The sequence below is a fragment of the Eschrichtius robustus genome, chromosome 6 (genome assembly GCF_028021215.1).
Source record: "Eschrichtius robustus isolate mEscRob2 chromosome 6, mEscRob2.pri, whole genome shotgun sequence".
NCBI classification, from domain to species: Eukaryota; Metazoa; Chordata; class Mammalia; order Artiodactyla; family Eschrichtiidae; genus Eschrichtius; species Eschrichtius robustus.
In genome coordinates this window covers 80,594,662-80,870,428 of record NC_090829.1, presented here as the reverse complement: position 1 = coordinate 80,870,428, position 275,767 = coordinate 80,594,662, and the positions used below count along the sequence as shown (strand labels likewise).

At 38.1% G+C, this 275,767-nt stretch overlaps 3 protein-coding genes and 2 pseudogenes across 6 annotated transcripts; 2 read left to right on the top strand and 3 right to left on the bottom strand.

Moving 5' to 3' along the window:
- The first annotated feature begins 41,300 nt into the window (after window positions 1–41,300).
- On the top strand, window positions 41,301–48,349 carry NR1I2 (nuclear receptor subfamily 1 group I member 2). Its single transcript, XM_068545515.1, is given in 9 exon segments — window positions 41,301–41,427; window positions 42,643–42,830; window positions 43,326–43,356; window positions 43,698–43,930; window positions 43,932–43,942; window positions 45,981–46,118; window positions 46,307–46,440; window positions 46,905–47,010; window positions 48,205–48,349. Coding segments are annotated over 9 exon segments (1,113 nt in total).
- Window positions 48,350–51,593: 3,244 nt separating this feature from the next.
- GSK3B (glycogen synthase kinase 3 beta) lies at window positions 51,594–260,305 on the bottom strand. 4 transcript variants are annotated; one of them, XM_068546674.1, is made up of 12 exons: window positions 259,176–260,304; window positions 194,804–194,997; window positions 154,590–154,673; window positions 133,162–133,272; window positions 131,202–131,332; window positions 123,924–124,030; window positions 121,018–121,115; window positions 97,632–97,727; window positions 88,866–88,904; window positions 85,892–86,078; window positions 71,640–71,738; window positions 51,594–57,199 (listed from the first exon to the last, which is right to left on the bottom strand). In XM_068546674.1, exons 1-12 carry the CDS (start codon window positions 259,261–259,263, stop codon window positions 57,132–57,134), a joined length of 1,302 nt encoding a protein of 433 aa, XP_068402775.1. In that variant the 5' UTR covers window positions 259,264–260,304; the 3' UTR covers window positions 51,594–57,131. The 4 variants fall into 4 exon arrangements, with proteins under 4 accessions (XP_068402775.1, XP_068402777.1, XP_068402779.1 ...); XM_068546678.1 differs by lacking the exon at window positions 51,594–57,199 and adding an exon at window positions 65,969–66,017; XM_068546677.1 differs by lacking the exon at window positions 51,594–57,199 and adding an exon at window positions 66,860–67,782 and having other exon boundaries at window positions 259,176–260,305.
- Window positions 148,084–148,817, bottom strand: LOC137765730 (hypoxanthine-guanine phosphoribosyltransferase pseudogene; annotated as a pseudogene).
- On the bottom strand, window positions 236,716–237,362 carry LOC137765729 (nuclear cap-binding protein subunit 2-like; annotated as a pseudogene).
- Window positions 259,656–265,784, top strand: LOC137765915 (uncharacterized). Its single transcript, XM_068545666.1, has 2 exons — window positions 259,656–262,208; window positions 263,381–265,784. Exon 1 carries the CDS (start codon window positions 259,656–259,658, stop codon window positions 260,271–260,273), a length of 618 nt encoding a protein of 205 aa, XP_068401767.1. The 3' UTR covers window positions 260,274–262,208; window positions 263,381–265,784.
- Window positions 265,785–275,767: the final 9,983 nt, after the last annotated feature.

The window sequence follows — 275,767 nt, the reverse complement described above, 5'->3', positions numbered from 1 at the left end:
ACTGACAATAATAAAACATTTCTTTATACAGGAGGAAAATGCAAAATATGTTTTGAGTAAAAGGAGTTTTATGCATGGTCAGGCTGAGATTAAACTTAACTGAGTAAATGAATTTTTAAAAGCTGGTGCAAAACTTGAATCTGGCTTTTCTGTTAAGAGGACAAGTTTTCTTAAAATGTTGAACTGCCTTTGATAACAGATTTTAAGTTTCTTTACCTTTTAAGTGATCAGTTCTGTATTTGCCTTTGAAATCTTTTATTGTTACTTTGGTTAAGTGAATAATAATTGTTTCACAGTGACCTGTGATCCTATCTGACTGAGTGTTCTAGACTCTTTAGTTTCTTGACAAAACTTCCTAAATCAAATTCTAATGAAGTCCTTTTGGACTCTAGCTAACTTTGGGATTCTTCAAAGGGCTCCTGAAGTATCCCAAAGCAAGACAGGTTCATTTGGTATGTTAAATTACATGGGAAGTATTTTCAAATGAGTAATAAATCTTCTTAGGTTATATTGTATGGTAAATGTTACTAATATAGACATTCTAGAGATTATATAAAGTTTCTGAAATTTGTATATGTCCTGGTATAATGTTATAATTTTAATTGTTATCTTAAAATGTTGTATGTCACAACAACTTGGATAAACTTCTTTGCCAAGAAGAATTGTAATCAGATCTTTAACCATGCCTTTTTAAGACCTTCATCATTCATAGGCAGCTAAGGTTAATACTTTGCAAAACTGCCATATCTTCAAGGAGATTCATAAAAAAGAAACTTTTTAACAAATATAAGTTTCTGATAGCCTTTAGATAATACCACTGGACTGGGTAACAAATGACAAAACTAATGGGAAACCTGATTATTTCATCCAGATAAACAGGAATTAATTACATGGGACTGAATGAACTGATGAATATGGTTTATGACTTTGGGAAATATACTAGCTTTAATCTTTGTTTTCCAGAAAAACCTTTTCTCTTATGCTATGACCTATGACAAGCTGATAAAGTACGTCTTTGTGAACAAAGATGAAACATTTATCTTTTTCTCTCTACCTGATCCTGCCAGAATTTGGCCTCTCCAGCTGGCTCTCCTGTGGACTTGATATTTTATTGCAGCTGGATTACAACTAGTTATGCTAATCATTGCTTTAATTAGTTCTTTGTTTCCAAACTGTTTGTGCTTTGTGTCTCCCTGCTGCCCTATAACTTTGTCAGTGTTACTAGCTGCATTACTTTTATCCTGTCTATTTTATAAGACTGTTGTCTACTACAGTACCTAGTGTGTAACCAGGCCTCCAACAAAATAGATGATGGTTAACATCTTGAGGAAATAGATCACATTTATAACATAAAATAATTGTAATAGTGTGATTCTAAGTATGGGAAGAAGCAACAAGGGACAATGTCTCTTGGATCATAATTAGACAGAGGATCCAGAGAATCTTTAATTATCAGTAGGGCCTAATCCAAAAATTAGCACCTCGAGTGGCATATCAAGAATTTTTGCCTGATCTAGGATGAGCCTCCTAGCGCCGTGGGACAAAATTTGATCATGAAATGTCTCCAAAATGTTGGTCGAATTCCTGACCAAGAGGAGAGGATTTGAGAAATGGAATATTTCCTGCCATATAAGTCATCAGCAATTGCAGCCCTCCAATGTGAGCTGGTGAACCCTGAGGGAACTCAGGAAGGAAAAGAATACCTGCCATCTAGCAGCCATCAGACTGCAGCCACTCCCTACTGTGAGCCCTAAGGAAACTCAGGATGTGAAAAAACAGGATACAGGCCCCAGATAGCTGTGGTGCATATCAAAGGACTGATTTCAGTGAGCCCAGACTCTTGCATCTTCCCATATATAGAAAAGCGCAAATTCCTTAACTTGAGATGTTGCCTCCTGGGTTTGAAGTCCTAAAAAAACTCCCGCTGAATAAAACATAACTCTCAACTTTTAGGTTGTGAATATTTTTTAAGTCTACAGGTGTAAAGTAGACACTTTCTAAAGAGGAACAAAAGAAGACAAATCTCAACATTTGGAACACTGGCACCGCTTGGTGGACACTCCCAGAAAGATCCATCTGATGAAGCAGTTAGAATGGTCGTCACCCCTTTTCCCACAATACTGTGGAATGGACATTGACAGTGGGGAATTGTAACAAGAAAGAGCCAATTTTGACTCCATGTTGGATCTGTTTCTTTGACTTTAACCTTTGCTTTTTGTAACTTTTGTTATAATCATACATAATGGTCTGCCTCAGGGAACCCTGTCCCTCTGCCTGAATGTTAAACTAAAGTGCCTTTGTTCAGCTCACTGGGAGACGATGTGACCCTGCCCACCTGTGAATGACTGCAGACATGAAAAAATTAATACATCCCCTCCCCATGCTGGCCAAGCCAAGCAAAACTAATGGCCTTTTTACTTTACTTCCTCACCTCCTCCCCCTCTCTGTTCTATAAAAGAAACTGGCATCCAGACCCCGATAAGATGGTTATTTTGAGACTTTAGTCTGCCATCTTCTCGGTCTGCCAGCTTTCCGAATAAAGTCACTATTCCTTGCCTCAACACCTCGTCTCCTGATTTATTGGCCTGTCGTGTGGCGAGCAGAGCGAGCTTGGACTTGGTAACAACATTACTATAGGAAACAACCTTTAGAAACTATCTGCTTGGTGTTTTTAATAAGAGGCAAAAAGAAATGGCCTCTTAGAAAACTGAAGCAGGGAATCATAAGAACAGACAGCGGTTAGCCCTGGATGAACAATCCTACAAGCAGCTGGAATTCTTAAAGATGAAACAAAAACAAATAAAATAGAAACAATAATCAAAGTTATAATAAAAAATTTCCCGAGCTGAAAAAATACCTGATCATACAAACTTGAAAGGTTTTACCTTATCCTAGGAAAACTAGGATTGGGGCAACGTTTTTGTTTTTTTGTTTTGTTTGCCTTGAGGATCACTGATCGACAGAAAAGTACTGCACAAGTAAGAGGCAACTGAATTTTATTTTGTTCCTTTAAAATTGCTAACCTTAACTAGGTAAAGGTTATATTATTCACTTGTGAAATGGAAAATCGGGAACACAAAATGAGAAGACATGAGTTAGGGATGATGGGGTACAAGGTGGGAGGAAGGGAACAGCAGAGAACAGGAGACTTTTTCTGTAAAGAGCCAGATAGTAACCATTTTAGACTTTGCAGGGAAGATGGTCTCTGTTGCAACTACTCAACTCTGCCATTTTAGGGTGAAGGCAGCAATGGATAACACATAAATGAATGACTGTGGCTGTGTTCCAAAAAAACTTCAGGCACAAAAACTGGTAGCAGGCCAGATTTGGTCCATGGGCCATCGTTTGCCCACCCCTGCTATACAGCAGTGAACTAAAGTTAAAATCAATACCTACTTTAATAAAGGATTTAAAGCAGCTTCTAATAAAGAACATATAATGAAACTTAAAATAGAATATTTTCTAAAAAATCTTTATCCTTGTATCGTCTTCTAAAATTAAGCTTTGTGTTTAGGCAAAAAGAAAACTATAAGGTATTACAAAATTCTCATTAGCTAATTGAAGTTTACCAAGAAAGGAAAACTTTTTCCTGATACTGGCAGCCCTCTGCTTAAAATGACTTGAGTTGAAACACCCCAACTTTAATAAATCTTTGCTCTTGAAAACATCCTGAGTGATGAGCAAAACTTGTGTTTAAAGCCACGTGACCATGACAATTGGGGCCATGTAGTAGGTTGGGGTTGCTGCAGTAGTACAGTCAGTAGCAATGCACAATCACAACAAACTGATTTCTGAGGCAGGAAAAGTTTTTTGCATGCATGCATAATTAGTCACAGTGAATCCTTGTGCTTCTTGACAAAGGCCTTGCCTCTCTTCAAAATGCTTAAGAATAGACAAGGTAAAATCCAAGGAAGAAGTCTGTAGTGTGACTAAAGGATCGCTTTGGGATGAGAAACTGTTGGCACAAAATTGTTGGAGAGTCCAAATTCCTGAAGCACAGAGCTCCCAGAGAAATTAAAGTCTGAGTATATGTTAGTTCAGGGGGAGCTCCCACTACTGACTCTCATCCCCCTCCTCAATTCTAGATCATGGTACACACTTGGGAGTGAGTTGCATCTACTAGGGAGACTTGGAATACTTTTATGCAGCAAGCATACATGGAAAGTAGCCCAGTGGGTTTCAATCTCTAACCAATCAGATGAGTTTCTCCATCTTACCTGGAGAAGAGTAAGAGAGAGACAGAATATGGATATGCTGTCATAAGTGAAGAAGTGAAAGGAATGAGTGCCTCATGTTCTGCAGAATCGAAGTGTTGATAATAAGGGGTCCCTCGCTACCAGACATCACAGCAGTTAGAAGGAAGCCATAAGTATCATGAAGAAGAATTTCCCAGAAAACTTAAAAAACCATTGAAGAAGGAAGTATCTTTATTGTAGGTGTCAAATGTTAAGAAAACTGGAAGTGGGGACCACAGTGGTTCTCAACCATGGCTGCATGTTAAAATCATGTGAGTACTTTAAAAAAGTGGCTCTTCAGCCTCTGTCTAGACCAATCAAGACAGATCTTTAGAAGAGGAGCAAGGCAAGGGTATTTTTTCCAAGTGATCTAATGTGCGTTCAAGTTTTAGAATTGAAGACTTTCCCAAGGAAACTGTCCCTCCCCAAGCATTTACCATTCAGAGAGATTTACCATGGCAGACATGTCTTCAATACAGGTTTTAATGATATTTTATTTCTAAACCCTCAAGGATTCCAACGGAAAAAATGTGGGAGCAAACACTGATACTGGGCACAATCGTAACACCTGAACTTCCTCTGCCATGGCACATATCACACTTGATCCTAACTGCTTATGGAATCATCTCTTTCACCAATTGGCCTCTTAGGTCTGAGGGGAAGGCAGGAGTTGCGTCTCGTGAGTTCATTTCTTTATATCCTGGTGCCTGGCACAGTCTCTGGCACATGGTAATCTCTCAATAAGTATTTATTCAATGAAGTTCTACATACCTAATGTTTGTAGAAGCAAATATTTGTGTGGTTTTGGAAAACATTTATGATGTCTTGGTATTTTATATTATAAAATGAGTTAAGAACATAATTCTAATTTATAACATTAATTTATAGTGAATAATATTTAACTTTTTATGATTCAACTGGTTAATGTTATCAAGGAACCAAGTAAGTCATAAAGGGAGTAAGGGCCTTCCGAATCCTGAAAGGGACTTATCCCATTTATCATTGCACAAACAACATTCAACAATTTAAGAAACCTCCAATGGAGGATTTAGAAAAGATGCAGAAATGTTCTCCTCACTGTTTTTTATTTTAAATAAAGGTTAAAGGACTTCCCTGCTGGCACAGTGGTTAAGAATCCACCTGCCAGTGCAGGGGACATGGGTTTGAGCCCTGGTCCGGGAAGATCCCACATGCCATGGAGCAACTAAGCCTGTGCGCCACAACTACTGAGCCTGTGCTCTAGAGTCTGCGAGCCACAACTACTGAGCCCACGTGTCACAACTACTGAAGCCCTCACATCTAGAGACCATGCTCCTCAACAAGAGAAGCCACCGCAATGAGAAGCCCACACACCACAACGAAGAGTAGCCCCTGCTCACGCAACTAGAGAAAGCCTGTTTGCAGCAACGAAGACCCAACACAGCCAAAAACAAAAAATATAAATAAATAAATTTATTTTAAAAAATAATAAATAAATAAAGGTTAAAGACATTATATTAAAACATAATTATAGTCAGCTTCCAATTATGGCAGAAAGAAGAGGTCAGCAATCCACCTTACTAAAAAAGTATATATCTGGACAAAATTGTCAAAACACCCATTTTTAGGGCAGTAGTAATCTACCAGAGATGGACAACAAATTGAAAACTTGCTGAAGATTCAAGTAAGAGCAGCAGAAGTCTAGTACCCACCCACCCCCAACCCCTCACCTACCTCAGTCAGCAAGAATGGTAGTCTTCTAACCCAGCGGCTCTGCTGCCAGACTGGGAAGAATGGATTTAGGGTAGGCAGTGGGGGAGAAATCTTGTCACTTTACATGCCAAACTTAGTGAACTTAGTTAGAAGTGAACAGGGAAAACCCACAGCTTTGTTAGCCCAAAGATGTAGTCTCAGTTGGGATGAGCAGCAGACCAACCAGAAATTTAATGGGGGAGACCCTGGAAGGGTTAAGACAAGTTCTCCATGCATCCCTAGTTGATTGGGAATATGAAAAATTAACCCAGATGAGGGAAAGAATGGAAAAACAGAAGACCACAACACAGATGGGACAAATAGAAAACAAATAGCAGGGACTTCCCTGGTGCACAGTAGTTAAGAATCCGCCTGCCAAAACAGGGGACATGGGTTTGAGCCCTGGTCCGGGAAGATCCCACATGTCACAGAGCAACTAAGCCAGTGTGCCACAACTACTGAGCCTGCGCTCTAGAGCCCGTGAGCCACAACTACTAAAGCCCGCACGCCTAGAGCCCATGCTCTGCAACAAGAGAAGCCACTACAGTGAGAAGTCCGCGCACTGCAACGAAGAGTAGCCCCCACTCGCCGCAACTAGAGAAAGCCCACATGCAGAAGTGAAGACCCAATGCAGCCAAAGATTAATTAATTAATTAATTAATTTTTAAAAAAGTTTAAAAAAAAGAAAGAAAACAAATAGCAAAATAGTACACCTAGGGGCTTCCCTAGTGGCACAGTGGTTGAGAATCCGCCTGCCAATGCAGGGGACACAGGTTCGATCCCTGGTCTGGGAAGATCCCACATGCCCGGAGCAACTGAGCCCATACGCCACAACTACTGAGCCTGTGCTCTAGAGCCCGTGAGCCACAACTATTGAGCCTGCGTGCCAAAACTACTGAAGCCCGCGTGCCAAAACTACTGAAGCCCGCGTGCCTAGAGCCCGTGCTCCGCAAAAAGAGAAGCCACCGCAATGAGAAGCCCACGCACCACAACGAAGAGTAACCTCCGCTAGCCGCAACTAGAGAAAGCCCGCGTGCAGCAACAAAGACCCAACACAGCCAAAAATAAATAAATAAATTTATTTAAAAAAAAAATAGTACACCTAAACTCAGCTATAACATGCATTAAATATAAGTGGATTAAGCACTCCAAATAAAAGGCACAGATTGTCAAAATGGATTTTTTAAAAAAAACGCAAAACCCAACTATATGATACTTGCAGAAGACCTTTAAATAGAAAAAGAGAAATAATCAGAGTAAATAGATAGAAGAAGCATGCCAGGAAAATATTTAACACAAGGAAACTAGAGTGGCTCTTTTATTATATCTGGCAAAGAAAGCTTCAAGGCAAGGAGTATTACCAGAGATTAAAAAGGACGTTTTATAATGATAAAAGGATCAATTCATCCAGAAAACTGAACAATCTTAATTATTTATGCTCCTAATAACTGAGCTTCAAAATTCATGAAGCAAAGCTGAGTTTGAAAGCCTGTGTGCAGCAACACACAGGCTGTATAGGGATGCTCCCACATAAGGACACCCCTTCAAGATCACAATAGGTAACTTACACAAATTTCAGAGACAGAGAAACATAAGAAAAATGAGAAGACAGAGGAATTTATCTCAATTGAAAGAGCAGGAGAAAACCACTGAAAAAAACAACTAACAAAACAGAAATAAACAATTTACTAGATAAATTGTTTATCTAGATAAAGAATTCAAGGCATTAATAATAAGAATGCTAACTGAATTAGGGAAAAGAATAGATGAGCACAGTGAGAATATTGATGAGGAATTAGAAAATATAAAAAAGATCCAGTCAGAACTGAATTATACAATAACTGAAATGAAAAACACACTAGAAGGAATGAGTAGCAGACTAGGTATTACAGAACTCATAAGTGATCTGGAAAAAATAATGGAAATCACCCAATCAGAATGGCAAAAGAAAAACAAATTTAAAAAACTGAAACCAGTTTAAGGGATTTCTGGATAACATCAAGTGTACCAATATTTGCAATAAAGGGGTGCAGAAAGAGAAGAGAGAGAAAAAGGGGTGAAAATGTATATAATGAAATTATGACTGAAAAATTCCCAAGCCTGAAGAAGGAAATGGATATGTAGATACAGGAAGCACAGAGGCTCCCAAAGAGATGAACCCAAACAGACCCACACCAAGACATACCATAATTAAAAGACATAGCATAATTAAAATGGCAAAAGTTAAACAGAGAATTCTAAAGGCAGCAGGAGAAAAACAGAGTCATATACAAAGGAACTCTCATAAAGCTATCAGCTGATTTTTCTGCAGAAATGTTGTAGGCCGGAAGGGAGTGGCATGATATACGTAAAGTGCTGAAAGGGAAAATCTGCAACATAGGATACTCCATTCAGCAAATTACCATTTAGAATTGAAGGAGGGATAAAGAACTTTTCAGACAAGCAAAAGCTAGAAGAGTTCATCAATATCAGACCAACTCTAGAAGAAATGTTAAAGGGTCTTCTCTAAGTGGAAAAGAAAAGTCTCTAACAAGAAAAAAATATCTATAGGAAAGGAAAAATCCCACTAGTAAAAGCAAATATAAAAGGAAGTCTGATCATCAACCACTTAAATAAGCTAGCATGAATAGTAAAAGACAAAAAAACCTGTGAAATTAAGTATAACTATAATAATCAATAAAGGGATAAACATGAAGATGTAAAATATGACATCAAAAACACTAAGTATGGGGGAAGGGAGTAAAAAGGGTACATCTTTTAGAATGTTTGAACTTAAAGGACTACCTGTTTCAAGTTATAGGTCAACATATATGAACTCCATGGTAACCACAAATCAAAAGCCTATGATAGATACACAAAAACAGAGAGGAAAGGAACACAAACAAGCATACCACTAAAAAAACAAAAAAAAACCCAAAAAAAACCACATCAAACTACAAGGGAGGAAACTAAATAAAGAAGAAAAGAACTACAAAAACAACCAGAAAACAAGTAACAAAATTGTAGTAAGTACAAACTTATCAATAATTACTTTAAACGTAAATGGACTAAATGCTCCAATCAAAAGATATAGGGTGGCTGATTGGATAAAAACACAAGACTCATCTATATTCTGCTTACAAAAGACTCACTTCAGAACTAAAGACACACATAGACTGAAAATGAAGGGATGGAAAAATATTTCATGAAAATGGAAATGACAAGAAGTTGGGAGTAACAATACTCTTCATTAGACAAAATGACTGTAAAACAGTCTATAACAAAAGACAAAGAAGTGCACTATATAGTGATAAAGGGATCAATACAAGAAGAGGATATTACACTCATTAACATATATGCACCTAATACAGGAGCACCTAAATATATAGAGCAAACATTGACAGACACAATGGGAGAAATTGACAACAATACAATAATACTAGGGGACTTTAACACAGCACATACATCAAGGGATGTATTATCCAGACAGAAGTGGTCTTAAATGACACAATAGACCAGTCGAACTTAATAGATATGTGCAGGACATTCCATCCAAAACCAGCAGAATACACATTATTTTCAAGGGCACATGGAACATTCTCCAGAACAGATCACATGCTAGGACACAAGTTTCAACAAATTTAAGAAGATAGAAATTATATCAAGCATGTTTTCTAACCACAATGGTATGAAACTCGAAACTAATTACAGAAAGAAAAATGGGAAAAGTGCAAACACATGGAGACATACTACTAAAAAATCAATGGGTCAATAAAGAAATCATAGAGGAAATTAGAAAATACCTTGACAAATGAAAATGGAAACACAACCTTCCAAAAATCTATGGGATGCAGCAAAAGCAGTTCTAAGAGAGAAGTTTATAGCAATATTATAGCCTTCCTCTAGAAACAAGAAAAATCTCAAACAACCTAACCTTCCATCTAAAGAAATTAGAAAAAGAACAAACAAAGCCCAAAGTCAGCAGAAGGAAGGAAACAATAAAGATCAGAGAAGAAATATATAAAATACAGACCAAAACCAAAAAAAGAAAAAATAGAAAAGATCAATGAAATCAAGAACTGGTTCTTTGAAAAGATAAACAAAATTGATAAACCTTTAGCCAGTCTCATCAAGAAGAAAAGAGAGAGGAACCAAATCAACAAAACAGGAAACGAAAGAGTTATCAAAATAAGAAATAACAACCAGTATCACAGAGATACAAAAAATCGTAAGAGAAGGGACTTCCCTGGTAGTCCAGTGGTAAAGAATCCACCTTCCAATGCAGGGGATGCAGGTTCGATCCTTGGTCGGGGAACTAAGATCCCACATGCCATGCGGCAACTAAGTCCATGCGCCGCAACTACTGAGCTAGCATGCCTCAACGAGAGAGGCCAAGTGCCACAAACTACAGAGCCCACATGCTCTGGAGCCTGTGCGCCACAACCAGAGAGAGAAAAAACCCTCACGCCACAACTAGAGTAAAGCCCATGCACCGCAACTAGAGAGAAGCCCGCATGCCACAACGAAGAAGCTGTGCACCACAAAGAAAGACCCCACATGCTTCAGTGAAGATCCTGCATGCCACAACTAAGACTTGACGCAGCCAAAAAAATAAAGAAAATTTCTTAAAAAATAAGAGAATACTATGAACAGTTATACACCAACATATTTGACAACCTACAAGAAATGGACAAATTTCTAGAAACTTACACACTTCCAAGACTGAATCAGGAAGAAACAGACAATCTGAACACACCTATCACTAGTAGTAAAATGGAATTTGTAATAAAAATATCCCAGCAAACAAAAGTCTAAGACCAGACAGCTTCATAGGGGAATTTTACCAAACATATAAAGAAGAGCTAATAGTATACCTCTAAAACTATTCCAAAATACTGAAGAGGTGGAACACTCCCAAATTGATTCTATGAGGCTACCATTACCCTGATACCAACACCAGACAAAGATACCACAAAAATGAAAATTACAGGCCAGTATCTTTTATGAATATAGATGCAAAAATCCTGAACAATATACTAGCAAACTGAATCCAAAAATATATAAAAAGGATTACAAACCATAATCAAGTGCGATTTATTCCAGGGATGCAAGGACAGTTCAATATTCACAAATCAATCAATGTAATACACCACGTTAACAAGTGGAAGGGGAAAAAAATCACACGATTATCACAATAGACGGAGAAAAGCATTTGACAAAATTCAACATCCATTCATGATAAAAACTCTCATCAAAGTGGGTATAGAGGGAACAAATCTCAACATAATAAAGGCCATCTATGACAAACCCACAGCTAACATCATATTCAATGGTGAAAAACTGAAAACTTTTCCTTTAAAATCAGGAACAAGACAAGGATGCCCACTCTTGCCACATATATTTAACATAATACTGGAAATTCTAACAAAAGCAATTAGACAAGAAAAAGGGAAAAAGGCATCCAAACTGGAAGGGAAGAAGTAAAACTGTCACTATTTGCAGATGACATGATACTATATATAGAAAACCTTAAAGTCTCCACCAAAAACTATTAGAACTAATAAATTAATTCAGTAAATTTGCCAGACACAAGATTAATATATAGAAATCTGTTGCTTTTGTAAACACAAATAATTACTATCAGAAAGAGAAATTAAGGAAACAATCAGGGAAGTTTATTTCTAGGTATTTTATTCTTTTTGGTGTGATTGTAAATGTGATTCCATTTACAATCACACCAAAAAGAATAAAATACCTAGAAATAAACTTCACCTAAGAGGTGAAACACCTATATTCTGAAAACTATAATATATTGATGAAGGAATTTGAAAATGACATAAAGAAATGGAAAGATAGATAGCCTGTGTTCTTGGATTAGGAGAATTAATATTGTTTAAATGACCATACTGCCCAAGCAATCTACAGATTTAATACAACACTGTCAAAATACTCATGACATTTTTCACACAACTGGAACAAATGACCCTAAAATTTGGGGCTTCCCTGGTGGCAGAGTGGTTAAGAATTTGCCTGCCAATGCAGCGGGCACAGGTTCAGGTCCTGGTCCAAGAAGATCCCACATGCCATGGAGCAACTAAGCCTGTGCACCACAACTACTGAACCTGTGCTCTAGAGCCCGTGCACCACAACTACTGAGCCCACGTGCCACAACTGCTGAGGCCCACACACCTAGAGCCCATGCTCCACAACGAGAAGCCACCGCAATGAGAAGCCCGTGCACCGCAATGAAGAGTAGCCCACACTCACCGCAACTAGAGAAAGCCAGCATGCAGCGAAGACCCAACACAGCCAAAAATCAAAATAAATAAATTAAATAATAATAATCCTAAAATGTATATTGAACCACAAAAGACCCCAAATTGCCAATGTAATCCTGAGAAAAAAAGAACAAAGCTGGAGGTATAACTCTTCCAGACTATACTACAAAGCTACAGTAATCAAAACAGCATGGTACTGGCATAAAAACAGACACATAGACCAATGGAACATCATATAGAGCTCAGAAATAAACCCACACATCTATGGTCAATTAATCTATGACAAAGGAGGCAAGAATATACAATGGAGAAAAGACAGTCTCTTCAACAAGTTGGGCTGGGAAAACTGCACAGCTACATGTAAAACAATGTAATTAGAACACTACCTCACACCATATACAAAAACAAACTCAAAATGGCTCAAAGGCCTAAATGTAAGACCTGAAACAATAAAACTCCTATAAAAGAACATTGATGGAAAACTCTCTGACATAAATTGTAGTAGTATTTTTTTGGATCAGTCTCCTAAGGCAAAAGAAATAAAAGCAAAAATAGACAAATGAGAACTAATTAAACTTAAGAGCTTTTGCACAGCAAAGAAAACCACTGACAAAATGAAAAGACAACCTACAAGCAAAGAAAATATTTGCATATGATATGACAGATAAATGGTTAATGTCCAAAATTAATAAACATCTCATAAAACTCAATATCAAAAAACCAAGAACCCAATTAAAAAATGGACAGAAAACCTGAATGGACATTTTTCCAAAGAAGATATTCAGATGGCGAACAGGCACATGAAAAAAATGCTCAATATCACTAATCAGCAGAGAAATGTAAATCAAAAACAGAATGAGGTATTACCTCACCTGTCTAAAATGGCTATCATCAAAAAGTTTACAACTAACAAACATTGGTTAGGATGTGCAGGAAAGGGAACTCTAGCATACTGTTGGTGAGATTTTAAATTGGTATAGTCACTATGGAAAACAATATGTAGGTTCCTTAAAAAACAAGAAGTAGCACTACCACATGATCCAGCAAATCCACTGCTGGGTATATATTCAGAGAAAATGAAAATGCTAATTCAAAAAGATACATGCACCCCAATATTCACAGCAGCATTATTTACAATAGCCAAGATACGGAAAAAACCTAAGTGTCCATCAACAGATGAAAGGATAAATAAGGTGTGATACACACATGCACACACACACACACACACACACACACACACACACACACACACCCCAGGATATTACTCAGCCAAAACAAAAGAACTGCATTCTACCATTTGCAAAAACATGTATGGACCTAGAGAATATCATGCTTAGTGAAATAGACAAAGACAAATACTCAACATTATTACTTGTAAGTGAAATCTAAAAAATAAAACAAATGAATGTATATAACAAAACAGAAACAGACTCACAGATATAGAGAAGAAACTAGTGGTTACCAGTGGAGAGAGGGAATGGGGGGAGGGGCGAGATGGGGTATGGGATTAAGAGACACAAATTACTGTGTTATAAAATAAATAAGTAACAAGGATATATTGTACAGCCCAGGAAAATATAGCCATTATTTTGTAATAACTTTAAATGGAGTATAATCTATAAAAATACTGAATCACTATATTGTATACCTGAAACTAATGTAATATTGTAAATCAACTATATTTCAGTAAAAAAAATCCTAACGTTACCATCCAGAAAAAAAAAAAAGAGACTAGGGGAAGGTATCACTACAATGAAGGAGAGAATGTCACTACAGATCATACAGGCATTAAAAGATTAATAAGGGAACATTTTGAGGACTTATGACAATAAATTTGATATTTTAGCTGGAATGGACAATGTCCTTGAAATATAGAATTTACCAAAACAGATACGAGAACAAACAGAAAATCTTAATAGCTCTATACCTATTAAGTAAAATGAATTCGTTATCAAAAAACCTTCCACAAAGAAACCTCCAGGACCAAATGGTTTCAATGGTGAATTCATCAAATATTTAAAGATACCAATACCAATTTTACACAAATTCCTTCAGAAAATAAAGAGGAAACACTTAACTATCACATTTTAAAAGGCCAATATAACCATGATACCAAAACCTGACAAAGATAATAAAATAAGTTTACAGATCTATATCTCTCATTAATGTAGATGCAAAAGTCATTAACCAAATGTGACCAAATCAAATCCAGCACTACAAAAACAAACAAAAACCTGGACAATACATCAGGACCAAGTGGATTTATTCCAAAAATGCAAGGTTGGTTCAACATTCAAAAAATCAGTACAATTTACCATATTAATAGAGAAAAAGGAGAACATCATTATCATCTCCATAACTGAAGAAAAATTCAACAAAATTCCACTCATTCATCATCAGAAATTCTCAAAAAAACTAGGAATAGAAAAAAATTTCCTCAATCTGACAAAAGCATCTATCAAAAACCTAAAGCTAGCATCACAGGCAACAGTGAAATAGTGGATGCCCCCCACCTCAAAACTGGCAACAAGTCAAGGACATACACCCCACCACACTTCAATTTTGTCGTAACAGTTCTAAATGGTTCAATAAGGCAAGAAAAAAGCATAAAGATTGGAAAGGAACAAGTAAAACTGTCATTATTTGCAGAAAACATGTTTTTTTTAACATGGAAGAACCTAAGGAGTACTAAGGAGCAACTACTGGAACTATTTAACAAAGTCACAGGACATAGGGCCATACACAGAGGAAGGAAAAATATGTGTGTATATGTGTGTGTGTGTGTGTGTATTAGCAACAACTAGAAGATGAAAAATTTTAATTTATAATAACAATAGTATAAAAACCTAAATACTTAATAATAAATTTAACAAAAGATATGCAAGATCTCTGCACTGAAAATTACAAAACACTGTGAAAAAATAAATGACCTAAATAAATAGAGAGATATACCACGTTCATGTATTGGAGCACTCAACATTATGATGATGTTGATTCTCCCCAAATTGATCTATAGATTTAATGATAACAATCAAAATACCACAGGCGGGCTTCCCTGGTGGCGCAGTGGTTGAGAATCTGCCTGCCAATGCAGAGGACACGGGTTCAAGCCCTGGTCTGGGAAGATCCCACATGCCGCGGAGCAACGGGGCCCGTGAGCCACAATTACTGAGCCTGCACGTCTGGAGCCTGTGCTCCGCAACTAGAGAGGCCGCGATAGTGAGAGGCCCGCGCACCGCGATGAAGAGTGGCCCCCACTCGCCACAACTAGAGAAAGCCCTCGCACAGAAACGAAGACCCAACACAGCCATAAATAAATAAAAATAAATTTTAAAAAAAGAATAGGGAAGATGATCTTTAAAAAAAAAAAATACCACAAGCATTTTAGTAACTTTGATAAGTTGATTTTGAATTTTATATGTAATGGACATAGGTCAATTTTAAGCAAAGTTGAATGGTCCACGCCACCTGATTTCAAGACTTGCTGTAAAGCTTCCATCAAAACACTGTGATATTGGCATAAGGATAGATAACTAGATAAATGTTACAGAATAGGGGGTCCAGACTTAGGCCCAGGCATATATAGTTAAATGAGTTTTGACTAATGTGCCAGAGCTGTGTAATGGGGAAAGGATCGTCTTTTCAACAAATGATGCTGGAACTAGTGAATAAATGAAAGGGAGGAAAATGAATCTTAACATTTACATCACACCAAACACAACTAATTTGAGATGGATCTCAGAATTAAGTTAAAAGCTTAAACTATAAACCTCTTAGAAGAAAACATAGGAGAATATCTTCATGATTTACCTGCACAGGAACCAAAAAGTACTAATCATAAACTAAAAAACAAAATGATGGATGCCTACAGCTCCTTCTGGGGAGAGGTCATTCACCATTATGGCCAATGTGGACGCAAAGCCCAACACAAAAAGGTCTTGGGCTTGCGGACAAAAAAAAAATGTTGTCTGCCATTTTAGTAAACAAAGAATGCCTTACAAGCCATCAGTCACTGCAGCTACCACCGATGGTGCACCCTGAGGGGCACTCAGAATGGAGAAAAATAGGCTCTTGGCCCTAGATAGTTAAGATGCATGTCAGAGGAATAATCTCAATGAACCCAGACTCTTGCATCTTCCCATACATAAAAAGGCACTAAAATCATTAACTCAAAATGTCTGGATTTTTTTGTGATTTGCAGTAATCTCTTCATGTTCAACTACATTTTTTTTTTCCAGCAAAACCTCCTTTATATCCTGGCTCCTCCCTTACCTCTTCGGAAAGTTCTGCAAAGCTATCTAAGAGGCTGTTTACATACTGTAATCCTCAATAATATCCTCGAGTAAATCATAATTCTCAACTTTTAGGTTGTGCATTTATTTTTCAGTTGACAGACTTCTGGAATAGGCTTGTTTTGTTTTAGCGATCATTTCTCTCAAAAGGAAAGCCTCACTACAAGCTCCCGGTATCATCTCCTGTACAGAAAAAGGAACTGAGACAAACACAAAGAAGTTAAGAAGTGAGTCATCCACGAGCACTGATGTCAGCAAAATGGCAGAATGGGCGGCTCCGAACTCCTGTTCCTCTACACAAACACTGACAAACAAGCAGCACCTGTCAGAACCAACTTTGCCAGAACTCTTGAGAAGAGTCAGAAGTTTACAGCAACCAAGCAAATGCTGAATTAAGAAAAAGGCCACTTAAAAACGGTAGGAAAGCTCTGTGGCAGTTTTACTTTTCTTGCTACATCCCCTCCCTGGCTCAGCAGCAGTCTTGAAATCAGCAGCCTGTATTCCCAGTGTGGACCCCTGGTCCCTGGTTCTGGAGGGAGCAGAGCAGACCTTATTCACTAATTATTGTGTTTGTCTGTCCTAACCTGTCTGGGGGCCAAATGAAGGACTGTGTAAAGTGCTGTCTCTGTTTTGACTCACTTGGAACCCACACGGGAAAGGGTGTGTGTGTGTGACAAGCACTGCTCAAGAACTCTGTAAGGCAAAGAAAAAATCCACAGCTTCCTGTGGACAGAAGATTCAGGTGGAGACATACAACAGACTGCCTAAGGCCTGGCAGGAAAAGCCAGGGAGAGATTCTTTGGGAAATAAGGACCATTCAAAAGTGTAAAAGACTTGAGAAGACCCTAGGCTTTTATAGTTGGCTACTCTCCAAAGTTCAGCACAAGCAGGAAGTGAGGGCTGATGGAGAGTTGCAAATGGCTAGGTGTTAAAAGCAGTGCCCTAGGACAAGCCACTCCACAAAGAGTAGGAAAGGTGGCGGGTTTGTTTGTTTTGTTTTGTTTAGCTCCTGGATTTCAAGGAAATCTCTGTCAAACACTAACTGAATATAAGCTAAGCCTTCAACAATTAAGAAAAGCAAACCCAGGGGGACAGGAAGAATCTGGCTTCCAGAGTTAACACATTATAATATTTGAATGTCAAATTTTCAACAACAAAAAAAATCACAGCGCATAAAAGAAGCAGTAAAATATGATCCATTCAAAGGAAAAAAAAAAAAAAAAGAACTGACAAAACTGTCCATGAGGAAGCTCAGATATTGAACTTACTAGACAAAAACTTTTAAAAAACTGTTTTAAATATACTCAAAGAATAAAAGAAAACCAAGGACAAGGACTAAAGGAAACTAACTACAGCTGTTGAGAGAAGGTCATTGTCATTAATATTGCCAGAAAGAGGCACTGTTGTGTTATCAGATTCCAGATTTTCACATTCTTTCCTCAATTCCTTTATCCCTCTTATACATTATAGTGATTTATTTAAAAATAAATTTAAAAGTCCAAACCATATCTTAGTTTTTAGGTAATTCCATATATATTTAATACCCAAGTATTTCTTTACTGTCAAAATATAATTTATCTCTATCATGACTTTTGCCATCATTGTGTACATAAGTTTTAAAAAATTAAAATTTAAGAGGTTTTACTCATTTGAGTAATAATTCATTTAATAATAAATTAAAAGTAAGCATGAGTTTCATTCAATGCTATCGTGAGCTGCAAGGAAGATTCTTTCAAGGTGGTTGTGAGCTGATTTCTTTTCTCCTTTTCAATCAAAACAGAACTTTATTAAAGCAGTGTTAGGAAAGACCATCTTTAAAAGAATTATTGAACTGAACAGAGCGTTCACCAAATGAATGTGGTACAGGTGATAGAAAACAGGTCAGGGGCTCTGCCCTCAGGGAGATTACAACCTACTAGCAAAATCAGACACAGGTATCACATTCTGCAATATAATTCATAAATGAGGGGGAACCAGTGTTCCAAGACTGAGAGGAGAGATACTGGGGCTCAACTGATACTGAGCAGGACTTGTGGGGCTCCTGGGCACAAAAGCCTTTCTGGGTCCCCCATTTCTTAATTACAGGAAATAGGCTTCATTCAGCCTCCTTGACCTCCCCTGAGTTGCAACAGGCAGGTTCAAACAGATGCTAATTAGGAAGGGAGGAGATGCAGAGACAAGGGAGGAGCAGTCAAGAGGAACAACAGTGCAGCCTTGGGTCAAGGTCCTGGTCCCCCCTCAGGGGATACACATAACAGTATCTGTGAGCTGTTGTGCAGATACGGAAGCCCCACCAGGTGGGAGAAGTTAGCGGTCTGCTGCCCACAAGCCCGTAGACCCCAGACCGGTTGGAACCAGAAGGATGCTGCTGCTGCCTCCCACTTACCTCACCACCAACCAATCAGAAGAATGCCCACGAGCTGACCACGCCCTCTTTGAACCATTACTATAAAACTCCTCACTACCCCTCCAGGTGGGGACACACAGTTTTGAGGGCATTAGCCCACTGTGGCCCCCTTTGCCTGGCAAAGCAATAAGGCTATTCTTTCCTACTTCACCCCAAACTCTGTCTCTGAGATTTAATTCGGTGTCAGGGTACAGAGGCTGGATTCGGCTTCACAACCACAAGCATGACTGATGGTGCCTTGGAGCAATTATAGGGTCTGGAACAGCTGGAGCTCAATTTTAGTAGCTCCCCCAGTTGCTGAAACCTGCCATTTCTAGGAAGGGAAGATTCTTGGCACTGCTCCCACTTATGAAAAATGGGACCACATTCAAAGAGAAGGTTCCTATTCCTTGTCTTCTTGGGTCTTTTCTATCTCCACCCAAGGACAAAAAGGGAGAGGGTTCCTCCAAGATTGCCTCACGTGGGTCAGAGCTGCACCTCCATGTGTCCTGCCCTGGCTGCCCCCTTTTCCAGGGGTCTCCTAGAGTACACCCCAGGGGAATCCTAAGAGATTTTGAGAAGGATACCTGTCTGGTTGATAAACATCTATTTTCCTCAGGCTCGACCTGAATTTATACCATTAGTGAAGAAGTTTTATTCGGGGATCTTACTGAGGACTATAGCCTGGGAGATGGCCTCTCAGACAGCTCCGAGAAACTACTCTGAAGAGGTAAGTGAGGAGCCAGGATATATAGGAGTTTGGGGGCTGGAAAAACAAAACAAAACAAACACGTGGTCGAACATCAAAAGATTACTGTGAATCACAAGGAACAGACATCTCAAGTTAATGATTTTAGTGCTTTTCTATGTATGGGAAGATGCAAGAGTCTAGACTCATTGAAATTATTCCTTAGATATGCATCTTAACTATCAAGAGCCAGTGTCCAAAGCACAGGATGTTTCCTGTTTTTCTCCATCCTGAATTCCCCTCGGGGGCACTGCTACAGTGGCTAATGGCTTGATCCTTGTAGACCTGGGGTGGTGAGCAACATTCCCTGTCCACACATTTCTCCTTTAGTTGACTCTCTCTGTTCTTTTTTTGTTTGTTTTGTTTTGTTTTGTTTGTTGTTTTATACTGCAGGTTCTTATTAGGCATCAATTTTATACACATCAGTGTATACATGTCAATCCCAATAGCCCAATTCAGCACAACACCATCCCCACCCCACCGCAGTTTTCCCCCCTTGGTGTCCATATGTCCGTTCTCTACATCTGTGTCTCAACCTCTGCCCTGCAAACTGGCTCATCTGTACCATTTTTCTAGGTTCCACATACATGCGTTAATATACGATATTTGTTTTTCTCTTTCTGACTTACTTCACTCTGTATGACAGTCTCTAGGTCCATCCACGTCTCAACAAATGACTCAATTTCGTTCCTTTTTATGGCTGAGTAATATTCCATTGTATATGTGTACCACATCTTCTTTATCCATTCGTCTGTTGATGGGCATTTAGGTTGCTTCCATGACCTGGCTATTGTAAATAGTGCTGCAATGAACATTCGGGAGCATGTGTCTTTTTGAATTACGGTTTTCTCTGGGTATATGCCCAGTAGTGGGATTGCTGGGTCATATGGTAATTCTATTTTCAGTTTTTTAAGGAACCTCCATATTGTTCTCCATAGTGTCTCTGTTCTTTTTAAAAATACAAATATTCCTCAGAGGGAGGTAAAACATTAAGTGGATTCACACTAAGGAAACTCCCTAGGTTTATCAGATATGCTTTTCTGTTACCAGCAGCTTAAGAGCTTCACATTTCTGGTTGCTGCAAAAGAGTAGAATATAGGTCAGGGACTCAAAATTTCTCCTACTTTTCAGCTGTGCTTGAGGCTGACTCATCTGGGGACATCAGTGTGCTGTTCTTAATAACAAGAGTGTACTTTCTGGGTGTTTCTTAGCTTAGAGCTGTGCCTAAAGTTAAAACTGCCCTTATAGACTCAAGAGGCCTGGCAGTCCTGCAGCCTTTTTCCTGTCTTCTGACCACACAAGAGACCCAAAGGAAAAGGGATCCAGAAGATCCCTGCAGAAACCTGAGAATAGTTTCTTTGCCTCAGTGGTTTTATTACCTGTTCTTAGTTCCCTGTTCCTACTGTAAATAATTTGCTATTTTTATAAGAGAGATAAGGCCAGGCCCTTGTGAGCCAGGAAGAACTGAGAAATGAAAGCTATGTATTTTACCCATGACCCAAGGACTTACTGGCAAGCTGCCTTACCTGAGCTGGGATCTGCCTTTTTCTCCTGGACACAGAAATAAATGCCTGTCTTTACAAAAGGGCCTACTTCTTTTTTTAAGACTTTGGTTTTTTTTAGAGCAGTTTTAGTTTCACAGCAAAACTGAAAGAAAAGTACGGAGTCCACATATACTCTCTGACCCTCACTTGCACAGGCTCCCACCAAAATGGTGTAACAGTGAAGAGCCAAACCTAACTACATGTTGGATCTGTTTCTTTTACTTTAACCTTTGCTTCCCATTGCTTTTGTTCACTAAAATGATACTGTCTATACACAATGGCCTGCCTCAGGGAACCCTACCCCTCTGCCTGAATGTTAAACCAAAGTGCCTTTGTTCAGGGAAGCACCCTGACCCTGTCCACCTGTGGATGGCTGCAAGAAAGAACGAATTAACACATCCCCTCCCCGAGGCTGGCCATTCCAGGGGATATGTGCAAATCTTTTGGCCTTTTTACTTTACTTCCTCATTTCCTCCCCTTCCCTATGCTATAAAAGAAACTGGCATCCAGACCACAACACGATGGTTATTTTGAGACATTAGTCTGCCATCTTCTCCGTCTGCTGGCTTTCCGAATAAAGTCGTACTCCTCGCCTCAACACCTCGTCCCCGACTTTTCTGGCCTGTTGTGCAGCCAGCAGAGCGAGCTTGGACTCGGTAACAATGGGACATTTGTTACAATCAATGAACCTACACTGACACATCATAATCACCCAGAGTCCAGAGTTTACATCAGAGCTCACTCTTGGTGTTGTACATTCTATGGGTTTGGATAAATGTATAATGACATGTATCTACCATTATAGTGTCCTACAAGATTATTTTCACTGCCCTAATTATCTCCTTTGCTCCCAGAAAGACCTACTTTGAATCTTAGAAATAAAGTCTCCTGGGATGAGTTCCTAACCATTTTCAGCCTTCCAACCCCATGTGGCTGTGGTCATGACCTTCTGGTCATAGCTGAACAGGGTACCAGAGGTGCCACGGGGCCCAGCATGCAGCCCCCAGGGCACACTAGAGAGGCTGCTTCCATTGGGACCAGGATCCAGTATTTCACTTATTCTAGGTTCTTCCTGTCCAAGGCCCAAGTCAACCTCCCAACCAGTGGGATGTATTATTCAGTGCTTCCCAGTCTTAGCAGAATCCTCCATGGACAGTCAGAATCTTGACTGAAAGAAAAGAGCTCCATGCTCAGGGGTCCCAGTCACCACTGCTGCTGCAGATCTCTTGCAGTGGGCTGTGTGAGCTGCCCTATTCTCTGCGCTTGGCTGGGAGGAGCAAAGCAAGCAAGCACTTGAGAAATGTTGACCCTTAGGAATCCCAGACTCAAATCCTCCTTATCCCCTGGGCGGGGCAAACTGAGTAGAAGAGAGGAAACCAATTTAACTAAAGACCAACCAAACAAACAAAAACCATACTTAGATATTCTTGCTTTTCTCATCAGGAGGGCTGGATTAAGACATGAGTTCAAAATAAAAACAATTTAAGTCAGGAAATAAGTGTAAGGAACCCGAAATTTTCACACGAAGATTGCCACAATAATTTTTTGGGAATCCCTAGTTCTCTTCCCCCCCCCACCCCCCATCTAATCAACAGTTCTTCTCCCCTTCCTCTCCCCCTCCCTCTTCGTGGCCAGGACCCTCTTACTGTTGTCTGAAACATGTATCTAGCCCACTCCTTACATCTGCCATAAAGCATCCTTAAGAACAAAGCAAGTGGAAGAAACATATCCTGTGAAACTCACCACTTCGGGCTTTTGTCTCCTCTTTTCCCTTGAGAGCTAGAACAGCCACCAGCAGCTGCTGCTGGGAACCCAAAGGATTAGGCTGAGGAATGAGGGGCTGCTGGCAGGGCCTGGTGGAGGAAAGAACCCTGAGAACCTTTCCGCATGGTCCATGCTCCCTGCTCCTGGTCAGCCAGCCGTCCTGAGGTCAGAGCCACAGGTCACACTCTTGTGAGCTGTGCTCAGACCCCTCATCTCAGACTCCTTCCCTCTCCCTGCATGCTTGCCTCTCTCTTACACAAACATGCAGTTTCAAGTAAGTAACCCTATCCAGAAAGGTGGCTCAGACAAAGCAAAGAAGTGTTTGGAGATCTAAGTTCGAATTAACTTTGCCCCAAGGGCTAAAGTGCAGAGCCCCTCAGATGCATGAAATTTGCTCAGAACTAATTAGACAAAGCAGATACTAGCAATATTCCTCCCCTTCTCCTGTGTTTTACAGTGAAGACATCTGAGAGAAAAAGTTAGGGGCACATAATGAGAGTAAATACGGTAATCTGGTCACTTGCAAGTTCAAGTACTGGACTTGGGACTTAGTAGTGCCAGATGGGGGGCACTTACAGCCTCCCTCTGACCTGGACTGAAATGTGGGTGACAGACGAGATTGGCTCAGATCCTGGGAAATAATAACCTATGACTACAGCACAGGGAAGAGGAAGCACTGCCCTGACGAGAGGCAGCCTCTCGCCCAAGAGAAGTGTTCACTCCTGTGAAAAGCAAAAGATTAAGCTAATGCTCCAGTCTTCAACAAGGCAACTACTTCAGGGATATTGATGTTTTGATTGATCCTTTATTCCTGATTGTTCAAAGTGGACCTCAAAGGATAAGTCAGAGCAAAGAAGTTACCACCTAACAGGTATGGTTTTTCTTTTTCTTTTGCTGGGGGCGGCCTGCCCCCAGTTCCATGTGAAAGAAATGTGGGAACACAAATGTATCTTAAGTTTGAGGTCAACTTCGCAGTGGGACGTGTATGTGTTGGCCTTGCTGCTCTCCACATTTCCGGGGTGGAAAAAATCATGAAGGAAATCACTCAATATTGAGTCTCATTCATAATGCTTCCTGATCCTGCACTTGCCTCCTGGAGAAATAATCACAGTGGAAACCTCAACCGTAATGAACCGCCATGAGTCATACATACACTCAGCCCACTCTCTGTTGCAGCTGGAGTCTCCTGACCCAGAAGATACCATGGTCGGGGACTGTGGGAGCTAGACAGTGGGAGCATACCAGCCCTGGTTCCGCTCAGCCTGCTGAATTAGCGTTGGCAGACCCTGGGACCACGGCTGAGACAAAGCAGCATGACAGTCACAGGGCCTCAAGTCCTCAGTGAGGGGTCCCTCCTAGGCCTGCCACACACTGCACAGCCCTGGGGCTGCGCTGGCTTTGCCCCAGTGAGTTTTCTGCCTCCACTTGCCAGGACAGGCACCTTGTCCCATAGAACCAAGCCTCTCCTACAGGTGTCAGCACCACCAAGCCCTCCTCCCCACCTCACAGCCCAGCCTGGCTGAGCCTATGGCCAGAGAATTTGCTTTAAGGCAACTCCACATCTGGGGATGGTCAGGAGTCACCTCTGAGGCCACTGAACCTTGACTCAGTGAGTCACGTGTGGCAGGCACTATCCCCGCCATCCCATTGATGGCTGTGCGACTCTGCTGCTGGGAAGGCCAGTGGTCACCACTGAGATGGCCAAGGTAAATGGATTATCTCCACTGGGATGGGTATTTGGTCTCTAATGATATGTCCAGAGTCTAAAACATTCTAAGCAAGGCCCCAGAGGCTACAGCTTATTTAATTAGTTGGTTAATACAAAAGATTATTTTTCCATACAACAAAAGCACTTACTTAAAATACATTTTAGTTACATAATAAACTTAGTCTAAACAAGGGGTTGGCAAACTAAACCAAACTAAACTAAACTAAAACCATTTGGGGTTTTTTTTTTAATCATTTTTATTGGAGTATAATTGCTTTACAATGGTGTGTTAGTTTCTGCTGTTTAACACAGTGAATCAGCTATATGTATACATATATCCCCATATCCCCTCCCTCTTGCGTCTCCCTCCCACCCTCCCTATCCCACCCCTCTAGGTGGTCAGAAAGCACCGAGCTGATCTCCCTGTGCTATCTGGCTGCTTCCCACTAGCGATCTATTTTATATTTGGTAGTGTATATATGTCCATGCCACTCTCTCACTTCGTCCCAGCTTACCCTTCCCTCTCCCCGTGTCCTCAAGTCCATTCCCTACGTCTGCATCTTTATACCTGTCCTGCCCCTACGTTCATCAGAACCTTTTTTTTTTTTTAGATTCCATATATATGTGTTAGCATACGGTACTTGTTTTCCTCTTTCTGACTTATTTTACTCTGTATGACAGACTCTAGGTTCATCCACCTCACTGCAAATAACTCAATTTCATTTCTTTTTATGGCTGAGTAATATTCCATTGTATATATGTGCCACATCTTCTTTATCCATTCATCTGTTGATGGACACTTAGGTTGCTTCCATGTCCTGGCTATTGTAAATAGTGCTGCAATGACCTCTGTAGTACATAACTCTTTTTGAATTATGGTTTTCTTAGGGTATATGCCCAGTAGTGGGATTGCTGGGTCACATGGTAGTTCTATTTTTAGTTTTTTAAGGAACCTCCATACTGTTCTCCATAGTGGCTGTGTCAATTTACACTCCCACCAACAGTGCAAGAGGGTTCTCTTTTCTCCACACCCTCTCCAGCATTTATTGTTTGCAGATTTTTTGATGATGGCCATTCTGACCAGTGTGAGGTGATACCTCATTGTAGTTTTGATTTGCATTTCTCTAATGATTAGTGATGTTGAGCATCCTTTCATGTGTTTGTTGGCAATCTGTACATCTTCTTTGGAGAAACGTCTACTTAGGTCTTATGCCCATTTTTGGATTGGGTTGTTTTTTTGATATTGAACTGCATGAGCTGCTTGTATATTCTGGAGATTAATCCTTTGTCAGTTGCTTCGTTTCCAAATATTTTCTCCCATTTTGAGGGTTCTCTTTTCGTCTTGTTTATGGTTTCCTTTGCTGTGCAAAAGCTTTTGTTTCATTAGGTCCCATTTATTTGTTTTTATTTCCATTCCTCTAGGAGGTGGGTCAAAAAGGATCTTGCTGTGATGTATGTCACAGAGTGTTCTATGTTTTCCTCTAAGAGTTTGATAGTGTCTGGCCTTACATTTAGGTCTTTAATCCATTTAGAGTTTATTTTTGTGTATGGTGTTATGGGGGGTTCTAATTTCATTCTTTTACATGTAGCTATCCAGTTTTCCCAGCACCACTTTTCGAAAAGGCTGTCTTTTCTCCATTGTATATTCTTGCCTCCTTTATCAAAGATAAGGTGACCATATGTGCAGAGGTTTATCTCTGGGCTTTCTATCCTGTTCCATTGATCTATATTTCTGTTTTTGTGCCACTACCATACTTTCTTGATTACTGTAGCTTTGTAGTATAGTCTGAAGTCAGGGAGCCTGATTCCTCCAGCTCCGTTTTTCTTTCTCAAGATTGCTTTTGCTATTCAGGGTCTTTTGTGTTTCCATACAAATTGTGAAATTTTTTGTTCTAGTTCTGTGAAAAATGCCATTGGGAGTTTGACAGGGATTGCATTGAATCTGTAGATTGCTTTGGGTAGTATAGTCATTTTCACAATGTTGATTCTTCCACCAAGAACATGGTATATCTCTCCATCTGTTTGTATCATCTTTAATTTCTTTCATCAGTGTCTTATAGTTTTCTGCATACAGGTCTTTTGTCTCCTTAGGTAGGTTTATTCCTAGGCATTTTATTCTTTTTGTTGCAGTGGTATATGGTAGTGTTTCCTTAATTTCTCTTTCAGATTTTTCATCATTAGTGTATAGGAATGCAAGAGATTTCTGTGCATTAGTTTTGTATCCTGCTACTTTACCAAATTCTAGTAGTTTCCTGGTAGCATCTTTAGGATTCTCTATGTAAAGTAACATGTCATCTGCAAACAGTGACAGCTTTACTTCTTCTTTTCCAATTTGTATTGCTTTTATTTCTTTTTCTTCTCTGACAGCTGTGGCTAAAACTTCCAAAACGATGTTGAATAATAGTGGTGAGAGTGGACAACCTTGTCTTGTTCCTGATCTCAGTAGAAATGCTTTCAGTTTTTCGCTATTGACAACGATCTTAGCTGTGGGTCTGTCATATATGGCCTTTATTATGTTGAGGTAAGTTCCCTCTATGCCTACTTTCTGGAGGGTTTTATCATAAATGGGTGTTGAATTTTGTCGAAAGCTTTACTGCATCTATTGAGATGATCATATGGTTTTTATCCTTCAATTTGTTAAAGTGGTTTATCATGTTGATTGATTTGTGTATACTGAAGAATCATTGCACTCCTGGGATAAACCCCACTTGATCATGGTGTATGATCCTTTTAATGTGCTGTTGGATTCTGTTTGCTAGTATTTTGTTGAGGATTTTTGCATCTATGTTCATCAGTGATATTGGCCTGTAGTTTTCTTTCTTTGTGACATCTTTCTCTGGTTTTGGTATCAGGGTGATGGTGGCCTCGTAGAATGAGTTGGGGAGTGTTCCTCCCTCTGCAATATTTTGGAAGAGTTTGAGAAGGATAGGTGTTAGCTCTTCTCTAAATGTTTGATAGAATTCACCTGTGAAGCCATCTGGTCCTGGGCTTTTGTTTGTTGGAAGATTTTTAATCACAGTTTCAATTTCAGTGCTTGTGATTGGTCTGTTCATATTTTCTATTTCTTCCTGGTTCAGTCTCGGCAGGTTGTGCATTTCTAAGAATCTGTCCATTTCTTCCAGGTTGTCCATTTTATTGGCATAGAGTTGCTTGTAGTAATCTCTCATGATCCTTTGTATTTCTGCAGTAATCTCTTCAAATATTTTCCCAGTCCCTTTCTTTTTGCCTTCTTATTTTGGGACCCCTAAAATTTTAATGTTGGTGCGTTTAATGTTATCCCAGAGGTCTCTGAGACTGTCCTCAATTCTTTTCATTCTTTTTTCTTTATTCTGCTCTGTGGTAGTTATTTCCACTATTTTATCTTCCAGGTCACTTATCTGTTGTTCTCCCCCAGTTATTCTGCTATTGAGTCCTTCTAGAGATTTTTTAGTTTCATTTATTGTGTTGTTCATCATTGTTTGCTCTTTAGTTCTTCTAGTTCTCTTCTAGTTCTTGTTAAATGTTTCTTGTATTTTCTCCATTCTATTTCCAAGATTTTGGATCATCTTTACTATCATTACTCTGAATTCTTTTTCAGGTAGACGGCCTATTTCCTCTTCATTTCTTTGGTCTGATGGGTTTTTACCTTGCTCCTTCATCTGCTGTGTATTTCTCTGTCTTCTCATTTTGCTTAACTTACTGTGTTTGGGGTCTCCTTTTCACAGGCTGCAGGTTCGTAGTTCCCATTGTTTTTGGTGTCTGTCCCCAGTGGGTAAGGTTGGTTCAGTGGGTTGTGTAGGCTTCCTGGTAGAGGTGACTGGTGCCTGTGTTCTGGAGGATGAGGCTGGATCTTGTCTTTCTGGTGTGCAGGACCGCGTCCGGTGGTGTGTTTTGCTGTGTCTGTGAACTTAGTATGATTTTAGGCAGCCTCTCTGCTAATGGGTGGGGTTGTGTTCCTGTCTTGCTAGTTGTTTGGCATGGGGTGTCCAGCACTGGAGCCTGCTGGTTGTTGAGTGGAGCTGGGTCTTAGCGTTGAGACGGAGATCTCTGGGAGAGCTCTCGCTGATTGATATCATGAGGGGCCAGGAGGTCTCTGGTTGACCAATGTCCTGAACTCGGCTCTCCTACCTCAGAGGCTCAGGCCTGACACCCAGTCAGAGCACCAAGACCCTGTCAGCCACACGCTGTTGTTGGCAGGAGCCAGTTCCTCACAAGCTGGCGAACTGAGGAGGTCAGTTCCTCATTGGCTGTTGGCTGGAAGTCTCAATCCTTTGCCATTTGAATCTTTCCGTAAGGTAGCTTACACATGGCAGGTGGCTTCCATACATATATGTCTCTGCGGATTCTCTCCCTGGTAGGCTGCTCTCACACCAGTGTTCCCTGCTGGTTATGGAGCCATTTGTTTTTATAAATAAAGTTTTATGGGAACACAGGCATGCTCATTCATTATGCAGTATTAGTTATAGCCGCTTTTGCCCTACAACAGCAGAATAGCTGCAAAACTGCTGGTGTAGCTCCCGAAGCTTAAAATATTATCTGCCTTTTTATAGAAAAAGTTTGCCAACTGCTAGTCTCAAGCTATCAACTTTTCTCTCAATTATTATGGAATAAACATAATAGACAACCACAAAACTGACTAAATTACTGTTAGTAATAGCTTTTAAAAATTATAAATGTAATACATGATTACACGCTCCTTGTAAAATGACAAAGCCGTACCGATGAAACTAATTCTCCTTTAGCCATCCTGCCAGGGCCCATCCCCTGTTCCTCCAAAAGTAACTGCTCTAATCAGTTTGGTGTGCTATTGTCTGACGGTCTCCTCTGCATTCACACATACATATATGTCCTAATATACTATGTATTGTCTTATTCTTCTCCTTGTTTTTCCACTCAACACTTTCCATATGCATATTCCATATGAAGACTTTCCATACTTATGTATAGCTTTATCTCATTAATTTTAACTGCTACATAGTATTCCACAGTGTACAATCCTTTCATTTAGCCATTTCCTTTTTAATAAATATTTTAGCTGTTTCCAATTTTTCACTCTTACCAACAACGCTACAGTGACCCTCCCTCTCTCTGTCTTCTTGTGCCCACGTGAAGTGTTTCTCTAGAGGAGACAATGAGAAGTTGAATTGCTCCATCATAGGATATGTGCATTTTAATTTTTGATACTGTCAGATGGCCCGCCACCGTGCCTGCACCATTTTATACTCCCCCAGCAGAGAACAACAGTTACTGCTCCTCCACACCCTGATGCTTGCTATTTATTAAACATTTGATTACTTTTCCAACTGGATGAGTGAAAATAGTAACCCATTTTAAAAATACTTAACTTTCTCTGGTTACTAATATATTAGTTTGCCAGACTGGCTGTCTTAAACAATAGAAAATTATTTTCTCACAAGAAAGGCAAAAAAGTCCAAGATCAAGGCGTCGGCAGGTTTGAGTTCTCCTGAGGCCTCTCTCCTTGGTTAGCTGATGGTGCCTCCTGTGTCCTCCCATGGCCTTTCCTATGGAGTGCATCCCTGGTGTCTCCGTTTGTGTCCACATTGCCTCTTCTTACAAGGACATCCATCATACTGGGTTAGGGCCCACCCTAACGACCACATTTAAACTTAATCACCTCTTTAAAGGCCCTCTCTCCAAAAACAATCACATTCTGAGGTCCTGGGGGGCCCAAGTCAACCCATAACAACCAGTGAGATTGGGCATTTTTAAAATATAATTCTTGATCATTCTATTTCCTCTTAATTGCTCATTCTTATCCTTAGTTCATTTTATATTGGGTTATCTTTTTCCACCCATTGTAGGAGTCTAGTATTTATTCTTGATGCTAATCCTTTGATATACATATAATAAATATTCTAAGTCTGTTACTTGTGTTTTTAACTTCGCATTGTGTTTTTAGTCAACAGAAGTATTTACTAATATCGTTTTTGCTATTATTATTTTGATGTAGTTGAATTTATTGACTTTCTGCTTTATGGACTTTGTTCTTTAGTTCTTATTTAAGAAAGCCTTCTCAACAGCCAAGATTTTGGCACACTTTTATCATTTAAAAAATAGGTCGTTAGTCTACCTGGAATTTATTTCTATTAATTATTCCAATTGCATTTATTGAAAAGTCTCTCCTTTCCCTATTCATCTGAAATGTCACCTCTATCATGTACTAAGTTCTCTATCTTACATGTCTATTCCTGGATACTTTGTTATTTTGTATTTATTTCCTATTCCTGAGCCAATTTCCATTATAGCTTTACTGTGTCTAATTGATTTTTTTTTACTGATATAGAAAATCTATTTTGTGTTTTGATATTTCATCTGGTCACCTCACTGAATTATCTTAATCGTTGTAAAAGTTTATCTGTTGATTCCTTTGGAATTTCTTGGTAGACATCATATTATACGTAACAAGATTTTTGCTCCTTCCTTTCTAATTTTTACACAGTCCTTTTTTTGGGGGGGGGGGGTCTTACTGCCTTTTCTTGGCCTTCCAGCACAATGCTAAGTTATAGCCATGACAGAGGATAGTCGCAGGGCTAATGTATACAGTTGTGTATGTTGTACACCGCACAATTCTAGGGGTACCATTCACACTTAGATGTCTTAGGTATTCTTGTCATGTTCCCAATTTTAATTCATTGTTATTTCATACTGTGAACTAACATTTCTCAGTGATGTCTCTGCAGGATTCTATGGGGCTGGGGTTGTGCCCTGGTCACAACCTGGGAACACCACCAGAGTGTGTGTGGGACTCTTCTTGCACACAGGGGCCTTCTAACTGGTGTGATCTGAAGGGGACTGGGAAGAATTCTCTGCCACCCGATACCTGTTCATCTACCTGCCGTACCTCCTGAACTTCTGTGAAACACTGAAATAACAAACTGAATACCCAACTGAAAATTAAGATAAGGAGACACAGTTAAATCCCTCATGTAATATATGAAACGATTCTCCTGGATCTCCACAAATTCCAAACAGAGTCAAACTATAAAACCATAGGCAATAAGAGCACTTCACATGCATGTAAGAGACAGGCAGTTAAATCAGATATCAGTGCACCTTGTTAAATATTGGAAGAGGGCACTGGGTGTACTTTTGACTTGGGCTGATCCATGTCTAGGAATGAACCTTCTAACCTCTTTGATGACTGTGTCCCAGGAAGCACAAAGGCCAAATTTCACTTATGGCCACCTGAAGATAGCAGCTGACCTCTCATAATTAAATTCATACAAGGTGATTTTTGCTGAGTTTCCTCTGGGTGTCTGTCCCCTGCCAGGGCCAAGGAGGGGGAGACTTTTGTTCAGAGTATTTGATTCATTTCCAAAAAACTGTAAATACATGAGCTCATTTTATCCCCATGAGTTTTGTGACAAAAATTTAACGTACATAGTGTAGTGTATCTATTTGCACTATAGAAAGAATCATAATAAAGGGGAAAGAAAAGAAGCTCTATCACTTACTGCCTTTGTGACCTTGGACACACCTCAAAGCCCCAATTTCCTCATTTGTTAAAAAGATAATACAACCTGCCTTGCCTTGCTCCACTGGTGATAAGCCCTGCTCTGCCCACCTCCACGTGAGATTATGATTTTGAAATCATTTTGTAAACAACAAAACCTGTGAAATGTGAGTTAATAAGTTTACCAAACTTCTCCCTTCACTGAACAAAGCCAACAGTTTTATAAGCTTCACTGTTAACTTCTTAGAAATTCTATTCTTATATAATTTCCCTTTACCTGCTTTTTTTCCTCTTTACCCTCTGGCCACACACACACACACACACACACACACACACACATTAAAGTTGGAGAATCCCCATCCTAGATTACAAGCAGGTGCTGGGGTTACCTTAAGCAGTGGGGATTCTGAAGCAGATGTGGAGAGAAGGACGGGGGACAACAATCTTAAATGCCGCAGGCCCCGGCCTCACAGAGACTTAAATGTAGTTCAAGAACTAAGGTCATGCAGGATCAAATGCAGCTTAATTGACCTGGTTATCTTTTTATTCCTCATTGTAGTGCTTTTAACCATTGTTAGTACTTTCCTTTTTGCTGCTTCTCTGCCTCATAGCTTCGGCCTCCTCACAGCCCTTCCTGGCTTCATGACCCACCTTCTGTGTGTGCATATCAGAGCCCATGCAAGGCAGGACTGAGATCTGTGGGCACTCACACTGGTTTAATATTTTGTCTTTCTTTTCTTTTCTCCTTTCCTTCCTTCTTTCTTGGCTGTGTTGGATCGTTGCTGCGTGTGGGCTTTCTCTAGTTGCGGCGAGTGGGGGCCAGTCTTTGTTGTGGTGTGTGGGCTTTTCATTGCAGTGGCCTCTCCTATTGTGGAGCATGGACTCTAGGCACGCAGGCTTCAGTAGTTGTGGCACGTGGGCTCAGTAGTTGTGGCTCGTCGGCTCCAGAGCACAGGCTCAGCAGTTGTGGCGCACGGGCTTAGCTGCTCTGTGGCATGTGGGATCTTCCCGGACAAGGGCTCGAACCTGTGTCCCCTGCATTGGCAGGTGTATTCCTAACCACAGCACCACCAGGGAAGTCCCTGGCTTCTCTTTTAATATTCTCTAAATATTTGACGAAAAACTATTTAGTGGCCGGTGATTTTTTTTTAATTGTGTACAAAACACATAACACGATATTTACTATCTTAACCATTTAAGTATATGGTTCAGTAATGTTAAGTATATTTATATTGTGCAGTCACTCTCCAGACCTTTTTCATCTTGTAAAACTGAAACTCTATACTCGCTATTCCTCACAGCCCCTGGCAACCACCATTCTACTTATTTTTAACTTTACTGAAAAAATAATTGCAATATAATTATATATAAAGTGTACAACGTGATGATTTGATATACACATACACTGTAGAATGATTACCAAGATCAAAATAATTAACACATCCATTCCCTCACAAAGGGAACAAAGTTAACTCGTGTGTGTGTATGTGTGTGGTAAGAATGCCTAAGATGTGCTCTCAACAACTTTCAAATAAATAACACAGTATTATTAGCTGTAGTCACCATGCTGTACATTGCCACCATTCTTTCTGTTTCTGTGAGTTTGCCTATTCTAGGTACTTCATATAAGTGAAGTCATACAGCATTTGTCCTTTTGACTGGCTTATTTCATTTAGCATAATGTCCTTAAGTTTCATCCATGTTGTAGCATGTGTCAGAATTACCTTCCTTTTCAAGACTGAAAATATTTCATTATGTATATGCCATAGTTTGTTTATCCCTTTATCTGTTGATGGATATTTTGGTTGCTTCCACCTGTTGACTGTTGTGAATAATGCTGTTGTCAACATGGGTGTGCAAATGTCTCTTCAAGACCCTGCTTTCAATCCATAAGTAGAATTGCTAAACCATTTGGCAATCCTATTTTTAATTTTTTTGAGGAAACTCCATACTGTTTTCCATAGCGGCCACACCATTTTATATTCCCACTAGCAATACATAAGGGGTTCTAATTTCTCCACATCCTTGCCGTCACCTGTTATTTTGTTTTTGTGATAGCAGCCATCCTCATGGGTGTAAGGTGAGGTCTCATTATTTTGATTTGCATTTCTCTAGTGATTAGTGATATTGAGCAACTTTTCATATGCTTGTGGGCAAGTGATGTTCTTTTCATACAAAATGTTTATCATGTATTTCATAGTCAAAATAAGTGATTTATCCTGTGCAATTTTCTAACCAGATGACTTCTTGGAAGGCAAAAGTGTTTACAGAGAATAAAACAGTCCACTCATTCCCTGCAAACAGCCCTACACCACACATGATTCTGTTTCTGCCTCTGCCAATTTCAGGAAGTTGTCCAGGTGGTTGGCTGGAGTGGCCCTGTGTATAGGCATATGAGTGCCCCTGATTGCTCCACAGAGACTAGTCTGCACTGTCAAGGAGTGTTTTAAATCTCCACCTCAGGGTGATGACTACCTTGGTAGGAAAGAAAACAATTTATGGTTTACCTCGTTACTGATCTATTCCAACAATGTTTTAGTGTCCTTTGAATATGGCAATAGCCCAGTCAGCGGGCCCTTTAATTTGGCCCCGTCTGTATATCTGATATTCAGATTCACTAGGAGAGGATCTGAACGGGTCAGTGGATCCCTTGTCCCTGGGAGAGAGCCATTACAGCATCCCTCACAGGCCCCAGGAAGCCTATGGACCCTTGGTTCAGGAGCCACTCTGAGGGCAGCTCTGGGTGGGAGAGGCCTACCAAGCATCCCCCCCCCCCCCCCCCCCGCTGGGGCAGGGTCAGTCTGGGCGCGTTTATGAGTCTCCTTCCCAAGGACAGAGATGGAGGCTGTGAACACGAAACGGTAACGCCATTTATCCCCTCAGTAACTGTCTCACAAATGTCGGCATTTTATCTGACACATCCTGTCTTCTTTTGCCATGAGGGGACGGGAGAGTAGCACTTTTTTCTATCAAAAGCTTTCCTTGATCTCGTGCATTTCAAAATCCCAGAGCTCACTTTAAGTCCCACCTTGCTGCCAAAACCCACTCCTCCGGCTTCGGAGCTGCCAGAAGGAAGAGTGAGCTTCAATCATCGCCACTCGAGCGAGACAGAAGGGTTAACAGTGCGGCAAGGAGGCCGGAGGGGTCGGCCGCAGGCCAGGCAGTCCCACTCTGCCTGGTGCCTGATCCACGGAAGGGGCCTCTCTGAGGACTCTTGTTTTGCCATGTTTGTCAAGGCATTTGGGCCTGACGATAGCATCAAAATGTAACACAGAGGAGACTGGGCAGCAAAGGCCCTGTCTGTTGGTCTGAGGTGTAAGCTCCCCTGTGTGGCTTAGTTTTATAGGGTGTGTATGTGTGTGTGTGTGTGTGTTTTAGATGTGTGTAGTTTTACAGGTGTTGTATAAATATATATACAAAGTACATATATATGTGTAGGTTGCCAGGTACAACAGAACCAGAGCAGAGGTGGATTTAAGCTAATGAAGCTTAGGTTTCTGGACCTTCACTTACATGTGCTCCTCCCCACGTCATATGCTTTTGTAACCCTTTCAAAAGTAAGATATTTAACCACAGTTGTTTTAGATGATTTCTACTCACTGTCATATTTTACCTGAAGTTAAGCGGGGATGGAATGGCCGTGGGCACGTCTGGGATCAGGCTAAGGGCAGTGAGCGGGGGATACACACAGTGTGGGTGCATGGCTGCAGTTACCGAAGCAGAGCTGAGTTACTGCGAGCTACCCAGCGTGGACGCAGTCCTGAGAATGCCCCACTCTGCCTGCTCGTCCACCGTCCTGACAGGAACGTGCAGGGCCTGACTGTGTCACCACATCACCGCATCCTGTGGTGTCCAGCACAGGCTAAAGGAGGGGGTGGAGGTGTGAAATGTGTGGAGCCACTACTTAGTCTATGGAAAATTCTTCCAAATATGAACACTTATATGAAAAAAATCTTGATAGAGGTTTTCTTAAGTTGACAACAATCCTTGACGTAGTTGTGAAGATGAAACTTTTCTCTAATATCATAGTAAAAAGCAAATTTTGATCAGCAGTGCTAGAGGAAAGACCTATCTTTCTGTTCTTTATATTACAAAATGACATTACAAAATCATTGTCCTACAAGGAATACAATTCACTTGCTATTGCTGTTGTAATAATATCAGAAACTGGTGGCTTAAACGATACAAAATGGATTATCTTAACAGTTCTGGAGGCCCAAAGTCCAAAATCAGTGCCACTGTGCTAAAATCAAGGTGTCACCCAGACTGGTTCCTACAGGCAGGCTCAGGGGAGAACCCATTGCCTTTTCCAGCTTCTAGATGCCACCCATGTTCTTGGTCTCTTCTTCCATCTTCAAAGCCAGCAACGTAGCACCTGACCTCTTTTCCATCATCACATCTCTTTCTCTGAATAAACCCAGGAAAGCCTTTTGAGAGCTCTGGTAATTAGATGGAGCCCACCTGGGTAACTCTGGGTAAATAATTCCCTGTCTCAAGGTCTGTAACCTCAATCACAGCTGCAAAGACCCTTTTGCCATATAAGGAAACATATTCACGTGTTCCGGGGATTAGGATGTGGATGTCTCTGGGGGCCATTATTCTGTCTCCCACAAGGAGACAATCAAGATATCATAGAGGAGTGTCAGGCAATTAATTAATTAAAATGTTAGGCTATTCTTCTGGATTTCATGATGTTTGCTACTTGCCCTTTTTAGTATTTGTTATTTATTGTGATTTCTCTTCTCATTCTTTCTCACAAATACATATTCTCTTTGGTACCTCATTATGTATCTGAAATTTTGTACTCTTTTTTGTAAAGAAGGCTCCTCCAATTGTATAAGCCTCAGACCCCACACAAGCTGACACATGGGCACCTCTACTCACCCACTGACTCAACTAAGAACTTGATGAAATCTCTCCCACCGCCAGCTGGGGAGAGTCTGCTGCTGGCCGGGGTGGGCGACCCGTGGGCTCACAGGCCAGCAGGGGAGCCAGGGAGTGCTAAGTGGAGCTGACTGGTGTCTCACAGTGACCCTCCTTCTGTCTGAGCCCTGGAGAGTCACTTTCCCAGCAAATGCAGCACATGGACATGCCCTAAGGGCTGCCCGGAATGACATCTCTGCTAAATTTCAAAACCTAACAGGCAGCACCTTGGACCTCTCACTGGGCACCTTCTTTCTTGTACCTAAAGACAACCAATTCCCATGTCAATACCTGATTTCTGGCCCGTTGGCCTGGATGTAGCCACAGCACCGTTCCGGTGGTCTCTAAATATTTGATTCCAAAGGTTACTAGTTGATGGCTTCCCATCCTCCTATTTCCACCCCCAGGCAAAGTCCTCCCAGCACCTTCCTTCTACTCCTTCCCTTTCACATGTTCCTTCTGTAGTAGAGGAGCGTGCATGTCACACATTTTTCTGATGTTTTCTAGTTTGGAGTCGAGATCAGCCACCTATCCCATATCATTCATGCTGAGGGTGCTGCATCTCACAGCCTAATCCCCTGAGCAACAGGAAATGCCGGGTCCTGAAGCAGGGTCTCATTCAGCCTAGTTTAGGAACCTGAAATTGCTGAGTCCTCTCGCAGCACCAGGCTCCCTCTGTGAGCCTCCTGTAACCTGTCATCCTTCTCTGCTGCTCCCAGCTCACCCCTGGGCTCCATCTAGTTCCCATCCTCGAGGATGCCTCTGCAGTCCTTTCCTTGCTCCCTTTTCACCCATGAAAGTAGCACCCTGTGCTACTCTCCTTTCTCCCCTCCCTCCCCACTCCGTTCCTCTCCTCTGCTCTCCCCCCCCCCCCTCCCCGGGGATCCTTGTTCCTTCTACTGCAGAAACAATTCACGTTTTCTTTAGAATTTACCCCCTTGTCCTCTGGTCTCGGTATGCACCACTCTCCTTCCTTTCTTCCTCCCCAAGCTGGAATCTTCTCCCTGAACAGCATGCTCTCCACCCACAGTGGTTCCCTCTGGGCCCACTTCTGAGGGACACGTGCCTCTACAGTTCCTCCTCCACTTCTCTCCCTGCCAGATCAGCCTGTGGATGGACACAGATCAGCTGGTAACATCCCCAGAAAGGCACACTCTCCTCTTCCTTTTCATGCTGAAGGCCATGTCGGCCTCTTCCAGCAGGTTCCATTTATTTATGAGGATCCTGAGCACCAGAGAAGTTAGTGAGTAGAGAGAGTCAAAGGCCGGTGGCAGGGGCTAGGCCCTCTTGACAATGAGAGCAGGACAGTACCTGCCACATCTCCAGCCCCAGGGAGCAAAATCCAAAGTCCTCTGACCTCCAGGTGACAGTAGGACAGCTGGGTCCTGTTTGGTCACAATTAGTCATTCCCATGTGTACCCCCATGTATGTCATTCATGGAAGACCTCCCTTCTCCCTAATTTAATAGGAGACCTGGGGACTTCAGCAAATGAAGTTACTGCATATATTTAAATCAGCCTGGTCAGGCCACTGCTGCATGCACCCAGGACTGAGCCTTCAACAATGTCAATGATTTCTTAGGCAGCACACACTGTGGAACCATCCTGAATGTGCAGCCACCCCAAAGCTCTCCAAAGGTCCTTTGCCAAAGCTGTTTTTTCTAAAGGGCTTAGTAAAAGGCCCTGGCTGGTGAGAAACAAAAGAAAAAGCTCCAACATAAACAATGACGAAAATACAAAGGCTAAGAACCACTGAATCTGCAGAAAACAGGCAGCATCAGCCCCAGAAAAACTGCAGGTCCTTTTAGTGGTATGGCCATCTGCTCACATGAGCCTCTGCTTAAAAAGTGAAGGATGTGGAATACAGATGGAGCCTCCCTGGAACTGGTCAAGAGCCAGCGGATGGACACATGCTCCTCTGACTGTGAGAAGGAGGACCCGCAGCTCTCCAGAGGGTGCAGGACCAGGTGCCTCTGGATGTGGCTGGAGTGACAGCAAAGTTCCTTGGTCCCTTCTGCTGTAACCAGCATTGAGATGGCAAGAATTGAGGACCTTAGGGAATCACTTTCTGCCCAAGAACAGAGAGCTACCTCAAAGGACTCACATGACATGGAGGGCTCTGTGTGAAATGAACTGCCTAGGAACAAGTGTGCACAGAAACGAAGGAGGTTTAATAAATGGTTCACCCACTCAGAAACACATCTTGTGAAGGACGTGGCACAACGTTGAATTAAGAACACAGGTCTTGTGACTTCCCTGGTGGCGCAGTGGTTAAGAATCCACCTGCCAATGCAGGGGACACTGGTTCGAGCCCTGGTCTGGGAAGATCCCACATGCGGCGGAGCAACTAAGCCCGTGCACCACAACTACTGAGCCTGCACTCTAGAGCCCGCGAGCCACAACTGCTGAGCCCTCGTGCCACAACTACTGAAGCCCGCGCACCTAGAGCCCGTGCTCCACAACAAGAGAAGCCACCGCAATGAGAAGCCTGCGTACTGCAATGAAGAGTAGCCCCTGCTCGCCGCAACTAGAGAAAGCCTGCACAGCAACAAAGACCCAATGCAGCCCAAAAATAAATTAATTTTAAGAAAAGAACACAGGTTTTGGAGTCAGACTGACATGGGTTCAAATTCTGGCTCCACCTCCTACTAGCTAAGCAATGTCAACTAATCACTCGCCCAAAGAGGGGGTGAGGATGCGTGCACTCAGGGCAGCAAGTCCCAGTCACATACAAACACTGTTTATTAATTTATTCATTCATTTATGGATGGCTCTTCCTTGCTGAGAATTTATCCCATCTTTGGTATTCAGCCTAAATACTGGATTTTACAATTAATTATTTTTGCAAAGGCCTCACTGAAGAAGCATTTTACTTTCATGGAATTGAAGAGGCGATCATTTCCACCCTCTGCTGGCTAGATTTCACACATTCCCAAGCAGCCAGGAACAGGTGCAAACCTCAGAGTAAATACAGCTGGATTGAATTGAAACGGCACAGCTAACTGGTCTTATTAAATTCACATGAAAGAGAGATGTGGCTGGCACATACCAGTCACCTAGTCACTGTCATTTTCCTGCCCACAGGGCATCATTCTGTAAGGAGGGCTGATGTAAGAGTGGAATAGGATCAAGACTGGGGGTGTCGGCTGGCACCCCATCGACCCCAGTCCAGATCGACATCTAACAAAGCTCCAGGCCGTCTGTTTCCATGATCTCTTGCCAAGTAACAAACCTCCCCCAAACTTACTAATTAAACCAACCACCATTTCATTTCCTGTCACGCTCCTGTGTATTGACGGGGCTCTGCTGGGAGCTCCTCTGCTCCACACAGCATGGGGAGACACTCAGCTGGACTGGGACACCCAAGAGGGCTCGCTCACATGTCCAGAGCATGGTGGGGAAGCTGGAAGGCGGAGGCAGCTGGGCCTCCCTCATGCGTGTCATCCCAGGGCTCTCCCTTTTCACGTGGCCTCTGTGCATGGCAGCAGGGTGGACAAACTTTCTCACATGGTGGTTTAGGCCATAAGGAGGTTAAGATCTCTAAAAGGCATCTACCTCCTTGTCTCCCTCCTGGCACAGCTGTGTGGGGACGTGTGGGTGCAGGGCCCGCTCACTCCACTATTACGGGTCTCTGAACCTCTCTGTTCCCCTAGGTCCATCAGGAGAATCTGTTTTTCCAAGGGGGAAGCCTTTGTCCAGTGAGGTAGAAAGCTTCCTATAGTCTACCTGGTCCTCTGGCTGCCCCTGGCCCCCCAGTCTAGAATGGGGACTGGGGAAGGCAGGGAGCTTCTTTTGTCTCTTATACTCCTGGGGACAGGTTTCCTCCGGCTCCCTCTTCCAAGAAGGAGAAATCCAGGAAGAGGCCGCCTCCACAAAAACCTGGGGGTGCCTGGGGGTGAGGGGGAAGAGGGCAGGGTGCGGGAAAGAGCGAGGCTCGGCCTGGCGCTGAAGCATCCCAGAAAACGGCTCTGGCGCAGGCCCTGTTGGAAGCAGCGCCCACCACCCGCATGAATGTTGCAGGACAAGTCTCCTCTCCCGCTCCCCTCCTCCAGCCGGCTCCGGGGCCCCTGGGGAAGCCCAGCACCCACCGACAGAAGCCTGAAGAGCCTCCGCCTGTACCCCTCCTATGGCCCCGACCCAACTCAGAGGCAAAGGCAGGGCCCCCAGAGGGTGTGACTAGTGTCCGTGTCGGGAGGGGACAGGGAGCCAGGGTACTCCACGCGGCCTACCTCTTGCTCTTTGTCCTCTCGCAGCACAGCCATGAAACGCAACGCCCGGCTCTGGTGCCCTTTCCAGAAGGGCACCTACGAGATCACCCGGAAGGCCCGGCGGCAGTGCCAGACCTGCCGCCTGCGCAAGCTCCCGGAGAGCGGCTGGAGAAAAGACGGCGCAGGCGGGCGTGGGCACGTGAGCCCGAGCAGGCTCGGGCCGCGGGATGTGTGCGGGCGCATGCGCAGACGGGCAGGCGTCGGCCTGAGACCAGGTGCCTCTCCTGAAGGGCTGGAGGGGTGGAGTGTGTCTCCGTTCTCTGCTCTGGGAGGCCAGGTTCTCTCTGGCCAGGGTCGTGCCCGCCTCTCCCCTTTGTTGCGCTTGTGTGGTTCATTTTGTTCCCTTCATAGTTGTTTAAGGCAAATTGGGGGCGGTGACTTGGGGACGGGAAGCTGGAGACGCGTGGTGTGCTATGACCCCCCGCCTTCCACCAGCTTCCCAGACCCGGCGTCCTCCAGAGGAACTGTGTGCCGCCAGTGGCTGGGGGTTCTCATTTCCCCTGTCCAGCTTTGGTATAATTGTGCTCCCAGGGACTCTGAGATTAAAGAGCATGCGGAAAAGGCTGGAAGCTTCCAGAGCGTTATTTCTCTCCATCAATCACAGAGGGACCCAAGACCTTGGGCAGCCTTTCAGGGGCCAAGTTCCTTGGGCATTTGGGCAGAGAGCCTTTCCTGCAGACCAGCAGTCCCTGCCGTCCCCTCCCTGCCAGGATCCCCACAGCTTTGCTCTGCACACACAAGTGGGCCCCAGAAGTCCATGGAAGACCCTAAGGCTACCGGCTACATAGGAAGTGGCTGGAGTCGATATTTCTTGCTAAGCACTAGTCCCAGCTCTCTGGGGTCTTGGAGACCCAGAGATCTTGGGGGACTCTGAGGAGTCTTGTTGGTATCTGATCCACCAGAAAAGAATAATCAGGTGCATTTATTGAACAACTATTATGTACCAGGAGCTGTTATTAGGCATTTCCTGTGCAGTGTCTGATCCTAACAGCAGTGTGAGGTGAGCACTGTCACTGCAGATTACCAAGAAGGAAACTGAAGGCAAGAGAGGTTAGGGAGCCTGTCAAGGTCACCACTAGAAAGCGGCAAAACCGTCACTCAAGCCGGTGCCTTAAGATCCAGAAGCCTGAGCAATTCCCATCGCTCCACGAAGTTGTCTTGAACCGCACAGTCACAGGCAGCACACCCGTCCTTCCCCAAGTGTTTCTCCACAGGAGCCCAGAGTCCTCGAGAGTCTGGAAAAAGGCAGGTTTCTTGTCACAAGCATGTCCCCATCCCCTACTGCTGCTCGAGCCCCTGCAGGTGCCTGAGGCTGCTCCTGGCTATCCCTGCAGTGATCATGTCTGACACGGCCGTGGCGCAGAAGCGGGCCTTGATCAGGAGGAAGAAGAGGGAACAGATTGGGACTCAGCCCCCTGGAGCCCAGGGTCTGACTGAAGAGCAGCAGATGATGATCAGGGAGTTGATAACCGCTCAGATGAAAACCTCTGATAGCATCTTCACGCATTTCAGGAATTTCCGGGTATGAGGCTTTAGAGACGGCTCAGCTCCTGCGCTAGCTCCTCAGAACCCCAACCTCATTCCCAGGGGTTCTCAAAGAGTAGCCCCTGGACTTGCGGCAGCAGCAGCATCTGGGAACTTGTAAGAAATGCAAAACCTCAGATCATCCCCTATCTCCTGAATCAGAAACTTTGAGGTCGGGGCCCAGCAGTCTGGGCCTTGACAAGACCCCTCAGGTGATTCTGACTCATGCTCAGGTCTGGAACTCTGCTCTCTCCTTCCGCAGCAGGTAGAAATTGAGTCTGAGCCATAAATGGAGTTATGGAAAGCTGAGTTGCCCCAGGGTTGCTGGCGTTCAGGGCTTTATGAGGACAGGGGCAGGACCTGCAGGGGGCAGGACATTTGTGAACTGGTTTTACTGAACCAAGAAACTCTAGTGATCTCAGCAGTGGTAGCCGTGTCTGATCCTGGTGCCATCTTCCACCTGTGCTCACAGGTATCTCGGTGACCCGTCCAGCTCACAGAGCTGGTAGCCAGTGGCCTCCAAAGTCTGTTTCTTTCCATATTTAGCTCCCAGATCCTTTTCTCTGAGTTTCCTGAGTGCAAGGTCAGGGATGCTTGGGACACACCCCTGACCAGGCAGGGATGTGAGGGACCATGAATTAATAGATCCACCTGATAGGAGAAGACCAAAAAGAAGGAACAAGTGCTGTGTCTGGAGGTGGGGTGTACGCTCCTGCCACTGTGCAGCCACTCAGGGTGCAGCTGTGGCTGTGTGTGCCTGTCTGGGGCCTGTGTCAGAACCTGTTTGGGGGAATATATGCTGTCTCTTCTCTCCCCCTTCCGGCTCATGTCCCAGCTGCCAGAGGCGCTTAGCAGTGCCCACAAGATTCGGAGTCTCTGCAGACTCAGTCAAGTGAAGAAGCTGCCAAGTGGAGCAAGATCAGGGAAGATCTATGTTCAGTGAAGGTCTCCCTGCAGCTGCGGGGGGAGGACGACAGCATCTGGAACTACAAGCCCCCGGCCGACAAGAGTGGGAAAGAGATCTCTTCCCGGTTGCCCCACATGGCTGACACGTCAACCTACATGTTCAAAGGTATCATCAACTTTGCCAAAGTCATTCTCCTATTTCAGGTAGGACACAGGGGCCGGGTGGATGGTGTGGAAAGGAGCAGGAAATGGCCAACAGGTTCAAATGGTCTGGGGTAGATTCCTCTGAATTTGGGGGACGTTGGTGCCAAAAGACCCTCCTTTACCTCTGCCCCCAGGGCACCTGGTCCTGCTGGGGAATGGAGCCCTCGCTGTCTGTATGGCTCATTAGCTTTGTGACTGCGGCCTGCCCTTTAACCTGTGTCTCAGCCTCCTCATCTGCTAGACAGGGGCTAATAATGCCTACCTTGCAGGGCCGTTGTGTGAAATAAGAAAATATCTGGAAGAGCATTCATCACATACATGGTGGACGTTCAGAAAGTAATCCCCCTCCCCATTTCACCGCAAAGGGGCAGGAATCACAAGTTGACAGTTCAAGAGCAAAGGAAGAGTTGGAAGGGAAAGGAAGGAAGTCCAGAGGGAGAAGAAGGAAAGGGCCAGGGACAGACGCTGGGTCACTGGCAGTCTGCTGCCTAGAGAAGGCTGAGAAGGAGGACAAGGGGCCGGGACTCCCCAGAGCTAGGCGTGAAGGCAGCAACCACTGGGCAACCAGGGTGAATGAGAGACCCTGGACCCTTCTGGTGTGGTGGTAACCACAGCCACACGATATGGAGCCTGTCAGGGCTGGAGATGGCACTGGGCGTGTCTTCCCTGGGGTCAGCCACTGGCCTTGCCAGGCCTGGGCAGGTGGAGCTGAATCACACATGAGGAGCCCTGATTTCATCCGCAGGCAGTGGGCAGGTTCTCTTCCAGGAGCCCACAGGTTGCCCTGTGGGTGACACGTAGGACTTATTTACTGGGGTGACGGTGGCCACAGGCTGGAGTGGGGTTCAGTTTGCGGCAGAGTAGGTCAAGGGAGCAGGGAGAAAGGCCCCCTTCCACGCATGGACCTGGCAGATCCCCACCAACATCTCATGACCCAGACCCTACCACCAGGGTGGGAGGCCACTCATTTCTCGTGACAACCAGTTTGGGGTACAACCACCCCAGGAGGCAGGAGTTGCTCTCACCTTCATTCCACAGATAGAAAACCAAGTTTAAGGCACGTGTGTGGGATCGCATCTAATCAGAGAGGCCAGCTTTGGAAGCAGAGTACAGCCTTCAGAGCCGGCCCCGTGCCAGGTCCTGGGCTGGGAGCTGGGCAGGGCGGGGGGTGAGGGCAGCGGTGGGGACACACGGAAGGAAAAGATCAAGTTCACGGCATTTGTGGCTCAACGCTGTGGATCTAAAAGAAGGGACTGAACTCCCGAGGAGACCAAAGCCAGGCAAAGGTCCTCCTGAAGAGCTCCCTCCTGGGTTTTCAGTTGGCATGCCTCCATCAGTGGGGAGATGGGGGCCCCTCTCAGGTTGGGAGGGATGTCAGTCTAACCGTGAATACTAGAGGCAACCACTGTGGCTGGGCCTGTGCTCAGTGCTGCGGGTGGAGCTCAGGGCATCCAGGCTGCCTGGAGGGAAACAGAAGCAACAGCAAATCCAAAACAGACGACAGGAAGCAAATAGCCCCGCTGCATGGAACTCATGCTGGAGGACTGGCACTTGCAAAAGGACTGCAGTCTGGAAAGACCTCTAGGAGGCACAAGGACAGCTTGGCCCAAAGGACTAGCAGAGTCTACTTAAGTGAAGCTATAGGGGTACTCATGCCGAGTGGGGAAACCGAGGCAGAAAGCATGAGGCCAGGGACCAGGAGCCAAGGCATCGGCTGGGGCGTCAGTGGCTGTGCAGGGAGCGGGAGGAGATGAGGCTAGGCAGTAAGGGCCTGGACACCGAGCTACATCAGCAGTGGAGAGTCCCTGAAGGTAGCAGGAGACCAGAGGAAGATGGCAGGGAGGAGGAATCTGCTTGCTGGATTGGGACACAGAGAGACTGGAGGCAATTTGAAGGCACCTGCAATAATCCGCAGGGGTAGGAGCCCATCCTCCCTCTTCTCTTCACCACCCTCCCACCCTGATTCTGGATTATGGGAGGGTGCTGGCCTGCGGCACTTTCCTAGGAAGCGGCATCTCCTCCTTATCCTTGCTGCCAGGGACCTGCTCATCGAGGACCAGATCTCCCTGCTGAAGGGGGCCACCTTTGAGCTGTGCCAGCTGAGATTCAACACGGTGTTCAACACAGAGACCAGGACCTGGGAGTGTGGTCAGCTGTCCTACTGCTTGGAAACCCTGCCGGTGCCCGAGAGATGCCTGTCTGCCCTGGCAGAGGGTGGGAAACAACCGTGGAGGGAGGAGAGGAGCCACGCCAGGTTACATGGGTCCTGGGATTGCAGGGCATAAGATTGGGCAATGGGAAAAAAGACCTTGGTGAGGGAAGTCTGGGTCTTGGGTCAGCTTCCTGAGAAGTTTACCCCTCCAGCCTGCACCCACCCACAGGTGGCTTCCAGCAGCTTCTACTGGAGCCCGTATTGAAATTCCACTACCTGCTGAAGAAGCTGCAGCCGCATAAGGAGGAGTGTGTGCTGAGGCAGGCCATCTGCCTTTTCTCTCCAGGTGATAACCCCACCTGTCCTACCCGGCTTCCCCGTGCCCCTCCCCCACCTGTCCCACCGGGCTTCCCCGTGCCCCTCCCCCACCTGTCCCACCCGGCTTCCCCGTGCCCCTCCCCCACCTGTCCCACCCGGCTTCCCCGTGCCCCTCCCCCACCTCTCCAGGCTTGCTCACACCCTGCCAGCTTCAGCTGAGGGAGGCAGCAGCCCCTCCTTTGCCTTCCCCAGGGAAGGTCCCAACTGATGGCCTTGCCCGCCACTCACTGCTCAGCCAGGATGGGGACTCTGGCTGTTTTCTCCTAGGGTCAGAGGGGTGATGCAAAGCCCTCTTAGCTCCCCCCTCCCTTCCTTGCCTGGGAATTCCTGGCTCTGGAAGGTGGTTGGCAATTTGTCCCCTCTGGGATGGACCAAGCTTGTCTCGGCCCCCATGGCCTTGCGGGGACCGTACCGCCTTCTCCCCCGCACCAGACCGCCCGGGTGTGGGGCAGTGCCGCTTGCTGGACCAGCTGCAGGAGCGGTTCGCCATTACCCTGAAGGCCTACATCGAGTGCAACCGGCCCCGGCCCGCCCACTGGTGAGCAGCAAGCAGGGAGGGTGTGAGGGGCTGTGAGCCCCGCCCCCAGGCCCCCGACTGTTCTGGGTCTCTCTGGGAGCGCAGACCACAGCTGCTCCCGGGGCAGCCTCTAATTACCAGGGCTTTGGGACCCTGCTTTGTGACCTCCACTGAGGCCTCCTGCCCAGTCGACCTAGAACAACTACTGTTTATTGAGAAGATCCAGCCCTGGTGCCAAGCAGTTTTACATGCATATCACCTTTCATCTTTAAAACAGCCCCATGCAGTGGGTGCCATCATATCCTGTAAAGGACTGGGGGCTCCGGGCGACTGACCCGGGTCCCACCCCAGGCAGGTGGGGTCTGGAGATGGATCCTTGCGGGCCAAGTCTACAGCCCACACCCTTGAGCACTAACTACCTAACCACCTCCCAGGACAAACAACAGATAACGGGGTAGGAGACTCCTTAGTTCTGGTCACAACCCGAAGGAGGAAGGCTGCTCAGGGCTTGACCAGATAGAGGCTGCCACCCCTTCACTGGGCCTCAGCAGCCCTGTGACCTGGTGCCATGGTCCCGGGCTGGACGGGGGAAGGCCAGCGCTGGGTGTGCTAGTGCGAACATAAAACCTCAAGTCCTTACTTGGCCTGCTACAGCTGGCTTTTGAGCTTGGCCTCCTGGGATGCTGGGGGTGGCCGTGTCTTGCTTTGCTCAGTCTTCCCCTGTACGGAGCCAGGAGGCATCATGGGGAAACTAAGGCACGAGGTGTGTCTCAGACACCAGATCCCAGGCTAGATCCGGGGAGGGACTGCTGCCTGTGGCCCGTGCCTCCACAACTACTCCACTCCATCCTGACCCCCGTCCATTGGCCACGGCAGTGATGTCCCCCCGGAATGACCTATTCACGTGGTGCCTGCAATGCCTGGTTTTCCCACGGACGTCCCTGTGTACAGGGACTCAAGCCCAGAGGAGGAAGTGCGAGTGGGAAGGGTGGGTCCACACCTCCAGGGCCCCAGGCTGTTCTGCTCCCTCATCTGCAGGCTGAAAGGGAAGCTTAAGGAATTCAGCCAAGCCTCATCTCTTGGCTGACCTGTGAGATGAGATGAAAACCTGAGATGAAAACCCTCAAACGTGTTCAGTTTCAGAGGGGCCCCAGTGTTGGTGGGTGGGGGCAGGGCGGGCCACACCCCCCAACGCTTCCCCTGACTGGCCAGCAGGTTCCTGTTCCTGAAGATCTTGGCTATGCTCGCCGAGCTCCGCTGCATCAACGTCCAGCACACCCAGCAGCTGCTGCGCATCCAGGACATTCACCCCTTTGCCACCCCACTCACGCAGAAGTTGTTCAGCATCACAAATGGCTGAGCGGCCGCCCCACGGCAGTCAGAGCCAGAGCCCTGGGAGCCAGAGCCACCACTCCTGGGGCTACACAGACAGACACTGACCATGCCGGGCAGGTCCTGCCTCCCCAGGGAACTCACAAAGACAGCCGTGATGATGGCGGGCTAGCATTCCTCAGCCCCCAGCTCAGCCTGGGGAGAGCCAAGCCCTAGAGCCTTACATGAAGAGTGTGCTGGCCCCTCGGTCAGGCCTATCGAGAGGCAAGGGCACCCTCCCCTTAGAAAAGGCCCTGGGTCTGGGGATCTAGTATCATGGTGGGAGAGGGGATAGGGGATACGGTGCCTGGGGCTGGGGCATCGGAGGGTCTATGCCCACACCCAAGTTCATTAGCTCCTTGGGTATTTTCACTGCTACGTCTACTACCCCTGTGTCCCACTCGCCAGCCGTTCCCAACCCACAGCCTCCTGTCCTGAGTTGCTCCGTGGGTTTCACGCCTGTGTCCACCAGCAGGTGCATTAGCGTCTGAGGGAGTCTATTAGAGAGAGGCCAGAAGGCCTGCACCAAATGTCAAAAGCTTGTCATTACCTGTCTCTGCGTTTATTCTTCCCTCCTTCTGGGCACCTCATTCTGTGTCTCTGCATCCATTAAAACACATCATTAAGCACCAACAATGTGCAACCTGCTGTGGGGAATACATGCTGACTGACATGGATCCTGACCTCGAAGGGGTTATACATGTGTGTGACTTGGTGCAGGTCTGCTTCACAACCGACCTGGGGCTGGGTGGCTCCTGAGGCTGGAACGCCAAAGGGTCTGTGACGGGGCTGTACTGACGGCACTTAATAAACGTGTTCCTGTTTACACACCTGTTTTCAGAGCTCAAGAGTATGAAAGTGTCTGCTTTGTTTGTAACCACTTCGAGTAAAAATGCTGCATTTTTCGAAAATTACATTTTAACTAACTTTACATAGGGCATCCCACACCTAAGAACCAGGCTTAGCAAATATGATCCTGTGGTTAATGTCAAATCAAGGCAAGAGGACTTCAATAATTAACTTTTGGTTAGAGATTTAAGCCTTTTTTGGCCTTCCTTTCTGGGGGGAAAAAGAAATGTGGGGGTGGTGAAATAGTGATATTATATATTTGTATATATTTCTACATTTTTAATATTTATTTTACTATTGCCCTTTACATATCTGAAGACTGTTGGTGTGAGAACATAAAAATGCATTATTTGAGCTTCCCTGGTGGCACAGTGGATAAGAATCCGCCTGCCAATGCAGGGGACACAGGTTCGAGCTCTGGTCCGGGAAGATCCCACATGCCGCGGAGCGACTAAGCCTGTGTGCCACAATTACTGAGCCTGTGTGCCGCAACTACTGGAGCCCGTGTGCCGCAACTACTGAAGCCCGCACGCCTAGAGCCCGTGCTCCACAACAAGAGAAGCCGCCGCAATGAGAAGCCCACGCACCGCAACAAAGAGTAGCCCCCACTTGCCGCAACTAGAGAAAGCCCGCGCGCAGCAACGAAGACCCAACGCAGCCAAAAATAAGTAAATAAAATATATTTATTAAAAAAATGCATTATTTAACTTGGTTTGCTCATAATTATTCTATATAAAAATTTAAAATAAATGACTTTAAATGTAGTAATTAATTTTAAATGGTTAATATTTTGATTCAAATGAAGCTACAAGTTAACTGAATTTTAAGAAACAGATACTGGCTTAGCTTTTACCATTTTACAGGAAGGCCAAACTTGGAGAACATAAATCATTGAGACTATAAATCAAAGCAAACAAACATATTCTCTGCCATCCCTCCAGCCTCTTCTGCATCAAGGGGACAGAGAACGCACTCATTTTTAGAAAAGAAACTGTGGGGAAAGGAGCTCCTCTTTCCAAACACAATGAATGCAGATTTTGCCCCCAGTAATTGTGTCTAATTACACTCATTTGGAAATATAAATGTCATTTAACTGTATTCATATATACATCTCTTCTTTCCCATTGAAATAATTTTGAGTGTGCTATTCACTCAAGAGCCTGAAATGGTTGTTAAACGTAGACTACGATAAGGTGACAGCAAGGTGAGATTAAGGTGGGATGTAGAGTAAACTCCCATCTCCCAGTATTGATTTTAAAAACACCTGGGCAGTTTCACAAACATTGAATTGATATGTACACATGAATTACATATATTATAAAAACTAAGTGCAGTCCAAGCACAGTTAAGATACAATGTTAAATGCACCAAAGAGCTCACACTGGATACTTCCTTTCAGCAGCTTTGTGCATCTCCAGTTTACAGGGCTAGGAGCCAGATTCAACTTTCTTACTCTCAAACATTTGAATTTCCCTATACTCCCTTCCCTGAGCCCTTGAGCAGTTGAACTAAATGTCAGTTTCTAGGCATCCCGGCGGCCTCCATTCTTTTTCTAGGTCTTGCTTCAGTCAGGTGAGGATGGAGTCAGTCTCCAAAGCTCAGGAGAAAAGCCCTTCTAAATAAGTTACTGCTTACCTTCTGGCTGCCCTGTTAGAGCCCTCCACCACCAGTCTCTACCTAGCCCGGACTTTAAGGATCCAGTTAAAGCCTTGACATCAACAACTCTTGTGGGAAGGCCCAGGGTGTCCTCTCCTTTCCGGAGAAAAGAGGATGTAAAGAGAAACATACATTTAATGGACCATCCCTTCCCAGCTTCTGACAACTTGTTGGCCTCATCATGCCGTCTTCTACAACTGTTTTAGTTTTCCCCTTATCTGCAGCTCTCCTAGACCTGAAGGTGCTAGTGGGTGGGTGAAATATTTTGAGAGGGGTGACAGCCCCATCACTTTTGCTCACTTCCTTTCACAGACTTCTCCATGAAGGGGAGCCGCAACCTGAGTGCCCCCTTTCCTAACTACACTTCTAGAGCACCTTCTCAACTGGCATCCAGCATCACTGCTCTCCTGAGACGTGATCCCGAAGGACTGGTTCGTCACAACATTTTGGAAGACCTTAGAAGTTAATGATGCAGTCTTTCAGGAGTTCTTAAGTTAAAAAGATATCTTGCTCAATCCCAATTCAAATATGGCAGGAAATAAGATAGTAGTATATCCCAAACAAATGCACTTCAATGCCATCAGGAGACCCATCCCGCAAGTGACATCTTGCATATTTGCGCTGATCCCCACCCTTCCCCCCAAACCCCCGCAACTGGTAAACATGTTAAACTATTTTACAAATATTAGCTAAGCCCACCACCACAATAATAATAAAGAGGACCAGAATTTATCCAATATAAATTTGTTTTTATTGAAGCAGCAGTCACATGACTTTATATCTAGCCTTTAGATTAGGCCTGACAGAGTGAGCCAGCCCTAAAAAAAAAATGATGTTTCTTTTTTGCACTAAGAGACATAACATGTTTACATACATCATCCAGTATTGGAAATGAGCAGACTCAAACACAACATGTGTTGGTTACCTGGGAGGTACAGCCCCACCGTTTGTGGTGTTCATATAATTCACAGATACTCCCAAAGACCATTACTAATGGGATGAAAGTTAAAAGAAAATACAGCTACACCAAACCATGAACACAGTAATCAGACAGCAGCTTGTACACATTTAAAAAATTTGTCCCTTTCAGGGACGTATTCTTTCTTTTCAAAGCAGTGTCTGCAAAGCTTCCTCTACATCAAAGCCAAAGGTTTCCAAGATGGAAGCTGCACCTCTTGGGGCTATACAATGGAATGAGATCATTTGAAAGAAGGAGAACTAGTGTTCACATCTTGATTTTTATAACAAAGATTCATGTTTCTCTAATTGGAGGAATGAAGTGGTGATGTGACTACGTATTGCAGTGGCAGAACAGGTAGGGTGAAGAAAAAAAGGTTGGGTACTGAAATAAAGACCACACACTTGGGAATTTTAATTTCATTTCCAGGCTAACCTACTTTTTATTTAATGCAAATTACAGTACCAGTTAACTATTTCCAAACCAAGTCACATAGAACGAAATGTATTTACAAGGGAATGGGGAAAGGGGAAAAAAACATCGAGCATACTTTTCACAAAAAAGTTTATATTTAAAATGAAAAAAAAAAAAAAAATCAGTCACAGAGGCATTCAAGTAGTAATAATGTTATACAGATTTTGCTTTTCCTTTATATCAAGACAGATTTGCACAAGTGTTTGCAATAGTTTGTATACAACCCACAGTCCTTTATATATATATATATATATATATATATATATATAATAAATTTTGTTTTTTAGATTTGATTTTAAGATGGAAGTGGTCACGCTAATTGGTATGTGTACAGGCCCAAGTGATCCATCGGCAACACATTTATGAATGCAAATTTTACAGGCAAGCACATTTTCATACATCTATCTGTATCTGCCTGTAGACAGATATAGTAAGAAAAAAAAACTTAAAAATTAACACAAGGAAGTCTACTTTGTCAAGCTAACCCCTTATGTACTGGTTGTCATTTTGCTTTTATTGCAGAGGTGCAAAACGGAGCAACAAACTCGAATAAAATGTCATAACCCTTGTGAAAATAATCCAAACCCCAGGGATTACTTTCAAAGCCTCTCAAACATAGACCTTAGTCTGGGACTCTACTCTGCTTCTAGTTGTTTCTCTTATTTTCAGTGGCTCAGGTTTCTATCAGAAAAGACAGATTTTATCGTAAAGCATGCTTAGTTTATTTTTCTGTATGGGGAGAAAGTGTTCGACTCTGTGATTAGATGATCACTAACATGAACAAGAAGAATCAGATACAATTTTGGTTTAAAACAAAGAAAAATCCCCAAACTTCTGGGAATCTGGCATTGGCCAAACTTCCTTTGGAAGATTCCAAAGTTAAATCCCTTAAAAAGGAAAGGGAAAAAGAAATGAAATGCCAGTGTCTTTATATCCACAGGGATAGAGAATACAGTAGTCCTCTCAGAAACCTTTGCATTGGTGCAGACAAGATGACTGGTTAGGCAGGCTTTGTTAAAGCACAAATCAAAAATACGTGTCTAAAAATTAAGAGGACTTAAAAAAAAAAAGGACACAGCATGTTGCTGGAAAGAAGGTGCAGTCTTTTGCCTTGCTGGAATGAACACGTGATATTTCAAAAATAGCAACCTTTGGTTTGGTAAAGTTTGTTTTTTTCTTCTACTCAAGACATATGGAGTACTTGGAGGCAAAACAATTTTGATTTTTTTTCTTTCGAAAAAGGCCTTCATGATGTGCACACAGTAAGAATTAAACTGATTTTTTTTCAAAGATAAATTAAAATGACATTTCATTGAACAGGGGTAGAGGTGGCAGGAGGGAGGAAAGTTCCCTTGCGAAAACAACAGTCCTCATCATGCGGGAGGCAATCGTGCAGCAGACACTAGTAATTGCACCACAGCATTTTAGATCACTCATGTATCAAAAACTGATACATTAAGAAACTTTGATTTATAAATCGAATTCTCTATTTCTTTCTCTCACTTGGGAGGGAAGTAGACAAGGAGGAGAGAGAGAGAGAGAGGGTGGAAGTCTCCCGGAATCTGCTGTTTGTAAGACCCATGGTTAGGGTTTGGGGACAGAGACGAGCAAAATCTAATCTATTCAATATCCTCCAGCTCTAGGGCTCCCTGGCACTACACGAAGTCCCTGGATGGACCGAGTGAAATGAAACTGGTCACTGCAGCTGAGGAGGAAACAGATGTTCAGAACCAAATCAAAGGCAGGGCTTAAATGAAATGAGATTATGAACATGGTTTCCTCTTTCCACTCCTGAGCATGGTATCACTGAAATTAACTGCGGAAGAGGCAAAAAGATACTGTGTTATGAGTGAGCTATTATTTCAAAGGGAAAGGGGCGGGACAGGGAGACATGGATAGAGAAACCAATTAAAACTTCCAAAATGAAAACCAAAAAAACAAACACATGGAAGCAAAGGCACTCCAAACTATATAGATACACTATACATTGCTAGAGTTATTGTTACAATAATACAGGCCGGTACCTACTGTACAGAGTTAAAACTATATGGCTTTAAAAAGCTCGTCTACAATTTGTCTGATTATTAAACAGAATCACTGCCCTGAACAGTAACTTTTTGCTCATTAATAACAGTTCCTGGGTCCACATATTTACATACAAAACAATAAAACTTAAATTTAAAAACATTGAAAGAAAATATAATGTACAAGCTTGAATTTGGTGAGGAGCTTTTTATTATTATTATTATTTACAAAAAGATATTCAGAGACCTGGATCTCACTTGTATAAAAGAGTTCTGTGATCCCGCCATGATCCTTGAGAAAGAAAAATCATGCACCTCAGCCCTCACACACACACACACATACAATAAAATAAAAGCATTTGACTTTTCTCTCTTCTTCTCTTACCCCATTTGTGGGGGGAAAGTGTTTCCTAAAACAAGCACAGATTTTTATGGACTTTAGCAAGCATACCAAGTCCAGAGTAGTGTCTGTGTCCAAATGTTTGGCTGGGCAGTTTGGTCTGAAAGTAGGTCCATTCCCGTGTCACAGACCTGCCGTCCAGCTTCTTTACAAATCTTTTCTGAAAATGGTCTATCAAAGCCATTCCCTTTAAGAATTATGCTGCCAAATACTTTGATTCAGACTTCTTTCAAATCTTAATTTGCTCTCGGAAGCTTATTATGCAAAGTAAAATTCAATTTGATTTGGTTTGACTGAGTGTGTTTCCTTTCTCATGAACTCTGATATAACCAGAGGTTTGAGAAATGCTTCTGTGGCTTAAGAGCTTAGCTAGACAGTGAGTGAAAACTAAGATGGCTCACAGTTGTCTCTCTGGGTACTGGTTCATGTCAGCAGGCAGTATGACTCTCTTGGAGAGTCACACACACTTTGTTAAGAAGCAGGATAGGGTGCTGGGACCTGCATGAGGGCTGCCAAGACACTCCACTTCCAAATCACCTGGAGGGCGAGACCCCTAACATGTCCTAAGGTGGCAACAAGGAGGGTGAAGGGAGGTTACACACAATCTGGGGCTCAGCTCTGCAGCCCTACAGTCATCAGCTAACCTTGGAAGGTGTACGGGGAAGGAAGGAAGGTAGGCGGGAAAGGCGGCCATCACTCAAGTGACCTTTAAATGTAAAGTACAACTGATTGTGCCTTAAAGATTCATTAGGTCAAGTAATGGCCCATAAGCACCAAGGTGACTAAGGTTCATTTTAGAGTATATAAGGCCCGCATAGATGTCAACCTTAAACATATAAACCAAACTAGTTGTGAAAATCTATTTCCTCACTGCCAACATAATCCTTCAATTCTCCTTGCTTTCCAAGGAATATTGCTTTTTCTTCAAAAACAGAGACTGATTCTTACACTGTTCACTGATTATACAAAGAAAAACAGAAACAAAAATTCTTAACTGGGTTTGGGGGGAAACATTCTTCTCATGCTTCAACCAGTCAATTTTGATACTGTGGACAAAAACAAAAAAACAAACAAACAGACAAAAAAAAAAACCCAAAACAAAAGGCAGTATTGAATCTATGTATATAACATATATACACACATTTATATAATCAGCTTTCCTATAAAGTCAGCAGGTACAAGTGACTGTTTATATCATTTTGATGTGTAGTTTTTAATACTCCTACCATCTAAAATCATAATGGTCTATCTCACATGCATCAATAAATAAAATTTAAAAAGCATGAGGTTAAAAAGGCTGGAATTAAATACAGATTCTAGATTTGGATTTAAAATCAGAACTATGTGCAGAGTGTGGCACTTCCTGCAAGCTCATTTTGCAATTAAAAAATATGAAAAATAAACCAGTAGACTGTTACAGTTCACATTATTTAACTATGATGTCCTCTCAAGTGTATCTTTCCAAGGGAAGCAACTTTAGAAAAAATCGGGACAAATTCATCCACAGTGGTGAGACCTGCCCCTGGCCTGTCCCCTTCCTCCAGGTTCGTCAGCTTTTGGCCTCTGCAGTCAGAGTGGCCAGCTCAGCACCCTTTTTAGTCTCCTCCTAGGTCACTAGATTAAAACTGTACTAAGATTTATAGAGAGCCTTTGGTCAGGCAAACAAAGATCCACACACAGAGCACACATGCTCCTCCTTTGACAGCTTCCTATGTAAGTTTCTTCACCACTAGCACTGATTAAGAGCAAAATAAAACCTTAACAAATCAATTATGAATTTTCCCCTTATAGATTCAAACTTTATTGACCTCCCGGGTTACAAATGACACACATTTCCTTTTTTGTCTGCCACACCTGCCATCAACATGCCAAAGGCATGTCTTCAAGTACCCGAGGATATGGATTAATTTTACAAGTGACATTTAAGTCCCCATTGAGTTACACCTGCTAAGCTCCCAACCAATTTCAAGCTGTGCACTATACCCAAGTCTTACACTTGACTTTAAAAGAAAACAAAGTTCAAAAAAACTTCTGCACAGAACAAAGTTTTCTTCTTTTGTGGAAGGGGCATGAGGCAGGAGTCCTGTTTTTAAAGTATACAACAGCAGACTTTTGATAAAAAAAGACTGTCGTGGGAGAGAGACTGTGTTCTAGTGCTCCGCTTTCCCCTCCCCGCGACCCCTCCCAACCCCTGGGTCTCCCTCAAAGTGAGAATACAATGAAGTTGGTTTGTATTTATAGATATTTTACAAGGTTAAATAAGGACAACAATAATAATAAAAAAATTGAACACTAAAATGAACAGGTTTTTTTTTCTCTTTTTAATTTTCTTTCCAAATGTGACCAGTGTTGCTGAGTGACACTCAAGTAACTGGTGGTTTTTCCTGTGCAGCTGGCTGCTCGGGACTGTTCAGGTGGAGTTGGAAGCTGATGCGGAAGCGGCGTTATTGGTCTGTCCACGGTCTCCAGCATTAGCATCTGCAAATCAAAAGCCCCAAGAGAGAGCATGAACAATGCTGTAACACCCCAGAGAGAAAAGTACGTGGCCTCAACTGCAGGCTGAGAGCTATATCTGGAACATTGTTTTGAATATGGCCAATACTATGAAATCTGAATTTCTTTCTGCTTACAGTTAAGTATGTGCCTTGGCCAGGTCTTGGTGCAGAGAAGATGGTATCTTTGAGTAAGTTACAGACTCAGGGAGCCAGAGACCATTTCTGTCAAAGCTCTTGCCACAGCTGGGATTAGCAGAGCATGAATACTCAGCTGGAGTCTAGCTCACTTGAAAATAAATGAACAGTGTACAGCTGCGAAAACTTGCTAAAAATTCTGAACGGTGTTACAATATGCCATCTGCTTAAGTGGGTGAATGAGTGGAGGCAATGAAAGTAATATGGGTCAGTGGTGATGGGAGAAGCACCAAGCATAAATCAAACTCAGCTGCTTGCTTTCTAGGTACAGTCCCTCTTCGTTATTCATACAAATGGAAGACACAACCAGCAAAAAAGAAATAGCCATTGTAGTACCAATTCCCTTATTCAATTCAATAAAGCATCTTATAGTCAAAGGTCTTAGCACTTGAGCTTACTTTGCCTAATCCTTTAAAAATACATATAACTTTACAAGTAGCTTGAACCCCTGCCCCCCGACACACTCTTTTTAAGGTCCATTATTATTTCACAGCCTCCATTAACATTTAAACAGACATTTAACTGTGTCCAGACTGGCACTCCATCTCGGGTAGGCAAGATACTACTGTTTCAGAGGCTTGTCAAGTTGCATCCCTGTCATCACACACGTGACTGGGAATATACTGCTAGGCAAATTTTCTCTCAAAAACTTCACACTAAGCCCTGAGCAAGAAGGGAGGTGGCTTGACTGAGATGGGCAACTTCCAAGAGCCATTGCCCTAGAAGTCCACTGCCCTTGGCTATCAAGGCTAGGGACACCAAAAAACAGACTCAGAAGTTTTGTCTCTCTCTGGAGACTGTAGCTCTCCTGTATCCTATGTTGAGTAGAGTAAATGTTATGGTTGAACGCAACATTTGGTCCTTGGATCTTTCTACTTTGAATTTTTTAATTGAACAAGAAACAAAAGACCCCAAGGATACACAGCAACTGTAGCTTAAGGAACTCTTAAGGATTAGCTATTCAGTTTATCATTTTGATAGCCACTCTTTAAAAACTATACTTCCTTCCTAAGTTCCCGATTGTTCCTCAAAACAATCTACCCTTATATACATTTAACTCAGCCTTTGGGGAAAAAATGTTTATATCTCTTAATAAGAATGGTTGTGTTTAATTCATTTTATTTCCTTCAAAACATCTATAGCACTATTTTCATGAAAATAAGCACAGACATTATCACATCAGGATCCACGCGTTAGTTTCATATTGCCCATGGCATGGCATCATGTTAACTTATCTGCATGGCACATGGACAGGTGGCAAGAGACGGTATATGATATATAGCATATAACCTACTCTCCAAAGGCAGGTAAACAGCCTTTCCGAATAATCAGTCAGTAATTGCACTAATACTTCATTCATAACTCCTGGTTTTTCTTGGATATGCCCTACTTGGCAGGAGTTTTACTCTGAATGATCATCCAAATTCTGTGCATCAATAACCTAACATCAATTCCTATCCAGGCCACAGGTTCCTATAAGGCTTTCTCTGGAAAAATGTTCATTTTCATAATTTAGGCGCAGGCTACATTAAAAACAACACTCCTGAGAAAGCCTGGAAGGCACAGAGATATTTCAGAATTATAATGCTCCTCACAAACCCATGCTTATTGCAGCATTTCTCATGTTTTGGATGACACTCAGAACCTGCATGATTATCATCAAACAGCACTTCTCTCTCATTTTCAGCATGTGAAGATGACACATTCTGGTCTTCCTCAGGACTTAAGAGATCAGCACACATACCAGCAGTGTTAGCAGCTCTGGCCATAGCAGCCATTAGCTACTGGCCAACATTCACCCAGGCTCCTCTACATTGCCAGCCAGCCCATTACATTAATTTACTCTTTGGCAATATCTTATTTAGCTACTAATCTGCTATTGTCCTTTCAGCGGCTATTACCTATGAGCTTATGACATTCCCAAAACTAGTCTTCCCTTCCTTGGATAAATTCAAAGGCTGCTTGTATGATCATAATAAAAAGCATAAGCCTTTTAAGTGGGCATATAACCAGAAACAAAATCACGTTCTGAATAATAAAATTTTAAAAACATTCATATTCCTCAGGTTTGGAATTTAATGATCTCTTATTTTTCTTTGAATTATTTCCAAATCACCTGATGAGTAAAATTTTAACAGCTAATTATTTTGATTACCATTATCCTTGATATCACAGGATAATATAAAGTCACAGCACTGGACTCATTCATCAAAAACAAAGAAACAAAAACCCTTTGCCCAGTGCAATGAACTCTACTTAAAATCAAATTATACATGTCTTTCCTGAGAAAGGAGAGTTCTCTGCTTTTCAGAGGGAGACAAAGCACAGGGAGGAGAAAAGCAAAACAAACAAACGTGAATCTCCATAAACTCAATAGTAGCTCCAAAGACTGCCTGGTTTACTAAATGAGCAAAACTATGCTCTTAAAGTTCTTCTTGGTACATGCTTATTTTGATCTCACTGTCAAGTCTGTAAATTTATTTTACAGAGTTGAATCTGAATTAATATGGACCCTCTATAATAAAAATGTTCATTAATTTAAAATTCTGATAAACTGTCACTAGACTTAGATGTTTACTGCAATTTCTGTAACTTTTCTTCTCAAGCATTTAAAACAGTAACTTTTTCTTTGACATTCTTTTTTTTAATATTCTTTTCCGTTATGGTTTATCAGACAGGATACTGAATACACTTCCCTGTGCTATACATTAGGACCTTGTTGTTTATCCACTCTATATGTAATAGTTTGCATCTGCTAACCCCAAACTCCCAGTCCATCCCCCCCAACACCCCTCCCCGTTGGTAACCACAAGTCTGTTCTCTATGTCTAAACAGTAACTCTTTAAAAGCAGCAAAGCTCATTTTGCTTCTCCTTCATTCCCTTCCCTTTACATATGTACTGGTAAAAGTGATGCAATCCGGCATTATGATTTAAACTAAGATCTTTTGATTATAAAGGATCCAACTATGAAGAGTCAAAGATTGACTATATAGTCCTCCTGTTTTCAGTCTTGAGATGCTCTTCTGAAGTTCACAGTGATACACCTTCCTTAAATCTAATCCAATTTCATGAGGTTGTACAACTTAATAACTGTGTGATTTTGGAACAAGTTATTTAACCTCTCTACCCTCAATTTCCCCATCTATAAAATGGTGATAATACCACCCATCTATGTAATAAGGCCTAAGAAGTGCTTAGTAATTGTCCAATAAATGGAAAGGTAAAAGAGACATCTAGAAATACACAGATGTATAGTTTAGTGTGACTGCAATAACCACCATCAACACCACAGTAAGTATCAGTGGTAGTTGTTGACATCTGGGTGCTTACCAATGTGCTAGACATCATACTAAGTATGTTGCAAGCATGTCATTTAGCCTACAAAGCAAGAAACAGGTACAATTATTGCACCCATTTTGCAAATGGGAAAAAATGGATGCACAAAGCGATGAGATAATGTGTCCAAGGTTATAGAGCTAACAAGTGGAGAGCTGAGCACAGAGGGAACAGAGGAAGAATATGATTACCTTTATGCCTGTAGGAGACAAGCAGAAAAGATTTCCTAGCAAAGGGAGAAGAGAGGACTTTCATTCAGACCTAACCCCTACATAATCCAATGTGATTTCCAGAGGCCTATTTCTATTAACTAAAGAGTTACACTACATTAAAACAGGTGAATTTATAATATGAAGAATTAAGAGGATGGCTACTTTATTATCTAATTTTCAAACAGTCTGTATGGGGAATACAGAGATACAAGTGTTTTGGAAACAACTATAGAGCTGATATTTCACTGACTTAAAACATTCCTAGAAACCAATGCTCATTACCACCCTTCTGATACTGCTGCACAATAAACCAACCAACCAACAAACCAAACGAAGGATGGACTTGAGGGAGAAAGGAGAGAATAATCAGTTTTGGGGGAGGAAGGCATAAGACCATTCTTTTACATTGTGGTAGCCACCCTCGAAGATGACTTCAATGAGGCATGCACCTCTTGATGTCCATGCCCTCATGCAGTCCCCTCCCCCAGTAAATAGGGCTGACCTGTGTAACCAACAGGATACTGCAGAAATAATGGTGCGTGACTTCCAAAGTTAGGACATAAAAGACACTGTGGCTTCCACCTTCTCCTCCTTGGATTGCTTGGCCTAGGGGAAGCCAGCTGCCACAATGTGAGACACTCAAGCAGCACTACGGAGAGGTCCACATGGTGAGGGACTGGGCCTTCTGCATACAGCCAGCACAGATTCACTAACCACACGAATGAGCCATCCTGGAAGTAGAGCTTCCAGCCCCAGGCAACCAGCCTTCAGATGTCTGAAGCCCTGGCTGACATTTTGGATACAACCTCATGAGAAATCCTGACCCAGAATTATACAGTTAGGCTGCTTCTGAATTTCTGACCCATGAAAACTGTGTGAGATACTAAATGTTTATTCTTTTTTTTTTTTTAATGTCTTCTTTGTCTTTTATTCTTTTTTTAAAATTTATTTATTTATTTTTTTTACTTTTGGCTGCTTTGGGTCTTCGTAGCTGCACGTGGGCTTTCTCTAGTTGTGGCGAGCGGGGGCTACTCTTCGTTGCGGTGCGCAGGCTTCTCATTGCAGTGGCTTCTCTTGTTGTGGAGCACGGGCTCTAGGCGCTCGGGCTTCAGTAGCTGTGGCTCGCGGGCTCTAGAGCACAGGCTCAGTAGTTGTGGCGCACGGGCTTAGTTGCTCCGTGGCATGTGGGATCTTCCCGGCCCAGGGCTTGAACCCGTGTCCTCTGCATTGGCAGGCGGATTCTTAACCACTGTGCCACCAGAGAAGCCCGAAATGTTTACTCTTAAGCTGCTAAATTTTGGGGTATCTTGATACACAGCAATAGATAACTAATGCATACATATAGGTCAAATAACTTAAACGCCAGTTAGGGTTTGTGTTCACAAGCCCATGAACCAAGTCCCTCTACAAAATTAGGTATGCTCCTAATAAACTGTATAAGCAAGAAAGATTGCATCAGATGTTCAGTTGTTCTTTCCCTAATGCTGAGAAGAGTCTATGGTTCTATGACTTTTGTACTGGATATGGCAAAGGGAATTTGTGCATGTACTGTATTGAGACCAATTTTACTCTGTGTGACTTCAGATGTAAAAATGACAAGTTGGGCAATCCCATAGTGAAACTAAGGGTGAAGCTCTAAGGTATTAGGTTCCCAACAGAGTCCACCAGGCTGCAATTTTTGTCCCAGAGTAAATTTTTATGTACAAAATTCCATATCTGATACATATATTTTTCAGGAGAGGATTCACAGTTTTATTCTCAGATTCTCAAAGATCTGTAAGAGTTGCTACATAATCGAGTCATGGATTTGATGGGCAGCTGTCTCAATTCCGAGGAAACTGCATCATCTAGTTGCTCAGGTGGTAAACCAAAAGTTCTTACCTCGATTCTTCACTCCCCAACCCCCGCCAATGCATCAGCAAGTCCTGTCCATTCTCCCTCCAAATGTGTCTGATCAATGTGTAAATGGGGAGGGGAAGGAGAGTGAATGGAAGGTCCCACATTTACAAACTGTCACCGAAAGGTTTAAGTAGAAAAGCAGAAAACAAGGGAACAGGTCAGGAGGAAAGGACAGAGAGTAAACAAAGGAGCTGGGGTTCCTAAGGCTCTGCTCAATATTCCAGAACTATGGGTCTATAAAAGTTAAAACCTTCTAATTGATACAAGTGTTCATTGTCTGGCTCAACAGCAATAATGGAAATGTTTTGTCTGCACTCTCTAATAGGATGACTGCTAGCTACATATGGTTATTTAAATTTAATTGAAATTAAATAAAAATAAAAATGTAGTTCCTTATTTACCCTAAACACGTTTTCAGATTCTCAAAAGCTATAACATCATTATTGGCATATTAGTAGAAGAGCGGATTTCAGATATATCAAATCCTTTTTGTGCTTTACATGTACTTTACAAGTATACTTGGGAACTTTAAGTATACTTTTATTTCCTTATTTCCTTTATTATGCTCTCCCAAGCCTATATTATGTATTTCTATTCGCCAGCTATCCTGTTTTTATAACAAGTTAGAAATGTCTCATGACAGGTCAACTCCTCTAAAAGATAAAGTTTTGGAGGCCTGGGCCACGTTGTTTGTACTGTGCAGCTAACTCAAGATGTTGCTATTCAAGCTGTTCCAAGTGGAAATGCCTCTATTATAAAACTATGTCTCAGACATTCATGTTATTAACTGACACGTGAACAAACAACACATGAACCATTACTCACAGAGAATTAAAGGTATACCCCAAAGTTATATTTAAACCGAAATCATAATCCACACTAATGAAATCAAAGTAGTATCAGTATTAAGGAAAAGGATTCAATTTTCACCTTTCTCTTTATACTGTCTACTATGATTTTGACAATTTTGTGTGTGTCATAATGAGGGAGAGGGAGGGGAAACACTCCTCAGCAAGGCATCATCACCTCTCGTGTCATATTATTCCAAGGAAAAGGTGTGGCACAAGACTCCATGGTGGCTTCAGTCATTTAAAAAATAGAACTGAAATTCAGGCGCTAGTGAGCCAATCAATCCAGCAGCAAACCTGGAGGGCTTATCAACAACACTGTTTATACTTGAGCTGCCAGCAGTAGAGGTCTTAGCTGCTGTGAGTTCAGGGGCAGAGCACATTTTAATTAGGAGGCTTGGTTGTTCAGGGTAAAAAAAACTGAAGGCCATGGGGACACAGGATATATTTTCATCTTTTAAGTTAAAAGACTTAGTTTAGGAATAAAGAATAAGAAAAGGCATATGAATATAAACAGGTAACTTCAGGTAAGGAACTGAGGAACACTTGAAGAATACCCGGAAGAATGTCTTATAGGACACTCACCAACTTAATCAAGAAGGTTTTATTACATTACTTTTGGAGGAAGGAGGAAGAATGCAGGTAAAATTTTTGACTTGATAGGAAAGAACATGTTTTACATAAAAAGAAGCAATTTCCTAGAAGTGATACTTAGCACTGCTCTGGTGAAAATAATGACAAAGATGGTTTGACTTTAGGTACCTATATGCAAACTCACTAACTGAACTTGAAATTCTAACAGAGGGTAGATATAGTCTCATTGGTGTCAGTGAATTTGTCAAACTGGCACATATGGATGGAAGTCTGTATTTCAAACACAGAGCCAACAGGAGGAAATGGGTATAGCACTGTACCTACACCCACCTTTTTCGTCTACTAAGTTGGTAATGCATAAAAATACACGTGTGCACATGCACTCTGCACCTCCCCCACCCCACTCTGGGCTGGCTAGTGTTGAAGTAACAGAGAAATGAAAAAATATGTGCATTACCAATGTAGACTGGGACAAACTTTCTGGAAGGCAATTTGACAATATGTATTAAAAACTTAAAACTTCCTTATATCTTTTGACTCAGGAATTCTTCTAAAAACTGGGACACAACCCAAATGTCCAAGAATAAGGAATTAGTTAAAGAAATTATGGTACAGGCTTAGAATACTGGTTGAATACTAAAGTCATGTACTCCCCCCCTTCCCCCAAATAGCATAAGCCCATTAAAAAAATGGGAGTTATCTCTGTCCACTGATAACTAGACTAAAATATATTAAATAGTGTTACCTTTGATTTTCTTTGGAAGTGAGAATATGGAGAGTTATTTTCTAAAATAATTATATATTGTATTTTTAATAGAGAAAAATCCTTGGGTTTTTTTAAAAGTTATATATTTTTATGAAATTCCACATACATTTAGGTTAAGACAAAGAGAAAATAGACAGGAAAGAGTACAGAAGATGAACACCTGAGGGCAACACTGTGGGTTCTGCAGCTAGACAGGGTATGGGTGCAGCTTTCCCAGAGCACACTATACAAGTGCCACAGAGGCAAAGGGTAATCATACTTGCGGGGGGGGAGAGGGGGGGATGAAGGGATGGTAACCATCATTTTAGGAAAGTAAGTATTTGATACACTGACTTAATTTAACCTTTTATTTTTCAAAATCAGTGGAAACAAACAATGGGAGAAATTATTCTGGGTTTAATTCTGCCCAGCTAGAAAAAATTGTCTGGTGATGTAGAAGGTGACAGGGTGACAGAAATTCTGGGGTAAAAATAACTGTAATAGTAAGAAAAAGGCATCACTAGCCCTGGCTAAACTGAAACATGACTTTAGCAAAACGCATTTCAAAAAGTTTAGGGAACAAATAGGTATGATTTTGTAGTTACAGTCTTCAAAAGGGGTTAATAACTGACAAGAAATAGAAAATTATGAAAATCAAAATTCTGACCAACCAAACAATTGCACATACTCTCAATGCAAAGTAAAAGGAGAAGAACCAAAGAAACCAACTAAAAGGGTTTTCTTTGATGGGCTCATAATTTTCAAAGTAGGGCACACATCCCAGGAAGAGTAGAAAATAAAAATGTGCACTTGTCAGAACAGGCCAGATTTGGTTTTAATGAGGTAACAGCAAAAGGTTTTCAAAGCAAGATCAAGAAACGTTAAGCCCCCTGACCAGGTAAAAAGACAGAGAAGACAGACCTTGTCCAACTCTTATCATGATTCCCTTTTCTGTTAGAAGGGTTTTCAACCTGGAAAGGATATAACAAAAATCCTAATAAACAAAATGCAGCCCAAGGAAGGTGAGGGAAATCTATACATTTTAAATGTCTTTAAACCCAGAATCTATAGTGCAACAAACACATTCTAAAATGGATTACAGAAATTCAGTTTACAAATATTTAAGTACGAGAAATTTCCCTAAGTCTTAAAAAAAAAAAAAATTTCATTTCCATCTTTGACAGAGTTTCTTTTTTGATGGAAAAAATCTGAAAGTTTTCTTGACAACAGCAAAGCATTTTACTTAGTTTTCATAACATTATTATATAAATGAGTATTGTAAGGTTGGTCTGTAGTTAAGAGACCAGTTATTCAGAGACCATCAGAAGAATAATCCCCAGTAAGCGTTGCATAATCCCATTTAACTTATTTTATCAGTAACTTCGGTAAAGGCAAACAAAACAAAACAAAAAACTAGTAGACTCTGCCTTGTCTTGTTTAATATATTCTATTAGTTGCTTGGATAGAGGAAAAAATTGATGTGTTTATGAAATGTGCAGATGACAAATAATCGTATAGAAAACCTAACAACCTGGTACTTTAGAACATATTCAGGATTAGGATTTAAAAATCCTCATTAGTATGGAGGGGATGCTAGCCATCATTAAAATTTGAAGGACTTCTGCGTGCAAGAGTTGGGTTGGTTTTCTATAACCCCAGAGTAGGATCACTGAATGAAAGAGGTATAGGGGGACAAATTTCTAACAAAGTGATACAAAGATGGAATGTGTTACTGAATATTCCAGTTACTGAATATACACAAGCATGGGACACTAGTTCTCAGTAGATAATAAGGAAAGTGAAATGAAATCAGTGGTTTTCAAATTTGTTTTAATAGCAGAGCCATTGCACTGGAAGAAACCTTACCCAGAAGACTAATATACAAAGCAGAGAGAAAACTGCTCTAGCTGAAATTCCCAACCACATCTCACACTTAACTCAGGTGGCACTGGATCAGATTATCTCTAAAGTGGTTCATATTTGATTAGCAAAACTATAATTCCTCAAGATCTATTACTCTAGATGGTCCAGATGAATGGTCTCCCAAATGGAATAATTGGGAGGATCTGTTGGGGGTGTGGAGAAAAATCAGGTATAAATATCAAAATAAGAAATTATACTTTATGGACTGAGAGTGGTATGTATACTTTTCAGGAGTTTCTCATGTCAATCAGAGCCACAGTCAGATATAATGCCCCCAGGCACTGAGGTATTCTAAAAACAATTTAAAAGAATGAAAGTTTTTGAGGGGAAAAAAAACCCACCACCAACAACATCGATACCCACTAATTTAACACAACTGTTTTAATTTCTGTATATTTGTATCTAATTCCTATCCACACGCAAATACACATTTTGGCACAGTTACCAACATGGTACATAAGACTTTTAAATTTTCTCCACATAAATTAAGATGAATATTTCCACAAATGTAAGTTTCATAATAATTGTCTTTCATGGTTACATACAAATGGAGATTTCATAATGTACTGAAACGTTTTCCTACTGTTGACCATTCAGATCATATTGGCTCTCTTTTTTTGTTATTATATAATTATTCCTATTCATATCTCTGTACATGGTAGCTTTTTTTCTTCTATTAGATGTACCCTGAAGTTAAGATCCCTAAAGTGGGATTAATGAATAAAAAAGTATGAACTCTGCTGTGATAGCTCTTGTACATAGTAATGCTTTCCAACAGGTCTTTATCCATTCATCTGCAGTCACTACCGGAACCTTGAATACAACACATGGAAAAAGTAGTTGAAACATCTGCAAAAACAGTTTCCTCAGTATTAATGTCATTAAACTGATAGAAGCTATCTTTACTATTTTCAAGAAAGGTGAGAAAAATAGCTATTACTGTGATATTCTATTGTACTGATCAAGGTTCTTTTGGAGAGGCTAGAGAATAACAACTATATATTCCCAGAGTAATCTCACCTTTAGGCCATGGAATAATAACCTTTAGGCCACAATCTGGATAAGAAAAGGTTTACTTTCTTTGCTTTTCCAGAAGTAGCAATACAGAGACTACATTGAGATTTCTGCCTACAATGTATTTAAAATTTAATAAGACCTAACATCTGAATACCATTTAATAACTTTGGCTACCAAAAGAAATTGACTAAAATCTAAAGCTTATTTCATGATAATATAGTCAGTATGATCCCAGTTGATGGCATCTTCATCATTCTACTTTGTTCCTCTTCTGCTTTTATCCTACCTACTTTAGGATTTAGCTTTGCTCCCAGATCAACATAAATGTCACAGAACTCCATTCTTATTTAAGCCAGCTCTAAACAACATAAAAGCTTCTGAGGCAGCCATCAAGGAGCCTCTGTATTCTGATGATCTTGCTCAAGATACAAACATGTGTGACAGAAGCTGAACTTCAGTGGTGCAGAACATCAGCAGAAATGGTATTTTAACAGATCAGAAGATAATTTCAATGCTTCTCTTCCGAAGTTGTATCTTAGTGATCTATATCCAATGTTAGATGACTAGGAGGCACATTCTCAGGCTAGTCAAAGTAGATATTCTGCTTCTTGTTGATATGGTTTTGTCCTTAACTAAAAGTGGCTCTATTTTCATGTATATTCTCCATTAAATTGACTTAAACTAAGTAAGCCAATTGTTTAGTTAGAGGTACATACTGCAATTAATTCACCCAAAGACATATTGGGTTCTATTATTGTGGTGCTGCACCTAGGGTGGGTGATTAGAAATTCTAATTTTGATAATTTTAAATTAGAAAAATTTCCAGGTTCAGATCTTCAAGGTCTGAGGCTTTGTAGCTTAACAGTTTACTTCTTCATACCTTGGAGCAGACCCGGAAATGCTTTGTGAGGAAAGTTTCAGCCATGTCAGCAGGCATTCATTCCCTCACTGCTTGGGTGGAGAGATGGGGTGTCTATTTATTCAGGTGAGGAGAGTCACAGTTTCTTTCATAAGAATGATCCTTTTTCATAAGAGGATGGATGTCAACCTGCCTTTCACATGGCTGGTTTTTAACATTTCTGGATCTGTCCTGACTTGGCAATAACAATAATAAAAATAGTGCAGCAGTTTCCTTTCACTGAAGGTCTACCAGATGACCAGGCGAAGTGTTAAGCACTTTGTACATTTTATATCTTACTTCTCACAACTATATGTAGTGGGTATTTACTATTCCTGTTTTATGGATAAAGAAACCGAAGCTAAGAGAGACAACAAAGAGCATGTATATTTTAAGGTCTTACTAAAGAATATAACTTATACTACCAAATTCTTATTTAAAGTATGTGTACACGCACATACATATATATTTACTTAAATACAGGCGGCCGTTAAGGTCATACAGTCAATCCCTTCATCTAGATGAGCATTTCCTGAGGTATGTCTGGTGACATTTACTTTGGCTCTCATAACTTTGGCCCCAAAGAAAACTGTTTTCCTTTAACTACACTGTGGTGGTATGCCTTTGGCTTACACTGAAGGGCACTTAAAAAAGTATCCAAATGGAACTCACCATTACATTTATTGTTGAAACTTTATTGTTGAGAATTTCATTTACTCTTATCTCTTAGAGTACCAAATCTGCGGCCCTAAAGGAGAAATACTTCTCAAACAGCAGAGTCAGAAACACTTTGCTTCTCCTAAGCCACCAGTGTGCTTTTAATCTAATGAACAATGGAAATTTTTAACAGATATCATTTCTTTATTTACTTTAGCCACTAGGAGGCTCAGAGAAATATCTGAAATCCTTTCTGGTAACTATTAAGATACTCAAGGCATACATTGCTTTAATTTTAGCTCTGCCCTTAGCCTACTATTCCTCTATTAAATTCCTCATACCCTGATCTATTTCAACTTTAAAGTAAATTCTCAGGATCAAAGTCCAATGTCAGTTTCCATATTTATGTTGAAATTCAATTTCAACAGCTATAAAAATGTATATACTACAATAAAATATTTTTTGATGACTGCTGTAACCTGTATCAAAGCAACATCAAAATCAGGTTATATACTAGGATCCTACCAGGCAGACAATTTGCCCAAAACCTTAGTTGCAATCATTAACTAGTTTAGTATTTCACATTTAGAAAATCATTTAAAATTACCCAAAACTTACCAATCATAATTCTCATTGTTATTCCCAGTCTAAAACAATTCCTAGAAACTAGCTCAACAAGTAAATGTACTAGTTCGGGGTTAGGGCCTATTTAATGTTTTGAACAATCTGTGCAATCTAACCTTGGCCAGTGAATTATTAAGTTTATTAATAGCTCATCTAAGCAATTCTGTCTTCCTTGTAAATAGAGGTCATAGTTAAAAACAAAACCAAAAATAACCTCTATATTTTTACATTTAAAAAATTCAAAGCACATTTCAGTACATAATTGATTTGTACCATATTACTCTAAGAGAGCACTGCCACTCATTTTATAGATTGAGAAAACTAATAAGACATTACTAAAACTAATAAAGTTCATATGACTTTCTCAAGGTTAACATGTGCTGATGAAACTAGAACTAGAAAAGAGACCTTTCTTTCCAAACTTTTTCTGGAATGGAGACAGGCCACAGATTAGAATGAAATGTTTTAAATCCTTATTAGCAACATTCTAAAAGAGTAAGATTGGACAGGAACAAACAACTCTTGTGTCAGACAACAGGAGAGAAATTTTGACCTCACTGTTGAATGCTAAGAACTAGTAATGCAAGATTTTATCTCTTGGAGCATAAACGCCCTTGGGCAAAAACGGGTCTGATCCAACTCAATTCAATGAAACAGATGATTAAATAAAAATGGAGTCAGCTCCTGACATCTGCTTTTTTGGTGCTGGTGGTGGTAGTGGGCTGTTGAGGGGAAAACACCAAACTCTTTGTGAGCCCAACTGTGCTACCTATTATATTTCTAACTTCATTTTAGCTGTCCTTCGGAGGACCTTCAATTCACTCAAGGGTTGGGTATTTTCAGAATATCTGTAATGACAGTAATTCTCACTAAATCAGGTCCCAACATTAGCTAGCTACAGAACCAGCAGTGTACCTGAGCTCTAAGCTGGGAGACCGTGTGGGCATTCTTTTCTTTTTGGATAGACAAGATTTGGTCATATTCTGATCTAAGTCTTAGCTAAATGTATTGGCATTGCAGTTTTAGCCCTTTCAAATGATTAAATTACACCAATCTATATTCATACTTCTTGAAAATTTGCCTCTCTAGTATATTAATATAATTTACATTCAGGGTGATGGAATTAAAGTGAATTATCTTCAATAATATTACATTTGTACAGACTGCTTTCTGCTATAAGCATCTCACTTGACATATTAATCAAGAAATTATACAGAAAGCATGATTTTGAAAATAACAATTATGGTGACATCACTTAACATTATAATAAGATATTTATACCTCATATATAAAGTATTTATGGGGTCCTTTTGTGCTTTTTGGAAATTAAAGCAACATTTTATTCACATTTAATCATTTGGCTATGTTATGTTTTTGATACTTGGAAGGCACTAAATGTTCACATTCATCAAATGAGATAAAATGAAGACAAAAACAAAATACGTTTTTATAGAAGAGACTTATGTGTTCTCACCTGAGGCTGCTGTGGTATTTGAAGGGGTTGAAGCAGCTGCTTGAATCCGAGCATGAGGAGGAATCAGGATGGTAGCTAGAGGTGGATTACTTGACAGTTCTAGAGAAAAGGTAAGACACATGTGTTAGAATCCACTCTTAAATTTTATGTGAAACTATTTTATTGGTAACACTAACAGAAGATACAGCATTAAAACATTGGTTTAACAGAAAAAAAAAGACATGATAAACCTACATCTGAAACTAAATCATGAGCTAGCAATTAACATATAGAGAAAGTCCACAGAAACGGTGTGATACATAACAAAGGCACTATCTGCTAAAATTAGGGTATCTCTGAGAACTAAAGATAGGCCGGGGAAAGGTATTGGTCAAAAGTTTGAGGGTAAACATATTAATAAGATATATTTCCATCTTTTATTAACTTAAATATACTAGGTTTTCCCTTGGTACTCTGACAGTATTTGACTGCAGGGATTGAGGGTGACAGTGTCACAGAAAAGAGAATATAATTGCAATTTGTACTTCGGCATGCACAGACCAAGTTACTCGATGGCAGGTAAGATTTATCCAAACAGTAGTGGAAACGGGATTTAAGGAACATCTGTTTAAATTCTCACTGCTTTTATTAAAAATGTCTTTACTGAATTCTACTTTGCTTTTTAACTTAGTAAGATTATTACTTTTTAAAAGTTTGAAATAGGCTTTTATCTGCACGTGGAAAGTTTCTGTCAACTGTATACAAACTGGCTTTCTTTAAAGAATTAAGTTCTGTATATGAATCTTGAGAAAAAGATGATATTGGACTTAATAACGTAAACAACTACCGAGACATGGTGGTGAGCTTGTACATAAAAGTATCTGGTGTTAACTTCCGATAATATGACTTCTTCTAGTCTGCCTGGGATAACCCTGGTTTATTCTTGTAGTTCCGGCATTTAATTAGTGAGTGTTTATTTCCATTCTAATAAGTGTCGCTATTAATAATTCTTATTCCAATAATTTGAAGGAATAATTATACGACCATACTAGCTAAAGGAAGATGTTATCCTCTGAGCTACAAGCAATTCACAGTTACGGTATGGACTAAAAAAAGTTAGGAAATAGTATTTTCTTTAAATTAAAGTAAAATTCACATAATATAAAATCAATCATTTTAAAGTGTATAATTCATGGAATTTAGTACATTCACAATGTTGTACAACCATCACCTCTACCTAGTTTCAAAATATTTTCATCACCGCAAAGGGAAACCTTTAAGCAACTACTCGCCATTCATCCCTCCTGCCAGCCCCTAGTAAGGGAAATATCGTTTTAATGCAGTACTTTACAAAGCCCCTGGCAATACTGATTTATTCAACTTGGTGCCTTAGTAGCTAAATTTTGTACTAAATCTGATACTAAATGATAACCAGATTCTGGTAAAAAGAAGCAACATGCTGATGTCAAGATATATGAAAAATGAATGGGAGGAAAAGCTCAAAACTGAAAGAAGACTATTCATTATCTTTTCCCCTTAAATGAGAAGACATATTAGGTCAGCTCATCAAATAATAACCTTCCCTGAGTTGGAAAATCACTGCCCTAATGATCAGGTTTGAAGAGATGCTGTTTTCTCATAATCAGCTTTAGTAGCTGTTTCAGTTCTCACTGAGGTACAGAAAGAGCCAATGTAGTTTTACTTCAAATCAGTCCAATTTTAATGCACAATCTTATACCTAGGAAAACAAGAGAATCACTGATAATTGCCATGGCTGATGACTTTATGGTTCTAAGAATAAAAATTAATGTAAGATGTGGTAGTTACTCTTCAGTAATCCAAAAGAAAGTCAGACTTACCATCCCAATTAAGATTAAAATCTCCTAAAATAGAAAAGCTTCTTTAAAATCCACCCATCCATCTACCCACCCACACCCTCATCCAACTAACAATACTGAGCATGAAAGATTGTGTTAGGTCCCAGGATAGACAGATAAAAAGATAGTTGTCTTTGTCTGTTCAACAGAAACAGAAAATGGAAGGACAATTACACAAATAAGCTGGCAAGAAAGGCATTCAATCGATTTGAGACTGGGACACTTTTAAATTAAAAGATCTCTATGACCATGCGCCCAACATCTAAAAGAAAATCCAAAAGAGGAAAAGATGACCAAAGATTTTAATATAAGACATTTTGACAGAGCTACAATTGAGATAATCTTTAAAATAAACTGAGTATCAGTGGTCTGTGGTCACATGATGTCCATTTTCTCCCACTCACTCAATCTCTTTTACCAGATCACCTATCCTTGTGTATCTGCATGTCCAATTGAGGGCCATGGTGGTTTTGTCTTATTCTGGTTAAGGTGTATGTACACACACACACACACACACACACACACAGTTGCAGGGTTTGAGAAAAACAATCCTCTTTTTCCCTAGGTGGTAGAGGGGTAACTAATGAAAGTGAAAGATAGGAAACAGTAAAGAAAAGACGACGATAACCAAAAAAAAGGAAGCTATGGGATCCTGGAGGCTTTGCCACATCTAAAGACACAGGGGAGAGGTAAGTAAAGTTCATGAAACAACTTAAAAGACTAAGTTCTTACCCTAGAGTGAACAGTAGATAGCCTTTGGGGGCAGGGAGAACTTTTGTGAAATTTTTGAGTCACACATCCAAAAACTTAAGAAATTCTAAACTGGACAGCCACATATAGCTCTACATCTCTCCAACTTCTATACACCATTGTCCTTTTCTTCTTCCTTAATTATATGTATTCCTTCAGGTCCATTGCTTTCCATCCATTAGCTCTTCTCCACTTCAGAGAGCTTGCTAACTGTCACAGCTTTTGCTTGTGTGAATGAGGAAGCCTCCATGTATTACAGCACTGTTTTCTACACTGCAAGTCTGTCCCTTTTGTGGGGAGAGACTATGGGCACTTCTGTGGGCTGTCACAAGTAGTCCAAAATGCTTGTAATTTTTTTTTTTTTTTTGCATGTAACAATTACAACCTACTCCCAATCTCCCTGTCTATCCATGGCACTGAATAGTAAGGAAACGGAGGCAATGAGTATGGATACAAAATGCACTGAAAGAAAGCAAAAAAAAAGGATGGCATTTTGGATGACAGAAAGAGCAAAGCAATAGACATTTTTAGAATCAGGGAAAGTATATGTATTCTTTTTTTCTTTAAATTTTATTGATTGATTGATTGGCCGTGTTGGGTCTTCACTGCTGTGCGCGGGCTTTCTCTAGTTGCAGTGAGCGGGGCAACTCTTCATTGCGGTGCGTGGGCTTCTCATTGCGGTGGCTTCTCTTGTTGCGGAGCATGGGCTCTAGGCGCTTGGGCTTCAGTAGTTGTTGCATACGGGCTCTAGAGCGCAGGCTCAGTAGTTGTGGCACACGGGCTTGGCTGCTCCGTAGCATGTGGGATCTTCCTGGACCAGGGCTCGAACCCGTGTCCCCTGCATTGGCAGGTGGATTCTTAACCACTGTGTCACCAGGGAAGTCCCAGTATATGTATTCTTAAAGGCAGAGAATATGGAGTGTAGAAGAGATTGAAAATGAAAAGTTAATATTTATTCACTAAATATATGTGTGAGGCTAGAGAGCAGGGAGATTATTAAGGAAACAAGGAAGCCCATAATATAAAAGTGGGTCTAGCTATGGAAAAGAGGTGGGAAGAATAAGAGACTGCATTACTCCAGAGACATGGTTCAAACAAAATGGCAACAGGTTCCAGAATGTTTTAGAAAACTTCATGCATGACAAGGATTTCTTCAACCAATTGAAGATGCCATAAAACTACTCATTAAAAAAAAATCACATAGTAGTTTATGAGGAAACATTATGAATGTTTTGATGGTGTATCAATCATTATGTGGTCCACCATCAAAACATAACGCACAATTCAAACAAAAGTAAAATGAATTTAAAAATAGCTATCAATAAGCCAACCAAGAGAGGTATCAACCAACCAAAAGGTTAACCAAACTCATTTAAATAAATTTTGCTGCACTGTTGACACTAAAAACTATAGAAGAAAAATTCCCATGAAAAGACCACTGTAAGTTAAGCAATCTTTTTAAATGTTAAAAACAAGAACAGAACCTAAATCTAGTTGTTTTGGAGAAACCTGAAGTTTCCCTTAAAGTTTCTCTTCTTCCAAATATAAGATTTCTAAATTTATTGATAAGAAAGGGCGGGTTTTTGTTTTTTTTTTAATTTGCAGGGGTGGGGGATAGGAGTAGGGGTGGGAAGAGGTATATATGTTTGTTCAAAGTGTGTTGTGTGAAAGCTGAGGATAAATTTGAGAATAGCAATCAATGTACAAACCAGAAGGAAGAAATCAACCCTTTATTAACTAGACCTCTTACAGTGATAATAAAATACTAGTCATAAGGTAGAAGGAAATCTTCTTTCTTTGTTATCTTTGAAAGGGCTCAACATACAGACCCCCAAAAGTAGTCACTACAAGAGGCAAACTTTCTTTTTCTTCTATAAGTAGTCTGAGGTTTTCATGTGTGTATCAGGTCTCTTAAGAATAAATGAAAATTGCCAGTGGTTGTCTATACAGTTAAAACTGCTATTTTTTTTCCTATTCACAGAAAATGACTTAACAATGGCATGGTACTTTTTTTTTGAGGAGTAATTCAAATGTTAGGATGGTGAACCTTGATCTTACACACTGAATTCTAATGTTGCTTGTTTGGATATATTTTTTTTAGATGAACAAGTAACCCCATTACAACTGTTTCTCTCCTAACAATTTCAAAGGGCCCAGGAAATCTCTGACCAAGTTCCTAACGTTGACTACATACTCCATACTCATTCAGAAAAGTAAACAAATACTAAACTAATCAGAAGATCAGACAAATAGTAAACAAATTACAAGGCTTGCTCCTGCTGCTTGGTAATATTAGCAATGTTTCATGTGCGGACTACATGATACCTGTAGAAACCCATGACTACTTTGCCTTGGAACTGCCCAAGAGGGAGCATCACAATTTATACCAGTCACCCAAAAAGGTGTGTACTACATTTATAGTAATGCATTGTGTACTACATTTATAGTAATGCATTTGTGTACTACACTTACAGTAATGCATTGTGTACTACATAATGCATTTTGTGTACTACATTTACAAGTTATCTAGCAAAATGTTAGTATTTTTAAAGTCCTGGTGATTAAAAAGAATAAGCTTTAGTAACCTGAAAATCTTAGAACTCCATTCTTGATGAAATGTAATAAGTGTAGCATTTATGTTGAATTCTGCAGGAACCAGTTTGTGGTTTTTTTGTGTCCATTTATACCATGATTTTACATATCTTACCTTTTCATGCTCTATGTTTTTAGCTTTATTTCTCATTTTTTCTTTGTCTTTCTGGAGTCAACATTTTTACAATCAGAATTTTGGAGCTGTATGTGTCTTTGAATATCCTTTAATCCAACTACCTCATCTTTTTAAATCAGTAAACTCAGAGATAGTGTCTTGGCCAAGATCTGCACCTAGTTAGAGAGAGACTGGGAAGGAGACTTTAGGTCTGACGTACTCCATATGCAATACTGCATATCTTTATTGCCTTGGTTATAAATCACATACCACCAGTATTCTGGTCTTCCTGGAAGTGTATCTGTCCAAACTACACACAGAACTTTAAGTCCAGACATTAGTTTTTCATTGTTCGTTCCTATAACATTCCACATTCTCTCCAGTAGTACAGTCGAGGCAGCAGAGACACCGAAATCTCAGGGAAAGGGAAAATAATCCTCATAAATAATTGATAATTTAGATCCTAAAATTTCGAATACAGTCAACACTGTATGTCAGTAGTACTCTAGTTGCCGAAACTAAAACTAACCTGCCCCCTCTTACTGGCACTCATGAATTTCCTAAGCTCTCCCTTGCAGTGTACTTCCTTGGTTTAGCTTTCAATACCTAGAAGAGTACAGCTTACCTCGATATTTTCCTCTTCTAAATTATTCATAAAATATTAAAGAATAATTCTGATACCAATTCTTTTGATAAGTATAAACAGCTCCATCTCTCATTTATTTACTAGAATAATCCTTTTATTTATACCCAAATTTCCTCAAGTCCATTTATCAAGATCTTTTATAGCCATTTTTTCACCCAGAAGAACACAATAGAAAAACAGGGATAGCCACGTGAAAGGTTTATAGTTCAGTTAAAAAAAAAAAAAAAAGAGGGGCACTGCAAGTGAGAGCAGTTTGAGTTTCTCTTTAGGATTTGATTCATATCCTACATATAAATCAAGAATTCCTATCTTATGTAAATTTATTCTTGCTATTGTAAATTATAATAAATCTAAAACCAAAAAGTCCCTACTCAAGGTTAGAATATTAGAAGACACTTCATTACCTCAAGGTGGTTGAAACACTATGTCCACTTTATTTTTTTTTTTAAACTTTTTATTTTATATTGGAGTATAGCCCATTAACAATGTTGTGATATACTATGTCCACTTTAGATGTGGCTGAGGGTAAGACAGGCTAGAAGAAAATGCCCAGGATATAGAAAACCAGGTAAGCAGGTGGGCTGACCATATTTATGCATATCACTATTTCATAACAAAAAAACTGGTTGAAAAATCATTGCTATAAAGATATGGAGCCTCCTAATTATCACAAATAATGAGTTACAACATATTTTATAAATAAGTAGTCTACTGCTTTCAGATGAAGAAGTATAACCCTTTGGTAAGCTGGCCTTCTGTAACACTTGCTTTTGTTGCCCACCCCCAACTTGTCCTCAGCCCCTGTTTTCATCACTCCCTTTTCTTTAACAGTCCTAAACTCATTAAAAAAATCTCTTTCTCTGATCCTTCCCCCATTCCCTTTGCTTTTCTCTTACTCTTCCTTTTACTGTTTTTTTTTTTCACTTGATTTCTGGAACCCCTTTGCTGTCTCATCACTGTTTTCCTCATGTCCGGATACTCTTGTCCATGTATCCCAAGACATCCGTTGTCTGCCTGAGTTTGCATGCTGTTTTCTGAATGCTCCAAATATTCTGTTTTAACTCTCATTTAAGCAGTCCCCCCTTCTTCTGGCCTAACCAATAAGCCACTCTTCCTCCTTGTTCCCCCACAAAACTATCATTCCCTCAGATAACCCAGCTAAGTGGTAGAGCAGTAGACTCTTCAAACTAAGTCACACTAATGTAAACAGTTGATAATCTTTACTTACACCTGCCCAACCCCCATCCTATCCGATGCCCTCAGGGGGACAATGTTTACTAAAATAATTTTACTTGGTAAAATCTCATAAAATTAGGCTAGAAAATTGGAACTGGGGATGTGTGTGGTGGAATTAACTGGAGACACATCTTTAAACATACAAAACTACCCATTTCCAGTATATTCCAGCCTTGGAATAGGTAAGGAATTGGTAAACAAAGAGAAAATCGATCTCTGTTGGGATTTCCTGACTCTATTTGATTCCTAAGGTCTGATTAAGTTATGTTCAACCTTTGAGATCCAATTACTGAGGGAAAGGGAAAGAAGGGTATGGTATGCTAAAGGTCTGTCCTGGTTTCCAATGCCTAGATGCAGGTAATACTGTCAGTTAGGGGATCCTAGAACACAGAAGCCCCAGTGCCAGAAAAAAAGAGAGGTGTAATAGTTATGGATCCAGAAGGTCAGAAGGATCTCAAAGTTTTCTGTCCCATATCTGTTCACCTCTCTTCTCCCTCTAGCTGATGACAGAAACACTTGTTTTGATTATATGAAAGTAATATTAATTAACATTTATGGCTATTTACTCATGGCACAGTAACAAACATCAAATTGTAGTTAGCTATAAGCTTTACTATATTCTACTCAAGTGTTTAATCTTCATAGTTCTGTTCATATGGTAGGTTTACTTGACTAATTAAAACAACAGTACCAACAACTAGAGGGAACATTAGAAATGCCCAATAAGTACAGGTTGCATGAATTAATAAATACTGTGTGTATTTAAAGTAGCAGGTATCAATCACTCAAACAGTCATTGAGCACCTACTATATGTAGATCAGGGATTACCTTTAGTTTATCTGGTGAAAATAGTATAGACTTCACTGAAAATTTGCTGTAAGAATGGAGGAGGGGGTTTCCCTGGTGGCGCAGTGGTTGAGAGTCTGCCTGCTAATGCAGGGGACACGGGTTCGAGCCCTGGTCTGGGAAGATCCCACATGCCGCGGAGCAACTAAGCCCGTGTGCCACAACTACTGAGCCTGCGCGTCTGGAGCCTGTGCTCCGCAACGGGAGAGGCCGCGACAGTGAGAGGCCCACGCACCGCGATGAAGAGTGGCCCCCCCGCTTGCCGCAACTAGAGAAAGCCCTCGCACAGAAACGAAGACCCAACATAGCAATCAATCAATAAATAATTAAAGTGTACAGTGGTAATAAATAAATAAATAAATAAATAAATAAATAAATAAATGACTGATTCTCTTTAAAAAAAAAAAAAAAAAAAGAATGGAGGAGGGTTTTATTCTACCTACATACAGCAGAACCTCACTAATGACACCCTCCATCCCCCGCTACCTCTGCCCCCACGTTTCCTATCTCTGCACTCTCTCTAGCTATACAACCAACTGGAAAGTCAGTTCTCCTTCTTCATTCTCTTGAATTAGCCAGTTTTATTCTGATCATCCATTAATTGCTATTAATTAGCATGTGCTTTAAAGTTGCATCTGCACAACAGTTACATCTTTGCCTTAGTAAATAAGATGACTATTTGCAAAGACTGCTCCGAAATCAGAATAGGGAGGATCAAACAGAAATAACACAAATTGTTGACATCAAGTAGCACCTCTTTCCTGGACAGCTGTGTCCTTATATGGAAACACTGTTCAAGTATAATAGTGATCTAGAAGGATAGGGAGAAAGTACTACTAAGTGATCATAGCCCAGTTTCAGAATGGCTGCTAAGACAGGGCAGCATTTAACAACTTTAATAAAGAAGGGCCATATTACAAAATGATGTCATGTTCAACTTAATACATTGAATTTTATGAAAAACCAATTCAAGGATATATTCACGGGGCCCATTCCAAGAGGTACAAAGATTCATGCACATCCTTTTCACTGATATCCACAGAATCACATAAAGAGTCTGACAGTCACAGAGATTGCATGCCACGTCTACATATACCACATCCATGTATACACATATTCTTCAGCTCCTCAAAGTCATATGCACATTCAGACATACACAGAGTCATATTTATGTTTGATATTCTGGGCAAATATAAAAAGTTGAAATATCAAAATAAAACATTCCTCATTCCTTTTTAAAAACTTATAACTATTAGATATGTGTGAACAAAGTCTGAATTAAATTATTTACTCTTTAAAGTGAGCCTTTTCTTTACTTTAGTTGATTCTATTATTTGACAATATGAAAACTGCCCACTCACAAAACTCCTTCCAATATTTTAGAGACCATATTCTAAAATCTAAGCCAATTTACTTTCATGCTAATCTGTCTTATGAACACAATTTATTAAAGAACAGGTAAATAGTATTTACCAGGTTCTAAATCATTATACTGCAGTAAGCCTTAGGATCAAATGAGATACCACTTCACACCCACTGAGACAGCTATTTAAAAAAAAAAGGAAGACAAGTATTTGTGAGGATGTGAAGAAATGGGGACCCTTGTAACATTGCTGGTAGGAATGTAAAATGTGCAAGCCATTGTGCAAAATGGTTTGGTGGTTCCTCAAGAAATTAAACATAGAATTACCATATGACTCAAAAAAACTGAAAACAAGTATCCAAACAAATTCATACTTGTACACAATGGTCATAGCAGCACTATTCACAATAGCCAGAAGGTAGAAACAAACCAAATGTCCATCAGTACATGAATGGATAAACAAAATGTGGTATATCCCTATGCTATGGACTGAAGGTTTGTATCCCCTTAAACTTCATATGCTGAAGCCCTAATCCACAATGTGATGGTATCTGGAAGTGGAGCCTTTGGGAGGAAATTTGGTCATGAGGGTAGAACCCTCATGAATGGGATTAGTGGCCTTATAAGAAGCGACACAAGAGAGGTGATCTCTCTTCACCATATGAGCAAGAAAGTAGCCATCTGCAAACCAGGAAGTGGGCCTTTGCTGAACACTGAATTTGCCGGCATCTTGATCTTGATGTTCCCAGCCTCCAGGACCGTGAGAGATAAATGTTTGCTGCTTAAACCTAAGTGTCCATCGACAGATGAATGGATAAAGAAGATATGGTACATATATACAATGGAATATTACTCAGCCATAAAAGAAACAAAATTGAGTTATCTGTAGTGAGGTGGATGGACCTAGAGTCTGTCATACAGAGTGAAGTGAGTCAGAAAAAGAAAAACAAACATCGTATGCTAACACATATATATGGAATCTAAAAAAAAAATTGGTTCTGAAGAACCTAGGGGCAGGACAGCAATAAAGATGCAGACGTAGAGAATGGACTTGAGAACACGGGGAGGGGGAAGGGTAAGCTGGGACGAAGTGAGAGAGTGGCATGGACTTATATATACTACCAAATGCAAAATAGATAGCTAGTGGCAAGCAGCCGCATAGCACAGGGAGATCAGCTCGGTGCTTTGTGACCACCTAGAGGGGTGGGATAGGGAGGGTGGGAGGGAGATGCAAGAGGGAGGAGATATGGGGATATATGTATATGTATAGCTGATTCACTTTTTTATACAGCAGAAACTAACACACCACTGTAAAGCAATTATACTCCAATAAAGATGTTTAAAAAATAAATAAATGTTTGTTGCTTAATCCACCTAGTCTATGGTATTTTGTTAATAGTTGCCTGAACTGATTAAGACATGATATAATGAAATATTATTCTGCCATAAAAAGGAATGAAACACTGATACATGCTACAACATGGATGAGCCCTGAAAACATGTTAAGTGAAAGAAGCCAGACACAAAAGGTCTCACATTATGTGATTCCATCATATGAAATACCCGGAATAGGTAAATCTATAGAGACAGAAAGCAGACTGGTGGCTGCCAAGGGCTGAAGGAGGGATTAATGGAGACTGAGTGCTTAATGGGTACGGAGTTTTCTTCAGGAGCAATGAAAATGTTTTGGAATTTGACAGAGGTGATAGCTGCACAACACTGTGAATGTATTAAACACCACTGGATTGTTTACTTTAAAATGGTTCATCTTATGCTATGTGAATTTTATCTCAGTTTTTAAAAAAGTTTAGAAATTCATAAAATAACAAACCTAGTTGTTTTAAATTTTATTTTCTTTAATAGAAAATTATTAGCCAGTGACTAAAGAATCAAATGTAATTACTTCGAAAATGGTGCATGGTAACAGTGAAGCTGAATCCTGGATTTTTAAATCTGATCAAAGAAAGGTTTAAGCAGCATCTCATTTTCAATCAACACATACAGGTGCACACGCACATTGAAGAGTATGTATCAAAATATGTCTCAATTTAAGGAGAATTATTCTCCAAAATGTATCCATCATAAATATCATCTTGTATGCATTTGAGTTTCTACCAAGTTGTTCACTTGACAAGGGGCTGTCTTGATTTGTGTATTCTGAGAAACAAAGTACTTGCTGGAGAAGATACTTAGCATGAGAAAAAACTCAATCAAGGATTCCCTTCAAAATTTGGGAAACTTTAAAGTTACCTGACAAAAATGGTAAAAAAAAGAGGTAAAGAAATTTAGCACATTGGGGCTTCCCTGGTGGCGCAGTGGTTAAGAATCCGCCTGCCAATGCGGGGGACACGGGTTCAAGCCCTGGTCCGGGAGGATCCCACATGCCGCGGAGCAACTAGGCCCGTGCGCCACAACTACTGAGCCTGCGCTCTGGAGCCTGCGAGCCACAACTACTGAGCCCACGAGCCACAACTACTGAATCCCGCATGCCTAGAGCCCGTGCTCTGCAACAAGGGAAGCCACTGCAATGAGAAGCCCGCGCACCGCAACGAAGAGTGGCCCCCGCTCGCCACAACTAGAGAAGGCCTCGGGCAGCAACAAAGATCCAACCCAGCCAAAAATAAATAAATAAATAAATTAATTAATTAAAAAAAAAAATGAAATTTAGCACTGACTTAGTAGTTTCTGATGTCAAGACTCCACAGTTCCACTGGATGTCACTGCATACAAAAGCCTTTTAGATACCACTTTAAAAAGCAATCCACTAAATAATTATATTATGCAGACAATAAACATATACTTACAGTACAAAAAGGAAAACAATGTATTATGTTATGTAAATGGATACATGTAGAATTTCCAATGGTGGTCTCAGACAGATTCAAAAAGTGCTTCATATTAAAAACTTCAGGTGATGTAACCTAAAAAACTATACAGATGGTTCAAAAAGTAGCTCTACTGATAACAAAGACACAGATGTAAAAGATGCATATAGAGTTTGAAAAAAATTGTTTTATGAAATTTGAGATGTAAAAAAAATTCCTAACCTAATATTAACTTTATATAATATATACTTTTAAATATATTCAAGTTAACAAAAAGAACCCTTTTGGGATCTTCTACATGGGAAAATAGAGGATCACTTTATATTCAAGGATTACCAGCTTTAGCATTAGAAAAAAGATTGAAAAGAGCTACACCATAAAATGCTAAAAGTGATTATTTTGAACGCTAAAAGTAATTACTTCGGGATTGTGATTTTAATTTTCTCTACTTCCTCTGCATTTTCAACATTTTCTTCCATCTACATGTATTACTCGATTAAAACAAAAGCAGTAAGAATTAAAAATAAAATTTATTTTCTCAAGAGGTCTAAAACTTGTATGACATGGAATCAATGAATTTCTGTTCTGGAAGAGGCCAAGAGTCTCCCAGTCTAACCTTCTGCCAAATCGGAATCATCTTATCTACAATATTTGACATCATCCAGCTTTTCCCTGATATACAGATCAATATTCTGAAAACAGCTTGTTCCACTATTACCAGTTGAAAACTTCTTTATTGATTCATCAATAATATTATTTAGTCTCTATTTATGCCAGGGGCTGAGGTCTTTATTTGAGGTATTTTTCTCAGGAGTCCCTTAAGTCTTCACTTTTCCAGGCTCTATATCCAATTCTGCTCCTTTGTATACCCTACCTGGCATTCATTAACATTCTTCTTAGAGAGGCATAGCCAGGACTTAAAACAACATTCCAAATGATTTCTGATCAGCCCTAGTCAAAATTAATAGTCCCAGGATACCTGAACATTTTTCTTAGATGAACGTAGACTACATCAGCATTGCCAGCATTACGTAATAGTGACAGCTTAAGATTATAGTCAACTGAATCATCCAGGTCTATTTTACTAGCAACTTAGATGTCCCAAATCTAAAGTTTAAGCAGCGCATTTTTCCACAATCAATTTTAGAAAAGTTTAAATATGGGGGAAAAATTGGGCTTTATAATAAAGGAAATATATCTATTTCCTCATCACAGAAAGCTCTCCATCCCCCTTCTACATTTTTAGCTTGACTAATCAATCAAAACAAGCAATCTATTTATTCCTTGTTTTATCTATAGGGAATTGTACACATTTAATGTTCAGTTTAGGAAGAAAATCATATCATCAAAGGCAGTGTGGTTGATGAATGAATGAAAAATGAACACAGAAATGGTGAAGAAATGACTATCCCTGGGCTTTTTAGAAACCACCAACGCACAAACTTAGTTTTCCAATCAGTGTTTTCTCAGCAGCAATGATGCCAAGTCCCAGAAGGGATGAGAATTTCTCTTCTACATCCCTTATATATAAAGTTATATTAAGTTCCAAGAAGGGGTTTATAGGACTCTAGTTTTCCCCTTCTGTATAATGTCTAAAATTACAAAAATACAGCCACCAATTTATTCCCAGGTTAAAAAAACTTGATATAAATCCTTGGGAAGCAAGAAATTTTAATATTCTAAGTTTCAGATGCAAAGCTGAAGGTTAAATTATACGTTAGTCTTACTAGTGATAAACCTCACTCAGTGAAATCTCTATATAACTTCTCCAAGTGCCAAGATTTATCATAATCTGCTAAAAATTAGAGAAGCTATGCCTATTTGAAACTTTTTACCTGCCATTATTTTGTTCAAAACCATACAAGTGGTAGCCTAATAAGTGGTTAGATAGGATGCTTTCTACCTGCATAAGTACTTAATATGCCTACTTTTATCCTACACAGATTTAATTAACAGAGTGTCACTTCACACACATCTGTAATTTTCCCAGAAATGGTAAAAGAATTAAGTGTTAGGAGTTACCTTGAGTGGTGAAGTTGAAGAGTGCAGGTGTGTCTCGCCCATTTGGTAGTTTGACATTTGGGTCCCGTAATTCATCAAAAAATGAATGTGCACAAGCTTCCAGTGGTGTCAATCGGGCAGTTGGGGTATACTCCAGCAGACGGCTACATAGTGCAATCGCCTCTGGTGGAGTTCGAGGTCGGAAGACCTACAGCATAAAAAAAGAGAAGGTACAATTAATGTTTCCTTGTAAGAATCTTAGCAAATTATCCTCTGAGTACTGAGTTAATTCCCACCATGTACAAAAACATGGTTGCATTTGTGAAAGGAACCTTCTAGAATAAAAGGAGTTAACTGTATATGATTTACCACAGTGATGTGAACTGCTAATTAAAGACTATATGAGAAAAGCTCAGAGAAAAAACTAGGGGAAATGGAAAAAAATCTATATATGCTAATCATAAAGCAGTACAATCAAACATGCACACAAAATGTGACAGGCACAAAAGAAAGCCTGGGTTCTGGAGGCAAGCACAACTAGAAGAATACAAAATTAATTTTAAAGTTTTGACTGCTGTGGCAATAGATAAAAGGTTGCCTCTTTTGTGTGATTTTTTTAGCAACGATTATGGATAATGGACAGCACTGTTCAAATTTTGGCAATTAATATCTTTTAAAAAAGAAAAGCTGTTTTACTCTTGGTCTATAAATATTAATGATTTGGTATTAACTCTTCAATAAGCAGAGACTATTGTTATTTGAAGAAATTCTTGAATATCCAGAACTTCGTAAAATGTCCAAAATTGTTTTCTCAGGTAGCTGTTGTCATGAACACGGCCAGTTTACCCTCATTTGAATAAATATTCTAGGGTTTTAATCAGGAATAGAGAAACGTATTTTTCATTAAGAGCTATTAACTCACAGAAAAAGTAAATTGAAAGCTATACTGAAGCAAAATGCAAATAAATAAATTTGCTGAAAGGAATAGAAAGCTTTCTACTCATCTATGTCTTAAAACTCCTAATAAATACATGAAACTATGAAAAATATACTGTGTTCTAAATTATGGACAGTTAAAGAATAACAGCAGAAGGGGAAAAACAAATAAACGAACAGAAAGCCTTTGAAACTAAAGAAAAATGAAACATATATCCCTTGACAGGAAGAACACAGAATCAAATAGAAGGTGTAGTAGTGGCAGTGGTGGAGGTGGACAGACACATAAAGAGAAAGAGATGTGTAAAAATGGAGGGAAATAGACCTAAAAGTAAGGAAAGGACATGTAGATTGTGACAAGGCACAGAGGAGCGTGGGAGGCTTAAGTTTTCCTAAGAGAAAGGCTCAGGTAACAACATTTGGCTATTCGCCTAGGCTGAAAGCAGGAGAACTGGTTACTACTACAGAACTCATTAGGTTATAAGAGACTATTTATAAGAGTACTCTACTCTGAAAATCTTTTTTTATTCCTTTTGTTTTTACACAAAGTTTATTATTAATAAAGATATTTTCCATGGAAATTGAGAAATTGGTTGGGTAGGATATTAGAAATTTATTTCCAAACATTAAAGGCCTTAGTTAATTTATTTGGCTTGTTAGGAAACCCTCTCTCTAAGGTCAAAAACTGCTTTATCTTTATTCTTTTGAGTAATCTGACTTGCCTCAGTCAAGGAGTTACTGTATTATTTGAAATGTTTAGATCTTACACTGTTCTTAGTCATTTTCCCCTTTCTTGCTCCCCAGCCAGAACCATAATCAAAGTGTGAAAGAAAATAATCAGTGGAAATATTTAGAAAATTTTTCATAAAAATATTAAGCACTACTGACATATTTTATCCCTGAGGGCAATTTGCATTTGACAGCATATGGATTTATTTTGCTAGCTAGTCTAATAAAAATGTCTCTGCACCAATATGGTAACACATAAGTAGAATTAAAAGTACCACCACCAAAAGCAGAAATAAATATCTTCTAACATTTAAATGCAGGGTAGCTAGACAGCGAGTGTAGTTTAAATGAAAAAAAAAATTTGTGTTATTGCTATTAATAAATCAGTATTGTAAGCTTATTTCTGATTATTAAAAAAAAAAGTCATCCACATCTTTCTGGTTTCTTACTGGCTACAAGTGACCATCCATGTTGGTACTAAGACACATATTAGCTTATTCTTGCCAGGGAATCCTAACTCACAGTATCAAAGAGTTAAAAACAATAAAGAAAAGAATTCATTCCAAGAGCCTAAAATCAAGACTTAACCTGCCTTTTAAAAATGTATCCATTATTAATTTAAACCCCTTGAGAGATTCTTGATGAGAAAAGTCTTGGTTCAGTAATCTATGGATAAAAGTTAAGTGGAAAATTATGTGGGGTCAAAACCCAGTGCACCCAAAGTCCAGATTTCTGACCATAAGACTGGGTGTGATAGCATGCAACTTTCAAAAATTACAGGCCAAACTAGAAATAGCTCTTCTGAATTATGTTTGTGTCTAAAGAAAAGGAAACCAGTAACTATTGAGATTTGGCTTTTTTTTTTTTTTTTTTGGCCGCAATGCGCGGCATGCGGAACTTCCCCAACCAGGGATCGAACCCGTCCCCACTTCAGTGGAAATACAGAGTCTTAACCACTGTACTGCCATGGAAGTCCTTGGCTTTTAGTTTCTGCTGCTTTTCATTCCTTACTCATTTAAATTGCCTAACACTTGGAATTTTTGGTTCTGTGGATCTTTGTCATATTTATTCTTGTAAAAATAATAATTTTTAAACCCCTCAACTCCTAAACTTCGGATTAGATGTCAATAAATCACTCAGGAAACTGACAATCTAAATATACTATAAGCAAAACCTATACCATACAGTGAGTAAAAACAGAAATCACAGCTACCTACATTGTTTTTACTATTACATTTCAAGAATGAATAACTAGCCTTTCAAAAAAAGTTTTCCCCCTAGTTTTATAGACCTGCCCTGAAATTTTGGGAAAAAAAAATTAAGTACATACCCGAACTCCTGAGGTGAAATGTCCTGTTCCTGACGAATCCTAAAGATGAGAATGCAGTGAAATAATCCAAACAGGGGAAGTCAATCCAAAAGAGAATAGTCCAGCAAGGAAAAATATATCCAATGTTATAAGAAATCCATGGTGTGGGGGGGGGGACATAGAAAATGTTTATACAGTTATAAACTTTAAACATCAGTCTCCACAGTAGCAAGTCCAAGTTTTAAAAATTATTTCACCACAGTGTATGCAAAAAAATTTGATTGCGCAATGGTGAGGCACAGTAAAGAAACATTTTAATTTTAGTTAATCATGGTCCGATGCCAGTGCGTTTATTAAAAAAATACAAAACCAAAAAAAGTTAAAATCAAAATGAAATCTAGAAGTAAAGTTCCCAAAGTAAAGTGTTTGGTCTTCTACGACCTGGATTCATTGTCCATTGACATGGCTTGGGAGGGGGCATATCAGACTGCTTTTAAAGATACGAGTTCTCAATTTGCTAATTTTCTCTATTAATGAATTTCAGTACACAGTATAAACATTTTTTTCTAAATTATTAGTGATGAGAGAAAAGTAATAAATATATTTAATTTATATTACTATAGATTTCAAGCCAGATATTTTCAATTTGTGTGAGCTAAGAAGGATCAGGCCACCGCGGATTATTCTCCATTTTGGATTGACTTCCCTGCTAAGAGATATTTACTGACATTCTCATTATCTTAGAGGACTCTTCAGGAAATTGACATATCACCTCAGGAGTGCGGGTATAAACTTACTTTTTCTATTGTGGGCTTTGCCCCCTGATACCCTTGCACCCATTACTTAGGAAAAATCATGAACATTCTTTCTTTTTGGAAAAACTCACTGAAAAAAATTCTATATCTTTGAGCACTACAAATTCAACACAGTTCCATCTGCAAATATGCCCAATTCACCCACCAAAAGCTAAACAAAAATATATACAATGAACAATACAACTAAGGGACGGTCACAGTTATAGGTGACATGCATAGTAATGTACACCAACACCTAGGCACAACGGAGCCAATTATGCAAAAGGGAGGTAGTAGGGTCTATTATGTCTAGGTATTGAGAACAAAAAATGGCAGACCTCACCAGTAGCTGTGAATTCCCTTGGCTAGTCTAAGAGAATTTAACATTCTTTTAGGATAGTTTCCAGTGGGGGAATTAAATATTTTGCAAAAATAAATAATCCGCGGATTATTTTTAGTCTGCAGACTAAAATTTAGTACACGGAGTAAAATCCGGCCCATCAGGATAAAAATCTCTCATGAACTTAAAACACAACCAGGTGGACAAAAATAGAAAACCAGACTAAAAAAACTGAGAGCACAAAGTAAGACTCAACTGGGCCAACTAACAATTAGTGCGCAGACTAAATATGGCCAGCCAAGAATGTCAGCAAGGCCATGAAGAGCCCAAAACACCCCCTGTAAAAACTAAAACCAAAAATAAATAAATAAAACAAAACAGAACAAAGCAAAAAATAAATAAACAAAAGAAGGAAAGAAAACAAAAGAGAAAGGAAAAACTGAAAAGAACCAAAACACTGACATGAACTTTTAAGTGATTCAAATACTACCTCACCTGTGCAGCAACTCATTTTCTTAAATTGAAACAAACTCTCATCACAAATACTAGTCTATAGAAGAAACTAAGAGAAAAAATTCATTTTTTTCCAAAATAAATTCTCTGTGGTACTGAACAAATGCAAACGAGCCCTTAACAGAAGAATTATTCAAAATAAATTTGCATTTGGATAACTCAGAAAGGACAGAGGTAATTTTCTCCTTTACATGTCCTAGAATAGACTTTTGCCATCAAACATCAAATATCAACCTGGAGCTAATTGTTATGACTGAATCATAAGCCCCTTAAAATTACCATTTATAAATGGTCATATATACCACATCAAGGCCTATGGTTGATTCTCATAGCATCAGCTTTCAACAATTCCACTGTATTAAACAGCCAACCGGAGCAATGTAAGAATGCCTATGGGCAATGATAATTAATCTAAGTAGAATGCAGAACAAGTACTGTGCCTGTTTCGAACAGCTACTCCTCCCAAGTTTTCATTGTGATAAATGTACAATACAGACACTGTTCTCTGGTCATACACAAAATACACAAGCATCCAATGTTAAAAACTGATACACCATGAACACTCCTGAAGAGCAACCCTAATACATAAAATTATTTGCAATTTGTAAGCCTAAATACAGGACTAAAAGTGAGACAATGCCATGGATTTGCTGACTAGTTAATTATGTTAATTAATCAAGTTAATTAAGAAAAGAACTTAAGTCTACTGAAGTGCTCATGTGCAGTACATAATTCATAAGAAACAAAAACATCCTTTCCTTAGCCACAGCAGAGCCAGCATTCAATACATTTCAGCTGCACTAATTAAAAGGCTTATGGAACTTTCCTGAGCTCTAATACACATAAGGAATATCATACGTGTGTTGATATCAGCATTTAACTATGAAATGAAATTTCTCCCTCTAATCTCATTTACTGATAAAATAGTACTATACTATAGAAGTGTGACTTACCAAATGTCCACTTATCCAATCTAATCTTTCATTGTTCATAAAATGGTTACTATAGTCAGGTTGACCTTCCTAAGAATATAATATTTTCTTTTCATCCACACCTCCTTATTTTAAGGGATAGTCCCCTAAACTACAGCAATTCCTATCTTTAGCGACACCTAAGCAAATCTAAATCCTCCTTCAACAGTACCCACCCTCACTCCCCATAACCCTTCTATCACCGTTAAAGGAGGCTTCCTTTTTCCCTCCACCACCCACGCTAGAAATCTCCCCTATAATACCTAGAGTATGTGAAACACCTTTGAATACCAATAGCACATAATCAAGTATATGGTTATATATTATTCAATACTTGCTTCAACTGAGTCAGTTATATCATCTCTAAGTTTTTCAAAGAGGAGGACTATATATTTTAGTTCTTTTGCATCCTTTATGGTAGCCAGCACAACACTGATTACATAGGAGATAAGTGTTTTAAAGAACAATTAAGTCAGAAACAGATTTTTGCCTTCTTTTTCAATCCACCCTCAACCCTATCTTTTGCTCCCCACAAGTGATCTTGAAACTTATGTCTTAGCATTCTTTCTTTTTTATATTATTCTTCCCACATATGGACTAGCCACACTAGTAGCTGGATTTTAATGTGCAATAGTTTCCAAAGAAATAGGGGTAAAGCCAGCATAAACAGAAAAGTGAGGAGGTCTATTCACATAGGAAAATAGATGATGTAGGTAGAAAATTCAGTAGAGAACGTAGTATATTTATGAGACAAGTGACAATGTACTAGTTGAGGTCAGCATGCAGATGGGGTTGAGTAATAATATAGAAATTGATTACCTAAGCAATAGAACAAAACAGACAAGTGGCAGACTTATGAACCAACAGAAATCCCCAACACAGTTTTATGCTTTCTGGAATACATGCGAGCAAAACAAGGCAGATAGACCAGAAAGGTAGAGTGGACTTGCAAAAAAAAAAAGTTTGACAGCAATTTTTGTTTTGCGCTCTCTAAGACCCTCTGAAGACATTTTTGGTAAAGTGTGAAACTGTAGTTAGAACAGGTAAGTTTACCAAGTGAAAAATCTTGTATTCAAAGGCTCAGGGAATAAAAACCAACATTATGAAGAAAGTCTTTTAAAAAAAATTATAGTGGGGCTTTTTGGTTTAGCTTTAAGCATAGAGAATACTACATATAATAAGCAGCTCATCTGGTCTGAGTCCTTGATGGTTGAAATAACCTCAATTTTCTGCTTACTCTATTAGCTAGCTGGAAACACTAGTATTCATTCATTTCACAGCATGTGGCCTGTGTTCTAAGAAATCAAGTATGTAAGGATTGATTTTTGTAGATAAGGCTTTCTGGGATATTTAACCAATGATCCAAGGTCCTCACATACCCTAAAGACAATTAACTATTAAGTAAACTTAATACTTAATATTAAGTTTTGGCATACATACTCATGGTATGCCAAAAACTCAGCAACAAACATTTTGAGGTAATAGATATTCATTTTATTACTACCATTACAAAAGAGAAATTAGAAACTGCTATAATACATATGGTATGAATTGATAGGTACTACAGGAGTTATGTGGTGGGAATAATCACGTAGAATTTGGATAATTAGAAAATGCTTCACGGGAGAAGTGAGATTTGAGGTCTTGACAGAAGGTCAAGACTTGGTAAGCAGAGAAAAAAAGAACATTCTAAGTGTTCACTAGGAAGAGGTAGAAACGAATGTGGCTTCTCTGGGGAACCATTAGGAGAACAGTTTGATTAGACCAAAAAATTCAGCATGACTGCGTGATCCCTTCAAAGTGAGGACAACACTGTCATATGTAGCTAACATATTAAACAGCAGCACTAGGTCAACTGAAAGAGACCAAGGCCCTTGGGATTCTAATCTACTTCCTACTAACCAGATATATCATTTATGAATTTCATTACTCTGAAAGAATATACAGACATCTGTATTACCTAACTGACCTCACAGGATTACTTATTACTGGGATAAAGGGGAATACTTGTTTTAACTTTAAACAAAACATTACTCAAAATTGGGAAGAAATTTATATAACTATTACAATGTAACCTTATTAGAAACCCTTAATCTACCCTAACTAAACACTAAGCTTTTAAATTCATTGCTTAACTGTATGCATTTAAGGGTGAAGGAGCTGGAGCACTTGGGAAAGACTGGGTTTAACGGACTAGATGCCTCAGGAAAGGTTAAGAGCAGGACAAAGAACTAAATCTCTTGTCTTTCTGGAAAGAAAAAGCAGAAATGATTAGGAGCAGAGTGACTGGATAATCTGTCACCCAAACTAGGACAGTGAAGAGTGTGAAGGAACGTGGCATTAATAATTTCACTGGACAAGCATAAATTGGGACACATGATCACTCTTGTCTTTATGTGTATAGTATGTCAAATTTGCCTAAAGGCAATGAGGAATCAGAAAAATTTTAAATAGGAGTGACAGTATCACATGTGCTTTTAAGAAAGCTGACTTTGACAGCAATGAGGGTGTGAAAGATACGAAGGAGGGAACTCAGGATGTAGGAGGTTGTTTTAACAATTCTATGATACGATGATGGGCTAAACAAAAGTCAGGGCAGTGGAGATAGAGAGGACAAATCACAGAACTACACTGGAGGTACAATCTTTACATTTACTCTGAACTAAAATGAAATAATCCTTTATATGCATATTTTGTTTTCAAAAGAATTTGGAGAAAAGACACAACAGCTAATTGCTATCTTACCAAAACAAAACAAAACAAAAAAGACAAAAATAAAAAAAAAATTTGAGGCACAAAGAATGGGAGAAGTGCTTAAACTAGATCATTACTTCATACCTAATAGAACTGTCATTTGACCAAATCTCCATGTACCAAATGCAGAATATTTCAGCTTCTTCTCTTCTTCCAACCAATCTCCATCTCTGTTTAATTCTCAATTTACTATTATTATCACTTCCTCTTGCTTCCCATCTGGCTTTTATTCTTTTAAGTGTACACCATACACCAGTGGGGAGGTATTTATCCTCCCCACCGTCACTCTCAATATTGGTCCCTGTTTCAAAACATTAGAACATATTTCCTTTCCAACTTAAGCCTCAAATGCTTATCCAATGAATTAGGTTGTTATGGCTATTAAGTAATAGTCAAGGGCATCTTATTGGATTTCTACATTCTCAAGATTCCTGCTATATATCACACTAGGATTATTTCATTGTTTTGTTCTTCTGTTTGCTATCTTTCTTACACATCTTAATACCCTCACCTCAATGTTTCCACGGTAGACATTTTCTCCCTTGATCTTTTTGTCTGCCTACAGTTTTTGAGAACAAGAGCTCCCGGATCTGGGGATATAGCTGTACTACACTGCCGCATAGGAAAGGAGGGTTTACATGCTCACAGCTTCAGGAAACGGGGCTAAAGTGGGTTTTAACAGAAGACCTCAATAAAGGCAAAGCAGGTTTTGTTTCCAGTCTCCTGTTTACCTGCCCTCCAAAGGCAAAAAGCTCTTCTCTTTAGAGAACATTTTGTATGCTTTAAAAAAATAACTCCATTGGCTGCCTAGCATAAGAGAGCATATCTCAAGTTGGTGTTCACTATCACAAGGCAGGGGAGAGGGGACTGAGTTCCCTCTAGAAATTTAAAATTTTGTATTATTATTTTGATAACAATCTAGTTTTAAAAATCAATATATTCTGGATCACCTGGATGACACAGTAGTGCCATGGAATTTATATGTCTGAATTTGGTTTTGTGTTTACATCCACAATAACAGCAACCTAATGGTGTGCACTATTAAGAAATTAACATAAGTGTACTATTACATAATAAATGCATTTGTACCAAGTGAGAACCCAATTATGTTACATATATGAATGAAGAGTTCACAAGAGTTTGAAGAGACAAAATAGGTGGGGGAATTGAGTTATTATTCTACACATGGTACAGGAATGGAAGCCTAAATAAAACAAACAAGTAAAAGGGCTTTGTATAGTTTATTCAAGTTTGAAAAGCATTAGTGTAAGATACAGAAACATCAGGAATCCACAAAGGCAAAAGAAGATGTAAAGCATGCAAATTCACCACAAATCTTCTATTGCCTGCATGGCAATTATAATAAATCATTCCTCACATTCCATCCCGGCTAATACTTGAAGAGATATAATCCAGGGGGAAAAAATGCAGAATATGACACACACTAATACCGGTGTCAGTCTTGATTTAAAAAAAAAAAATTGAGGACAAGGACTACTAAATAAGATCTCATGACCTCATTTCAGCATTATATTGGTCAGAAACTCTATACATGTGATGAATACGTAGGTTAGATTCAACCAAAAAGAATTTTACTTTTCTTTCTTCATAAAAATAACATGCTTATTAAAGAAAATATGGAAATACAGAAATGCAGAACAAAGAAAATAAAATCACCTACACTCTTCTTACCCTAACTACTGTTAGCATTTTGGAATATTTCCCTGTATTAATTCAATACACAGAATTCTCTTTGCTTTTCGTTTCTCTTTAACATGGTTGAAATCACTTGTTATAAACACTTTAACTTGGAGTAACTTTGCTGGATTCAAACTGTAACTCAGCTTCTAAATCCAAACAGGCCACCTAGGATTCTCTGAGTTTAGAATGAATGAGAGACCCTAAATGTCTTCTGACCCAGATTCAAAATAAACTTGAAGTACAAAGACCAAAGAATGATTTACCTCAGAATATTTAGTGTTTATTGTAAACTTAAAAAGAGGATGGGGGAGGGCAACATCTTAGTCAGTGAAAGCTACAACCTATAGTTTTGGCACTAAAATATTACTGAGGTCTTTGATTCTAAACAATAAATAATTAGTAATAAGAGGATTTTCTGAAGTGAAGAGAGGTGAAGAGAGGTGAAGAGAAGTGAAGATAGTGATAACTCAAAGGAAAGTAACTTGAATCATAATACACCTTAGAGAAAGACACCTACTTTTAATCTAAAAATGTAAATTATTTCACCTAGCCCTAAATTACTTCACCTCTTATTATAAAAGATCTATAACCAATTAAATGAACTTGTCAATGATCAAATCATGTTATATATATATATTTTTAAATATACAAAGTCTCTGCTTGAAATACATATTAAAAAGCTGAAAACTTCCAACCCACAAAATATATAATGAAATATATGTAAATTGGGAAGGGGGATGCACGCATGGCACGTAACTAGAAGTTTAAAAGACCAGGCATTAAACACACACACACACACACACACACACACACACACACACACACACACACGAGAAGAAGCTTAATCCTGGCTTTGTCACAGCCACCTATGGAATCTTGGATAAGTCATTTGACATGTTTAGCCAGAGTTTCAGAATCTATAAAATGAGAGATTCACTCTAGCTATAAACCCTATTGAGATTTTTTCTTTTCCCTCTGCATACAATCTCACAAATCAAACTGACATGAAAACAACTTTGTAATAAAATCTCTCTAGAATCATTTCAATTAAGTATCAAAGCAAAAAATAAAGTCTTCTCATAAATTAGTACTTATGGCTCTTAGAATTGGCTCCGTCTAAATGTTGAGGTTAGGCTTTTCCAATGGCTAGTGACACGCTGTTGACATATTAATTGCTTTCAATGTATACTACTAGTATGATCAAATCTTCATTTTATTCCTGCTCCCAAAAACACCAATAGGAAAGTAAACAAAAGAACACAAAATATCATCTATAATAAGGTCTATATATTAACAGTTTAAAAAATAACAATATACAAAATGTATATTTTCATATGCTATATGATACTGAACTAATAATAAACACTTCTGTGTAAAGAAATTACTTCTGAATTTTAAGTAGTCAAAATTTATATATAAGATCCTGCTCCTAATGAAATTCTTTATTTGAATGCTATGTATATGTACTGTCCTCATCCTACACATAAAAACCCAGGCTGGAAACTTTCTACAGGAAGTCAGTGGGGATGAAACTATATGGTCAATGAAACACTGAAGTACAGCTATCTAATTATCTTTACGTGCAGAAGTGCTATTGTACTTTGTACTCTGGCAGCCATCTAGTCTCGAAATAGTTTACTTTAAGAACAAAGAGAAATCCAACTTCTAGTTAACTACTGGTTAATATGCTTTTTAAAAAACTCTTTTGACTCACCTTAGTCCAAGGATGTGCCTTAATTTGAGGGAATTTGAATTCTGTGTAGTTTGGGTTCATTTCTCTAATTTGCTCCCTTGTTGGTGTCCCCAGGACCTAGATAAAGAAAGCAAGTTATTGCCATATTTTTCTATATACTTACAAATATAGTCTTTATGTCTTAATGTACTGGTTTTACTGGAAAAAGGAATTCCAAAGTTATAAAATACATAGCTCATTAAACAGAGCAGACTTTATAAAAAGACTTTAATTTCTAACTGACTACAGAACCCATGCTATACTACCGTATACAGACATTTATGATAATAGTAATGTTAAATCAGGCTTGTAAAAGAAAGATCACTCAAAAATATTCAAGTAAAAATCAGGCATCCTCGTTCTCTCTAGAAAAACAATCTATTGCAATGATGGCATCTGAAATGAGAGCATCTTTTATTCATTTAGTAAAGTAAGCCAAAGGTTTTATTATTAATAAACTATTGATATTTAGGAGGATCTTAGTCAAACATGGTCATCAATAATTCCATTCAATCACTGAATATTAAGTGAGTGTCCCTGTGTACTAGGAACTACACTATGGTATATGAAGGATACAAAGAACAAGAGATTTCCTGCTATGATAAACTTACTTATTTGTGTGCGGAAAAAAGTCTAACTATAATACAAGATGAAAATATATCGAGTACTTCATTGCCTCCAGAGCTGTATTAGGCACCAGACAAAGGAAAGTATATGGACCTGAGTGCACAAAGCAGATGATGGGAAGAAACACTAAATACTAAAATGAGTACTTTGAAGAAAGATGACATTTATTACCCATCGTTATAACTCTAGGGCCTGATATAAAACAAGTTTGTTAAAATAAAATGTTAAGTCATTTACAATTCAAGGATAGTTGTGCAGAAGGAGTAGAATGTAATGATAAGTACTTGATTTGTGGTGAATAATCAGGGCAAAGTAAGAATTTTAGGTTTTTGTTGTTGTTGTTTCTACTTCTGTAGACTTCATTAAAACTTGCAGAACTTAATCAAAATTTTAAAAGTTTTATTCTTCAAAAGACACTCTTAAGAAAACAAAAGGTAAGCTAGACTGAGAGAAAACATTTGCAAAACATATTCAAAGGACTTCTATCTCGAATATACAAGGACTCTTATAATTCAAAAACAGAAAGACAACACTATAAAAATGGGCAAAAGATATGACAAGATACTTCACAGAAGACACAGAGATGGCAAATAAGTACATTAAAAGATGCTCAATATCACTGATCATTAGGGAAATGCTAATTAAAACTACAAGATACTACCTACTAAGGTGGCTAAAATTAAAAGGACTGACTATGTATACAAAGTCTTGTTGAGAATGTAGAGCAAGTGAAACTCTCATCCAGTGCTGGTGGAATTGTAAAAAAGTTCTCATCATTCCCTCTCCTAGGTAGTTACCCAAGAGAATTAAAAGCATATGTCCATACAAAGACTTGTATACTGATGTGCATAGCATCTTTCTTGCCACTGCCAGAAAGTGGAAATAACTCAAATGTCCACAACACGGTGAATGAACAAATAGTGGTATATTAATACAATGCAATACTAGTCAGTAATAATAATAATAATAATAAAAACATGGATGAATAATTATACTGAGCAAAAGCAGACGAAAAAAGTACCTACTGTATAATTTAATTCATATGGAATTCTAGAACATTTTCTGCCTACAGTGACAGAAAGAAGATCCATGGTTATGAGGAGCTGGAGGCAAGTATTACAAAGAGGTACTAGGACATTTTTAGAGGTGATAAATATTTATAAACTTCATTTCCTTCTTGTAGTAGAATTCCAGCTTTACAGAGCGAAGCAAGGTGTATTGAGAAGGGAAATCTCTGATCTTTGTAGCTGTAACTATCAGATATTTAAAAGTCAGGAGCTATCTATACTTAAAATATGAAAAATAAAAGTTTTTATTTTTAAATAATAAAGCAAGCACTTATGTTCTAAATTAGACCCTTGATGAAGGGTGTACATGTGTAACATGTAATGGGGAAAACAGTGAAAAAGAAGGGAGAGTGAACTTATCGATAATTCTACCTCCTAAATGCAACTCCACTAGATTTTTTTAAGTGCTAAAGAAAAACAGCAATGACTTGAAAAAAAAATGAGTACTTAAAATGCATACCTTCAGGGACTTCCCTGGTGGTCCAGTGGTAAAGAATCCACCTCCCAATGCAGGGGATGCAGGTTCGATCCCTGGTCAGGGAACTAGGATCCCACATGCTGTGGGGCAACTAAGCCCACGTGCCACAAACTACTACAGAGCCCACACGCTCCGGAGCGCGAGTGCCACAACTAGAGAGAGAAAAGCTGCACGCCACAACTAGAGAGAACCCCACATGCCACAACAAAAGATCCCACATGCCGCAACGAAGATCCCGTGTGCCACAACTAAGACCCAATGCAGCCAAATAAATAAATAAGTATTTTTTTAAAAAATGAAATGCATACCTTCAATGATGCTACAACCCACTAATTCCATTTTAAGGCATATACTCTAACCTAGAGAATCTCTTTACATATATATATATATATATATATATATATATATAGTCTGTAATATATATATGTAGTCTGTAATAATATAATATTGCAGGCAAAAACAAAAATCCAAAAGTAGAATTAATAAATAAACTAAATTGTGGTATAGTCATACAATGATATACTAACTAGCAATGAAAATAAATGAACTAGAGCTACACATACCTCATGGATGAATCTCACGCAGCAGTGAGTTTTCACTCAATAATGAATACATATAGTATAACTGCCTTATATAAAGTTTAAAAACAGGCAACACTAAACTATATTTTAGTTTACATCGTAAAACCAAATCAAAAGCATGGGAATATTCATTAGAAAAATCAAGTATAGATTATTTAGCTTACTAGAAAGGATGTAGGAGGAGGGACTGTGAGTGGGATGGGCATAAGTAGTTCTTCTAATTCTAATTCTTAATATGAGTGGTACTTACATGGATATCCACTTTATTATTATGCTTTAAACTTAATACATTTTAATATACTTTTGCATTATGATATGTTTCACAATAAACAAAATGACACTTAAGAAATGCCCACTCTCAAATCAGTGAGTATTTTTTGCACAGCCTCCCTATATTTATTCAATACCTTGTTAACACAAGGCATGGTCCTAACTCCCTACAAGCTGGTAAGAATGCCAAAAGAAATGAGCGTTGTATGCTATCTATTAGTAAATACATTTTTTTACTGTATGAACACAGATCACATGAACTTATCAGCCATTTGGCTGACTGTCCCATATTTACACACTATATAACTAAAAGGCAGGATGCTCCTTGAAGTTTTAATTCTTATGTTTTTTATTATAGCCTATGAATATTCCCAGGGGAAGTAAATCTGTGAAATATACACTAAAACGGCTGAGAAACTTACGACATGTACAAAAGGTTTGCTTAACACACAAATTTTAATAATTTACTTTATGTGAAAGCAAGAAGGTATACTGTATGTGTGCATATGTGTAGTAACTCCCATATTCTCCCTAAACTCACTGTCTCACAACCACTTAGATCTAAACATTTATCCAAAATTTTATACATGAAAAATTTCAAACATGAGAAAAGTTGCACCTTTTCTTAAATAGTGAAAATGCCCTCGCCTATACCACCTCGATTCTATGATTAATATTTTACCGTATTTGTTTCATCACATTTCCACCCCTCAATCCATATATCGATCCACCTTATTTTTTGATGCATTTGAAAGTCAGTTGCAGACACTAGTACATGTCAGCATACATATAATTAACTAAGGTTCAATATTTCTGGCATTTTCATCTAAGCATTTTTTACATACCTAGAATTCTCCTTTGATATACACCAGGTGCATGGATGTGGAAAAAAATCTTTTATCACAATGGGAAATAATCTGCTTTGATGAATAGTTATGATATAAAAAAGATTCTTAATTATACTTCTTATTAGTGGTCAGTTTAACTGTGTTCTTTACCTTCAAAATGTGGATATTTGTGACTTTTAAGAAACTTAATTACTAACTAGTAAATGGAATCATTGATATATTCACTATCAATTATTTAAAAGCAATTAAGCAAATAAACTAGCATGTTACCACAAAGTGGCAGTAGAGATCTCCTTACTCCTTTGTTACTGCCACATGACCTTGAATCACTAACGCCATTAGATGGGGAAAGCGAAATTCCAATGTCACAGTCTGTTCTATGTTTAATTTCTCTTGCCAAATATTCAACTACTATAATAATTTTTCTATTCTTTTTCTTCTCACTTTTAAATCTTGAAAGCACATTCTCCCCAGGCTGGCTAACAGAGAGGAAAAGTAGATGGGAGATCCACTAGTCAAGGGATTAGCAAACTTTTTTTAAAGGGCCAGAGAGTAAATACCTTAGGCTTTGTGGGCCATACAGCCTCTGTCACTAGTCAGCTCTACTACTGTAGCACAAAGCAGCCATAAATAAATAGGCAGCAGACTTAATTTGGTCCCTGGGCCCAGTTGCTGACCTCTAATCTAGTCTAAACATTTTTAGAGATGAGAAAAACTGAGACCCAGAAAGAACAACTTTTCAGAGGTCAGAACTAATCAGAAGCAGAGCTAGAACATAATTTAAATCTCGGGACTTCCCTGGTGGTCCAGTGGTTAAGACTCCACATTCCCAATGCAGGGTTCAATCCTTGGTCAGGGAACTAGATCCTGCATGCCGCAACTAAAGATCCCGTGTGCCGCAACTAAGACCTGGCGCAGCCAAATAAATAAATAAATATTAAAACAAACAAATAAACAAAAAAAAACATAAGAAAGACAAATCTGGGCTTCCCTGGTGGCGCAGTGGTTAAGAGTCTGCCTGCCAATGCAGGGGACACGGGTTCGAGGCCTGGTCTGGGAGGATCTCACATGCCGCGGAGCAACTAGGCCCGTGATCCACAATTACTGAGCCTGCGTGTCTGGAGCCTGTGCTCCGCAACAAGAGAGGCCGCGATAGTGAGGCCCGCGCACCGCGATGAAGAGTGGCCCCCGCTTGCCGCAATTAGAGAAAGCCCTCGCACAGAAACGAAGACCCAACACAGCCATAAATAAATAAATAAATAAATAAATAAATAAAAAAAATAAATTAAAAAAAAAAAAGACAAATCTTAAAAAAAAAAAATTTAAATCTCATCAGTGGCAAACCAATTTTAGGAGATGGTATGAAAGAATCTGTTTATTGACTTGGTTGGAGGACAGACAATTTCAGCTTTTAATGTTGGTAGTTGTGAAAAATTTTGATGCTATTAAGTATGAAGGAACAGAGCTGGAAGAGAAAACAGTATTTAAGATATTCAAGAAGAACCTGGAGGAGTTCTCCACCAAGTGGTGGATATTAAGTATATCATTTAGAAGTGAGCTTGAGGATGGAAAAACAGCTTCGGTAGTACCTGATGCACAGACGCTAGGTGGTTGTGAGAGTAAGAGGCAAAGCACGTTGAAGGAGAAGAGTGCTAAATATGGGGACTCAAAAGACACGAATATATGGAAAAAGGGAAATTTAAAAAGAAGGTTGAGACAGAAGCCTAAGAGACTGGAACAGGTCCTACAGACGATGATACCATGGAGGACAAGGAAAGTGAACACTTAAAGGACTGAGCGGTGGGTATCTGACACAACGAGCCCAGGTAAAACAAAGCCCAAAAGGTGTTCACTGATGCTGGTCATGAAGACTTCCTTTCTGACCTTGGTGAGGTCACTCGTGAGAAGAGCAAGCAGACTATAATCATCTGAAATGAGCAAGTAAAGACAGCATACATAAGTTCTCCTTTTAAAAGGTACATCAGTGAGGGAAACGGGAGAACAAAAAGAAGAAATGTTTACTGAGTAACCAGTATTAAGAGCTCTATGCTAGGTATATTAATTTTCTTTTCTCGTTTAAACTTTACAGATACTCTATTACCCCATTTCACACTTAAGAGAAACCTAACGTTCACTATGGTAAACAGACTTCTCAGAGTTACAGTCTGCCAATGGTAAATAAGGGATTCAATGCATGTGTAGTTGACTCCCTAAAATGGTCTACCTAATATTAAGGGCAGGAACAAGAAAAGGTTTCTAAAAAATAATTTAAAGGGACTTCCCTGTGGCGCAGTGGTTAAGAATCCGCCTGCCAATGCAGGGGACATGGGTTGGATCCCTGGTCTGGGAAGATCCCACATGCCGCGGAGCAACTAAGCCCATGCACCACAACTACTGAGCCTGCGCTCTAGAGCCCGCGAGCCACAACTACTGAAGTCCACGGGCCTAGAGCCCATGCTCCGCAACAAGAGAAGCCACCACGATGAAAAGCACTGCCATCGCAACAAAGAGTAGCCCCTGCTCGCCGCAACTAGAGAAAGCCCACGTGCAGCAACAAAGATCCAACACAGCCAAAATTAAATAAAATAAATAAATTTATTTTAAAAGTAATAATAATTTTTAAAAAATCACTTTCTTAAACTCCATTGGTTATACCATAAAATAAAACTGAATTCTTCGGAGTCATGTGGAATATATTTAGATTTTATAAGATCACAAGGCTATAGTTAAAAGTTAAACAAAAAAGTTGGGCTTTTCTTGACAACTTAAAAAAAAACATGATTTAAATAAAATCTACCTATATCATGGTAAAATCTAACTATATCAATTTAATAAAAGGAGTATCTTGAACTGTTAACTTACGGATTATAGATCTTAGGCAACAGAAGAATAATATGAAGAAATACAGGCATCTATTTGTCTAAACAAGATCAAGAAGTGTAACAAATCTCAAACTTATTTTATAAATTTTTGTAAAAATGCTTTTAATAATTGAGCAATTTTGATAAATCACTTTCAGGCTCCTTTAGCTGTAGATTTTCACTGTAAATCCCATGCTTACTCATGCTTAAGCATATCTGCAATACCAAACATGTAAGTTTAGTACCTTGTATGTTAGTGATTGTTTCACACATGTAGAATTTAGATTGGAATGTTAAATGATGGGCAAGTCCCATGGATGTGCACATTATAAGTAATTCTATTGCTTAGAATTTTTAATCTCAAGGCCTAAGTTACAGAAACCATTGTTATGGAATTGCTTTGGGTATAAATATTGTGCATATCTAGCAGGGAGCCATAACTACTTTAAGGTGGTCTAATGTAAACTAAAAGCCTTATATAACATAGTACAATTCTGCATAACCTGGCATCAGTAGGTCAGTAAATTTGGAATGTCATGCAAAGGCTTGCATTATTTAAAAAAAAAAAAAATTATCATGGACTTCTCCTTCTAGTCATTATTCAGTAACTGATATTAGAATTGCTCTCTAGAGTAAATAACTAGAAAACGAACTGACAAAATACTCTTTAAAGAAAAAGATAAATATGATCCAAAAAGAAGAGGGGGGGAAAACTGGTCAACAGGTACAGATCCAAAAATGACAGAGATGACAGAATTGACAAATAAGGACTATAAGACAGCTATTATATTGAGGAGACACATGGAGGATTAAAAAAAAAAAACAAACCACACAGTAACTGTACAGTTGAAAAGTATGACACGTGAAATGAAAATTTCCCTGGAGGTCTAACACATCACAGAAGACAATCAGTGAACTTTAAAAAACAAAAGAAAAACAAAAACTAGAAACTACCAAAGCTGAAGCATGGAGGTAAAATGGCTAGAAAAACATATGTACGTGTGTTTGGAGTCTGAGTACGGTAATGGGGGGAAAGATGTAGAAAAACTATTTGAAGAAACAGTGGCCAACATTTTTCCAAATTTGATGAAAATCTCAATGAAACCTATGCAGTATAAATACAGAAAATAACATAACAAGTCACAATCAACTAATAAAAGCCACTGATAAAGGGAAAATCTTTCCCAAAACAAAGGGACACATTTTAGACAGCCAACAATAAGAATGACAGCTGACTTAGCAGAAACAATGCAAGCCAGAAGAAAATAGAGACCTTTCTAAAAAAAGAAACAAGAAACTGGAAACCAAGAAATTCTATATCCAGTGAAAATATCCTTCAAAAGACATTATTAGGCAAACAAAAGCTAAGAGAGTTTGTCACCAGGAGATTTTCACTAAAAGAAAATACTTTAGGATGAAAGAAAAGGATTCCAAATGGACATTCCTCTCTATACAAAGGAATAAAGACCACCAAAAATGGTAAATACAGGCTATATGTATGACATTTCCCCTTTGCTTTTAAATTGCTTTAGAAGAAAACTGTTTAAAGCAAAATAATAAAGTACTGTAGGAGTAAAAAATGTCTGACAACAAGAGCATGAAGGACAGGAAGGGAAAATGGAAATACATTGTTGTAAGGTTCTTACTTTATACGCAAAGTGGTAAATTATTATTTGTAGTCTGTGACAGAGTAGGATGCCTATTTTCAATCTTAGAACAAACTCTAAAAAAAATGCAACATGGTGATATAGCTTAAAAAGTCAATAGGGAAAATAAAACACACTCATTATAAGCCACAAGGTAGCAGTAAAAGAGAAAAAGAGAGAGAAAGGAACAATAAAAAGAAAACAAATATCAAGGTGGAATACTTAAACCCAAGCATATTAATAACTGCATTGAATGTAAATGGTCTAAACATTCCAATTAAAGGTAGAAATTATCAGACAATTTAAAAAAGAAGACCTAAGTATATATTGTCTGTAAAAAATGAACTTTAAATATAAAGACACATAGATTAAAAGTAAAAGGATGCAAAAAGATACACCATGCAAACACTAATCATAAGAAAGACGGAGTGCTTATTACATTAATATCAGAAAATTGTAGACTTCAGGACAAGGAAATTAAACAAAAACAAAGAGGGACATTTCCGAATGATAAAAGCAATTTTAAGACTAAACTTAAAATTATTATGAATACCGTATGTTGGTAAGAATGTAAACCACTGGAGGTCTCATACACTGCTGGTGGGATTGAGAAACAGTGAAATTGCTTTGGAAAACAGTTTGATGATTTCTTACAAAGTTTACATACACTTATCATATGACCAGCAATTTCAGTCCTAGTTCTTTATTGAAGAGAAATGTAAACACATGTCTCCAAAAATATTTGTAAACAAACACAGAAACTTTACTCATAATAGCCAAAACAAAAAAACAAGTCAAATGCCCACCCACAAGTGAATGGATAAACAAACTGTGGTATATGCATAGAATACAACTAAGCATAAAACAGAATAGGTAATACAAATAAAACGATGGATGAGTCTCAAAAACATGATGTTGAGCTAAAGAAGCCAGATATAAAAATATATATATACTGTATGATTCCATTCATATGAAATTCTGGAATAGGAAAAACTACTCATCAGTGACAGAAAGCAGACCTATGGTAACCTGAAACAGAAGATGGGAGACTGCAAATGTATACAAACAAGGTGATCAACTGTCACAGTTTACCTGGGACTATCCTGACAAATCCCTCAGTCCTGGGCAAATTGGGACATTTGGTCACCCCATTTTTTGGGGTGATTGATGGAAATGTTCTAAACCTTGACCAGGATAGTGGTTATATGTTTGTCAAAACTCATTCAACTGTACACTTAAAGTTGCTACGTTTTATTGTATGTAAATTAACATCTCTATGAAATTAATTTAAAAAGTAAAAAACAGACCATTATGTAATTTGTGATGACGTTACTACCCTAAATACAACCATATGTTTATCCTTCTTCTGTTGCTATCTTAAGGTTAGCATTCAAAGTTATCAGAGTCTGTCAAACCCTAAAATCAGAATTATTATTTTATATACAGTATGTTTAGTCTTTAAGAAAGCAAAGGTATGCGTTAAGATGCAAAGGAATGTGAGAATGCAAAGGTTAGACATAATTGAGAGGCATTTAAAAATTTTTTTCAGCCTCCTTAAGTCACTCACTCAACAAAGTTCCTATGCTCAAGGAGTTCTAGGGCAGAGAGACTTGTACATTATAAATGAAGTTCAAATAGCCAAGATCAGTACAACAAAATAAGCACAGATAATGGGTAAGGTGAAAGTGCTAACAATTCACTGGAGTAAGGAAAAGATTCAGGAAAGGATCCTGAAAGGAGAGGCAAGAGCTAATTTTACTTAAGGAATCTAGGAAGCAAGCGAGTCAGATGCACATTCTATGCGCTCTAGGTATGAAGTGGAGAACAGCATGATTTGGATAACTCTAACAGTTGAGTGCTAACCGAAAATAAGGATTAGAAAATGGATGGATGGCAACATTAAAGGCTAAAAGGTAAACAAGTGACAGATTATGAAGAGCAAGATTCTGAATGCATCACCATCTGCAATCAATACCACAAACATAAAACATTTAAATAAATCAACTATCCCATTTCTACTTCTGAGTATATCTTTAAGTTTTATGTTAAGTTTCTATTAGGTTCAGAGTGTATTTCTACCTGATTTATTTCAGCTGATTTATATTTGGAAAACCTGAAATCATATACTAAAACTTTTTCATTTTATAGATTAAGAAAAAGCATGTTTGATGTGGACTTTATCACTTCAGACACAAGACAAGTCTTAGGATTCCGCCAAATATTAAGAGGTGGAAAAGTAATTTTTTTCCAAAACTTTTAGACTAAGGGTACACTTAAAAAATAATTATTATTCCTGGATTTCCTAAAAACTGAGTCCCCCACAACTTAAAGGAAACGAAACTGCACGTAATGTTTTATGCACTTTTCTGTAAGTATATCTCTCACACAATAAAAGGGGCGGACGTTCAAAATTATCACACCATTGGGAAGTGTGTACTCTGAGTTATCTGTTATTAGAATAAGATCTTTCCATTTATTGCAAAAAAGTATTTTTTAAGTCCATTATCCTAGAACATCATGTGGAGTAGGTGGTGGAAAGACTCAAAAGTACCAGAGATCAGCCTGTCACGACCCTTTGGCGATGCTATTCATCCCTTATGATTAAATCAATCATTTCATTTGTACCCAGTCCCATCACGCTTGTTTTAACATTTTTTTCATTCATTTAGTTGCAAATTTAGCTAACACCAATAAATATCAAGTCAGGAATTATGTCTTCAAAGAAATAAAACACAGCCAAGAATCACCTGACAAAAGCTCTGAAATACATTTCTTTCACAGCTTTGCGTTTTAATGGCTCAACACCAGAGGTCGCCAAACTTTAGCAATAGAGCTGTATGTGCAGCCTCTAAAGCAAACGTGAAATAAAAGAAATTCTATTAGAAATCTGTTACTCCTCTGCTTAAAATCCTACAGTGGCTTCCAGCTGCTTACAGACTAATGTGTTCTGGCCACTGCCCACAGCTCCAGCCTTCTCTCTCCTGGTAAACTCATATTCTATCCCCACCATTCAGAACCTTAGGCTCAAACCATAAAGCAACACACAATAGACCTGACTTCACTAAGCATCCTTGTCCAAATTAAGCACGTATGTCCTCCATTCCCGTCCTTTCACTAAATGGTGAATATCTTTCCATGTTTCAAGAGTCAGCTCAAGAGTTACCTCTTCTGTGAAGTCTTTCCAGATAGGATTTACCTCCAAATAGGATGCTCCTGCCTTTGTACTCTGCTCAGACTTCTGGGATCATACCTGCCTTACTTTATTGCCCTCATTTGTTCCCTTCCTCCCCTCAATGAGTCTCTGAACTCCTTGAGGGCAAAGACCCTCTATGTTCTAGCCCAGAGAGTTCACTAAATCAACATGTTGTTAACGTGGTATGTACCCTGAAAGACTAAAAGGATACATGACCAAGGCTATACATAATAAATTCAATCAAAGCTTTTTAAATAAGCAGATAAAAACTGTGTAACACAGAAGCAAAAGAGATTATATGTGGCATGGCTGAATAATTAAACATCTTTATTTCCTTTCTGCATAAAAGAAATGTTTATTCAAATTGCATAACTGTCAAGTTGGCTGCCTATATCATAAATGTGACAAATTTCTCTAATTAGAAAACTAGAAAAGATGTTACTGAGCTATTCTATTTCAAAATGTTAGTACTCTATTGACACTGGAATCATTTCTACACATTTTCACTTCCACAGGATTGATATAAAATGCTACGTCCTCTGGTATATTCCTACAATTTACAGGCTTTCCTTTTTTAAATCCACTAGATGTAGGTAGCCAAAATACTTAACTCTCAAGAGACATAGATTTTATCCAGTTTCTATCTACCTCTTTCTTACAATATATGAGTGAGATTTTGGTATAAGAATTTTGTTTTTTTGGTGGTGTATGCAATGTTTCCTTCTCAGGGTTCTCCACTGATTTCCAAAAGGCAAGGAACCCCACCCCCACCCCGGCAAAAAAGTGCAGCAATACAAATCTTAAAATCCCATTAGGAACATCAGTGAAGAAAAGAGCATCAAGCTGTCATGTTATTTGAACACAACTAAACAATTTGGCTAAAGCATTTTCTCAGCCTAGAGGGGATAAACTAGTACAGGAGGGTCCCTTTATGTGTCCATGCTGTACTCCATTTAATCCTGTGCCATCTGTCACTTAACTTGATCTGAGTCCTTTGCAAAACTATGGTCAGAGTTTATTGCCTTTCTTAAAATATGGTGAAAACAGCAACACGACCTGACCAAAAGTTCTGTAGGTAGATAGATGCCTTCACTCTAGTCTTCAAAACAAAAATCTTTCAGATATACTTCATATATTATGAAATTCACCCCTTTAAAGTATAGAACTGATTTTTTTTTAGTATATCCAGAGGTGTACAGCCATCAAGTGCTATCTAATTTTAGAACATGTTCATCACCCCAAAATGAAGCCCTGCACCCATGAGCAGTCACTCCCATTTCCACACTCCCCAATTCCTGACAACCACTAATCTACTTTCTGTCTCTACAGATCTGCTTATTCTGGACATTTCATATAAATGGAATCACATTAACATGTGGTCTTTTGTGTCTGACATTTTCTTTATCCATTCATCAACTGATGGACATTTGAAACATTTCTACTTTTTGGCTATAAATAATGTTGCTATGAACATTTATGTGCAAGTTTTTGTGTGGATAAATGTTTTCAATTCATTCCTATGAATGGAACTGCCGGGTCATATGGTAACTCTATGTTTAATATTTTGAGGAAGTTCCAAACCATTTTTTGTTTACACCATTTTACAATCCCTCCAGCAATGTATGAAAATTTCAATTTCTCCACATCCTTACCAATACTAGTTATTGTCTGTCTTTATTTTAGCCGTCCTGATGAATGTGATGTAGTATTCATTATGGTATTGATTTGCATTTCTCTAATGACTAACAATTTGAGCATCTTTTTTGTGTATGTGTGCTTACTGGTCATTTGTATGTCTTCTTTCGAGAAATGTTATTCGGATCCTTGGCCCATTTTTCTATTGGGCTGTCTTTTTATCCTTGAGTTGTAAGAGTTCCTTATTCTGGATACAAGTCCTTTATCATATATATGGATTTGCAAAAATTTTCTCCCATTCTGTGTGCTGTCTTTTAATTTTCTGGATGGTGTCCTTTGAGACACAAATTTTTAAATTTTGATGAAGTTCAGTGTATCTGTTTTTTCTGCTGTCACTTGTGCTTTTTGTGCCGTATCTAAAAAGTCACTGCCTAATTGAAGGTCACAAAGATTTACACCCATGTTTCTTTCTAAGAGTTTTATAGTCCTGGCTCTTATGTTTAGGTCTAACCATTTTGAGTTAATTTTTGTATACGATGTAAGAGGTAGGTGTCCAACTTCATTCTTTTGCATATGGATATCCAGTTGCCCAAATATCATTTGTTAAAAAGACTATTGTTGCCCTGTTGAACTGCCCTTGTCAAAGGTCAACGGACCATAAATGTAAAGGTTTATTTCTAGACTCTCAATTCTACTCCATTGATCTACATGCCTACACTCATGTCAGTACTATACTTCCCCCAACCCTTTCTTGAGGTTTAACTGACAAATAAAATTGTAAGACATACAAAATGTACACAGTGGTGATTTTATATACATATAAAGGATTTCCACCATCTAGTTAATTAACATATTCATCACTTCACACTTTCTTCCCTTCCTTCCTTCTTTTGGTGAGAACATTTAAGAGTGTTATCAACTATAGCCACCATGTTTTACATCAGATCCTCAGATCTTATTCATCTTATAAAGTCTGTCCTCTTTTACCAACCTCTCCTCATTTCCTCCACCTCCCTAAAAGCCCTGGTAACCACTTTTCTACTCTGTTTCTATGACTTGACTTTTTTCTTTTCTTTTTAGATTCTACACACATGGAATACCATGCAGTAGCTGTCTTTCTCTCTCTGGCTTATTTCATTTAGCACAATGCCCTAACGTCCATCCATGTTGTCACAAATGGCAGGACTTCCTTCTTTCTTGTGTGAATAATATTCCATTGTATATGCACAATAAGTTTCAAAAATGGGAAGTATGACGTTACTCTTTTTTTTAAAGATTGTTTTGACTCTCATTTTTTCTTCCTGAATAAAATTTTATATTTGGCAACAAGTACCCTCCTTCCCCCCGAAAAAGGTGATTACTGTTTTAATTATGCAAATTATTCAACATAAAGTAAAAAAGTCATTCTTGGTTAATACATATTCACAGGAGTCAAAGGCCTTTTTTTTTCTAGGTGAATCTCAGCCATAGTGGTATGCTCAAGGTAGGAGTACAAAACAGAAAAGGGGCTAGGGGTGGGATTAGAATCTCTTGGGTTTAAAAAAAAAAAAAACACCTCACTGTATTTCCCAAACTTTTAAAAATCACACTCCGCTTTGAGACACGTAAACATTTTATACACACGTCACCCAGCTCTTGCTTCCTTTGAGAATCACTAACCCTATAGTTCTTCATAGCACCACAAGCCAAGATATTCTTCATGTTTTCCTTCTATTATATATGTATCAATAAAATAAAAATTATGTTTTATAAATATGAAATGTCAATCAGTATGCTTTTAACAAAATAAATGCCCCTCTACAAGATTCCAGTGTTTCTTTATATTGGACCCTGAAATTAAGCAAACACACCAAAGAACTCAAAATGCAACCATGTGGAAGAATCTGCAGTTGATACGTGAAGTGTATTATATCCCACAAAGAGTAATTCTGTGGATGGTCTTCTGAGTCGGGTTGTAAACTATAACTATCAGTACAACAGTTTTGAGGTCACAATGTCATGAAACTTAGGTCTGTGTGAAAAAAGTTTCTTTGCATAAATAAAACATATCCTGGCAACTTAGTAAATCGTTTTATACTGCTTGTTTTGGGGAAATTAAAGATTTCAAATGGATGTCATTATTCTCAAGTCAAAAGCTAAACTAGACCACATTGCCAGGAAATAACTTCTCTGTGCCTGGGCACACTTACATATAAGTGCACAGAGATTTAACCAAGTATTAGTATTACTGTAGAGTCAGTAAAATTTCATAGTAGTTACTTAAAACTTGATGTTTCTTCTGGTCTATGTACAACATATTAATGTAAAGATGTAGTTGAGGAGTTTTACATTAAAATGATTATTCTAATACTCATTTACTCATTCACTTATTTTTAAAACGTTGACACTATGTACATAATATTTATACTGCAGGCAGTTACTACAAATTGTAACCATAGTTCCTTGCACTAGTATAGGGATATTTAAGCTAGGGATTCTGGATGAGCTTCAGAAAGTTCAAAGTTCATCTGATATCATACGCAAAACTCTGGCATGACTGCATTTTTCTGGGGGAGAGTCCACTGCTATGAACAGATTTTCAAAGAGGTCCATGATCCAAAAGCTACTAAAAGTTGCTGCTCTAGTCAGTAATAAACATAGAAAAATTTAAACAATAATACAAGAATGAAAAAAAGCAATAAAATTTTTTTTATATATTGCATACTATATTGATACATTACAAGTAAAAATCTGTACCACAATGTGTAATGGGGTGTACTTACTTGTTCTGGAGAGTGGAAAAAGGAGAGAGAACTAAGTTTAACATGCTGTCCCTGCAGTCTGTTAACAACACAAGAGCTCTATAATACGATAGCACAAGAAATATCACCAGGTAACATATGATTAAGCTCCAAATGCATGTTAGCAAAGATACGTCATGGATCCGTCAAAAAACTTAGGAAAAAAAGTATTTTATACTTATTAAATTCTGATTTACTTAGTATCTGAGACCTCTGTCTGAAAGACTGTTTAATGGTGAAAATGTTAAGACAGGAGAGAGTGCACACACAGGTGCTAAACAACTCATAATACGGAGATAACTGAAAGCTAAACTATTTGCTAAACAAAGATGATGAAAATGACACTGAGCTGTACTTGAAAGCAAGGAATCCACTATTACAACCTTGATTGCTTTAGATGAAGCACAACTAAATCTAGTCCAAAGACATCACAAACTGATTTCGTATACTCATTACAATAAGATTTAGGGGCTGTTTCCTTTATTTTGTGGTCACACTTTAAAAATACTAAATTAATGGGTTCTAGACAACAAGTTGACATTAAGTATCATATTGTTTTCCCCAGAGCTACAAAATACCATGAATAGAGGACACCAATTTGGCTAAAGATGAATCAGACAGGATTTTCCTACCACCCAACCCCTCCCAGATAACAGTAGTGGTGGTACTCATCTTTGTCATTATCATCTTTCTAGGATTAAGGTAAGGATTAAATGTGGTAATATATGTAAAGTGCTTAGCCCAGTGCCTGGTGCAGAGGAAGTTCTCACTGAGTGGTAGCTTTTATAATTAGCAGTATTTTACCAATATCTGAAAATGTAGACTTCTGAGGGGCCAGTTAATCACTGATCTATTTGTCTATAAATTATACTGCAAAGAGCCATCAGTCAAACTGGAAGACCAGGAAAACAATGATTTAGACAGACATTTGTAATAAAATGCAGCTCTCTTAACTCTATGTAACTGTTTTTATTTGTTTCCTAAGATTCTGGCACAAAACAACTGAAAACATCTATTTTTTTCATAGTTCCTGGGATTTCAAAGAGCTGATTGTTTAAAAAAAAAAAATCAACATCACAGAACAGTAAAAAGTGAAAATCCTCTTTTTTCCCTCTCTCTCCTTAATCCCACTCTCCACTGCTAAACCTTTTTCTACTGATAGGCATCACAAGAAATGAAGTCCACTTACTTAGCTATAATAACATAATCAAAAGATTATTTGGATCTGTTATTTACTTTCAAATTTCTAAAGTCTCTGCTAGAGATAAGATTTTACTAGTTCTTACCTGTGTAAAAGCCATCTACACAAATATCTAAATTGAGTAATTATTGCTAAGAGAAAATTAAACAATAGCTTAGTAAAGTTATTTTAAAAGGGAAATTATGTAATTTTAATTGCCTTATAACAAATTATTTAAGTATGTTTTACACCCCAATGTTCATATCAGAACTATTTACAACAGCCAAGACATGGAAGCAACCTAAATATCCATCAGCAGATGAATGGATAAAAAAGATGTGGAAGATGTGGTGTACGTATTTACACACGCACAAAACAGAATACTATTCAGCCATAAAAGGAATGAAATAGTGCCATTTGCAGCAACATGGATGGACCTAGAGATTATCGTACTAAGTGAAGTAAGTCAAAAAGAGAAAGACAAATACCATATGATATCACTTATATGTGAAATCTAAAATATGACACAAATGAACTTATTTACGAACAGAAACAGACTCACAGACACAGAAAACAAACTTATGGTTACCAAAGGGGTAAGGTTACCAATGGGGGAGGGATAAATTAGGAGTCTGGGATTAGCAGATACGAACTACTATATATAAAATAGATAAACAAGGTCCTACTGTATAGCACAGGGAACTATATTCAATATCCTGTAATAAACTATAATGGAAAAGAACATGAAAGAATATGCATATATACGTATACCTGAATCACTTTGCCGTACACCAGAAACTAACACAATGTTGTAAATCAACTATAAAAATAAAAAATTAAAAAAAAAACGATCTATATGTTTAATGTCATGTTTTTCTAAAAGAGATATATCCACATTTAAAAGGCTAGTTACTACAGTTATGAAAGCTATAGAGAAATTCTATCATCTAGAGGTGGACTTCTGCCTTTAAAGCTCTTCCATTAGAAAGAAATGGTCAAATTATTACAAAGCATAAGTAAATGTTTATGGAATAAATCAAAGTATATCTCTAGGAACATTAATACATTTAAAACTTGAAATTCTACAGAATGGTTGGTTTCTTTCAAATATTAAGTTCTGTGATATTTTAATCCAAAAATTCAACTCTGGACTGAAGCTTGCCTTTCCTTACTTGAAATTTACATTTTAAAATTTGGAGGCGGGAAAGAAACTATTAGTAAAACCTACAGCATTCCCAGGTCCAGAATTTCCTAGACTGCTTCACCTTCAATCCATCTGGGGAATTTTGGGGACCTCTGTCATTTATATAAGGAAGTTAATGATCAAATCTTTGAGAAGCTAAATATGTAATTTCTTTTCAAAAGCAATAGTTTATCACTTTATCTTTATATTATTCTTTTCAGAATCAATTATGTATTCAGAATAGAATCTACAATAGAATCTATGCAGTCATTAAAAAAATCACTTAGTCAACATACACTTCTTCACATGAGAAATACATTTAATTATTTAGTAAAAAAAAAGTCTACAAAACAGACGGCACTATTGTTTTAACATACATATGCATAGAAAATTGTATAAAAATATTCACAGAAGTTATTTTTCATGATGTACCAGAACAGAAAGTGATTACTTTTGTTCTTTTCTTTGCATTTGTGTCTGGGTATATTTTCTGCTTTGAGCATATAAAATTATAGCATATATAATTATAAAAAAGTAATCATCATTAAAACATACTACCTTTTCCAAGTCTTCAGAAGACTCTTTAACCCCACTGCTATGACTTATGGCAGAGGTGCCAAAGGACAATGCTATATCACTGAACCTATGGTTTGTGAAATTCCTGACAGATGTTCTCCCGAAATGTTTTATTTTTATCCAGGTATCTGAAACCACATCAAATATTTCTTAAGGGTATTTTAACTAGTACGTTAAGGAAGAATTTAAGAAAAAAAAATCTTATTATCTGAGAAGTCCCAAACAGAATCTCTCTGTTTACAAATGCTTTGAAAATCCAAGCACTTTTTGATACTCAGAGATTAACTGGCATAATGAGATTCTGATCTGATAATCCTATGTATGAAATCAACTTCAGAAAGCTAAGTGTTTTTCATGCTTAAAAATGATTTCTCATGACTTTCAATTCCATTCTGCCTTATACTTCTAACTTACTCTGAAGATGCATTTTAACTTTATTCTAAATATTTTTCAAAAGCCTTATTTGAGGGTAAGTAGGGAGGTTAAGGTTAAGCTAAGTTAGCTCAGTTCAAATAATACTCTGTGTTACTCATTCTGTAAATTATTGGCATGGACATCCAAGCCAATAAAATTTAATAAACAACATATACAACAACAATCACACTAACTTTTCTTATTAATTCCCAGGTAATTCCAAGTTCATGAATGAACAATGATCTAGTAGATTAATTCAATTTAAATACTTACTGAAAACTATTTTGGTGTCCTTGGATATTAAAACACAACAGGGGCTTCCCTGGTGGCGCAGTGGTTGAGAATCTGCCTGCCAACGCAGGGGACACGGGTTCGAGCCCTGGTCTGGGAGGATCCCACATGCCGCGGAGCAACTAGGCCGTGAGCCACAACTACTGAGCCTGCGCGTCTGGAGCCTGTGCTCCGCAACAAGAGAGGCCACGATAGTGAGAGGCCCGCGCACCGCGATGAAGAGTGGCCCCCGCTTGCCGCAACTAGAGAAAGCCCTCGCACAGAAACGAAGACCCAACACAGCCAAAAATAAATAAATAAATTAAAAAAAATAAATAAATAAAAATAAAACACAACAATAAAAGAAAGTCCCTGCTCAGAAATTTTATAAAATAATTAGGTAATTCTACCATTTAAAATTTATAAAGTTTGCTGTACGATTGTCACTTTTTGCATAAACTCAAAATCAGAGAGAAGAGTACCTATTGTACTGGGGGCAGGGGTGTGGGGGGCTGCGTCAGCTACCTCCAGATACTCCAGAGGAATACCCATGAGGCTTTCAAGAGAGAAAATGGAAAGAGCAGAAAGGAACAGTGACATAGATTCCCTAGTTACCGAAAGGACTAAGTGTGCATGACTAACATCTCAAAAAAGCTGAGACTTGAGTTGGGCAACTGTGAGACCACTTTTCACGGAAAACTCAAATCTATTCTTGAAGTCCCGATTAGCAGAAATGACAATATTTGCTTAAAATATCTTAATACATTTAACTTCGAAAGCTAACCTATACAACTCTTTTCTGACATACAACTTAGATCAGGAAAACTGGAACAGTTATATCAGAATTAGTTAAGAGTTCTTATTTCAATGAAACATCACAGATATTCAATATGTAAAGTACAGATACACAGACAGGATCAACAAGACTTAGAGCTAACTTAAACACACAAAATCCCTAAAAAGTTTATTAACCTCCATGCAATAAGATTTAGAGCTATACTATACACACATACACACCCCTCCCAATACAATGTCTATTAATTAACCTCAATGTAATGTATAACTTTAGGTCACCGAATGGGTGGTAAACTAATACTGATATATCATTTATCCTGGGTAGTACTGCTTAAAACTGTAAAAGGGACTGAGAAGCTTGATATCCCAAACTGCCCTGGGATGTTAATTCCATTATATCATCTTCAAAACATCTATAGAAAGTGATCTTGGAACTTCAGTAGGTGATGACTATGTATAAATGCAAGATGACAAGATAACATATAAATGAAAAGAGTGTTTTGTTTTAGAGATGGCCTGCTACAACAAATTAATCATGGACAAACTTGCAACAAATAAGCCCTAAATAAAAATGAAGTCTTAAACCATCAGTAACAAATTGACAGTTTCTACTAAAATTAAATAAGCACAGACCAATATTACAAGGACTGACAAAAAGTGGTGAAATAAGCTCTGGACTTAAAGGTTTATAAGATATGAGATATAGGATTTATCACAGATATTCAGTTCAGCTTCCTAAACAATTTCATTTGTGTCATGTATGAATTCATTAAAATTAATGACAAAGAATAAACCATCACACAGTTCTAAACTATAATCAGTAGAGAAATGACGCAGTTCTAATAAGCTAAACATATTTGACAAATAGAATGTCAATACGCCAGGAGAACTGTAGTATGGTAAACTCAAGTACATCAACTGAAAGCCTGGGGATACAAGAAATGCTGAATGGTTGTACTGACTAAGGGTCAGCAAACTATGGCCCAATCTCTGTTTATGTAGGAAGGGCCCAGGAACTAAGAACTGATTTTAAAGATAAACATTTGCAATCAATTTGATGATACGAAACACTGACTTTGAACCCCAATTAAGAGAAATGTTATAGCCCCCTCAAAAGAAATCCATTCCTCTAATTAGCAGACTTGAATTTCATCAATGAAAAATTTGTGGAAATTTGTTTTTTTGTTATATTGAGTTGGCCAAAAAGTTCGTTCGGTTTTAAGTACAAATAAAAGACACATTTTTCATTTTCACGAAGAACTTTACTGAACAACGTGTTCAGTAACTGAACAAACTTTTTGCCCAATCCAATATATCTCAGACATCCCTAACTTTCATTTTAGCCCACGAAGCCTAAAATGTTTTATCTAGCCCTTTATAGAAAGTTTGCCAACTCCTGTATTAGAATACTAATTTGAATAATAATGAAGAATACACAGGCTTTTAGGAAACAAGGAAATCAAACTATCTGAACTTAGATCTGAGTGTAGTGTGGAAATCAGGAAGGAAGTAGATCTGTTGAACTAAGTTTAAAGTTTCAATTTGAAACTAAAAGATGGTTACTAAAAAAAGACAGCAAAATATCAGTGATCTCAAGTGCAAATCATAAGAAATTATATAGATAGTAAGGAAGATTCTTGATCACACATGGGTGTTTTCAACCACACTTGCACACACTGATACCTAGCAAAATCATTTTATCAAAAGTAACATATTCTTATAAATGAAGTACAAGGATTTTAAAATAACTTAATCACCGTCCTGTGTATAACTAGAAAAAGCTACTGAGAACCAACAAGGACCTACTGAATAGCACAGGGAACCCTGCTCAATACTCTGTAATAACCTAAATGGGAAAAGATTTAGAAAAATAGATAATGTATATGTATAACTGAATCACGTTGCTGTACACTTGAAACTAACACAACATTGTTAATCAACTATACTCCAATATAAAATACAAAAAATTTTTAAATGAATAAATAAATAAATAAAAAAGCTGCTGAGGCTCAGCACAATAAACACTAAATTCAAGCTGCCCAGATACAGAACAGGCTGCATTCCAAAGTAGCGATCTGATGTTGGAAGTATTCAAGAAAACACTGAAAAATCACCTGTCAGGAATGTAACTAAGAAGGTTCTTTCATTGGATGGAGAATTGGACTACATAACCTCTAAGGAGATTTTCAATTTTCCACTTCTGTGAAACATTTGGAAAATCAAGAATAAAGACTAATAGACAGTAGGTGTTGTTGCTTTGGACAAACTATAACCTTAGAATCAACCAATCTAGTGGTCTAAATACAGAGACACTAGATATTACTAAAGGGGGGGTGAGAACTTATTTAAGATCTCAAATATTAAAAACTTTAAAATGTCAGTGCTGCTGTTCTTAAGAGACAATATGAATTCCAAAATAATAATACTTTGGATCTGATGTTGTTAATAAAGGTGTTGACAGACCTAATAAATAAAACTATAAGTAAAAATTTACTTAAATTATAAGTAAAAATTCTGTTTCTATCAAGTGGTCTAGTCATACATACTCATTTTTTCATTTTATAAATATCTAAATATTGACTAAATACAAGCATCTCCTATGTGCTCAGCAGAGTATTATGAGCAGAGAGCACATGGTGAACAAAAATAGACATAGCTTGGGTTTTCATTCAGTTTATATACATTTTAGTGATCTATTGCTTTTAAGTACTTTAAATAACAGATATATCCCTTTCTTGCATCAGATAGCCAAAATAGCTTTTCTAGTGTCACATAACAAGAGAATAACTCAATTAGAAAGCAAAAGCTGGGTTCTTAAACTTCTTCCATAGCTGAACTTGCTATGTGATCTTAGATCACGTTCTCCATTTCCTCAGTTTTTCATGAGTGTGTGACAGATATGGATTCTTAGAGAACAGCAATAAGATTCCTTCCAGTTCAAAAATTCTGATCCAATCTTCTCACCTTGATTATTTCTACCAATTGATCCACACCACTGTCCCCTGGAAATATTGGTTGTCCTAGCAACAGCTCAGCCAACACACAGCCTGCAGACCATACATCTGAAGAGAAAAGAAGACAAAAGCTTATTAATACTCTGTAGCTTAAGTTGCATTAAAAACTGTATTCATTTTCTAATTTTACTTTGGTCAGAGAAATATCACAAGGAAAAGACTGTATAATCCAAAACAGAGGGAAAAAAGTCATCAAACTATCCTTAATGCATTTTAAAATTGTGTTAAACTTACTAAACAGGAAACAGGACAATAAGAATATTCTAATAAAGGGTAATATCTATTTAATTATCAAATACCAGATGTTCAAGTCTTCAACAACCAAGATAGGGATTACAGAATGAAAACATAGCACATGATTATTTACTTATTATACTTAAAAATAAGTCAAAGTGATACATTCTCTTCACATTGACAGGTACTTATACAGAGTAGCAGAAAGCAAGGGCTTAATCTCCTATATACAGGGTTGTAAGCCAATGGAAATTACTGAGAAAAAATTTTTAATACTTTAAATGGTTAACTTTTGTCTTGTAATATGACTGACAAAAATGTGCTTAAACATATGAATATTTTAAAATGCAAAGATAGAAGAATACATTTTATTTTACAAATTACAAAATATAATTCACTTTTAAGTCAAAGCAGAAACCTCAATCTTGAGAGAAAACTTTAAAAAAATAATTTAATTAATAAATTTTAATAATTTATAAATAAATTTACTAAATAAAAAAAATAAAGCGTACATCCTGGCTTACCCACGATAGTCCTGGTCTAAATGACTGTCCTGGGATAATTATGAAGAGCATCCCCTTTCTCTCTTAAAAAGTATTACCAAATGAAAAGACAAATTATATGGGCACTCTATTTAGAGCCCATTACCTAAGACTTCCTGCAAGAAAAAGCTAATTTTCAGTTTCTGGATTCCTGGGTTTTGTATGAATCAGCAAACAAGTGTTTTAGGGAGATGAACATAAATCATTGCTGGGCTTTCCATCTACCAGTAGGGAAGGAGAAGAATGGTGAATGGCACGGGGACAACAAATAATTTTATCAGTCTGATGTGGTAAGATGCACTAACAAGAGGAATTCGAAACTAACACAACATTGTAAGTCAACTATATTCCAATATAAAATAAAAATTAAATTAAAAAAAAAAAAAGAGGAATTGGAAATCCCTGCTCCAATGACTACATTTTACTGGCTTGGAAAAATAATGACAGAAAATTCATTTAAGAAATTCAAGTTGATTTTGTCCAGCTACTCTTTCACTTTTAATACCATTGTTAAAAATATTTCCAAAATATATTTGTATTAGAACACTTTTAAATATATTTATTTTTGTTTATTTATAAATCTTCCAGAGTCTTAAGAAGCAAGTATCCTAAATCTAAAAGGGAAAGCCAAATCTAGGCTTGTTAGGGTTCAAAAGGCCCCAGCTGTATCAGTGGCCTATGGTGAGTGCTACGCCTAGAACATCAGAATCTGGTTTTAGTCATGCAAAGGAGGCTACTGGAAAGCAGATACTCATAATATCCAGAAAATTGATTCCTAGTAGAGGAAACAGATTACACTGGCCCTTTTTTTGTGAGAAGTATTCCCAAAGAACTGCTAGGCACATGGACATTTATAGAAGAAATATACTCTTAAGAGGGTTAAAGGTTTATGTAAACATGCCTTAATATGTCAGATAATATGGTCATGACTTTTTTAAAAGAAGCAAACCAGGACTTCCCTGGAGGTGCAGTGGTTAAGAATCTGCCTGTCAATGCAGGGGACATGGGTTCGATCCCTGGGCCAGGAAGATCCCACATGCCACGGAGCAACTAAGCCCGTGCACCACAACTACTGAGACTGCGCTCTAGAGCCCGCGAGCCACAACTACTGAGCCCACGTGCCGCAACTGCTGAAGCCCGCGCACCAAGCCCATGCTCCACAAGAGAAGCCACCGCAATGAGAAGCACATGCACTGCAACGCAGAGTAGCCCCCGCTCGCTGCAACTAGAGAAAGCCTGCGTGCAGCAATGAAGACCCAATGCAGCCAAAAATAAAATAAATTAATTAAAAATAAATAAATAAAAGAGGCAAACCGCATTTATTTTTTTGTTTGTTTGGTATTTGTATGCTTTTGGACTAAGGAATTCTCTTCAGAAGCAATATATAACAATAAAATAAAGTTGACCTCCACCTGCATGCCACCCTAAGGTTGCTCCTTTCTTAGCTTCCTATTCATGTCCAACTGATCATACTCTGTATGTGCACTACTACTAGTGGGCTAAAATGAGGTAGATGAGGAGGTCAATGAAGAATGAAGCAAACTGTCTCTATTAAATTCCTTCTATCCTTAAAGGTCTCTTGTGACAAATTCTACAGAATCGGCGGGTTTATCCAAACTACTAATGAAAAAATCAGATTGTTCCTTTTGAGCTGACTTAAATAACCAACTGAGACAGCACAGCAGGAGTGTCAGTAATATGGTCATCCTACCACTTTAATCATAAACTTAATGGATGCAAATTCTCCAACTGGTGATCAAGCTCAGAAGGGAATATTTCAGGGGAATTTTTTTTTTAAGTGAAGAAAAGGTATACTTAGAATTTATTTAAAATTTTAAGTTAAAAATAACTGTAATCCTAAAGAAATCACACAATCACAAAGGAGTAGCTTATAATACAAGAAACGTAAAAGTAGAATAGTAAATATATCTTAAATTCTACACATTTTTGCATATCAATCTTTAAGAAGAAATATATTTCAAGGCATATTTATATTTAAGTGCAGACTAGTAATACTAAATTACTAAAAACAAGATGCAATAAATAATTACAAGCCATTATATTCAGGTCCATTACTTACCTATACTAGAGGTATAATCAGTGGCTCCAAAGATCAACTCTGGTGCCCTATAGTACCGAGAACAGATATACGAAACATTGGGTTCTCCTCGGACCAGCTGCTTTGCACTAATAAAAAAATCAAAAGCAGAAATTCTTTAAATTAAATCTAAACCGTATCATTGCTATCGTAAACTGCTATCATTCGCAGCACAATGCTTATCTAAGATTCCCATAATTCCAATCATGCAATATATAAGAAAAAGAAAATACAAACCATAACTATCTCTGACAAAACAAACTTATAATTTTAACATATCACTCTGAAAAAAGAACAGTAACTTTTAAAGAATGCATTTGTTAACTGTCACCTGAGGAAAAAGATTTTTAAAAAAATCACAAAATGATAAATGTTGAATTTCTTCTGCTCTTGTTCCCTGAATTCCACCTTTAAAATACAAAGAAGAAAGGGCAGAAAAATGAGAGGTACTTCCCCTCACCAAAAAGCACAGTAATAGATTATAATATAAGAATGAATACTGCTTACCCAATATGTTTTTTAAAAAGGTAAGAAATTGGCCACTCTCTTAAAATTTGACTTCTGACTCAGAGTGAGTATCCCAAAGCTTGCAGATCCAATCTACTTTATTTTTTTCCACCATTTGGTCAATTTATTAACTGTCTAAACATTCGTTATCCAATAAAAAAAGACAGGCCCTTTCCTGTAGGGCAGAGATAATTCACGGTCCATGAATTCTAATTCTGCTGTCGTAAGTTAAATCACACATTCTCTTAATCCAACTTTCCTTCCCAAATACTTTGTGGCATGTATTTTAAATATTAAAATTAGTTTCTTTCGAAGTACCTCTCAAGAAAACTTGAAGGCACACTGAAATAAATAAACTGCTATAGAAGCTAACCATTTTGACATAAAATAAAAGGAAAGATAAATACAGGAAATAAATACAAACAACAAAATCAAAATAGTAAAAAAGTAAGTAATAAGAAAAGGTAAAAAAATTTTTTTAGGCAAAGGTACAGGAAAATCAGAGTAGAGATAGATGAAAGTAGTCACAAAGGTTTCAGTTTGAGCTTTCTTTTCTTCCATTTATTTCTGGTCGATGATAAGTCTGACCATAACCTGGTCTTCCTTCATCACAAGTTTTGAAGGTGGGAGGCAGTTTATTTAACATTCTCACCAAGGTTTGACATACAGCAGCCATTTCATAAACTAATAAACACTAATCCCTGTTTTTAGGCTGCATGAAAATTAAGACACTTTTTCAGCAAAACTGATAAAACCTTTCTACCTTATAAAGAATTTTCTAAATTAACAAGACGGATTCCAATTATTTAGTCAGAAAATTCACTGATAAAGAAGGTAATATTAGAAATGCCACTTGATGGAGCTACCTTCAAAGTGTATCCCAAACTCTACTTGCTCAAACTAGCCATTAAAAACAAAAAAGGCAGCTTTTTTATCAGAGCTATTAAAAGTGAACTAGGCGGAGTCAAGATGGTGGTGTGGGAAGACACAGAGTTAGCTTCTCCCCACAACTAGTGTGCCTGCCAGCCGCTGGTGGGGAACGCTGACACCCAAGGAGACAGTAGGAACCCCAAAGTGAACCGGTAGGAAGTAGGGGGACTGAGGGGGGAGAAGAAGTGGAGACCAGACAGGATTTGCGCCCCTGAGGCCAGGGAGATCAGGAGAGGCAGGCGGGAGGGACTCTCTGGGAAGAGAAGGAGAGGAGCAGAGGGTGATCACCTGGCCCACTTGGGCTGGGGAGCCTGCTGAGCTCTCAAGCCAGTACCCCGCCTCCAGAGCCCCAACCAGGCCATGTGGGTCCTGGGGGCATAAGAGGGAGGCTGGGGAGATGAGGAGTGGCAGGCGGGAGGAGCCATCCAGGATGGACAGGATAGAAGCAGAGGGCGACTGCCCCGCCCACTGGGGCCCCAGGCAGCCTGCTGAGCTCCCAGACCGATCCCCTGCCCTCCAAAGCCCCCTCCAGGTCTTGTGGGTCCTTGGGGGCATAGGAAGGAGGCCGAGGGGAGAACAGGAGAGGCAGGCGGGAGGGGCCCTCCGGGAGGAGAGGGAAAGGAGCAAAGGGCAACTGCCCCACCCACTAGAGCCCAGGAAGATTGCTGGGCTCCCCTGTGAGGTCCCCCACCCTCTGAGACCAGGGCTGGGGGGGCAAACCTGGGTCCCTTCTGTTCCTTGAGCCTAAGCCCCACCCCTCACAGCCCCCAGGGCCTTTTCCAGCCCTGTCAGTCCTGAGCATTGGCTCTGCCCACCGCCCAAACCTCACCCTTGCTTAGGCCCCGCCCTCCACAGCCAAGGCCTCCCCCCGCCCCTTTTTTTTCTTTTTTCTTTTCCCTCCTCCTCTTTTTTACTATTATGGTACTGATGTGCCTTCTGGTTGTTGATTCATCTATACTTTTATTTTTATATTCTTCCTAACATATCTGTTTATTTTTTACTTTGTTATTGTTTTTTTTTGCTGCCCCAGGCAGCTTGCGGGACCTTGGTTCACGAACCCAGGGTTGGGCCGAAATTCCTGCGGTGGGAGCTCCGAGTCTGAACCACTGGACTAACAGAGAACCTCAGGCCTCAGGAAATGTTCATTGGAGTGAGATCTCACGGAGTTCCTCATCTCAGCGCCAAGACCCAGCTCTACCCAATAGCCTATAAACTCCAGTGTTGGAAGCCTCAGGTCAAACAACCAGTAAGTCAGAAACACAATCCCACCCATTAGGGAAAAAAAAAAAAACAAAGAGATGGCTAAAAAATATGTCACAGATTAAGGAGCAAGGTAAAAACCTACAAGACCAAATAAATGAAGAGGAAATAGGCAATCTATCTGAAAAGAATTCAGAGTAATGATAGTAAAGATGATCCAGAATCTCGGAAATAGAATGGAGGCATGGATTGAGAAAATACAAGAAATGTGTAACAAAGATCTAGAAGACCTAAAGAACAAACAGAGATGAACAACACAATAACTGAAATGAAAAATACACTAGAAGGAATCGATAACAGAATAACTGAGGCAGAAAGACGAGTAAGTGAGCTGGAAGACAAAATGGTGGAAATAATTGCTGAGGAGCAGAATAAAGAAAAAAGAATGAAAAGATTGAAGACAATCTCAGAGACCTCTGAGACAACACTAAATGCACCAACATTCGAATTATAGAGGTCCCAGAAGAAGAAGAGAAAAAGAAAGGGTCTGAGAAAATATTTGAAGAGATTATAGTTGAAAACTTCCCTAACAGGGGAAAGGAAATAGTCACCCAAGTTCAGGAAGCACAGAGAGTCCCATACAGGATAAACCCTAGGAGAAACACACCAAGACACATACTAATCAAACTAATAAAAATTAAATTCAAAGAAAAAATATTAAAAGCAGCAAGCGAAAAACAAAAAATAACTTACAAAGGAATCCCCATAAGGTTATCAGCTGATTTTTCAGCAGAAACTCTGCAGGCCAGAAGGGAGTGGCAGGATATACTTTAAGTGATGAAAGAGAAGACCCTACAACCAAGAATACTCTACCCAGCAGGGATCTCATTCAGATTCGATGGAGAAGTCAAAAGCTTTTCAGACAAGCAAAAGCTAAGAGAATTCAGCATCACCAAACCAGCTTTACAACAAATGCTAAAGAAACTTCTCTAAGCCAGAGACACAAGAGAAGAAAAAGACCCACAAAAACAAACCCAAAACAATTAAGAAAATGGTCATAGGAACATACATATCGATAATAACCTTGACTATAAATGGATTAAAGGCCCCAACCAAAAGACACAGACTGGCTGAATGGATACAAAAACAAGACCCATATATATGCTGTCTACAAGAGACCCACTTCAGACCCAGGGACACATATAGACTGAAAGTGAAGGGATGGAAAAAGATATTCCATGCAAATGGAAATCAAAGGAAAGCTGGAGTAGCAATACTCGTTTCAGATAAAATAGACTTTAAAATAAAGACTGTTACAAGAGATAAGGAGGGACACTACATAATGATCAAAGGATCAATCCAAGAAGAAGATATAACAATTATGAATGTTTATGCACCCAACATAGGAGCACCTCAATACATAAGGCAAATGCTAACAACCATGAAAGGAGAAATTGACAGTAACACAATAATATTAGGGGACTTTAACACCCCACTTACACCCATGGACAGATCATCCAAACAGAAACTAAATAAGGAAACACAAGCTTTAAATGACACAACAGACCAGATAGATCTAACTGATATTTATAGAACATTCCAGCCAAAAGTGGCAGAATACACTTTCTTCTCAACTGCACATGGAACATTCTCCAGGACAGATCACATCTTGGGTCACAAATCAAGCCTCGGAAGATTTAAGAAAATTGAAATCATATCAAGCATCTTTTCTGACCACAACGCTATGAGACTGGAAATCAATTACAGGACAAAAATTGTAAAAAACACAAATACATGGAGGCTAAACAGTGTGCTACTAAATAACCAAGAGATCACTGAAGAAATCAAAGAAGAAATAAAAAAATACATAGAAACAAATGACAATGAAAACACGATGACCCAAAACCTATGGGACGCAGCAAAAGCAGTTCTAAGAGGGAAGTTTACAGCAATTCAACCTCACCTCAAGAAACAAGAATAATCTCAAATAAACAATCTAGCCCTACACTTAAAACAACCAGAGAAAGAAGACCAAAGAAAACCCAAAGTCAGTAGAAGGAAAGAAATCATATAAATAGAAATGAAGAAATCTATAGCAAAGATCAATAAAACTAAAAGCTGGGTCTTTGAGAAGATAAACAAAATTGATAAACCCTTAGCCAGACTCATCAAGAAAAAAAGGGAGAGGATGCAAATAAATAAAATTAGAAATGAAAAAGGAGAAATCACAACTGACACTGCAGAAATACAAAGGATTATAAGAGACTACTACAAACAACTATATGCCAATAAAATGGACAACCACGAAGAAACTGACAAGTTCTTGGAAAGGTACAGTTTTCCAAGACTGAACCAGGAAGAAGTAGAAAATATAAACAGACCTATCACAAGTAATGAAATTGAAACCGTAATTAAAAATCTTCCAACAAACGAAAGTTCAGGACCAGATGGCTTCACAGGCGAATTCTAACAGGCGAATTCTATCAAACATTTAGAGAAGAACTAACACCTATCCTTCTCAAACTCTTTCAAAAAATTGCAGAGGGAGAAACACTCCCAAATTAATTCTATGAAGCCACCATCACACTGTCACCAAAACCAGAAAAAGATATAACAAAAAAAGAAAATTATAGACCAATATCACTGATGAACACAGATGCAAAAATCCTGAACAAAATACTAGCAAACAGAATCCAACAGCACATTAAAAGGATCATACACCATGATCAAGTGGGATTTATCCCAGGGATGCAAGGATTCTTCAGTATACACAAATCAATTAATGTGATGCACCACATTAACAAGTTAAGGAATAAAAACCATACGATCATCTCAATAGATGCAGAAAAAGCTTTTGACAAAATTCAACACATATTTATGATAAAAGCTCTCCAGAAAATGGGTATAGAGGGAACCTTCCTCAACATAATAAAGGCTATATATGACAAATCCACAGTAAGCATCATACTCAATGGTGAAAAACTGAAAGCATTTTCACTAAGATCAGGAACAAGACAAGGATGCCCACTCTCCTCTCACCACTCTTATTCAACATAGTTTTGGAAGTCCTAGCCACAGCAATCAAAGAAGAAAAAGAAATAAAAGGAATACAAATTGGAAAAGAAGAAGTAAAACTGTCACTGTCTGCAGATGACATACACTATACATAGAAAATCCTAAAGACGCCACCAGAAAACCAGTAGAACTAACCAGTGAATTTGGTAAAGTAGCAGGATACAAAATTAATGCACAGAAATCTCTGGCATTCCTATACACCAACAATGAAAAACCAGAAAGAGAAATTAAGGAAACACTCCCATTTACCACTGCAACAAAAAGAATAAAACAACTAGGAATAAACCTGCTTAAGGAGGCGAAAGACTTGTACTCAGAAAACTATAAAACACTGATGAAAGAAATCAAAGATGACATAAACAGATGGAGAAATATACAATGTTCTTGGATTGGAAGAATCAATATTGTGAAAATGACTATACTACCCAAAGCAATCTATAGATTCAATGCAATCCCTATCAAACTACCAATGGCATTCTTCACAGAATTAGAAGAAAAAATTTTACAATTCATATGGAAACTCAAAAGACCCCGAACAGCCAAAGCAATCTTGACAAAGAAAAACGGAGTTGAAGGAATCAGATTCCCCGACTTCAAACTACACCACAAAGCTATAGTAATCAAGACAGTATAGTACTGGCACAAATGCAGAAATATAGATCAATGGTACAGGATAGAATGCCCAGAGATAAACCCACGCACATATGGGCACCTAATTTATGACAAAGAAGGCAAGAACATACAATGGAGAAAAGACAGCCTCTTCAATAAGTGGTGCTGGGAAAACTGGACAGCTACATGTAAAAGAATGAAATTAGAACACTCCGTAACACCATACACAAAAATAAACTCAAAATGGATTAAAGACCTAAATGTAAGACCAGACACTATTAAAAGTCTTAGAGGAAAACATAGGAAAAACACTCTTTGACATAAACCACAGCAAGATCTTTTTTGACCCACCTCCTAGAGTAACGGAAATAAAAACAAAAATAAACAAATGGGACTTGCTCCTAGGAGCAATCAATATTATGAATTTATATCATTCCAAAAATAAGCTATGCATCTGTGTACATATGCCTATACTCTCTGTGTTTTTAGAATACAAAAGGAAACATACTATACAGAGTCTTGACCTTGCTTTTTTGAATTTAATAATTCTTAGAGATCATTCCTTTTCCATTCACAGAGAGCTACTCCTTTCTTTTTAACAGTTGCATGTATTACATTATATGTATTATGTACCATAATTTATCTGGTAGTGTTCCTACTGCCAGCCATTTATATACAATTCTATGATAAAAATCCTGGTATATACAATATTTTGTAAATGTGTGAGTATTTGTAAGGGAACAGTTCCTAGGAGTTAAATTGCTGGATGAAAGACTAAAATTCTGACAGAAGTTACCAAAACTACCCTCACAAGAAACTGCACTAGTTTATAGTCCCTGAGTAAGGGTAACAAAAGGTAATGAAAAGAGTATACAGGGTGGGAGGGTGGGGCTGGAGAGGAGGGAAGGAAGGGAGAAGAAAAGAGAGCTAGCTTACCTTCCAAAGTCACAGAGTTTTAAGACAGCTGTATCAGGATCCAACAAGAGGTTCTGTGGTTTAATATCCCGATGGCAGATTCCAAAGGAATGGATATAGGCTAAACTTCGGAACAGCTGATACATATACAACTGGAATAAAGAGTAAAAATTAATTGAATACTTACTTTCTATCCCAAACAATTCAGAGTCCTTACGCAGGAAACAAAGTAACAGATTTCCAGAAAAGAATAGTGAAAAGCTGGGGATTATTTGCACTCAGTCTTTCTTAAACAAGTTTTATGTCATTTCTCTATCCATTAGCTAATTATAGTTTAGTTAACCAATGTTATATTTGTACCATCTTTTAATAACTTAAAAAAGGAAAATTTACAATGTGCTTTTATAATTTTTATTTTACTAACATCTCACCACAAACCTTTTTTCCCCTAAACACAGATTTAAAAACTCAGAGGGGTATTCCAAATCATGTGACTAACAAGTACCAATGTTTAGACCAGAAGCCAAGTCTTCTGTTTTTTAAGTTCATCATCCTTTGTCAGGGCCAGAGGTTATTGATACAGAGGTCTGGGAAAACTCACACGTGAACTGAGAAAATCTGTTATCAATGGACTATCAAGACATCAGTAAATCTATTAATAGCAACACCATTCTTCCTGTTAATATCCTTCAGAATTAAGTAGACTTCAAAATGCCATTTAAAAACAGATCCTAGATGACTACTGACATCAATTTAAAAGAATATTTATTTCAATTTTATTACAAAACAACATACACTGAGAAACTGGGTCTGTGTGGGAGAAAGAATTAGACTCTTGACTGGAGAAGAGACAGTCTTTGTGAAGAAAGTGAGTATATCTTAAACCTTCTATTTGTTCCAAGGTCAGTGTTCTGGTTCACTTATAAATTTTTCTGACTCCTCACCTTCTGACCTCTACCCAAAGTTATATACCATGAAAAGAACTTTTGAAATGATTCAAATCAGAGATACCAGTATCTTGGTGAAAAACAACAAAAAGAGAGTTAAAAGTCAGATAAAGCACTGACATAAGGTATCATCTACATATGAAGTGGTCTTGACTCCTACAAAAATATACTGAATCACCAATTTACAGGAAATACTGAGGACAGAGGAACATATTAACACCACTATAGTAATCCCATCAGCAAAATCCATTTTATTACTATAAAGCTTAAAACTATAACTATTAAGTAAAAACTTCAATACTCAAAACATTCAGAATCAATGCCATTTTATTTTCTAGAGCTATTTGTATAAAAGGTAAAATGCAAAAAATTATACTTAGAAAGCTGAACTTTTAAACTTAACTCCTAGTTAATTTTCACAATGTCATAGTTAAACAAATAATCTGTTTCTAATAATCTACCACAACTTCAGTCGTAATTATGTTGGATAAATTGCAAGCCACTCTAACGTGAGTTGTATCAAATAAAAAAGATGACATTGACATCAGGTACCAAAAATTAATTAACACCTTAATAGAGCCTGTGCATATTTAAAATTATGAAAAGTTTAAACTTCAGCTATGGACACACTATATCTATAAATGGCAATAAAACATTGCATTTGGTAATATTTATAACCATATTTTTATAATTTTATAGGATATGCTTGCTCCTATTTCAGCCTGTGGCACAATAAGGGTTATAAGAAATTAAATTAAAAGGTGCTATAGGTAGCAAAATAAAAACCCATAATTGTCTGTGAAAAAGTTCATTTGTCAGAAAGATGACAAGTATCTTTAATACCCGCGTCATGAAAGTTTAAAAAGGGAAGACTTCACGCTTTAAAACTGTACAAAAATTTAATGAAACTCTAGCAATACCTACTTTGCAGCTTTCCCCCCTCAGAACGAGATGTAATAATATAGTTAAAATACACCCAGCACTCTCCCTTGTTCATAATAACTAAAGTGGGAAATTGTTCCATTTTTACATACCTTAACATAGATCACAGGGAGCGTCTGTTTGGCTCGACTATAGTGTCTGGCAACTCTGTATACTGTTTCCGGAACATAGTCCAGCACCAGATTAAGATAGACCTCATCTTTCTGAAAGAGTTTATTAAAAACAAACAAACCAAAAAAACAAGATTAGGAACTAGTCTTTAAATATTCAAATTAGAGTAAATTCTCTATACATTCACTTATTCAGATTTTTAAAGAAAAGATTCATGTGTTCCATTTTAATTATACAAAATTAATTCAGAATATAACCATAATAGTAAAAACAAGTCTACCACATTTTTTTTACTAACAATTTCATGGCAAAAACACAGCCATTTCAAGACTGTTAAGATTGTTAGTCATATTTAAACTGTTATTTTGGTTATATGATTTTAGAGGATATTACCTGTCACAAAACTTCATATTTTCTAGTTTGAGAATCATTGCTCTTATATCCTATCAGGAAAGGTGTCATGGTAGTAAAATAAGTATTGAACTGGGAGCTAAGAAATGTGCATTTCTAGCCCTAGCTCTGCTAACTGATGTATGCAAGTCATTTAATCTCTCTAGGCTTCCGCTTCTTCAACTATAGCATGAAAAGTTGGACTTCAAAATTTCTCCTTAAAAAGATTCTATGGTTATTTGATTAGTTATATTAGTTAATTAGTCTATAATTAGTAAAATAATCACTTGTCTTCTAAAATTAACTGAAGAAAAAAAAAGAATAACTTATAAGGCAGCGAGTTACCATACTCACAAGTTTACTGCAGGTCATATGTTTAAACATCCATTCACAGCAGCATAAAGACACCAATCCAAGATCAGTGGAAAGAAAGAAGGGAATTCCAACTAAGTACCAAGTAGGAAAGAAGAAGAGAGTGCTACCCTCACCCTGTTCATGTGAATAATATCAGATAAGCAAACTGAAGCAGAACACAAAGTTGAGAATCACTGTGTTCAAGTCTAGAACTGGCTACTGAGTAGGAAAATCTGCAGGTAAAACTTCACAATCTTCCCAGTTTGAAATCATCTTACCTGCCAAACTAAAGTGAAGAATTTCAATTTTCAGCATTTATTGAGCATTTTCTATATGTCAGTAGTCATTGCAGAGGAAGTAAGGAAGTAAGGGTGCAGGTAAAAGACATGTCATCTAAATTGAGTATGAAAGGGGCATTTCAGGCAGAGAGAAAACTGTATTCAAGATGTGAGGTCGGGCTTCCCTGATGGCACAGTGGTTAAGAATCCGCCTGCCAATTCAGGGGACACGGGTTCGAGCCCTGGTCCAGGAAGATCCCACGTGCTGCAGAGCAACTAAGCCCATGCGCCACAACTACTGAGCCTATGCTCTAGAGCCCGCGCGCCACGACTACTGAGCCCACGTGCCGCAACTACTGAAGCCCACGTGCCTAGAGCCCGTGCTCCACAACAAGGGAAGCCATGACAATGAGAAGCCTGTGCAACGCAACGAAGAGTAGCCCCCACTCACCGCAACTAGAGAAAGCCCGCGCGCAGCAACGAAGACACAACACAGCCAAAAATAAATAAAAAAAAAAAAAAAAAAAAAAGATGTGAGGTCAAAGAACAGAGCAGATCTCAGCAAACAGTTTAGTGAGGCAGCATGCCATTGACCCTACTACCTTTTCACTTTCCCTCAGTCTTTCATGTTCTCCTCTCTTCCCTCCATATCCAGCTTAAATTCCATGGTCTAACATTACCCTCACTCTCTAACAAGGGAGTTAGTACACAATAGCAAAGGCCTGTTTTTAAACTCTTCTCCCATCCTCACCCTCAGCTGATACCTTGCTTGTACCACTACATGTACCCATTTACCAGCATCTACCCCCAGATGCTTTTCCTTCACTACTCTAACTAGAGATAAGCTGACCAAGCTCCTTTCTAAGGCAAACTCTGCTGCATGTGAACAAATTACTGTGCTTTTCCTATTCACACTCATTGCTTCAGTAATTTTTCTTTCTCTGTCGACTATTCTCTCTCTGTGAGAGCATTACAATCAGCACATAAACTTGTTATTTCTCCCATTGTTAAAAATAATCTCTAATCGCACTAATCACCACCATCCTATTTTCTGGCCCCTTTAACAGCAAAATTCTTCAAGAGATGTCTAAACTGACTTTCTCCAATACCTGGCTCTTCTCATTCTCTCTAAAACTTACTCCAATAGAATTTCACCACCACTATTCCACAAGAATTATTCATCAAGATCAATAATCTCCTTGTTGCTGTATTCAATGCTAATTTTCAGGCATCATCTTTCCCTCTCTTTTACTTGACTTAGCACTACCATCTGACAAGTCGATCACGTTCCCTTCTTTGAAACACTTGCTTCACTTGGGTTTTAGAACACTATACTCTTCTGGTTTTCATCCTACCTTAAAGACAGCTCTTCTGGCTCTTTATTTCTGGTTCCTTCTATTCTCCTTTATCTCTTGAGGAATAGAGGATCTTAAGGCTCAGTCCTCAGACCTCTGTTCTTTGTGTAAGCCCACTCATCCAGTCTAATGGCTCAATATTACTATACACTGATGACTCCCAAATTCATATATATCCTGGGACCTCTGCCTTTAAATCCAGGCTAGTATATCCACTAGCCTGGACTTAAAGGCAGAGGGGGAAGTTGTGAACATGATAATGAAAGCAGTGTGAGCAGCTGGAAACCTCCTACAAGAATCCAAGGCCTAGACTAGGGCATAGGTAATAAGGATTTTTAAAAAAGGAGGTGGGAGACAGGTATATTGGCTAGTTAAACAAGAGAGTAATAGAGAACCTGAGAAACAAAGAAGTTTGGATTAATTTAACAGTCTCTAAACCTGGGCAACTAGGCAGGTAATGAGACAAGGAACGTAAAAAGAGCAAAAAGGTGTGAGGGAAAAAGTTGAACTTTTATTTAATGAATACCAGAACATTTTAGGTAGCTTTGTTCCATAGGTGGTTGGAAATACATAGGTGGTTGGTCAAGTCAAACTCAGAAAACAAGAGTAGAGCATAGCTAGAGATTTAGGCAATAGCTGAAACTGTAAGAACAAGAATCACTCACCTAAGAAGAGTGTATACAGTAAGAGAGTGAGGAAAGGATTGAGTATAAGATTCTTGAAAATTAAGAACGAAACTTCCCTTAAGACATTAGGGGACAACTCAGCAATGAGAACTAAGAGGCATAAAAGCGCAAGGAAAGACTAGCATCGAAAGATCCAAAGTTGAGTTTCAATAATGATGAGATGTGGAACAGCAAAGTGTTTCAATGGCAGGAAGGATGGGATTGAAAAGGCTGTTGGATCTGGTATACCATGGTTCAGTGACGGTGTTGGAAAGAGCAGTTTCAGAGCATGGTGCCAATAGCAACCAACCTGTACTGAGTTCATGAGTGAGCAGATGGCAGGTAAGAAATAGGAGGCAGTTAATTTAGTTTGTTCTTACAAAATCTCTAGTGGTGAAAGTAAGGAGAGAGCTGGGAGCTGGTAACTTGAGGGGAAACAAAAGTCAAAGAAAAATTTTAAATGTGCTTTTTGTTTGTAGTTTTTAGTGGCTAAGAGACCCAAATTTATTTGTATGCTGACTGGATAAAGATAGAAAAGTTTTAAGAAACAAAAGAAAAGGGACAACTGATGAAACAAGGTTCTAGAACATCACAAGAACAGGAAAACAAGAACACAGAGAAGTTATACCATGTAGTAATTAAGAGGCAAGGTTAGCATGAATCACACAAACTACACGGAAGTCCCAACACTGCTACTACATGTGACCACAGCAAGTTACTTAACCTCTTGAAGCCACAGTTTCCTGTAAAATAGTGCTAATGATGATACCTACTTTAAAAGATTGTCATGCGATTATTAGAAATAATCATACACAGCTCTTGAAGCATATTACCTGGCACATAATACTTAATTTTAACTTTTATCATCTTTAAAAAGAAACGATACCACATTTTTTCCCCCTGTACATCTAAAATAAGTGATTAGGTGTTAGAAAGAATAAATAAAATGAATGTATGTCTGATGACCCTATTTCTTGTAAAATAAGAGATAGGTTATATGTAAAACTGAGGGTAGCAAAAGTAATGCTGAGGGCTAAGGGAAGAAAATTTCAAAGATCAAGATTTAGGTAAGAATTAGTTCCAAGTGAAGGTGAGGTCTGATAAACAGAATAAACAAATAGAAAATGCTGAACTGGTGTTGAAGGGGTTGCTGTGTAAGTAGAACCCGAGGAATGGTAAGTCTTGGGTTTTGGAAGGGTCATTAATACGGATGCCAAAATTATTATTTTTTAACTATTATTTGATTACAAGGTTTCTTGATTTTAATAAATCACTTGACAAAGTTAATCACAATATATTTATAAATGACCTGGAGACGTGTACGGTAATTTAATTCATTTGCTAAATAATCATATCAAAAGTGAAGAATAAAAAGACTAAAAAATGAATACTAAGTTCAAGAGAGATTTCTAGTTGTAGGGCTACAAACTCTGTTCTTCCCTTGTCCTAATCAAATTATTGTAAATGATTTCCTTTATTAGGGGATACAAGAGCAAATGGCTAAACAAGAAATATAAATGTGTGAAGCCAAAATGTATAATGCAGTAAGAGGCAGTGGTTGGTAAATCAGATAGTACAAGACTTAACTAAAAGCATTCTAATTTAAAAAAAAAAAAATTAACAATGTGCTTGCAAAATAAAACACATCAGAGGATGAATCTGGCAGTCAATTTACAATTTTCTGACTTTAACACAACCACCTAATATTGCCACAAACCTAGGAAGAATGGCTTAAAATGGAAGACTAAATATGAATTTAAAGGACTCTAGTAGTCTAGAATGCTAAGCCAAACCCACAACGTAAAACTTAACAAAGATAAATATAAAACCCTATGATTAAAATCAAAGTATCAATTTATTATGTAGAATGACAGATTAAGACTTAGTAATTCATCTGGAAAATAAATGATAGGTGTAACTGAACAGAGCTCAAAAGGAATCAACATTGAGATGCAGCTAATGAAAAAATTTGACGCAATATTAGGTTACAGTAGAAGTATTGTGTTCAGATCAACAAAGATAATTCCACTCTACTTTGTACAATTCAGGCTTCATTTGATGTACTGATGATATCCATTTTTAGGCAGTATATTTTATTCATAATATTAACAAAACAAAACACATCAAAGGAAGGTTATCGAAACCATGTCTGCGATAGGTCAAATGTTCTCATTTATTATACTGTGAGAAATATGGAGGCTCAAATTATATTTGGAGCAGTACTTTGCAGATTAATATAAGCTTATCTTTTTGCTCAAATAAATTTTATTTATTCACTTCATTAACTAATCAACAACTTGTCAATTTTCTTTAGCACCATAGAGGGGGTCTGTCCATTTTGTAAGTATAACTATCTCTCTGACATTTAAAAGTTGTCATTTTGACTATCTTCATTTTCTGAGACACTGGAGGTGTCTATACTCAAAGGCACTTTGAACAACCCTTCACTTCATGGCTCTGAACTTGTATTCAAATCAAATCCACTTAAAAATATATATATATACAATTAGTCCTAAGACTGAAAACCGAAACTAACAACAAGTAATACTACCACCAATACCAATTTGAAATAAATGGGCTCAACATCATATTCTTTAAATGCTCTTGTTAAACCTACAGATGTTCTGCTGTAAATTAAGCAGCCTCAGGAGTAATCCCTGAGGGGGAAGTGCCCATTCCTAGGAAATGTCATCACAGCAGAGAAACTACTATTTTCACGTTTCCAAAGTAGCTTTGTTTGGAGGTTTACGTAAAAGATAATTCACGAGACTGAGGATACTAATATTTCAAGAAGAAAGAAGGATCAGGTTTCTGCATTTCTATCACTTGTAATTTTCTGGAAAATCTCAGGCCTGCCGTTTTCTTAATGTAATCTCTCTCTTTTGAGTTAGCAAACAGAATGCCTGAATATTCACAGATTAGCAGTGAATTGTAAAAGCCAAGTATAAAAATACAACATAAAGAGTATCATTTAGCTGGAGATACTGAAAACAGTCTACTAACATAATGAGAAAGTACTAATTTCAGAGAACAGTTACTAGGCTTCCAAATTACATGATGTACAACTTCGGGAATATTTCTCTCAATGGTTCAGTAATCATTTTTATTAATAAACTATTCTCTAACTGCTGATAATCCCTCCTCTATGAACTCCACTCTAAAACTGTTCACTGAGTTAAGAAATTTGAATGACAAAATTTTGATCACACCTAACAAAAACTCAGCAAAAGCTGTGATAACTTCATCCATTGGAAGACAGACACTACTTACTATGATGCTCTTACCCCCAAATAATTTTTCAAGTCAGGGAAACAAAATTGCTTGAAGCTGCAGTTTTAAGTAGAACCATGCTAGCATTCTAAAAATTTGATGGGATGCAAAGCAGCATATAAGAGAACCCAGTAAAAAGACATCCAACAAAGTACCATGATAGTCCTGGATTCTCCTCAGAATTGGGTTTAGGGAACTTGCACTAGCAGAAAAACCTTCAAAGTAGATGCCTTTTCTCTGATGAATGTGCCAGGCTGGCTAAAGATGGAAATAATACGAACAGTAAAGTGGGTGTGGATTAGGAAAAAGAGAAACATTCTTTTGCTTGGGAGACTGAGGGAGGGAATGGGGAAAGAGATGAGAACCTAGCATACAACAATGATTATGGCAAGCTTCATCCTTATCTCACACCTTCAAAGAAAATAAATATCAAAATTACATAAAAATGTACCAGAAGAAAAGATGCTTGCAATTATTGTAGGGCAAAATATTTATAAGCTATTAAGGAAAATAATGCCAATCTGATTACATAAAAATGTAAAACATTTATACTACTTTCAAAAAAACCAGAACAAACCAAATATATGACAATTTGGAAAAAAATTTTGCTTACACAAGACAAAGAACTAACTTGTTTTTGTTTAAAATGCAAATGAGACTTCCCTGGTGGCGCAGTGGTTAATAATCCACCTCCTAGTGCAGGGGACATGGGTTCGAGCCCTGGACTGGGAAGATCCCACGTGCCGCGGAGCAGCTAAGCCCGTGAGCCGCAACTACTGAGCCTGCGCTCTAGAGCCCACGAGCCACAACTACTGAAGCCCACATACCTAGAGCCTGCGCTCTGCAACAAGAGAAGCCACCGCAATGAGAAGCCTGCGCACCACAACGAAGAGTAGCACCTGCTCAATGCAACTAGAGAAAGCCCGTGTGTGGCAACGAAGACCCAACACAGCCAAAATAAATAAATAAATAAATAAATTTACAAAATGCAAATGGCTCTTACAAGTCAATAACAAAAGACTAACATTCTAATAGAAAAAAATGGAAAGGGGCACGAATACATGGCCATACAAATGGCAAACAAAAATGTAGAAAGATGCTCAACCTCATTCATAATTAAAGAAATACAATAAAAATAACAATCAGCTACCATTTCTTATATATCAAATTGGAAAAGAAAATTCAATCTGAGAAAACTAAGTATTGGAACGGTGTCACTGTCCAAAATGCACCATTATACACTTCTGGTGAATGTCCCAACTCTTGCAATCTTTTGGGAAGTCAATGGGCTAATACATTCATCCCAAAGTGAAGATGAACAGACACCCATTTCAACTCAGCAATGCCATTTCTAGGAATTAAGTCTATGAAAACAATTCCATGTGTACACGTGTGCTTATGTATATGTGCATGCACATACACAAAGATGATTGAAGATTTGTGAAAAGAAATTTAAAATAATCTATATGCCAGAAAGTAGACATGCTCAAAAACACAAACCAAAACAAAACTGAGGCCCACATTAATGGGGGTATGTCAAAGGAGAACAGATGCTAACTGCAAAGAGCTCCCAATAACCAAAGCAGGAACAATTTGATTAATAAAATATAGTATTAGATTATAACCCAAAGTATAAAATAAATATGCATGAGTCCACACTGATATAAGTAAATAATAGATTAATAAATGGGGGAGAAGAGACAATCTTTCACGCAAAAGAAATCCAAACAGCTTATGTAGCAACTTTGCCCTTAAGGAAAATAACTCCCCTCTTCTTAGGTGTGGGCTATGGATAGTGATTTCCTTCCAAAGGACACAGCATGGAAATGGGGGAAAAAGAGCAACTTTACAGTGGAGAAAACTGAAAAATACAAGGTCAGCCAGGTAATCAAGATTAATAGCATGTCTTACTGATAGCACATACCCTTGATATGATGTGATGAAAATAGCACTCTGTGGTCTTTTTCCAAATAACCTATAGCCCTAGTTTATTATGAGATAAACATCAGATGAATTCCAATAGTGAGGCAGTCCACAAAATCTCTACCTAGTATTCCTCAAAACTGTCAAGGTCATCAAAAACAAGGTAAGTCTGAGAAATTGCCAGGGCCAAGAGGAGCCTAAGAGACATAATAACTAAATGCACTATGGTAGCTTAAACAGGATCATGGAAGAGAAAAAAGACATTAGGTAAAAACTAAGGAAATCTGGGACTTCTCTGGTGGTCCAGTGGTTAACACTCCATGCTCCCAATGCAGGGCACTGGGTTTGGTCAGGGAACTAGATCCCACATGCCTCAAGTAAGAGCTGAATAAGTATATAAATATTAAAAAAAAAAAAAAACTAAGGAAATCTGAATAAACTATGGATACATAATAATGTTATCAATACTGGTTCATTAATTATAATAAACGTACCATACTAACATTAGATGTTAACAACAGAGGAAACTGGGTGCAGTGTCTATGCACATAGACATAAAGGCCATATTATTATGCTGTTATATTAACCTATGATATATGTGCTCATATATGCACATAGGAAATTCACCTCTGTGGAAAGGGATTTGGGGAGTTAGGGATTAGGGTAAAGAAGATTTTACTGTTGTTTACTGCCTTTCTGTGTTACCTCAATTTTTTTATAATATGAATGTAATAATATTTTAGTTTTAGTAAAATATTAAAATAACATAAAAACAAGGTAATAATTGACATTAAAAAGAAACTCTTAGATTCACATTTTCAAGCAGATGATAGTTAGCATCTTATTGCTGTTAGTAACATTTATAATTTATGAGGAGGTCTTGATAATTCATTCACTGCAGGAGTTTTACATTACCTATATATTTATTCTCTAGGTCACACTCCAATAAAAACGTCAGCATTTCATCAGTAAAAGTTTCATCCAGATTATCAATGTACCACTTTAGTAGAAATCACCATAAAATTTTAAGGAAGATACAAAACTGGCCTTATTTAGGCAACCTCTTTATTTAAGTGAATAAAATTCCTTGCTATCAATGATTTTCACACAGTAAGAAAGGCGAGAGAAAAAAAAGTGACGGGGGTTTATTTTGTAAACTTGGCCATGTATACACTTAGCTATAACTTTGTATACCATTTCTATATGTATGCCATTTCTGTAACAGGGTCTCATTTAATTTAAAACAACAACATAACAAGAAATCTTTTTCATATAGGGAGGCTGACCTTGACCCAAACAATTATGAACCCACTTTTACTTCCTCAGCTTCACCTCCCACTACTGTCCCCACACTCCCCTAACTTTATATACCTGAAATTTCGAAATACCTGTATCTCCTTACACAGACTATATGCTGTTTAACTCCAACAAACTTTTCAAACATCCTGGACTTCTAACTTGACACATACTTATTCTGCACTATTTATCAAAATAGCTCCTATTTGGCCTTCAAAACCCTGAATAAGTATCACCTCTCCTATGTAATTCCTTTGCTGACTCCTCTGGATAATTTATTACTTTCCTCCATCCTATTTCTGTTCATAGTACAAATAATTGTCTTTCCATGTATCATTTTGCAGTATTATTTCTCTTCTTGTCCTTCTTCAAACTCATTTAGACAGATCTTATACTTTGTCTTTGTACCTAAAACACTACACAGTGCCAGTAAATTGAAATGAAGTAAACTTTACAATGTGAAGAGAATAGGAGGTTGGAAAGAACACAGACTTTATAGTTGAAGAATCAATGTTTGAAAATGGTTCCCATGGTTACTAACTAACTATGTAACATTGGACAAATTCTTTAATCACACAAGACTCCAATATTCCCAGTGATAAAACTAACGAAATAGTACTATTACCTATCTAGAGTACTGTTATGATGCTTAAATGACAAAAATGCATTAAAAAAAGCACTTTATAAATCATAAAATTTTAAAAGAAAAATCTGTATTTTTATTCACGATTTAAGACATTATGTAATTCTACAGTTAACCAAAAGAATATCTCTACGAATTTGAATGTGATAAAAATTATATATAGGATATATTATATTTATTTGGTATATGTTTTATAAAGTATTAGTAAAAGGTACTAATTTTTTGTGTTTACTTAAAATTTTTTTAGCTAATGAGGTAAACAGACATAGACGATTAGCATATGCTCAGTCATTACTTTTTAGTCTATCCCTCTACACTACAGTATGCACCCACTATAGTTGGAGGCCTCTTTTTATTCATCTTTTCTACCTAGAATAACAATTTCACTAAGTAGTCCACAAACAAAGTGCAGAAAATAGTAAGAGGGAGAGCAGGACTTCTGAAATAGCAGCGCAAGGAGTTCAGATTTTCTCCTCAGCAAAGCAAAATGATAAAATGATTAGCAAACAGTCGTGTAAAGTATCTGGAAATTGTTCTAAGGGTGCACAGCAAGTGAAGAAACAAATCTTGGTAAGAACTGCAAGACTCTATGGCATTTTAGCACAGACCTGCTCCTTTACCCTGCCATCCTACCTCCATGTTTGGGAAGGTCTACCCAGCACTCTTAAACCAGACAGCACCCTCTCCGCTCAGCAACCAATCAGGAACTATGGTTTCACCCCAGGAGGGAAAAGCTGCACCCCAAGTTGCACTAGTAAGTCAGAGAAGGCCTACAACAGGCAGAGTAGGCTAGGGCCCTGAGAGCCTCATCCTCAATTTGCTCACAGGGAAGATCTCCTACTCTGAGAGGGCCAACTTGTGAAGACCAGGGGCTGCCATTGCATTGTGCCTCCTCCAGTGCCCTACATAAAGTGGGGATGTTACTCTGGGAAAAGTGAGTTCTCACCCCAGTTCTAGGCCAGCAGAAAAGGGGTTCTGTCCAGAGGGAAAGGCAGGCTAAGTGCTCTGCTAAAAGAGACTATTTGCAATACAGTAGGAAGAACTCTAGCCTACAGGCGTTGCCTAAAAACAGTGGAGATCTTTGTGGAGAGCAATTAAGAGGTGGCTGGTAGGTTCATAACACAAACAAGGCAAGGGAAGGCACCAGAAGTTTAATAGAAAGGACAGAGATAGCCAAGAAGAGCCTACTTGGGATTACAGTCATCTCTGGAGGTCGATAAGAATGTGTACAGGTGCTAGCTGAGCAGCATGCAGGACAAACTTGAAGCATTCCCCAAGTTGCACACAGATACATCAACGTACAGCAGAAGCATCACTGGCACAAGGGGCTTACAAGCAACCTCTGACCAAACATTTGACTAAACAATAAACTACTCTGACTCAAGAGCAACTCCCAGGAAGTAAAATCACATTCATCCTGGCAGTCAAAAAGACTGTGAATGCCCAAGGCTGTACCCTCTCAGGAGCAATCAGAGGGGAAAGTCCAAGCTATTAGTCCCTGGTTCAACATGTGGCAAAAAAATATGAACTCCCTGAACTATGATAGCAGCACCCAAGCCACTCAAACATCCAATGGTTAAGGATAAAAATATAACTAGCTAATGGGACTTTAAGCATAGCCTCTGAACAATAAGTGACACTTAAAAGAGGAAAGATCTCTAATCAATAAGCTTAACTTCTAGCTTAAAAAACTAGGAAAAAAAAAAAAGGCAAAATAAACCCACAGGAAGAAAATAATGAAGACTAGAACAGAAATAAATAAACTGGAGAATACAAACGCAATTTAAAAAACTTAATGAAATCAAAAGTTGGTTCACTGAAAAAAAGAAATCAACAAAATTGACAGGCTAGACTGACCGAGAAACATAAGAGAAGACTCAAATTATTGAAACCAGGAATGAAAGAGGAGACATCACAACTGACTTTAAAGAAACAAAAAGAATTTTAAGACAAAAGTGCAAACTTTATACCAATAAGTAAGATAATTTAGATGAAATGAACAAATCACCAAAATGGACAAAAGAAGAAATAAAAAAATCTAAGTACACCTATTACAAGTAAAGTAACTGAATTAGTAATTTAAAATTTACCACAAAAAGTGACCTGTTGTAAATGGCTTCACTGGAGAAACCTACCAAACTTTCAAAGAAGAATCAATACCAATTCTTCACAAAAATTTTCAAAAAAATAGAAGACAAAAACACTTCCTAACTCGTTCTATGAGACCATACCCTGATACCAAAACCAAACAAAGCCATCACAAGAAGAGGAAAGAAAGAAAGATGACTAATTTATATTCCGCATGAATATAGATGCAAAAATCCTCTAAAAAATACTATCCAGCAACATATAAAAATTATACACCACGACCAAATGTTATTAATTCCAGAAATGCAAGGTAGGTTTAGCATTCAAAAAATTAATGTAAAATACTTTATTAACAGAATAAAGGACAAAAACTCCCAAGAGATGGGGGAAAACCATTTGAAGAAATCCAACCACCTTTCATGATAAAAATGCTCAACAAACTAGGAATGGCAAGGAACCTCCTCAACCTGATAAATGACATCTACAAAAAACACAGCTAAAAATCACACTTAAAAATGAAGGACTAAATACTTTTTCTCTCTAAAATTGGAAACAAGACAAGGATGTCTGCTTTCATCTCTTCTCAACATCATGCTGGAGGTTCTAGCCAGGGCAGTTGCAAGAAAAAGAAATAAAAGGCATTCAAGACATTATATTTTGATAAAAGGGTCAATTCATCAAGAAGATATAACTATTATATAATATATTCACTAAACAACAGAGTTCCAAATACATGATGCAAATATTGATAGAAGTGAAGGAAGAAATAAACAATTCTACAACAATAGCTGGGAGACTTTAATACACCACTTTCAATAATGGACATCTAGACAGAAGAGCAATAAAAAAAATAGAGGACTTGAACAGCACTGTAAACCAACTGGACCTAACAGATATATATAGAATACTCTACCCCAAAACAGAAGAATACATATTCTTCTCAAGTGTACATGGGATGTTATCCAGAATATGTCATATGTTAGGTCACAAGACAAATCTCAATAAATTTAAAAAGACTGAAATCATACAAAGTTATCTTCTCCAACCACAATGAAATAAAACTAGAAATCAATAACAGAGGAAACCAAAAGATTCACAAATGCGTGGAAATTAAACAACACATTGTTAACAACCAACAGGTCAAAGGAAATTAAACAACACACTCTAAAACAAGAAAAATTAGAAAATACTTAAGAGATAAATGAAAACAAAAACACAATATACCAAGACTTATGGGAGGCAGCGAAGGCAGTACTCAGGGAAATCTACAGCTGTAAATGCCTACATTAAGAAGAAGATCTTAAGTCAATAACCTAACTTTACACCCTGAAGAACTAGAAAAAGAAGAGGAAACTAAACCTAAACTACTAGAAGAAAAAAAATAATAAAGATTAGACCAGAAATAAAATAAGAGAACAGAAAAAAACAAAAGATTCAAGAAAACCAAAAGTTGGTTCTTTGAAAAGATCAAAGTTGACAAACCTTTAGCTAGACTGACAGAGAGAAGACACAAATAACTAAATCAGAAATGAAAGTGAGGACATTACTACTGACCTTATAGAAATAAGGACCATAAAAGAATACGATAAACAACTGTGTGTCAACGAATTAGATAATGCAGATGAAACTGATAAATTCCTAGAAACACACCAATCACTAAAATGACTCAAGATGAAATACAAAAATCTCAACAAACCTGTATGACAAGTAGAGATTGAATCAGTAATCAAAAACTTCCCCAAAAGTCCAAAGCCAGCTGGTTTCAATGGCAAATTCTAAAACATTTAAAGAAGAATTAACAACAATCCTCTCAAAAGCTCTTCCAAAAAAACAGAAGACTAAAAAAAAAGAGTAAGTAAAGTGTTTAGGTTATAGTCATATAGTAAGCGCCATATCAGTTTGGGCTATTATTACTATTTACTATTAGTATTACTATTTACTATTACTACTATTACTATCATACAGCAAAAGGCTATTTATTCTCTTCTAAAAAAGTTCTACAAAGTAGACACTGTAAAATCTCCCCTTGTTAATCATTACTGAGACATTTTTTTTTCTTTTAAAGAGACCGCCTTTATTTTAAGGATTTTTACATTGAAGACTTCAAAAAGTGGTAGGTTTTTAGAACTTATTGACCTGTATTTAAAAGGAACTGTTGACAGAGATTCACCAGAAATAATCTGAGAAAGTGGGAAAATACAGTTAATACTACTGAAACCTACCAAAATAACTCCAGGACATATGGTTTATCCGACATAAGGATACCTCTAAATGCTGTCACCGATATGAAACTGACTGCTTCTTTTCTAAACACACAGTGGTATGATTAACAATATTCAATCACTTCTGTTCTTTCCTGAATATATAAAAATTAAAATACCAATTTAAAAACTAATATATTTTTCTCTTTCAATGTTTCTTACAGATACAATTTCAATATTTTCATTCAATAGTGGTGTGGTTTAAGAGACTTTTCATTCACAAGTCAAACAACAATCCACCCAAAGGGAACTGAGTCTATAGGCTCACAGTGCAAATAAAGAGTTCAGGAATGCAGCAACTGACCTTTCTAAAGTACAAAACGGATAAAATTCTTAGAAGATACATGCAATAAGCTCTACTAATAAGCACATGGCCATAGAACTAGAACATTTGATAATTTTCCTGGTGATTTCAATGGGACTCCAGATGTTTCCAAACTCAACTTGAACTCTCATCTTAGGCTTTGTATTTTGCTTTTCCCGTTTCGCTAATGACACAAACATGATTCAAATCCCTGAAGTATTCATTATAGTCAAGGGCACATCCTACAACAAACTTGTCTGGAATTTCAAATCCAACAAAGTCTGGTCTATATCCAACACATCGAGGAGTCTTTTTCACCAGCAAGCTTGCAACCTTGACCATCTTTGGGTTATGCTGCTTGACCAAGGAAAGCAAGGTGTACATTGTTTTGCCAGTGTCAATTATATCTTCAACAATCAAGACATTCTTTCCAGTTAAAGTTGAGAGATCATCTCCACCAATTACTTTTATGTCACCTGTTGACTGGTCATTATGGTAGCTCTTCAGTCTGATAAAATCTACAGTCACAGGTATAGATCTATCATTACTTCTGTTCAGTGCTTTGATGTAATCCAGCAGGTCAGCAAAGAACTTATAGCCCCCCTTGAGCACACAGAGGGCCAGGATGTGATGGCCTCCCATCTCCTTCATCACATCTCGAGCCAGCCATTTGGTCCTGTCCATAATTAGTCCATGAGGAATAAACACCTTTCCCAAATCCTCAGCATAATGATTAGGTATACAGAATAAATCTAGGTCATAACCTGGTGGATCATCACTAATCACGACGCTGGGGCTCCGGGTAGCCATAACAGAGCCGGCCGGGGAGTGGGCTGAGGGCAGTCTGGGGAGGAGGATGCCGGCGGCGGGGCTGAGCAGGAGGCAGAGGCGCGCGGGAGGAGGCGCCGCGCGGGAAAAGGCGCCGCGCGGGAAAGCAGAGTGGTCCGCCCGAGCGCTCTTCCCCGCCGCCGCCTCTGCAGCTCTACTAAGACATTTTTAAGTGTTACATTTCTAACACACTGCTTCTAGAGAAATCTACATTCTATGCTAAATGGTATAGCAATACTACACAGACTCTGGACACACAGACTCTGGAGTTGACTCCTAACTTTGCCACTCTGTAGTTGTAGGACTCTTAGGTAACTTACTTAACTGTGACTGCCTCAGTTTCTTCTTCTATAAAATGGGGATAATAACAGTATACCCTTTCTTCACTGGGTTGCAGTGAGGTTTAAGCGTCTGGACGCATAGCAAGTGCAACATATATTTGCTATTATTAAACAATAATTTGTAAAATAGTAAGTTAATGTGTTAATTATATGCCAGGTGCTATGATAAGCACTTAGTAAACATTATTAAATGTTTTCCTTACAAAATCCCTACTGTACAGATGACAAGGGTTGAAAAGGGCTTACAAAGGTAAATATCTTGCCCTGTCATACTGCTATCAAGTGGCACAAATAGGATGCAAACCCAAATATTTCTGGACACAAAGCCAGAGCTCTTTACTTTTCAGAATGGATTCACCCCAACCTTTCCTCTCCAGGGCTAGTGACAAACAGGCATAATCAAGCACAGCATTCTTCTCCCTGATCCCAGAAGCACTGGTACAATCTTCACTTTCTGAACACAGCCCTCTACACAGTTACTCTCAACAGAAAAGTTGGTACGAGGAATAAAATCAATTTGCGAACCTTGCTATTTCAACTGTCTCTCTTACAAATAGAGGGAGAGTTTTATTTAAGGAAGATAGCCTTTATTACTCAAGTAATCAATCTATGATGAACCACAGGTAAAACATTTTTACATGTAAGGCTACTTAGAGAAATATTTCTTACAGAAAACTATTAATTGATTTAAATAAAATTGAAAGCTCCTGTAAAAACAAAATATGATTTCCATACTCCTACAGAGACCCAGGGGTCTACAAAGGTGAGCCGCAACTCAAGGGAAGGTAAAGTCAGCTGGTCCCACATCCCAGTTTCAACCAGAACAACTTTGCTTTTTATCTATTCTACCTGTAGAACAGGGGTTCTTCATAAATTTCATTTAGGGGGAAAAAGGTTCCTATTGCTAAATATTAATACTAAAAAACACTATTCTCTAAGATACTTGGAATTCACAAAACTATTATAAGCCCAGACTGTTCAAAACCTTTAAAAAATTCCATTTCTCTCTGATCAAGGAGAAAGAGTACTATTTACTCTGAACTAAATCAGAGTTAATAAAATCTATTGGTTAACCTGGAGTATACTAATTGACTGCATGATGCTCCAGTTACTACAGCAAATACTAATAATTCCAACCAGAAGACTAATGACTAGGACTAATTTGGTCACATTTCTAGTCCCTGTCCTGACTAATTCCTCCTTCTTCTAGCTACACTGGCTACTCTCTTCCACAATTATAGGCTGAAAGCTGATTACGTATAATTCCTAAAGAAAAACCGTCTTTAAAATGGCAGGGTGGAGCACAATAAAGAGAAGGCCACCCAAATAGGTATAACCATTCAGTCCAACTGTGGTCAGTGGAAATATTTGTCAAATATTACAGCGGTCCTACTTGAACCCAGAGCTGGAAAATGCTTATGGACAAAAATTATGATGAGACTTTTGGGTAGCTTAGCTACAATTCTAAAATTAAAAATAACAATAGGGGAACAGTTAAGAGTATTATGTAGTACAAAAGCCCAGTGGAATATTACATAACCAATAACTAAAAATATTATGAGGCAAAATAATGAGGGAAAGCTTTTATGAGATTTTGAATACTTAACAAGGTTAAAAATAGTTATTCATACAACTATGTAGAACATGAACATATAGAATAAGATATGTAGTACTGAAGTCAAAAGCCAGGATAGTGAGTGAAAATTTTTCCTTTTTTAAAAATTTCCCAAAAAGGAGTAATAGAGGCTCAGACAGAAGACATACCAAGAGAGAGAATGAGGAAGGCTCAGGACAGATGGAAATCCACACAAAAATGTAGAAAGGATCAAATATTCAAAGAGAGTAGGATGGGTAGAAACCCAATGAATGAGGGGTACAGAAACCCAGAGGAAGAGGTTGAAAAGAAGTAGCCAACAGAGAGAGGAACAGACGGACAGATAGACACCAGAGTTAAAGAGGAAAAAGAAATATGAGGGGGTGCCACAGACCAAGAGAGTGGGACAGAAACCCAGAGACAGAAAGAGACAAAGAGCCCAGAGTGAAAGGGCCAGAAACCCAGAATGTGGACAGAGACTGAAGGAAAAGGAGATAAAAAGCTTAGAAGAAGAGAGTGATTGAAACTCATAGAGAAGAAAGAGAATCAGAGATGACGAAGATGATGAGAGGATTACAAAATATTCCCATTTATATTTAAACATATCCACAGAACCTGACAAGAATTTCATGCCTAGAATGATGAAACACTGAAATCTTCTCTTTCTCATCCTCACAATGCCATCAACTCATTCTAATTGCCTCCTCACACCTCCTTTAGGCTCATGTTCTTACCAGAGATCTCCTGCTCAGAGCTTCCCCTAAGCGATCTGAAACCCCAAAAGAAACTCTTCACAGAGCTTCAAACCCCAGTCTCTTCAAAGAGGGTTCTTTTCACTGCCTTGCCCTAGACAAAACCTGGATCCAACCCAAAGGCACTGGATTCCTTGCACCTCTCTCAAATGAAGACTGCTCTCAACCCTCAACATATTCTAAGACAAGAGAGCAATACTGATAAACTGCTCTTTGCTCAAACAACATCACCTCTCCCTCCTTCCTGACTCCTAAGAGCTCTACAACATGACTACACACCCTATCTACCCAACCTTGTCAATGTCATCTCTCCACTTAGAGTCCCACCACCACCACCTAGAAGTCTTACATGTATATGTCTACTGGGTATCTCTATTTGCATATCCCAGAGGCATTTCAAACTACTAGTTTATTATTTCCTCCCCCTAAACTCTTCTAATATATATACATAGGCATATATAATGCTCTTCACAAGACATTTAGATCTCTTTCTAAACAGCAGCTCTGAGTTCACTCTCAGTAACCTACTCTTGGAGAGTTAGAACTAACAAACCTGAGCTCTCATACCTAGAGCAGAATCCATCTTCTCATATGAGAAATATTAGTTTACTACCTGGTCTCTTGAGTGATGTTAGTCCTGCCAGAACAATTCAGAAGCAAGGAAGTGAAGATCATGAGTAGGGGAAGAAGAAATTATCATTTTGGTGGCTGGAAGATTATGGAAGTTCCTTAACCTATATACTTCTGCATATCTTTAGAAAGCCTTCCCTTTTTTGACAACGGAGGATCATTATTTTCAGCAACACATCACAACTTTTCTTCCTTTCTTTCTGTTCTCTTAATGGAGCTATCCAAAATTAAAAGGGGTCTTTTTTCACTTTGGAAAACTCACAACACTCAAGAGAAAGTTCTGAGATAAATGAAATATTAGAAAGTATATGTATTTCTTTTTTATAATAGAGAGAAGTGCATTGTCCTTCCGGTTATCTTCCCTTAATGACTTCTCAATTGCTCTTTATCTGTAAGACCATTTAAGATAAATAAGCAGCTCTGAATAGCAGCAGGGAGGAAATCATCCTCTGGGGTACATAGATAACAGTCAGTCCATTGTCACTCCTTCCGAAGGATTAAGTAAGGGTAAGGGCAGATTGTGATGGGGGCTTCCACCAAACCAAAACCAGACAGGTAAGCCTTTAGGTGCTACCACAAAAGGTAGCCTTGAAAAGGTTTGTTCAAAAGGTTTGTGCTTCCCTTTCTGCTCTTTATCTTCGTAAGAATTAAATGAGTTAGTATTTGTAAAGCACTAAAACAGTGCCTGGCATTACAGGAAAAGCTATATACATACATACACATATATATATATATATATATATTTTTTTTTCTTTTCCACTATGGTTTATTACAGGATATTGAATATAGTTCCCTGAGCTATACAATACGACCTTGTTGTTTATCCAGGGAAAGCTATATAAATTAAGTAATCAAGAGAAGATGTTTAAGGGGCTTTGTAGGGAGGCCTTTGCAAATGAATCCACATGCAATTCAGTGGTTCATGGAACAAATAGTTCTGACCTTTATTTTCCTCCCTGGGGTATTATGATGTCTAGCATCTAATAGCAAAACCCATAGGGATGCGAAATTCCATTATAAGAGTGCTGTGAACACAACAGATGCTCCATAATTTTATTTGGGAAGGGATAGGAAAAAGTAAAGACATGTCAAAACAGGTAAGATCAAAGACATAACAGGCAGTTTGCTACGTTAAAAAAAAAAAGGAGCATGAACCAAATAATGGGCTTTAGGAACAAAAGAGCTCAAATATTTGAGGGTTTATGGTCCTTAATACAAGCAGAGGCCATCATTTAAACTTAAAAAAAAAAAATTTAAAAAAACACCTAAGAAATGAGAGTCACTAACGGGCCAATTTGCTAATTACGGTTGTTAAAACATTAGCTATCACACACACACACAGGCGCGCGCGCAACAACTATATATCTGTAGGCATGTATATCATAATTCTGGCTTAATACATAGGTATTTTCCCATATTACAGGCTCTGTCATGAAAAAAGAATTTCTAAGAAAATAATCTCAATAAAATTTAATGGAAAATGATTAAATGGTACACTGGGAAATATGTGAGTAAAAAGAACTGGGCTAGAAATCAAGAGGTATTATGGATCTAAGGGCTTTGGGACAGTATAAGCATGGTATGTGAGGTCCAAAAATATCAAATGAACTTATCCAAAGTAATGTTTATTTAGCCAAAAAGATGAAGTGTTTATTACTTGCCCTCCCCCTTACCCCAAACCAGTGAAGGAAGACTGAATCTGGGAAGAAGGAACAGTGAACAGACAGAAAGAAAAAGACCATGGTAAAACAGAAGAAACTGATTTTCTATGCTTCCAACTCCAGTGAGTACAATGATATTAACCGTTGCATCTTCTAAAGAGAAAGACCAAGGGGGTCGGGGTAGGGGGCAAGGGGGATTCAAAGCATGAAATCTTCTTTAATTATCCTTTGCTTTCACAGAATTAAATGTGATCATAAATAGTGATCACTTATTAAGAAGTTCTGTAATATTATATCTTTCCCAACTTTTTCCCTAGCCAAGGATAGGTTAAACTTGCTTCCCAATGTTTAAGTCTCATTCTGGTCCTACCAAAGTCCTCCTGCTTCCCCTTCCCCTCCAACACTTCCACTTAACAATATGACTTCATTTTCCTCCCTCCAATAAACAGGTGAACTATCATGGGGCTCCAGGAGCACATAAGGAACACAAAAGGTTTTAAAATGTATACAAATTTGCTTTAGAACTGAAGACAAGTGTTTTAAAAAGAAGAAAATTCTTAAAAATTAATCCCCTCTATCATTTCATTAACATTTTCCTGATATAACTAATGATATTCAATAATCATATCTTGAGGTCAGAATCACTAGGGCCTGTGTTTTGGAATACTTCCATTCAATGAGCAAAGCTGTTTCAAGGGGAGGGGGGGATATGGACTATTTCTAGAAGAATAACAAGTCTATCACAATATTCAGTATCAACGTTCTACAAGACTTACCTTTTCACCACTTGAGTAGAAGAAATAACGCAATCGGACTATGTTACAGTGATCTAGCTTTCTCATGATTTGGAGCTCTCGGTTCTGAAAAGGGAACACATGAAAATATTTTTTAAAGGATAACTGCTATTCATATTGACTAAGATGCTTCTGAAATAACATTAAGCACTACGAAGAGCAGGCTACAGATATGTTACTAAAAAGTATCATCTATAGACCAGTCTGTGAACTATTTATTACTGTTCTGCAATAAGATAAATATAGAAATTGAGAATCAGTGTTCAGACTCTTTTATTGCAACTTGAAAGAATAATTTTATATCTGTGAATCTTATAATTAAAAGTGGGGCCTATATTTTGTATTTTCTTAAAATTCACTTTTCTCATAATTCATTTTTATTGTATTTTATAAAAAAATCAGTCTTCAGTGAATTGGAAATTTTTAAAACCAGTACCTCACTACAAATAGCTTGAGAAGCACTGGTCTACAGTATGTAAGAGATATCTGAAAGAAGCTATTATTACTATAATTTTTGCAACTATAATAAAAATCAAACTTCTCACCAAACAAATAAATTTGGGTGCAAAGAAAACTCTCACAAACCCTATTATTTTCCAAGATACAATGAAAAATCTGAGAGTTAGCCCCATTAGAAGGGCTCAGTTGCCAGAGTTAAAATATGACATGCTGGAAATTGTACAGTCCTGGTAAATTTATAGATCCCACAGATAATATTCCCTTTGGGGAGTTTCAAAATTATGCTTCAAGAAAATAAAACATTAAATAGTATGACAACTTCCTAACACCATGAATTTTGCAGTAATAAATTTGAAGAGTACATATATATTAACAACAATTCCAACCATTATACTTAGCTGTCAGAAATCCAGTTAATAAAGTCCAAATTATATAACACAGAGAAAGAATACCAAAATGTCTGTTAAGCGGACAGAAAACATACAATTTCAATTACAATGGTGATTTAGAAGAGCTAGAAACATAAAGTACATACCTGGGAATTTGGAAGGTAAATGATGTTATGGTTAGAAAACAAGACCAAAATATAGAGGGGTGGGGGGTGTACTGCGGACACAGAGCCTAATAAGCAGAACTGTCCTAGAGCAGAGTGGGCTCCAGTTCTTGGAAGATGGTAGCAGAAATAAGCAAATGTTCCTCCTCCTCTAGAAACTTCCGATAGACTCTATGATGGTTCTAGCATGTCCTCTAAAAGGAAATAGGAAACTCAAGATGACTCTCCTTCTGTCCCTGTAAACTGACTGTGAGAGCTGGGCTTATGTACACAGCGATATTGAAAATCCTTTTATAAAATATCAATCTTTCACTCCATTACTTGTTATAAAATGTTTACAGCTGAAGCAATAAACAGAAACTTAAGACAGTACAGTATACTTGCTTTAACAAAAATAATAACTTGTATCAGACTCTGAGTTTTGACTGTTACAGAGAAGGACACAGAAAATTTTACAAATTTCAAAACTTTCCATTTCTTCCAAATTGAAGCTATTTCTGAAGTATGGCTATACTTTGCCAATTCACATCTAGGTAGCTAGTTTTGTGGGAGAACTGCTAGTAAGCTAAGACTCACTCCTCTGAGATATTAAGATTGTTTTTAACATAGACAGCCATGTTAAAATAAGCTATTTTTCCGGACTCATTAACCAAGGTAACAGAGAACTATTAAATTCCCAGATAACAGAAGTTGTGTTAAGGTTATGCATATGATCTTTTATCAAAAAGAATGCATAAGTGAAGCAAGTACAAGGACCGAAATATTCATCTAGGGACTTCCCTGGTGGCACAGTGATTAAGAATCCGCCTGCCAATGCAGGGGACACGGGTTCGATCCCTGGTCTGGGAAGATCCCACATGCCAGGGAGCAACTAAGCCCATGTGCCACAACTACTGAAGCCCGCGCACCTAGAGCCCGTGCTCCGCAATGAGAAGCCACCGCAATGAGAAGCCCACGCACTGCACCGAAAAGTAGCCCCCGCTCACCGCAACTAGAGAAAGCTCGTGCACAGCAATGAAGACCCAATGCAGCCAAAAATAAATAAATAAATGTATAAATAAATAAATGAATAAAAATTTTAAAATATGATACAAATGAACTTAAAAAAATATTCATCTACCCTTACTTCCTGTTCATATTCTACTATTTTTGAAAGTAGGCTTAAATTTTCTCATTTTAAAATTCCCCAGGACTTCCCTGGTGGCTCAGTGGTTAAGAATCCGCCTGTCAATGCGGGGGACACGGGTTTGAGCCCCGGTTCAGGAAGATCCCACATGCTGCAGAGCAACTAAGCCCCTCCACAACTACTGAGCCTGCGCTCTGGAGCCCGTGAGCCACAACTACTAACCCTACGTGCCGCAACTACGGAAGCCCGCACGTCTAGAGCCCGTGCCCCGCAACAAGAGAAGCCACTGCAATGAGAAGCCCGCATACCACAATGAAGAGTAGCCCCCACTCGCCACAACTAGCGAAAGCCAGCGCACAGCAGCGAAAGACCCAACACAGCCAAAAAAAAAAAAAATTTCCCCAGAAGATCCAGAATATAAATTTTATAGAGCAATATTTTAAATTATTAATCAAGCCAATATTAGACAAAGTTCATGTCTGAGATGCATTTAATACACAACTATCCCAAGCCTAACCATTTTTACTGAGTCATTCTTTATTAGTACACTAATGACATACTAATTCTACAGAAAAAAAATTGTTATTCTACAAATATAGTGCGCCTATTCTGTGCCAGGCATCATTTACAGTATTAAGGATATGGCAGTGAACAAGACGAACAAAGTTCTTATCCTCACAAAACTTTCAGTCTATGGAGGACAGGGAGGAATAAACAATATATTTTCATGTAAAGTAAGAGGACAGATCATGATAGAGAGAAAGGGCTATTATTTTAGATACAGAAGTCGGAGTAGACCTCACAAAGAAGGTAAGATCTGAACATAAATCTGAATGATATAAAAATGAGAACCATGTGAGGATATGGGGGAAGAGCACTACAGTTACAGGGAACTCCAAATATAAATGCCTAGAGGTGGGCTTGGCATATTCAAAAATAGCTAGAAGAGACTAAGAGGAAGATGGCGGAAGAGTAAGACGCGGAGATCACCTTCCTTCCCACAGATACAGTAGAAATACATCTACACGTGGAACTGCTCCTACAGAACACCCACTGAACGCTGGCAGAAAACGTCAGACCTCCCAAAAGGCAAGAAACCTCCCCCCCGTACTTGGGTAGGGCAAAAGAAAAAAGAAATAACAGAGACAAAAGAATAGGGACGGCACCTGCACCAGTGGGAGGGAGCTGTGAAGGAGGAAAGATTTCCACGCACTAGGAAGCCCCTTCGCGGGCAGAGACTGCGGGTGGCAGAAGGGGGAAGCTTCGGAGCCACGGAGGAGAGCGCAGCCACAGGGGTGCGGAGGGCAAAGCGGAGAGATTCCCGCACGGAGGATCAGTGCCGAGCAGCACTCACCAGCCCGAGAGGCTTGTCTGCTCCCCCGCCGGGGCGGGCGGGGCTGGGAGCTGAGGCTCGGGCTTCGGTCGGACCACAGGGAGAGGACTGGGGTTGGCGGCGTGAACACAGCCTGAAGGGGTTAGCGCACCACAGCTAGCCGGGAGGGAGTCCGGGAAAAAGTCTGCAGCTGCCGAAGAGGCAAGAGACTTTTTCTTCCCTCTTTGTTTCCTGGTGCACGAGGAGAGGGGATTCAGAGCGCCGCCTAAACGAGCTCCACAGACGGGCACGAGCCGCCTCCAAAAAGCCTGTGTGTGAGCACAGGTCACTCTCCACACCGTCCCTCCCGGGAGCCTGTGCAGCCCGCCACCGCCGGCTCCCGTGATCCGGGGACAAGTTCCCCAGGAGAACACACGGCGCACCTCAGGCTGCTGCAACGTCACGCCGGCCTCTGACGCCACAGGCTCGCCCCGCCTCCTCTGTACCCCTCCCTCCCCGCGGCCTGGGTGAGCCAGAGCCCCCGAAGCAGCTGCTCCTTTAACCCCGTCCTGTCTGGGCGGGGAACAGACGCCCTCAGGTGACCTACACGCAGAGGCGGGGCCAAATCCAAAGCTGATCCCCAGGAGCTGTGCGAACAGAGAAGAGAAGGGGAAATCTCTCCCAGCAGCCTCAGAAGCAGCGGATTAAAACTCCACAAACAACTTGATGTGCCTGCATCTGTTGAATACCTGAATAGACAACGAATCATCCCAAATTCAGGAGGTGGACTTTCGGAGCAGGATATATTAATTTTTCCCCTTTTCCTTTTTTTTGTGAGTGTATATGTATATGCTTCTAGGTGAGATTTTGTCTGTATAGCTCTGCTTTATAATAGCTTTATTTTACTTCACTATATTATAGCCTCTTTCTTTCTTTCTTTCTTTCTATTTTTTCTCCCTTTTACTCTGAGCCGTGTGGACGAAAGGCTCTTCGTGCTCCAGCCAGGCATCAGGGCCGTGCCTCTGAGGTGGGAGAGCCAACTTCAGGACACTGGTCCACAAGAGACCTCCCAGCTCCACGTAATACCAAACGGCGAAAATCTCTCAGAGATCTCCATCTCAACATCAAGACCCAGCTTCACTCAACGACCAGCAAGCTACAGTGCTGGACACCCTATGCCAAACAACTAGCAAGACAGGAACACAGCCCCATCCATTAGCAGAGAGGCTGCCTAAAATCATAATAAGACCACAGACACCCCAAAATACACCACCAGACGTGGACGTGCCCACCAGAAAGACAAGATCCAGACTCATCCACCAGAACTCAGGCACTAGTTCCCTCCACCAGGAAGCCTACACAACCCACTGAACCAACCTTAGCCACTGGGGACAGATACCAAAAACAACGGGAACTACGAACCTGCAGCCTCTGAAAAGGAGACCCCAAACACAGTAAGATAAGCAAAATGAGACGACAGAAAAACACACAGCAGATGAAGGAGCAGGGTCAAAACACGCCAGATTTAACAAATGAAGAGGAAATAGGTAGTCTACCTGAAAAAGAATTCAGAATAATGATAGTAAGGATGATCCAAAATCTTGGAAATAGAATAGACAAAATGCAAGAAACATTTAACACGGACGTAGAAGAACTAAAGAGGAACCAAGCAATGATGAAAAACACAATAAATGAAATTAAAAATACTCTAGATGGGATCAATAGCAGAATAACTGAGGCAGAAGAAAGGATAAGTGACCTGGAAGATAAAATGGTGGAAATAACTACTGCAGAGCAGGATAAAGAAAAAAGAATGAAGATAACTGAGGACAGTCTCAGAGACCTCTGGGACAACATTAAACGCACCAACATTCGAATTATAGGGGTCGCAGAAGAAGAAGAGAAAAAGAAAGGGACTGAGAAAATATTTGAAGAGATTATAGTTGAAAACTTCCCTAATATGGGAAAGGAAATAGTTAATCAAGTCCTGGAAGCACAGAGAGTCCCATACAGGATAAACCCAAGGAGAAACACGCCAAGACACATATTAATCAAACTGTCAAAAATTAAATATAAGGAAAACATATTAAAGGCAGCAAGGGAAAAACAGCAAATAACACACAAGGGAATCCCCATAAGGTTAACATCTGATCTTTCAGCAGAAACTCTGCAAGCCAGAAGGGAGTGGCAGGATATACTTAAAGTGATGAAGGAGATAAACCTACAACCAAGATTACTCTACCCAGCAAGGATCTCATTCAGATGTGATGGAGAAATTAAAACCTTTACAGACAAGCAAAAGCTGAGAGAGTTCAGCACCACCAAACCAGCTTTACAACAAATGCTAAGGGAACTTCTCTAGGCAAGAAACACAAGAGAAGGAAAACACCTACAGTAACAAACCCAAAACATTTAAGAAAATGGGAATAGGAACATACATATCGATAATTACCTTGAATGTAAATGCATTAAATGCTCCCACCAAAAGACACAGAGTGGCTGAATGGATACAAAAACAAGACCCATATATATGCTGTCTACAAGAGACCCACTTCAGACCTAGAGACACATATAGACTGAAAGTGAGGGGATGGAAAAAGATATTCCATGCAAATGGAAATCAAAAGAAAGCTGGAGTAGCAATTCTCATATCAGACAAAATAGACTTTAAAATAAAGACTATTACAAGAGACAAAGAAGGACACTATATAATGATCAAGGGATCGATCCAAGAGGAAGGTATAACAATTGTAAATATTTATGCACCCAACATAGGAGCACCTCAATACATAAGGCAAATACTAACAGCCATAAAAGGGGAAATCGACAGCAACACAATCATAGTAGGGGACTTTAACACCCCACTTTCACCAATGGACAGATCATCCAAAATGAAAATAAATAAGGAAACACAAGCTTTAAATGATACATTAAACAAGATGGACTTAATTGATATTTATAGGACATTCCACCCAAAAACAACAGAATACACATTTTTCTCAAGTGCTCATGGAACATTCTCCAGGATAGATCATATCTTGGGTCACAAATCAAGCCTTGGTAAATTTAAGAAAATTGAAATCGTATCAAGTATCTTTTCCGACCACAACGCTATGAGACTAGATATCAATTACAGGGAAAGATCTGTAAAAAATACAAACACATGGAGGCTACACAATACACTGCTTAATAACGAAGTGATCACTGAAGAAATCAAAGGGGAAATCAAAAAATACCTAGAAACAAATGACAATGGAGATACGACGACCCAAAACCTATGGGACGCAGCAAAAGCAGTGCTAAGAGGGAAGTTTATAGCAATACAAGCCTACCACAAGAAACAGGAAACATCTCGAATAAACAACCTAACCTTGCACCTAAAGCAATTAGAGAAAGAAGAACAAAAAAACCCCAAAGCCAGCAGAAGGAAAGAAATTATAAAGATCAGGTCAGAAATAAATGAAAAAGAAATGAAGGAAAAATCAATGAAACTAAAAGCTGGTTCTTTGAGAAGATAAACAAAATTGATAAACCGTTAGCCAGACTCATCAAGAGAAAAAGGGAGAAGACTCAAATCAATAGAATTAGAAATGAAAAAGGAGAAGTAACCACTGACACTGCAGAAATACAAAAGATCATGAGAGATTACTACAAGCAACTCTATGCCAATAAAATGGACAACCTGGAAGAAATGGACAGATTCTTAGAAATGCACAACATGCCGAGACTGAACCAGGAAGAAATAGAAAATATGAACAGACCAATCACAAGCACCGAAATTGAAACTGTGATTAAAAACCTTCCAACAAACAAAAGCCCAGGACCAGATGGCTTCACAGGTGAATTCTATCAAACATTTAGAGAAGAGCTAACACCTATCCTTCTCAAACTCTTCCAAAATATTGCAGAGGGAGGAACACTCCCAAACTCATTCTACGAGGCCACCATCACCCTGATACCAAAACCAGACAAAGATGTCACAAAGAAAGAAAACTACAGGCCAATATCACTGATGAACACAGATGCAAAAATCCTCAACAAAATACTAGCAAACAGAATCCAACAGCACATTAAAAGGATCATACACCATGATCAAGTGGGGTTTATCCCAGGAATGCAAGGATTCTTCAATATACGCAAATCAATCAATGTGATACACCATATTAACAAATTGAAGGAGAAAAACCATATGATCATCTCAATAGATGCAGAGAAAGCTTTCGACAAAATTCAACACCCATTTATGATAAAAGCCCTGCAGAAAGTAGGCATAGAGGGAACTTACCTCAACATAATAAAGGCCATATATGACAAACCCACAGCCAACATTGTCCTCAATGGTGAAAAACTGAAACCATTTCCACTAAGATCAGGAACAAGACAAGGTTGCCCACTCTCACCACTATTATTCAACATAGTTTTGGAAGTGTTAGCCACAGCAATCAGAGAAGACAAAGAAATAAAAGGAATCCAAATCGGAAAAGAAGAAGTAAAGCTGTCACTGTTTGCAGATGACATGATACTATACATAGAGAATCCTAAAGATGCTACCAGAAAACTCCTAGAGCTAATCAATGAATTTGGTAAAATAGCAGGATACAAAATTAATGCACAGAAATCTCTTGCATTTCTATACACTAATGACGAAAAATCTGAAAGTGAAATTAAGAAAACACTCCCATTTACCATTGCAACAAAAAGAATAAAATATCTAGGAATAAACCTACCTAAGGAGACAAAAGACCTGTATGCAGAAAATTATAAGACACTGATGAAAGAAATTAAAGATGATACAAATAGATGGAGAGATATACCATGTTCCTGGATTGGAAGAATCAACACTGTGAAAATGACTCTACTACCCAAAGCAATCTACAGATTCAATGCAATCCCTATCAAACTACCACTGGCATTTTTCACAGAACTAGAACGAAAAATTTCACAATTTGTATGGAAACACCAAAGACCCCGAATAGCCAAAGCAATCTTGAGAACGAAAAATGGAGCTGGGGGAATCAGGCTCCCTGACTTCAGACTATATTACAAAGCTACAGTAATCAAGACAGTTTGGTACTGGCACAAAAACAGAAATATAGATCAATGGAACAGGATAGAAAGCCCAGAGATAAACCCACGCACATATGGTCACCTTATCTTTGATAAAGGAGGCAAGAATATACAGTGGAGAAAAGACAGCCTCTTCAATAAGTGGTGCTGGGAAAATTGGACAGATACATGTAAAAGTATGAAATTAGAACACTCCCTGACACCATGCACAAAAATAAACTCAAAATGGATTAAAGACCTAAATGTAAGGGCAGACACTATCAAACTCTTAGAGGAAAACATAGGCAGAACACTCTATGACATACATCACAGCAAGATTCTTTTTGACCCAGCTCCCAGAGAAATGGAAATAAGAACACAAATAAACAAATGGGACCTAATGAAACTTAAAAGCTTTTGCACAGCAAAGGAAACCATAAACAAGAGCAAAAGACAACCCTCCGAATGGGAGAAAATATTTGCAAATGAAGCAACTGACAAAGGATTAATCTCCAAGATTTACAAGCAGCTCATGCAGCTCAATAACAAAAAAACGAACAACCCAATCCAAAAATGGGCAGAAGACCTAAATAGACATTTCTCCAAAGAAGATATACAGGCTGCCAACAGACACATGAAAGAATGCTCAACATCATTAATCATTAGAGAAATGTAAATCAAAACTACAATGAGATATCATCTCACACCGATCAGAATGGCCATCATCAAAAAATCTAGAAACAATAAATGCTGGAGAGGGTGTGGAGGAAAGGGAACACTCTTGCACTGTTGGTGGGAATGTAAATTGATACAGCCACTATGGAGAACAGTATGGAGGTTCCTTAAAAAACTACAAATAGAACTACCATACGACCCAGCAATCCCACTACTGGGCATATACCCTGAGAAAACCATAGTTCAAAAAGAGTCATGTACCAAAATGTTCATTGTAGCTCTATTTACAATAGCCAGGACATGGAAGCAACCTAAATGTCCATCGACAGATGAATGGATAAAGAAGATGTGGCACATATATACAATGGAATATTACTCAGCCATAAAAAGAAATGAAATTGAGGTATTTGTAATGAGGTGGATGGAGTTAGAGTCTGTCATACAGAGTGAAGTAAGTCAGAAAGAGAAAAACAAATACAGTATGCTAACACATATATACGGAATCTAAGGAAAAAAAAAAAAAAAGCCATGAAGAACCTAGTGGCAAGACGGGAATAAAGACACAGACCTACTAGAGAATGGACTTGAGGATATGGGGAGGGGGTGGGGTGAGATGTGACAGGGTAAGAGAGTGTCATGGACATATATACACTACCAAATGTAAAATAGATAACTAGTGGGAAGCAGCCGCATAGCACAGGGAGATCAGCTCGGTGCTTTGTGACCACCTAGAGGGGTGGGATGGGGAGGGTGGGAGGGAGGGAGATGCAAGAGGGAAGAGAAATGGGAACATATTGTATATGTATAACTGATTCACTTTGTTATAAAGCAGAAGCTAACACACCATTGTAAGGCAATTATACTTCAATAAAGATGTTTTAAAAAAAAAAAAAAAAACTCTCATTAATAATGGTGAGAAACTGAATTTCACACTAAATGTAAAGGAAAGCCAATGAGGCCAAGAAAATGACATAATCAGACTTACTTTTTTAAATGATCATTCCAAAAACTAAAAATAAATTTGGGGGAGAAAGTGGATCAAGAGTTCTGTTTGAAATCCTTATTAGACAACCAAGTGAAAATACTGAGGCTCAAGGTAGAAGTTGGGGCTGGAAATATATGTCTGGGAGTCATCCGCATAAAGGGGACTCAAAGCAAGGGGACCTAATAATATCACCTAGGGAAGAAGTTTAGAAAAATACATATATATATTCATATATCTATATCTGTCTATCTGTATATCTGTCTATCTATCTACCTATCTACCTACCTATCCATCCATCCGTCCATCTGTCTGTCCGTCCACAGGTATAAAAAGCAGTAAATCAAGTGAAGTAATCGGTGAAGTAGGATGAAAAGCAAGAGAGATTACCTTAGAAGCCAAGTAAAATACGTTTTCAGAAAAAGGCCCTGACCATTTATATCAAAAGCTGCTGAAAGGCTGATTAAGATGAAAATAGAACACAACTGGATATGGCAAATGCAGGATGTTAGTGACTCTTACAAGAGTGATTTCAGTGGTGACAAAAGTCTGACTAGAGTGAAATAAATTGGGGTTGGGAGACAAGAGAAAGAACTAAGAAGTCAGAAAGTTCAAAAAGAAATGAGATTTTCAGCTCTAGCGGAATGAAGATATCAGCAAATTCACTCCCCCAAAACACCTGTAAAAAGAACTGCATTGTAGAAAACAATCATTTCAGGGCTCAGGAAATCAACCAAAAGCAGCAACAAATCAAAAAGCATTTATTCAAGAAACACTGCTAGATATTGGAGTTATGACAGTGGGGGCTGGTGACCTTCTTGCTAGGGAATACTACCTTCCCCCACAATCACCTCCCAGCTCAGCCCACAGCTCTGCTACCCTGAGGATGCAACACCAGGTGGGCAAAATGACAGGCTGGCAGAACACTAAGAAATATAACAGGGAGATCCTGAAAATGGAGAGGCTAAATAAGTTCTGCACATACCCTTGGGCTGATTTAGAGGCTGTGCACATATGCATGGGAGATCCAAGAAGGCCTTGGAGAAAGTAAAAGCTGAGGCTGACTTAAAAACTGCCTGAATTTTTAACGTACAGAACCCGTGTACAGAAGCATCCAAAAAATGATGGAAACTTTATAAACTCAAAATGTTGCGACATAATCTCTAACCAATAACTGGTTGACCACTAAGCCATGCAGACAAAGAGTAACTCCTAAGAAATGAGGAGAAAAAATTAAAATTAGAATAAAAATTTAACACAGAATTCAGGGGCTTCAAACTGGGGAGGAGAAAGATTCTATAGATTAGTTGCAGGTAAGTTACAAAAAAAAGAAAAACAAAGAAAACCCCCAAAACAAGTTTCAGGGGAAATAAAAAAAAAAAAAATTAACAGAATCCAGAGTTGCTACAATATATTATCCAAAATTTCCAACTGTCCAAGAAAATTGTGAGACCTGAAAACAACAGGAAAAGTTGACCTACACTCAGGTAAAAAAGAAAAGGAGCCAGCAGAAACTGACTCTGGGTAGACACAGCTGCTGGATTTAGCAGACGAGAATACAAAGCAGCTATTATGTTCAAAGAATGTTAAGCTTCTTATCACTGGCCTTGGCAATGATTTTTTTAGATTTGACACCAAAAGCAAAAGCAACAAAAACAAAAATAAACAACAAGTGGGACTACCTCAAATTAAAAACCTCCGCACAGCAAACTATCAACAAAATGAAAAGACAACCTATGGAATGGAATAAAATATTTGCAAATCATATATTAGATAAGGGGTTAATATCCAAAATATATAGAACTCATACAACTCAACAGCAAAATAAAGAAGAAAACAAACCTCAAATAATCTGATTTAAAAATGGGCAAAGGACCTGAATAGGCATTTTTCCAAAGAAGACATACAGATGGCCAACAAGTACATGAAAAGATGCTCAAGATCACTAATCATCAGGGAATGCAAATCAAAACCACACCTGTTAGAATGGATATTATCAAAAAGGCAAGAAATAACCAGTGTTTGTGAGGATGCAGAGAAACGGAACCTGGGAAATGTACACTGGTGCAGCCACTATGGAAAATAATAGTACACTGGTGGATGTACTACTGGTGGAAATGTACATTGATGCAGCCACTATGGAAAATAGTATGGAGGTTCCTCAAAATATTAAAAATAGAACTATCTGAGGAGCTTTTTATGGAAGTGTTACCATTTTTTTTTTTTTTTAATTATTTTTGGTTGCGTTGAGTCTTCGTTTCTGTGCGAGGGCTTTCTCTAGTTGCAGCAAGTGGGGGCCGCTCTTCATCGCGGTGCGCGGGCCTCTCGCTATCGCGGCCTCTCTTGTTGCGGAGCACAGGCTCCAGACGCGCAGGCTCAGTAATTGTGGCTCACGGGCCTAGTTGCTCCACGGCATGTGGGATCTTCCCAAACCAGGGCTTGAACCCGTGTCCCCTGCATTGGCAGGCAGATTCTCAACCACTGTGCCACCAGGGAAGCCTGGAAATGTTACCATTTTGACCTCTGTTATTTCAGTATATCATTGTAATGAATAAAGAGTTAAAAGCAGAAAGAAAAAAAAAAAGAACTATCAAAGGATCCAGCAATTCCACTTCTGGGTATATATCCAAAGAAAATGAAATGACTATCTCAAAGAGATACCTGTACTGCCATGTTCACTGCAGTATTATTTACAACAGCCAAGACATGGAAACAATAAGTGTCCATCAACAGTTGAATGGATAAAGAAAATGTGTGTGTGTGTGTGTGTGTGTGTGTGAGAGAGAGAGAGAGAGAGAGAACATTATGCTAAGTGAAATAAGTCAGACGGAGAAAAGACAAACACTGTACGATAACACATGTGGAATCTAAAAAAGCCCAACTCATTCAAACAGACTAGAAAGGTGGCTACCAGAGGCTGGAGGTTGGGGGAAAGGGGGAGCTGGTCAAAGAATATAAACTTCAAATTATAACATAAACAAGTTCTGAGAATTTCATATACAGTATGATGACTATAATTAATAACACTGTATTGTATATCTGAAAGTTGCTGAGAGAGTAGACCTTAAATGTTCTCACTACAAAAAAGAAATAGTAATTACAAGCCGTGACATGTTAGCAGATGCTATGATGGTAATCATTTTGCTATATATAACTGCATGAAATCAAAATGTTGTACCTTAAACTTACACAATATTATACATCAACTGTATCTCAATAAAGCTGAAAAAAATTTTAATATATACTAAATTAATATGTTCAAAGAATTAAGGGAAATTATATTTTAAAAATTAAAGAAAAATATGATGACAACTACACAAGTAGAAAACTTCAATAAAGAAATATTAACATTTAAAACCTGGAAATACTAGAGATGAAAAGTGTAACAACATAAGTAAAAGATTCACTATGGGTTCAAGATAAGATTTGAGGTGACATTTTAAAAAAAAATCTGTGAACTTGAAAACAGAGAATTAGAAATTATTCAATTGAAAACCCAAAGAGAAAAAATAAGACAGCAGAAAAATGAACAGGGCCTCAGAGACCTGCTGTAGGATAATGTCACACCTACCAAACAACTAGAAATATGTATAAAGGCAATCAGAAAAAAGACCTACCAAAATATGGATAAAGGCAACAACAGAAAAGAGGAAAAAGGAGAAAAAATATATTTGAAGAAGTAATTGCTGAAAACTTCCCAAATTTGATGAAAAACACTAATCTACTGAACCATAAAGCTTAATGAACCCCCAACAGGATAAACACAAAAAGATCCACACAGAGGCACAGCACTTTTGAACTGAAGCCACAAAAGAAGAATAATGAAAGCAGTAACAGAAAAATGATTCATAATATACACAGGGAAAACAATATAATTAACAGCTGACTAATCATCAAACTAATGGAGGCTAGAAAGCAATTAAAAAAAATTCAAAATGCTGAAAGATAAAAAACAAATAAACCCTGTCAACCAAGAATGCTATATACAGAAAAATTATTCTTCAAACAGGAAAGGAAAAATAAAAACATCCTCAGATTTTTTTTTTTAAATGGTGAATATTCTATGGCAGAAGGCCTGTCTTTAAAAAATACTAAAGCAAGTGTCTCAGGCTGAAAGGAAATGACACCAGAAGGTAATTCAAATACACAAGGAGAAATAAGACCACTACAAATGGTAAATATAAATGGAAAAATAGAAAAAACTACACGTTTTCTTTTCTTAATTTCATCGACATAAACTGTATAAAGCAATTATGATAACAGTGTGTTAGTAGGCTTATAACAGAAATAGATATAATACATATGACAATAATAGCAGGAAGGAGAGAGGAGAAAATGAAGGTATTTTGGAAAAACTGTGCTATATTTTACTGGAATTAAGTCAGTAACTAAACTGAAGCAGACTGTGATAAACTGAAATGCACATTATAATTCCTAAAGCAGCCACTAAGAAAATACTTTTTTTAATATTAAAAATCAACACTGGACCTAAAATGGTACACTAAAAAACTTGTTCAACACAAAGGGAGGCAATAAATGAGAACGGAGGAACAAAAACAACACGAGAGATATAGAAAACAAAGAGCAACATGCAGGGGTAAATCTAGCCATATGAAAAACTATGTAAAATGTGATTAAGCATACAGTCAAAGGCAAAGATTGTCAGACTGAAGAAGAAAGCAAGCTCCAACTATATTCTTTCTACAATAGGCACGCTTTAGATTCAGATTCAAAGACATAATAACTTGAGCATAAAATGATGGAAAAAGATATGCCATGAAAACAGCAACAAAAGAGATCTGCAGTGGCAATGTTATTAGCAAAGTAAATTTTAAGAGAGATAGAAATATTCCCATTTCCTACCAGATAAAGTCTAAATCACTTCATAATCTCGTCCCTGTTTATCAACTCAATCTTACCCTCCGCTCAAGGCCAATGCGATCATAACTAGATCCCACTTCTCACTCTTCTTAAGTATATTATTTCATTCCCAGTTCTAAGCCACTGATCACACTTAGCATCACTGGAATGTCTCTACCTTCCCTCCCTCCTACATATATTCTACCCATCCTTTAAGTTCCTATTTAACTCCCACCTCTTCAAGGCCATCTCCAGCTGCCCCCACTCACACTAATCTTTTCCAATATCTAAATTCCTGTAGCACCTAAGAATTATTTTGGAATTTATTATACACTCTATTGGCTTTGTTTTATTTTACAACTATAGTTCAGTGCTGTTATATAAAACACTGCTTTTCAAAAAGTAGCTTATAAAAATCAGATATATCACTGGAGATACATACACACACACACACACACACACACACACACACACACACACACACACACACACACACACACACACACACACACACACACACACCCCTTGCCCAACTAGCTTACTATAAGTGCCTTTAGAGCAAAATATGGATTTTGTCTCTTTCTATATCACCCACAGGGCTCTCAAAGCCTAGCCAAATTAATAGTTTCATTTGCTAGTTCATCTAATCTCCTTATTTTCTAGACAATGGAGTAGCCAGGGCTTGGTCTCTCACCTCTTTTCAGCTATCTCAATTATCTCTTCCAGTCTCAGGGCTTTAAAGGCTGATGACTCCCAATTTTATATTGCCAGACCAGATCTTTCCTATGTAATACTCCAGAATCTTCTAGCCAACTGCCTACTTGACAATTCTTCTAATATACATCTCAACTTGACATATCATGAGTAAAATTCCTGATCTTCCTTAAACCTGTTCAACTCATAGCCTCCCTGTCTCAATTATTGACAATTCCACTATTCCAGCCGTGCAGGCCAAAAATTTGAAATCTTGATTCCTCTTTCTCTCTGACCTCACCTTCATTCTGTCAAGAAATACTGTTGGCTCCACCTTCAAAATATTTCCAAGATCCCAGCAACTGCACTGTGAAGCAATTTAATAGAAATGCAAATTTATGTTTACACAAAAAACCTACAGTTGAATGTTCATAGCTGAATTCAGAATAGCTACCAGATGTCTTTCAATGGGTGAATGGATAAACAAATTGTGGTATACACACACTATGGAATGCTAGTTAGTAATAAGAAAAGAGAACCAATTATTGATACATGCAACAACTTTGATGAATCTCCAGAGAATTATGCTGAGCAAATAAAGCCAATCTCAAAAGGTAACACACTGTATATGACTTCATTTATATAGCATTCTTCAAATAACAATATTACAGAAATAGGGAACAGATTACTGATTGTTGCAAGGGGTTAAACTGGAGGTTAGGATTGGAAAGATGGTGGGGAGAGAAATGAGTATGGTTATAAAAGGGCAGTAAGAGGGTCCTTGTGATGGTGGAACTGTTCCATATCTTGACTGTAGTAGTAAATACACAAACCTACACATATAATAAAATCGGGGAGAATTAAATACACACAAACACACACCTACAAAGTAGTACAAGAAGATATGGAGAAATGTGAAAAAGACTGGTGGATCATACTAACGTCAATATCCTGGTTGATACTGTACTATAGTTTTGCAAGATGTTACCATTGAGGAAAACTGGGGAAAGGGTACATGAGATCTCCCGGTGTTATTTCTTACTATTAATTGCATGGTTATCTACAATTATCTCAATATAAAAACTATTTATATGTGTGTCTGTGTGTATATATATATGCATGTGTGCGTGTATCTCCAGGATCGGATCATTTCTCACCACCTCCCTAGTGCAAGTCTTTTCGGAGGCTTTTGCCTAAATCACCAAGTTACTTCCTAAATGGCCTTTCAGCTTCCCCTGTTCACCTTCAATATGCTCAACAAAGCAGGCAGAGTGATCTTACATTTTAAAATGTAAGTCAGATGGTGGCATTTCTCTGCTTAAAATCTCCAGTGGTTCCCCACTTTGAACAGAGCGAAAGCCAAAAACCCTTACTGTGGCTAACAACAAGGCTTCTACCAATTACCCCAGCCACGACCACTCACACTGTCCTTACTCAGTGACCTCACTACTTGATGCTCTCTCACTCCTCACCTACCATACTAACCATCCAGCTGTTCCTCATATACTTCAGACACCCCTGGCAGAGTTTTTGTATTTGCTATTCCCTCCATCTGGAACCATCTTCTCCTAAATATCTGAATATTTAGTCCCTTTCACCTACTTTGCGTGTTTCCTCAAATGCCACATTGTCACACCTTAGCACTCACTCCTAGCATTCCTTCTCCTCCCTCTTCTTTGCTTTTTTTCCTCTCCAGAGCAACAAATTACTGAACACGTTATATCTATTTCAGATATTTATTCATTATTGTCCATCTCTCCCCATTAAAATATATGCTCTAAAATGGCATAGATTTTTTGTTTTGTCCATGCTATGTTATCCCCAAACCTAGAACAAGACCCAGGCCGGAGGAAGTACTCAATAATCAACTGCTGAATTACTTAAATTGATGACAAAAACAATACATCACAATGATGCATTTCATTGTAAGAAATGTCACTGCCAGTCAGAAAAATGAAGGAGGAACTACAGAGACAAGTTAAGTTCCCAAATCACGAACCTCAATCCTTCACAACACAAAGACTACTCCCCAATTCAGAAGAATTAAGCTGTGATGTCTACCTTCTCTCAAATCACTTTCCAACTTATCATTCAAGATTAAGACCTAGTCAAGGGCCCTATACACAAAGGGCAACGATGCAGACCTGAAAATAACCACTTGAGCCAGGCTCTAGCCCATGAAAAAGCATGTACTTATTTTTTTGTTTTTGTTTTTGTTTTAAATTAATTAATTAATTAAATTTTTTTTATGGCTGTGTTGGGTCTTTGTTTCCGTGCGAGGGCTTTCTCTAGTCGCGGCAAGTGTGGGCCACTCTTCATCGCGGTGCGCGGGCCTCTCATTATCGCGGCCTCTCTTGTTGCGGAGCACAAGCTCCAGACGCGCAGGCTCAGCGATTGTGGCTCTCGGGCCCAGCTGCTCCGCGGCATGTGGGATCCTCCCAGACCAGGGCTCGAACCCGTGTCCCCTGCATTGGCAGGCAGATTCTCAACCACTGCACCACCAGGGAAGCCCTGTACTTATTTTTTTATTGACATATACTCTTAAGTATGTCAAGGAAACACTATACTTATGTGTCAATGAAAGAATATTTTTTAGAGTATATGTCAATGAAAGAACTCAGGAAGATACAATTACCTTAACAAAGCCTTGCAAGATGCACTGATGTGAAAGAACCTACCAATTCAACTGAAAAGTCTCCATGCCTAATTCCCTATCCTCACTCACCCACTCCCCTGCAAAAAACCCCAAGTTTTTCTATTCAATATGGAAGTATCACCAACAGTCAGGTACTACATAGCAATGACCAGATAAAATTGTCCTCAATAAACCCTAAATTTCAGCTTAGTTGTTATCTAGCCCAAACCGTGTCTGTGAATGTAAACCATGTAACCACAACTTTGAGGGGAATCCACAGCAAGATATTCTATCATACAAATCATGAACTCCCATATCTGATACTGAAATACATGATCTGCTTAATATTTCTCATTTCCAATGTTTGTCTTGATTGTAAACTCCTTGAATGCACAGATTGTATCATATCCCTTCTTGTGACCTACATAACATCTAATTTAGTCCTTTGCACACAGTATATACAGACTGAGTTGGCTAGCCTTAGTTTACACTTGATCCTGTAACTCAAAAAGTCACTGAAGGTTTTTTAGTGGAAGGGTAAGGTATGGGAGCTTATTCAGATAAATGTGGCTAGATTATCCCAAGCCAAAGATGGTAAAATCTAACTTGAAGAGAGAAGGTCCTGATACTTGGATACTGCTTCACAGCTTTAAAAAGGTATTTTATACAACTTCTCTCATACTATTCTGAGGAAAAAAAACCCTTATAAGCATTAAATATTTCCGCTTATATCTTATCAACAGAAAACTAATCCAGAGAAGTGAAATAACTTGTCCAATTTATTTAATAAAGGGCTCTATTCAATATTTTTTGAGCATTAGGAAAATGAAAAACTAGTAATGGTGGCAAAGAGGCATAAACAAGTACAGATATTATAATCACCAAGATTTGTAACTGAAAACTAGAAAAAAAATTAAGAGAAGTAAATAAAGAGAAAGACATTCCCTAATCTATTCCTTAATAGATTAGAAGACTTTACATTAAGATGGCAGTGCTCCCAAAATTTAATGTAATCTGATCAAAATTCCAGCTGCATTTTTTTTAAGATAATGACAAGGTGACCATAAAATTCATATAGAAATGCAAGGGACTCAAATGAGCCAAAATAATCTTACTAAAGAAGAAAAAAGTTGGAGGACTCACACTTCCAGATTTCATATTGTACTACAGAGCTAAAGTAATCAAGTCAGTGTGGTGGTGGCACAGACACATACATAGATCAATGGAATTAAACTGAGAGTCCAGAAATGCCTACATTTATTTGATAAAGAGTGCCAAGACAATTCAACAGGAAAAGAATAATGCTGCCAACAAATGGAGCCCGGACAACTGGATATCCACCTGCAAAAAAGAATTATAAAACTCTTAAAAGAAAACAAAAGAGTAAATCTTTGTGACCTTGGGTTAGGCAAAGATTCTTAGATATAACACCAGAGCACGCGCGCGCGCGCACACACACACACACACACACACACACAAAGAAAGAAAAAACAGATAAATTGGGTTTCATCAAAATGAAAAACACGTGTACTTCAAAGGAAACTATCAAGAAAGTGGAAAGACAACCTACAGACTGGAAAAAACATTTGTAAATTATATATCTGGTAAGGGGTTGGTATCCAGAATTAAAAACTCTATTCAAGAATAAAGAGATTTTTTTTTAAACATCTTTATTGGAGTATAATTGCTTTAAAATCTATTTTTAAATGAGCAAGGAAGGACTTCTGGTCTCCAGTCTGGCATAGGAGCTTGGAAGTCATCCCTCCCATCTTCACAAGAAAAGAGCTGAATAAACTGAAAACCAACCCTCTTCTTAAGTCCATCAGAGAACTGAGGTCACAGGGCAAACTGCTGCCCTAAAAACTGCAGACAAACAGGCAGACACACAGAATCACAGCTTACTGGAGGAGAAGCCCAGGAGCAGAAATTGCCTGTAGAACCAGTACCAGTACAGGAAAACTTAAACTGTAACTGACGGAGGTGCAAGTGTGGACAAATCTCAGAGTTAAAGACTCCAGAGGGTGGACCATACTTTTCTCAGTTTGACCTCCAGGAACCTTGCCAGGTTCTCACAGTGAAGATCTAAGAAAAATCTGCTGGAAGCAGGAAGAAGAAAAAAGTAGCCATTTAAAAATGGGCCTAGGCCTTCCCTGGTGGCGCAGTGGTTACGAATCCGCCTGCCAACGCAGGGGACACGGGTTCGAGCCCTGGTCCAGGAAGATCCCACATGCCACGGAGCAACTAAGCCCGTGCGCCACAACTACTGAGCCTGCGCTCTAGAGCCCGCGAGCCACAACTACTGAGCCCGCGTGCCACAACTACTGAAGCCCGCGCACCCTAGAGCCCATGCTCCACAATAAGAGAAGCCACCGCGATGAGAAGCCTGCGCACCGCAACAAAGAGTAGCCCCCGCTCACCGCAACTAGAGAAAGCCCGCGTGCAGCAATGAAGACCCAACACAGCCAAAAATAAAATAAAATAAAATAAAATAAAAATAATAAAAATGGGCCTAGAGCATTCTCTTCTTCTTAAGACTTCCCATAAGAAAAACTATTCCATAAGAAAAACTATTCTATCAGACCTAACTGAACTGGGGGAAAGGAAATGCCCAACTCTAGCCTTGTGTAGACTTCCAAGTGGGGGAAGTGAAATAACCAATTCTAACCTCATCTAGCCTTCCATGTGAAGGAAGGGAAATATAAAACTCCAGCCCTCTCTAGCCTTCTTGTCTCACCTATTGGGGGTAGGAAGAACAAAAAGTTGAGAAACATATATAAAGGTCAAGCCCAGAACACAGGCTCATTAAGACACTGAGACAATTTTAGGAATATAGAACACTTTCCCTCCCTCCACACCTTACCACCACTTATATAGGGCTCCCCTATAATAGCAGAGAAATATAATGGAAAGAACTGCATGTCTCAGACTTTATTTAAGAAGAGTTTTCTCAGGAAACCCAAAGACAAGAGGAGAGACAAAATAAAAGGCCACCAGGGGAAATTTTAACTTCTGGCACCTACAGCTACAGTAAACAGTAAACACAGTCTAATTCCTGCCAGATAAACATAAAACCTCACACTAAAGGCCTATATATTTTCTTAAGTGACTTTTACTCAGTATATCGTGTCCAGTTTTCATCATAACATCACAAGGAATACTAAAAGACAAAAATCAGAGTGTGAATACACAGAGAGCAGGCATCAGAAATGAACATAGCAGAGATGTTAGAATTATCAGAGTAGGAATTTAAAACAACTATGATTATTATGCTAAGGACTCTAATCAAAAAAGTAGGTTAACACACAAGAAAAGATGGGTAATGTATACAGAGAGAGAGATGGAAACTCTAAGAAAGATTCAAAAGAAATAAAAAACACTGTAACAGAAATTAACAATGCCTTTGATGTGTTCATCAATACACTGGACATGGCCAAGGAAGGAATCAGTGAGCTTGAAGAAATGTCCATAGAAACTTCCAAAACTGAAATGCAAAGAGAAAAAAGAATGAAAGGGACAAAACACAATATCCAAGAACAACGTGGGACAATTACAAAAGGTGTAACACATGCATAATGGGAATAACACAAGGAGAAAAGAAGAAGAAAAAAAAAAAAACAGAAAAAGCATTTGAAGCAATAATTGAGAATTTCTCAAAATTAGTATCACAGACTAAACCACAGGTACAGGAAGAGGACAAATACCAAAAAATCTACACCTAAGTATATCACATTTAAAATGCAAAAGATCAAAGACAAAGAGGAAATCTTGAAAGAAGCCAGAAGAGGGGAGAATAAAAACTCACTTATTGACAAGTGAAGATAAAAAATGACTCGGACTTCTCCTCAAAAGTCATGCAAGCAAGGGAAGAGTAAAGTAAAATATTTAAAGTGTTGAAAGGAAAAAACCCCAACAATCTAGAATTCTGTATCCAGCAAAATTATTCTTCAAATGTAAAGGAGAAATAAAGATTTTTCTCAGAAAAATAAAAATTGACAGAATTTGTCAACAGTAGACCTGCTATCCAAGAAATGTTAAAATATAAAATTCATCAGAAAGAAGAAAAATGACACAGGTAAGATCAGGTCTGCATAAAGAAAGAGCATTAGAAAAAGAATAATAAAAGTAAAACATATTTTATTTTTCTTAATTGATCTAACATATAACCATTTGTTCAAAATAATAACAGCAACAATACCTTCAGTGATGATATCTTACAGATTAGTGATATTAATGACAGCAATGTCATATGGAATGGAAAGGAGGAACTGGGAATACTCTGCCCTGAGGTACTTTCACTATCAGTGAAGTAGTATAGTGTTAATTGAAAATGGACTTCAAAAAGTAGTAAAATGTACACTGTAGACTCAAGTACAACAACTAAAAAAAGTTAAAAAGAAAAGTATAATAGATGTGCTAAGAGAGGAGAAAAAACAGAATCCTATAAAATGCTCAGTGAAAAACAGAGAAAGCAGAAAAACAGCAAGACAAAAGAATAAACACAGAACAAGTTCAATGAATAGAAACAGTAACAAATATGGTAAAAATATGATTCAACTATATCAATCATCTCTTTAAACATCGAAGGCCTAAATATACCACACGAAAGACAGAGACTATCAGTGGATTAAAAAAAAACAAAAACGAGAAAACATTAAAGTTGCACAATGTTGTAAATCAATTATATCACAATTTAAAAACATAAAAATAATTTTAAAAATAAGTTTTAAAAAGACCCAACTCTATATAATCTAAAAGAAATCCATTTAAGATTCAAAGACACAGATACATTAAAAGTAGGGATGGAAACACCAGGAAAACTACAGACCAATATTCCTGATAGATACTGATGCAAAAACCCTCAACAAAATACTAGCAAACCAAACTCAAAAGCTCATTGAAAGGATTATATACCTTATAAACACTACCAAGTGTTTTTTTTTAACTTTTTATTTTATATTGAACTATAGTTGATTAACAATTTTGTGATAGTTTTAGGTGTACAGCAAAGTGATTCAATTATACATATACATGTATCTATTCTTTTCCCATTTAGGTTGTTACATAATATTGAGCAGAGTTCCCTGTGCCATACAGTGGGTCCTCGTTGGTTAACCATTGTATTTATTTATTTTTAAATTGGAGTATAATTGCTTTACAATGTTGTGTTAGTTTCTGTTGTACAATGAAGTGAATCAGCTATATGTATATATATATATCCCCTCCCTCTTGGACCTTCCTCCCAGGACCCCCCATCTCACCCATCTAAGTCATCACAGAGCAACAAGCTGAGCTCCCTGTGCTATACCACAGCTTCCCACTAGCTATTTTACACATGGTAGTGTATTTATGTCAAACCCAATTTCCCAATTCATCCCACCCTCCCCTTCTCCTGCTGTGTCCACACGTCCGTTCTCTATGTCTGTGTCTCTATTCCTGCCCTGCAAATAGGTTCATCTGTACAATTTTTCTAGATTCTACATATATGCGTTAATATACGATATTTGTTTTTCTCATTCTGACTTACTTCACTCTGTACGACAGACTCTAAGTCCATCTGCATCTCTACAAATGACCCAATTTCGTTCCTTTTTATGGCTGAGTAATATTCCGTTGTATATATGTACCACATCTTCTTTATCCATCATCTGTCGATGGACATTTAGGTTGCTTCCATATCCTGGCTATTGTAAATAGCGCTGCAATGAACAATGGGGTACATGTGTCTTTCTGAATTATGGTTTTCTCAGGGTATATGCCCAGTAGTGGGATTACTGTGGTAATGTGGTAGCTCTATTTTTAGTTTTTTAAGGAACCGCCATACTGTTCTCCATAGTGGCTCTATCAATTTACATTCCCACCAACAGCACAAGAGGGTTCTCCTTTCTCCACACCCTCTCCATTTTAAATATAGCAGTGTGTACATGTCAATCCCAAATTGCTTAATTATCCCTACCCCTCACCCTTCCCCCTGGTAACCGTAAATTCGCTCTAAGTCTGTGAGTCTGTTTCTGTTTTGCAGATAAGTTCATTTGTATCATTTCTTTTTAGATTCCACATATAAGCGATATCATACAACGTATCTCTTTCTCTGTCTGACTTAACTTCACTCAGTATGACAATCTCTAGGTCCACCCATGTTGCTGCAAATGGCATTATTTCATCCTTTTTAATGGCTTAGTAATATTCTGCTGTATATATGCACCACATCTTCTTTATCCATTCCTCTGTCGATGGACACTTAGGTTGCTTCCGTGTCTTGGCTACTGTAAACAGTGCTGCAATGAACACTGGGGTGCATGTATCCTTTTGGACCACGTTTTTCTGCAGATATATGCCCAGGAGTGTAATGTAAATTGGTACAGCCACTATGGAGAACAGTATGGAGGTTCCTTAAAAAACTAAAAATAGACCTACCATATGATCCTGTAATCCTACTCCTGGGTATATCTCTGGAGAAATACCATTACCAAGTTTTATACCTGGAATGCAAAGGTGGTTCTACATATGGAAATCAATCAATGTAATACATCACATTAGCAACATGAAGGACAAAAATCAAATGATCATCTCAACTGATACAGAAAAAGCATTTAACAAAATTCAACATTCTTTCATGATAAGAATGCTCAACAAACTAGAAATAGAAGAAAACTGCCTCAACATAATAAGTTGTATGTGAAAAGCCTACAGTTAACATCATACTCAATGGCAAAAAACTTAAAGATTCCCCTCTAAAATCAGGAACAAGGAAAGGATGCCCTCTCTTGCCACTACTATTAACACAGTATTTGAAACCTTAGCCAGAACAATTACAAAAGAAAAATAATAAAAGACATCCAAATTGGAAAAAAAAGTAAAATTATTTCTGTTTACAGATGAGATTATCTTACACGTAGAAAAACCTGAAGAATTAAAAACAAAAAAACCCCACAAAGCCCTGTTAGAAATAAGAAACGATTTCAGCAAAGTTTTAGGATACTAAAACAAAATGAATACAAAAATTGATTGTATTTCTATAAACTAACAATGACCAATCAAAAAAGAAAGCAATCTTATTTACTATATATAGCACCAAAAAGGACAAAATACTTAGGAAAAAACCTAACCAAGGAGGTAAAAGACTTGTACACTGAGAACTATGAAACACTGCCAAAAGAAATCAAAGATAGAAATAAGTGGAAAGACCTCACGCTCATGGACTGGAAGACTTAATAACATTAAAATGTCTGTACCACCCAAAAGTCATCTACAGATTCAATCCAATCCCTATCAAAATCCCAATGGCATCTTTTGCAATAATAGAAAAACAAAATCCTAAGATCCTATACAGACTCTCAAATACCCCAAAGAGCCAAAACAATCTTGAAAAAAGGAGGACAAAGTTGGAGGTTTCACACTTCCTGTTTGAAAACAAGCTACAAAGCAACAGGAATCAAGACAGTATGGAACTAGCATAAACACAGATATATAGACTAATGGAACAGAACAGAGAACCTAGAAATAAACCCTTATGTGTATTTTCAACAAGGGTGCCAAGACTACACAATCGGGAAAGGATAATCTCTTAAGCAAATGGTGCTGGGAAAACAGGATATTCACAGGCAAAAGAAAAAGAAGAAGAGGGACCCTTGCCTTACACCATACACAAAAATTAACTCAAAATGGATCAAAGTCCTAAGCAGAAGACCTAAAACCACAAAAATCCTAGAAGAAAATATAGGGGAAACACTTCAGGACGTGAGCATTGGCAACATATTTGACCTTTGGTGACTAGTTTATTTCGCTTAGCATAATGTTTTTGAGGTTCATCTATGTGTGACAAGTGACAGAATTTCTTTCTTTTGATGACATCAAAAAGCTCAAGTGACTACAGCAAAAAGAGACAAATGGGACTACATCAAACTTTAAAACTTCTGAGTGATAAAGGAAATTAAACCATAAGCTAACTTGTATGTGAAATCCTTTTTTTAAAAAAAAAAAAAAGGTCAAACTCAGAAAAATAGAGTAGAATTATGGTTACAATGGGTTGGGGGTGTGGGTGAAATAGAAAGATGCTGGTTAAAGGGTACATGCCTTCAGTCATGAGATGACATAGTTCTGGGGATCTAATGTACAACATGGTACCTATAGTTAACAGTACTGTACTGTATACTTGAAATTTGCTAAGAGAGTAGATCTCAAGTGTTCTCACCATGCACATACAAAAATGGTAATTATGTGAGGTGATGAATATGTTAATTACTTCTTAGGGCAATCATTTCACAATTTATACATATAACAGATTATCACATTGAACACTTTAAATATATGCAATTTTGTCAATTATACTTAACAAAACGGGGGGGGGGGAAGAGTTCAGCAAAAAAAAAAAACCCCAAAACAGAAAAAATAGCTAAGTAAATCAGTTTAATGTTACATATTTTTTATAAAATAAAGAAAAGTAAAGGAATGGAGAACAATATACCCTACAAAGACAGATCAAAAGAAAGCTGAAGTAGTTACATTAATTTCAGACAAAGAGGACTACACAGCAAGAATAATTATCAGGGATAAAAAGGGACACTACAGACATTACATAATGAAAAAGGGATCAATTCTCCAAAGAGACATTAATTCTTAAGGTGTATGCACCTAACAACAGAGTCAAAATATTTGAGGCAAAAACTAATGGAATCACAAGGAGGAACAGACAAATCCACTATTATATTTAGAGATTTCAACAACTTTTCATCAGTTATCAGTTATTGATAGATCCAGCAAGCAGAAAATCAATGAAGGACATAGTTGAACTGAACGACACTATTAATCAACTGGATCTAATTAACATATTTACAGAAAATTTTATCCAACAGTTGAATACGTATTCTTCTCAAGCTCATATAGAACATTAGTCAAGATAGACCTAATTCTGGGCCATAAAACATACCTTAGCAAATTAAAAAGAAGTGACATCATACAAGGTATGCTCTCAGACCACAGTGAAATTAAACTAGAAATCAGTAACAGAAAAACAGTCAGAAAAAAAAAAAAACTTGGAGCATAAACAACATACTTCTAAGTACCATATGGGTCAAAGAAGTCTCAAGAGAAAATAGAAAATATTTTGAGCTAAATCAAAATTTGTGGATGCAATGAAGGCAGTGCTTACAGGGAAATTTATAGCAATGATCACATATATTAAATAAGAAGAAAATCCAAAATCAATATCTAAGCTTGCAACTTAGAAAAGCAGAAAAAGAACAAATTAAATCCAAAGTAAGCAGAAGAAAAGAAATATAAATTAAAGATGAAACTGAAAACAGGAAATCAATAGAGAAAAATTAGCAAAATCAAAAGATAGTTCTTTGAAAAGATCAATAAAACTGATAAAATCTAGCCAGGTTAGCTAAGAAGAGAGAAGACATATATTACTAACATCAAAAGCAAAAAGATGTCATCATCACAGATCTCATGGACATTAACAGATTAAAGGAATATCACGACAAACTCTGTACTCACAAATTTGATAACTTCGATAAAATGGGCCAATTTCTTGAAAAACACAATCTACCAGAACACACACAAGGACAACTAGATAATCTGAAAAGGTCTGTATCTATTAAACAATCTGACATACAATTAATCACCTTCCAAAATAGAAAGCACCACACCCAGATGAGTTCACTGGTGAATTCCACCAATCACTTAAGGAAGAAATTATATCAATTCTCTACAGTCTCTTCCAGAAGACAAAAGCAAAGGGAATATATCCCAACTCATTCTTTGAGACCAGTATTACTACCCTAATACCAAAAACAGAAGATATTACAAGAAACAAAAACTACAGACCAATATCTCACATGAACATAAATGCAAAAATCATCAACAAAATATTAGCAAACTGATTCCAACAATGTATAAAAAGAAGTATACACCAAGACCAAGTGGGATTTAGTCCAGGTATGACAAGCTGGTTCAACATTTAAAATTAATTAATATAATCCAGTCCATCAACTGGCTAAAGAATTATCTGATCATATGTATAGATGTAGAAAATGTATTTGACAAAATTCAACATCTGTTCATGATTAACAAAAAAAGAAAAAAACAACTCTTAGCAAACTAGGAATAGAGGGGAACATCTTCAACTTGATGAAGAACATCTACAGGGACTTCCCTGGTAGTGCAGTGGTTAAGACTCTGTGCTCCCAATGCAGGGGGCCTGGGTTCGATCCCTGGTCAGGGAACTAGATCCCACATGCATGCCACAACTAGGAGTTCGCATGCCACAACTAAGAAGCCTGCCTGCCGCAACTAAGACCCGGCGCAACCAAATTAATTAATTAATTAAAAAAAAAAAAAGAATATCTACAAAAAATTCTACAGCTAACTTTATACTTAATGCGGAGACACTATGTTTTCCTGCTAAGATCAGGAACAAGCCAAGAAAAACTTGAGACTCTCACCACTCCTATTCAACACTGCATATGCAATAAGACACCCACCCCCCAAGAAAATAAAGGGTATTCAGACTGGGAAACAGGTAAAACTATCTTTGTTCACAGATGACATGACTGTCCATGTAAAAAATCCCAAGGCATCAAAAACGAAAAACACCCTGGAATTAATAAGGGACTATATAGCAAGATTGCTGGATACAAGATTAAGGTACAAAAGTCAAGCACTTTTTTATATACCAGCAATGAACAATTTACATTTGAAATTTAAAAACACAATACAATTTACATTAGTACACAAAAAAAGAAAAAAAAGGAATACTTAGGTACAAAGCAAACAAACTAGATAAAAGATTTATATGAGGAAAACTATAAAGCTCTGAGGAAAGAAATCAAAGATCTAAATAAATGGAAACATATTTCATGTACATGGAGAGGAGGACTGAATAGTCAAGATGTCAGTTCTTCCTAACATGATCTATAGATTTAATGCAATCCCAATCAAAAATCCCAGCAAATTATTTTGTGGATATGGAACAGTCAACACAATACTGAAGAAGAATCAAAAGATTGACACTAACTGACTTCAAGACTTATTATAAAGTTAGAGTAAAAATGGATATGATATTAGAGAAAGAACAAACAAATAGATAACTGGAACAGAACAGAGTGTGCAGAAATAGCCACAGATATAATTAACTGAACTTTGACAAAGGAACAAAGGCATTTCCAAGGAGAAAGGATAGTCTTTTCAACAAATAGTGCTGTAACAACTGAACAGCAAAGAAATGAATCTGGACACCGATCTTACATCTTTCACAAAAATTAACTCAAAATGGATCACATACCTAAATGTAAAAGGCAAAACTATAAAACACTACAAGATAATATGGGAGACAATTTAGGTGTCCTTGTGTTTGGCAGTGACTTTTTAGATGCAACTCCAAAAGCACAATCCATGAAAGAAAAAAGTTGTAAATTGGACTTTTCACTGAAATTAAAAATTTCTGGTCTAAGACACTAATGAAAAGACAAGTCACAGACTGGGAGAAAAGCACTGTAAAACACTTATCTGATAAAGAATTGTTAACTAAAATACACAAAGAACCCTTAAAACTCAATAGAAGAAAACACTCAACCATTAGTAACGGGCAAAAGACTTGAAAAGACACCTCACCAAAGAAGATATACGGATGGCATATAGGCATATGAAAAGATGTTCAACATCGTATTTCATCTGGAACTGAAAATTTAAGCAACAGTGAGAAACTACTGCACTCCTATTAGAATGGCTAAAACCCAAAACACTGATAACACCAAAGGCTGGTAAGGATGCAGAGCAACAGGAACTCTCATCAATGCTGGTGGGAATACAAAATTTTTCTGCGCAGTCACTTTGGAAGATAATTGGGCAGTTTCTTGAAAAACTGAACCATACTCTTACCGTACAATCTAGCAACTGTGCTACTTGGTATTTACCCAAATGACCTGAAAACTTTTATCTACACAAAAACCTGCACATGAATGTTTAGAGCAACTTTATTCATAATTGCCAAAACCTGGAAGCAACCAAGATGTCCTTCAATAAGCAAATAAAAAAAACAAAATGTAGTATATGCATATAATTGTATTTTTTCAGAGAGAAAAAGAAATGAGCTATCATGCCAAGAAAAGCTATGCAGGCACATTAAATGCATACTGCTAAGTGAAAAAAGTCAATCTGAAAAGGCTATGTATGTACTGTTTGATTCCAAGTATATGACATTCTAGAAGAGGCAAAACTACAGAAACAGTTTTTAAAAAAATCAATGGTTGTCAGGGTTGAGGTGAGGAAGGGAGGGATGAATAGGTGGAGCTCAGGGAATTTTTAGGGCAGTGAAACTATTCTGCATGACACTGTAATGATGGAAACATGTCATTATACATTTGCCAAAGTCCACAGACTATACAACACAAATACTGAACCATAATGCAAACTATGGACTTTAATTACTACTAATACATCAATATTGCTACAATTGTAACAAATCTACATTAACGCTAAAGGTTGAAAACGGGGGAACTGAGTGTATACAGGAACACTGTACTTCCCATTCATTTTTCTGTAAAACTAAAACTGCTCAAAAAATAGTTATCTGTTAAAAAGAGAAAATTTCAAATTAAAAAAAAATTCTAATGGGTAAAGAAATTCAACAGACAGGGACTTCCCTGGTGTCACAGTGATTAAGAATCTGCCTGCCAATGCAGGGGACACAGGTTCGAGCCCTGGTCCGGGAAGATCCCACATGCCAGGAAGCAACTAAGCCTGTGCACCACAACTACTGAGCCTGCTCTCTAGAGCCCAAGAGCCACAACTACTGAAGCCTGTGCACCTAGAGCCCATGCTCTGTAACAAGAGAAGCCACCGCAATGAGAAGCCCGCGCACCGCAATGAAGAGTAGCCTCCGATCGCCGCAACTAGAGAAAGCCCACACGCAGCAACAAAGACCCAACGCAGCCAAAAATAATAATTAATTAGTTAATTAATTTAAAAAAAAGAAATTCAACAGACATTTCTCCAAAGAACACATACTAATGGCCAATAAAAGAAAAGATGAAGAGATGCCCAACCTCATTAGCCACCAGGAAATTCAAAACAAGACAAGATGTATCAGTTTACTCTAAGACAGATATCTCAAAAACCAGATAATAATAAGTATTGGCAATGATGTGGAGAAACTGCAATGTTTATCCAGTGCTTGTGGATTGTAGAATGGTACAGTGGCTTTGGAAAACAAGTTCGCACTTCCTCATAATGTTAAGCACAGAGTCACCATATGACCCACCATACTTCCAAGTATATACCCAAGAGAACTGTTAAAAAAAAAAAAAAGTCCCCACAAAAACTTGTATGCAAATGTTCAGAGGAGCATCATTCATTATAGCCAAAAACTGAAGACAACTCAGATGTTCATCAACTGATGAATGGATAAACAAAATGCAGCATATCCATAAAATGGAATATTATTCATCCACAAAAAGTACTTTAAGTACTGAGACAGTACAACGTGGATGAACCTTGAATACATTATTCCAAGTGAAAGAAGACAGAAACTAAAAGGTCATATGTTATGATTCCATTTATATGAAATGTCCAGAATGGGCAAATCCATAGAGATAGAAAGTAGATTAGTGATTGCCAGGGCCTAGGGGAAGAGGAGGATGGGGAGGGACTATTAATAAGAATTGAATAGGGAACTATTAAAAGAGTTCCTTTTTGAGGTGATGAAAATATTCTAGAATTAGTAGTGACAGTTGCACAACTCTGTGACTATATTGAAACCAATGTATATACTTTAAAAGGGTGAAAGAGTGTTTACCTTAAAAGGGTGAAATTTATGGTATAGGACTTATATCTCAATAAAACTGTTAATAAAAAAAGAATCAAGCAGCTGACCATCCACAAAAATTGCAAAGCCTTTAATGAAACTAGTCAAAAGAGCAGATCTAACTCCGGATGCTAAACACTTCTTTGGAACTTACCACAGACATATAGGAATTTGAAAAGGCATAAACACTAAAGAATAATAAAATTAAAAGAAAAAAAGTGAGAAAACTCAGAAGTGTACTATGCCTCATATTAAAGTTTTTTTTTCTTTTTTCTTTTTACCTTTTGACCCCCTTCACCTATTTCTCCCACCTCCTGCCTCTGGCAACCACCAATCTGTTCTCTATATCTACAAGCTTGTTTTTTGTTGTTGCTGCTGTTCATTTTTTAAGATTTCATACATAAGAGAGAGCATATGGCATTTGTGTTTTTCTGTCTGACTTATTTCACTTAGCATAATGCCCTCAAGGTCTATCCATGTTGTCGCAATGTCAGGATTTCCTTCTCTTTATGGCTGAATAATGTTCCATCATACACACAACACACACACACACACACACACCACAATTTCTTTATCCATTCATCCACTGATGGACACTTAGGTTGTTTCCATATCCTGACTATTGTAAATGATGCTGCAATGAACATGGGGTACATATATCTTTTCAAGTTAGTATTTTCATTTTCTTCAGATAAATATCCAAAAGTAGAATTGCTGGATCCTATGGTAGTTCTATTTTTAATATTTTGAGGAACCTCCATACTGTTTTCCATAGTGCCTGTACCAATCCACATTCCCACAAACAGCACACAAACGTTCCCTTTCCCCGCATCCTTGCCAACACTTGTTATTTCTTGTCTTTTTCATAATAGCCATTCTAACAGGTGTGAGGTGATATCTCATTGTGGTTTTGATTTGCCTTTCCCTGATGATTAGTGACGTTGAGCATCTTTTCATGTACTTGTCGGTCATCAGTATGTCTTCTTCAGAAAAATGTCTATTCAGGTCCTGTGCCCATTTTTAAATTGGATTGTTGGGTTTTTTTTTTTATATTAGCCTGTTATCAGACATATGATTTGAGAATATTTTATCCCACTCAGTGGGCTGCCTTTTCATTTTGTTGATGGTTTCCTTTGCTGTGCAGAAGCTTTTTAGTTTGATGTAGTCCCACTTGTTTATTTTTGCTTTTGTTGCCTCTGGTTTTGGTGTCAGATTCAAAAAATCATCACCAAGACCTACATCAAGGAGTTTACCATTTATGTTTTCTTCTAGGAGTTTTATGGTTTCAGGTCTTACATTCAGGTCTTTAATCCATTTTGAGTTAATTTTTGTGTATGGTATAAGACAGTTGTCAAGTTTCATTCTTTTGCATGTGGCTCTTCAGTTTTCCCAACACCATTTATTGAAAAGGCTGTCCTTTCCCTGCTGTATATTCTTGTCTCCTTCACTGTAAATTAATTGACCATGTGTGGGTTTATTCCTGGATTCTCTATTTTGTCCCACTGATCTATGTGTCTGTTTTTATGCTAATACCATATTGCTTTAATTGCTGTAGCTGTGTAATATAGTTTGAAATCATGAAGCATTATATCTCCAGCTTTGTTCTTCTTTCTCAAGAATGCTTTGACTATTTGAGGTTTTTGTGGTTCTATACAAATTTTAGGATTATTTGTTCTATTTCTTTGAAAAATGACATTGGAATTTTGATAGGGATTGCAGTGAATCCGTAGATTGTTTTGGGTAGTATGGACATTTTAACAATATTGATTCAATCCATGAGCACATAATATCTTTCCATTTATTTGTGTCTTCAACAATTTCTTTCATTAATGTCTTAGAGTTTTCAATATACAGGTCTTTCATTTCCTTGGTCAAATATATTCCTAGGTATTTTATTCTTTTCAGTGCAACTGTTAATGAGATTGTTTTCTTTATTTCTCTTTCTGATAGCTTGTTATTAGTATACAGAAATGCAAGAGATTTGTGTGCACTGATCTGTATCCTGCAACTTTACTGAATTGGTTTATTCTAACAGTTTTTTTTTTTTAATGGAGTCTTTAGGATTTTCCATACATAATATTATGTCATCTGCAAACAGTGACAGTTTTATTTCTTCCTTTCCAATTTGGATGCCTTTTACTTCTTTTTCTTGCCTAATTGCTCTGGCCGCCTTCTATTAAGTTTTATTTCTCTTTCTCTCAAGCCATTCAAGCCACGAAAGGCAGAAAGAAGACATTCAGGACCACAATATCATGCCCCCATTTTTTTCTCTCTGGAATAATGGAGACAATAAAACTATATATAATTTTATAGCAAAATCAATACAATCCTTACCAATAAACCTTTGTACAGTCTCTGAAAATTCAATTCAATTTGAAAAATTTTACCAGTCATCCTACATAGGCACTTGGGAAAGTAGCATAATATAGTCTATATCCTTAGGAAGTTTGGTATGTCAACTATGAAAATGTGCCTCTCAGATATCCCACTGCAGGAAACATTATTGACCAATGGTCCCAGCTGCTGAGCTCTCAAAGCTATTCTCTTGTTTGGGGCCAAGCCAAGCTTCTCATGAGCTGTTCCCTGCCAATGACTCAGCATGGCAGACATATTTAATGAAACTCTTTTCCCAGGAGACACTGGACTCCTCTGATGGTTCAACCTTGCACTGAAAAAAATCCAAAGTAAATAGCGGTTTGTAGTAATTCAGAAGCCTAAAATTAAAACCAATAGAACTTAATTATAAGGAGTTTTTAAATTTAGTAAATGTTCTCATAATACATTGCTTCATTTGATTCACACAACGTTGGAGTAAAAAGGGAGCACAATACTTATTGAGTTCTTTTATGCACCAAACACTGGACTGGGGCATTGCTGTAGTAACAGCATTCCCATTGTACACATGATGAAATTGAAGCTCATAAAGTTAATGGATATGCTTAAGCTTACAAAACTAATAGTGGACCAAGGTCTTATTTCTCCTTTGTTGTCTCCAGAAAATAATACAGAAAATAATCATATCCCTAAGGACTGAGCCCAGACATTCTCTCTCCTCACTCTCCAAAATGGTATATATTAAAAGTAGGGCTCAAACTCTCTATTCACAACAGAACAACAGTGACACTTCACTTCACCCCCACATCCTAACTACAGAACAAATGAAACTAAGCAGGACACCTGAAACCTATGACTTAGTTCAAAGGAGAACTGAAATTAATAGTTAATGAAGCTAAGATTACTAATTAATTAAAATGTAGCTTACTGATTTTCAAATTGGAAAAGCCAGCCTCAACAACCATCTGTAGCCTTTGGGATTGATTAATCTTCTCCCTGCTCTAATATCAAAGGTCTCCTACATTAGGTACCTAGCCGGACTCTACCCCTAACACCACAATAGCATTTTCTATCACAAGCACTTTCAAAATGGCCAATTGAAGTAGCTTAATTTTAGTTATTTGCCACAGTATGATGGGTCCAGAAGGAAAAAAGTATTCAAATTGTAAGTAAAACACTACTGAAATGAAACTTGTTACACCAGAAATTCTTTAAAAGAAAAAAGGTTCAGTATCTTAGATATAGTTTTCATGACTACAGTGCAGGGATAATTACTCTTGTTTTCTTTCTATCTCTGACCATTCTTTCTCTTCTTGTTTTTTCACCACAACAAACTGCCTCTCACTGACACCAGCAGGTTAAGCATGTTGGTTTATGTAATTGTGCAAGAAGATCCTATTCCACCTTTTCCTGAAAATATGTAATTATTTAATGCAAAATACATGATTATTTAATCCTAGGTAGCAGCTACGTAAAAATTACAAATGTGAAACTACAGAATTTTAAGTTGTCAGAAAAATGCCTATTTTATGATAATCAAGAGAAATGAATTAGTCAATACACCAAATTTTATACTTTTGGAAACAGCTAACATTTAGCAAGGCGAAAGAAGAATACTTAAGTTTCACAAAGAAAAGGTGATACACTGGAAAGAACTGAGGCTGGTGTCACACAGGCTGCCACGTTATAGCACTTAGCAGAAAAAAATAAAAAGAAAAACAAAATTATATAATAGCAACAAAAGCAATAAAATACTTAGGAATAAGCTTAATAAGAAATGTCAAAGCCTATATAAGTAAAACTCCTAAAAGATACAAAAGTAAACTTGAACAAATGGAAAGGCATCTCTTATTCCTGGATAAGGTAATTCCGCATCATGGACAGGTGATTTAACTCCCTAAGTTAGTTTATAAAGTTGATGAAATTCCAATTAAAAATATCAACGAGCTTTTTCATGGAGTTAGTCAAACTGTTACCAAAGTTCATTGGGAAAAATAAACATCCAAAAATGCTAGAAAACATGAAAAAAGAAAAGCTACACGGGTGGATTAGCCCTACCAGACATTGAAATATACTATAGAGCTCTATAATTAAAACAATGTGGTACTGACTTAGGTATATGCAAATGACCTAGTAAAACAGAAGGGAAAGTCCAGAAATAGACCAAATTACGCATGGAAATTCAGCATATAATAACAATAGCATCTCAAATCACTGGAACAAACATAGACTTTTTAATAAATGAGACAAATGATTAATGATTTAGAAAGGATAAAATTAAATCAATAACTCATACCATACATAGGAATAAACTCCACACACAGGAACAAACTTCAAATGGATCAGGGATCTAACTGTAAAAAGTGAAAACTTACAACTGCTAGAAAATATGAATGAATTTCTCTTTAACCTGAGGAAAAAGCTTTCTGTAAGACTTTATAAGGAAGAGGCTTTCTAATCACAACTAAAATTCAGATATGATAAAAGTGGACATTAAACACATGGAAAGATGTTAAACTACATTCATAAGACTGTAAATTAAAACTACAATGAGATACCATTTCTCACCTATCAGACTGGCAAAAACTGAAAAAGTAAATCAATGCATGTTGTCAAAGCTTGTGGGTAAATAGGCATTCATATATTACTAGAGAGAATGCAAATCTGTACAAGCTCTTATGCAGGAGAATTTAGCAATATCATACAAAACTACATATAAGTTTATGTTTTCATTCAGCAGCCCTAGTTCTCTTAATTTATTGTGAAGATACACATCTAATAAAAAATACCTATGCACAAAGTTTTTCATAACAGCCCCCTTGGAGATTACAAAATATTGAAAAGTAATTCAATATCCATACATAGAAGAATGGTTGGAATCAACTCTGCAATACTATGAAGCTCTAAAAAGGATGAGAAAAATCTCTGAACTGATAAGCAATGACTTTCAGGAACTACAGTTAACAGAAAAGGAAAGTACAAAAGAGTATCTCTAATACTACACTTTGTGTAAGAAAGAAACCAAGAGAACTACAGTCACCCTCTGCATTCATGGATTCCACAACCAGGAATTCAGCCAAGCTGGGATCAAAAATATTCAGGGGGGAAAAGCTCTGGAAAGTTCCAAAAATCAAAACTTCAATTTGCCACATCAGCAACTATTTACATAGTATTTAAATTGTATTTACAACTATTCACATAGCATCAACAAGGTATTATAAGTAATCTAGAGATGATTTAAAGTATATGGGAGGATGAGCTTAGGTTATATGGAAATACCACACCATTTTATATACGGGACTAGAGCATCTGCAGATTTTGGTATTCACTGGGGGTCCTGGAACCAGTCCACTGTGGATACCAAGGGATGATTGTACACTTACAGCTCATTTGTGCAAAAGAAACCCAAAAAAATAAATCAGAACATAATGAGATTGGCTATCTAGAGGGAGTGAGTGGAAACAAGACAGAGGGAATGACATTCGTGTATCTCTGACTTTTAGAACCACATTAGTGTTTCACAGACTGAAAATATAAATTTTTTTTAAAAAGTCAAAAAGAATGGGGATAAAGTTCTACAAAGGGATACATACAAAAAGAGATGAACCAAACTGTATTTCAGTTGAATAACTTAACTATGATAAAGGGAAAAATTTAAATTTTTTTTAAAAGCAAGAAAAAGAAGAACTAACCGAAGTATCTTCTGAACAGAATATACTGGTTTGATACAGCAATGATAAAATGTAATAAAGCACTCTGGAGTCAGACTGCTTGGATTCAAATACCTGCCCATCTATCCACTTGCTAACTGTATGACCCTGGAGAAGTTAATTTATAATCTCTTTGTGTGTAGGTTTCCTTATCTGAATAATAACAGTACCAATACCACAGTACTAACGTTAAAGCTCCTATAAAACTACTCATGTAAAAGCCTTAGATCACCTGGCATATTTTAAGGATTTGATAAGTATTTGCTATCAGCAACTATTAATTCAAAAACACATTAAGTGCGTGGATATCCTGGAGACACACATAATAAAAATGGAGTCCTTGTCATGAAAAAATTTGGAATTTCCTAGTTTATGAACAGTAAGTGTTCAAGGAATCTAGACTAGCAAGATCCATAGGGCTGGCTGGAATCATCTGGGAAATTTCATAAAGGAAGAATCTGACATGGATCTTTATATATGCACAGGGTTTAGACAGCAGGAGAATGCGAGTGACAGAAAGGAAACTGATAAAAGCAGAGAGGACATAAAAACCAATATATCTCAAAGATAGTGATACATAAGGTTTGTAAAAGCTGAATATCTGGAGATAAGGCAAGACTATGGAAGCTCCCAAATGTACAATTAAAACTGGGCTGTCTTTATTTTCTAGGCTATGAGGAACCCAAAGAAGATTTGTGTGTAGGAGAAACAACATGACCAAACTGAACTGTGGGATTATTCTAATGTTGGTATGCAGAAGGACTGGAAGTGAGAAGATCAGAGGCAAGAGTCTTACTAGTGGTTAAGCCAAATAATGACAAAGGTCTGGCTAGAATAGCAGTGATGAGAAAAGGAAAGAAGGTATAGCTCAACAAGGCAGTGAGGGGGAAAAAAAAAAAAAAAAAAAAAAAATCAACCAAATTTGGTAATCACTGGATATGAGGTATGAGAGAATGAAAGAGCCTGAATGACAGGTAAATGAGAAAACCATTAGAAGGAAAGAGCCACAACGAATGGGAACCAATAGAAAGTATTTCCTTTAAGACTGAAAGTTTAAGTCAGAGTCAGATAAGAAACCTTGCCAATTTGAAATAACGGTACCTTCAGATATCAAGATCCAGTGGGCACTGGGCAACATGGGACTAGTGCTTGGGAGAGAGAGAACTGAAGACAAAAACTTTAGAATTTTTTTTAAAAAATCTCTTTAGAAAGTTCAAGACATTCTGGAGCATACAGACACTAGGCTGTGTGCTATTTCAGAGCAGTGATCACCTCTTTTTTTTTTTTTTTCAATCCCTTAATGGTTAGCACAGTTCCTAGTACACAGGAGACTCTCAGTAAAATGTTGCAGAGGTGGGAAGAGTAGGGAAGGGAACAGAGTTGCATGGCTTGTTAATGGCAGAGCCTTGATTAGAGCACAGGTCTCACTGATTCTCCACTATACCATAACGTACAGATGACTCTGACCATCTATGTACAGGACACCCTAAAGAGACGGTGTAAGAAATAAAAATAAACTGAACTGTGGGGAGTACTGCTTTCTAGGGGCAGATGAAAGGGAGACATAAGAAGATAGCAAAGAAAGGTCAGTTATGGGGGAAAAAAATGATAGTGTTGTATCACAGACTCAAAGGAAATTTTTCAAGAGAGGAAGCATAGTCAACTGTATCAAATGATCATATGCTACAGGTAATGTTTCTCTGGTCTCCTACACCAGTGACAACCAAGGCAGAGAAAGGTCACATTTTAAAATAGAAATTAAGAAATTTTAATCTACATTTCACAGCATTTTAAATACATATATCACTCACAGCAGTTCAAAAAAAATATTGCAATCTTCAGTAAATTTTATCTCTACATAATACACAATGTGAAATAAAGTCACTACAGTAGTTGACCTGAAAAAAAATTTGTTCAATAAATGAAATTTAAAGCAAAGAGAAACAATTGAAAAAATATTTACATGCACTGACAGCAACAAAATACATGAAATACTGAAGGTCTTACCTTAAATCTCTTGTCCTGCAATACTTTCTTGATGGCAACCAGTTCTCCTGAATCACAAAGTTTGGCTTGATACACCACACCAAATGACCCATTCCCAATCACTTTAGTGTCTGTATAGCTGACTTCTTGTGGCCTGTCTGGACCCTGTCCAGGAGTTGCCACCACTGTGGTCACCTTGCTGCCATCCTTGTCTCCTAAAAGAAATAAGGGATAGAAAAATGAGAACTGTAAAGAATTCAACAGAGAAAATTGCCAAAGTATACCAAGTAAACTATATTCTTTACTACAAATTATTTTTAAATGCTCATCTTAGTTTATCACATAGTATTACTTCAATTATTTGTTTCAATTATAAGTAATTATTTTAACCACCATTTATTCAGTCATTCCATAGACCAGACACCATGCTTAGTTTATATATATGACTTCATTTAATGAAAACAACCCCATGAAGTAGACAAAACTGTTCCTATATTAAACAGAATGAGAAGAATGTTACATTTGTCCAGTCAAAAGGCGAATGATGGACCCACCAAAGAATCCTTATCTGTCCAACTCTAAAGGCCCTAATTCTTTCCTCAGGGCTTTCTTATTTTACTTGAAAATAAGATAAGTGCAATTGAAAAAGTCTAAATATGCTGACTCTATTCAGACCACTCTCCCTTTACGAAGGTAAGGCTTTGAGTTTTTGCTTCTCTGTGTCTTATTTCTTCTTAAGAAAATAATGATGCCTTTCCAAGAAAGGTCTGATGGGTAAAAGACATAGGGGAATGTTAAATTTGGGGTAAGAGATGCAAAACTTAAAAGAAAAATCAAACCCATTCTGAACTGAGCCTCATTCATAACTAGCTCTCCAGCTCTGGGGTCTCTGCCCACTCATGACCGTCTCCTTACCTCTTCTGCCTTCCCTGCCCACCAGTAACAATCCAAAGACTCTTCAATTCAAGCTCAAGAGCCACCTCCTTGTTGACTAAGCATAGTTCATATCTCGGAATTCTTAAACTATTCTAAACCATTCTATACTACCTAGCACTTAATTTTAAGAAGCTTTAAATTGTTCTTTTAGTGATTTCAGAATACACAAAGATTCTAGGGACTACAATCGTTGTGAAGTAGCAATTATGACTTTGTGCTTCTTCTCTCTTTCCTAACAAATCTAAAACCAATTCTCAGTACAATGTAAGTCCTTAGGCTCACTGACTAAACTTCACTTCTTTTTCTTCTCTCTCTGACTCTTCCATTATAGCAATTTTATTTTTAAGATGCTCACTGAATTCATACTAACCTCATAGAAGAAAAATAATGTAATATTTAACCCTAGATACCAAACCAAACAACAACAACAAAAACCCCTGCTATCTTAGTAAAAATTAAAAGGTTTACTCTGTTCTCTTTCGAGCAGTTAGAGAAACTGCTGAGAACTCTTACAGACTATACTCTCCCACTAGTAGGAAATCCTGGGTATACAAGGAACAATGGCTCTTTCTGCCTAAGCATCTTGGAATTTTTATTCAGAAATCACCAAGCTCTTCAGACTGCTCCATCAGAGATCTGAAATAGCAGAGCTGTAAAGAATGGCAAGGTAACACCGGGGGTGACTTGGTATGAGCATTAGTAATGCATGGGACAGTCAGCAGCTAGTGTGCCAAGGAAAAGCATGCCACCATTTGGCACTGCAATTTGCTGACTCAGCAATAAAATAACAGCTGTATAAAATTTCACTGTACAAAAGAACTTTCCGATTGTCTCATCTACTCTAACACTTAAATGGAGGGCCATGTTTACTATGCAAATAAGGAAAGTAAGAGAGATTAACTTGTCCAATATCATAAAGCTTTAAGTAACAGAACTCTTTGCTCACATCAGGCTGCCTCTGCCATATTTTACAACCTTCTTACTACAGCTGAAAGACCAACTTCATATACCATTACCCACACCCCCCCTGCCAAGAAGCAGATGTTTCTGAAAATATAATGTAAAAAAGGTCAGCTCCAGAATAATAGTAAGAGAACACATGAATAATCTTTTGCAGTTTTCAGTCCTCAATTATTCATTTATTAATAGCTATAGAGCTTTTTCCAAAGATACTTTGGCAACATTAGAGTTTGAAAGTTATCCCAAAGCAAAAGCATATGGAAAACAAAAACGGAAAACAATTGATTCTGTGATGTTCAAACAATTTAACTTTTGCTACTAGAAACTGCGTAACTTTGGATCTTAACAACAAAGCAGCATTTTAAACACTGCTACCAAGAAACCAAAATCCTCATGAAATGCTAGAATTCATAACAGACATGCCTCATTAAAAATAAAAAAGTCACCACTTTGCCCAATACTGAATTTCCCAGAATGCATGGTATCATGAGTTTCACACCAACTACAATAAAATTGGTCCCTAAAAAATGCCACTGTCTCTCAGGAGCAACAACAGCAAAGCAGTGGGAACAGCTCAGTTTCAGGCACTCTCTTCTGGCCAGAGAACTCCTGGGATCCGCTATTACAATTAAAATTCACTCAGGTGGTATGAATTTCCTATTCTGATTAGAACATAGAATTAAATCCCCTATTCTTTAGCACAGTGGATAAATCTTAAATATATAAACCACAAAAGCCTCCTCATAAAGCAATGGAAAGGTGGTATGCAACAGAACAACCACTTTCAATTGAAGGCTGTTAAATATAGAATACAATTTTACAAAAGCCCCTTAGATGTATCCCAAAATGATACGTGCAGCCTTGTTCTCAGTCTCTCAAACACAGCAACACCTTGTGGTTACATTTTTTTGTCTTCTGAAGTCACTCCTCAGAACAATCGATCCATCCAAAACCCAAAAGGCCACTTCGGGCATATGTAAATATTTAGGAGGTATCTGACACTGACATTCTAATTTTAGTATTTCTTAATGATTCAGAGCTGATAAAAAGCAACTGTGACCCTTTTTAACTAGGAGGTTTTTAGAGATGTTAATAAGTCATACTACTAAATAAACTGAACAAAGTCAGCAACGACTATCTATATTAAATCTTCCTTTACCTCCAGAAGAATGTCCCCCGTGTAGAAATAACAGAAAATTAAAAGTCTACAAAGCCCAGAGAAACCAGCACACCCGGTATGATACAAGGAAGATACAAGGTATTTTTATGAAGCTTTTTAACCTAACAATAGGATTAGTAAGGAAACTAGCTCTGACTATTGTTTCTCATGAAGAGATATAACAGATAGCTATTTCTATGGATGTTCAACAACAATATAACAAACAGTCTATTGAAAAATATTATTATATAAATTACTTAAAAGAACCAAAAAACCTTATTTTCAGGCATGATTAAGATAGTCTGAAGGGGAAACACTGACCACTGTCAAATTTTCAGGTTTTTAAATTAAAGTTCAAACAACTCTTTATCCTAAGTATATGGCTAAGGAACTTCTATTAAAGCAAGATGTCCTCCCCCAAATAAACACAACAGCTTAGAAACATGAAAACAACATAAAAATTAATAAGCAAAAGAAATAAGAAACAAGGAACTGAGGTCCACAGAAAATCAGAGTTAGACAAATTCTAAAATAAACTTATTATTGTCAAGAAACAGGGCCTCTACTCTATGATGTGGAAGCTCTAGCGAGAGTGCAACTGCTCTCATACCTTGGAGCAAAACTATGAAGAAAGAAAGGGAATGCAAACTAAGCAGCTGAATCAGTCAAATCAACCCTAATGTCAACAGCACGATAAAAAATTTTAGGACAATTTCTATGTAAACTTGTGATAAATATCTTTCTAGCAGGGCCTTTCCCCTTAGACATGATTCATCTCCACATGATTCTACCTAAAGAACTGGAAACAAAAAACAAAAAATTACTAAATTTCCTTTGGGGATAGGAAGAGTAAACAAAGAGGCAGGGAAAACAAAATGGACAGATGTTATACATGAGCTGGCTTTTGGAGATGTTTTCCTGTATATCGCTTCTAGAAATGAAAGGAAAACATAGGGTGATAGAGGATAAAGATGAGCCAGAAAAGACCCCCAAGTCCTTGATAGTGCAATAATACCACATTTTCAATCACAGGCAGATACCATGCCAATGGGATTAACAAGCATCAATTCTGAAGAACCATAAAATTAATCTTAAGAAAAAAAAAATCAGTCAAGTTTTTGTCCTTAGAGAGAGGCATAATGGTGTTAATATGGGCTCTGAAGTCAGACCAAGGTTTGAATCACATATTCTACCACTTAGTATCTATAAAATGTAAATAGCTGCCACTTCATAGGGTTGTTGTAATGATTAAATAACACAGGTTAAGCAGTTTTGTTTTGTTTTGTTTTTTAAGTACATGCCATATAGTGAGTGCTCAATAAATTATAGTTTCTCTGAAGAATTACTGGTAGTGGGAATTGGAAAAAAAAATTCTTCTGCTATGCTATTTTACCACCAGGTACATGCCCTACTACAGTGCTCATCACAATGTTCTATAATTATTAAGAGTCCGAGCCCCCCACTTGACTATGAGCTCTTAGGAAAGCCAGACATGACCTAAATCATTTAGATTTATTTCCCTAGTACTTATTAGCAGAGGGTTCAGCACAATGCAGGTGGCTCAGCAAATGTCTGCTCTTGAATTTATATAAAAATCAGTCAAGCAGAATTATTAGGATTTGGGAACTGACTACTTCCTGCTAAACAGCAGTGTTTTTACTTCTTACACTTGCCATTGATCAGATACAAATCCCTAGGGATAAGGTATATAGAAGCCTTACAAATAGCAAAACAGAATGGGGGGTTTACTGAAAACATGGCAACAACAAGCAGCCAAAACAAATAACACAATTTGCCACATGTGTATCATTTTACAGGTAGAATTACTCTGTTCATAACCCTTTTCCAAATAATTTTGGTTTCTTCGGAGCATCAATATGCAACAATGGGTAAGAACTGGGCAGGGGACATCTCTGAGCTCTGAAGCTCAATTTACATCAATACATACATAAGTATATTCCTTGAGCACTATTCTACAGTTTGCAAGCACCACTCACAGTGGACTTAAGAGTCACCTGGGAGAGTTTACTAAAAATGAAGATTCTAGAATTTCACCACTAGAAAGACTCAGTAAATCTGCAGTAGGGCTCAGGAAACTATTTTTAATAAGCCCCCCCGCCCCAATGATTCTTAATGCAGTTCTAGCTACCATTCTTTTTTGTTGTTGTTGTTGTTGGCTGAGTTGGGTCTTTGTTGCTGAGCGCGGCTTTCTCTAGTTGCGGTGAGTGGGGCTACTCTTTGTCATGGTGCGCGCGCTTCTCATTGCGGTGGCTTCTCTTCTTGCAGAGCACAGGCTCGAGGCGTGCGGATTTCAGTAGTTGTGGCTCGTGGGCTCTAGAGTGCAGGCTCAGTAGTTGTGGCGCACGGGCTTAGTTGCTCCGCGGCACGTGGGATCTTCCCAGACCAGGGCTCAAACATGTGTCCCCTGCATTGGCAGGCGGATTCTTAACCACTGCGCCACCAGGGAAGCCCCTAGCTACCATATTGTGAGAAAGAACCATAATACCATTTAATTCGTACAACTTTGTGATGTACTCGGATAATCATTTAACAAATGGGAGAAACTAGGATGTTTGAAAGGTTCATTGGTAATTTGCCCAAAGTAACCCCTTCAATAAAGTGTACCCACAGGATTCAGACCTATCCATTTACTCTAAAACCTGTACCCTACTACACTACTTTGCTTAAGACTTATGCCATGAAAATAACACACAGGGGTCAAGGTCCTAAAATCAACTTTCTATTTTCAGCAAAACTGAAAATTTTAAATATTTTACATAAGATTCTGATGGAAAACTCTTCCTTCAAGTTATCTATACTCCTTTTGAACTAATTTTAATTTACTCAATTTTTAAATCTTCTCTTAAAACCCAAATTTTACTTTAAACCAAAATCAGAATGAACCATGCTAATTTTCAACAGCCTGAATTTAAATATTATTTTACTCATGAACCATGAACTGGAATCAAGCACATTTTTTCCTTTTTTCTAACTCAAGTGAACTGGAATAAAATCAAACCAAACCCAAAATTAATAAATATTTTACTTGGTCTTAAGCCTTCACTTGAAACAATATCAAGATGTATCAATATTTTAGAAACAGGTTTATTTCCCATGGAAGTCTAAAAGGCTTGCAGCATGTGTCTAAACTTTAGCTTTGGCTTTTAGGAACTAACATTAGAATCTTTAAGTCTTAAACATGCTTATCTGCTTGATTTACAAAAACTGCCCAATTTGGGGCAGGGAGAAAGTAGACAAATACATTAAAATCTTTCTTAATGAGGAAGTTTACCATATTACCAAAGAAACAGTATACCATACATGGGTGGGAAGAGTAAATGGTAAACACTTAGACTAAAGAAACAAATAATTACTTTAAAAAACACAGTGACTCACTGATCAGTGATCACACTTCTGGCAACTTCAATATTGAACAGCCGTGAATCCAGAAGAAAGCCAAAAAATAGCTCTCACAAAGCTGATATATTTTATTGTAGTCTTTAGTGAGCGTAATATTAAAATCAGCACTTATAATTTCTTTTTAATAGATTACGTCTGTTCTTGGCCTGACACACATCCCCTCGATGCTCAATATTACCTTCTGACAACCCAAAACCCTGACTCAGTCTTGCTTTCTCCTGAACTACGCACCAAAGTTATCTCCACCCCTAAATCCAAACTACTTTTCCAATAGCACAGCATACAAATTTACAAGCGTTTTTATATGCATTTTAAAGAAGTTATTAACCTAAAATTTTATGCTATATTTCAAACAGCAGTAAAGGAGAGAGGGGAAGGACAGGATCTGTTTTCTCCCAGAAGACTTGGTTACTCTAGGTTGGTCCCATGTGCTTTATCAATTACAATTTAACAACTAATATCCAATCCATGAGGGCAACAATTAAGTTTATCACACGTTTCTTGCTGTAACCCATTTTATGCCTATGCACGCAGCCGGCTGTAAAATATTTGCTCGTTTATAAGTGAACAGCTTCCTACAGGATTCCACTAAACTTTGAAATCTGCTAAAATTCTTAAAGTCACTAAAACAAGTACCTCTAATTCCTCCTCTAAAATGATACAAGACTCTGTAATCTCTCAAAAGGACTGGGTCACTCAGTAGACTGAGAAGAAAATGCAAAGACAAATTCAGTGGTTTGACAATTTTCCCTGGGACCAACCCTGATCACCACACATCATCTTCACCAATAACATATCTGTGAAGCACTTGATAGTTTATGAACATGTTTAGACCCATAACCTCACTTTATCCAGGCAACAGTCCTATGAGGGAGGTAGAACCAATAATGAACTGCAGAACTGAAGCTCAAAAGATAAGCAAAATTGCCCAGGTTGTCCAATTCCCAAGTTTAATACACTTTCCAATGCCTATAAAAATGGAAGCAAACCAAGCCATTTATTTCTATTCCAAAATAAATCCATAAAAATTACTCAGCCAATAGTACCACACATTTTAAGCATCCTCACACATTTTTTAAATTTTTATTTATTTAGTTATTTATTTCTGGCTTCGTTTGGGTCTTCATTGCTGCGCGCAGGCTGTCTCTAGTTGCAGCAAGCGGGGCTACTCTTCGTTGCGGTGCACGGGCTTCTCATTGTGGCTTCTCTTATCGCGGAGCACGGGCTCTAGGCGCGCAGGCTTCAGTAGTTGCAGCACGCGCGCTCTAGAGCGCAGGCTCAGTAGTTGTGGCACACAGGCTTAGTTAGTTGCTCCACGACATGTGGGATCTTCCGGGACCAGGGCTCGAAGCCGTGTCCCCTGCATTGGCAGGCGGATTCTTAACCACTGTGCCACCAGGGAAGCCCCCTCACACATTTTAATATAAACTGCAAAAATACCTTTTTTAAAAAAAATTATTTATTTATTTATTTTTGCCTGTGTTGGGTCTTCGTTTCTGTGCGAGGGCTTTCTCCAGTTGCGGCAAGCGGGGGCCACTCTTCATCGCGGTGCGCGGGCCTCTCACTATCGTGGCCTCTCTTGTTGCGGAGCACAGGCTCCAGACGCGCAGGCTCAGTAGTTGTGGCTCACGGGCCTAGTTGCTCCGCGGCATGTGGGATCTTCCCAGACCAGAGCTCGAACCTGTGTCCCCTGCATCGGCAGGCAGATTCTCAACTACTGCGCCACCAGGGAAGTCCTGCAAAAATACTTTTAATAAAAAATTGCTTCGTTTTGCCTGAGACATAAGGCTACCTGATACATAAGGCTATCTAAAATGAGTAAAATGAGGGTCAGAATTCCTCTGAGGAAAATCAAATCAGTGACCTGATAGCAAACATTTAAGTACTTGAACAGATTCATCACAATACAAAATAATAATCCACTGGTTAACGACAGCTGCTACTTTTGCAGGAACAGAAGAAACATTTCCTGCCGGTTTTTTTGGTGGGGGCACGTCTGCGGGGGCGGGGGGTTTGTGTGGTTTATTCTAAATAAGAAACCTACTGGGGACAGAAAAAGCAGGGAAGCATGATTTTTCTAATCAAGAAACAAAAAAGAAATATGAAGACTAAATCTCTCTACGTTACACAGTTTTAGGAATCTCCTGTTGATCTGGCTGAATTACAGTATTTCCCTTTTTTTTTTTAATATTTATTTACTTACTTACTTACTTACTTACTTACTTACTTACTTATTTATTTATTTATTTATTTATTTATTTATTTATGGCTGTGTTGGGTCTTCGTTTCTGTGCGAGGGCTTTCTCTAGTTGCGGCGAGCGGGGGCCACTCTTCATCGCGGTGCGCGGGCCTCTCACTATCGCGGCCTCTCTTGTTGCGGAGCACAGGCTCCAGACGCGCAGGCTCAGTAGTTGTGGCTCACGGGCCCAGCTGCTCCGCGGCACATGGGATCTTCCCAGACCAGGGCTCGAGCCCGTGTCCCCTGCATTGGCAGGCAGACTCTCAACCACTGCGCCACCAGGGAAGCCCCCCCTTTTTTTTTTAAGTTTTAAAAATATTGATTAATTCATTTAAAAATAACAGAAATAACAAAAATAAACCCATTACATGTTAACATAATTAACATACAATATTTCACTTTTCATAAATGTAAAGATAACAGCATATTTGCTTAATAATGATAATAATTGAATTTATTTTTAAAAATACCCCCAAATCTATATAATATTTGGGTGGTGGATGCTGTCCCACATCATGAAAAACCAACTCTGAAATATGTGCAAATATAAATACCAAATTAGCACACCGTTCCTCATTCCCAGTTCTAAACAGCTTCCAAAGATACCCAGCACCAGTTACTGACTAACACAGGGATGTCTAACTCAACACACTTTCTTATTATCACCTTCTCTCTCCCAGAACAGGAATCATTCACATTGTTATACTCTCCCCTCACTCCCTTAAACTTGCACTATTCTTATGTCAATTAAATCCACCTCAGACAACAGACATCCTAGGTTACTTCACCTTCTGTTTTTTGTTTGTTTGTTTTCAAGTTGTAGTTACCAAAAGAAACTTTCTCCCCCTTTCTTTTCCCTATCACTTCATTCCACTCAAGAACTAAAAAAGCAACCTTAACCACAGCTGGTAAGCAAAAGGATAGCACTTCTGCTCTTACACCAGTATCAAGAGAAAGTAAAGCCGTGAGTTAAAAAGCCAATCCCATCAATCTATTAAGCTCCTGAAAGTACCCAGAAAGATGTCAGTTTCCCATAGTCTCTATCTACTCCTCATCTCCCTCAGATTAAATCCCTTCATCAATCTAGTAGTACCAGCATTTGGAAGAATTTTTCCAAACTAATTTTTAGGGGGGTTTTAGTTTTACTAAAATAATATTATAATATGATATTATTATAATATTATATTATCAGTAATAATATAGAGAATATTATTATTCTCTATTATTTTTCACTATAGTATGTAGATATCTGAGCTAATTATGGCTTAGTTAGGCTTTTGTAGGATAGCCTGGGAACCTAATTATTTTTATTTTACATATTTACAAAACTTTCAATGAAAAATTATGTTCTGAGTTCCAAAACAACTGATGAACTTTTAAAATACAATCTGTTTACAGGCTAAGACTATTCTGTATAATCTGGGAGGAAAATAAACATAAAATTTACAGTTTAACTTGTTAAACTGTTAAAGTGGAAATGAGATAGGGTACCTCCTAAGAACTTTACAAGAATCTCTTTAACTATGAAAAATAAAATAACCAGGTAATAAGAGTTCTGTCAATTCCATTTCTATAAGGAACAACATACACTTTCAAATAGTGGTTAATTAATTTTTAGTTTACATTTATAACTACATAAGTAATGATACTATGTTTATAGTTAATAAGAAATATGCCTAAGAGAAAAATATATTAAATAGCATTGTCCCAACTGATTCTAATCCTTTGGAATCAAATCCATATCGGTTTTCATATTTACCCCTTTCTTCCTTCCTCCAAAAGCTGACAACATCCCCCAGTACTCTCCCCACAAAAATGGACTTTAGAGAACAGAGCAATGCCATTCAGATAGGACAAGTCCCAGGCCCATCTCTCCATGGAGGAAGAGTAATGACAGATCAACTGGGTCAATTCACAAAGCAGAGTCCACTCTGCATTTCTCCTCACAAAGCTCTGCTACAAGAGAAGCTAACTGGGCTCTGTTAAATAAAGAGCATTGGAATGACACAGTCTTACACTCACAGTGGGACTATAATAAGAGTTGGCTCCAATTGCCACTGCCTAAGAAGTATGGCTGATCCTCTTACTAGTGGGTCACAGAAGAGCATGCTGGGACACCCCCATGCCAGGGTAGAGTAATTCTCACACTGCTGACTCATAACTTATAATGTAAGAAGCCTAAGAGGACTTAAAGAAAAAGAACTCTCGTCCTTGGGAAACACCTACCTTGCTAACCTTGCCTTTTCAGATGGTCTCTGTCATCTCTTACTGTTACCTACGTGACCCAATGATAAACCAGGACAGGACCAGCGTAAGCCTATAACAGTGACTGCTGGCTAAGTTCCTTTTTTATACCATACCCCCACAATCTACAGAAGCACTGGAACACATACTCTAAAGTCAGTGGGAAAGTGAGTACCATTTAAAATGAGAACAAGAGAGACAGAAATGCAATCCTATACTTCAAGTACTTGTATTTTAATAAATCATCTGTGTGTGGCTTTATAAAATATTAATTCTCATATGTGTTTGTGTTACATACAACCTTTCTAGTTTGTAAGTATTCTCTCATATTAATGGCACACAGTAGGCTAACTGTAGAAAGTTTCAAAAATCTTGAGAACAGAAAAAGAAGATGCAGTTGAATTTCTGGTTCAAATACATTGTTATTGATTAATTCTTCACATGCTTAATAAGCATTATCGGGGCCTCCCTGGTGGCACAGTGGTTAAGAATCCGCTTGCCAATGCAGGGGACATGGGTTTGAGCCCTGGTCCAGGAAGATCCCATATGCCACGGAGCAACTAAGCCCGTGCGCCACAACTACTGAGCCTGCACTCTAGAGCCCGCATGCCACATCTACTGAAGCCCGCACACCTAGAGCCCGTGCTCCGCAACAAGAGAGGCCACCGCAGTGAGAAGCCCATGCACCAAAACGAAGAGTAGCCCCCACTAGCCGCAACTAGAGAGAAGCCTGTGTGCAGCAACGAAGACCCAACGCAGCCAAAAATAAATATAAATAAATTTATTTTTTTTAAAATGAGCATTCTCTGTGTACTAAATCAGTATTGTGCTAAGAACTGGGGTCCCAAAAAATGAGTAAGATAAACAAGAACCCTTCCTTCATGGAGTTTTCTGTTCAAAGAGAATTTATTTATTTATTAATGAAATCTGGATTCAATATTTATTCAAAATCTGGGTTCAGTATTTCCTATAACATAATAGAGCCAGGTACCTTACTAATTATTTTCACATAATACCTTACTTAATCTTAATAATCCTGTGAAGTTCATGAAATTACTTCCACTTCACAGATGAGGAAACTGAGACTCCAGGAAGTTAAGAGACTCATTGGAAATCACAAACTATGAAGAGGGGCCACATTAAAACAGCTATTCTAACTCCAAGTGACGACTCTGTTACTAATATATCAATCTGCTTCTAAGAAAAGGCCAAACAGGAAAAGGTACCGCTGGCTGCCCAGATTATGAAATTAACTTTAACAAGGAAGGAAGTTCCAAAAATCTTTTTTAAAACATTCTGGTGCAAATATATACAAATAACAGGACCAAGACTGCAAAGAAGACATTTCTGAGTTGATTCCCTCCAAGACTCCATCCAATACAGCCCTCCATTCTGTGTACATTCATGCTTCACAGATGAAATACACTGTAATAAAAGTTAATTATAAAGTAAGTATCTGTAGAACCATCATACTTTCTCACCAGTTTCCATTATAAAAAAATGAAACTACGAACCCACAGAAGAGCTTAATGGTAGAGATAGAGTTTAAGGCTTCAGAGATTTGATTTGGTAAACAGTCTCGCGCAACTTATGATCTTGTAGATCAACAAGGTCAACAGAAAGCCATGTGAACTATTACTCTTAAAATGTTACTTTAAATCTCATCAAGGAGAAATATACTATTTCCCCCTATTTTTGAGACCCTCATACACACAACCCATAGTCGCATACCTTTGTCCCAGGCCCCTGCATTATCCAAAAAGGAGCAAATAAACATTAAGGGAGAAAAGAACAAATGTACCAAACAATCCAGGTACTATAACAAATAGAGAAGAAATAGTGGACTTCAGAGACCAATAACAGCAGTTGAACCTTGACAAATTCATTAATATATCCATCAAAGCAAGTGAAGCAACATGCTCCTGCAATAAAGTGTGTCCCAAGTAGACAACAGAACCCATAATTTACAAATGTCCTTGGAAACCTGAAATGTTTGATTCCAAATTTTAAAAAGAGAGAATACTTTAGTTGGGCTATTCCACTTCTTGGGTAGGATAAATATTCCACATAATCTAGTCAACAACATAAATGGACTCCAGAAATTAACCTGGCACTGACATCTTAAGCTTTCCTTTAGTGACAGATTTTCTCGAGTCATATTTCTGGGAGAGTGTAATAAACAATGCTTATGTCCAACACATGTATATAAAGCCTAATTTACCACTAATTTTCTAATTTTTCAGCTTACGTTTTCAACTGTTAGTAGTGTTGTTACATTGAGAGTTAATACACACACTTAATTAATACCCTCCCTCTCTTCTCTAAAAACTTCCCCCCTCCCATTGGGTTAAGCACCTGAATGTATTCATCCAAGTACTTGTTTCTTCCTAGACTAGACAGTGGAAAATCAACAATAAACAACAAACTCCTTGCTTTCATGGACCTAGAGCCCAGTGAGAAAAGCAAAGATTATTTATACAAATAATTTTCCAGTTATATAACAACTGAGGTAAGAGTATGTAAAAGAGAACTACAGGATGCAAGGAAGCCCATAATGGAGGATCTAGAACCTAATTAGGGTTGGGTCACCTAGAGAGAGTGATATATTTTGGTTGAAATCTGAAGAAGTGTGAAGGGGGGAGGGACAACAGGATGGGAAAAGATAATAAAGGCGTGTTAAAAGAAAGACATTGAAGGAGTTCAGGAAAACAGGGGAATAAAAGAAGGCTAGTCAGTCACAAAGACAATATATTGCATGATCCTGTTTATATGAGATGTCCAGAAAAAGCAAATCTACAGAGACAGAAGGTAAATTAGTGGTTGTCTAGGGTTGGGGAGGGGCGTGGGGGAGAAGATAGGGAGTGATTGCTAATGGGTTAGAGATTTCTTTGGGAGATGAGGGAAATGTTCTAATATTAGATTGTGGTGATGATTGCACAACCCTGTAAACACACTAAAGATAAATGAATTGTACAATTTAAATGAGTGAACTTTACAGTATGAAAATACATACTCTCTAAAAGTGGGGGCACTCAAAGCCCAAGGCAGCATGGTTAGAGCAAAGTGAGCAAAAAAGAATGGAGGCAGGGGAATGGAGAAGAGGCCAGGAGCTGTATTACTATGCAGGTCTGTGAACCATTTCAGTATCACTAGATTGAATTAAATGACTTCTTGTCTGATACCTCAGTATATATTCACCGCAACTCAGAAATGGTTATTTGAAGAATAGATCCACTATCTCCCCAACTTTGGCTTTACAGCAAAAACAGGTAGTTTAACTACTTTAGCTATCAGATACTTTAAATGAAACTGATATCACTGAGAAATGAATGGTTTCTAATTAAGCAGATTATTTATAAAATTAGACATTTTGGCAGGCTACCTCTAGAAAAACAATGACCATCAGTGAAAATAATACACTACAGCATGGTTCCTAACACTGCTCATACTTCTAAAAGCAATTCTGAAGGAAAATGGTGAAAAGACAATGTACTGAGAACTCTCTCTGATACTCCTCAATATGGTAAAAAGTAGAACATGAAAATGCCATAGGCAGCTACGGAGTTGGGAGTGGCAAGGTAGGGGAGGGAGGGTCCAGGAAAAGTCCGCAGCTAACGTTTTTTACCCCCGAAAGCCCCTTACACACCACCTGTGAACCTCAGCAAAGGCTGAAAGGCCAATATCTTCAAGGTTATTATACTAAATTGAGGGAAAAAACAGAAGCCCACAAAAGTGGAATGTACCCATGGCTTAGTGGTGGAAAAAATGCTCAGAAAGGATTACACTGGCTAATAGACTTCTTTACCTACTATACCCCTCAGGCTACAGAAGAGTGGTTGAAAAACAATGGCCACATTAGTAGAAGACAAAGATACCCAAACTAAGGTGAAAAAGAAAGAATTCACTGATAGACATGGTATCAAAACAAAAGATCTGGAAAGAGCTGCCCAATTTAACCATAAGAAAGTTGAAAAAAACTGACACAAACACACTACAGGAAAAACATGCAAAAGCCAAATCAAACACTTATCTGAAAGAACAGGAAAAAAATTCCTTCCAATAGTGAGAACTTAAAAAGAACGTAATTAAAACAAGAGTCCAAAGATAAGGTCATAAAACAACAGAAAGATTAAAAAGAAAAATTATTTTGGTCCTTGTATTAGTTTCCTGTGGCTGCAGTAACAAATTACCAAAAACTGGGTTGCTTAAGAGAACAGAAATTATTCTCTCACAGTCCTGGAGACCAGAAGTCTGAAATCAAGCTGTCAGCATGGCTGCGCTCTGTCTGTAGGCTGTAGGAGAGAACCCATTCCTTGCATCTTCCAGCTTCTGGTAGCTGTCCACGTTACTTGCATTGTAGCCTTGTGGACACATGATTCCAAATCTCTGCCTCCATGGTCACATAGCCTCCTCCTCTGTGTGTCTGCTCTCTTCTGTGTATCTCATAAGGACATCTGTCAGTTGGACTTAGATCCTACCAGGATAATCTAGGATGATCTCATTTCAAGATCCTTAATTTAAACTGCAATCTGCAAAAACCCTTTTTCCAAATAAGGTAACATTCACAGGTTGCTAAAGTTTGACATGGATATCTCTTAGGTACTCATTTTTCAGCCTACCACAGTTCTCAATTTGTTCCTTAGCTTAGCAAAACAACCATAGATCTAATAAACTAGAAACAGCAAAGAACAGAAGAGACTTGGTGACAAATTAATGCAAGGGGGAAAGGAAATCATAGTAATGCAGAGGGAATCAATGAAGAGATTAAAGTAATTCTTGAGAAGATAAAAAATGTGGAGAACAAAAATGACAATTATTGCTCCAAGAATGGATTCCAACACATGAGTAGAAAAAGTATTCACAGATACAAATTTCCTTGAAATTGAGCAAACTACATCTGCAGGACAAAAAGTTATGGTGTATACCAGAAAGAACTGACTCAGAATGGTTGAAGTATCCTGGTTAAACTAAAGGACAAAAAAAGATTCTATCAGGCATCCAAACAGAAAAAAAATTAGTCACCTACAAGAGGAGGGGGGCAGGGGATGTTTGAGGAAAAGCCAACAGACTAGCTATGAAAAAACAAGCCAGCTTTTTTGTACCACTGCTTGGTTTATGACTTTGGCAAAGTCAAGGAAGCTCCTTTCTAAACCTCACTTTCCCTATCTGTAAACTGAAAGGAGTGAATAAATACGAGCTTTTAGATCCTTTTCAGGTCTTAAAGTATATGATTTCATGGCAGCCAGATGAAGAGGATAAATTTCAAACACTAGGTTTTAGAACCTAATTCTCACCTTCCAATTTTTATTCAGTTACAGGCTGGGAAATAAAGAAGTTACTATTTCAGTCACTCCTCCTACCCCCAAATATAGCTATCATTTATACCCAGAAAATTAGCAAATATTAAAAAATAAAAAGTAAACACTTGAGGTTTAACAAGGAGACAATAAAACTAGGCATCCTCAAACACAATTAGCTCTTACTGAGTTCTAGAGGTTTTATCAATTTACACTTTCACTCCCAGTGTTGGAGAATTAGTATCTTAAAACTATTAAAAAGTCTTAAAATTGTTCCCAAATATCAAGCAAGAATGTTAGAAAAAAAGTTCACTTAATGAAGAAGGAGTATTCGTTAGGGGCAATGAGAAGGTATCTGCTGGAGTAAGGGCAGTGAAAGATAAGGTGTGAGAGAGAACTGAAGGTTTATATATAATATAATCTCCAGTAGTAGTCTCAACATTTGAGCCAAAGAGACCCTGTAGAATTTGTTATTGCAAGGGGGTCTCCAAATCCATAAACAAACCAACCATTGTTGGAATTGCACAATAAGTAATGTCATACCCACAAATATATACACATATGTATATAGATTATTAAATATGAAATCCTGTATTAAGTATATTTTCCTTAAAAGCATCAACAATGACAAACAACAACAAAACCCTACCCTTTGCCTCAGTATTTCCCTTTCTAGGAGTATGGTGGGGAAAAAAGTAATCAGAAGGACTTCCCTGGTGGCGCAGTGGTTAAAAATCCACCTGCCAATGCAGGGCACACGGGTTCAACCCCTGATCTGGGAAGATCCCACGTGCCGCGCAACTACGCCTGTGCGCCACAACAACTGAGCCCGCGCGCCTAGAGCCCGTGCTCCGCAATGAGAAGCCACTGCAGTGAGAAGCCCGCGTACCACATGGAAGTGTAGCCCCAGCTCGCCGCAACTAGAGAAAGCCTGTGCACAGCAACGAAAACCCAATGCAGCCAAAAATAAATAAATAAATAAAGAACATAAACATTTAAAAAAAAAGTAATCATAAACTGAGAGAGAATGATTGCTTTATGTACATTCATATTCATTGAAGCAATATATGTATCAATAAATTGGAACCAATCTAGATACTCCAAAATAAGAGAATAACTAGGTACATATGATAATGCTCCGGTGAACAGAATATTAAACAACCATTAAAATTAACTTTCAAAGAATATATAAGTTGACAAGGAAATATTCATGATTACATGAAAAAGCAGGTTACAAACTGCTATATACTGTGTGATCCCAATGTTGAAAAAAATATTACAAACACATCAAAAAGTAAACAGGAGCTTTACTCTGGATAGTGAGAATACAGACAAATTTTCTTTTTTGTACCTCTTTGTAATTTCCAAATTCTCTATAATTGAGCATGTAAATTTTTTAAAGATGAATTTGCTTAAAGTTCTAAAAAGATAATCTTTTCACAGAAGTATTACTGTTATAATCTAACGTTTCATCACTGGGTTCTAAAATATCCAAGTAAGCTTAAGGAACTGTCTAAACTAAAAAAAGAGCAAATGCCTACTTTCTGAATGTCTCATCCTTAGTTTTAAAATAGAGTGTAATCAGTATTATGAAGAGATGGATTGAGTGCCTCATAGCCAATGTTTATTTTTCAGTTAAGCATTGATTCTTATATTCAATACAGAAAAGAGTGACAAGAAAATAAGCTGGATAAATCATGACTCATTATGATGTACATTTAAAAGATATCCTAAAGGGCTATCCGTATTCAGATTCAACTTTTATGAACCACTCTGTGACTGTTCATTTAAATCATAAAACAATCAATGAGGTATTATTACTATTTAATAAATAAAAGAACTGAACAGGCCAGCCCAGAGCCTCACCATACCACAACTAGAACCTACTAAAGCCAATTTACATCACCAAAAACCTGTTCCTCCCCCAACAAACTATTTGAAATTGTCCAAATTATACCACTAAGGCCATAGATCCCTCCAGCCTACAAGAAACTTTAAGGACTAAATCTATCACACCACATATCCTTGTTTACCTAAGTATTCACCAGAAATACAAGCCCCTCTTATTTGCTATTAACTCTCATCCCCCATCTACTCTATATATCCTTCTCATCTGAGTCAACTCCTCGACTTCCCCTTCTACAATGTCCTCTGAATTCTTACTCTGATCAGCAAACTCCCATCTGCTGGCCTTAAGGAAAACATAATTTCCCCCAAGGATACTACTTTCAGAAATCCCACAGAGGCTGATTCAATTCCTCGACACATCTCAAATAATGTCCTTCCTGCTCCTTATTTTCATTTCAGAACCTCTGGTCATCCAAAACAACCCCCACCGCCCCGCAAAAAGAAAAAAACCTTGCTTATAATTGAGGGACTCCTGTCTATTCTGTTTCCTCCTCTACAAACCTCTAAATGCTGGAGGTCTTCTGGTCTGGGTCCTAGACCTCCTTTCTCTTCTGCCACTATACTTTCCCCAAATTTATCTTCCACATTCCCAGAACTTTAATTACATGGTATTCAAATTATTAACATTTGAGAGCTGTTGGTTCTCAAATTTATTTCTGTAGCCCAGACCTCTCTTTCAACCTTTAGAGACCCTTATATTCAACCTCCCATTTCAGTGTTACACTTGTCTAAATCATGTCCCTGATTAAAATACTTGAAAGGGTTCAACATGTTATACAAGACTCTACAAAATCTGGTTGGATTCTCACCTCATGCCATTCTTCCCCTTGCTCACCATCCTCAGGTCACACTAGGCTTCTTTCAATTTATTAGATACACAACGCTCTTTGCCTCCACAGGACTCTTTTACATATTTCCCTGTGCCTGGAATGGTATTTTTCTAGGCCACTAGCAGACTCCTTTTATCTTTTAGGTCTCAGCTTAAATATCACTTTCTCAGAGAAGCCTACTTTATGACCATCCTAACAAAGTAATTTTCCTCTGTTATTATCCTCTCACTGTAACCAGCTCTTTTCCTTCAAAGTATTTATCACAATCTGTAAATATAATACACAAATAATGTCCTGACCACATTAAATATTCAAACTATATCTTTCAAATGAATCGAAAATCAGTGAATGAATGGACTTACCACAACCATATAGCTAACACACAAGAAAGCAAGATCTGCCCAACCTAAATCCAGTGTTCAACATACAACAATAATGTCACTACAACTCCTCATCTCAAACTTAACGTAACTAACTTTAATATTTAACTAGATTTAATAATACTTACTGTAAAAAAGTATGGTAAAGTTTTGAGATCTTAGAATGTAAAAATTACAAGGATCAGAGTGCTCAGAAATGTAATGGGAAGTCTGAATTATTGAAAAAGTAATAAAATAATTTTACTTCAGCACTTTTCAAAATATTTCTGAAACACTTTCTTATCTGAATAAGCAAAAGACAATAAATTTAGCAGGCAGAGCTCCAAATTTTCACTCATAGAACAATTGTTTGGAATGAAACATTAAAATTTACAGAAAAAGCAATAATTTATGTTCTTAATCCAGTCCATAAAAACCTATTTAACACTGGTTAAATAGGCCTTAGTACTAATAGTACAAACCTGAGTTCTGGGTCCAGGAAGCAGGACCGTGTAGTGAAAGAAGGCTGAGGGTAAAAGAAGAAGGTAAGAGTTCATTTGAGTCCCTGGGTAGCCTGCTTGTTTTTTGACTCTGCCATGTCCTAAGCTTCTTTTTCCCATGCCCTGATGCATGCATTCAACAAGGGACAGAGGAGGAAGTGGGAAGAAAGAAAGAGAAGAGCAGTATTTATTAAATACTTGGCAACAAGTACAGTGTTGGGCATATCCTATTTCACTTACTCCCACCAACCCCACAAGGCAGTTATCATCATCCATTGTTTCACAGGGAATAATTAACTTTAAGCCTATGCTCTTTCCACTACTTCTTAACCAATTCTAATTAAATAATTGTATAATTAACTGTTTAATGTACTGTCCACAAGGAGATAAGACAGGTCTGCATTTTACACCAGTTTTCATAAAACAGCTCAAAATCTCTTGGATGAATAAATGACTGAATCAATAAATGAATGAGTGAGCAAAATAAACTGAAGCTCCATCTCCTCTGTGACCTGTCCTAACCATTCTAACCTATGATTATTCCTCCTCTGGAGTCACACTGACTGTCTCTATCTGTGCTGTCTAACACAACAGTCACCAACTACATGAGGCTATTGAACACTTGAAAGTGGTTAGTCTGAATTGAGACGTGCTGTTATTACATAACACATTTTGAAGACTCAGTATAAAAAACAGAATGTAAAATATCTCAATAACTTTTATATGTATTACATGTTAAAATGTAGTAAGTTTTGAAATTGGTAAGTGTAAGTCCTCCAACTTTGTTCTTTTTCTTTTCAAGATATTTTTGGCTATTCAGAGGCTGCTATGGATTGAATTGAGTCCTCCAGCAAAAGACATATGCAAGTTCTAACCCTCAGTACCTCAGAATGTGACCTTATTTAGAAATAGGGTTTTTACAGAAGTAATCACATTAAAATGAGGTTATTCTGGTGGCCCCTAATCCAATGACTGGTGTCCTTATAAAAAAGGGTATTCTGGAAACACAGACAAACACATAAAGGGCAGACAATGTGAAGACACACATGGAGAAGACATCCAGGTGAATGGAGTGATGCATCTACAAGCCAAGGAATGCAGAGGACTGTCAGCAAACACCAGAAACATGAAGAGGCAAGGGAGGATTCTTCCTCAGAGCTATCAGAGAGCACGGCCCAGCCAACATCTTGATTTTGGACTTCTAGCTTCTGGAACGGTGAGACAATAAATTTCTGTTGTTTTAAGCCACCTTGCTTTTGGTACTTTGTTATGGAAGCCCTAGAAAACTAATACAAGATCCCTTGTATTTCCTCATGAATTTCAGGACCAGCTCATCAATTTCTGCAAAAAAGCAGTTTTGATAGAGATTGCATTGAATCTGTAAATCAATGAGGAGTACTGCTATCTAAACAATATTAAGTCTTCCAATCCATGAACCTGGAATGTCTTTCCATTTATTTAGGTCTTCTTTAATTTCTTACAACAAAGAAACAAATTATGTTTTGTAATTTCCAGTGTAAGTTTTGTATTTCCTTTGTTATATTTATTAAATAATTTATTAGATTTGTTAAATTTATAAGTATTCTATTTCTTTTGATGTTATTGTAAATGGAATTGTTTTCTTAATTTCATTTTCAGTTTGCTCATTTTTACTGCATAGAAATAAAACTTTTTTTAAAAATTTTATTTATTTTTTATATAGCAGGTTCTTATTAGTTATCCATTTTATACATATTAGTGTATATATGTCAATCCCAATCTCCTGAAATACAACTGACTTTTATACAGTGATTCTGTAATGCTAATAAACCCACTGATTCGCTGTAATAGCGGATTAATAGTGGATTTCTTGGACTTTCTATACATATCTGATCTATACACAAACAGAGACAGTTTTACTTCCTCCTCACCAATTTGGATGCCTTTGATTTCTTTTTCTTGCCAAACTGCCCTAGCTAGGACTTCCAATACAATGTTGAATAGAAGTGGCAGGAGTGGACATTCTTATCTTGCTCCTGATCTTAGCTTATCCATAGCAATTAAGAAACACATACTTCTCTATCCAGAAGTTCTGTAACATTGAAGAACTGAAGACACATTACCTTAAAAAACTCATACTCTTTTTGGAAAGATTAACTCAAAATCTAAAACAAATTATTCTAAATACATAAGCAAGCAGATAGCGTGTAATTCATCACATACAAAGAAGTGAAATATGTTTTCATAGACACTATAGCTCTTCTTTCACCATCACCTTTTACATATAACTTAGTCTTGAGCTATTCGATATTTATTGAGTTTAGAAAACAATGAGCTTGCAGAATGAAGTAAGCACTCAGTTTTTTATACTTTACGCACTTTAAATGATGATTATACTAGGTCAGTCATTAAACTCCCTTATGTAAATCTGCTTCTGCCAGGAAGTCATCAATAACAACAGAAACAGTCCAAGTATAATGTTTATTCTTGTTTAGATTAACACCATTATTATTTCTCTAGAACACGCTATAGGGAATAAAGTAACAGAGATTAGAAAATTAGAAGTATATAAAGCATTTGGGGGTTCCTTTTTTTTTTTTTTAAACAGATCTTTATTGGAGTATAATTGCTTCATAATACTGTGTTAGTTTCTGTTGCACAACAAAGAGAATCAGCCATATGATAGGCAACATACTGTACCACTTTATATTACATATTTTTCACTTAGCATAAGAATAGTTTTTACACACGAGGAGACTGAGGCACAGTTAGGTAACTTGTCCAAGGTCACAGCTAGTAAATGGCAAATTCAGAATCTGAATAAAAGAACTGACTTGTCCTAGAGCCCAAGCTCTTACTCAATATGCTACTACCTCCTAAACTACTCTTAAACTCTATAGATCAGGGCTCCCCTGGTGGCACAGTGGTTAAGAATCCGCCTGCCAATGCAGGGGACACAGGTTCGAGCCCTGGTCCGGGAAGATCCCACATGCCATGGAGCAACTAAGCCCGAGTGCCACAACTACAGAGCCTGCGCTCTAGAGCCTGTGAGCCACAACTACTGAGCCCGCGTGCCCCAACTACTGAAGCCCATGCACCTAGAGCCTGTGCTCCACAACAAGAGAAGCCACCGCAATGAGAAGCCTGCGTACCGCAACGAACAGTAGCCCCCACTCGCCACAACTAGAGGAAGCCCGTGCACAGCAATGAAGACCCAACACAGCCCCCCCCCAAAAAAAAATTTAAACTCTATAAATCAAAACGATGATAATCTCAAGTTCCTTATTTTATTTTAATAATCATAATTAACACTTGAGCACACCTCCACTGAAAGAGGACATCAAAAAAGCATGACAGGTTTTCAAAAAAATTGTGGTAGATCAACTAGACATCTACTGGTAAAAAAGAAAAAATTTGAATATAAACTGAGCTTACACCTTTTACAAATATTAACTTAAAATGGATCACAGATCTAAAGTCAAATGCAAAACTATAAAACTTCTAAAAGATAACACAGGAGAAAATCTAGCTGGCCAGGGGTTTGGTGATGACTTTTTAGATACAACACCAAAATCAAATTCCATGAAAGAAAAATTGATTAGTTGGACTTCTGCTTAGCAAAAGACACTGTTAAGAGAATGAAAAGCCACAAACTGGGAGAAAATATTTGCAAAACACATATCTAATAAAGGACTTGTATCCAAAATATATGAAGAGTTCTTAAAACTCAACAATAAGAAAACAAACAACCCAATTAAAAACAGGCAAAAGACTTGAACAGACGTCTCACCAAAGAAGATATACAGATGGCAAATAAAGTATGAAAAGATGCTCAACACTGTATGTCATTAGGGAATTGCAAGATTAAAATAAGATACTACTGCAAACCTATTAGGAAGGCTAAAATCCAAAACACTGACAACACCAAAGGCTGGTGAGGATGTAGAGCAACAGGAACTTCCACTAATTGCAATGCTAACTGCAATAACTAATTGGGAATGCCAAAGAGTACAGCTATTTTGAAAGATAATTCGGCAGTTTCCTACAGAACATATTTGTATCATACAATCCAGCAACCGCACTCAAGGATATTTACCCAAATAAGCTGAAAACACGTCCGCTCAAAAACCTGCACACAAACGTTTATAGCAGATTTATTCATATTTGCCAAAATGTGGAAGCTACCAAGATGTCCTTCAATAGGTGAACAGATAAACAAACCTTCGTATATTCACACAATGGAACAGTATTCAGCAATAAAGAGAAATGAACAATGAATGCCACAAAAAGACATGGAGGAACCTTAAGTGCATATTGCTAAGTCACAGAAGGAAGTCTACAAAGACTACAGTACTATATGATTCCAACTACATGACATTCTGGAAAAGACAAAACTATAGTAAAAAGATTCCTGGTTGCCAGAAATAGGAAGGGAGTAGGTCTTAACAGGAGGAGCTCAAACTAAGGCAGCAAAACTATTCTGTATTTGTCAGAATATGCATTTGTCAAAAACCATAAAACCATCCAACAAAAAGAGTAGGCTCTAATGGCAACTATGAATAATAAACTACGGACTTTAGTTAATAATAATGTATCAATTTTAACAATGCAAGATGTTAATAACAGGGGAAGCTGTTGAGTGTGTGGAGAGGGAGTATATGAGAATTCTCTGTACTTCCTGTTCAATTTTTCTGTAAACCAGAAACTGCTCTAAGAAATAAAATCTATTAATTAAAAAAAAAAAAAAAAAGGCATTACACCACAATGGTTCTAAGCCACTAGAGTGTGTACTGCTTGGAAAATTTACTCATTACCAAAAATTTGAGGGGACAGAGTGGTTTGAGTTTTTATTTTGCTTTGTTACCTTATTACACATGCCTGGTTCCCATCCCAAATCTAATAAAAAAATAAAAGCCTTTGGGAGTAGGACCCTAACAAGTTTAAGTTTATAAAATTCCCCAAGTGATTCTACTGTCAATATGATGCAAAAGAGCCAGGAACTTTTGAGTTAAACAGACTGGTTGACTGCTGATTTGTACTGAACTAGCACGTAACATAACTTCTTTGCACCCCAATTTCCTCAAATGTAAAATGAGAGGATTAAACTTGACAAACAAGAACATGAACCAGAATACTAGGGTCACTTCTGGCTCAAAATTTCCTTCTCCTCTACATGAGTATAAGTTTGAACTAGAATGATTTCTAAACCACATACTCCTTTACTTATTTTAATCAAGACAGACAATTTTTATTGTTTTAACTTAAGTGATACAAAAGACCTATAAACTACACCTAAACTGTCTTACCTGATCAAATAAACCAATGCTTTTTCTATCACAGTTCTCTTCCCACAAGAACAAGAGCATTTAGTCTTTTGCAACTGTTTGGGGTATTCAAAAAGATCATTTAGGGTGTAAGTTAAGAATTTGAGATAACTAAGAAATCAGATACTCTCAAGAAAACAATCTAATAGATAGACTGCAATTATCTCTCACTGGTAGCAAATTTCCCATATTTCCTAACTTTCACAAGAGCAAAGACCAGCACACACTAAACTCAATGCCAGTACGGTTCAATTTCCTTGTTTAAAAATTGGTCTAAGTATCATGCTGAATGTCAAAAGTCTCACCCTAGAAAACTAAAATTTACCATCTACCTCAGCACCTAGTACATTAAGCAGCACCTGTGTACCATGTAATATGTATATAGGGAACAATTAAGTATTTTTAGTTAGCAAATAATTGTTAACCATTTACTATATACCAGACACTATGCTGAGCAATGGAAAAGAACAGTGAGCAAAACCAAGTCTCTGTCCTCATGAAGTTTACACTTTAAGTAGAAAAGACAAACTAATATATGCCAAGCTGTAATAATTGCAATTTTTGAAAATAAAGCAAGATAAGGGATGGGGCATTTACTGACTGGGAGGGGCCACAAGAGAGCCTTCTGGAATGATGATGAAAATGTTGAACACTTTGCTTGATCTCTGTGGTAGTGTATTCACTGAGTTGTACACTTAGGCTTTGAGTAATCTGCGATATATAAGTTGTATATCCAGGTGTTTTTTTAAGCTGGCTAAAAGCAACACCTAGAAGCTCCAATGATGATTTCCTCTTGATTACCACAGTTATTAATATATTTCCAGGTTTAGGGACTATATATACTCACAGCTAAATAAAATTATACCTTCTACAGCTACATACATGAATTTGTTTCATTATATATATATTTAACTTTCAGCTGTAATACACTTGCCTCTATTGCCCCACAGTTCTTTGCTTAAAGCCAACCATTTAGTAAGCACTTACTGTATACATACAAGTTAAGCCAAAAGAAAAGCAAACTCTTGCCTCAACTTGCAGTAAAAGATAAAAGGAATTCTATCACTAATCACGAAAAATATAAAATGGGATATACATGTCTTTTTTAAGAAAACTATCTTTAACCATTTAGTACTTCCTCCTTTCCCCACTGGCCCCAAATTCCAGAGTTTTGTTTTAAAGAGGAAGGCAATGAACACAAGAACTGTGCACTCAGATCATTCCATGATCCATGAAGGAAAAGTCCATCGTACTGACCAAGAGCACCTAGTCTGGGGCCAGACAGCTGGGGTTAAATTCTGGCTCCACCATTTATTAGCTGTATTACCTTAGCCAAGTTTATTTATGTCACTTCCCTGTGCCTCAGGACCCTCATCTGTAAAATACGGATAACAGAATCTACCTCATAGGTTATAAATGAGTTAATTTATGTACTACTGTGCTTAGAACAGTCGCTGGCACATAAAAAGCACTAGACAGGTGTCGACAATGACAATGACAATGATGATGACTCCTCCTCCTCCTCCTTCTACTTCTACTGGTAGGAAATCTTATGAGGACCAGCACCCAGGTCCCACAAACAGGTATATTAATCTAGTAAAGAAAAAGTATAGATAGCTAACAGCTAATGGCAATAGTAACATATTCCATTTCTGTTCCCATTTACACCCAGACTAACTCAGTACTTTTAGAATGACTTTGTCCTGTATTAATGCATCAACTTAGCACATTCCATCTATCTTGTTCCTTATATCTGCACTATGCAGGTCATATGATGCCTAATTAATGGCACAAAATATTAAATTAAAATCAATTAAATTGCCCAGTACAGAAGAGAATAAAAAGTGCCTATATATGACAAGGGGGGAAAGTTAGTAATTAAAACAAATCAAGTCCCCTTTTAATGGGCTTAGCCAGATAGCCTCTCTTTGATAAATGTTCATTCTCCCCAAAAGGAATCTTTTGCTTCCTTTATCTAGATGACAATTCAAACCAAGAATTTAACCAATAACTGTACCTACTATGGATATAGCATTTCCCTAGATACAATCAGAGGAAGTAAAAGTTGTTTAAGACATAATTCCTGCCATGACAGACTAGTTAGGAAAAGTTTAACACAAAAGCAATCAATTCACCCAGTCAACAAACACTTCTTGAAGGAGTAATTCAATACCTGGCTCCAGGCCTGGCCCAGGGTTGGTTTTAAAGTCTACTAGGGGAATACCATTAAATGGATAAGATTGCATGATGGGTATGTTAAGTAAAACAAAAGTTGTAGAAGGTATGAAGGAGGCAAGGAAGAGGGAATAATCTAGAATATCAGAAGATTTCTTAGGAGAATAACATCCGTGCTAGATTTTGAGAGACATATAAATTTACCAGAAAGAGAAAAGAGAACATTTCAGGCACATACCAGAGAGACTAAGATGCCTTCTGAATGAGAAAATAAGCCAAGAGAGGTAAGCAAGGGCTTTATGCATGATAAGAGTCTTGAACTTTATTCAATAGGGAATGAATAGTAAATAAAAGATTCATGCAATGGGATATATGGTCAGACTTCTGAATATTCACCTGGAGTGGTAGACACGGTAAAGACAGAAAATCCAAGGGAAGGCAAATCTTTTCTGTAAAGGGTCTGACAGTAAATATTTTAGGCTTTGCAGGCCATGTGGTCTCTGTTACAACTATACAACTCTGCCGCTGTAGCATAAAACCAGCCATACACGATGAACACCTAAAACTAATGAGCAAAGCTGTATTCCCATAAAACTTGATCTACAAAAACTGCTGACGGCTGGCCATAACTGGTCTTTGGGCTACAGTTTGTGAACCTCTTTCTAGGCAAAAAGTGATAAGGTCCTAAACTAAAGTGAGGTCTATAGAAATGAAAAGGAAGAGATTCCAGAGATATTTAAGGGGTGGAGTGGACTTGAAGAATGACTAGAGGTAGAGAATTAGGTACTCATATAAAGAGGAAACAACTCTGACTCCCGGGAACAAACCCAGGGATCTCCATGGATAATGGTGCCATTTACCAAGAGAGAGAATAGAAGGAAGAGTAATACTAAGGTTTCATTTCATTTAAGGAAGGAGAGAGGGTAAGGAGAGAAAAGGATTTCAATTTTAATATGTTCAGTTTAAAGTAGTTGTGAAACATCCAGGTGGTAATTCCAACAGGTCGGGAATTCTGATGCTATCTGGGTTAGAGATCTCAATTTGGCCACAGAAGTAGTTAAGATCACCCAGGGAGAAGGAAGGTGGAAAGAGTAAGAACAAAGGGCTGAAGTCAATATACAAACATTAGGGGGAGGGCCTTCTCCCTCCCTTCCTGCAAAGGAAGCACCCTGCAGGAAAGACTCAGAGGAAACAACCTGAGAAAAGGAAAAGCAGTTCCAGTGGAGTGCAGTGCTAATGTTCACTGCAGCTAAATTAAACTACAGGATACAATCTCTGTGAGGAGGAAGAAATAAGCGGGCCAAATACTGAAGAGGTCTAATAGGATTCTGGATACTCTGGGCAGAAAGAGCAAAACCGGATGCATAGAGGATAAAAACAAATGACAGCCCAGAATAAGTAAATCCATAGGGACAGAAAGCATATTGGTGGTTGCCAGGGGTTTATAGGAAGACTTGAGTAGGTGACTGCTAATGGACACAGATTTTTCTTTCAAGGTGATAAAAATGTTTTGGAACTTGATAAAGGTGGTGGCCACATACTGTGAATGTAAACGCATTACTTTAAAGTGTTTGATTTTTTTGCTGTGTCAATTTTATCTCAATTAAAAAAAAAATGACAGGGAGAAAGTCACTGGGCAAGCCAGAGAACAGAACTCTGGGAAATAAAACTGAATAGACTATGAGAAAGCAGATTATTAAAAAAGCCTTCAAAGAAAGGCAGGAAAATTAATCAGATTAAAATAGGCAACAGAGGACAATTTTAAACATCTCTTCCAGTTTTCTTAACTAAATAGGACATAACTCAACTGTTTAGTTAGGGAACCCAATTTGCATTATGTAGGAAAGCTGTAACCGTGAAGGAAATAAGATAAAAGCTGTTTGTAGGTATAGCACAGCTACTCAGTGGAGTAGGTAACGTGCTTTATCACTAGTAAAGGTTTAAAAGTATATGACTGGGTAATTGGAAAAAATCACTATACTAAATGTGGGAGTTTTTTTTTTTTTTAATTGGAGTATCGTCCATTAAATGTGGGAGACTGACTGTAAAAGTTCCCCCAATTTTTCAGGTCTCCCTATATTTACACGCTTCACAGTGTGACTTTGTAGTCTTTCCCCACCTCTTGAATTTGAATTGGACTGATGACATGCTATGGCCAATAGAAGGCAGGAAAAATGACAGTTTGCCAGTTTTAAGCCTAAGCCTCAAGAACTCCTGCATGCTTCCATATCTCTCTCTTGAAAATATGTTCTGCCACAGTGGAACAAGCCTAAGTCAGCCTCCAGGATATCTAAAGACATGTGGCCCAGTCACCCTGGTACCCCAGCTGACATGCACATGCACATGCGCAGTGAACATTAGCACTGCACATGCCAACCAGCAAATCATGAGTGAGACCACGCTAGACAAGTTAGTCTTAGACAATCTATTGACTAAATCCATGAGAAATATGAGCAAACCCATGTAAGATACGTAAGCCTGGCCCAGATCAGCAGAACTACCCAGCTGATCCAAAGACTCATGGGCAATAACAAATGGTTGTTTTAAACCATGTTTTCAGTGATTTGTTACATGTCAATAGCTAACACACACTAATGATACCAGTGATGACAGGTAAAGGCCATTAATCTGGTGCAAAAGCTAGCTTTATGTCATCAAATACTCACTTGTTCAGTGTGGCTTAGGTTCTATAGATATACAACCTATATCTTAAAGAGAAAAAGAAAACCTATTAAATTTGTACAATTACTTTGTGATTAGGAATCTGAAAACCAATCTACTAAGCCACCACCACCCTTTTTTCTAAAATTTTAGCAACTTAAAACCATTAATAACAAATGCAATTTTTGATAACATGACATTTCTTTGGAAAAACAACTATCACATAATGGCCACTGACTGTACTTAGAGGGGAGGTATTTATATGGTTAACTAAAACTGGAGTTTTTAGGGTTTTTTCCTTTTGCTTAAGTAAGGGAATTCTCCAGGAGTTTCTATATTTTCCAGAAGAACTGTATCACGAGAGCCACTTTTTAATACAAGACAATTAAATCTTACTTTGACAAGTCAAAAATACTAAACCTTATTAATCCAATACCTCCCACAAATGGTACAATAGTTTTCTCAACTGGCAAGCACCTAACATATTTCAACAGAGGACAGAGATCTCATCCCCCTTTCAATGAAAAGCTAGCACTGCTTTAATAGTCAGGTCACTGACCTAACACTGCCAATGCCAACAAGCTCTACCTACTGCTGAGAGGGTGATTTTGTAGCAAGGCACGAACTAAGGCGCTCGTGTTTCATTTGGTATGTTTGCAGATATGGAGAGACTTGCATACAAGAAGTACTTTTTTTTAAAAGAAGCAATGAAACCTTTAATGTTTTCTTAAATCATTCTGAATTTAACATGGTCTTTTTACTAAGCCAGTTATCAATAAAAGTAAAACCTGTTTTTATGGCATTTAAAACAAGTGAAAATTCCCGTGTGGGTTTAGCAGCTTTATAAATTTTCAACTCCATTAACACGTCCAGAGACATTCTCAGAAGGAAACAATTTAGTTTACTATTTTTAAACATATTAAATGCTCCTCTCCTTTATAAAGAGGGTCTGTGGGTGTTACAGAAGTTCAATGGCGAGGCTTACATATGTACTTGTACATTCACAAAAGCTACAAAACAGGATTTTCCATCCATTAGTGTTTTACTATACCAAAATAAGGTATAGATTCTCAACAGAACTCTAAATTGTTTGAAAGAATAGTACAACTTATTTGATAGAAGGAAGAAAAGAATGACTAAATTGACGGTTATCAAATACTAGATAATTTCATTCTCTGTCTTTTTTAAGAGCTCAAGTCTCTCAAAAAAAAGGTGAATATAGGCTTTCTCAGACCAAGGTACAAACTCTAACTTCCTGCCCTCCAAGTACTGCCCTGGGTTAAATTACAGGTTACCCAGTGGTTTTGATACTAAGCCTGCAATATTAATGAGCCTCACCAGGTTACATTAATTTCCTGTCCTAAAATAGGAGTCTACAGCAACCCCTATTCTCCTACACACACACACACACACACACACACACACACACACACACACACACACACACACACACTCTCTCTCTCTCTCTCTCTCTCTCTCTCTCTCTCTCTCTCTGTCTCTCTCAACTAAAATACCCCATAACATAATTCTAGGTCATTTTTACCCCCCTCTCATTTTAAAATACTTTTTGTATTCGATTCAAAAATAAAGGGATTACAGAACCAATTTAGAGGTATACAGCATTTCAAATGCCTCTAAGAAAAACCTGCCCTCAACAGGTATAACAACCAACCAACCTATCTCAGGAAATAAATCTCCTTCTTTATATATGCTGCAAATTCTCACTGCCCTCCCAGACACATAAAACCTACACTATGCTCTATTTTAATCTAGTCCCTTTTCAAATATAGTAACACCTCTCTAATCAAGAAAACATCCAGGAACATCAAGCCTAGAAAATCAAAACCCTGGAGACAGTAACAGCTAACAACTGTTAATCTACCTGCTCTGTACCAAGCTGTGTTTTTAATGGGTTACATCATTTATCCTCCATAATGGTCCTGTGAGGTAAGTACTATTATCATCATTTTAAAAATAAAGAAAGTCAAGTTTTGAAAGATTTTCCAAGTTCAGAGTTAGTAAGTGTTGGAGTTGGCATTCTAAAGCAATCTAACTATGAGCTCTACATCCTTTAAGTGAAACAGCAGTAGAAAACCATAGATAGATACATAGATAGATAGATCACAGACTAAGCTTTATGGAAGCAGCCATCCCCAGATCTTCCTTACAATTTACTAATTAATATCAGTAATCTCATTCAGAGCACAATTCTAACAACTGATTAATAGACTTCCCAGTTCAGTTACTTAGGCAGTACATTTGTAGGAACAGATGGTATTACTGCTAGCATCAACCACATTAATGAGTTGTGGGGACACATACACTTGCAAGGAAAAGATGAAACTGACCATCAAAAAGCTACATGATTATATTAAATAGCCCATTTTAGAATGGGGCTCTTCAGCAGAACAACAGTAGAGTAACTCATGTTTGTGACAACTGAAATATCATAAAAAGGTATCAAAAACCATAGTCAGTATTATCTAAAATATACATTCTAGAAAAATTTTTAAGAAAAGAGCAAACAAAAAGTTTGAAATCATTTCTCTAGAAAGTCCAAGATGACTGTATTTCCCCAACTCTTAGTTCAATCTCTTATTCTCCCCTCTCTTCTTCCTTAGAACATAAACACTCTCAAATCCCTATGTTTTTGTCCACTTCTAATTCACACTCCCCTAGCTTCATAGGCAAGCTTCTCAAAGAGTAGCCAATACTATCTTCCACTTCTTCACCTTTAACCTCTTTGCTATAACTTCCATACCCAGCCCCCCAGGTAAGCTGTTTTTGCTTTAGTCAACAATGCCTCCTTATTCTTAAATCTAATGAACGATTTTCAGGCTTATTTGTCTTTTTAAGCTGGATTTAACATTTCAAATCCCTTTCTCCACTACCCTCATCCTTCTTTAAATTCTGGTCAGTTGCATTCTACACCACCACTCTTCCATTTTCCCCTCTTCTGACTACTTTTTGCTGGATTTATGTTCCTCTGCCTGTCTCTCAAATGTTGAAGGGTCCCTATCCTTCTTCTCTTCTCCTGCTAAGAATTCTCAAAGGATGATCTTAATGTTCATTCAACCACTTATGCTACACTGCTAACTCTCTAGCCCACACTCTCTCCTAACAGCTTTCCAATGCCTCCTACACATCTCCACCTGAATATTTCCAGGCCCATCAAACTCAACATGGCCACAACTGAACTCATCTTGGAAAGCAAAAGAACAGAGCCTTGGAAAGTGTAGGTGTACAAGGAGTTTTATTTTGTTAGGAGCAGAATATATTCCCTATTTTGGTAAACTTCATTATCCACCCTGTCTTTCAAGCCAAATAGCTAGGAGTCATTCTTGACTCCTACCTTCTCTTAACCCAGACAGCCAAACAAATCATCAAATACTAAAGGAAGATTATACAACCTTAATTTTTTCAAGACCACTCCCTACTCTTCACTCCCTCATCATTTTTCAACAATAGCTTGCTTAGGCTCTCCCATAATATTCATAATTGCTTACAGCTATAATAATACTTATCACATCACATGTTTATTATTTCTTCATTAACCTGCAAAATTAGTGACAAGGGAAACGAAGTCTTGTTCTTTTTATCCAAAGTACCTAGGAACACACAAAAAGTAATAAACATAAGTCTGACGAGCAAGGGATCCCAAGAAGCTAAGCAGCACATCAAAAGACGTACAATTTATTAAGAGTGGAGCAGGAATTTACGTATAGTTCAACTTGCTAGCATTTTTCAATACTGAAGTAACCTCCATCACAGGACAGCAATAGTAGCATGTCTGCAGCGCTCTGCATATTCATAGTGACAAAATATTCTTTTCTCATTTATGCTTCTATGCACATTTTAGATTTCCTACAGTGATTATACATCACTTTCATAATTGGTGAGCAAACTATTTTTCAGAGCAATATGCCACAATCATCAACAGAAATAAAAAATCTTTAAGTTTTAGGACAATATATGTGAAACTGAAAGTTGGGGTTGAGGGAATGCATCAGGAACTTAAGAGAATATACCAAAATAGAGATACAACATTAAGCAAAGATCGCTAAGACTAGGGCTTTCAATCAACAGTTAAGCTCAGGCAGTAACAACTGAGCAAGGTGGAAAGGTTTATAGCTTCATTCTAGGCAGTCAGTCAATGATTTACAAGAAAATGGGACTTTCAAAAGATGTTGGCTAATGAGTGGTGGGAGGGTAGTAATCAAATTCATTCCAGATTTAAATTCGGTCATAAAAATACAAGAAGAAAATATAATTGAATATTTATGTCAGCAGTTCTCAAAGTGTAGTCTAGATCTCTGGATCCTTTCAGGAGACCCATGAGGCCAAAACTATTTTCATAACAATAATATTTCACATAACATAACAATGCCTTTTTCACTCTCATTCTCTTTGCAAAGAGATTTGCAAAAAATGTAAAATTTCTCAATATTTTTATTTGGGAAAATATAATTATTTTTATTAAAAATGTTGTTAGGGACTTCGCTGGTGGTGCAGTGGTTAAGAATCCTCCTGCCAATGCAGGGGACACGGGTTCGAGCCCTGGTCCGGGAAGATCCCACATGCCACGGAGCAACTAAGCCCGTGTGCCACAACTACTGAAGCCCGCGCACCTAGAGCCTGTGCTCTGCAACAAGAGAAGCCACCGCAATGGGAAGCCCGTGCATCGCAACGAAGAGTAGCCCCTGCTCGCCACAACTAGAGAAAGCCCGTGCGCAGCAACGAAGACCCAACACAGCCAAAAATAAGTAAATTTATTTAAAAAAAAACAAAAACCAAAAAACTTCATGATTGTAGGCTGCCCTCTCCAAACCTTAGTTCTTTCCTTTGCAAATTTTAAATAAATAATTTGCCCCCAAACCATGAAAGTCTCAAATCACAAAACTATTAGATGGCAGAGCCCAGATTTGACTCCAGGTCTCAGAAACTCTGGAATCCAAACTATCAATATATTACGTTAAATATCACCTGTATACCAAAAGGTTAACAGTGGATCAACAGGACTATGGCTCTCCCTATCCCAGCTACCTTTCTTCTTTTCTTCTTTTCTCTTCTCCCTAATCTTGTATTTCTTGCCATAATGAATATATTTTATTTTTTATTAAGAAAAAAAGAGAATTTTTATTTTGAAATACTCTGGCTCAAAATTTGCAGAACAGCTTCCAAATTCAGTACATCTTGTTATTTAACATTACCTACGTGCCCCCAACCCCGCCAAAAAAAGAAAACCAGATTCCTCTGGGGAAGTGTTATAAAAAGTTTATGGACTTCAGCATCAATAGGCCTGGTTTAAAATCCAGGACTTATAAGCTATGAACCGTATGCAAATGACTTAAGCTCTCTGAAACTCACTTTTCTTCTTTGTAAAATACTGACAATAATTCCTATCTCTCAGGGTTGTTATAAGGACTACGTTAAAAGAATAAAGCAGGTAAAACATATAAGACAATAAATGTTAATACCTTCAAAAAGACATATACATTCATACAAACTCTAGCTCAATAGCAAATTGATATTAAAATTATGCTGTGATCATACATCTCAATACTAGTTAGTGGCTCATTTTCTATTTCAATTTAAATGAAATCAAAACCAAAAATACCCAAGAAAATAAAGTCTCCTGCTTTTGGGAAATTCCACATCTAGGAGAAGCACCTGTGAAACAAACATTTTTACTATCTCCTCTTTACTGAATCTGTCCCACTGACTTTTGTATGCTCAGTAGTCTAACAGAGTGCCTAGCATATAGTTGGCCTTAAGTGCTGGATGAATAAATGTGGAGACCTTGGAAAATCTTACACTCTATAATAATGAGACTCATTATCACTCAAGTCTGAAAGCCTTCACACAAAACTGTGGTGCGAATTAACATTCAACAACAGTTTTGATTTCAAAAAAGCAATCATGCAGCAGTTTCATCAATCTCATTTCCTCACAACTTGTTATTTCCAAAGAAATATAACTAAAAACACAAAATCCCTGGGATGAATCTCAAAGTCAGAGAGAGCAAGAAAGCTCTTAAACCTTAGTCCAGCTCCCTCACAAGGACCAAAAAGGCCAGACTCTCACAGCAAGCTAAAAGGTTTTTCCCCTACTTATTAGTCTTTTTGGTATTCACTTAGCAAAAGTTAATAAACAATATCATAAAAGTTAAATTAATAAAGAATAATCCCTGTTCTGGAATTATTTAGAAATAAATTCAGAAATTTCAACTTGTTAATAAATTTAATTCTATTACTAGACTGACAATGAAACACCACAATACAAAACAACTACGGAATCCTGAACTGTAAACACTTAGAACTTCACCTCCATCAACTAAATAAAACATCCAATCATTCTACAAATACTGAGTACCCTCTATTCACTGTTCAAAAAATATTTACTGAAATCCTATTATCCAGGCATTGCTTTGCACTCTGGAAATACACAAGGCACGAAAGAAACAAAAATCTGCCCACTCCCTGTAACTTTCATTTTAAACAGGGGAGGAGGGAAGAGCAGACACAAACAACATAAATTAAATATAACAAGGTGATAAATGTTTTTTAAAAAAAGTGCTGGTGGCACAGTGGTTGAGAATCTGCCTGCCAATGCAGGGGACATGGGTTCGAGCCCTGGTCTGGGAAGATCCCACATGCGGCGGAGCAACTGGGCCCGTGAGCCACAATTACTGAGCCTGCGCGTCTGGAGCCTGTGCTCCGCAACAAGAGAGGTCACGATAGTGAGAGGCCCGCACACCGCGATGAAGAGTGGCCCCTGCTTGCCACAACTAGAAGAAAGCCCTCACACAGAAACGAAGACCCAACACAGCCATAAATAAATTAATTAATTAATTTTTTAAAAAAAAGTGCAGAGGAGGGGAATGGAAAGTGCAGAATTGGGGAGCAGCTACAATTTTTAAAATAAGGGGCAAAGAAGGCCTGACTGAGAAAAACATTTTAACAAGGTCTTAAAGATGAAGCTAAGTAAAACTAGCACAAGTTCTAGTCCTACACAGATCGGATTCATAAGCAGCAACCCGGTGAACTAATTTTCTTAATTCCTGAAAAGGGTAGGAACAAGACTGAAACTATAAGACTCAGAAGATTTGAAAGAAACCAATTTTTAAGGAGGAGAAAAAATAATTATAAGAATTACTGGACTTCCCTGGTGGCGCAGTGGTTAAGAATCTGCCTGCCAATGCAGGGGACACGGGTTCGAGCCCTGGTCCGGGAAGATCCCACATGCCGCGGAGCAACTAAGCCCATGCGCCACAACTACTGAGCCTGAGCTCTAGAGCCCACGAGCCACAACTACTGAGCCCGCGTGCCACAACTACTGAAGCCCACGTGCCTAGAGACCGTGCTCCGCAACAAGAGAAGCCACTGCCATAAGAAGCCTGTGCATAGCAACGAAGAGCAGCCCCCGCTCGCCGCCCGCCGCAACTAGAGAAAGTCCGCGTGGAACAACAAAGACCCAACGCAGCCAAAATTAAATAAATAAATAAATAAATAATAAAATGAAAGATATAATGAAATAAAATTTTAAAAAAAGAATTACTAAATTCCTATTGGAAAAGAGAAAATACCTGATTATAATACCATGAAAATATAGCAAGCAAAAATATAGCAAGTCCCTTTCTATTTCCTTTCTTCCTTCTTTCTCCCCTTCCTCCTTCTTTCTTTCTTTCTTTTATTTATGATAAAGCTTCACTGCCAGCAACCACAAAACTAACATATAAAAGACTTCGTCATTTTGCCATTGTCAGGCTTCAAACTTTATATGCTTCACTTAACTTCCTACTCTTTCCATTTCTAATCCCTAGAAAACACCATCAAATTAACAGAAATCAAAGACTACACTTCATTTTAATCCCTATTTTATGTGTTCACCAAAAGTTAGTTACTAATGGATTTCTACTTTAAAGGTACTTAGAGAATTTACTGTTCAGGAATCCTGAAGCAAACCCTTTTGCAAAATCAAAGAACATTTTAAAAAATAACAGGTTTCTTGTTAGACAATATATGTTCACTGTAGAAAAACTTAGAAAAATTAAGATAGCAAAAAGAATAAAAGTAACATATTTGAACAACAGGATTATAACTGTATAATAACTGTACAGTAAAGGGTTATAAGCCTAAGTATAAACATTTGGAGAATATTCTCAGTTTTCTCTATTTTGTTGCAGTTAATGCAATCACACTGCACATACTCCTTTGCAATGTGCTGTTTTCACTCATTCTTATCATGAACTTATTTCTATGTTAAATATTCTTGTACATCATCATTTTTAATCCTACTGTATAAATACTATAGGATTGTAGAAAGGATTAAATAAATGTATGGCATGGATGAAGCACTATTTAAGTAGTATTATTGTTATTAATCCCAGGATTAAATTTTTGATAAACATTCATGTAAAACTAAATTTATGAGCATAGCCTTAATTTTTTTCCTTAAAGTCCCAGAATTAGAACTTCTGAAACTCTCCAAACTGCCCTCCAAAAAGAATACATAAATTTACTTTCCTTCTGCAATACAACTCCCAAAACTCGTCACCAACTAAATATGATCTTTGTAATCTTTGCCAATTTCACTGGGGAGGAAGGGGTACAATTTTGCCTCATTCTATTTTTGTATTTCACCAATTATACTAAATTGAACACTTTTTTCACATGTTAACTATTTTTATTTCTCATTATGTGAATTGCTTATCAAAATATTTTAAAGTGAATGACTCTAATATTCATCATCAGAATACTCATATATTAGATTTGTTTAAAGCATGTTAATGCACACTGCCATTCTACATTAACATTTGCTTATGTTATACACTTTAAGAAAGGGAGTTATACAAGTTCGTTCCAATATAATCCTCAACTTAGTATCTTCCTCTAATATTTTAAAAACAGAACACTAGTACCAAAGTCTGGGGGGGTGAGGAGGGTTCAAATTAAAGTCTTTAAAACCACCTAATTATGTAATATATAGTATCTCCATTAATACATTCACTTAAAAGAATGAAGCAGATACTTAAGTATTGACAAGGAAACTTTCCATGATATATTAACAAATGAAAAAAGGATACAGAACATGATCCATTTATAATTTATGGTGAAAATAAAACAAATAGAGTAAGAAGAATAGGGAACCAGTCGCTGTCCTAGGTGCTAAGGACCCAGTGATAAACAAGATAGGCAGGTTTTTTCCTGTTTTTATGGAGCTCACTGGTGGTTAACAGGTATACTGACTTTATTTAGATTTCCTTTTAGTGAGTATTAAGCCACAAGAGAATACAATAAAATTTTCTCAATTTCGTTCCAAATGTAAGTTTGAGTCTAAGAAGAAACTAAAGAGGGATATAGCTACACACACTACTTTCTGGATTTTAGAGCAAAAATTACAATACAGAAAACTTAGTAAGTTATATACACACACAAAAAAAAAATATTATTGACTAGTGTTAACGAAAGAAAAAAAGTCTCAAAATCATTTTTTAAGTCTTAGTTATACTCACGAATCTTTTTCATTATCCAAATTTAAAGCTCAATTGATAATATTACATTGAAGAAATCAAGTTACAGAATATTCATGATATGATCCCCATTTTGTTTAAAAACTATTTGTAGTATATTAAATGCTATACACTCGTAGAAAAATATCTTGAACTTACTAGTAGTAATTTCTGGAGATAGGAATAAAGGGAAACTGAGCATATGGGAATCAGAGACAACTTTACAAATTTTATTGTATACACTTCTATACTGTTTGAGCATTTGTGGTAAAATAATATCTTTATTCCATAAATAAAAAATAAAATACTTTGAAGTTTCAGTGCTAGAAGAAGAACCAGGAACTTGGTCCCATCAAAATTTCTCTATGTAATACATTAATGTAATCAGTATGGAACTGCTTGAATTAAAAAATCAGTGTTAGGCAGGTTTAAAAAGCAGTAAGGAAGAGCTCCCTATACTATGAGTGATTTCCAGGATTTCTGTTAAGTAGAAAAAAATACAAGGTGCTAAATAAAGTGTAAGTTTTATCTAAGAAAGAAAGAGAAATATGACTAAGTATATATACATTTTTTGTAAACAATGAAAAACTAATAAAAATGGTCACTTATGGGGGAAGGAGAGAATAGAGGCTAGATTTTTCTGACTACATATTGTAGTTTTGGTTCTGGAACCATGAAAATGTTTTACATAATTATAAAAGTAATCAAAAGTAAATCAAAATGAAAACAGATTATTCCCAAAAACTGACAGCAAAATGAATAAACCAAACTATATATCAAATGGGTGGCTTAGAGAGCAATTATATCAAATGATTTTAAAACAGTAGTTTGACTATACATCCCTAGTATAACTTGTAAGAATTCTTTTTTTTTTTAAGTTGGTCCAATTTTATTGAAATCTGTTACAGAAGACAATTCAAATAGGAACCACTGTCTGTGGTTTTAAGGCCTACAGAAATCTGAGTTACGTTTTACTGCAAAATATAAAATACATTAATTCAAACTACAGCGTCAAAAGATTTTAATAATGAATTGTATGTCCTCATTAAGTTAGATATTTGCATATGTTTTCCTAAATACTTACAACTAATTTAGAGATATCTTTTAAAGTTCAAATAGCCAGTTTAAATTTGAGAAAACATACTTACTGTAACATGAAAGATGTTCACATTGAGATACTTCAGCCCCAGCTTCACAAACTACTGGAAATTAGGAGATACTCTGTTGCTAGATGAAAAAATATCACTTACGTCAGGGAAAATTATACTAGACTACCAGTTTAAAATGAACAATAGTTCACATTATATTAGAGAAATTCTCTTGCCTTACAAATGCAAAATAAATCCTTCAGACTCCCTTGTCTGTAGAGACCACCAGCTCACTACCCAGGCTCTGAAACTCAGCACAGTTAGGGAAAAAACAAGACAGACTTCAGTATGAGAAGGAGCCAAAACATTTCCCGAGGGAAGCATTTCTGATTTTGTTTTTGTTAAGCATTCTCTTGATCTTTAAGCTCATTTAAAAAAAAAAAAACAAAAAACAAACCCCACTCAATTCCCAAGATCAGTTTGAAAATGAAAAAAATAGATCTGATGGCTCTCACAGCAACCTTCATCATGTCAAGGCAATGGTTTAACTCACATCTCCTGATATTTCCTCCCCACTTCCTACTGACAGCGTCCCCCCTTGCCCTTACAGAAGTTGAGGTTCCCTGTAATACAGACCCTTGGTTTTCTTAGCTTTACCTAAAACACATATTTTGAAAAACGTGTTTAGTAAAAATACCCTTCAAGTCCTGACCTAATTTCCTGATATATAAAGCACATAAGAGGTGGTGTCCCCTGTGACTGTCTAAGGCTTACCAACTATTTAGGAGGTTCCCTTGACTCTTAAATTTGCCTTTAGAGGTTAAAATTCAACACAGAAAAAAATTCAGTTATCAAACATGTATTCCTAATTTAGAGTAAAGCTATATTACATAGCAAAACTCCACTTATTAAACTTTATCTCATGCAAACTTAAAATTTTAAAAATAGTAATTCCAGGCCCCAAGGTAGACCATGAACCTACTTAGATGCAAATATGGTAAACACTTAAAAATTTTTTTTCCAATCTTCCTAAAAGAAGTGTGTTTTGGCTGATAGATCAACATTATACGTCTGTTGCTAAGGAACACAATTTTTGACCTGGTAACTGAAATCATTCTGGTAATCTGACACACGACCAAGATGCTAAGACTACAGAATTAAAGGCATTCTTTTGGATTCTGTCCTTTAATAATTTTTAAATGGAAAACCATGAAGAGGCTTCCAGCTCAGTAGAGACATTGATTAAAGCTTGGTAAAAATGGGCAGGTTCGCAGACCTTGGGTAACGCAAGTCAAATTCAACAGACCAAAGGAGTGAGTTTTTCATGATGGGGCTCTCACCACTCACTGGTTTTGGGCCAGTTTTCCATAGCCTCCTCTCCCAGCATCATAGTCCTGACGATACTCATCTCATACCTGGCCCCCAGAACACCCACGGCCATACTGCCTGCCCTCCTTAAAGCCTGCGTCCCAGTCTGTGCGAATGATCCGGTCATCTGGACAAGTTCCATTTATGTACCGCATGGCATTTTCTGCATCTGGTCTTGAATAGTATTCCACAAAGCAGAACCCTGTTTTCTTCATTTTTATCCAGGCCCATGATGATTTTCTTTATGTCACCACTTTTGCTTAAGAGTTCATAGATTTGTTCTTCAGTTGTATAAGAGGAAAGATTTCCAACATACAATGTACAGCTTTTCTTCAGTAATTTTTCCTGTTCTTCATTGTCACCCATTCAGGAAACACTGTAGAAATTCTACAAGACAGTATCTTACTACTACCTAAATGAAGCTATAGGCTTTAGACTGCAGAGATAAACAACAGCGAAAGTTGAATCCGTTCACTGTTTGAATCTTACAGGATGCTTGTAATTCATGATGGTTATGATGTGGAACTTTCTAAAGTAATGAGACCCAGAAGTGCTGGTCCCGGTACTGGCTCAGCTTGATGCAGGAGTCGCTGCGCAGCGCCTTCAGGAAGCCACCTGACATAGTGCAGAGAAGTGGCCGAGGACTCCGCCACTGTGAGAATAACGAAGCCACCCCGGCAGTGGCGGAACTGGCAATTGTTTTCAGCAACCATTTTCTAAAATAAGCTCAAAATAATAATACTAATACACATATGTATATATAAGTAACATGCAAGTAATTCATTACTCTCCAAGACTTTCAGCGTAAAAGAAAAGAGCTATAAATACAAATCTTAAAAAAGTTAAAGGGAAAATCTTATAATCCTAAACCCTTAAACTGGAAACAAAATCAGACTTAGAAATATTAGTATGAACTCATGGTGTATTTTCTTTTCTTTTTTTTGTACTTTTTAAAATTTTTATTTCTTTATTTTTTAAATTTTTATTGGAGTATAGCTGCTTTACAGTGTTGTGTTAGTGTATTTTTGCATTTAAATAATCATACAACAGACTAAGCAAAGTTGCAGAATATAAGATCAACACAAAAATCATTCATGTTTTTATACACTAAGCAAATGAACACTCTGAAAAGATTAAGAAACAGTTTAGTTTACAATAGCATTAAAAATTTCAATTTAATAGCATAAAATACCACTTATGAATAAATTTAACCAAGGTGGTACAAGCCTTGAAAACTACAAAAGTTACTGAAAGAAATGAAAGAATACTTAAATAAATGGAAAGACATGCCATGTTCATAGATCAGAACACTTAATATTAAAATGTCAATACTACCCAAAGCAAACTACAGAAGATTCTAAAATTCAAATGAAATTGAAAAGGATTCTGAATAGCCAAAATAATCTTTTTAAAAAACTAAGTTAGACGACCTAAACTTCCCAGTATCAAAACTTACTACAAAGCTAGAGTAATCAAGACAGTGTAGTACTGACATAAAGGCAGAAATACAGATCAATGGAACAGAACTGAGAGCCCACAAATAAACCCATGCATCTCTATAGTCAACTGATAATCAACAAGGGTGCCAAGACACTTCAATGGGAAAAGAACAGGCTCTTCAACACATCGAACTTGGACAACTGGACCCTTACTTCACACCATATATAAAAATTAACTCAAAAATGGTCCAGAGACCTAAATATAAGAAATAAAATATAAAATCCTTAGAAGAAAACATATGGGTAAAACTTCATGATTTTGGATTTGGGAATACTTTTTCAGATATGACACCAAAAGCATGAGAAGGAAAGAAGCAGGTACATTCAACTTCATCAAAATTTAAAACTTCTGTGCGTCTAAGTACACTGTCAAGAGAGTGAAAAGATTACCCACACAATGGCAGAATGTATTTTCAAATCATGTATCTGGTAAGGGTCTAGTATCCAGAATATATAAAGAAGCCTTACAACCCAACAACAAAAAGAAAAAATGGGAAAAGGAGTTGAATAGACATTTCTCCAAAGAAGATATACATATGGCCAAAAAGCCCATCAAAAGATGCTCAACATCATTAGTCATTAGGGAAATGCAAATCAAAATCACAATGAGATACCACTTCACACCAACTAGGATGGCCATTATCAAAACATGGAAAATAACAAGTGTTGGAGAAGATGTGGAAAAATTAGAACCCTCATACACTGCTGGTGGAAATATAAAATGAGGCACCCACTGTGGAAAACTGGCAGTTCCTCAGTAAACACCCAAGAAAACTGACAAGTGTTCAAAAAAAATTCATACACATTCACCACAGCACACTATTCACAATAGCCAAAATCTGGAAACAACCCAAACATCCATCAACTGAATAAACAAAATGTGGTATATCCATACAATGGAATGTTATTCAGCCATAAGAAAGAATGGAGTACTGATACATGCTACAACATGGATGAACCTTGAAAACACCTATGCTGAGTGAAAGAGGCCAGACACAAAGACCACATGTTGTATGATTCTACTTATGAACCATCCAGAACAAGCAAATCCATAGTCAGAAGGCAGATTAGTGCCAGGGTCTGGGGAGAGATAGGAATGCAGAGTGACCACTTAATGAATATAGGATTTCCTTTTGGAGTATGAAAAAGTTCAGGAACTAGATAGCGGTGATCGATAAACAATACTGTGAATGTACTTAATGTCACTGAATTGTACACTTTAAAATAGAAATGGTCAATTTTACATTGTTTATTTTACCACAAAAAAAAAAAAATCACACACATACACACACCACACCCCCTAGCTCTGTCCAATAAAAGGGCCTACAAACAACACAACCATAGCAACAAAGACTCAGATGATGGTCTTTAAATATAATCTTACACTAAAAGGAATCAAAACCCCTTAGAGAAATAACTGGTTCTAGATCCGAGACAGGTGATGTACAAGATGAGCCTGGAACATCTTTTTATCCTGGAAAACCGGGCTACCAAAGATTATTGAGGTTTTCTCGAGGAATACAGGAGCCAACATGAAGGGGCTCCCACTAGCTAAAGATGAGACAATTTGAGAATTAAAAAGAATAACTACAATGGATTATAACAAACATATCCAAAATCTGGGGTTCATATTGATTCTTAAAGAAAACAAAACAAACAAACAAAATCCTCACTGGCCACCTCTATCAAATACTAGGAAAAGAATCAAGCATTTATTCTACTGTTCCTCAGAATAATCATACAATTGATTGAAGTAAAGAAGTTCTTTTTTATAGAAGAGCTCCAGCAAATAAAACAGAAGGAATAAAAAAATATCACCACCATCAGACAGAGTGATCTAGATCAGGGTTGGCAAACTTTTTCAGTGTCAATAAAGAGCTAAGTGGAAAGTGAAAGGGAGAAGAGAAGCAGAATAGGAAAAAGAATGAAACTGTGACTCATTCTTCTCTTCCTTCACCCTAGTTAGTGACAAGGTAGTGAGGTGCTGCTACTAGCTGTTCCTTTAAAAATGTCCTGACAAGGACAAAGAGTATTTTATTTTATAAGAAAAGGTTTCCCATGAAAATCACTCTGCCTCAAGCTGTGAAAACTGGTGTTCTTAGAGCCCCCAAAGATCTTGGCTATTTCAAAGCAGGAAATAAAAATTTAGGAAAAGAAAAAAATTTTTCAGGGGGGTGGTGGGGAGGCTCTCTCCCCCACTTCCTCAGAACTGAAGAGGAATAAAAACTGAAGGAAGAAAAATACCATACTCTGCTTAACTCAATCCACAGTTAATAGTCTTAGTGGTTTTGAAAGGCTCTAAACAGTTTTCCAAATTTTCAGAGGGCACCTCAGACTATTTAACTCTACTGAGCAAGACTATAGACATCCAAGTTGGGAGAAAAAAATCTTCACATTCCATAGTAATCTGGTTTGCCCACCATAGTTAAACATTTAATAACTAATGGTCAAATACAAACCAAACTGTCACTGCATACAGACTAGCCTGAAAACAGTTTTCAGGAGAAAAATATTTAGTATAAAAAGACTGACTAGGGACTTCCCTGGTGGCGCAGTGGTTAAGAATCTGCCTGCCAATGCAAGGGACACGGGTTCGAGCCCTGGTCCAGGAAGATCCCACATGCCGCAGAGCAACTAAGCCCGTGTGCCACAGCTACTGAGCCTGTGCTCTACAGCCCAAGAGCCACAACTACTGAGCCCATGTGCCACAACTACTGAAGCCCGGGCGCCTAGAGCCTGTGCTGCACAACAAGAGAAGCCATGACAATGAGAAGCCCACGCACCACAACAAAGAGTAGCCCCCGCTCACCGCAACTAGAGAAAAGCCCGCATGCAACGAAGACCCAATGCAGCCAAAAATAAATAAAAATTTTAAAAAAAGATTGACTACACAGTCATTAGATCTACTCAAAATACACATCTCACACTAAAAACAAACAAAAACTTTATGGGCACTAGGTCAACATCTGCTGATTATAAATAGTACTCACTGAAAAAGTGCCAGATGCCTAACAGCAACTGTAACTTTCTTAATGCCCTACAAAATATACTCAAGATAGGACTTTCATTATAGGCATACCTCGGAGATATTGCAGGTTCGGTTCCAGACCATCGCAATAAAGTGAGTATCACAATAAAGTGAGCCACACAAGTTTTTTGGTTTCCCAGCACACGTAAAACTTATGTTTACACTACACTGTAGTCTATTAAATATGCAATAGCATTATATCTACAAAAAAACAATGTATACACCTTAACTAAAAAATACTTTATTGCTAAAAATGCTAACCATCATCTGACAACACAGGGTTGCCACAAACCTTCAGTCTGTAAAAAATGTGGTATCTGCAAAGTGCAATAAAGCGAAGCACAGTAAGACGAGGTATGACTGTAATTTAATAAGGCAAATGGTGATGATTTTCCTCAAGTAAGCTTAAAAAAAGATTTGGAGGCTTTCCTTATGACCACCCTACACATGCCCATTAAGAAACAAAACAAAACAAAAAAACAGGATACAGAGAGGTAACAATCTACACCTAAGCCTTAATTACTTTTATTACTACTAATAATAATGGCAGCTAAGGTTACTCTGTGCCAGACACCTTACATGGATCATTACCTCCTTTAAGCATCACAATCACCCAGAAAAGTAGGTATTATTATCACCACATCCTGATGAGGAAAATGAAGCTATAAAAAGTTTGTAACTTGTCTAAGCCCACTATATAGACCTGATGAAAGAGGGGGTTCTGGCCTTATAATGTCAAAAATAGACATAAAGCTATACATAACTAAACATACTAACAAATCTCACTCTAAAAGCACTTTAATTTACACAGTATTCTCTGAAACCTTTCCCTCCGGAGCATGGAATTCATCCATGCAAAGCAAAGGACACAGGCCATGTGTCAGGTAAGTAAATTTATCCATTCCTTCTTCCCTAAGTAGGGCAGCTTAGTCTCTTTCCTAGTATTATTGCTAAATTGCTGTCTCTAAAGTGTAAAACCCAAATGGGCAGTTCATTACAATTATATAGTAGCACAGTAAAGTCAAAAGAGCAAAGATTTAGGAATCAGAGAGATTAGGGATCCATTCCCAGTTTTGCCCTGTTGCTAGTTTTGTGTTCTTTATCCTCCAAAAGGGCCTCAGGTTCCTTGTCTGTAAAATGGAGATATCACCTAGGTCCTGTACAGTAATGCTCTTATTTTTATTTTTATTTTTTTTAAATTCTCTTATTTTTATTTATTTATTTATTTATTTATTTTATTTTTGGGTGTGTTGGGTCCTTGTTTCTGCGCGAGGGCCCTCTCTAGCTGCGGCAAGCGGGGGCCACTCCTCATCGCGGTGCGCGGGCCTCTCACCGTCGCGGCCCCTCTTGTTGCGGAGCACAGGCTCCAGACGCGCAGGCTCAGTAGTTGTGGCTCACGGGCCCAGTTGCTCCGCGGCATGTGGGACCCGCCCAGATCAGGGCTCGAACCCGTGTCCCCTGCATTGGCAGGCAGATTCTCAACCACTGCGCCACCAGAGAAGCCCAGTAATGCTCTTTAAATGTTGGTTCCCCTCCCTTCTCTTCTAAAATAAAAGCAAGAGCCAAATACCTAAGGCAAAGACTCCAAAGTGGGATCCAACGAACACCAACCCTTAGAAGGACCCTATAAGCAGTATTTCCTAAACTTCTTTATCCACAGAATATTTATTACAGCATAACATTGCTTAAAGGAACTAGTGTAGGAAATGCTGACCAAAGGATTTTACATAGGTTAAAAAACAAAATGAAACTTTGCTTCAGATGATAGCTCTTTCGGCTCTCAGTGTTCATTTTTATCCACTATCTAGTTCCTGCCTGCATTCTGGATAGCTGAGCTGGCAAGTAAGTGCCTTGTGGATATATGAATACTCCATTTATAAACTATTATACATTAAAACCCAGATGTCCTCTTATAAGTGTGGTCTGAAAAATCTAACAGGGCTTGTTACTGCATTGTTAACAGAAAACAGTATTTTTCCACTAGTCTTCCAGTTACAGAGTAGAGGAGACAGGGAATAAAAAGTTCACGTATCAGTTTTCATTTACCAGAACTGTAGGACATAAACTAAATTACTACAAACATAATGTGTATCTGGCCTCACCTGTAGAGAAAAAGGCAGTACAGAGAATGGGAGCCAATTATACTGTATCTGAATTTTGTATCATCACAGGATTTTATTGTAATCTGACACTTAAAACACTTATCAACTAAGAAAAGTTCCTCAGAAGCACAGAAAATTTACTCCAAGTCATGAAAACTATAAATCAACCTTTTAAATTAATATTTAACTACCCTAAAAGCTACAAAAATACTACTTAGAGAGAAAAACATGATTATGAACTGATATATTAAAATTTGGTGTCTATGCTCAAGACTCACTGCTTTAATCAACATTTATTAAGCATCAACTAGATAAAGAGGATCTTCATGTGCAACAATAATGCAAAGCAACAACAAAAATTATTGAGGGGGCTTCCCTGGTGGTGCAGTGGTTGAGAATCTGCCTGCCAATGCAGGGGACACGGGTTCGAGCCCTGGTCTGGGAAGATCCCACATGCCACGGAGCAACTAGGCCCGTGAGCCACAACTACTGAGCCCGCGCGTCTGGAGCTTGTGCTCCTCAACAAGAGAGGCCGCGACAGCGAGAGGCCCGCGCACCGCGATGAAGAGTGGCCCCCACTTGCCACAACTTGAGAAAGCCCACGCACAGAAACGAAGACCCAACACAGCCAAAAATAAATAAATAAATAAATAAATAATTTTTAAAAAAAAATTATTGAGGGACTTCCCTGGTGGTCCAGTGGCTAAGACTCCACCCTCCCAATGCAGGGGGCCTGGGTTCAATCCCTGGTCAGGGAACTAGATCCCACATGCCGCAACTAAGAGTTCACACGCCACAACTAAGACCCGATGCAGCCAAATAAATAAGTTAATTAATTAATTTTTAAAAAATTATTGAGACAAGTGACCTCAGGAAACAATAAGGATGGAAGCAGGTGGGTGAAGTCTAATGCTTGCCTTGGGTCAAGCTATGATGTGTCAAGCTCAAAATCGGTGTCTTCAAGTTACCAGAGGTAGCAAGGCTCCATTTTTGCACATCATTCACATTCTCTTAGGACAGTAAAGTAGTTAAGAAAAGAGTCCTAGATTAAATTACCTTGGTTGGAATCCAAGCTCTGCCATCTGCTGGTTCTGAAACCTTGGCAAAAGTTACCTAACCTCTCTAAGCCTCAATTTCCTCAATGATAATGGGATCTGGCTCATAACTGACTTTGCAATATGGATTTCAACTATATTTGTTACCCATCTCTTATAGCCACTATTTCATAGACAGGCTGCATTAATTTTAAAGCAAGGTATTTGCTCTTAAAATTTTTACTTCAAAAGGATAAAACAATTTAACTTTACTTGTATATGGCTGACAATTTACTTTCTTCTTGGTAAGCAACATTAATAAAAAGTAAAAGTTCCAAAGCCCTATCCTAAGAAACCTTAGTTCAACCAATTTCCCAGAATCTTCCTATTTTCTTTCCAAATTATAAAGATCACATAGTGCAGCAGTTAAAAGAACAAATTCAAAGTTTGGCTACAAAATTTGCTGGCTGTGTAAGGCCCTCTAAGCCTCAGTTTCCTCATTTGTAAATTGTATTTGCCTTACCAGATTGTGGTAAAGATTAAATAAGATAGAAATAAATTGCTTAGTATAGTGCAATGACATAGTAAGTACTGAAAAACCTTTTGTCTTTTATTTAAAGTCTGGCGGCCTGAGTTCAACATGCTGGGCCTATTCCCTACTAGTTGTGAGATCCTGAATATATCAGTTAAAATATTTTTAACTCCATTATCCTTAAATGGGGAGAATACTGCCTCAAAGCATTATGAAAGTTATATGAAATATCAGTCCTTGGCACACAGTAAACACTCAAACAGTAGCTACATCTGAATTATTCTAGTTCTAAGATATGGGCTACCATCATAGCATCTAGGGAAACTCAATACTCATCATAACCACAATCTTTTTTCTAATTAACTTTTTCCCCAACCCTCACTCCTCTGGTCAACAGCAGCATTTCTTACCTCTTCCCTAAACTTCAGAAAGTACATAGGCTTTCCCAGGTATATATAAGAAAAAAAAATATGTTGTTGTTGTTAATTGGGACATAAAGTAAAGCTACGTTTTTAAACAATATCTTACTCTTAAATTAATAATGATAGTTGACAAGCTGTACAATTTATATTGATGCCATATACAAGACAGTGGAGTCAGAGAATCTTCTGCCTCTGGGGATCTTTCTTTTCGAAGGACCCCAGGAACTGGCCCACCTGCTCCTACTTTAGAAGTCATGACACACAGTTCCTTTGTTTCTTACTAAGTACTCATTCTCCACTATAGCAGAAATAAAATACTAGAACATTTCCACTATCCTTTGAAAGTGCACAGCCATTCTTTAACTTTCTATAAATTGACAGGAGGTAAATACATACTGTAAAGTCTCAAAACTCTCTCAATAAAGGTTATCCCTGATGTTCAACGAATTTAAATGGAATTATGCTTTGTTCTTTAGTAACTCCTCTTAGGTTTCAATGGCACAGCAAGCGTTTGCTACTTACAGAGAAAATAAAATAAATCTCTTCTAAGAATCATGCCCTAGGTCAGCCAAACATCTCACAATGTATACAATTAGTCAAAGAAGCAGATACAATGTTGCTCAGTAAAAACCAAATTATTATCCTGACATCATGATTTCTCAAAACCCAATACAGAGAGCCAAATTTTACAGCTATTTAAGAAGTTAGATTATTTAGTGAAGAGAACCCTTATTGCTTATTAATATTTCTTACTTCCTCTGGGAAAGCTCTTGAATTGATATACTAATATACACTAGTATATCAGACAAACAAACATTATCCGAGAGACACAAAAAGAAGCCCTGTAAAAATTAAAGTTTTCATAAATCCCCACAATACAATTATATGTCTAAGTACATCCATGGTGAAAGAGCCTGTTCATATTTAAATAGTCTGTTTACTTTGTCTCTTGCAGAATAAGCTACTTGGTAAAAATAAGGACACTGATTTATCACTTTTCATTATTCTAAATCTCTCTTCTACCCTCACCCTCTCCAAATAAACTCCTGGAAGGCTTGGGGGTATTGTACTAGCTGGACAGGCTCAATGTTTCAAAGGTATTGTGCTTACCAACCAGTGCAACCTAGCATCTGAGTTCTTTCATTCAGCTATCCATCCAGAGTTCACACCACTCTGTGCTAAGCACACAGTATAACACAAGTGTCTATATCTCTGTGTCTCTTTCCTTTCCCTACTATTGTTCCTTTGTGTTTAAACAAAAACCCAGGTTTAACTTTATAACTTAATTTCTTGTATCAAAACTTAAATGTTGGGTTTCCCTGGTGGCGCAGTGGTTGAGAATCCGCCTGCCAATGCAGGGGACACGGGTTCGAGCCCTGGTCTGGGAAGATCCCACATGCCGTGGAGCAACTAGGCCCGTGAGCCACAACTACTGAGCCTGCGCGTCTGGAGCCTGTGCCCCGCAACAAGAGAGGCGGCAACAGTGAAAGGCCCGCGCACTGCGATGAAGAGTGGCCCCCATTCGCCGCAACTAGAGAAAGCCCTTGCACAGAAACAAAGACCCAACACAGCCAAAAATAAATAAATAAATTAATTAATTTAAAAAAAAAAAAAACTTAAATGTTTCTAGAAACATCAGTGACAGTTTGATGACCTGGAAACTCTAATACTATCATGTATAGTATACATGTAACTACCATGATAAATTGCTTTCAATTCAAATACGTATTAAGTAACCCACTATACAAAGCACTGTGCTCCACACTACAGGAAATACAAAGGTGAGTAAAATACCGTTTTTGCCATACTCGAATTTATAATCACCTAGAAAGAGACAAAACAAGTTAACTAGAACACAAGGCAGCACATAAGAGGAGTGATTGTGCTACAGGAGTTACATGCAAGTGCATTTCATGCCTTGGAGTAAAGGGCGAGGAAGACTAAGTAGTTGAGGTGGCGTATGAGACTCTGAAAGCTGGGTGGGTCTTTGAAACAGCAAGGGGAGAGAATTTATGACAGAATATTTAGACTAATAAGATCTCATTGGGACCAGGACAATCATGGCAATAACAACATCTAACAAGTATACCAATAAGAATTTTAATATACTTTTTAAGTGTGCTAAAATATGGGGAAAAATCATTACCTCCTATACCAAGGACGTTTCTGAAGAACATAAATCTCTCAACCTCCTTTAATGTGGTGTAAATTTCAAAATAAACTGAAGACATGACTAAAAACAAAACAAAGCAACGAGACAAATCAATGAAGTGTTTTTAAACTACATACACCTTATCTGTTCCTTTAGAATATATATGTATATATATATATATATATATATATATATATATATGATTAGGCAGATTGACAACAATATTACACAATAACGTAATTCCTGGAAAATTCTAAACCTGTACTGCTCAACATGTGGCTATTAAGTGCTTAAAATGTGGCTACTACAAATTAGTATGTGCTATTAAGAGTAAAATACCCACTAGGTTGTGAAGATTCAGTACTCAAAAAAGGTGGCAAAATTTATCATTAGTAAATTTTATATTCATTACGTGTTGACATAATATTTTGGATACACTGCTTTAAATAAAATATATTCTTAAGATTAAGTTCACCTGCCTTTTTACTCTTTTTAATGTGGCTCCTAGAAAATTTTAAATTACATATGTGACTCACATTTGTGGCTTCCATTATATTTCTATTGAACAGGTCTGGTTTAAACAACCTCTTAACATTTATATTGTTCAGATTTCTGTACTTGCTTCATGTTGTTGCTTCATGTTGGCATGGTAATCACTTGATCACAATGATACTAAGTAACCTTCCAAACATCTTGCCTCAGTGTCTAGATACTGAAAAGGTGAGACACCTGCCAAAAAAGTGTGTCAGCTTCTTAACTACCCTTTTGGAGCAAATGTGGAAAAAACAACCAACTAAAAACTTTTCCAGATACATTTACCAAACAGTTAATACTCCAGGCACTGCTAGCTGATGTCATGAGACTATGTTAGATAAGAACTACTCAGGGATGCAAAGAGATGGGATCCAGGAAATAGGACAGTGGACCCTAAAGAGCAATGAAAGAAGTTAGAGGATGACAGCTGTACAGCAGAGGCCTGGAGAACAACCAGGCCAGATCCCAGTAGGACAGCACTCCAGGAAAAGAATGGAGGGTAGGGCAGAATCTAGAGAATGCTTAATAAAATTTGAGGGGAAAAAAATGAAGACTGTGATCATTGCAAGCTGTGCAAGAGAAAGAAAATGGCAACAAAAAAGTGTAAAAAAAAGTTGAAAGCAAAGGAAATGTGATTGTCACTTCTGAAACAGTTTGGTAATTCTTTAAAATATTAAACAGTTACCATATGACCTAGCAATTCCACTCCTAAGTATACACCCAAAAGATCTGAAAATATATGTCCACACAAAAACTTGTTCACAAATGTTCATATCAGCATAATTCATAATAGCCAAAAAAGTAGAAACTATCCAAATGTCCACTGACTGATGAACGGGTAAACAAATGGTGGCATTTCCATACAATGGAATATTATTCAGCAATAAAAAGTAATGAAGTACTGATAAATGCTACAACATGGATGAACCTATAAGACATTATATGAAGTAAAAGAAGCCAGTCACAAAAGGCCACATATTTTAAGATTCCATTTATATGAAATGTCAAGCATAGGCAAATCCATAGAGACAGAGAGTAGATTAGTGGTTGCCTGGAGCTGGAAGGAAGGGAACTATGAGGAATGACTACTAATGGATACAGGGTTTCTTTTTGGGGTGATTAAAAATGTTCTAAAATTAGATTGTGGTGATGGTTGCATCACTCTGTGAGTACTGGAAACCACTGAACTGTACACCTTAATGAATTTTTGTGAATTATATCTCAATAATGCAGTTTTTAAAAGGAAATGTAATCATTGTACACTATTCACCTTAATGTCTAGATACTGAGTGCTGATCTGAGTAATAATTTAAATAAATAATTATTTAACTAAAAATGGTGGTACAATTACATTAGTAAGATAGTAAAAGGGAGATGGTGATGACAATAAATAATATCTAAAAATAATTTTAAGACATAGACAAATAGTACACTAATTAAAATTATGATAAAACTACTAGAGGAAATAGCTGTCATAGTTAAGGTTGCCTCTGAGAAACAGAAATGAGGGAGAGGAGTTATGCTTCTACATTGAGACTTTCTGCACTATTTGATTTCTTTAAATCATATGATGGAGTGTATTACTTAATAAAAAAATTTTTTTTTAATTTTTTAAGACTAAGGAATGCTTGGTTTAGGAGCAGAATGAAACCATGCGCTCTTAAAGAGGTAAAAGGCACAGGCTTCATTGACATTGACGCACTCTGCGCCTCTGATCTCTCAAGAGAACAGGTTTTCTCATCTAAGATGTTCAAAAAATGGAAAGTTAAAGGAAAATATCAATTATCTTTTATCTTTTTCTTTACCATGAAATAAACAGCTATTTCCAGCAAGAACACACATAATATCTACTTGACCTTATAGATCATTTCTCAAATACACAAAGAGTGGCAAATATTTTAAGTGTGCCACTAAGCGTTCATTGGTTATGCCTATTATCGTTTTACCTCTTATTACCAAGAGAAGCACTCTCTCATCTTTGTATTTACTCCCCATCCAACTCATATTCAAAAAAAAAAAGGGTTTAGTACTACTAGGATGAAAAACAACAGCAATTTTCTAGAATAACTGATTTAAATTTTGTCTTAATTCTAACACTCTTATGCTAAAGCCAGTGTTAATTTAGGTCTGTATACACAAAATGTAATTTCATAGCAGAAATAACCTGTAAAGATTCAGAATATCTATGGAAGGATACTTAAGAAATTGGAATGCTGACTGTCTCCAGGAAAGAGGACTGGTAGTTACACAGCAGGAGGAGGAGAAAGACATCACTGAATACTTTTAAATTTTGAATCATCTGAATAAATTCCATTTTTAAAAGCAAAATATGTAAATAAGACAAACATGGAATTGTCTATCATACAGCATCCAATTTATATTATTATTGTGATTGTTACTATATATTACATAAATATGATATACATATATACATATAATTTATTATTATTGAAACCCTACCAACTCAAAGCTTCCCTCTTCCCTTCAGAGTTTAAATAATGTGTAAAGTGCGATAGCTCTGAAATTCCAGTAAGACAGCAAATGCACCTACAATACCGTCAGTCTGATGCCAGGCATAACTCCAGCACTCCAATTCTCCAGGTGCTGCCTTTACGAATTCAAAAGTCTAGGATTAGCAACTCGACTCAACTCAATAACTTCCACACAGATCATGAAGAAAGTGGTTAATCAATTAAAAAGAATTAACTGATTTTACGGAATAAGGGGAAGTAGAGGGAGTCACATTTTTTTTAATTTTTCTTTTTTTTTTAATCTATTTATTTATTTGTGGCTGTGTTGGGTCTTCATTTCTGTGCGAGGGCTTTCTCTAGTTGTGGCAAGCGGGGGCCACTCTTCATCGCGGTGCGCGGGCCTCTCACTATCGCGGCCTCTCTTGTTGCGGAGCACAGGCTCCAGACGCGCAGGCTCAGTAACTGTGGCTCACGGGCCCAGCTGCTCCGCGGCATGTGGGATCTTCCCAGACCAGGGCTCGAACCCGTGTCCCCTGCATTGGCAGGCAGACTCTCAACCACTGCGCAACCAGGGAAGCCCCGGGAGTCACATTTTTAAAAGATAGGTTAGCCTTCCTTAGAAAGAAATCTGAAACATCTTCTCACTTATATTAGTCAATTAAGCCCCTAAAAATTTCTTAGACCTCCAAAAGACAAAAGAAGTACTTTGTCATGATTGTCCTTTTTCTTCAGGTCAACAATTAAGATACCCACCTTTTCGATTCTCATTATAGAGGCCGTAAGTGTATTTGGTAAAGTGACTCTCTAACAGCTAATCATAATTCATAAGAAAGCTTAAATGATTCCATGCAGTGCCTTCTAAGCATTCCACAAAGGTATGGGCATGTCAAAATCCAAACAGCAACTCCATATATACCACAGAAGAAAAAATAAGACAACAAATCTTAAATCAGATAAAATGCTGTTGCTGAGTAATATACATAGATGGGCAATGGAAGAAAGAGTTGGAAACGATACTCTGGGCTAGCATACTGAAGACTTTAGTGCCTTCATCCGTATCACTGAAAGCCAACTGGAATTGGTCAACCAGACAGAGATGACCCGGTTCTCTTCCTCATCACTTCAGGTAACCAAGAAATTAGAGACTGTTTAATGCAGTGAGAAGTTGAGAACCCCAGCTACCCAGAAGAGACCTTCCTGCCTCCTGTCCTTTTGAGAGAGTGAAGTTAGTATAATTTAACCTTCTCTAGACCAAAATTTTGAACAATTATCAGAGTGATTTCCCCTGGGGTTGTGTGAGGCTACACTAAGTAATCCCAATATGCTTGTTTTCCTGAACTGTCTATACTTTTTAGAAGGTGTAATGCTTAGTATCAGTGTAATTCACTCCCTTCTAATTTGCAGTTTAAAAAAAAAAAAGACAAGTGAATGACTTAAAGCTATGTGTTAAAAGAATAAAAAAAGAACTCTAAATAAAAGCCAAAAAATAACCTATGAGGAAAGAGCATGCACCATTTGTGTGAGGATTTTAGCTGCTCAGGAGCCTTTTTGGTTTACTTCCTGATTGTCAAATACCAGCGAATTCCAAAAAGGTGATGTTTCAAATAACCCAACTGCACATTGATGCATAGCTGTTATTCTTTAACAACAAGTACAACAACAACCTGAAGGCTCACAGTTCCAGACATAACAAGTGTCCGATAGATACTTGACTAATTAGTTGTGTACATATAATAAAATTTCATGAAGTTTGCTGTCAAATATTAAAAAAAAGAGTAGAACACTTAAAATACTTCACAACCTATAGGAAGAGATGGAGAGAAATAATCCTTAATAATGGCTAATTTGGAGAATCACATTCTAATATTACCTGGAAATATAAATACACCAGATTTACTTACGATCAATCAGTACTTTTCAATAAAAACCAGTGCTCCAACTGAACATTAAACAAAAAAATACCATATACTACTTATTTTTCTTTTTGTGCTGACATAAGCCCTAACATTTTCATTTTCAATGTTTGTCTTAACAAGTTTTCCCTGAAATCTTAAAAGAATTGAGAATTTTTTCCAATATAAGTAATTAAATACTATATTTGCTAACAGGCATGCCTGAAACTAATTTCAAAAGCAGACTAATCATGAGTCTTACACAGTCACTGCTAAGTTATCAATGAAAGACTATCCTAAAAGAAAAGGCACTTTAGCTTATCTCTGGAATCCAAGTGTTAAGGCAACAGCAATCCATTCTCTATAAAATATACAATAAAGAGCAAGAGCTCTAGAATCAGAATGCCTGTATTTGAATTCTAGCAGAGCAATCTTCTAGTCAGGTAATCTTGGACAAGTTGCTTCCCTTCTCTAAATGTCATTTACCTATCTATAAGGTGGAGATAATAGTATTAGCTACTTTGTAGAGTTGTAATGATCAAAATGAGCTGTTGCATGTAAAGAATTCGGCAGATTGCTTATTAGCATTTAATAAACATTCAACAGACATATCACAAGTCAATCACGTTATTATTCACAACCCCTTTCTATTAAAGCAACCTACTTATTTTTGGCTTCCTAAGCCAAGGAATTCAACATGATACAATTAATGGTAATGAAAAAATGTAGTATTAATGTTACTGCTTTGCACCAATGTTACCAATATTTTTGCCTGCCTGCCTACCTACCATCTCTTTGGCGTTAGGGCATGCTTATTCAATCCTAGGACTGTAAGTTCATTTAAATTATACCACCATCTAAAATACAAGTTTCTATGGGAGTTTGCTAGTGGCCTAGTGGTTAGGATTCCAGGCTTTCACTGCCGTGGCCCCGGTTCAATCCCTGGTCCGGGAACTCGGATCCCACAAGCCGCGTGGTGCAGCCAAAAAAATGTTTAAAATTTTAAAAATAAATAAAATACAAGTTTCTAGGAAAATAGTGCCTCGTTTGTCAGGAATGTTTACTTTTCATTATTAAATTGATTTGAAAGGACAATCAAGAAATTAACAACTCCAAACTATATTAATAAAGGAACACGTTAAAGGTTCATATTCATGCCATTGTTGGCCATGGTATCCTGGAGACAAAAGGAAAACCTGGTTTGGCAAAATTAGTTTCGAAATAACCAAAACATCACTGCCTCAATATGATCACACTAAAATGCTTCTAAGAAAACTATTCAATACAAAAATATAAGATTCAACCATTTACAGAATTTCAACTTGCACACGCTTTGAAAGTACACCTTTCTCCCCAAAACATAAGCAAAAGTGAGAAAGATCATAAACTAAGAATCCAAATCTACAAAGTTGTGTCTCTGCATCTTGTTTCAGAACAAGTATATTACAGACATGAGCATAAACTGAAATAATTTACTTAATGTCCATCACATGCTGAATATTAACTCATTATTTTAAAAAACTAGAATAAAAACTCAATAATAAATAGAATAGAATAAATATCCCTTTATTTTATCAATTTAATGGTAGGAAACTTGGGAAAACAAATTGTTCTCCTTTAACTCTGTCAGTTTTTCCTTGCTGTTTTATTCACACAAGTCTTCATATAAATATACATTTCTACATCGCACTCAACCAAGGTCAAAGACAATTTATATAACCAAGGATGATTTGTACAACCCAAGATAGAAGCAAAGATTGCAACCTCTACTTTAAAACCAGTGAACCATGAAAATGCTTCTATCCTTGCAATCATGCAAGGTTCCCTCTCCATACTATCCCCTCCAACCCCTCCCCCCAAAAAATAGGCTAGAAAATGATGCTAAACATTCCAATAAATTCATTTACTCATGCTGATTATGTTCTTAGTAGAACAATATCTGGGAAATCAGGTTGGTTCTGTTAGTACCAGCATATAATCCCATCACACCCACGTGCTCTGCCCCTCCATTCTCCACCCCTGGAGCATCACAAGAGACACCACAATCCCACAGCCTGCCCAATCCCACCCCTGTCCCACAATCCCATGAGAGTTATTAAATGTATGGAACTGCGGCACATGCACGTTTCACAGCCTTCTCTACACATAATGCACACACAAAAACAGAGCTCCCTTGGTCTCAGAATCTGCTGCTGACACTTAAGAAACTCTGGCTTCCCCAGCCTTGCTGTTTCTCCGAAACAGTATCTCACACCAGCAACCTAAGTCCAAAACAAGGGGCAGACAGCACAGGGTACAAGTATATACTGATTTTCAGCTGAACTATGCAAGTGAAATGAGAAGATGTCGCCTCATTTTCTAAATGCAATTCCCAAACAGTCATAAATTGATTTGTGAACCTCTGGGTTCCCTTGAAGTTTTTTCTTAGTATCTGTGCCTTAAAGTCATTTCACAATTAGCATTCTAGAGGTGCATGTAACAAGAGAGCATGCAATTTTTATATGAAGGTCTAGTTTTTTAAACAACTCTGGAAAGGTCTGGTTGGGAAAGGAATGAAAACAATGAAAATAAAAGTCTGGTTTTCAGTTTCACACATGAGCTCTCTTCCACAATGAATAATCTAGAAATTGGTTAAATTCTAATAACCTGATTTTTATATGTCACAAAGAGATTAAATTCCCTCGGGAATAGAGAAACTCTAAGTTGCCACCTGCTCTTTGGTTTTAGTTGCCATACAACTAAATACTGCACAGTAATATGCAACTACTATTAATTATTCACTTCACTAAAAAAAAAATTGATCTAAAAAAGTTTTGTATGAGGAAATAACTTCTCCTTGACTTAGCTAGACAACTAGCTAAATTTTCACTAACAGTTTATCAAAAAGATTTACTACTAATATTTTAACCAAAAATCACCATAGACAGTCCCTTACTTTCTCTATTTTGAGTAAAATATCATGTGATTCTACAGAAGAACTTCATAACTATTTACATTTATTTAATAACACTTGAATATGGATGAGGACAAAAAAAATGGGTTCACCATAGTGAGTAAAAAAAAAAAAAAAATTCAGGGGCTTCCCTGGTGGCACAGTGGTTAAGAATCCGCTTGCCAATGCAGGGGACACGGATTCGAGCCCTGGTCTGGGAAGATCCCCCATGCTGCGGAGCAACTAAGCCCGTGAGCCACAGCTACTGAGCCTGTGCTCTAGAGCCCACGAGCCACAACCACTGAGCCCACACACCAGAACTACTGAAGCCCGAGCGCCTAGAGCCCGAGCTCTGCAACAAGAGAAGCCTCCGCAATGAGAAGCCCGTGCACCGCAACTAGAGAAAGCCCATGCGCAGCAACGAAGACCCAATGCAGCCAAAAAGAAAATTCAAATATACTGTTTTAAACTTAGCTCAACAAAAAAAGGCAAAAAATACTTGTCATAAAATCAACTTTTAATTTCTGCTGGAGTCTGCATATTACCATTATTTTAAACGCAAGGTTTACTTAAGAATAAACATTATTTTTGAAAAACTAGTTTCAAGCATGTACCGAAGATTAAATTAAAGGCTGTATAAAATACCTAAAATTTTTATGTCACAGTTTAGCCCAAAAAATATTTTCATTGTTTTCAAATAAATTACCATCGGGTTATTATAACTAGGTTTCAAGTGTGAGGTTTTTGAATCTACATAAAAAATTATTTTCTTTTTTAGGACTTTAAATGGAATGCATATAAATAAAAACCTTCAGTTTACTACTCCTGAAAATAAATCTGACAGTTTTGGGTTCAGAAAAAATTAGAAACAATTCAAGACTGTAAAGTTAAATATCATTGCCAGTAACCAACTGCTGCCTCTGAATTTCAAGAAAACCTACTGTATATTAAATTTTTAAAAAGTGAACTCAACTACCCTCTCATCTCAGCACTTTCTCAACTTTCCCATTACAATCAACAATATAACTTGGTGGTCAAATCTTCCAGACCAGTAACATCAGAATTTATTTTTAACTCCTGACTCCTTCCCAAATATTCCCCTTCAATCCAATCCAAAGCCCTGCCAGTTCTTCATTCACGCTGTCTCGCAAATGTGTTTTCATCTCATTTTCACACTTTATATTCTCTCATTCTTCATGACATACCCTACTACTTCCTAAAATGGCTCTGATGTCTTGTTTCTAACCCATCAACTCAGCTGCCCAAATCGTCTTCAAATATTTCGTTCAGCAACCTACACTAAATACCAATCTCTCTTGAATCTCAACCAAACTTACAGGCCCCCTTTGCCCTCCATCAGTTAACACGTTTCTCAAATTCCATCTCTTCTTATTTTCCTATTTAGGCCCCTTTCATTCAGATTTACTAACCTGCTTTATAAATACAAAAATACAAAAATCACTACCTCTGTGCGTCTGTCCATTCCTTCCATCTAGAATCCTCTATGCTTCTCTGTCAATTCAAGTTACTGCCTCCTTTAACATCTGTCTTAAAACACACCTCTACAGAAGTCTTCTCTCTCCGGCCCTCTACCTCATCCCTTCATTTCTTGTCCCTCTGAACGAAGCATTCTGTTTGCATTTATAATCTTGCAGCCATCATGATATTGTTTTCACATTTTGACCTATAACCTGTCTCAACAACTGACAAGCTTTTCAGGCCAAGGACTATAATTTCTTACATATCTCTCATTTGAAAAGGGGTCCCTTAGAACACTAGCACTCCAACAAACGCTTAATTACTCCCCTTTCTTCCAAAATGTCCTTAAAGTCAGGGTTGTCAAAAACACATAATTAGCACTGATCTACAACTTTTAAAATGTTAGGTTGACCTATATGGTAACAGAAAAGTCAACATTTTAACCTGCACACTTTGCAAGAGTTACTCCATCCTCAGGCAACATCCACACAGGATTCAAAGAGAATCCTGGAAACTAAATGAAAAGTCCCCAAATTTAATATTATAAGCTATCCTATTTTGCTCTCTGAAATAGATCTAATATATTAATTACCTAAAATTGATTTCGAGTGGTTTTTAAACCAAGATGAAAAACATCCTAACACTCCAGTACCACAAGAGGCTCTTAAGTAGCTATCATAAGATTTGCTTCATCATAGCAGAAAATTACCCCAGAACTTTAAAATATTCCTCTCAAATGACCCCATAAAGTGCTTAGAAAGCTTGACCATTCCCTGAAAGATGCATCATCAGCTTCCCTCTTCACATACCCTGCATTCTGAACTAGCTAGTCACCAAAAAAAAAAAAAAAAAAAAAACTTAACTCTCAAAAATAACCTCCCATTCAGTTATTACCTTAGACTACCCTGTTTCAGGCAAGTTCCAAAAGCCAAAATGAATTGAAATCCTGAGTTCAAATAAGAGTGATCATTTTATGTTGCTTAAGGACATAATCAATTTCATATAACAGCATATACTTTTTAAAAATCTCAGTTCAATCCTCTCCTTCTAGGCAGCAAAACAGTTTTTCTTTACCCTCATCATGCCCCTTTCTGGAGGAATAAGGAAACAATATAGATACTTTTGTCAAATTCTGTAAGTATGTTTAAATAAACTGTCATTAAATACCACATAAACATATCCACATATAGAGAACATGAGAACACTGGACACTTAGTATAGACTTGGACACTCAACATATACTTTTCTGCACAAATCAGGGAAGACGGTACAGTCTAGCAACAACCTTGAACACAGCCCAAGTATCCCTATTATATGCAGGACCACAGCCTTCTGCAAAACCTATGATGGAAAGGTCTAAATCCATATTCTTTCTAACTCCATAGTCTTATCTAAATTCAACAGGAAACCAATGCAAGAGTATCTTAGTCTTAAGAAGGAACCCCTGAACTCTAGATCATTTAGCAAGTACTGAGTGCAATGGCACCCTAAAACTGAACTTTAATGATGAGTCAGTGACAATTAACATTCAACTTAGCATTTGGCAACATGACAATACAAGCCCCAATCAAAACTTGGATGTACTTCCAAATTACCTCTTGATTAAACGTTAATTCCATAGTGGTAGATTGGTAATGTCAAAATGGGAAGGTTAAGAGATAACATATTATACCACTTATCCAATTTAGAACAATGCATGTTGAGATACTACTGCTACTGCCTATCAATCAGCCCCACCGGTCCCTTCTAAAGGGAAGAATCAAAGCTTGCCTCCAAACCGGAATGTGGTTACGGAGCAAGTCCATCTCTGGATTATGAACACATACTTTGTATAGTCACACAGGCAAGAAAGAAATGTTAGGAGACAGGGACATTTAGCTCCTTTATTAAGTATACAAAACTATGATAACCCCTGAGACCTGAGCTAACTAAACTATCCCTCATTCCAAAAGACACACTCTGCAAAAGCACATAATGGTTTATGAGTCTTGTCCTTCGCTTTATTCAAAAGGATGAGCAAGTGAACACTTCCATCGCTATTCTAAGATGGAAAAACTCAACCGCTTGATAAAGCTATCAACTGCAAGAAAACTATATGAAAAGAACTAAGTTTCAGATCGAATCATCCAAATAAAAATCATATTCCCTCAATTCAAGGTTAATAAGACCGGGGGAGGGGATATGGGAGGAGAGAAAAGAGGGAGCTGCCTCATCCTTGACTGAAGACAGGTTTTTGCCCTTTTCCATTACCTCCGACTGTTATATCAGAAGGTCTCATATTTTAAGATCCTGATATTTTAAAGTCTCTTATTTAAAGGATGAGGTGGAAAAGGGGTGTAAAATAAAATCAATACTCACTGCTAACTTTCATGCTGCCAAACGCTGAAGGCTGCTGCACTGGCTTGCAGCTCTCCGCAAAGGAGGTGGTTCTGGGCCGCCCTGACATGATCACTCTCTTTCCGAATCACCTTCTTTTCCTTCCTTCCTCCTTTTCTTCCTTTTGTTTTATGTTGGGGTGTTAGGTTAATGATAAATGCAGCATTAAGTTCTCCCACAAGAAAAAGACTTCGTCCTCTTGGCTTTTCACTCCTTTTGTACAGCTATAAAAAAAAGCGAGCGATGTATTTCTCCTTGAAGACAGATCAGTACGGGTATTTAACATATAGACTGATCGGGAGCTGGGAAAAAAATACAATTCTTTCCCCTCCCTTTCCTTGGAGGGGAGAAATGGTTGGGAGGTCCTAAAAAATATATATCACGTGAAACGGGGGCAGATACTTGATTGAAAATAAGTACTCTGAATATTATATTTTCCTCGGGGATTTTTTTTCCGAGTCAATGAAGAAGGGAAGCGGCGGAAGGATCACGAGTCTCACGCTTGAAAAGAAAGGGGGATGGGAAGGAGGGAGGGAGAGGGAGGGGGTGGCTCGGAGATGCGTCGGGAAACGCTGCGGCTCCGACAGCGGCGGGATCCGGCAGCCTGACGGCACGGGCCCGGCGAACTGGAAGGCGGCGGAGTCGCGAGTCAGTCAGAGGCGGGCGGTGGCGGTGACTCCTCTCCTCATTGCGCCAGGAGCAGCTGCAGGCGGCGGCTGGATCCAGCGGCCATGGCGGCGGCGGTGGCGGAGGCAGCTCCCTTCAGACCCCGGGCAGCGGCTCCTCGACTGCTCCCCATACGCCGGGGACATGGGAACCCAGCAACCGCTTCCGTCCCTCGGGGCCCCCTCCCCCGTCCAAGGCACCAGCGCGGCCGCCCTCCCGCCCCTCGCTTCTGCACGGTCCCGCTCAGGAAGTGTCCGCGCTTTGCCCCCAGCCCGGGCCCTGTCAGTGGCTGCGGGGCCGGCTCCTCCTCGCTTCCTTCCTTCCTTTGTCACTCGGCCCGGGCGGCGGCGGCGGCGGCAGCGGCAGCGGCAGCACAAGCCTGCATTCGCCCGGGTCGGGGGCAGCTCTGTGTGAGGAGTGCCGTCTGCGCAGCCGCCTAGCTTTTCCCCACTCCCCCTCCCCCCTCCTACTCGTCCTCCGCCTCCTTCCTCCCCCACCCAGCCTTACACCGCCCAGCGCCCCCGCGTCCGCGTAACAGGCATCTGGGAATCGCCGGCCGAGCCGAGTGTCCTCCCCCTTCGGCAGGGGAGCCGAAGCCCGAGCGGAACCAATCACGGATGTCGTTTGTTTGCGGATCCTCCCGGAAAAAGCCGATCGACCTGAGGAGCCAATTAGAAAGTGTCGCTGGAAATTCACGCCCAAGGACGGAAAATGCCGAAGATAGCCGACCGAGAAGAAGGTGGGTTCGCCTTGTCTTGTGGCTGGCTGGAGGAGAAATTCGACAATGGCAACAGTGACCAATCAGAGTCGCCGGCCCTCAGGAAAAAGCTTGAAGAGTTAAGGACGGTGAAGCTCGGAGTCGCCGGTGAAACCGCACGGCTGGGCGCCGGGGCCGCTTTGTAATTGGCCGAAACTCCGCTGGGAGTGCACCTCCCTCGGTGATTGGTGAAGGAATGGGGCTTCCGAGGACAGTCTGGCCAGTCAGGACGTCTCCTCCCTCGACGAGGTGGGGAGAAGTTGAGAGCGAAGGGAGGGCATCTATAAAGCGCCTTCTCATTGGCCTGAAGCTCTGGAGCCGGAGTCGGGGCAAAAGGGAAAAGGAGGGAGGTCGAAACCGGTAGCGGCAGCCAATCGGCCCTCGCTGCCGTCCAATCGCAAGACCTAGCTGCAGTGTGATTGGCCTTCGGCCTTCGGCCTCCGGTGGCGGTCCCAGGAACGGGGAGAAGCGCGACTGGGGTCGTGGCGGATGGTTAGACGGGCTCGCCTGCGGCTACTTGCAGCTTGTGTGGAAACCGCAGATAGGGAGCGGGAGCCCTTCGCGAGCCGGTGTGAAACTGCTGCGGTCGGCGGCGCTGGGCTCGGAGCGCTCGAGCGAACTGAGGGTTGAGGGGTCTCCCCACCCACTGGAGGCTCTCGGCGGGGCGGGGCTAATTCTGCGCGCCCGAGGCGCCCCTCCGCCCAGGAGAGCGCGTCCTGAGCGCCGGCGTCTTCCCCGGAAGGGCCAGACGGATCCAGGGCGCCTCCCCGGCTGGGTGCGAGTTCTTGGGCGCTAAACTGAGAACAAAGCTTCCAGAGAGGCAGCGCCCCTCGGTGGCCGCGCCCCGCCCAGTCGCGGAGGCCATTGATAAGAGTGAGGGCGACTGCGCCTCGTGCGCCAGGCCAAGCCTGGCCGGCCTTCCAGAAACGCCCCTGAGAAATGAGCTCATGCTGGCTGCGCGCGCTCCTCGGGCGCGACTGCCCAGCGCAGAACGGGCCCCAAAAGCAGGTGAGGGGAAGTGCCGTCAGGTCGGATATCCCGAAGACTGAGGAAACGGGGAGTCAGAATAGTCCGTTGTAGTTTTTGGTTCTTTGGAACTAGGGTGATCTATAAAAGTACTATATAAGTTGGTTTCGCACGTAGGCCAGTGGTCAGATTCCCGTGGTTTGCCTAAGGACAGTGAGGTATGGCTACAGAAAAAGTAGAAAGGACAGTTGCCATCAATCCCGTGGTGTCTGTAATTTCCACTTGCAGAGTCATCCCTTTCTGTTAAGATACTATCTCTGGGCGCACATATAAAAATACACATACTTGGTCAGGTTAACTACATGTTGCTTTGGAAAACTGATGAGGAAGTTGGGACAGAACAAAGTAAGCTTTGATGGGAGAACGGAAAGGTCTAGATAGTGTTTGCAAACTCAGATGTCTACAGGGGCCAGAAAAGCAAAGCAAATGAGTGAAACGCCTGGTGTAAAACAATAGGGAATGATAAGCAACGTGGCAAATTGGAGTGTCCGTGCTGTAACTGAAAGGAGCAGCTGTTCGGCTCTAGCAGATTGTTGCCCTGAAGAATGTGGATCCAGTGTTCTGAGGTATTCTGTTTTTTTCCCCCAAGAGAAACTAAAGCAGGATTTTTGTATGAAACCCCTCGATTTTTACACCAATATTTCCAAACCCTACAGGCCGAATTAAAAACATCCCGGGGTAGATGTGGCCAACATGCAATCAATTTGTAATCTCAAACCTGGACATAGGTTTTTTAATATAGCCCAGGAGTGGTAGCAGCTCTTGTTCTTTGCAATGAAGAGAGGTTTTTGATATACCCCAGGAGTGGTAGCAGCTCTTGTTCTTTGCAGTGAAGAGAGAACATGAGGCTTCTGGATGTCATGGAGAAGGGTAAAGAATATTAAAAGCAAACTCAGTGCATGGCAATTTTGTCAAATGATTGTTGCCTCTCCCTGCAAACTATTATGAAAGACCTTTGCCACTAGTCCCTAAAACAGAGGCAAAGCTCGAAATCCTGCCTTCCTCTTTACTCCCCATCCCTACTCCCAGTTATACCAGCAGGAAAGTGAATAACAAATGTTTAGGTTATACAAACTGGAAACATGGCTATTCTTTTGTATATAATAAAGTACAAAAATAGTCTACCTTAAGGTTATGATTAGTAGCTTTACTGTTGCTGCCTTCAAATATTTTGAACTGATGCTGTTTAAAATAAAAAAATCTCACCAAGAGGGGGGAAATTTTATAGGAAAAAAAAAAGTAGTTCAATCTAGAATTAGGACATAAGGAGGGAGAAGTTTAGGAAAAAATATAGAACCACTGAAATTAACATTCCATGATTGTTTCTCTGACCTTTCAAATTCTTCCTCTACCTTCCCACCTGCTGTCAACCATTTATCAGTTTTTAATAATTTTAATAGTTAATGCTTCCTGAGTGTTTATAATGTGCCAGACAATGTTCTTAAGTGCTTCACACATGCTATCTCAAATTATAATCGTATGATGTAAGTACTGTTATCACCTCCGCTTAAAAGATGAGGAAACTGAAGGTCAGAAAGGTGTACTGACTTATCTAAAGTCCACAGAGCTAAAGTAAGCAGAACCAGGATTCAGATCTCTTGTACTTCTCTCTCAAACATAGTCCCCACCTCTCCTGGTCTTGCTTTATCTTAACTTCTAAGCCTTATGTCTTCAACTGTGTGTGCCTGGTTGTGAATACATCCCCTAGTTTGGTTTCTAATGGTTTGGTTTCCTTTAGGGCTCATCAGGTGGTACCTTGCAAATATCAGTGATTCTGAGCCACAGTAACCAACCAGAGGACTAGAAAAAGATGAATATAGGAAAGCTGGGTGATACACAACAGGTAAGTAGTGTAGTAGAGGGGGGGAAAAAAAGAGATTGGTGAGCCTGTCCACAAGGTAAGAGTTATAAATTAAAGTGCACAATGAACTGGCTTCTATAGTAATTACATGTATTTGTATAGCACTTTGCACTTAGGAAGTACTATTACGTTAATGAAGTTTATGAAGTACTGTTATGGAACTATTATTGTTTTTACAAATGAGGAAACTACACACTAGAGTAAGTGACTTGCTCAGAATCACTTAGCTGCATTTTTAATTGAAACTAGAAGAAAATGTATGCAGGTTTAATAATGAAGATAGCAAATAGAATATGAGATGCTGTTTATTTAGATGAACCCAGGGTCAGTCAGTACAAACAGAAGTTCACAAGCAAACTCTTCCTAGGACCTCATTTAGTTAGCCAACGTATATTAAACACCTAAATGTTGTTGGGTGCTGGCCTTCAAAATTTAATAAGATATGGTCTCTGCTCCAGATACTTGCAGTCAGATACTATAAGATGGAAAAGAGTTGTTTAGTAATGAACCCTAGGAAAACCCTCCAATAACAAGGTCAATGTGAAGATGAAGAGGAAGGAACAAATTTTGCATTTACTGAGTGCCTGTTCAGTCCTTCCCTAAACCTCAAGAGATTGCCATTATTAACTCTTTTGTTAATAGATTGGGGAGGGAGGATGAGCAATAAGTACATTGATGAAGGCCACACAATTAGAAAATGGCAGAGCTGGAATGGAATCTACAGCCGAGTATATTTGATCCAGCTTCTTTATATTAGATTACTCTGCTCTCCATCAAAAAACAACATTGTTTATCCCATTTATGTAAAACTGCATATGTGTGTGTGCTTGCACACCCACACATAGGAGTCTAGAAATATTCATTTTGATGGCATTTTGGATGATACTTATTGTATTCATGATTTCCAGTATTGTCTTCATTTTCCACCTTTACATAAGAAACAAAATACTTAAAAAGAGAAAACAAAGGTAAGACTGCAGAAGAACCAAAGAAAAAAAGTAGCAGTGTGAAATTGCTCAATTTGATTTATAGGACACTGTGCCAAGTCTTAGGAATACAGGAGTGTGAAGATGAATAAAAGTCATTCAGAGGTGACTGTCTTGCTTCAGTCTTAGGGGGAGCTCTTGTAGAGTGGAGACGTGTAAACAGACAACACCACAATGTCATCTGGGCAGCTATGGAAGAAAAGCAGCCCAGAGATCATTTTCCAAGCTGTATTTAAACTACCGGTCTCCAAAGTTGCGTGTATATACCCAGAGGTTGTATAGGATGATCCTTTGGAGTGCTAGAACTACTAAATCTTATTTTTATCTTAAAACGTAAGAAATTACCTTTCCAATGGTTAATTTACTGGTAGACAGTGGTGCCCTCCTCAGTCCCTATGTCAAAGGAAGGGGTCACATGGTCCACCATACAGTTTTCCTAAAGGAAGGGGATGAATCCACAGCCTAGAAGGGATTGTGAATATACGGTACCCTCCTGCTTTTTAAAATTTTCAGCAACATATGACACTTTACTTGTGCTTAATTAATGGATTTGCAGTCATATTATTTGATTTTTAACTAACTTGACCCTCATAGATTGAAAATGATTCCTGCAAATAAAGTGTAAATAAAAGAACAAACAAAATGGCAAAGCTCACATTCTCCTCTTAGTAGGAACGCTTCATCAGTCACATCAATAGGTTAAAAACAGCAATGAGCTAATCAAATTGGACAAGAAGTAGGCCTGAAATTTTTGGAATTCTCAAGAATTTTTGAAATATGAACCATCCACTATTTTTTAGTCAAAGTTTACCCTAAGGTTAAGTATGACAGATATAGCAAATGCCAGTGTGAAGTCTTCACAATTAGCAAAACATTTAAAGACTATGCATCTGGGACAGTTAATAATTTGGGGGGGTGGGGGATTAGCGGTGAGAATAAAATAGTATTGGGGGGACTTCCCTGGTGGCACAGTGGTTAAGAATCCGCCTGCCAACGCAAGGGACACGGGTTCGAACCGTGGACCAGGAAGATTCCTACAAGCCGCAGAGCAACTAAGCCCATGCGCCACAACTACTGAAGCCCACGCGCCCGTGCTCCGCAACGAGAGGCCACCGCAATGAGAAGCCCACGCACTGCAACAAAGAGTAGCCCCCGCTCACCACAACTAGAGAAAGCCTGCGTGCAGCAACGAAGACCCAATGCAGCCAAAAATAAATTAATTAATTTTAAAAAAAGTATTGGGTCTTAAATAATATTATTTTAAAATATTGCTTATTATGCCTGTTATCCTTTTTTATTCCTGTATATGTCTTATATATACATATCATATTAGCTCAAGAGTATATGTTTTATAAATATGCAGAATATTTGGGGGTTAGCTCAAGAATATATGTTTTGTAAGTATGCAGAAATTTTGGGGGTTGATATTAAAATTTTTTACTAGTACAGTATAAGAACAAAAAAGTTTGTAGACCACGTTTTTTTTTGTTGGGTTTTTTTTTTTGTTTTTTTTAATAGATCTTTATTGGAGTGTAATTGCTTCACAATACCATATTAGTTTCTGTTGTACAACAAAGTGAATCAGCCATATGCATACACATGTCCCCATGTCCCCTCCCTCTTGAGCCTCCCTCCCATCCTCCCTATCCCACCCCTCTAGGTCATCACAAAGCACTGAGCCGATCTCCCTGTGCTATGCTGCTGCTTCCCACCAGCCAACTATTTCACGTTCGATAGTGTATGTATGTCGATGCTACTCTCACTTTGCCCTAGCTTCGCCCTCCCACCCCATGTCATCAAGTCCATTCTCTATGTCTACCTCTCTATTCCTGCCCTGCAACTAGGTTCATCAGTACCTTTTTTTTTTTTAGATTCCATATATATGCATTAGCATACGGTATTTCTTTTTCTCTCTCTGACTTACTTCACTCTGTATGACAGACTCTAGGTCCATCCACCTCACTACAAATAACTCAATTTTGTTTCTTTTTATGGCTAAGTAATATTCCATTTTTTATATGTGCCACATCTTCTTTATTCATTCATCTTGTAGACCACTGTTTTAAACAAAGATTAGTTTTTTAGATGATGGAAGAGAAGAACATTCTGGGCAAAAAGAAGTTATGCAATGGCGGAAATATGTTACAAGGTATTCAGAGAACTGGAGGTAGCTTGAAATTATGTAGCATGTAAGATCTGGGCCTAGAGAAAAGAAAGGGAAACAGACTCAGATAATAAAGGTGTAGTTAAGTAAATTATGTTCTACTAAGTCCATATTATGTAAACAGAAAAAAGAATAAATACAAAGACTAATAGCAACTCAATACTAATTAAAAAATATAGAACTTGATTGTATATTACCATATTTCCAATTCTGCAAAATATGAACATTTGGATCAAGTTTGAAAAGGAAGACAGAAATTAGAAAAATTTTGGTAATATATTGGGATATTATAGATGAAAATATTCACTTTAACTTTTCATGTCATATTTTTACAATAAATTAATGTTTGTTGGGTTTTAAAAGAAAATTGGCTCCCTTCTTTTCTTCACTGTGATTCACATATTCCTCAGAATGGCTCTCATTACATGGAATTCTTAACAAAAACTCCAAATTCCTCAGCAAAGCTTTCCAATGCTAACATTTCTACTGATGATAATCCTTTGTAATATAAATTATATACTGTATTAATAAAACTAGCCAACATTTGTTACATGCAAGACATCTGCTAGGCACCTGATATAAAGAAGTACATGAGCCACCTGAGTGGCTCTGTGCCCTCGGTGAACTTATCCTCTGGGGAAACAACCTCATGAAAAGCTAAATAAGTAATTATTTAAGATCATATTTGAATCCATAAACAAGTTGTAAGGCAGACCATAATTTGCTAATATGGTTGTTACTCATGCTCAAATGAATTGGTCATGCTGTCCTATTTAAAATAGGTAAATGGAGGACACTTCATTCTAAAGTGAATCTTAAAGGATAGGTAGTAGGATTTGGAGATGAAGAAAGGAAAGAGGAAATAAACTATTTTCTGCCACTTCATTTCCAACCCATCAGACAAACCCCCTTCTTAGTAAACTTAGGTGGATCCAGCTGTCAGAGCAATTAAGGACAGTGTGAGTCTGTTCATCTGACTGTAGGAAAGCCAGTTTGGCTAGAACAGAAAGCCGATAAAGGAGACTAATGGAAGATAAAGCTTAAAAGGTAGTTTGGGGCCAGATTTGAAAAAGCTTTGAATGTTACACCAAGAAATCTGGGCTTTGTCTTGTAGACAGTGGAGAATTATGGGAGGTAGCAGATGTAAGACATTGTCACTGCAGGAGAGCCTCTGAGGTAACATACACTGTGTGGTTTTTCCCGTTGCTGAAAATGTGCCCAGGGTAACAAGACAACATATTTGATCATGCTTCTTATAACCAATGAGATGTGCCCAGGGTAACAAGACAACATATTTGATCATGCTTCTTATAACCAATGAGATGTGCCCAGGGTAACAAGACAACATATTTGATCATGCTTCTTATAACCAATGAGGTGTGCCCAAATGGGAAAATAATGGATGACTACCCAAAAAGAAGAGGGACAGTGTTTGAAACATTGCCACTATGAAGTAGACTCTGGTTATATTAAAAGTTTCATATCAAGCCTTTGATCATATAAATACTCTAACATCTAAAGGAGTATACTATCTAAAATAAAAAGAAAGCAAACACTCGGTGAATCCTTTTAGTTTTTTATGCTTGTCATATTTTTGCTCCAAAGAGGGTATAATCATGCAGTTAATACATTAGAACTGATTAATTTTGAGCTGTTTCAATTTTATTTCTTTTACTCCATTTCTATTCACAATTTTAAGAAAGGGCTTCTTTAGACACTAGTGTTAATATTTCCACATTGAACTAAATAAGTGAATTCACATGAATTGAAAACGACAAGTACGTATTGATTGAATACTTTGACTCAAGTATACTTCTTTACAACATTCTAGGTGATTCAGCCTTGTTTTATGTGCATTAAATGTATTAAAAGTCTGCAAAACTCTCAGTTGGAACAAATACTTTAAGAACTCATTAGCCAGCAGTAAATCAGAAATGGTCATATTTTCTTGTTCACATGAAACTAGGATTCAAATGTGAGAATACAACAAAACTCTTTAGGTCTTTAATCTATGTCTGGTTGATGCTGAATGTGAAAGTTACAAGAAAATTGTCATTCTGTTCCTTGGCTATTAAATAGCTTAACTTGGAGTTGGGGGAAACATTTGAAGAGAAATTAAGTCCCATGGATTATCCAAGAAGGAATTCCAGAATGCAGAGAGGGCCTGTCTTCTTCAGTCAGGCCACAGTTTCATTTGGATTGTGGCCATCAAGAGGCATCATTGCTCTGACTTCATTCCTGTGCCCTGTGGGATGGAATTCTGAAAGGGGATGGGAGAGAATGCACAAAGCCCCAAGGAATGTGTGTTCCTGTATGACATCCAGATCAGAGGGTAGTAGGAAGTACCATATATCAGACCAGAAAGGATTCTTGGCGGAAGGGTTTATAGCTCAGTTTTGTAAACCCATTAATATTTTGCTTTGTCTATTAATCATTATTTTTATAATTTATACTGTATATGTATTGATAGTGCCCATTACTTGAAGATAAAAGTAATAATTTAGGAAAAAGAATCCTAAAGCTTACTACTTTTTAGGAGCATTCAAGAGTCTCAGAAAAATACTAACACAGATGTTGTTTTTCTTTTTGCGGAATCAACGTGTCTGAGACAGCTGAGCACGTCCTCTCGTCAGTACTCTTCTATTTTCTCGAATTATTTCTTTACAATTTGAATACAGTTTTACATTTAGTCTTCCTATCAAAAGTGATCCAGTTGGGACTTCCCTGGTGGTCCAGTGGGTAAGATTCCACACTCCCAATGCGGGGGGCCCAGGTTAAATCCCTGGTCGGGGAACTAGATCCTGCATGCATGCTGCAACTAAGTCTGCATAACGGAACTAAGAAGTCTGCATGCCGCAATGAAAATCCCACATGCAGCAACAAAGATCCTGCAAGCCACAACTAACACTGGCGCAGCCAAATAAATAAATAAATATTAAAAAAAAAAAAAAAAAGTGATCCAGTTAACTCCAATTTTTATCGTTAAATGCTTTGGCTGTGGTTCTATAAAATTTTTATAAATGTTGCTGGGTTTGTGTTTGAAAAACACAATATTGAATATCCTGATTCCATTAGGAAGTGTTTATTATGTGTCTGCTGCATGCCCAGAACTGTGCCAGATATGGTGGGAAACACATTTGCTCACAGCAAATTGAGAAAACTAAAAACTATACATGTTTAAACTATAAACTATATATGTTTTAATATTTTCAAGGTCAAAAGGGTATGGGCTCCTTCAGAATTCAAAACAAATCTCTTACAGAGCAAAGTCAGCTGTAGCGCTATGTAAGTAAACTATTCCGTAGAGGTTAAGCTTTTAATCTAGCATGAGAGGAGTTAAAATGAAGTACTTCTAAGCACCAGAGAAACCATCAAGTGAAAAATTCATCAACAGGAGTTGCCAAAAGACACACATAGTTTACCTTTTATCTTTCTTCCCGCTTAAATGGAATTACATGGAGATGTAAAGCATTTCTCTTGATCTCAGTTGATGCTGTGCACATAATAGGAACTCAGTAAATGCTGGCAAAATGAGCAATATGATTACAATTGAAAAAGTGAAACCTAATTATAACCGTTAAAATTAGAACTTTATAAAATATTTGCATATGGAGAAGGACTCTGAGGAAATGTCTAAGAATAAAAATATTTGCTTTATTGATTTGTTGGTTTTCTGAAAGTTTTTTCTTACATTAAATTTTTTTCCATTATTGTTGCTGCAATATAACTTGGGTATCAAATTTTAAAAAATAGGTGCATTCAAATACTTAACAGAGAATCACAGCTTGGGACAAACTTCTGTCCACCACTGGGGTTCAAACATATCTTGGCATAGCTGGCAAATTAGTGGGTTTAGACTGCCAAGAGGGTGATTTACATAACGGTTTTGGCAGAAAGACTGCCAAGAAGTGTGGGTGCCATCAAGGAGGGTGTTGGCCAGGCTACTTTTTGATCAATTTGCACCGCTACAATGCACTAGTCAGTATTCCACTTGGTCAATGCCCATACCAGGCCAGCTGAACCAATTTTGAATGTTAACTCTTGGATTGAGAGGACAATGCTTACCTATCTTAAAGATTCATACTCTCATGCAGTCTCATGGACTCCTCTTGGAAAGCACCATAACCAGAAATAGGAGTGCACTAAAATCTTTATTACATCACAAAATATAATCCGAAGATGAGTGATTGGGCCTTGTTTCTACTTCTGAGGAAATATGATACAATTTTGCAGTATTGGAGACTACAGCAAACACAGAAGCATTTTGATTCCTTGAGACCCACACTGGAGATCATGAAAATGTCCAGTAGAAGGTTGTGGTGACCTGGCTTAATGGGACTGACTCAGCGATGAGTGCCAGAAGTGTTCAAAGACAACAGAAATCTCAGCAGCAGGCATCCATGTGGCCACAGACAAGACTTATTCTTGAGTCCATGTAGAACACTCCCCACGGGCTCTTAGAAATTATGGGCAGGGGACTTTGCAAGGAGCTGGAGGTCCTGCAACAGCAGGGAAGCCAGGAGCCAGTGAAATATGGATTATAAAACCATTACTAATAAGTTCATAAAGAATATGAAATGTGAGAAGTGAATCTGCTGAATCTCCCTCAGTGCTCCCCATCCCCCACATGCTACTTATCAGTGTGAGCATTTCATGGAACTAAGCTTGCTGATAGTTTTTAAAATACAGGGCTTGGGACTTGCCTGGTGGTGCAGTGGATAAGACTCCATGCTCCCAATGCAGGGGGCCCAGGTTCAATCCCTGGTCGGGGAACTGGATCCCACATGCATGCTGCAACTAAGAGTTTGCATGCCACAACTAAGGAGCCCGTGTGCCACAACTAAGAACTGGCAAGCCACAACTAAGGAGCACAGCTGCCACAACAAAGACCCCGTGCAACCAAATAAATAAATAAATAAATGTTTTTAAAATAAATAAATAAACTACAGGGCTTATTTTTCTTACAACATGACCCATAATACAAGTTAAATACAATTCTTCATCTGGTTCGATGAAAGAAACAGTGATATGTTCCAATATTGGGAGAAAAACTAATAAATAAAAAGACAGACTTTATTATTTATGGTCCTTTAAAGAGTAATTTTAGATGTATACATCCAAAAATGCTGTTTTTAGAACCTAAATCTTGCCAAAGAGGCAACTCCAGGGGTTTACCTTTCATATAGTGCTTAATAGGCTCATAATGAACATTATAGAATTGGACAGGTACCAGACAAAACCCATAAGGTAGATGAAACAGGTAATAGTACTCCCATTTTACAGATTAAAAATGGAGGCAAAGAGAACTATAATTAGGTTTCTGTCTCAACTTTACCACATCGATCAGTAAATATTTACTGAGCAGTCACAGTTATATGGCATTCCACTATGTTCTTGGAATAATATATTTTTTTAAAGGCATGAAGGTATGCTCTGAGCAGGCAAGAGAAGTCTCTCATGAAAGTACCTTACAATGTGACATCGTTTTAAAAATTTTTTTCATGGACCTTCTTTTTCTCATTGGTCTATTTACTCCCTTTATATGGTGTAGTAATTGGTGTTTAATAACTGCATAAAAATAAACAGACCCCTTGAAAACAAATACTGTTGGAGTACAGAACACTATTCATGGCATCTACCATATGAATCAGAGATTTTTTTAAAAGAAAGATGTACATATAGAGTCCCACCAGATTTGAAATACGGTTGCAACTGGAGTTTAACTAGTGAACACACTGAATACTTATTATGTGCAAAGTGGTGTTCTTAATGAGAGTGAATCAAAAAAGAATATGAGACATGATCACTGCCCTTAATAATTTTTTAATAAATTTGTTTATTTTTATTTTATTTTTTTGGCTGTGTTGGGTCTTCATTGCTGTGCGCGGGCTTTCTCTGGTTGCAGCGAGTGGGGGCTACTCTTCGTTGCAGTGTGCGGGCTTCTCATTGCAGTGGCTTTTCTTGTTGCAGAGTGTGGGCTCTGGGCGCATGGGCTTCAGTAGTTGTGGTGCATGGGCTGAGTAGTTGTGGTTTGCGAGCTCTAGAGCGCAGGCTCAGTAGTTGCGGCGCACGGGCTTAGTTGCTCCACGGCATGTGGGATCTTCCTGGACAAGGGTTTGAACCTGTGTCCCCTGCATTGGCAGGCAGATTCTTAACCACTGTGCCACCAGAAAAGCCCCTACCCTTAATAATTTCTAATCTGTATAGGAAGGGATAAGACATATATTGAAAATAAACAAACAGTCCTACTGTATAGCAGAGGGAATTATATTCAATATCCTGTAAAAAACCATAATGGAAAAGAATATGAAAAAGAATATATTAAAAAACTGAATCATTTTGCTGTATACCAGAAACTAACACACAAAAAAAGCCTCAATAAATATTTGTTGAATGAATAAATAGATGGTTGACTATAATAATTCATTATTGGTCCACGGTAGCATATGATAAATACCAAGAAAATGAGAGAATGTCTATATATAGATAGGAGTTCAGGTGATAGTTGGAATAGAGAATGGAATACTCTACTGGTCAGACCCATCTTGCATACTCACTCCTGCACATAGAGTAATGTCCCTACAAGAAAAAGAGGAATTCTGTTACAAAAAAATTTTAAGGTGAAAGGCTGGGACAGCACACTGACAAAACTACAGTTACCCCTGGCCACTATAGGCCCATTTAGTTTAAATTTTTCAATAGGGTATTTGCCATACCCAGAAAGCAGCAGGAGGTGCAAGGCCAGTGCCTAGAAGGAAATCTGGAGCTATATCAAGAGAACAAGGGATTATCCACTAACTCTGTAGGATGAATGAGGCATCTAAGAAACAGTGGAATTTAGAGAACAGAGTTGAGATGTTGACTCCCTCATTTTTAAGGATTGCAAAGGTATGGAAATAGTAGAAAGAATGGTTCGAGAGGGTAAGCAGTGGACCATTATATCAATTTTTTTAAAAGACTGCAAAATGATATTATATTTATCATTAGGAAGTCATTAGAGTCCTCTATAACTATGTAGAGTCAGAATTATGAAGGTGAGGTGAGGTTGCAGATCAATTTTGAATAGCCAAAAGAATAATTCAGCTGAAGAAATCAGGGATTACAGGTAAGTAAGAGTATACTAAGAAGATATGTGGATACTAATGTTTATCTTGGAAGCAAAACAGAAATTGTTCTGATACCAGTAGTGTCTTGGAGGAGCAACTTGAGGTTAGTATGATGATCACTCTAGAAGCCAAGAGTTGGCACAGAGACAGGTATTCTTCTAAGTTAAGACTTGCATTACTTGGTCATACAATGGAAAATTGAGCTTAGTTTGGAATCTCCTTCTTGGAAAAAGTACAATTTGAGATAATCCACGTTGACGTTTTATACATTTACAGGGAACTTGGTACTCTATAGGATTTTGGAAAAGACACACTAAAATTTATCTCCAAAGTGAATGAGTACAAAGTTGCAAATTTCAGAGACTGGCTAAAGCTTCATCAAGCAATCTGATAGATTTTTTTTTCCTTTTGGAAAGTGGCTCAGGACCCAGTGAATCTGGGGACAAACTTGAGTACTTTTGCCAGGTGCCCATTTAAAAGACTGATCCCTGGGACTTCCCTGGTGGTGCAGTGGTTAAGAATCCGCCTGCCAATGCAGGGGACACATGTTTGATCCCTGGTCCGGAAGTTCCCACATGCCACGGAGCAACTACTGAGCCTGCGCTCTAGAGCCCACGAGCCACAACTACTGAGCCTGCGCGCCACAACTACTGAAGCCCGCACACCTAGAGCCTGTGCTCCGCAACAAGAGAAGCCACCACAATGAGAAGCCTGCGCACCACAACGAAGAGTAGCCTCCGCTCACCTCAACTAGAGAAAGCCTGCACGCAGTGAAGACCCAGCGCAGCCAAAAATTAATTAATTTATTTATTTAAAAAAATAAAGACTGATCCCTCTCCTTGAACTTTAATGTTGAGGCCATAACCTATTGGCATTCAAATTACAATTTATGAAAGAGGCCTCATCATGCTCCCTAAGAAACAACTTGTTCCCTGCCAAAATTAGGATTACTTTACTTTAGGAAGCGGGTGCCTACTATGCTGACAGCCAAATGATGATTTGCCAAAAATATCAAACTGCCATAGTGGATGGCAAAGGAGCTTCATATAACCCAGAAGGGAGAGGGTATTAGGGATGGCCTTCCAGGCAGTTGATGAGGGACCTGCTGAAGTCTGTGCTGAAAGCAAAATAGTTATAATTGCGCATGGTACTAACTTAATGAGCTGGCAAATCGGAAACCACATTGATAAAGGTAAATCACTGGGTAGGGGTTTTAAGCCCTAAGTGTTAAGGCCTAGGGCAGGCATAGCAAAAATGAGGACCTGTGGCACCATTTATTCCATTTCTATGCACGTAGAGACATGGATGACAGATAACTCAGTCTCAGAGTCCTTCTCAGTCTCAGGGTCCTTCTCAATCAACACAGCATTTTAAGTAGGCACTGCCTATTAGTGGGATCTGTCAGGTCATTCGAAACCTATTTCCTTGCCTGTGAACTGCTCCCATATGACAGATGCCTGGTCTACCCTTAGGTGAGAGGATAATGGTCCTGAAGAAAAGGACTTGGCTGTGGGAGGGGCTTTCATCTCACAAGAGGCTGGGGAACACAACTAAGTGAATGTCCACTCATGAGGATGTCCAGGAGCTCAGGGATCCACTTGCGTTCAGCTCACCCCCAGAGGTGGACTGCCATGCTTCATTACTCACGGCCCACTGCCCAAGAGTACCTGATCTGAGTAGACATCAGCTAAGCAAACCTTTCCATAAAGAGATGCTAATGCAGCCAGGCTGCCTAAAAGAGTCTGTGGTTGGTTGCTTCTTGGCCTTGGCTTAGGACTGTTTCTGCTGTTGGAAAACACTTGGTTTTTGAGGGGATGTAATGAGACAACACCTGTGAAAATTGTTCGAAATCTTTAAAGGCCTGTACTCATGTAGGGGATATGGGTGAGGATGATTATTGGGAGACAACAAAGAGTTAAGGCCAGAATTTTTCCTTAGGCTTACAATTTCTTATTTAATTAGTTCTTTTCCATAATACTGGAGTGGAATATTTTCCCCTCTGGGAGGC

What these genes read in the sequence shown, in the direction of transcription:
- GSK3B (XM_068546674.1), bottom strand. Translation starts at nt 259,263, where the DNA reads ATGTCAGGGCGGCCCAGAACCACCTCCTTTGCGGAGAGCTGCAAGCCA. An exon ending in TCCCTGTGATCTATGTTAAG is followed by an intron (nt 131,333 to 133,161) that starts GTATGTAAAAAT and finishes TCTTTATTCCAG; the next exon opens with TTGTATATGTATCAGCTGTT. An exon ending in AAATACCACAGCAGCCTCAG is followed by an intron (nt 57,200 to 71,639) that starts GTGAGAACACAT and finishes TTTGATTTGCAG; the next exon opens with ATGCTAATGCTGGAGACCGT.
- LOC137765915 (XM_068545666.1), top strand. Translation starts at nt 259,656, where the DNA reads ATGAAGAAGGGAAGCGGCGGAAGGATCACGAGTCTCACGCTTGAAAAG.